Source organism: Vulpes vulpes, chromosome 2, assembly GCF_048418805.1.
Source record: "Vulpes vulpes isolate BD-2025 chromosome 2, VulVul3, whole genome shotgun sequence".
Classification (NCBI taxonomy): domain Eukaryota; kingdom Metazoa; phylum Chordata; class Mammalia; order Carnivora; family Canidae; genus Vulpes; species Vulpes vulpes.
In genome coordinates this window covers 150,860,528-151,128,408 of record NC_132781.1, presented here as the reverse complement: position 1 = coordinate 151,128,408, position 267,881 = coordinate 150,860,528, and the positions used below count along the sequence as shown (strand labels likewise).

Below are 267,881 nucleotides of genomic sequence, written 5' to 3'. Positions count from 1 at the left end.
GGGGTGCCCTGAGCTGTCCAGGTGGCCCCCTAGGCTCTGTCCTCAGACCGTCCCCAGGGCCTCTCCCCGACAGGGACGCCGGGCTCCAGCGCCTGATTCCACGCTTGCTGCAAGGACATGGTTTTGCGGCGCCGGTGTGGACAGACACCCCCTTGGTGAGCACTGCGGGTGTGATGGCACCTGAGCCTTTCCTTCCTCTCATCTGGCTGGGCGCTCCTGATTTCCGCCTCCCCCTGAGCGGCCTGCAAGGGGCGGGGGGGCTTTGGTTCTCTTAACCTCCTTTTCTTGCTTAGGAAAACGCTGATGAGGAAGCCGTTTGGTTCAGGTGGTGAGGCCCCGCCGTGGGCAGAGCGCTCTGGGCTTCGGGCGGTTTGCTGCTGCTGCAACTTTTGGTGTCTTTGGATGAAACCAGCTGCGTTCTAATTGGAACCTGGCAAGTGACGATTTGATTCCCAAATGCAGCCCTTGGGCCTCTGTTCTCCAAAGCCGGGCATTTGCTTTTTGCAGCACTGCTTGGCCATGATATTCATTAGGCTCTGGAGGAAAATGACTAACGACTGGAACCATAGATTATAATGCGTGTGTTAACTCGGAGTTTAAGATTGTGTTTGCATCTGGTTTGCGGTGTCCACGCATGATGTAAAATGTGAGTGAGCTGTCTTCTCTGCCTCTGGATGGTGTTGCTAAAATTACCTTGTAAAAGAGCTCTATGCAGTGGCTTAAAGGCAAGGGCTTGTAAGAATTGGGCATTCTAAAACTCAAGTTCACACGACCTGGGAAAATATTTGACATTAAAGCTAATTTAAGGTCGTTGGTTTAATGAAAATGAACATGTTTTTAGAGTTGTCAGCATTAGATGTAGAACATCTGTTCCGCTGTGTTTACTGCAAGTTGGGCAGGTTCCGGTCATCTCTGTTGCAAAATTTCTTAGGAAAGGGGAAAAAAAAACCCTTACAACTTCGTCTAATGCTTCATAGTTTTATGGGCGATCTACACGTAGTTGCTGAGAACAAATAAACGGATGTAAACAATTACTAAGTCTAGGTTTATCTGCTTTGGACTCCTATTAAAACTGGTACAACAGCTCATAATTATTACTTTTCAGTAGAAACTCAGCATTTTTAGAGTTAAGAATAAATGTAATCACGACTACTAGAAATAATGAGAAACAATGCCAGGAAAGTGAGATCGGTTATTTAAAGACAGAAATTGAGGGCACCTGGGTGGCTCCGTTGGGTCATCAGTTAAGTGTTCGCTTTTGGCTCAGGTCAGGACCCTGGGGTCCTGGAATCGAGTCCCCTGTCGGGTTCCCTAAGTCTACTTCTCCCTCTCCCTCTGCCCTTCCTCCCCAATGATGCTCTCTCTCTCTTTCAAATAAATAAATAAATAAATAAATAAATAAATAAATAAATAAATATAATCTTTAAACAAACAAATGGGGCTCCTGGGTGGCTCAGTTGGTTGAGCATCCGACCTTGATTTGGGCTCAGGTTGTGAGATCAAGCCCTGCGTTGGACTCTATGCTGGACATGGAGACAGCTAGGGATTCTCTCTCTCCCTCTCCCACTGCCAAAACCCCCAAATCCAAATAAACAAAAATTCATCCCTATGGAATAAAGTGAGTTTTAATATCAGAAGTACACTGGTATAAGATTGGAATTTGGTTTTTCTGTTAAAATGATAGTTTGGGGGTGCTTAGCTGGTTCAGTTGGTGGAGCATGAGACTTTTGATCTTGGGGTTGCGAGTTCGAGCCCTACATTGGGTGTAGAGATTACTTAGAAATAAAATATTTTTTAAAAAGGTTGGTAGGGACGCCTGGGTGGTTCAGCAGTTGAGCGACTGCCTTTGGCCCAGGGCGTGATCCTAGAATCCCAGGATTGAGTCCCACATCAGGCTCCTAGCATGGAGCCTGCTTCTCCCTCTGCCCGTGTCTGTCTCTTGTGAGTAAATAAATAAAATCTAAAAAAAAAAAAAAAAAAAGTTGGTTTTCTTAGTTATTGGTTTACCCTTAATAAGAAATTGTAAACAAAGGTTTCCCTTTATCTTTAATATTCATAGAAAAAGTTTCCATGTTGTGCCCTTACTAGGTCTTTGATTAAAGTTGAATCTTCTCAATATTGAAAGAGCTAAGTTTTGCTAACAACTACATAACTCTGTGTGTTTGCCCTTTTTTTTTTTTTTTAAGATTTTAAAAGATTTGTTTGTTAATGAGAGACACACAGAGAGAGAGAGGCAGAGACACAGGCAGAGGGAGAAGCAGGCTCCATGCAGGGAGCCCGATGCAAGACTCAATCCTGGGACTCCAGGATCACGTCCTGGGCCAAAGGCAAACACTCCACCGCTGAGCCACCCAGGTGTCCCTGTGTTTGCCTTTAGAATCTGTTATTGCCACTTTAGCTAAATAGATCATTAGGTTTTGTAACGATCTGTAATCCTATTTAGTCATGTGTTTAAAATGTTCTGGTATTTCTGACAAACTTCCCAAAATTCAACTTCTAAATGAAGTGTTTTGTTACTAGTTGGGCTTACTTGGTATGTCCAAGTACATGGGAAACATTGAAATAAGTGATGACAAACCTTCAGAGAGGATATTGTGTGGGTGGATGCTGCAACCGTTGCAGAATCCCTAAGGTTTTTTGATATGTCCTGGTATAATGTCATCACTTATAATTCTAATTATTAAAGTGTTAATGTGTCATAGAAATAACCAAATTTCCTTGTTGATTGCATTGTAATGATCTCTAAACCAGATCTTTAACCACAGCTACTTTTGAGTTTTTTTGTCCTTTGCAGTTGTTGTTTTAATTTGACACTCTTGAAAACCTGTTCCAGTTTTAAGAAGATTCGTGGAGAGGACTTTGACAAATACGGGGCTCTAATAATTTCTGGAACTAATAGGAAGACTGCATTCAAGCAGAATAAGAATCGATTGCATGGGACTAAGATGAATTGGGGAAGATGAGTTGTCAAAGTCTCAAATGCCAAAGGTTTGACAAATACATGTTCCGTGTGTACACTGGAGATTTTGTTAGCAAGAGCAAAAGAAAACAAAGGCTTCTGAGGATGGGTGTAAGCGTGGAGGGTTGGTGGGGTTCTTTAAAGACCTTATACCATCCCAGAGATTGAAGCTGAAGCTGAACACCTGCTTCTTAAACTCATTGTCAACCTGCGTTTCCCCTGTCACTTTTGCTCATGGACTTTTTTTTTTTTTTTGAAGTTGTATTTATTTATTTATTTTTTTTAAAGATTTTACTTTTTTATTCATAGACACAGAGAGAGAGGGGCAGAGACACAGACAGAGGGAGAAGCAGGCTCCATGCAGGGAGCCCGATGTGGGACTCGATCCAGGGTCTCCAGGATCACACCCCAGGCTACAGGCGGCGCCAAACCACTGCGCCACTGGGGCTGCCCGAAGTTGTATTTATTTAAATAATCTCTACACCCAACATGGGGCTCAAACTCACAACCCCAAGATCAAGAGTCGCATGCGCTTCTGACTGAGTCAGCCAGGTGCCCTTGCTCATGAACTTGTCAGAGCAGGTTTGGCAGTAGCACTCTTTGGCGGAAGCCAAAAATACACAGATGCCAGAAACAGAATTCTGACTTGAGGAGACCCACATGTCCTTGTCGTTGGAGATGCAGGCTTGGGGAAGAGTCCGACGCCACAGGCAGTATGCAGCATTGCTCCGTGTGGAGTGTGTTTGTGGTGAGACCACACCTCTGGTTTGACTGTAACTCTTTCAAAAGCTAGTTCTTCCCGGGACGCCTGGGTGGCTCAGTGGTTGAGCATCTGCCTTTGGCTCAGGACGTGATTCTGGGGTCCTGGGATCGAGTCTCGTATCAGGCTTCCCACAGGGAGCCTGCATCTCCCTCTGCCTATGTCTCTGCCTCTCTTTGTGTGTCTCTCATGAATAAATAAATAAAATCTTAAAAAAAAAAAACAACAACAACCTAGTTCTTCTGGAGATTTTGCTTTGGAAGCTGGTGTCCTGCTACTTGGTGATCAAAGTATTTGTGGAATAGATGAATTTGATAAGATGGTTAATCAACATGAAGCCTTGTTAGAAGTAATGCAGCAGCAAAGCATTGAGGCTGGTATGGTTTGTAGCCTCCCTGCGAGAACTTCCGTGTTGCTGCTGCAAGTGCAGTTGGAGGACACAGCAATAGACAAACAGCTTGGGGTGCCTGGCTGGCTCAGTCGGTAAAGCATGCAACTCCTGGTCTCAGGGTCATGAGTTCAAGCCCCACATGAGATACAGAGTTTACTCAAAAATTAAAGACAAACAGCTTCTGAGGATTTAAAAAGGGGGAGCGCCTTGCTGTCCAGGTTAACTTGGTCTTTATCCTGGTACACTCCAAATGAGAAATAGGACCACTTACTGCCTGAACATGTGATTGCATTAAGAGCTAGAAACCTGAGAACCATGGCAGTTCATATGGATCATCAAGATTCAAATATTTCTGTACTTGAAGTGGTTTCTGATAAAAAAACATCATGAGAAAGATTAAAGGTAGTTTCTGGAGAAACCCTAGATCCAATCCCCACCAGCTATTGAGAAAGTAAGTACACTGGTCATGCTGTATGTCCATCCAAGACCATCCACGGAAGCTGCTCAAATTCCTCAAGAATTTTTCCTTGAGCTCTGGAAGCGGAGCCAAGGATTCAATGGCCCACCAGTCACTACTGGGTAGCTGGGATCTGTGATTTGTCTAACAGAGGCACGAACAAGGTTAGAATGGAAAGAGGAAACAACCAAAAATGATGCTGAGGATTTCAATCTCATCGCCTTCTGCAGATTGCTGAAGAGTGATAAACATTTCAGGTTGCCGATGTTGAAAATTTTATCCGATCACTAAAGGACCAAAGCTACTTCTCAGAAAAAGGCCCAGGGGTGCCTGGGTGGTTTAACAGTTGAGCATCTGCCTTCGGCTCAGGATGTGATCCCAGGGTCCCGGGATTGAGTTCCACATCAGGCTTCCTATATGGAGCTTGCTTTTCCCTCTGCCTATGTCTCTGCCTCTCTCTCTGTGTGTGTCTCTCATGAATAAATACAATCTTTAAAAGAAAAGAAAAAGGCCCAAAGATTTACCACCTTCAAACTGGTAAACGATGTAGTAGGACTACCTGGGACCTACTAGGATTATTAAAGAATATGGAAAAAACAAAAAACCCCAAAACTTCTGGAAGACAATATCCCAAAAGTAGTAATAGGAAAGGTATTGATTCTATATATGTATATTTTATGATTCTTGCTTGAAATACATTGCTGGTTCTCTGAAGTTTGCTCTTTCATATTTAAGAAAATTCTTTCTTTTAAACTATCTATGACTTAAAGAAATTTGGTGAAATATTCCTTTGTATACAAATATAAAACACTTTTCTCCCTACTGCATCCTTCCAAAATTCAGAGACTCTCAGTGAGTATTCTTATATTCTCATGGCAGTGTATGTATTTATGTAAGTTCAGTAAGAATCTGCTCCCCTTCTCACAAGACACATTTGGAAACATTGTGTGACCAAGCCTTTGACTGGAATGTCCTATTTGATAGAGACATGCATAGACTCAGATATGAGCAGATGACTTTAAGGAACTGAGGTTGACTTTATGAAACCAACGAGCCCCTTGGAAAATTGGCCTGGTAGCTTGCTAACAGGTTCCCAGCAGCCTTACCAGGTGAGTAAAGAAAGTCATTTCCTGGTGGGTGCCAGAACCTCAGGATACTTTGGGGACTTTTAGAAGGGAGGAATTTACTCAAAACTATAGGCAGTGCAGGCAAATTCTGATGGCAAGTAGTTGGCTTGGCTGCTTCGCCTGGAGAAGTTATTAAAAGTTCTGAATTTCCTTCTGAAAAGCTCCAGCAAAGCAGATTAAAACAAAATACAAAAAACAAATTAAACAAACCCCAAACCCTATATGGCCACATTCTTGCCGTGCTTATGTAAATAATTATGGCAACTTTGCTAAAACTGGACAAAATAAATTAGTCTTAATATGGATATCTTTGGAAATGAGCATGATTTTAGAGAAATTATGTTTCAGGGACACACCTTTTAGATGTTAGATCAACTGAGTTTGTGTTCTTTGCCTCTAAAACTGGGCTGGATTCTGGATTCTGGTTTCCTTGAATATCTGGCTATGACTCTCCAAACTAAGGTTTCCAATCTTCCATCCTCTTGTCTTGGCATTACTGAGAAATAAAACTTCCTTTTTTCCTGAAGCTCTGCAGACTGAAGCTGGACAACTTGAGGTAGGCATGCAGAGAAATTGGCACTACGGCCCATGTTGAGACCATCTTGGTGCCCACTACTCCGTGGGCCACTCAGAAAAGTCGCCAGAGACCTTCAAATTGCAAACTGAGGAAATCTACCCGATTGCTACTGTCTGCCCTCACTCCATCTGAAGAGTCGGATCTCTAGAACAAAATAGAGGCTGGAGAAGACTTTACCATTGTGCCAAAGACAACTGCAATTTTTCGATATTTGCTCGTTCCTGTAGATACCTTTATGGGTTGAGTTGAAACTTTTCCATGGATTCAGGGAAGGCCTCAGAAGTTGTCAAAACACTTTAAAATGAAATAATTCGTGCAGTCCCGGTGGCCCAGCAATTTAGCACCACTTTGGCCCAGGGCGTGATCCTGGAGACCCGGGATCAAGTCCCATGTCGGGCTCCCTGCGTGGAGCCAGCTTCTCCCTCTGCCTGTGTCTCTGCCTCTCTCTGTGTGTGTGTGTATGTCTCTCATGAATAAATAAATAAAATATTATAAATAAATTAATTTAATTAAATGAGATAATTTCTACATTTGGATTCTCGCTAACAATTCAGAATGACAAGGGAGTGGCATTTGTGCTGAAAGTCACATGAAGTGCCCAGTGCCTTGGGCATTCGCTGGAAATTACATGCTTCCTGGAAAAATGAACCATCTATGTAAAAGAACTCTGGCAAAAATTTTCCAAGAAACCAAGTTGGGAAAAAGCCTTGCTGGTTACCCTGCTTAGGGCAAGAGTGGCCTCTAGAAGTAGGCATGGTTTAAGCCCCTGTGAACTATTATATGGAGGACACTTTCTATCCCCTTTCATGATTTAGGAGTTCCTGATGGGACTCATGGAACTGGATACTATGAGGTACATGCAGTCTTTGGGGAATACTCTTAAGTTTGCTCCTGGCAGGTTGATGTACACCACAGATGTGCCCTTACATGGCCCGAACGCTGGAGATATGGTGTCACCAGGCCCTGGAAGAGCAGGCATCTGGAGAACCAACTCCAGCCTCACTCCACAGGACCTCCTACCCATTCTTCAGTGAAACCAAAGAGAATTAAGTGGCAGATTCACCACCACTTTGAGCTGGTTCCACAAGAATCCTCAGGTTCCTGGCACCCTGTCAAGGAGAACATCAAAAAGAATCCTACTGGGGATCCCTGGGTGGCTCAGCTGTTTAGCACCTGCCTTCATCCCAGGGTTTGACCCTGGAGTCCCAGGATCAAGTCCCACGTTGGGCTCCCTGCATGGAGCCTGCTTCTCCCTCTGCCTATGTCTCTTCTCTCTGTGTGTGTCTCTCACGAATAAATAAATAAAATCTTAAAAAAAAAAATCCTACTCTTCTCTCTCTCCCTCTGTCCCTCCCTACTGCTATCTCTCTCTCTCTCTCTCTCTCTCTCTCTCTCTCTCTCAGAAATAAATAAATAAAAGGAATCCTGCTCAGACTAGCGAGCCTCTGATGGACCTGAAACTATTTTGGAGAGCTGATCCCAAGAAATCAAAGAATATTTCTCTTTTTAAAAAAGAGTTTATTTATTTATTTGAGAGAGAGAGAGAGAGAGAGTTCACACAAACAGGGGAAGGGGCAAAGGGAGAGGGAGAAGCAGACTCCTCGAGGAGCAGGGAGTCCGATGTGGGGCTCCATCCCAGGATCCCGGGATCATGACCTGAGCTGAAACCAAATGTTCAGCTAACTGAGTCGCCCAGGCGCCCCTCAAAGAATATTTCTTTCTTTTTTTTTTTTTTCAAAGAATATTTCTAAATACATAAAGTTTCCATTCCTCCAACCCCATTTCCCCAGGAAGTAACTAGAGTGGCCAATGTCCCAATTCCCTCACTAGTGAGGAATGATCAGGAGACAGTGGGGATAGAAACTGGTAACCAACAGGACTAGAAGCACAGCTGCAATTTTTAACCCAGGCCTTTTCTGTTGGCCTTAAATATCCCTCACTCCACTCCGGGGAGGCGGATTTGAACCTTGCCTCCTGGCTTCTTGTTGCGCTGCTTCTTGAACGAATCCTCTCCTTGCTGTACACCTGATGTCTCAGTGATTGGCTTTGCTGTGTGTTGGGCAAATGAACTTGGGTTCAGTTACACTAGGGACATAATGATTGTCCTGTAGCTTGATAATAGGTGGCCTGCTGCGTCCTTTTAAAGCATCAGCTTCATCGAGGTATTATTTATGTCCTTAAAATTTACCCATGAAGGAGAAAAGAATAAGTAAGCCAAGGCCTTCTGACTAGTTATAAAAAAAAAAAAAGAATCATATCTATATTTATGCCTGTTTTTACTTTTTAAATAGATCATGTATTCATATATATATGTTTTGTGTGTGTATATATATATATATATATATTTTTTAAGATTTATTTATTTGAGAGGGGGGAGGAGCAGAGCAGAATCTTCAAGCAGACTCCCTGCTGAACAAGGAGCCCAAGGTGGTGCTTGATCCTGGGACCCTGAGATCATGACCTGAGCTGAAATCAAGAGCTGGCTGTTTAACCAAGCTACCCAGGTGCCCCTCCATTTATTTATATATATATATATATTTTTTTCTTTTTTTAAAGATTTTATTTATTTGGCAGAGAACACAAGCAAGGGGAGCAGCAGACTCCCCACTGAGTCGGGGAGCCCGATGTGGGGGCTCTATCACAGGACCCTGAGATCATGACCCCAGCTGAAGGCAGATGCTTAACTGACTGAGCCGCCCAGGTGCCCCCATTCATATGCTTTCAATAGTTCTCTTTCTCTTTCTCCTCATTATCATATGTAGGCTGTGGTTAAATTTACCATTTAGTATGGGGGTCAGCAAACTTTCTGTAAGGAGACACACAGAAGTATAAATATCCTGTCCTGCCACCCCCCTGCCACACACACACCAAAATGAGCCACACAGTAAACATTTTAGAATTTGAGAACTAGTCAATGTTCCACAAATGAACACGGCTGGGCACTGAGGGTGGGCACTGTAGCTCATATTTGTATAACTTACATGTATCATGAAATATTTTTTTCAACCATTTAAAAATATAAGATTTATTCTTAGCTCATGGGCCATGTGAAAATAGGCAGCAGGCTGGAGTTAGGTACAGGCTGGTTTTCGCTGACCTTATTTTAGTCCATAGGCTGCAGAAGATGATGAAGAGTAACTGAAAGGCCCAGAAGTATGTGTGCATGTGTTCCAGCTGCTGCGCCAGTACTGACGCAGTACTCTTAGCTGACACCCGTCCTTCACATTCGGGTTCTCTATGTTGTGCGTTCGATGGGCTTGGACAAGTGCATGATGTCATACATGCACCAGTGCAGTCTCCTGCACAATAGTTTCTCTGCCCTAAAAAATGCTCTGCGCCCCCACATAGTCTCCCCCTCCCTTTCCCTGAGCCCCTGGTAACCACTGATCTTTTCACTGTCTCCACAGTTTGGCCTTTTCCAGAATGTCCTCTAGTTGGGATCTCAGAGTATGGTGGACTTTCTGATCAGCTTCTTTCACTTAGTGACAACATTCGAGGTTCCTCCATGTCTTGTAGTGGCTTCATAGCTCATTTGTAATCACTGAGTAACATTCTGTTGTATGGTTGGACCACAGTTGATCTGTTCTTTCACCTATGGAGATATCGGATATCTTGATTGCTTCCAGGTTTTTAAAAAAATTATCTTTAATTAATTAATTAATTAATTATTAAAAGTAGGCTCCACACCTAACATGGGGCTCAAACTCACAACCCGGTCACATGCTCTACCGACTGAGCCAGCCAGGTACCCCTAATTGCTTCTAGTTTTGACAGTTATGAATAGAGCTGCTATAAACACTCATGGGCAGGTTTTCATGTGGACATACTTTTTCAGCTCATGTGGATAAATACCAAGGAGCATGACTGCTGGCTGGTAAGGGTATGTTTCCCTTTGTGGGAAACTGCCAAAGTGGCTGTCCCATTTTGCATTCCCTCCAGCAATGAGTTTCCTATTGTTCCACATCCTTGTCAGCATTTGGTGTTGTCAGTGTTTTGGATCTGGGCCATTCTAATAGGTGTGTAGTGGTCTCTCATTACTGTTTTACTTTGCATTTTCCCTGGTGACACATGAGGTGGAGCATCCTTTCATCTACTTCTTTGCCATCTCTAGGTCTTCTTTCATGAGGTGCCTGTTCAGATCTTTTGCTTATTTTTTAATTGGGTGTTTGTTTTCTTACTGTTTTAAGAGTTGTGTGTTTTGGATACAAGTCCTGTGTTGGATATGTGTGCATTTTGCAAATATTTAATTCCGATTTGTCACTTGTCTTTTCACTCTTTCAGCAAAGCCTTTCACAGAGCAGAAGTTTTTAATTTTAATAAAGTCTAGCTTGCTAGTTTTTTTTTTTTTTCATGGATTGTGCTATTGGTTTTATATCTAAAAAGTCATTGCCAAGCTGCACGTGGCTGGCTCAGTCAGAAGAGCATGAGACTCTTGATCTTGGGGCGGTGAGTTTGAGCCCCACGTAGGATGTAGAGATTATTTAAATAAAAATAAACAAAAAGTCATTGCCAAATGGAAGGTCACCTAGGTTTTTTTCCTATCTTGTAGCAGTTTTGTGTTTTATGTTTAGGTCTGTAATCCATTCTGAGGTTGTGTGTGTGTGTGTGTGTGTGTAAGGTATAAAGATCTTTGTCTAGATTCATTTTTGTCCATGTAGTTGCCCATTTGTTCCAGCACCATCTGTTGAAAAGCTGTCCTTTCTATATTGAATTGCCTTTACTCCTTTGCCAAATATCAGTTGGCTATATTTGTGTGGGTCTATTTCTAGGCTCTCTATTCTGTTCCATTGATCAATTTTATTTGTCTTTTTGTTTTGTTTTGTTTAGCCAGTACAACTCTGTCTTGATTACTGAAGTTTATAGTCAGACTTGAAATTAGGTAGTCTTGGTCTTCTTACTTTATTCTTCTCCCTCAATGTTGTGTTGGCTATTCTTGTTTTTTCTCCCCCCTTTCCATATAAATTTTAAAATCAGTTTGTTGATAGCTACAAAATAACTTGCTAGGAGTTTGATTGGGTTTACATGGAATCTGCAGTTATTCTAACAATATTGATTTTTTTCTATCCATGAACATGGAATATCTCTCCATTTATTTAGATATTTGATTTTTTTCCCTCCAGAGATCTTGTACATATCCTGTTAGATTTATACATTAAGTATTCCATTTTAGAGGGGTGCTAATGTAAATGATATTTACATTAAATGGTATTAAATATTCAATTGCAATAGAATATTTTTAATTTTTTAATTTTTATTTTTAAAAAATTATTTATTTATGAGAGAGAGAGAGAGAGAGAGAGGGAGAGGCAGAGACACAGGCAGAGGGAGAAGCAGGCTCCATGCAGGGAGCCCGATATGGGACTTGATCCTGGGACTCCAAGATCATTCCCTGGGCCAAAGTCAGGCATCAAACTGCTGAGCTACCCAGGGATCCCTGAATATTTTTTTAAAAGATGCATTTTTTTCAGATGGGGGGATGGGCAGAGGGAGAGAGTCTTAAGCAGACTCTGCACTGAGCATGGAGTCTGTAGCAGGGCCTGAGTGAAACCAAGAGTCAGATGCCTCCCACCTAGGCACCCCTGCAATTGACTTTTGTTTTTTTGCTTTTTTAAAAAACAATTTTTTTGTTTTGAGGGAAAGAGAAAGAGAGCGTGCACATAAGTGGGGTGAGGGGCAGAGGGAGAGGGAGAAGCAGACTCTTCACTGAGCAGGGAGCCTGATATGGGGATTGATCCTGGGACCCAAAGATCATGACCTGAGCCAAAGGCAGGGACTTAACTGATTGAGCCACCCAGGGACCCCTGCAATTGACTTTTGTATATTAATCTTGTATCCTGAAAACAACTTGCTTTAGTGGCAGGGGTTTTTCTGTCAGTTCTTCAGGATTTTCTACAAAGATGTTGATATCATTTGTATATGATTGTCTATATTTGTGAATAGACAGCTTTATTTTTTTCTTCTCAATCTGTATCTTTTATTTCCTTTTTTGTCTCATTGCATTCCTTAGGACTTTTATATTAATGTTAACTAGGAGTGGTGAGAGGGATTATCCTTGCCTTGTTGCTGATCTTAGGGGGAAAGCATCTAGTTTTTCACCATTAAGTACAATGTCAGCCAGAGTTCTTTTAAAGATTTATCAAGTCTATTCCTATCCTAGTTTGCTGTGAGTTTTTGTCATGAATTAGTATTAGATTTTCTTAAATGCTTTTTCTGTACCTATTGGTATGCTCATGTCATTTTTCTTCTTTAGCCTGTCATGTGATGGATTACTTTAACTGGATTTTGAATATTGAATTAGTTGTGCATACATGAAATATCTGATTGTGGTATATAATTTTTTATTATAGAACTTTTATTTTTTAATTATTTTTTTTTGTTTTGGCAGTTTGTGATTTTCCAGAAATGTGTCCATTTCTTCTAGATTGCCTAATTTGTTGGCATACAGCTGCTCATAATATGTTTTTAAAATTGTTTGTGTTTTCTTGGTATTGGTTGTGATTTCTACTTTTTCATTTGTGATTTTATTAAGAGTCTTTTCTCTTTTGTTTTTAATAAGCCTGGCTAATAGTTTATCTACCTTATTAATTCTTTCAAAGAATTAACTCCTAGTTTTGTTGATCTGTTCTGCAGTTCTTCTGGTCTCTATTTCATTGAGATCTGCTTGAATCTTTATTAACCCTCTTCTGATTGGTGCAGGTTTTACTTGCTGTTCTTTCTCCAGTTCCTTTAGGTGCAAGTTAGCTTGTGTATTTGAGTTTTTTCCAATTTTCTGAGGGATGCTTGTATTGCAATGTATTTCCCTCTCAGGACTGTTTTTGCTGTATCCCAAAGATTTTGAATGGTTGTATCTTCATTCTCATTAGTTTCCATGAATTTTTTCATTCTCTAATTTCCTGGTTGACCCTTTCATCTTTTAGTGGGATGCTCTTTAACTTCCACGTGTTTGAATTTCTTTTGTTTGAATTTCTTCCAAATTTCTTCTTGTGATTGAGTTCAAGTTTAAAGCATTATGGTCTGAACATATGCAGGGGACAATCCCAATCTTTTGATATTGGTTAAGACTTGATTTGTGACCCAGTATGTGGTCTATTCTGGAGAAAGTTCCATGTGCACTTGAGAAGAATGTGTATTCAGTTGCGTTTGGATGTAAAGTTCTGTAGATATCTGTGAAATCCATCTGGTCCAGTGTATCTTTTAAAGCTCTTGTTTCTTTGGAGATGTTGTGCTTAGAATATCTGTCATTTGTAGAAAGCGCCATGTTGAAGTCTCCCAGTAGTAGTGCATTATTATCTATGTTTTTACTTTGGTTTTTAATTGATTGATATACTTGGAAACTCCCACATTAGGGTCATAAATATTCATGATTGTTAGGTCCTCTTGTTGGATAGATCCTTTAAGTATGATATAGTGTCCCTCTTTATCTCTTACTACAGTCTTTGGGATAAATTTTAATTTATCTGATATGAGGATTGCTACCCCTGCTTTCTTTTGAGGATCATTTGAATGGCAAATGGTTCTCCAACCTTTCATTTTCAGGCTGTGGGTGTCCTTAGGTCTAAAACGAGTCTCTTGTAGACAGCAAATAGATGGGTCTTGCTTTTTATCCAGTCTGAAACCCTGCGTCTTTTGATGGGAACATTAAGCCTATTCACGTTCAGAGTTACTATTGAAAGATATGAATTTAGTGTCATCGTAATACCTATTCAGTCCCTGTTTTTGTGATTATTGCTTTGGGCGTCCTCTTTCTTTTACAGAGTCCCCCTTAATATTTCTTGCAGAGCTGGTTTGGTGGTCACATATTCTTTCAGTTTCTGCCTATCTTGGAAGCTCTTTATCTCTCCTATTCTGAATGAAAGCCTTGCTGGATAAAGCATTCTTGGCTGCATGGTCTTCTCATTTAGTACCCTGAATGTATCATGCCAGCCCTTTCTGGCATGCCAGGATCTGTGGAGAGGTCTACTGTTAATCTAATATTTCTCCCCATATAAGTTAGGGATCTCTTGTCTCTTGCTGCTTTAAGGATTTTCTCTTTATCTTTGGAATTTGTAAGTTTCACTATTAAATGTCGAGGTGTTGAATGGTTTTTATTGATTTTAGTGGGGAGATCTATCTCCTGGATCTGAATGCCTGTTTCCCTCCCCAAATTAGGGAAGTTCTCAGCTATGATTTGTTCAAATATGCTTTCTGGTCCTCTGTCCCTCTCGGCGCCCTCTGGAACCCCAATTAAACATAGATTTTTTTCCTTCTGAGGCTGTCATTTATTTCCCTTAACCTTTCCTCATGGTCTTTTAATTGTTTTTCTCTTTTTTCCTCAGCTTCCTTCCTTGCCATCAACTTGTCTTCTATGTCATTCACTTTCTTCTACCTCATTAATCCTCATCATTAGGACCTCCAGTTTGGATTGCATCTCATTTGATTTTTAATTTCGGCCTGATTAGATCTAAATTCTGCAGTCATGAAGTCTCTTGAATCCTTTATGCTTTATTCCAGAGCCACCAGTAGCTTTATAATTGTGCTTCTGAATTAGCTTTCTGAAATCAAACTGTAATCCAAATTCTGTGTGGCAGAGAGTACTGTTTCTGATTCTTTCTTTTGTGGTGAGTTCTTCTTTCTAGTCATTTTGCTCAGTGCAGAGTGGTTAAAGACGAGTTGTACTTGTTAGAAGCGCAAACTCTTCTCTCTCTGTAGCATTCCAGCTGTTCTCTCTTTAAATCTCAGGTTGAATTTGTAGGTTTACAGTATGATTTGAAAGTTATCTAGGTAAGTTGGTGGGGACAGGTGACTTGGGGACCCTACTCATCTGCCATTTTTGTATAAAACTTTTAATAAAACATTAGATTCTATTTGCTACTATTTGTTGAGGATTTTTGTATCTATGTTCATGAATATTGGTCTGTAGTTTTCTTGTAATGTTTTTGTCTGGTTTTAGTATTGGGATAATGCTAGTCTCTTAAAATGTGTTAGGAAGCATTTCCTCAGTATCTATATTCTGAAAGAGGTTGAGAATTGGTATGATTTCTTTCTTAAATATTTGATAGAATCCCCCAGTGAAACATATGGGCCTGATGCTCTCTATTTTGGAAGGTTATTAATTTTTGATTCAATTTTTTAAATTGACATAGGCCTATTCAGTTAATTTCTATGTCAGTTTTGGTAGATTGTGTTTTTCTAGATAATCAGCTTTGTGGAGTTGTTCATAATATTCTTTTAATATCCTTTTAATGTCCACAGGATTAGTAGTGATGGCCTCTTTTACTTCTGACATTAATGATTTGTGTCTTTTTTATTGCTTAGCTCAGCTAGAAGTTTATTAATTTAAAAAAATCATTCTTTGATTTCACTGGCTTTTTTTCCTACTGATTTATTTTCAATTTCACTGATTTCTGCTCTAATTTTTATTATTTCTTGCCATCTGCTTACTTTGGATTACTTTGCTCTTTTTCTAGTTTCCTAAGGCAGAAGCTTGGATTATTAATTTCAGATCTTTTTCTTTTTCGCAGTAGGTCTATGGCCAATGTGGGGCTTGAACTTACAACCCTGAGATCAATGGTTGTATACTCCACCAACCAAGCCAGCTAGGTACCCCTTTCTTTTCTGTAGATACATTTGATGCTATATATTTTCCTCTAAGGACTGCTTTTGCTGCATCCCACAAATTTTATTATTTTATTTTTAAAAAATATTTTATTTATTTATTCATGACAGATACAGAGAGAGAAAGGCAGAGACACAAGGCAGAGGGAGAAGCAGGCTCCATGCAGGGAGCCCGATCCCGGGTCTCCAGGATCATACCCTGGGCTGAAGGTGGTGCTAAACTGCTGAGCCACCTGGGCTGCCCACATCCCACAAATTTTAGATTATATTTTCATTTACTTCAAAATATTTCTCTTGAGATTTCTTTGACTTGTGTTGTTTAGAATAGTGTTGTTTAATCTCCAAGTATTTGGGGGAATTTTCCAGCTATCTGTTGTTGATTTCTAGTTTAATTCTATGTGATCTGAGAGCATACTTAACATGATTTCATTCTTTTAAATTTGTTAAGGTTTGTTTTATGGCTCAGAATGTGGTCTATTTTGGTGAACGGTCCATGTAGGCTTGAGAAGAATGTGTATTCTCATTAGGTGAAGTATTTTATAACTGTCAATTTGATTTAGTTCACTGATGACACTGTGATTTGCTGCTTGCTGGATCTGTCACCTACCAAGAGAGATGTTGAAGTCTTCAACTGTGATAGTGGATTTGTGTTTTTCTCTTTGCAGTTCTAGTTTTTACCCCATGTACTTGATACTTTAGGTGCATATACATGAAGGATTTTTACATCATCTTAGAGAAGTCATCTCTTTATCATTATGTAATGTCCCTCTTTATCCCTGATAATTTTCCTTGCTCTGAAGTCTTTGTCTGAAATGAACTAACTTGATTGAGCTTTCTTGTGATTTACCATGATATATCTTTCTCCATTCTTTTACTTTTTAAAAATTTTATTTATTTTTAAAAAAGATTTTATTTATTTACTCATGAGAAATGCAGAGAGTGAGAGGCAGAGACACAGACAGAGGGAGAAGCAGGCTCCACGCAGGGAGCTCGACGTGGGACTTGATCCCGGGACTTGGATCACGCCCTGGGAGGAAGGCAGGTGCTAAACCGCTGAGCCACCCGGGCTTCCCTTACTTTAAAAAAAAAAAAAAAAAGATTTTATTTATTCATGAGACACATACACACACAGGCAGAGACACAGGCAGAGGGAGAAACAGGCTTACTGCAGGGAGCACAATGTAGGACTTGATTCCAGGACCCCAGCATCAGGACCTGAGCTGAAGTTAGACGCTCAACCACTGAGCCACCCAAGTGACCCTATTCTTTTACTTTTTTTTTTTTTTTTTAATATTTATTTTAGGGAGAGAGAGAGCCTGTGAGCAGGAGTTGAGGAATAGAAAGAGACTCTCCACCAAGCATGGAGCCCAATGTGGGTCTTGATCCCAGGACCCCAAGATCATGACCTGAGCTGAAATCAAGAATTAGCCATTTAAATGAGTCACCCAAGTGCCCCTATCTTTTTACTTTTAATGTTTCTCTGTATTTAAAATGGTTTTCTTGTACAAAATATATACTTGGGTCTTATTTTTTATTTTTTATTTTTATTTTTATTTATTTATTTATTTTTTTAAATTTTTTTTTATTTATGATAGTCACAGAGAGAGAGAGAGAGAGGCAGAGACACAGGCAGAGGGAGAAGCAGGCTCCATGCACCGGGAGCCCGACGTGGGATTCAATCCCGGGTCTCCAGGATCGCGCCCTGGGCCAAAGGCAGGCGCCAAACCGCTGCGCCACCCAGGGATCCCGGGTCTTATTTTTTAATCCACTCAGTCTGTTTTTAATTTTATCATTGATATTTGAAGTGATTTTTAGTTTTTTCAGTATGGGGGCGTTGTTTTTTTAAAAATCATTTTATTTTTCATCATGATAAGTGTAGTCTTTAATCCTCTTCCAGTTTTTCCATTTCTCCGACCCCCCCCCCCCCCCCCCGGTAAATATTAGTTGGTTCTCTATAGTTAAGAGTCTGTTTCTTGATTTGTCTTTTTGTTTCTTAAATTCCACCTATGAGTGAGATCATATATTTCTCATTCTCTGATTTATTTTGCTTAGCATTATACTCTCTAGCTCTATTTATGTTGTTGCTAATGGCAAGATTTCATTGTTTTTTCAAGATTTTTATTTATTTGACAGAACAAGCAGGGGGAGCAAGAGAGGGAGAAGTAGGCTCCCTGCTCAGCGGGGCTGGATCCCAGAACTTTGGGATCACAACCTGAGCTAAATAAAGCACATTTAACTGACTGAGCCACCTAGGTGTCCCAATTTCATTATTTTCTTTATGGCTGAATAATATTCCAGTGTGTATACACACACTGCATCTTTATCCATTCATCTGTTGATGGATACTTGGGCTGCTGCCATAATTTGGCTATTGTAAATAATGCTACGATAAATATAAGGGTGCATGTATTCCTTTGAATTAGTGTGTGTTTTTTTTTTCTTTTTTTTTTGGTAAATATCCAGTAGTGCAATTACAGGATCATAGGATAGGTCTATTTTTATTTTTTTGAGGAAACTCCATACTGTTTTCCACAGTGGCCACCCCAGTTTGCATCCCCACCAACAGTGCACAAGGGCTCCTTTTTCTCCACATCCTCATCAACACTTGTGTTTTTGATTTCAGCTATTCTGACAGGTATGAGATGATATCTCATTGTGGTTTTGATTTGCATTTCCCTGATGATGAGTGATGTTGAGCATCTTTTCATGTCTATTGACCATCTCTATGTCTTATTTGGAGAAATGTCTGCTCATATCTTCTGCCCATTTTTAAATTGGATCATTTAGGTGTTTTTTGGGTATTGAGTTGTATTAGTTCTTTATATATTTTGGATATTAATTCCTTATCAGATATGTCATTTACAAACATCTTCTCACATTCAGTAGGTTGCCTTTTGTTGATCATTTCCTTTGCTATACAGAAACTTTTTATTTTATATGTAGTCCCAATAGCTTATTTTGCTTTGATTTCCCTTGCCTCAGGAGACATATGTAGAAAAATGTTGCTTTGGTTAATGTCAGATGAATTATTGCCTTGAGCTCTCTTCTAGGATTTTTATGGTTTCAGGTGTCACATTTAGGTCTTTAATCCATTTTGACTGTATTTTTGTGTATGGTGAAATAAAGTGGTCCAATTTCATCATTTACATATGGCTGTCCAGTTCCCCCAATATCATTTGTTGAAAAGCCTGATCATACAATTGTGGATTTATTTCTGGGCTTTGCGTTCTATTTTATTGATCAATTTGTCTATTTTTATGCCAGTACCATGCTATTTTAATTAGTACTGCTTTGTAATATAACTTGAAATCTGGACTTGTGATAACTCCAATTGTTTTTAGTTTTCAAGTTGCTTTGGCTATCTGAGGTCTTTTGTGGTTCCATACAATTTTTTTTTAAGATGATAGATTTATTTATATTTATTCATGAGAGACAGAGAGAGCACAGCAGAGACATAGGCAGAGGGAGAAGTAGGCTCCTCCTCGCAGGGAGCCCGATGTGGGACTTGATCCTGGACCCCAGGATCACCACCTGAGCCAAAAGGTAGATACTCAACCTGAGCCACCCAGGCATCCTGGATCCATACAAATTTTAAAATCGTTTGTTCTAGTTCTGTTGAAAAATGCTGTTGGCTATTCTGATAGGGATGGGATTAAATCTGTAGATTGCTAATAGACACTTTGAAAATATGTTCTTCCAACCCATATACATGGGATGTCTTTTCATTTCTTTGCCATTATCTTCAATTTCTTTCATCAGTGTTTCATAGTTTTCAGAGTACAAGCCCTTCACCCCTTTGGTTTAATTCCTGGATATCTTGTTTTTGGTGCAACTGTAAATGGGATTTTTTCTTAATTTCACTTTCTGCTGCTTCAGTATTAGTGTACGGGATGCAACAGATTTCTGTACATCAATTTTTGTTTCCTGTTATTTTACTAAATTCATTTATCAGTTCTAGCAGCTTTTTGGGTAGTTTTTAGGGTTTTCTCTATATACTATCATGTCATCTGTAAGTAGCAAGTTTTACCCTTTCCTTACCAATCGATGCCATTTTATGTATGTATTTTTTATTTCATTTTGTATGTATGTATTTATGATCGATTACACATAGGGAGAGCAGAGACAATAAGTAGAGGGAGCAGCAGGCTCCCAGGAGGGAGCCCAATGGGAAAACTCGATCCCAGGATCTGGGATCATGCCCGGACGCTCAACCACTAAGCCGAGTGGATGCCTTTTATTTATGTTGTCTAATTGCTGTGGCTAGGACTTCTATGTAGAATAAAAGTAGTGAGAGTGGACATTTTTATTTCTTACCTTAGAGAAAAAGCTCTGGCTTTCCACATGAGAATGATGTTGGCTGTGATTTGTTTTTATTTTTGGTTTTGGGTTTTTCATATAAGGCCTTTATTATGTTTGAGGTGTATTCCCTCTGGACTTACTGTGCAGGTTTTTTTTTTTTTTTTTTTTTTTTTTTTTATCATGAATGGATGTTGTACTTTGTCGAATGCTTTTCTGGATCTATTGAAATCATCATATGGCTTTTGTCCGTTTTTGATAAACAATCACAAGTGATTTGCAAATACTGAACCAGTTGCATCCTGGGAATAAATCCCACATAATGGTGGTATGATTTTTTAAAATGTATTGTTGGATTCTGTTTGGTAGTATTTTGTTGAGGATTTTTGCATCAATGTTCATATTGGCCAATGGTTCCCTTTTTTGGCATTTATCTGATTTTGGTATCAGGGTGATACTGACCTTATAAAATGGATTTGGAAGTTTTCCTTCTTGCATTTTTTTGGAATAGTTTGAAGAAAAATATGTATTTACTTTTTAAATGTTTGGTAGAATTCGGCGTGCCTGGGTGGCTCAGTTGTTTAAGTATCTGCCTTCAGATCCAGTCATGATCTTGGGGTCCTGGGATCAAACCCCCCATCAGGCTCCCTGCTCAGTGGGGAGCTTGCTTCTCCCTCAACCTCTGCCACACCCCGTTTGTGGTCTCTTATTTACTCTCTCAAATGAATTAAAATCTTAAAAAATATGTTTGGTAAAATCTGCCTGTGATTATTGATAGTTTATTATTATCTACCATATTTGTGAATTTTTTTTTTTTAAGAAATTTACTTATTAGAGACCAAGTGAGATGCAGAGACACAGGCAAAGAGATAAGCAGGGAGCCCGATGCGGGACTCAATTCCGGGACTCCAGGATCACGCCCTGGGCTGAAGGCATATACTCAACTGCTGAGCCACCCAGGCATCCCTGTTTTCTATTTATCCTTTTTGTTCGTTCTTTTCTTTTGGATGGATGAGGGGCAACAGGAGATTAAGTGTGGAAAAGGACATGTGTGGATTTTGAGTACCCAAAGAGGTTATAGAGGAGGTTTCTATTTCTTTGTCTCCTACTTTGGGGAAATTCCCTATTGAGTGCATTTTTGTGGACGTCAATACACATTTCCCACTGAGAAGCTAAAATGAGCTCTCCTTCTTCTCTTTACTCCTTGGCATGTGAAATTTGGGATGACAACCTAGGCTTGGACAAATGGGCACTCCCAGGCAGGACTTTGAGTCTTGATCAAATGATGCAGCCTTTAAAATTTATTCACAGCGGTGGGCCGGTGTACGTTGTTCTGCAGGAACTTAGAAATATACTGTTCTAGGAAAGATTCAGTCTTGTAGAAACCCTGACTTGAACCTGAGTTCAAATCCCAGCTGTTGTAACTTTAAGTATCTTCCTGTAATTATCGCCAAGTGATGAAATTTTTTCTCTGGCAGTAGAGCCAGAGAAATTGAAAAATTAATCCTACCTTTGTCACTAGCTGTGGTACATTGAGAAAATCACTTCACCTCTCTGAACTTTTGTCTTTGCATTTTATTTTTTAAAGATTGTATTTATTCCCAAGAGACACACAGAGAGGCAGTGACACAGAGAGGGAGAAGCAGGCTCCATGCAGGAGCCTGACGTGGGACTCGATCCTGGAACTCCAGGATCATGTCCTGAGCCCAAGGTGGCAGATGCTCAACCGCTGAGTCACCCAGGCGTCCCTGTCTTTGCCTTTTAAAAAGGGATTAGGTCCTGATGTACATAAAAGCACCTAGCTCATAGTAGATACAGGTAGGCAAATGAATCAAATTTAGAGACTTCCTCTTCAGCTTCCCAAGGTCTTTCTTCCCTTAGGTCATGGGAGGCAGAGGAAGAGGCAGTACCCAACTTTATCCTCAAACATTATTGCTGTATCCTGGCCCAATGAGGTGTCTAGAAGAAATGGTACAGCCTAGAACAAGCACTGCATTTCACCTTTTCTAAGGGCTGGCAAGAGTGCCTTACAGTGATTTGCCTGACTGGTCCAGTATTTGGCCCGCAGAAGGCACTCAGTACTGATGCCATGAGGCAAGCCTGGTCATCTCAGTCCAAAGCAACATGTATGTTCCATAAGAAGAGGGGCCTTCTCTGTCTTTTCATACAGTATTCCCAGTGCCTCAGGCTAGTGCTTGGCACTTGGCATACAACATGCACACACTCAAATATGAACCTAACATCGCTGGGGATGGGTGGGTGGTCGGCGTGTGTGCTGTAGTCTCTTCACCTTTAACTCAACTGTGAGAACAAGATGAAAATGGATGTGAAAGTACCGGTCTCAAAAAAAAAAAAAAAAAAAAAAAAAAAGTAAGTACTGGTCTCTGGTGCATGGCTGGAACTCAACAGATGAGTTTCCATCTTTCTCTTCATCTTTTAACTTTTTATTTGGAATCTAACATTAATGAATTTAACACTGTTGGGGGGAAAATGATTGCCAGTCTCTTCTACATACACATGGAATTTTTGTCTTTTATACGTGCTAATAAATTCATTTGGTTAGAGCTTATGTGCCTTTAACATTTAAGTGAGAACTTCCCAATGCTCACGTAGTTAAATGACAAAGTTAGACAAACAAGATGGAACTATGTTTAGAATATGGATGAACAGGAGAAAGCTTGGTAGGCAATCTGGCCATTAGGTCCATTAGAGATTGTGAAAGAAAAAAAGTATGTGCAAAGAAATGTCCCCATCCTTGTAACAGAATTAGGGAATGTTGGATTCTCATCAGATCTCAAGCTGTGGGAATTCTACTGGTTCAAGCCATCATCCTATCATGACGGAGGGCACGCTCCAGTGAGGAGTTTGAGCTAGATTCTTTCTAGTTCCTGAAATCCCTTGTTTCCAAAACTGAACTCACCTTCGTTTTCGCCATCCTCAGGCTTCATGAACATCTTGGGATCACCTCTGCTAGCTCCTTTCCCCAGGTCACCTACTGAACCCTCTTTTGTTCCCTCCACTGCCTTTGCCCCACATCACCTGCAATTACAGCTGACCCTTAACATAGGGATTAGGGGCACCAGCCCCCTTCTAGTCAAAAATCCACATAGAGCTTGACTCTCTCCAAACTTGACTAATAGCCTACTATTGACTGGAGTCACTGAACACATTGTGCACATTATACATACCATATACTGTGTTCTTATAATAAAGCAGGCTAGAGAAAATAAATGTCAAGAAAATCATAAGGAAAAAACTTACAGTACTATATCAGAAAACAGGTATCCGTGGACCTGCATGGTTCACACCTGTGTCGTTCAGGGGTCAAGTGTACTGTGTTCTCCGGACTGCTGTGCTAGGTGCACTACCATCAGATCGACCTTGCAGCGCCCAGCTCTACAACCCTTACCCACCTGTTTAAATATTTTCTATGTTCCCGATGCTGACAGGACAAAGGCCAAATTCCTCCTGGCATTCAGCGCACTGGGACTCAATCCATCTGCCCAACTTGCCTCCTATTCCCGATTCACTCCATGTTCCTGGGCCTCTTGCCCCACTCTTTCCCAACTCAGTCTTTGTGCACGGATGTTTTTCTAAAGGAATGTCTTCCACCCCCACATCTCTAGAGGTTCAGCCTAAATACTGTCTCCTCAAGAAGTCTCTGAATGCCCACTTTTTACCCTAGTGACACTTACCATTTGCAACCAGACCACAAACCCCAGGAGGGCAAGAAACACTGATTTTTGTCTTCCCATATGAGATACAGTCTATAGGTGAGAGAACATTATGTGACTCTCTCTCCTCCCAAGCTTGCCACAGCACAGAAGGCAGGCCCTACCAGCTTCCTTGCTGCTCTTGCTATACCTCTCAACAGTCCCTCAGGGGTGGAGTCCAGATCGGAACCACCGTACCTCTGGTCCCTTCTTTAGAGCCAGGCCAGACAAGTAACACAGAGGACCAGTGGACTGAAGGTAATCCAACATCATTTTTCTTCCTGGTTTTTGGCTAGTCCAAATCCTACTACGCTACTTCGACTTCATGGAAAGAAGTGGAACAGCGCAGAGAAAAGAGTTCATGAGTTCATAAAGAACTCATCTGTTGATGCTCTGAGTTCCACAAATGATTCATTTCTCATCAGCTTGGCCAGAAACTTCTGGAGAGGAAGGACTGTAAATTCCTAAGAAATCTGCCTTTATTCTGTTGGGTGAGAAAAATCCTTTAGAAATAAAGGCTGGCTCCCTCCCCACTCCTAGGTGACCTCCAGGAACACGACATGCTGAACTTTTTATGCTCAGAAAAGGAGTATCTAGATCAGGAGATGCAACTTGGATTCAAACACCGTGAAATTTTGTCAAGCAAAAATAGTCTTTATTCAAATTTAATGGAAACAGGGGTCACTATACTTTGCAAGACGGGGAAAAATAAAATTAAAAAAAATTCTTTTCTTTTCTTTTTTAATATAAAACAATATAATCACAATACCAGAATATGGAACTCTACAGTTTATTTCCTATGGGTTACTGCAGGTATCAATTTTCCTCGACTGTGCTATTCACAACTTTGTTAAGTCCAAAAGTATGAAACCAAAGTGGTAGGAAACTTAAGACTTCGCACTTTCACTAAATGGCAAACATCAAAGGGCATCAATTCGAGGGCAAACATGGCTGAACTCACCGTACCTACCTATGTCAGCATTCCAGCCTGAAAGCCGTCCAGGTACTGAGCTCCCTGTAGGAAAGGCCAGGCGGAGGGCCACGGCGGTTTGGATATTCTACTGTGGGCCAGGAGTAGAGGGGGTTTTCAAAGAGAAGATTGTTTTCAGTCGAGCAGGAAGGCCTGGCGCCAGGAGGCTTTACGGAGAGGAAGCACTTAGATTTAACAATTGTAGACACACCATTAGGGGAGTTAAAAATGTACAGCAGTGACATATGTTCTACTTGGATCACTTGTGCTACGGCTACCAAACATGTACAAAAGACTTCTCGGGGAGTTCCAGCTGTGGTTGTAGCCAGTTAGGACCTCGAGTGGGACCTGGATCTAGACCGAGACGGCGATCTGGAGGCAGACCTGGATCTGGACTTGGACCGAGACCGGGTTTTTGAAGCGGACTTTGATCTGGAGCGTGATTCTGACGGAGGGTTGGGTTTGGATTTGGAATTGGACCTTGACCTGGACCGGGTCTCCTGATGGGTGCCGGCATCCGCACTCTCCCCTCGGCCTTCCCTCTGGCCGGGCTCAGCCTTGGCATGCTCACGCTCCTTGGAGGCGGAGCGGGACCGTGACCTGGACTGCGAGCGCTCGGCGTCCTCCTTCTTCTTTTTCTTGCTGCTGCCCGACTTGCTGTCTCGTTTGCCGCCCCGCTTTCTGCTCCTCTCACTCTTGCTGCGGCTGCGACTGCGGCTGCGGCTACGGCTCTCTTCCCTGCTTCTCTTCCTTCCCTTCCGCTTGTCTTTGCTGCGGCTGCGACTGCGGCTGCCTCCTTTGCTACGGCTGCGGCTGCGGCTCTTGTGCGGACCCTTCTCCTGGCTCCGGCTCTTTTCCTTGCTTCTGCTCCTGCTCACGCTCGCTCGCTTCTCCTCCACTCGCCTCTCCTGACTCCTGCTTCGACTTTTGCTCTTGCTTTTATGCCGACTAGGACTCCGGCTCTTGGATTTGCCAGTGTTGTCGCTATTCTGGATCTTCTCTTCAGCTTGGTCCTTGCTCTTGCTGCGGCGCTTGTCGGCACTGCGGCTGCGGCTGCGGCTCTTGTCATCCTTGCTGGGGCTGCGGCTCTTTTCCTTCTTGCTGCGGCTGCGGCTCTGGCTGCGGCTGCGGCTCTTGCTCCGGGAGTGGGAGCCTGACCTGAGGAGACATGGGCACTGGGGTCATGCACGGCCTTGCACCACTGTAGAGGCCAGAAGACTGGAGGGAAATATGTGGCTGGTACTGGCCCCAGATGGCTTTCGACACCCTGATCCCAATCCAAAAAACCTGGGATGAGGGAAGACTGGTAACACGATTAAAACCAAAGCAGGACACGGTACAGGTATGTTCTGCAGACCTTCTGTCCTGACACCAAGGCGGACCCACCTGGACCGAGATCTGCTCTTAGAATGGCTGCTTTTGCTGCTGCCACTTCGGCTTCTGCTCTTCCGAGAATGTCTGCTCCGGGAACGAGACCTAAGGAGAGAGAGGACTGTTTAATACTTGCTGACAAAAAGGCTAGATGAATAGTAAGACATTTTTCAACTGAAAAATCTGTCTGGCACTGGCTGTGTCCAGGCTCCAAGTTGAAAGAGAGTCCCTTCTGGTGTTCTAGGTCCAAGGTTCCAGGACCTGCAATGTTCTACCTGTAGGGCTTCCCTGTAACTCAGCCCCTCCAATTCTGAACTCACCTCCCCCGCCCAGACCCACTCTTTGTGCTGGGTTCCTTCCTTCTTTCCACCTACTACTTCTGCTGTTATTTACCCAGTTCCCCATACCAGAAACCTTAGCCACTCCAGACTCTTTTCTCTCCCCATTTCTTCTTATATCTGATGAGCCTGCCTCTTTATCGCCAGTTCTCCACCTCTGCTGCTGCCCCTGACCAAGCCACCACCATCTCTTTTGGTTCTTCAACAGACTCCTTACTAGCCTTGTGAACACTTTTTGCTCCTTACCTACTGATTCACTGTGACCAGAGAGCTGTTTTATAAACACACCCAAGCTTAAAAAAAAAAATCTTTAAAAGGCCAAGACTGTGAACTCTACTTATTTCCTACCACAGTAACCAGGGCTCCTGAGGAAACGACTGAGTCCAAGAGTAGGGCAGGGAATGCACAAGATGGGCCTAGAACATCTCATCAGGGCAGAGAGGGTGAAATGCTCTAAGACAGCCAGGCGCCACCACCTATGAGAGGACTTTCGCTGAAAACATTTAACCTGTGTCTCAATCTAGACCTAACTTTCAGTTTTAGGGAAGCAGAGGGATAAAGCACAATTTCAACAATGCCAAGAGAAAACAGATAAATTCAGAATGTGGGATACTACTTAAAAAAAAAAAAAAAAAAAAAAAAAAAGTCAATGTTGTTGGAGGGGGAAAGGAAAATGGGGCTGCTTCAGACCAAAGAGACCTCTTGCAATGCAAGGCTGGCATGGAACCTGGTCAGGCAAAAAATAAAGACCTCCATGGAATCACTGGAGAAATCTGAGAATGGCCTGAACAGATGACTTTATGGAATCACTGTTGAGATTCTTAGGTAAGAAAACATAAGTGTGGTCATCCTTATCCGGAGACAGATGCTCAAGTATTCAGGGTGAAGCATCAAGTCTTCGACTTCCCTTAAAATGCTACAGCAAAGTAAATGTACAGGGTGTGTGCATAAGTATACACAGAGACAGAAGGTGGCAAAATGCTAACAACTGAAGCTAGAAGAAGGGTCCACAGGTGTTCATGAACCATTCTTTGAACTTTTATGTTCGAAAATGACTGAAATAAAAAATTTGAGAAAATATTTAGTGAAGCATATTCATACAAAAACAAAACAAAACCAAGATTCCAAAGACTCAGGAGATAACTTTAAGGGCTCTCAAAGACCAAAGAACGAACAATCTGAGCATAAAAAATTCAGACCGCAGTGCATGTAATGTTAAATACACATAAACATCTGTGAATTCATTCAAGATGATAATAATACTAAACGACCATTTTCATCAATGCCCTGGGGGGAACCCTATGGCCATTTAAAGTTCTAAAAGTTGGTAAATAAAGGTGTCAAACTTTTATTTTGCATTTCCTATAAAAATTGTATTTGAGAGCAACAAGTGGAAATCATCACTGATAGAATTGCAGCCTTTAAAGGCAAAAAGAATGAGGAAGTTAGAAAGTCATCACTTGGCAGCAATGACTGGATGGTCGTAGGGAGTGAGAATCAACAGACGCTAAGACTATCAGGTGGACTGGCTTAGGTTCACAATCCCGGATACACTGATGCATGCTCACCCACATCATTTGCAGTGGGACATCCAGACACCACATGAGTGATGCAATAGGAAGTATAAAGTACTACTTTATAAGTACACCTGCTAAAGCATTGGTCTTACTGTAAATGCCTCAAGATCTAACTATGAGTTTATATGGAAGGTAGTATAAAGGAATATGATAAATATCACAAGAGGCAATCAGAAAAATCTCCACTATGAGAGAATCTTCACAGCAGACAACTGTTTCTTCAACTAAATGCATGGAATGTTTCTAGCAGCAATGTCCACAATAGCCAAATTGGAAGGAGCCTCAGTGTCCCTTGAAAGATGAATGGATAAAGAAGATGTGTTTTATGTATACAATGGAATATTCCTCAGCCATTAGAAACGACAAATACCCACCATTTGCTTCAACGTGGATGGAACTGGAGGGTATTATGCTGAGTGAAGTAAGTCAATCGGAGAAGGACAAACAGTGTATGTTCTCATTCATTTGGGGAATATAAATAATAGTGAAAGGGAATATAAGGGAAGGGAGAAGAAATGTGTGGGAAATATCAGAAAGGGAGACAGAACATAAAGACTCCTAAATCTGGGAAACGAACTAGGGGTGGTGGAAGGGGAGGAGGGCAGGGGGTGGGGGTGAGTGGGTGATGGGCACTGAGGGGGACACTTGACGGGATGAGCACTGGGTGTTATTCTGTATGTTGGTAAACTGAACACCAATAAAAAATAAATTTATTAAAAAAAAAACAAAAAACAAAAAAAACCCTAAATGCATGGAGAAAAAGAGGACAAAGGAGGATGTACCAGTGATTAAAAAAAGAATCAAGAGACATGCCATCTAATGGCAATGTGCAGACCTACTTGGGATCCTAATATGAACAAATCAACTGCAAAAATACATGAGACAACTGCAGAAATGTGAACACAAATTTGCTAGCTATAATATGGCATCATGATTTTGGATTTTAATAAGAGGCACACACTGAAATAATTACAGGTAAAATGACAGGATGCCCAGACTTGCCTTAAAATGAGGCAGTGGGAGGGGTGGGGAGACAAGACTCGCAAAATAACAAGACAGCTGGATGGGTGACAGGCCTAAGGGATTCGGGGTCATTAAACTATGTCCTCCAAAATACTTTATGTATTTGACATTTTCTTTAAAAAATTAAAAAACAAAGCCAAACCTGAAACGTTAGAAATCTCTACTGACTTTCCACTGCTCTTAAATCCTTGTTCTGGCCGTGGCTCAGCAGGATCTGGACCTTCTCTGTCTCATCTCAAGCCACTCTCCTCCTGCCACCCTCAGCTGGAAGGGCACTTATCCCCTCTCTGCTAGCCACCTCCAACTCCTCCTTTAGAGCTCAGCGCCTAAGACATGTCCTTAGAGAAGCCTCTGCCAGTTCTCCACACTAGTGCTATGTATATTTCCTTTGACATACACTTATCACAACGGTCATTATTTGCTCAATGCCCATTTTTTCCACGACGCTGTTTCATGAGGGCACGGACAGTATTTATCTCATTCACAAGTGTCTGGCCTAGTGCAGAGCAGCTGCTGAATAAGAAAGTCTCCTCTCTTAAGTAGTGGAGTGTTTGGGAAAGTAGCCAAGGGACTAGTGGCCCTGTTTGTCTCCAATAAGAGTAATATCTGGGGTACCAAAGAAAGAAAGTGAAAAGAGGTCACATATCTCTCTCAGAGAAAAAAACTTCAATTTGTACTCATGATGTAAGAATTCAAGAGTTTTACAAATAAATGTCTAGCTCAAAGTTCGGAGTTACTGAACCAGACAGAACCATGTACTAAGAATTCAAGAGGAGAATGGAAATGGATTATCCAGCTATGCACTCAAAAATGAATTTATAGCAAACACTGACACACAGACACTGGCAGTACCTTGAGTGGCTCCGGCTCCTGGAATAGGACCGGCGTCGGCGAGAACCGGGCTTGTCTTCAACTAATCTGATTTTTCTGCCATTGACTTCGGTTCCATCTAACTTTTCCAAAGCTCTTTTCATATCAGAATAAGACACAAATTCAATCACCCCTTCATTTTTGCGTCCCTTGTGAGCATCTGCATAGGTCACTTCTCCCGCCTGACGCATATAATCCTTAAAAAAAAAAAAAAAAAAGAAGAAAAAGAAAAAAAAAATCACTCAATAGATTAGGATACATTTTGTTAGAATCTAATGCAATTATCATGATGAAAGTTTTCCCTTTCCTTTGGGAAGAAAAATTAGTTTTCTTCAGGATGAAATTTACTCTTTAGAATATTTCCATCTACATAACTTCCTACTTACTAAGGTTTTTTTAAAGCATCAGGTGAGTAGTAGAGACGCTATTCCCTTAAATAGTTATATTATGGATATGAAAAATTTTAACTATCATCTTCTAAATTTTATAGTGGCAAGTTTTTTTGTTTACAGCAGTTTTAGACACCCATGTTACCACATGAATAAAAGTAAAAGTTAGAGATCTTTTACAGTTCATTATAAATCCTTGTTTGAAAACATGTATAAATATTGACAAATATCTAAGGATAACATATATAAAAAAATCCATAAAGGGACTATAAGATTAGCACCTCAGTTTTATTTAAAATTGCTAGTAGGGGCATCTGGCTGGCTCATTTGGTGGAGCATGTGACTCTTGATCTCAGGGTGTGAGTTTGAGCCCCACGTTGGGTGCAGAGATTACTTAAATAAAACTTAAAAAAATAAAATAAAATTACTGCTATATCATTTCTTCAAAACAAAGAGAATGGCAACAAAACAGTACTGTGAAGTTCTGGCTTCAAAGGTTCCATGACTACGCATGTCCCTTCACACTGTAAGCCTCTATGCTCATTCTCTTTGAGGAGTTAATATAATCCAGTGAGAGAATACAATTAACTGCTAGATAAACACTAAAGTGACATATGAGGGGCACTTGGCTGGCTCCATTGGAAGAGCACTGACTCTTGATTTTGGGGTTGTGAGTTTGAGTCCCATCTGGGGTGTAGATTAATAAATAAAAAACCAAACCAAAAAATAAAAAACCAAAAAAAAAAAAAAAAAAAAAAAGTGGGAGTGCCTGGGTGGTTCAGTTGGTTAAGTGTTGGACTCTTGATTTTACCTCAGGTCATGATCTCAGGGTTGTGATATCGAGCCCTAATGTCAGGCTCCACATTCAGCTGGGAGGTTGCCTGAAATTCTCTCTCCCTCTCCTTCTGCCTGTTGCCCTGCTCACTCTCTCTCTCAAGTAAATAAGTAAATCTTAACAGTGATGTATAAATAAGATGAGCTCAGATTAGTGTTCGAAAACACTGTGAAATTAAGGTAAATTTAAAACTTAAGGCTTTATGGCTAATTTTCCCATATTTATTTGAGTGTGGTATATACTTAATAAACATTTGTGGAATGTATAAATATTGAACCGCAATTTATTTTTGTTATTTGTTTCTTCTCTGTATTTTACAAAGTTATAAACACTGAACACATGCCATTCAATACCTTCTTTGCTCACTGCATCATAAAATGTTTACATGTCTTAACATACATCTTCATAATTAGTGTGCCCAATACTATTTCTGAGGATCTCTCAATTGTTGGGAATTTCAGATTAAATAGTCTCTTGCTGTTACTCATAATCCAGCAAGGGACATCTTTGTGGAAAATCCCTTCAACTGAATTATTTGGAGTGAGGTTCTGGGTAAAAAACAGGGCGTCTATATCATTTATCACCTGAATTTGGACACCTCTGAGGTGGAACGAGGATGCTATTAAGTTATGCCAAGACTGAAATACTGTCTTGGACAGGTTGAGATATAAGTTAACTCTAGTAAAAGGGTTTGAAGAATGTCACTACTTTTGTTTTCTATTTCCAAATTACTAATAACAGGAGTTAACTATTAAATGTTTATTGTATTGACAGGCATGATTTAATTGAAGTCCTAACATGAGATAGATACAATTATTTCCTTCATTTTGCAGAACAGAAAAGGAGATTACACAGACTTCAAGGAGCTGGAATTCAGAACCTGAAATAATACTATCAACTCCACACGACAGGTCAAACTACTAATTCTCAATGCCTCTGGAGGTACACTACTGTTTAAACTTCATCTCGACAACATCATCATTGGATGCAATTCTATACATTTTAAAAACAATAGCCTTTAAATTTATTTTTGCATTTCCTCAATTAACAGCTAGCATTAATTGTGCTAGGAATTGTTCTTGGGTTTTTAATATTGAATTGCATTCAATTCTCACAATAACTTCGAGTAAAAATGAATATGGATCCCATTTTTTTAGTTGAAAAATATGAGGCACAAGAGGAAAGTAACTTGCTCAAGTAAAATAACTGCTAGGTGGCAGATCTGGGATTCATTCCAGATAGGTGGGCTCCAGAACCCTGTTCTCAGGTCTGCTTTGACTTACAAGGAAATCTGGCTCTAATACTCTCTTTTCCAAAGAGTGAAACTACCAAAGGTACAGAAGTACAAAACCAACTGAAGACACTGGCTAAGCTCCATTTTAACCAAAAGTCTGAAAGCCTTTCCCAGTTTCTACCCCAACCATTCAACCTTTAACTCTCAGAAACACTGGAGCCACTTCTCCAGTGAGCACAGGCCTGCCAGCAGACATTCCATGAGGGCCTCCTCCACTGCTGCCGACCAGCACAACTTGCTGGAAGAAACACCAGCTTAAAAAACAAAAACAAAAACAAAACAAAACAAAAACCCCAAAAAACAACAACACCAGCTTAGGTCCTAGTCCTGGTTCTTGTGCTAAGACCTTTGTGTGTGTGAACCTTTTCTGGATCTCATCTTTGTTATCTGAAGACTGTTGGGAACAAATTTAAAAAGGGGAGAAAAGGATATGATATTGCTTTGCCTAGTTAAAAATTACATGAATGTAAGATTCCTAACTACTTTGTGCCGAACCTAAACATACTCGTTTTGCTAGAGAGGACCTGTTTAATGGTGGACTAAAAGTGAGAAGTGAGAGGGGGAAAAGCGTGACTGTCCTTCTACCATTCAGGTTACCATACTACTCAAGTCTTTCTTCCCTGAACTTAAGAACACTGTTGTCAAAAAACAGGCTGGGATCAGTGCACTAGATGGTCAACACAGCTAGTGGATCTCAATCTTTGACCTTAAAAGTCTTTCAGGATGAACATTCCATGGAAAAAAACCCCAAAACACCTTATCAAAGAACATGAATTTAGATAGTCCTTTTTACCAAAGAAGAGCTACACTGGAAGCTGACACAAACCTGCATACTACAGCTGACACAAACCACCTGCAATTCGTGGTTGCAGCCTTTTCTTTTGTTGGTGAGAAACTACCAATACCCTCTACACAGAAGAAAATTTCATTTAACATACATTGTCTTTACAGTGGTGGTCCCCTAATATACAGTAACAGTGAGATTCTGTTATCTTTTGTACTCCTATAGAAACTCTAAAAAAAATTTTTTTTTTTTTTTTTTTTTTTTACTTTTAAAAAAGACTATTTTTAAGCAATCTCTGCACCCAACATAGGGCTTGAATCTATAACCCTGAGGTCAAGAGTTGCAGGCTCGACCAACTGAGCCTGCCAGGAGCCCCTGGAACCTTTAAGAGAATTTCCACACTTTAGGAAAGTTTTCAAACATAGAATACCATTACATTCTGTGTTTGCCTGGGCCTACATAGAATTACCTCCTTCCCAAGCTCAACAACTGCCTGACCTTATCCCACAAGGTTAAGGAGGCCCAAACCTTTAGGTCTTGCCAGCTGCACCGACTTGACAAGTTCTCCACAATAAGTCTGTATTCTGTGCGGGTAGGAGGGCCATATTTATCTCGGCCACTTCTTCTATAACCATATCCACCTTTGGAAGGTTCAAATAGATAACATTACTTCAGTGGAGGAAAAGGAAAAAGTGACACAGCACATACTCCCCTTAAGTTTACCACTTACCCCCACCCCACACAGCACAGATATTTTAGTTCTAGCCCCGCCCCTTAATTCTAAACTAGATTTCTTTTTTAAAAAAGCAATCAACTAAACATGAAATTTAATTTAATTTACGAAGTGGTAAGTATATATATATTCATTAATATTATATTTAAAATTAACATGCATAAATTAAAACTATTAACAATTTAACAATTTAGAAATAAGTAACCAAATTACTAAATCAGTTACTGGTGTTACTCACAGTGATTAAAGTTTTTGTGAATATTTTATACGAAAAAAAGATTTTCAGGCACCTATTTCAGTTTAATCTCATCTGTGTCTAACCCTTGGGATCCTCACCACCCAGGTCTAATGGGGAAAGGTTGCGGTCGTCACATGGCTTCCTGTTTTGGTCAGCCAAGGGCCACAATGGTTCAAAGAGCCACGCATGGAAAGGTAACCCAAGGTCAGCAAATGGAACAGGCAGTCATCTTAGCCTCAAAGGATTCTTTTAATTAAAACATTGAGGTCTTTGTTAAATCTATGTTAAACAATTGCATTACAGAGAAAAAAAAACAACAACACAAACACACATCATTAAACATATTTATAAAGTATTAAAACAAGAACTTTATGTCATTAATTAAATTAAAATTAAACAGTATCAAAGATGTTTATTTGCAATTTTACATTTAAAAAGATACATAATTTATAAAACAAATAGCTTAAATAGCAATACATTTCAGTATAATATTAATTAATTACTTAAAAAAATTAACATTTAACAACAAAGGCATGTATGTCATTGATACAAATGCCCTTTTAAATGCTTACTGCGTCCAGAACCGTAACTGCCATCTCGACGTGGGCCGCGGGCATGCTCAACAATTACTCGCTCACCACAAAGGTCTTTGCCATTTAGTTCATAAACAGCATCATCTGCATCACGCAGATCATCAAACTCCACAAACCCATATCTAGAAGAGAGCAAACAAAATCCTGGTTGGCACCATTTTGACATCCAGTTTCACTACCATTAAAGAGAAAGCAATGAGGGTCATGCTTAGCAAAGGTTAGGTGGGTTTTGCAAACTAAGGATTGGCTTTCTCTTCCCTTTGGCTGAAACCACTTTGCTTTGTGCCAACAGGCACTGCAAGAGGATAGGGAGACTTTTCTCAAGGTAGAATGTATTTCTAGTAGGTGGCTGGCTAAATACACGGAGACCATTTCTTTTGTTCCTCAAGTAGCTGGTGGCAACTGCAGACACCTTCAGAGGGATACTTGGTATGAAGGATCAAAATACGTAACTCAGTAACATTGAGTATTTGCCCTCTCAAATCACATAAAAACTCATCTTTTTTTTTTTTTTTTTAGCTTTAGCCCAAAATGAGAGCTTAGAGAACAACTAGACTTACATCTAGGTACCGTGTCTTAACTGTTAAGTCATGTCTGGAATAACATACCAAGTAAAAAACTTACAGTACCTCAAATCTCAGTGAAAGGAAAAAAAAAACAAACAACTTTTCTTCTACCTAAACAAATTAATCACAACTGAATTAACTGTTCTAGAAATTATCAATGCAAAAAAAAAATCGGATCTGTTCACTTCCTCGTGGTTTTGCAAATTCATTTCCTGAAAGTTTTAGGTAGGCTGGAATTCTCTAATATTTGTATGTGACTTTGCAAGCTTCTCTACACAGTACTGCTAGGAATATCCCAACAAAGAGGTCTGCTGGTTTAACACATACCCAAAAGAAAGCATCCCCCTCCAATTCCTATTAACATCTGTTAAAGAACACAACTTATAAAACTAAAGAGCAAAATGTGTAAGGTATTTGTAAGGAAGGTTAAACAAATGGTCTGACAACACAGCTGTGCAGTCTAGCTCTGTGACCACTGCCTATACTACAAAACCATCTTAATGATCACACCTGATCACAAAGGAAAGTTAAGTTGCGTACACAGGCAAACACTGACCAGTGTTCTGCTGTGTCTTAACATTCTGGAACTAACAGCATGTTACAAGGCCTGCCAGGAGTTCATCCAGTCTGATCGGAATTATTCCAGTTTCCTTAGCACGTAATGGTGCACTCAGCAACATGTTAAGTGAGAGGAACTCGGAATTGCAGGATTTTCCCTTTACTGAAGAGTCCTTTCGAACCAGTCTCCAGAGGTGACAGTGTATGGCTGACCACTTTGGAGGGTTCTTCACGCTGAAATGTCTATGAGTGGCATTCAAACTTCAAGTCAATGAATCTTAACTCCATTTAAAAAGAAAAAAGAAAAAAAAAAAAAAAAAAAAAAAGAGGAACACAGACACATCCGGTTGGTCATGGGAAATGTTTTGGAAATGTTCTGCAGTAACACAATTCAGAAGCAACCTGGCTTAATTTGTGGGCTGTAAAGTCTAATACATGGTTTGATGCTTCCAGAAGGCTGAACTGCTGTGCAGGGTAGTAAGACTGATTCTGAACACGATGTCATATTTGACAAAGCAAGTGAAGCTTCTCCCAATCATTGACTTACTATGTTAAAAAGTGCTTTACAGTCACTGAAAATCTATCATTGATAATATACTGCAGCTGCTTTTTCCTTTCCTGAGCAGAGCGAGATAGCAGGAAAGCTATACTATCATTTTCAGAGACAAAATTAAAAAAAGTCAAATCTACTTTCTTAGGTTTATTTCTTGACAGATCATAAAATACTCTCATGCCCCCAAAAGTACCTTCCTTAATTTAGTTGTCAAGATGGTCATAGGTCTGCTTTGCCCACAGCATCACTGCTCTTGGCATCATATGGGCAAGAGCCTGACGTCAAGTAAAGAGCAATGAGAGAAAACATTCACCCTGGGTGTGATCAAATGGCCCCATGCCCCTCTAAGAGTGGCATACTGGTGTGGCCCCATTTGCTGACCCTGACTCATCTAACGTGCTGTCAGAAGGACAACACTGACTTCCAAAGACTGAACAAATCATAGATATACCCCAACGATTTTCTTCAAAATAATCAGGATTTACAACTATTTGAGGGTCAGAGAATGCAAGACCCTAAACTCTGCCAATCTGAAATTGTAAGCCCAGCTTCTGTTACTAACAGACCTATGTGGTAATGCATTCTCCCCGACTCAAAGATTACCCTGTGCATGCTCACTCTGTTCCAAGGCTTACATGCAGAATCCATTCTGACCTTGGAAGGAAAGTAATGACAATCTGTTAAATGGAGACACAATTATCTAAAAACAAACAATTAATGCTCAGACCAAGCTTTCTTACAGCTGAGGCTGACTAGAATTCTTCCCTGAGAGGAAAATAACCCTTACAGTCAGTCCTTCCTTAATACTTACTTCTAAAGAGCTACATTGAGATCAAATTTGCTTTACAGAAAAAAAAAAAAAAAAAAAAAAAAAGGCTACTCTGTGAAAAGCCACAAGCTTTATTTGGGAAACTGTATTTTAATTATTATTTTTTTTTAGTAAACTCTATGCCCAACGTGGGGCTCGAAATCATGACCCTGAGATCAAGAGTGGCATACTCCACTGAATGAGCAAGCTGAGGACCCCTATTTGGGAAATTTTTATGTTAAAGTCCAGTCCAAGGATCAAATCAGGCACGTGATTGTCACCTCTCTTGACCATAGGCAATGCTAGGTGGGTTTGGAAGATCAAAACAAATATCCTCTTGTATCACAAACCATACCTGATAGGGACTCCTGCCCTGAGAGCAGAGTAAAGACCAGATCAGTGTGGCTGCTTCTACCACATTACTGTTTATTTAGATCTGCTTTACTGAAACAATGCTTTTGTTTTATTCAAAAGGCAGTGAGTGGGTTCTCCAAATTAGGCAGGAAGACTACATAGTAACAATAAGGTGTTACTTAATGTTCATGAAGTAATCTTTACATACTACACAATGTTATCTTATATTTACAATACCCAAGAGCCAGGAACTACTATCCCCATTTTACGTATGAGGAAACTGTACACAGTGTTAAGTAACTTGCGTGATAAAACAGCAGAGCTGGCATTAAAAATCTGTAGTACGACTCCAGAAGGCAAACTCCTAACTAGTAAGACTGGAGCAGTAAGAACTGGCCTGGGTTCTAGTCCTGGTTATGCTATCAAGCAACTATGACAAGCAGATTTAAATCATCTTATTTTCCTAGGTCTTGGTTTATCCATGAAATAAAGGAGCTATACTTCATATCTTTAAAGTTTTTCCTAACATCAAAAGTATGATAGGTAAATGTTGAAATGGGAGAATTTAAATATGGTAGCATCAGAGGAACACCACATGACATATGGACAGGATAAATTTAGTTTTTATCATCTAAAGTACCTTTTAAAACTACTGTATGGGTCCCAATTTTAGTTTTAAATCTTAACTGTTTCTGAATGAAATTTAGTGCCTTCCATAAAATAATGCTCTCCTTGGTAACTAACATCAGAGGGTCTTTCTAGATTGATCTTAACATCCCTTCGTGCTTTGCGGTAAATACATGAAACTAAAATCCCGAAAAGTAATCTCCTTTGAACTCTTTGTCAAAATAAGGAGGGATGTAAAATACACGCATGTATGCATACACACTATGTATTGGCATGTGTGTATATATGCATACACATCTCTGGTGTGACCTGTGAATAAGCTTCACAAACCCAACAGATTTCTTTCTAGCTGCAGACACCCTTCTTCTTCTGTTAAAACCCACCATCTTTCAGTAATTCCAGTATGAGAATAAAGAAGATGAAGGAATTCAGGAGAATGAATCTAAGACAAATATAAAATTCCCTCAATAGCAGGGCTTGGTAAAAATAAAACAAAAACCTCCCGATTTGCCTCTTCTTGCTTTTTTTACTCCTAGATGTCATGTCTTTTGCCCGTCCCATGCCTATGCCAAAGGACAAACAGCATGGCTTATTATATGTACATAATTTTTCTTTCTTTTTTTTAAAGATTTTATTTATTTATTCATGATAGTCACACACAGAGAGAGAGAGAGGCAGAGACATAGGCAGAGGGAGAAGCAGGCTCCATGCAGGGAGCCCAACGTGGGATTCGATCCCGGGTCTCCAGGATCGCGTCCTGGGCCAAAGGCAGGCGCTAAACTGCTGCGCCACCCAGGGATCCCCATGTACACAATTTTTCAATTAAAAGAAACATTTCTTTCTTTAACATTTCTCTGCTACTGCCTTTCCCCTAACTCTTTTCCTCTGGGTAACATTTTATCCTGACAGATTTAGCCAAAAAACAAACAAAACAGGAGGGGAGGGCCTGTTATTTCCTCCTTAAAAAAGTGGGGACTGTGATTCTTACCAAGTACAGACAGGTATCTGGACACCACAGCCACACGAATTATGTGGGCTGCTCTAGACTTTAGTCCAAGCTCCTACCCCTGCCAGTGCTCTGGTGTCCCTCATTCAACAGTTGCCGTACTGCTCAGGCTGTCAGTCACAACTCTGAAATGCTGGAACTGGAATGACATGGTTTTGAAACTACTCTAAGACTTCCATTTTTAGAAATGTTAATCATACTTTTTCACCCAAGAATTATCATCTGGGCCTGTACTGTTGCTGAATGGGCTTTCCCTGATCCTAATAATCTCCATCGATGGTCCCAAATACCACTCTGCATGTCCTATTTACTGAAGAGGATGTGCCACTTATCCCACCTCTTTGGGAACGACTTAGGGTCACTTCTGTTTTCCAAACATCGTCACTGAAGAGGGAGATTGGAGAAAAGTCCCTTCCAAAAACTGATATGTGTGACTTGCCCTGGAGGTATGCTGACTAAGCTAAACGGACAGGGCATGACTAAGGGGGTGCTCGACACTGGCTAACCAATGGGGAATGGACATGAGGAGCAAGGGAAAGCAAGCCTCCATGCGTGTGCCTGCGATCACCCACCAACACTGCTTACCGAGGGGCATGCCTTGGTTGTTCTCTCTATAAGAAAAATTTGCCCCTTTCCACAGTAGATCTCTGCTCACCTTTGTCCTACAACTGTGCCACATGCTTTTCTTTGTATGTGGACATGACAGTCCTCAGCCAACCATCAGCAGGATGTGAGTTTTGTTTTCCCAATGTGGTGAGTCATTCCCACATTCACTCATTTTCCTTGTAAGAACCGAACCTCTCCATGGCTGGTCAGGATTAGGGATGTTGCTGTAGCCAAGGAAAAATTTTGATCTGTTGAAGTTAACCCATGGGGTGGCTCGAACCCTAAAACTAGGGTCAATAGCACTGTTCTTTAACGGCAGAGCCCTTAAATCTACCCTGAAAGAAATGGCATTCAGTGAACAGGAATCAAACAGCTTTCTTTCAAAGTACTTAGTGTTGGTCCTACACTTCAGTCAACATGGTCCTATGAGGTGAAAAAAGTTAGGGCACGTTGACAGGGTAGTAATAACAGCAGTAATCCTTGCTGTCTGCATAAAGTGCTTGGAAAACTGCAGAAAACCACTTCTGCGACTGTTCTCTACCGCTCAGGTGAGGCCAGCTCAGAGAAAAGCCTGCAAGTGAGAACGGTCACTGCCTCAGTTCCAGAGGTTTGCAACATTCCAGGGGAGCAGTGGTTAGGCCCTCAAAGCAGAATTAATCAGTGTCACATTCACTGCTCTGGGTCACTGAATATGGTTGCAGTTTGACTTTTCCGGTCACTGAGGGTTGTTTATGACCCACAAATGGGAGTTCCTACCACATGAAGTAGGTTCCTGAGATCCTTTCCTATCCTGAGACAGGTAGGAGGCTGCTCTGGGCATTCTGGCCTCCCTTTCTTTAGCCTCAGAGGAGGGATGGCCATCAAGGCCGCCCGGAGAAGGTGGATGACTTACCCGTGCTCACTGAGTGGCAGAGCTGGGGTGCGACTTCAAGGCTCACCAGTACCCAGTCTGGGGCTCTTTTCACGTCGGCAAACTGGCAGTTCCCGCACACCAAGGGCTCTCTGATTAGAGCTAGTGTGGATTCCTGGTCTGTAAGCGCTGGCCACAGCTCAGTCTGCACTTGATCTTTCCCCACCTTCAAAGAAGAAAACCTACCTCATGATATCTCTCGCTTGGAGCCCCTGACCACTAATCTCCCAGCACTCAGCATCACCCCTGACGATTCCTCTCTGGCTGACTGTTCAGCCTGTTGCCTGGCCCTAGTTCTCTCATCTGCTGGGCCCCCCCCGAGGCTTCTTCTTCCTGTCTGATTGGTTTACTTATTCCAGGATATGGCTATTCTCACTTAGTAAACTTGTCTCTTTATGTGTAGCAGGAAAGCCAGCTCCTAGATCATTCTTTTGCTCAGAGGTCTATAATGACTCCTAAATATCTGTTTCAATCGTTTTCCAAACCCGAGTGCCTTGATTACACAAGGTGAAGCAAAAACAATCTTCTTCCATAGACTTGAGAATTCTCTCTTTTATGAAGTCTCACACACTCGCCTGACTAATCATCTGAGCACCTTCTTTAGCTTTGGAACTTCTACTCCATTTTGTGTTTTACATGACAATGTATCTATGGCCTTTCAAGGCTTTGCTCTTTTTTCTTTGTGTTGATCCTCTCATTTGATTATGTGATCTTTAAAAACAAAGACTAATATTTAGTGTGGTGCCTGGCACACGGTAAATAATTTATCCATAATATTCCATTCATTCCTCATATTGTATGTGAAGAATGTACTACTAAGATTATTTCAATTTCACAAATAAGAAGGCTGAGGCTTGGAGAGACTAAGCTACTGTTCATTGTCAAGGAGCTCATAAGTGGTGTGGCTGGATCTGAACCTAGATCCATCTGACTCCAGGCTCAAGCTCTAAACGACTAGGTTACACTGTCTTTGTAAAGGCAGATGCTTCTTCTCTCTCACAGTCCTGAGTACAACCCTTTTCATTTAACAAATGCTGCTGCTTGACTTGATAATCTAACCTCAGATAAGCCAGGTTATATTCATAAGTGGGGTAAAGTCTCCAGAGAAAAAAAAGAAATTGATCTTGGGGCAAGGTGAGGCACCTCTAAGCCTGGGGTATGTGACAACCAGGTTACTTTCACTCTTGTCTTTTGGTTCCCATTAGCCAGTGTCAGCCATCTGGTCCTTCCGAAAACATGTGTGGGTTCAGAACATAACAGACTAGAAGAATAGAGGAAAAATAAGATTATTCTGTGCAATCCCCATTCTGGAGGTCCCACAACCCCTGGAATCTGTCTTTGGTTTTAAGGCTCAGCAAAAATTAGACCAGCATAGAGATGACAGAGAGTCAGGCCTAGAGGTGGTAGATGTGAATGGATATTGACAAAATTATATATTTAAGAATGCATTTGATTAATTTTATAAGGAATGGTGACTGGGACCAAAAAATATAAGCATGAATGGTATGGAAAAAAAATGGACCAGAAATCAAAGAATACTGTAAGGTTTACAGACTTCCAACTACACCAGGATTATAGCAGCAACTAGGAAAGTACTTTGCAGATGATAGGCATCTAAGATCTGACATAATTTTAATTCCAAACAACTATTAACATGACTACTCCAGCCCACCAGAATCCTTTCCTTCTTCAAACTCCTTTGTAATAATTTTCACAACTCTGAGGTTTACTGTTAGCTCACAGATGAAGACACTAAGACTCATAGCAGGGAAGAACTTGCCAAGGCTAACCAACACCTGGAATCCTTCTTAGCCTAAAGTCAACACTCATCATCATGAGCTACTGTCTCCCAAATACTAACAGAAAGATGTGGTCCAAAGAGCAGTTTGAGAAATGCAAGCTCTAGAAGCACAGAAAATCAGTTTTATCAAATTATGTGCTGTAGAAGAGAAATGCCCATATGAATATCAGCATCTTATGACAAATACTAAATGGTAAGAAATACCATTTCTGCATCTGACAGGTACTGAGACCAGTAAGTTGTGAACACTTATTCTCTAAGCTACTAGTGGAACCAAACCTATCAAAATTACCAAATTTTATAGTTCATCAAAAATTTTCACACCAGTCTAGGGAAACAGAGAAAGGTGACATCATTAAAGGAACGCCAGCCCATCTCTAAAGGAATGTGCACATACTGGGGTGAAGAAAATATTATAGAAACAATCAATATCCTAAATACTAAGCGATAAAAACAAAATTCCTCCAGAACAGGAGGTAGAGAGGAACCTGCATCAAGTTCATATTTAGTCTACTTTATAACTATTCTGTCCGCCTATCTGCCAATTCTTTCAACTATCCGAAACTGTTTCAAAATGAACGTAAGGTTGCTAAGCGATTTCACTTTCCATTAGGCTGCCACCATATTTCCACCCTACAAAATGGGACTACTCTCAGAAAGCAGCATACTCCTGAATAGTTTGTGGATCACCATTCTAACCGTAACCCCCTGTAACAACAAAATGTATTTCACTGACATTTTAAAGTCAACATGGCTGCTTTCTTCATGGGGGTAAGAGGCAAACAATCACACCTGTGTGCTTTTCAATTTTCTGACATTTATCAACACTAAGAGGCTACGAAAAGATCCCACAAGAAAAGGGGCCAACTATTCCCTGACAACACACTACAGTTCATGAAGACAATCACAGATTTAAAAAATATATGTATATATAAAAAAAAAAAAACTCTCAAGAGATGAACATTATATTACCAATTTAGAAAAAAAAAAAAAACCAAAAACCTCTTGAGACATAAGATAGGAATACTGATCTGTTACTCATACCTAAATGAAATAAAGGTTTACACTCAACAGACAGCACTACTTGATTCCACACAAAAGCCACAAACAAAACCAGTTCATACTTACCTCTAAAATGGCACTATGAGTGGGTAACAGGTGTTAAAGCCTCTTAGAAGTTATACCTCTGGGACCATCTTGGCTGTTCCCATCTCCCTCATAACCACTCCACAGTCCCTGGGTTGCAGTCAGTTTCTTTTCCTTTTTGGTTAAAGATGCCACTTCCTATGCTATTTCTCGGGGGATGCCCTTCCCTTGAAATCAGTCATTTATTTCATTTAGTATTTTAACAACATTTTCAAATTCTTTTCACATTAATGAATCAATAGCTTCTTTTCATCCACATGAAATAACTTTTCTCAAAGTCAGTGCTTCTGGTCTGTGGTTCCTGACTCCCATGCCTCAGTCTCCTCCTCACCTTTCCATTCCTGAAGGGCGGATTCAGACCTCCCTCCTTTGGTCTCCCCGCTTTCTCTAGGTCTTGGAAGTCTGTTTATGAATGCCCCCCATTCTGGCATCCAGTCCTAAAGATGTGGCTGGGGGACTTGATGGAAGGATAACAAGTGTCCTTTGGGTGCGTCTTCAGGTATCATTTGCAGCTCCGAGACCTCCAGACTTTCATCTCAACACGCAGGAAAGGTCATGTAGGGCATTTCCTCAACATATGGGCATGCAAATCCAGAGCACAGACTGATCCTTCGCTTTCAGGTTACTCCAAGACCAGACACCCCTCGCAATAACGGGACAGAGATCACTTAACTGCATGTGCTTGCACAAATCCTACCCCAGTCAGCCGTGACAAAGCTGACACCATCTTACAGGTCTTCAAAGAGTACCCTGAAGGAGTATCACTAGAGTTTCCTTCTGTCTAGAGCCAACATCACAGAAACAACCACTTGCCTCATTGTTGGCAGTAACTTTTTAGCTTGTTGAAGACTGTAGAAAGACTAAATAGACCAAACAGGCTGTGGAACCTAACTACCTTCTCATCCTTGGAGGCAAATGGCAGAACAACAGAACTGAACCATCTGGAATGAAAGAGCCCAAGAGAAGCTGTGACTGCCACTGCTCATGCTGTATCTGGTATGGGAATAAGAAAGGGCTTCAGCTTCCAGAGCTGTCAATAACTCACTCTGTAACCTTGAGCCAGGTACTTAATTAGCCCATGACTTAGTTTCCCCATCAGTACAAACTAGAGACAACACCTGGTAGTAAAGTGCTTTGGTGTACGCAGTTGAAAAAGAAACCACACAAGTGGACGCTGTTAATACTTTTTTTTTCAAGTTTTGAAATTTCAGTGTTAGCATACAAATTTATAAAGACCACCCCCAATTGTATTCATCTATTCACATACTAGGAGCACCTTTCTTAGAGAAGCTCAAAGTACAACTTTCTGTTTAAGTTACCTGGAAGCATCCAGAAATACTGGGAACCCAAACCTAGTCTACATCCTATGCTTATCTTTTAAAAAGGGACAAATACTTCCCATGACCCTTTTATTCATATGATACCTCAATGAGGAAGGGAGGAGAAAGACATTAAACTGAGGAACAGAGGTTTAAAATGACTTGGCTGAATAATTACAGACAATGTTTATTCTCATCACAAACTGGGAAACCAGAACCATGGAGTGGAAGTCTCAAGCCAGGGAATTTACACTAGCAACATTTGGTCAAAATTTCAGTACGGTATTGTCTCTTGGCACCGATTTTTCAAAATGACAGAAATTTAAAAATTACCCAAGTCTTAGGAAGAAAAGTAACACATAAATTTTGGATGTAGGCTAACTTCAAGAGACTGCAACACAAAACCAACTTGGTCACATTTGTCATGGTTATACTACTAATAAAGAATGGTACTCAATCCATAGCCCTATTTCTCATTATTTCTTACTCATTTAAAAAAAAACTTCTTGGTTAAGACACTTGAGACCACTTGCACCTGTGAAATTAGCAAAGATTTTAAACAACATGTAGGCCCAATGCTGGTAAGGCTGTTGTGACAGGAGCCATACACTGTTGGGACAAGAGTAACTGGTACACAGCTTTTCTGAAAATTATTTGGCATTATATGCAATGAGAGCCTTGAAAATGTTCTTTTCCTGCTGTGACACATGAATTTCACTTCACGGAATCTGTCTTAAGGAATGATAAAAATACAAAATTTTATGCATATGATACCCAGCATAGTGTTATTTTAACAAACAGAATTTAGAGATGACCTAAGAGGAATGGTTGGGTAAATCATGATTCAGCCATACAATGATTTTTCTGCAGCCGTTAAAATGATGTAAGATTTTTATGTAACAGCAAAAATACACAAGATAAATTAGGTAGAGAAAGTGGGACATACAACTGCACATAAGACCTTATTTTAAAAGGATTTTAATATTTATTTTCTAATCAAGCAGTTCTTTAAAATAAAAAAGTTCCTGAATCTGTTATGCTTGGTAAGCTAAATGGCTGAGCCTTAAAGGCTGCAAGATAATTTCCTCATACACAATTTTAAACATTCTAATTTAAAAATCACAATATTAAAAAATTATAATGAAGGCTATTGGAGAGTTCAGAAAAGCAGGAACTCTTAAACATTACAGGTGAAAATATACTTTGCCTAGAGAGTAATGGAAACCAGTAAGTAGAAAAAGCCTTAAAGATGTGTATATACTTTGACTCCAAGAAGTTCACTGAAGAATCTACCTCCAAGATTTTTTAAAGGAAATTTACCACAGTGCTATAAAAGCATAAATTAGCAAAAAAACCAAAGACAACTCCAATGTCTTGCAACATGGTTTTAATTATGTACATTAGATAACACTGATAGGTGGGAACCCATTAAGAATCAAGTTGTAGAATACTTATTGACAAAGGTAAAGGATCAGGCTCATAGGTAGAAACAAAAGGTTTACAAAACAAGACATACAGTATGACCCCAAGTCTGTAGAAAAGATGGGGAGGCATAAGAAGTGCATGGATACATGAAAAAAAGAGTCTCAAAGGGCAGACAGTGTCATATTTGGATGATTTTTTTCTGTATTCTGTATTTAAAATTTTTAAAAATACCTACGTAAAAATTTTATAATCAGAAATAAATACATGCTATTTTGGAACATTATAGGAATTAAGAATGGGTCTTTTTTTTTTAAATTTTTTTTATTATTATTTATTTATGAGAGTCATACAGAGAGAGAGAGAGAGAGAGAGAGAGGCAGAGACACAGGCAGAGGGAGAAGCAGGCTCCATGCACCGGGAGCCTGACGTGGGATTCGATCCCGGGTCTCCAGGATAGCGCCCTGGGCCAAAGGCAGGCGCCAAACCGCTGCGCCACCCAGGGATCCCAAGAATGGGTCTTTAATTTTAACTACGTGTATACAAAGTCACTCAAGAGCTCCTTTAAACAAAACTGTTTTAGGGACGCCTGGGTGGCTCAGCAGTTGAGCATCTGCCTTCGGCTCAGGGCTTGATCCTAGGTCTGGGATCGAGTCTGCATGAGGCTCCCTACAAGAAGCCTGCTTCTCCCTCTGTGTCTCTGCCTCTCTCTTTCTCTCATGAATAAATAAATAAAATCTTTAAAAAAAAAAACCACTTTTAATCTCATCTTAGATAATCATAAAATCAAAACCTTGGACAACGAGGATTCAAGTGTCATTATCTTTGAGGGCAGAACTGCCTGTGGACAAAACGTGGTGAGGTCTTCTTAAATAGAGTATTTGCCTTTTGTCATTCCTGGCACTCATTAGTTGTACCATTTTCATAAAAATGATAAAACATTTATCTGCTATTTGGTGGTGGGTGAAGATAATCTCCCATAGTTCAATCATCAGAAACCAATAACCTGGAACACTAAACTAATTATATTTCCGTTATGGCACCTTTTAAAAGAAAAGACAAGAAACTAAATAAGACAAGCTCCCATCAAAGACTCAGAGAAAATCCCCGTGTAGGGTCTGCGTTGGAAGGGATTCATCTCAATATCTAAAATCTAACAATGCTCTCTATTGATCAGGGACAAAAACAATGATTTGACTCACTGAGCGAGTCTTAACATACTAAAAAAAATTAAGGTATCTTCTACTTGAAGGAATTTTCAAGGAGGGTGAAAACAAACACTTCCTGCTAATATTTAAGTAGTGAACCAATTAAACAAACCAGGACATCCCCTGACAATTCCGGCTATTCACATTTTCACTGTAATATGAAGCACAGGTGTGAAAATACAGCCAGGTTTCTCTGGAGAGTTTTAATTCATGCCGTTAGCCAACTTAAAACAAAAAACCCTCAATAATTTGGAGGTTTACCTGTCCAGCTATTAGGCAAGTAAAATAAGCTTAGGGTGTAATAAGTTAAATCTATTAATTAAGATATGGAAAAAGTAATATATAAAGATCTATGTCTGTAACCACAAGATTTTGTGGCAAGAGAAACTACTGTATTAAAAACCTTCTACACTTCACATGAAGTGATGTATTTGTAAAAAAGAAAGCCCACAAAATCCACAAATAATCAAAGGCAGCAAAAGTTACCAGAGTTGGAAGGCTACAGACAGGTACAGCTAATGCTATTGTTTCCTTGACTTCTGATCTCATAGTGGTTCTTGCTGGAGTTAGTGTGGCAGGATCTGAAGCAGTCTATATGGTCCTAGATCTACATCATGTGGTGGTCCCAACTGAACTGCTTTTTAGGAATTCTCTAAAACTAAGGCAACCTAGATTAGAGTTGCCTGTAATAATAAAATGGCAGGCAATGAACTACTGCATACACAACTTTTTAAAATGCCAAGAGGATCCATAACATCCTCTCCTGGACAGTAAATGAGAGCTCATCTGCTTCCTCATTTGGTGAACTCTCAGTTATACCAGTACATTTTGCCTATCTAATTAATTCCAAACATATCTATGGTCTACTGATGTATCTCAATTCTCCAACTTTGAACTCTTCAGCACTTCATCGAAATTCTATGCATCCAAAATCTGCTTTAGTGCTTCGATTACTAATAACAACCCAACTATGTTTAAAAAAAAAAAAAAAAGCTTCTCAAGGAGACCTACGATCCTTAGTGTCTAGCACTATAAGCTTACACGTGTTGCTAAATTATGCCATCTTTTCCTTTTGTATGTACTCTTTCCTTTCAGACTCCTCTGCACTTCTGCAATCTAGTCCAGTCAATTCTTGCTTGAAAGCCATCTATACTATATTGGTCCTTTGCTCAGCACTTTCCTCTGCAGTGATTCCTGAATTCTGCCAGGTGTGCCAGTTTGTCATATCTGACTTGGAATCTCTGAAATAACTTCCCAATTCCTCATTTCAACCTACACTTTCAATCACAGACTTTACACGTATCATGGTTTTGCAGCAGAAATGTTAAGAATAAATAGTTTCCCCAACGAGACCCAGGAATTTAGGGTTCTGCAAGGATCTGTCCTATCTTGTATCTCACCATTTCCCAGATAGCTCAATTATTCCCTCCAGAGCCTTTGAATTCCCATCCATGATTTTGGTTGCTCAGTGTAAAATCTTCTAGTTGAATTTTCTGGCTTATGTCATTCAATTTCTAAATCCTTCATAAGACTCAATCCAAGCTTGATTGCTCATTATTTCTCAAAAGCACTCCTTCTTGGACCACCTCCTCATCACTGGTTATGACATACATTATTCCCAGACACTTTACTTCAATCCCCACTCAATTCATTCTTCAAAGCTCATTTCAAACAAATCTCTTCAAACAAATCATTCCAAGTTTTACTTGAGTTAAAAGTGAGAGTAAGCATTTCTTGACTCTAAATGTACATGTTGTCACTATCAACATTTAATTTACTCAAGAGCAGAATTGTTTTTTTCTTTCCAACCCACTTAGCACAGTAGCAGGCATCTTGTTGGTGGGTTATCAACATATTGTTCCATTAACTACTCTACTATTAACATCAACATCACTTCCTGCTATCACTTGAGTAACTTTAGAAAACAGACCTCACGAAGTAAGCTTCATGTTAATCAAACACTGAACCTGTCTCCTAATGATCACAGTCAAAACCATTTGATTACAGCTACCATTTACAGCTATGAGCCAAACGCCTCACAATTATCTATTATGTTCCTTTTTCTGCAGATGAGAAAAGTTAGTCCTAGAACTAACCTGCCCACAGATAGTAAGTGGTGAAGACAGGATTTGACCTGAGCCTGCCTGGCTTCAAAAACCACAGTTTTCCCACAAAAGTTAGTCATCCTGTCAACTTTGTTGTCCTCTGAAGAAAATTGGGAGTTCTCACTTCATCTTTCATATAATGTATCACAGCAACAACAAAAACTTTACCTAGTAAATTCCTCAGGAACTAAAAGCTCTATTGTACCAAATGAGTAATTTCCTAACCGTTTTACTCTAAATTAGCATTCACAGTAAATGGTTTAAAAAAAAAAAGGTTTTGTTATTATTATTTTTTTAACTAACCTCTACACTCAACGTGGGCTCAAACTTAAAACCAGGGTATCAAGAGTTGCATGCTCCACCTACTGAGCCAGCCCGGTGGGTGCCCCATAATAAACACTTTTATGGAGGACATCTTCCTTAGTAAGACAGTGGTTCTTCCTAACAATCACTTTAAAATGACTTTTAAACCCGATCAACAATGTTGAGTATAGGGAAGCTATCAATTAGTCTCAAACGTGCAACCGCTACTTAGGGGTTTTTCAGAACTTCTCAAGTGTTAGTTGCTACTATTACAATGGAGAGTAACCTGTATCATAGCAAACCTGTTGCAAATGTCTTTTCTTTTTTTTCCCTCTTTCCCAAATAAGCCAAAGAATTCCTCTAACACTCAAGGTTTAGTACCCCTAAAATGTTCCCTCTATTCCTTTTAATATTTATATCCAAGTCTTTGAAGTCCTACCTAACGTTTCCTGCCTGGTTCTCATAGTTTTCCCCGTTGAGTACCTTCTCCAAGCCAGACTCCTCGCTTTCCCCTGAAACGTGTAGCCCCCTGCGGGCCCTGCTTTGCCAAAATACATCCAGGGATACAAGTAACGCACCAAAGCCGGGGAGGCAGAAGTTAACAGTTTCGAGCTACGACTCTCCGCCTCATTACCTAGTTGCCGCAGATACTAGCCAGGGTGGTCACGATTCTCTAACAAATTCTACAACAACAAAGCAAAAAAAAATAATAATAAAATATAAAATAATAAAATAAACTAAACATTTTTTTTCTTTTCTTTTTTTTTGGCAAGTTGCAGAACGGAAACCACAGCATGGAAAACTCTGTGCGGAGTTTTAAAGATAACGAGTCAAGACTTTAAATTACTCTGGTAGAGGGGAACGGTCGAGGCTTTCAGCACGGCAGGCAAGACGATACTTTCGAAACTGTCACCAGACTACTTACTCAAACCCGAGTCTCCCGCCCAAAAAAAAAAAAAAAAAAAAAAAAAAAAAGTGTGACACATGCAAGTCAAGAAAAAAAAAAAAAAAAAGGGCCTCCCTCCAGGGCTCCTGTCCTCGGGAGAGATGCGTGGTGACCGTCTGCTCCGTCAGACTGGGCAAGGGGTGAAAAGGGAGCAGGAAATCCTGTTTGTTTATTCCCAGCAGCCCCGAGGGCGGGAAAGGTCGGTCTCTAACCCGGGGCGAGCCAGGCCCCGGGAGGCAGGCGCCCCGGCGCCCGGAGCCGCGCCCTCCCGCCCGGCCCCGGCCCCGGCCCCCGGCCCCCTCGGGGGCTCCTTCGCCCCGTCCCACTCGGAGCCTCGGCGTCGCTCCCATTATCCCTCCACCACCCCCGCCCGCGCAGGCGCAGTGGGAGCCACGGCCTACCCGCGCCCCCGAGGCGCCGCGACTATGGCGGAGCCGGAGCAGGCCGGCGGCAGCTCCGCGCCGGGCAGGCGTCCGTCTGCAGGCCCCGCGCCCTCCCCACCGCGGCCGGCGCCCGGCCCCGCCCGGCAGGCCCCTCTCCTGCCCTCCTCACCCGTTCTTCAGATCCACCTCCAGGATCTTCCCGTAGCCCTTAAAGAAGCGCTCCACATCGCGCTCCCGGGCCTGGTAGCTCAGGCGGCCGATGTACACCCGCGGCATCCCGGCAGCGGCGGCGGCGGCTTGGCCCGGCCCCAGCCCCCCTTAGGCGGCGGCCGGCGAAGCGAGAGCGCGGCGGCGGCGGCGGCGGCGGCGACGGCGGCGGCGGCAACGGGCGAGCGGCGGGACGGACGCAGCCGAACCCCAGCGACGTACGCGAGCACGCAGCACGCGAGCGCGCGCCTCCCGCCTTCCCCGCCCTCCCCGCAGGCGGAGGGTAACGGGAGGGAGCGCGCGTTCGCTTCCCGCCCGGCCAGGGGTGGGGGCGGGGCCGGACCGGGGGCGCGCCGGCGTGGGGGCGGGGCCGGGTGATGGACAGGCGGTGCCGGCGGCGCGGGGACCGGCCCTCCCGCACGTCCTCTCGCGAGCTCTCCGTGGCCGGGCCTGCGCCGCCTTCGGAGCCCGGCGGCTCCGCCCCTCCCCCCGGAAGTGCTGCACCTGCCCCCGCCCCCGCCCCCGCCCGCCGAGCGCTCCTGCTTTTGTCCTTTGAACCGGGAGTGGTTTCGACTGTGAGCGGCTTTGGAGTGAAGTCTGGCTTCTAACCGTCTTTGTGTCTGTGACCTTGGGCCCGTGGCGCGCCACCTCCGCCTCTCTAAGTCTCGTTTGTCTTCTCTGTGTAGAGGGGATTGCAACTCCACCTTCCGGAGTCGACTAGGGAATTAGGAGACTGGCGGCGCCGGGCACTTAGCACTGTCCCAGCGCATCGCAAGTGCCCGAGGAATACAGTGTGGCTTCAGTAGGAGCAGTGCGGACGGTGGAGAAGGCTGGAGTTTTGGAGCTAGATTAGGCTTGACACTGACTAAATTACTTGGCCAGTTTATTTTCTATTGTACAATTAGAATATTTATCCCATTTTAATGGACTAGCTGGGTAAGCTAAATTGGGGTAGTATATATGGAAGGATACACTGCTTGGAATGGCATCTGGAACGTGGTAGGAATTCAAATATTTGTTCCCTTCTCACTGGATTTACCTAGAACCACAAAGGAGTTTTGTTTGCTCTTTTTATTTATATTACTTTTTAATAAATATTTTTATTTGAAAGAAAGAGGGAGGGAGGCGCCAACGGGGGCAGGAGGGGAAGAGGAAGGAGGAGCAGCGACTCCCCGCCGAGCAGGGCTGGGTCCCAGGATCCAGAGATCACGACCTGAAGCCCAAGGCAGATGCTTAACCGACTGAGCCACCTAGGCACCCCCTTAAAATTATATTTTGAAAGCATAAGTCATTAACTGGCTCAAATACAGTGAAGTCTTCCTATCTCCGTCCTCTAGCCACCTAGTTTCTGTCCCCAGAGGCCAGCAATGCAATCAGCTTCCCAAAGGTCCTTTGGGAGGTATTTAACACAAATAAAGCAATAGTAGTGTACTATATGTACAGTTTTGTGCATACTGTATTTTGAAAGTCATTCCATTAGTACAAAAAGAACTTCCTCAGGACCACTATTCTGGCTTACAAAATACCATTTATACACGCAGGTTATTTAATCAGTGCCCTAGTGAAGGATATTGAGATAGGTTCAAACCATTTGTTAGAACTGCTGCAATGAATAATTCTGTATATATGTGTGTGTGTGTGTGCGCGCGCGCGTAGGATCTATTCCTAGAAGTAGGATAGTTGGGTCAAAGGGTGTGGGCAAATATAGTTTTGAGAGATATTGCTCAATTCTCTTCCATAAGTACCTGTTTCTCCATCTCATCATCAACACGTTATCAAATTTTATGATCTTTGTCAGTCTGATAGCTGAAAAACGCTATCTGGGGGTAGTTTAAGTTGCATTTATCTTATTTGGAATGAGCCTCATTTCATTTAAAAGACACTTATACTTTCCTTTCGGTGTCTGCTTATATCCTTTGCTCTTTTTAAAAAATTTTTTTTTGAAAAAGATTTGAGAGCGAGCACTCAAGAGTGTTGGGGGGGGAGGGGTGCAGCGAGCAGAGGGAGAGAGGCTCCTCAGGTTACCTGCTAAGCGCAGAACTTGGGCTCAATTCCAAGACCCTGAGATCATGACCCTGAGCCAAAATCCAGAATCAGCCACTCAACTGACGCAGCGACCCAGGCACCCCCCTCCTTTTTGAAAAAAGATTTATTTGAGAGAGAATGCAAGAGCTGGGGTGGGGGGCAGAGGGAGAAAATCTCAAGCAGGTGCCCCATTGAGCGCAGAGCCCAATGCAAGGCTCAGCTTGATCTCACTATTTGAGATTATGACCTGAGCTGAAACCAAGACTACTTAACTGACTGAGCCACCCAGGTGCCTCCTTTGCCTGTTTTATTGATTCATAGGAGCTCACTGTTTATTAGGGAAATCAGTTCTTTGTTAGATGAGTTGCACCTATTTTTCCCTTAGTTTGTTAACTTGACTTTGGCCAGTGTTTTCTGCCCTGCAAAAACCTAAGATATTGATGGGGTCAAATTTATCCATCCTTTATTTTTCTTTGATTCTGGATTTTGTGTTGTAGTTTTTCTCACTTTGAGGAAAAGAAAAGACAAAATACAGCTCCCATGGTTGATTCTATTTTTAGGACCTATTTTTATAATGCAATCTTTGATCCATTTAAAATTTAGTAGTAGGAGGATCATAATATTAAGAACTGGTGCTAACCTTGGTTGTCCTATAGTCTGATCAACCTATTATACAGATGGGAATGAGAGCACCATGCCAGGGAAACGTCAGTCTCTAAATCCTCCTCCTCCTCCAGAGTTTCCTAATTCAGGGAGTGGCACCTTCCATCCAGCAAAGTACTCAAGTTCAACCTTCAACTGCCAAGTCTAGTCTGTCCTGTTGATTCTTCCTTCTAAATGTTACTGAATGCATCCACTCCACTCCCACTTACTAAGCTAGAGTAAGCTTTGTCATATTGTTCATACATCAGGACTTTTAACTGTGCTGTTCCCACTGTCTGCAGTATGGTTGGCTCCTTATTCAGGGCTCAGACCTTCCTTGCCCACCTTAGCTCAAGTATCTTTGTCACTGTAATACCACTGTATTCTTTTTTTTCACAACATCTACCACACTTTGTAATTGCCTTGTTTATTTCTTCACTTGTTCATGGTCTCCTCCACTAGAATGTAAGCTCCCTGGTATCAGGAGCTGTATTTTTTGTCTCCTGTCTAATCCCTAACATCTGTGACAGTGCTTTTCACATAGTGGGTGTTCAAAATGTTTATTAAGTGAACAAACAAATGATATCTTACCTGAATTACTTCAGTGGCCTCCTGATTCTCCTTTTTCCTGCCTTCCCATGAGACAGACTCAGGGAAATTTGAACTCTCTTCTGATTGACATGCTAATTATCACTGAACAAAATCAAGGAGTGCACAGAAAAGAGGGAGCACAAGGCCAATTGTGGGGCCAAAAAAATCAGGATTGACTGGTATGGTGACCAGAGAGGGTCAGGGGACCCAGCTTCTGGTGCCAAATCTGCAGCCTGCTGTATAGCCTTGAACAACTCAATTCACCTCTCTTGGCATCTTCCTCTTCTGAAAAGCTATGATATTAATTAAAATCTCAATCATACAGGAAAGTTGTAAAAAATCAAATGGAGATGTTTGGTGAAAGGGCCACTGCAAGGGGTTAGGGGAATAGGGAAATAGAGAAAGCTTGCTTTATTCAGAATGCGAACATTTCCTTACCTTTAGGTCAGCTCTGCTGTCTTCCCAGGATTTTCCTGCCAGCAAATGCAGGCAGATACTGTGCCAGGCCTCAGTCTCTCTTCTTTACCATTTCCAGCTGCCCTGCGTAGGCTCAGTGTCCTATTCAGGGCACGATGCCTACCAACAAACATGAGGCTGGTAGGTGCAGCCAAGAGCTTCCAGGTGCCAGGACAGGCATGCATGCTGCACATAAAAATGAACCTTTTCCTTCTGGGCCTCAAGTCTTTCCCTGAGGAAAGTGGGCTTATTTATCTCATCTCCGAAGACACAAAATCTCATTATGGTAGTAGCTACAGGTAGTTGCAGAGTGGATGCCCCCAGAAGACCATAAGCTGAGAACACCAGAGTCATGAAGCCTCCGGGCATCAGGTGTGCCTGAGCTTTGGTTTAGGAGGAATGCCTCTTTGTCTTCTTTTAAGTCTCTTGGAGCCAAAGGTTCCTTCTCCATCCATTTGAGAAGGATTTTGTTTACTTAGTGGGCCAGAAGAGCTGTCCTGACTCCAGAGATTATTCAGCCTGAAAATGAAAAAGCCTCTCCTAAAGTGTGGAAGAGATGATCCATGTTAAGTCCCATTCTCTTTTGCTATGGCCTTGTCACAGTCTCCTCTCTCTGCTGGCCTCTGAAATGTTGGCAGTCCCCATGTTGGTCTTTGAAGTTTCAGGGGATTTTACTTATTTGATATTCAAAAGCCTGGGAATTTCTGATATTATCTCTTCTTTTTGTGCTTCCCTTCTCCCACTGTCCCCAACCTGCTACCAGAGGAATTTTTCCCCCAAAGCACAGTTCTCATCTTCCGGCTCAGAAATCTTTTGTTCCCTACTGCCAAAAGGATAAAGTTCAAATTCCTTAGTGGGGAATCACAAACTGTCACAGTTCACTTTTTCAGCTTCATTCAGCTTGATTTGATTTCAATGTAAATTAAATCAGAGAATATGTGTATCAGTTATAATTAGCTTCAGAGAAGGCCCAAATACCAGGCACTTAAATAACATAGAAGCTTGTTTCTCATGTAAAACAAATCCTGAGGTGGGCAGATGGGGCTTCTGGGTGCCAGGGACCCAGGCTTCTTGGATCTTGTCACTGACCCATTCTTGACATGGCCAAAGATGGCTGTGCAAATTCCAGGAATAGGGTCTGTGTATCAGCCAGAAGGAAAGTGGAAAGGGAAGAAAAAGGTACAGGATGGATGCCAGCTATATTTTAAAGACCTTCTTGAGAAATGGACACCTACCGCCTCTGTTTGCATCACAAGGGACAGACCTCATCTGCTGCAAGGAAGGCAGGAAAGCGGTTTAGTCCAGCCTACCACGTGACCCTTAAATACTGTCAGCTTTCTCAGGAAGAAAATGGATGTCTTTGGGGAAATGGGAAGATTCTAACATAAATATCCTTTCTCTCTAACTTTGCTTAATCTGGTCCCCTAGTTTATAACGCTTGTCTCCCTTCCCTGAGAAAACTATAATCATCCTTTAGAGCACAGCCCAGTTATCACCTCCAGACCCCTGGAGGTACTGTTCTTAGGACATTTTGCATGTCCCTCCACGAGGTCTCTAATCATAGTGCCATGAAACTTCCTCCTTCCTGTCTGCCTCCTCGGGAGTTTGTACCAGGGGCTGCTGCTCCCTCTCTCCATGGCTGCAGCTCACCACTCCCCCAGAAGAACCTAATCTTAACTTTTCACTCCTGTAGCCTTTGGGCAGACTCCCCACCCTCTCAGGCTCTTTTGCCCACACTGACCATTCTGTACAAGGCAGCTGCCCCACAAACCTCCAGGGTAGAGAACAGGGGGCAAGAGGGACTTGGGCAGATTGGGGCTGATCCTGAGCCTAGGTGCATGAGGTAGCAACACGTATCCAGAGGATACCCGTAGACCTACCCTAGCCCTGGGCTGAAGCTAAGTCTTTTCCTCCAGAGGAAACAGAAGATGCTCCCAAAGGCAAGAGCAGAATGCCAGGGGCCTGTATACATGTTTGCATGTAACCAAGCCCGAGGGCACTCTGGCCTTCTGAGACAGTTTTCCCGTATCACTTTGCTGCTGAAAGTCCTTCTGTGCCTTCCCAGCTCTGAAGGGTTAGTGCTGCCTTCTTGAACCTTCCTGTTCTGAGCTCTGCTCACACACAGTTCCTACCTCTGTCCTCACACTCTCCTGTCTTAGGTGGCTGAGCCACGCTCACAGACCTCCAGATTCTCATATGTACTGTTGGTTTTGCTTGGTACACGTTTTCCTGCTTGGCCTTCGATTTGGTGTGGATGATACCTCTTTCATGAAGCCTTCCTCTGAACACCTGTGTCAGTGGCCTCATTAGCCTACTGAGTCTGTCCCCTGCTCTAGGCTAAGCAACTAGAGGGCCACCTCCCTCTCCCCTCTCCAGCATCCCTAGCCTCAGGCACATACTAGGTATCCAGTAAATACATTCCAAAGTCTAATTTTTTGCTCTGGGTGAGTAGATCATAAGGCAAACATGAAAGAGTCACATAATTCAAACTCTTTCCCTTGTCTGAATAAAGCTATTCATTTTCAGAGCTCACTTTCAAGCTTCACGTCAGGAAGGCTCCCCTAACCACAGGCCTAGGACAAGACCTCAGTGATGTTCTCATAGCACTTCACACACGTTTAACGAATCACGATGGCAGTTATTCTGCCAATAATGCTGGATTTAGTGCTGAGTTTCTCAACAGCAGCACTATGGATATTCCGGGCTAGATAATTCTTTGTTGAGGAAGGCTTTCTGTGCACCACAGGATATTTGAGCAGCATCATTGACCTTTGCCCACTAGATGCCAATAGCACCCTCTCAATTATGACTTAAAATGTCTCCAGACACTATCGAATGTCCCTGGGGGTAAAATGACTTCAGGTTGAGAAGCACTGGTGTAACAGCCATCTCCCTAGGCATTCCATAGGGTGGTCCAGCCACCTTGGCTCCTCAGCTTGGCATTGACTCTCCTGTGTAGTTGATCCTCCTCCTGCCACAGGCTGAGCCACACACCACCACCCAGAATGAGTCAAAGCTTCCTTTTTGTTCCTCTGTGGAGAGCCTGAGGGTGGAGATTGCGTCCTACTGGCTCTTTTATCTGCCAGTGCCCACCCTTCCTTTGCTTTCAGGGTGGTCAGGAAACCATCGCCGAGGTACAAGCGGAGGATAGGCAAGGGGCCTTTTTAGGGCTGGGAAATGGCAGGTGCACAGTGAGGGTCCTTCTTGACAGGGATAACTTCTATTGGTTTATATGTGTTTGTTTTTAGGAAGTTCAGACTTTATTAGATACCCTGGGGCTGGCCCTGGGGGAAGCCTTGGCTAGTTTCACAACCCTCCCAGTCGGAAGTGACAATGAGGAAAGGTCAGCCTGGGGAAGGCTGAGAGCCCTGACTAAGGGGCCGGAAACCAGTCCTGCTGATCCATGTCCCCTCCCAACTCACTCCAGCTCCTCTGCAATTAGCACATGGTGAGAATCTGCTTCGAAGACACGAAGGGCTGCATTGAGGCTTCCAAGGCACGCTCGTAATCCTGCAGTGGGACCTCGGAGCAGGCGGGCGCTGTGAGCTGGCCTCGGCCGATGAGACCGCACAGTGTGAGGATCAGCTCCTTGAACTGGGCTGTGGGAAGGCGGAGGAAGTCAGACAGGAATGTGGCGGCAGGGCACGGCAAGACGACCATGGACCACCCCAGGTAGCGGGGGTTGGTGCTGAGCTCTAGGAAAGCCTTGAGAGCCCAGGTTTGACTAGGGATAGGGAGGCTGTGGAGGCAGCCTGGTCCCTGGTGGGGTAGGACAGAGAAGCATGGGGAGCAGCCCCAGGAGCTGTTGGGCAGGTAGAGTGGTAGCTGTGAGGGCTTAGACCCACAGAACCTGACTGGCGTGGAACCCAGAGTCCTGAATGGTAGGAGGGGCAGGATTACTTTGAGGCACGGCAGCTAGGAGAGGCACAGGGAGGGGGTGGGTGTGCCTGGCATGTCAGCTGATGTGGAACAGATGAGCTTGCTCAGGGAAAGGAGCTTTCCTTAAGCACCCAGGACTCCCTTAGAACCCCACAAGTTGAGGTACCCAGTATCCCCTCCCAGGGTCGCCCTCCTCTGTGGTCCAGGAGATGAGAAATGAAGGCCTTGGCTGAGAAATGTTTTTTCGTACACATCATTTTTTGCAACATTCAAATCTAATCATATCCTCTGTTCAGAATGCTTTGGTGGCTCTTCACTTGTCTTTAAGATAGAGTCTGAGCTCCTTAAGAAGGGTTGTAAAACCTTTCATAATCTGGTCACAAACTCTCTGTCTAGGTCCCCAATCTCTGTGATGGGCTTTTGCATAAGTTACTCTTTTGGCTTCAGACATGCCACTGATACCACCACTTTCCTTCCCTTCACTTGGCTACTTCCATGTGATTCTTCAGTCTCAGCTTGTGGGGGTCACACTCTGGGCAGCCAGTCCTTCAGGAGAGGAAGGATAGTGTCCTGGCTCAGGCTCTGGAGTCAGAGACTAGTTTATATCCTGGCTGTACCACTCCCTAGGTGGGGTGACTGGGCAAGCTACCTAACCACTCTGAACCTCAGTTTCCTGCTCTAGCAAAGGCTAACAATATCTAGACAGCTATGATATTTAAACTGAGACAGAAGTTATGTAACTTGTCCAGGTCCCATGGCTAGGCTGGGTTGGAACCTGTCACCAGTGACAGTAGGAGCAAGAGCGCTGGCTCTAGAGTCTGTTCTCTTTACATGGCTGTCTTCTGTGGCAGCCTTCCCCACTGGCAGCTGCTTAGGATGGGGACAGCGTCCACCATGTTCACTGCTGCCACCCCTCTACCCCAGGACTAGCCCCGTGTACCTAGTACCTATTTGCTAACTGCAGCTGTGGCTAGAAGCTATTTTTCTTTAACCTGTCGTGGCACTGGGGAGCCAATCCCCTCTCCAGGCCTCAAGGTGCTGGTCACTTCTGCAGTAGGCGCTGCCCTCTTGTGTGACCCTTGGTGATGGGGCCATCATCCACTCACCTGGACTGTGATCCTTCTTCCACTGGGACAACCAAAAGCCTCGAAGTTTGAGATCCTTAAAAATGAGCTGGCTCTGTGGACACAAGAAGGATGAACTGGGGCTCTGAGGGCAAGTGTTTCAGGTGCTGCTTGAGGTACAGGTTCCCCCCCAGGGACACAGGCACCATGTGGGTCTGGGCAACTGGTGTCCAGGCCTGTGTGCACACCTGCCTTCCCCACCAGCTTACCACAGAAGCTATGACGGGCTGCTTGGCCATTCCCCCGTAGGTCACCATGGTTCCCCCAGGCCTAAAGAGTCCAGAGAGAACAGAGTGGGTGTAGGCAGGGACAGAGCCCTTTTTAAATCTGCCAAAGGAACACTTCTGTTCCAACCCTGGTTCCTGAACCTTGCTCTCAGAATCCTTGGGAAGGTTTCAAAAACTGCAGACTCCGAGGCCTGGCCCAGACCTAATGAATCAGGAAGGATCTCTATTCAAGTCATCTGACAACCCCCCTCCTGCGCCCCCTACCAGATGACATGGATGTTTAGCCAGAGTTGGGAACCCACTGATCTAATCACCCAGTAGGGCTTGGATGAAGTGTGGCAAAGAAGTGTGCTCTACTAAGGAAAACTCAAGACCTGAGTTTAGTCTTGGCTCCCTTCCACTCCTGGATGTGCAGCCTTGGGCAGGGCACAGACATTGGCGCAGACCTCTGCTCTCATCTGCCCATGCTCATTTGAAGGATCAGTGAGATGAGGTAGCAGCTATACACTTAAGGAATGGTGTGGATGGGGTAGAGGACAGTGGGTGACTGCCGTGTAGGAGGGGCCTCACCAGTACCTGCTTTCTGACACCCATACCCCCACCCCCATGGTCAAACAAGAGAGGCTCAGATAGTTTTTAAAAAATGAATAAACTAGGACTTCCCAGGCTCGACTTAACCTGTATTCCTCTCCCCACTCCCTGGTTCTTTAGGAGTTTGCTGATCCAGGATGATGGCAGGTGTGTGTGTGGTGCTGTGCTTTGTGAACAACAAAATGGAAGAAGCTGCCATGTGAGGCAGGTGACTCTTTGTCTGTGAGGCTGGTGGGTAGTTTGGTCTTAAGTTCCCTTCAGCTAATAGCTGTTCTAGAAAGTAGCTTCTGGGGGGATCAAGCCCCCCATCCCATACCCCTGTACTTATTCTAATCAGAAATGTTCACTGGGTGTTTTCTGGGTACCAGGCACAGGTCTGAGCACTTCCATGTGCAGTGGCTTGGTGAAGCCTCAGTGTAACCCCAGGGTGGGGGGAGTACTTTTATCACTCTCACTTTATAATGAAAAAACCTAAGGCCACTTCTTAACCTGTGTAGCAATCTGTGCCTTACCTCGGTGTCCCTGGACTAACCTTCTGAGGCAGAAAGGGTTTATATCCTCCCTGTATTATACACAAGGAGACTGAGGTCTAGACTATTTTTCACGTATTGCCTAACTTTCCACAGGCCCACAGCTAATAAGTAGCAGAGCTGGGACTTTGGGACTCCAGTGCCTCTGCTCAGCACTCTAGGTCAAGGCCTCCTCCTATAGTGAGTGCTGTGGGTATGGCAGGCTGCCACAGAGCATGTCCGACTTGGGTGGAAGAGGTGTTCTCAGGAGTCACAATAACTTGGGGGTAAAGCCTGGCCCTCCACCTTCCCAGACCTTGGGGCAAGGTAATTACCCTTTTGGGGCCTTCTGTTAATGGGGATGCAAATAGTATCCCTCGCCTGGGGTTGTCAGGGGTTAACACAAGCACTCTGCAGAGTCTGGTGCAGGGGTATATGCTCAGTGATTGCTATTATAGCTCTCTGACTACATGACCCATCTTCCCATCTAGCCTGTGAATTCTAGAGAGTGTCCTCAGCGTCTCAGCCATCTCTGTACTCCATAGCTGTTGAGTGCTAGCAAGTATGTATCAACTGATGTTGAGGGAATTCCTGCTTTAGTTGGGAGGCATCCTTTCAGGTACTCTTCAGCTCAAGAAGTTTATGTTAACAGAAAAAACAGTGGAAGGACAGGCACTGTTAATATTGTCAACAATGCTCATCCCCCTCTCCCCCCCGGTTGGGGGATGATAGGTAACCTTTGTGCTTAGTTTTTCCTTTGTATTTTTTTTTTAAAGATTTTATTTCTTAAGTAATCTCCACACCCCATGTGGGGCCAAACTTACAACCCTGAGATCAAGAGTTACATGCTCCACTGACTGAGCCAGCCAGGTACCCCATCCTTTGTACTTTTACATGCTTTCAAAATGTTTTGTAACAGCATAATTTTACCTTTAAAATTAGAACCTAATAAAAAATTTAAAAGCTGACAAGCTATGACTAAGTGACTTTTTAAGATGCCCCTAAGTTATGAATCCTTTACCTATATCCCTATCACAAAAACCTTAGCTATCTACTTTTGGGGTCCCTAGGAAAAACAAAGCAGATGGATCTCTCGATCATCTATAAAGGAGGAGGCTGAGAAGGGAAGTGCCTGATAACTGGGACAGGACTGGGGTCCCAGTTTCCTACTCAGGGTTATGCTGACTTGGTCACTTGACAGTCCTCCTAGCTAAAGGCGTGGAGAGCTCTGGCCAGCTGGGCCTGCAGGGCCGAGGGACTTACGCTAAGTGTCGCAGCAGCTCTGTGGAGCTTTTCCCGCCAACACAGTTGAGAGCAAGCCGAGGCTGGGGCATATCCTGGAAAACAAGGAACCTGCAGTGAGGGAGCTACCACTGTACACATGGGGTTTAAAGCTTGCTACAAGCCAGCACTTCCTGGGCCCAAGTGTTGTGTCACAGGGAATGAGGGGAGAAAATGGGATGCCTTCAAACTTGGCCCAAAGAGGACCTTTGCTTTATCAACTTAATCCTGTTATCTGTTTTAGAATTTTGTTCAAAACTCATCTCTGGGAAGGAACAGATGGAGGGCATCTACTTTCCTTTTTGAAGGACTTCAGTTCCCCCGAGGGCACCTCTTCTCTGCACTTAGAACTTAGTTAAAGTTGAAGGTGTTGATCTCTTGCTTCAGAACCCTTCTTAAGAGGCACGTGTTCTCAAGTGAGTGTGTGTGTTCGGTCACCCAGGGTTCAGAGGAAAGAGGCTGAGATACGGTCTGGTCACCTATTGGGTGTGCTGGGGGTGGAGGTTCTGGAAGGTTAAGAGATTGTGACTTCAGAGAGCCCTGACGCCACCACTTCTGTCTGCCCTTGGTGAAATCCTTGATCTCTTCTGAGTCTTGGTTTTCTCATCAAAAAGAGATAGCACCTACTTTGTAGAGCTTTTGAGGGGATTATCAGATACAGTATAAGAAGGATGTTTGGAGATGCTTTCCTTTCTCTTCCTTCGCTGTGCTTCAGGTCCCTGGGGTCCTCCCAGCTCGGAGATTCACACCGGCTGCGAGGACTGAGGGGGAGCACTACATATATTCAAACCTACACATCATCCAGAGTTTTTTGAATTTTGTCTCTCCTGCCTCCCTCATAGCACCTGGGCCCTTAATGCATGCTGTCACCTGGCTGAGGGAAGGGGCTTTATCTTCCACATGGAGACAAAGGGAGGATTTGGAGAGGAGCAGTGGGGCCGGTCCCAGCTTTTCTAGCAGGTCAACTTTCTCCAGGGAGATGAGCATGGAATGAAGGCACAATGCCCGTCATCCTAGGTACCTTAAAGAAGTTTTTCATCTCATGCTTTCTTAACTCCTCTTCTGTGAGAACATGCTCGGCCCCCAGACTCTTCAGTCTATCAGTCAGCTCCTGGAGGTCAGGTCTAGAAACCAAACACAATCCATGGCCTTTGGTCACACCTGCTGGCTCTACCACAAGCTCCTAGGACCCCTATGCCACAGCTGTGAGAACACGAGTTTCTCTTTGTGGGAAGCTGGGACTGAGTGTAAGCCAGGCCTCACACAGGGGCTGGCTACCTGATTTCATCACACTCCAACCCCTCTGAGCCTCAATTTCCTCACTGGCATTATAGGGTGATTTCTACAGCCCTTGCCAGCTCAAAGGTACAAGAAACTATCTGGCCCAGGGAAAAGTCATTTCACTTCCTGACTTTTTTGTCTACTCAAACAACAAACTTCATTTCCTTTCCCCCACACTTTTCAAGGAGCTCTTCAGGGTGTTGTACAAACATACTCCAGCCCAGCAGTGGCTCTGGGTCTCTTTGGCCAAGGCAAACAGGGTAATTTTTGTTAACACAACTGAGGGGATAGGGAAGAGAGGAGAATGTCAATTCTCCTCCTAAGACTGGACTTCCATGACAGATGTAGCCACGTTCATTGACAGTGAGGCTTAAGGCAACTGGATAGTATGGTGGAAAGAGGACGAGCCAGGGAGCTAAGTCTGTCACTGACTTGCTATGTCTTTTTTTCTCTGAAACTTGTTTTCTCATTGTGAAACAGAAATGACAAGCCTGCCCCATCTCCTTCACATCATACTGCAGTTCAAAGTGCCACACAGATGCAGGGGGAGAAGGGCCCTGGGTTAGACAGTTCACAGTAGGAATAACACAGCTTTGGATGTTCCTAAATACGAACTGTGGCTTTGAAACCATGGGTTATCACAAGTCTCACAAAGTCTTCAGCAAGGGTCAGATCCACCTCCTTCCTGCCCTCCCTTTACATTTGGGATGTTCATCACCCTACAGCCAGAGGCCTCCTGGGTCTTTCTTGCAGCTGACATCTGTCAGCAATCTGTGTCACTGCGGAGGAGGACTGCTTATGCACATGCGCCACCTGGTGGAGATGGGGGCGCCTATGGGGATGCCATGTGGAAAGGCTCAACCTGCGTGCACTGGGATCAGGTCTCCCCACGCACCTGTCTCGGACTACATTGATGGTCCTTAGGCCTAGGGCTGCGGCGATCTGGATGACTGCTTGCCCTACTCCACTGTTGGATGCATTCTGGATGACCCAGTCTCCTGTGGAGCCAGGAAGAGACCCAAGTCAAGCCCTGGAGACCTGTAACAGGTCAAGTCTTCCTACCTGGGGTTCTATTATAGAGCAAAAGAGAGGTGTCCTCAGGCTTGAAATGACCCACGACCTGGCTGTTGAGCCTTCTCAGATCTTGGGGGTGTTGCTTATTATTCTCCCAATGCCCCTTCAACCCCAAATTCCACAACATCCATGGTGCCTCCCATGACTTGGCAACTCAGAGACCATGCTGTAAGTAATTTAGATCCACTGTGTAAATCATTTTATATCTTTCATCATCTTCTTGATTTTTATGTCCTCAAATCTCTGCTTAGGTTATTTTCCATAGTTTGCAACATTTCCCTCTTTCTTCCCTCGTTTTGAAGTCCTATATATCCTTTGAAGTACAGCTCAGGCGTGGCTTCCTTCCCATCTCCCCTCTGTGTTCCCCAGTGCTCTGCAGGTGGTGTGTCCTATCTTGTACTTGGTTGTGGATAGGTCCATTTCTAGCAAAAGCCTGAAGCTGGCAGCTTCCTGAGGGCATGGCCACATCTTATTCCCCCTTTGTGCTGCTTCCTACAGGCACATTGCTTTGAAATGAGATTAGAACTGTGCTAGAGAAACCTACAGCCCCAGAAACAGGGTCCTACAGGTAGTCTGTGGTCAAAGCCCAGGCCTGGCTTTGTAAGTAACCAATGGGGAGGCAGCATTGCATGCTGGGGAAATGTGGGCTCTGAAATAAGATGGACTTTGTGTGAGTACCAGCTGCCTGACTGTAACATGGGACAGGTCATGACCTCAGTTTCCTTCTCATAAGACAGGAATCCTGGGAGCACCAATCAGGATGCTCCTCATTAGTCAAATGCCACTGTGTTCAGGAAGGTGCTCTGTCATTTCTGAAATGCTGTCTGAAATGCAGGGATCTGGTGCTACAGACAGGGGAGTTCCTAGAAGAAGAACACCCATTCTCTGTATCCAGGCGTCAGCACACAGATTGTCACCCATTAGTAGGTTATGAAATCAACCTAGTGGGTTGCAAACAGAATCTTTTTTAAGTTAAAATTCCAGAAAATAGAATTAAAAAGAACATGGTGCAGTACACATAGTAAGGTTAATACTGCTCCGTGAAACTTTGGTTTCCATTACACATATATATACACATACACATATACATATATACATACACACACACACTCATATGTACTTATGTATTGGATTATAAGGCAGACTATAATTCTCATTATGGGTCAGTATGACAACTTAGTATAACACTGACCTAGCCCAGGCCACACATGCCCCAAGGCAGGCAAGTGGAGAGATACACCATGGGTACCTGAGGTGGGGTGGTGTCAGAATGTCCTGATTCCAACTGCAGCCCAAATCAGACATGGCCTGAGCGAATGAGGAGCAGGTGACCAAAATGCCTCCTGCACCAGGAATTGGGCAAGGGTCTCTGGTCACCTGCTGGCTTTTTCCACCAATGGCTCCCAAGACCGCTCTGGCCAGAGGTGTGAGGACCTACATTTCTCTTCATAGGAAGCTGGGACTGGTTTTTAGCCTGCCTCGAGCAGTAGTGGCTACCTGAGCTTATTGTGCTCCAACATCTCCGCTTCAGTTTTGTCATCCCCATGGCAAAGCTGGACTGGGTGATAGCTCTAGTCCCTGAACATGCCTGGTGTGCAGGGCAACCCTCCAACAATGGGGATGAACCCAGCCTCTTGTCAGTGGGAGGTTAATTGTGAGGTGGGTTCCATGAGGGTCTTTAGAGGCCCCCTCCTAGGAAGACTGAGCCTTGCTAGCCCACAGTAGTAACCAGCCTTCCTTGGCTTTTCCGTCTTCTGTCTTGCTGTCCCCGTCCCCTCACTACTTCCTAGGATCACCTTCCCTGTGAACCATCCACCTTCAGTCCTAGTCTCAGGTTCTGCTTTCAGAGTCCCCTGAATAGAACACCGGGTTTTGTCATTTCCTTGCTAAGTGATCTCACGTAAGCAATTTCCTTCTCTGGACCTCAGTTTCTCCATTTCTGAACAGGAAGAATAATAAAGTAGCTGCTAGTTACTGTGCTGTATGCCAGGCGCTTGCTGAGTGTCACGCTGCAGGGTCTCTGTTAACTCTCACAACCCTTACTCTCCATCTGATGGGTGACAGATCTGATAATCTGAGACAGGTCAGTTCCCAGTGAGAAGGTGAAGCTGGGATTTAGACCTAGGTTGTCTGCCTGGGGCCTGAGCTCTCAACCAATGATAACACCCCCACTGCACTGCTTTGAAGGTTTGATGCAGTTGCTGGGGTAATGCACGTAAAGGCACTTATGTGAACTAGAAAGTGTCATATGAATGCTGAGTGGAATTACGAAGTTCAGCATTTTACTGAAAACACAGGCACTGTGTCTATCTTGTCTGGCTTTGTATTTCAGAGCTTAGCACAACTCCACACATTTTTGCTGAATAACAGAATTCCATCCCAAGCTCTAGGGAATGCAGTCCTCCAGCGGTTATCCAGAGTGTTCTCCCCATGAGGTTTCAGCATGTTTTCTAGGAACCAAGCTAACAAAGCAAAAGCAACAACCACACACTCACCCAGGTTAGCAGCCCATCTTCCTCTCAGCTCCTTCCTGGTAAGTTCCTATGGTCTCAGGGTCTGGATTTGGGTCACGTCCCAGCCAGGAAATCCCGGCCTGCTCCCAGTACCTGTGGGTTCCTACCTGGCTGTAGCTGCTCAAAGTCCATCAACATCCTGTAGGCCGTGCAGGGATTGACACTCAGGGTGGCAGCACTCTGAAGAGGGATGTCACTTGGAACTCCGATCAGTGCTTCCTCACTGAACACAGCCTCGGTCCGCCAGGTTCCTGAGTCAGGGGATGAGTCCAGGCTAGTGAGAAAAGATCCCTCTCCACACCTGGCCCCAGATCACCTTCCTCAGTAAACTGGCACCAAAGACATCAGCCTTCAAGTAATACTTGGAGAAAAAATAATATCTTGAAATCCTTTTGAATCTCTGTGAGTCCTCATGATAGTTCTATAAAGTAAATTTTGTTATTCTCACATTAGTTACCATTAGATGTAGCTTATGTTACCCAGCAGGTGGCAAAGGATCTGAAACTATTGGACTCTGAGGAACATCATGACATGGGCAAGAGAAGCTGTGAAAGCCCCCATTTTCCTACTCGGTCCTCCTTTTCCTCGTTGAGGGCAGGTTGACTTGGGTGGTATTGTGGGAAAAAGCATGAAAGTAGAAGTCAAAGGCCTAAGTTTGGGACCTGATTTTGCTGTTCTGCTAGTTGAGCAAATTCCTAAGTCACTGAGTTTTGGTTACCCTGATATATGAGTGACACTGGCAAGAAGAATCTGACTGGCCTCCTCCAAGAGTGCTGCACAAATCAAATGACAGAAGGTAAATGACAAATGCCTGTAAACTGGAGAGAAATGACCATTAACCTCCAGCTCACATTCTAGTGGCAGACAAAATTATAAAATGTGAGTGTGAGAAGGCTCTTAGAACACTGAACACTGAGTTTAACCTCCTTATTCAACAGGGCAGGAAACCAAGAGAGTGACTTGCCCAAAGTCACCTGGCCAATCTGGGCTGCCCTTTCCATCTATAGATACTTAGCCAGGCACTTGAATAGCACAGATGCATTCCTGCCTTTTGCAGAGCTTTGTTCCAGTGGAGAACAGGTGAAAAACAGACAAGCAGGTACAGTAACTACAAATTATAAAGGCAGAAAGTAATACTGGGGAGAATTACTTGAGATGGGGATCAGGGACAGCTTCTCTGAGGAGATGCAGGTTAAGAGTTAAAGGATACAGATGCTAGCCATTCAAAGACTACATCAAGAACATTCTAGGGAAAGGAAAAAGCATATGCAGAGGCTCTGAGGCAGGACAGAGGATGGACCTGGAGGATACACGCTGCTGGGCAGAAGGATGGGAAGACAGACCTGGGCTATGGCTAAAGTGGCTTGGGCTAGAGGAGCATCACTCAAACTTTCAGGATCTTGACCCACAGTAACCATGAGTTTTGATATATTCACATATATAAATATGTTAACATACACATACATAAACATAAAACAGAAACGAAAGCTTTAGGGAACAGTATTTACCCTACTATGTATAATGCAAGATTCTATTTTGACTGATTTTAGTAAACAACAACAAAAAATGCTGTTTGTAGCCCCCTAGATCAATTTTGCTAGTGGGTTACAACTGGCAGTCTGACAGGTGCTCACCCATGCAGGTGGGATCCTGTATAAAGCACAAGTGAGGAGGACAGACTTGGGGGTCAGACAGACACAGATTTAAGCCTTGGTTCCACCATATACTCACTAGGTCACCTTAAAGAAACTGTTTGGAGCCTTGCTGGCTCAGTGTCAGGGCTCCTTGGCCTATGCCTCAAAGCTCTGGAGTGTGTGCACCTACCTAGTTGCCGGGATTCTAACAGTACCCTGGCACCACATGGTCAGGCATGGGGAGTAGGAGATAGCCTTGGTGACTACTAACTGTGCTGTAGGAGGGGAGAGACGATGTGGGCTTTAGAAGGACCAGGTAGTGGAAACAGGAGGCAGGGACACACTGTTAAGGGCTGCATCAATCCCAGAGTAGATCTGTGGCTGAGAAAACAAGACACTGAAAAATTGAAGGGTTCCTTTGGAATCTAGGAGGTACCTGAGCATTCTCTGGGCTCCACCTAGCCTAGTTTTCAAATCCTCATTGTCATCTTCATAATCATAGCCCCCATTCATTTTAGCCAATATGTGCCATGTATCTATTCTGCACCAAACACCTAGTGTAGGGCTTTCTATGCATGCAATTAGGGGTGTTTTCTAATTCCCCTTAATGGTAGGACAATGGAAATCCAGCCTTTGACATGAATTTCTGGGGCTTGGCAGTCCTTAATCCTCTTCTCAAGAGAACCTGGGATGGGGGCAGTACCCATGGTCAGCCCCAAGAACTTTCAGGGTTTTAAAGTAGAAATCCTTAGACTTCAGAATGGGGGACCTGCTTAAAAACCCTGGCTCTGCCAGTCATGATTTGTGTGACTTAGAATTATCACTTCACCTTTTTTTGGCACTCATGTCATAGTGTGAAGATTACAGCCTTTATACAGACTATCATTGTGCCTAGTGCATAGTAGATGCATAATGTCCCTTGGTTTCCTTTATTGACCTTAATTCCCATGCCATAGTTGTCAGGACTCCCGTTCCTCACCCCTGTGCAACTGACCCTTAACCATTTCTACCACCGAATACAGGGGTCGGCAAACTATGGCCAGGCCAAACCTGGCTCACCACTTGTTTTTGTAAACCAAGTTTTATTGGAACACAGTCATGCTCACTTCTTATGTATTGTCCATGGCTGTTCATGATGGCAAAGTTGAATAGAGGCAGTATGGCCTGCAGAGCCTAAAATATTTACGGGTTGGCTCTTTAAGATAGAGTTTGCTTCTCCCTCTGTGTGTCTGCCTCTCTCTGGGTCTCTCATGAATAAATAAAATCTTAAAAAAAAAAAAAAAAAGTTTGCTGACCCTGATCTAATGCATACAGAAATTTAGTTTGTCAAAATTGTTGTATGTCTTCCCTCTGTTGAGCTGCATGAGTGAGTTGGGATGTGCCAGGCAATGACTTAGCTGCCCTGCACAGATGAGGAAATAGACTCGAAGTAGCTATGGCTTCAACAAGCTCACCCACGGAGGTGGAGTGAGATTCCCAGGCTGCTGCTCCTGCTCCTGCCCCATGCTGCCTCGGGAGGGTTTTGAGTTTTTCCAATGAGAAAGTCAGTCTATACATTCTCTGGTCCAGTCTCCCTGGGGACTGGCTGCATGTAGGGAAAAGCTGGCTCTGGGCACAGCTTGAGCTTCATGGCTCAGTACCACGAAGGATGACCAAGGTCTTGCCAGTTGAGGACTGATGCATTTAATGATGGTCACTCTTACAATACTGCAGCCCTTACTAGAAGAAAGACCATTATCTGTTCACTGCTGCCTTCCAGAGCCCTGCACACAGCAGAGACTCATGAAATCCTTGCTGAATAAATGGAGTCGATTATAGTCCTGGCCATTATAAAATCCTCATGCTCTTTGGCAACTGGTGGGAAAGACTTACCTTTTGTCCAGGGAGAAATCCCTGTTCTGGCTGACACCACCACCTCCACCCATGCAATTACCTGCTCCCCTGGCAGATGCCCCTTATTCTTCTCTTCAAATCTAGTGATTTGGCTTCTGTTCTTCTGTTCCTGTCTTCTTGGGTCCTATGGCACTGCCTTGTTCAGACCCTTCTCGTGTGAAGCCCAACTGTTTAGCCACCTCCTTACTGGCTTCCTGCCTCGGTGGAGGCTCTGCCTTTCCAAAGCATTCTTTGCACTGCTTAAGTCTGGTCCACTCATTCTTCTTAATTCTTCCTTGGGCTCTCTCTGACCATAGATGTGAGCCCTCCATGACTGGATCCCCTCCTACCTCTATAGCCTCATCTCGTGTCTCCCTCAGGCCAGCTGGGACCTAGCCAAACCCCACTACTGCAGTTCTGACAGTGCCATGCCTTCTCCACCACTGCACCTTTGCACACGCTGCATTTCCTGCCTGGAAGCCCTTCCTCACCTAGCCCACTGGCTGTGCTTCTACTCAGTCTTCCAGACTGAGTTCAAGCACCACTTCTTTGGGAAGCCCCTCTTAATGCTTCCCAAGATGGGGGCTCTTGCCTTTGTGTTCACCTTTTCCCATAGCCCTTACTAGAGTGTATTGTGTTAAGCGTTGTCTTTCTATTCCTGGGTTCCCCATCCCCAGCCAGCTTGGAGGGCAGAGACTGTCTGCCAGAGGCTGGCTCAGAGCACCAGTCCCTATCAATATGGTGAATCCTGCTGCTCTTGGGTCTGTTCAAATGTCTAGGCTCTTTCACTGCCAGGTAGGGCTGCAGGACAGAGTGGATCTATCCTTGGCAGCTTTTCTTTTCTTTTTTGGTAGGGGGAGGGGAAGAGAGAGAGAGAATCCCAAGCAGGCTCCATGCCCAGCATGAAGCCCGACACACAGGACTTGTTCTAACCATCCTGAAATGATCTGAGCCAAAATCAAAGAGTCAGATGCTTAATCGATTGAACTACCCTGGTGCCCTCTTGGCAGCTTTTCTGATCTCAGAGAAGAAAAGAGCTTCTAATAAACTTCTCTTACTATTTTTTCCTATCTGGTACCTTTTTCTTTCTAGAACTGCTCCTTCCTAACCACTGAGGTTGTTAACTGCAAGCTCCCATCCTCTAAACCATAGGGGTGGGCAAGACACTCAACTAGGACAAATGGAATGGCCTAGCCCCACGCTCCCGGTGGTTCTAAGCCATAAACATCTTTGCCGCAAGCATTTCTGCCATATAACTCATTAACCATAAGGTAATTTTGCCGTAAAAAGTTAAAAAAAAAATAACTGGTTGACAGTTTGGTGTGACAGTTTGTTGATTTCATCTACTGGTTGACAGTTTGGTTTCATTTCTCCATTGACACAATCCTCTCATTTTATACTATATAAACTGTAGCCCTCATAACGGTCTATACAGTAGGACAGTTTTGAGCCCACATTTCCCAGAGAACTTTGGAACCTATATCAACAGAAATGTGACAATATGCCAAAACCAGACAACGGTGCAAAGGCTTTCACAACACAATACAAAGCCCAGTTATAAATGTGCATCCTAGTATTTGGAAACTGATACTTCTCTTAAGGAAGATATTTTAGCAAAAAAAAAAGCATGATACTGATTCAGGAGACAAATCAACAAGCACAAAAAATTTTATGATACTAGGAACAAAAGACTTTGAAAATAAATGCTTAGGTACATTTTGAGGATTCACAAAATAAAATCAGTATTTGTGCAGTATTGCCAGACATCTACACATTTTGAATTTTCTCCAACATTTTTATTTGCAATAAAGTCTTTTTAATTTTGTTACTAATTTTTCATGTTTCATGATGTCCTTTTTAATGAACATTCCTCTTTTATTTTTCATGATTTTATCTTTTACAGCAAAGTTGCCTTATGGCCAATAGTTATGGTGCGAAAATGCTTGCAGTGAAAATGCTTGTGGTGACAGTGCTGGACATAACGGCTCAGGAATGAGCAAGGACTCAGGCAGGGTCAGTCAGTCTTCCTACCAAATGGATATGGCTGTGCTGGACAGATTGTGTTCATTCGTTTGTTCTTAAGATGATGCAAACCTCAGGTTGGTGGTGGCCATTTATGAAAGGTCAGTTTGAATTTCAGCCCCACCATTTATTGGCTGGGTGACCTTGGGCAAGTTGCTTAATATTTTACATTTGCCTCATATCTACCTCTTGTGGGAATGACTGAATTAATATATACAAAGTGCTTAGAACAGTGCCTGATGCAAAGGGAGTAGACAGTAAATATTTGTTGATGTTATTACATCACTATATGGGGAGATTCCATCTGAGAACTAGTGAGAACAACAAAATGAGCCTGATATCACTGGTTCCTGGATCCAGCTGTGCCTGAAGCCTTCCATTTGTTGTACTTCCCAGAAACCAATTAACTTTTTTTATAAACCAAGTTTGAGTCAACTATCTGTAAATTATAATCTAAAGGATCCTAATACTGTAGTGTAGCAGGAAAAACAGTGGCAAAAGATTTTGATGGGCTCTTTTTCAGTTTGCTGTTTGAATTTGGGCAAAGGCTTCTTCCCAAGCTTCAGTTCCTTATACATCTAAAGGGTTGGATATTGTCTTCCCTGCTTCCCTCTCGTGGTTGCTCTCAGGATCCTTTGTATAATGTTTGTGCCTCAAAAACTGAAATGCTAAGGAACAAAACTCACCAATTACTCCTTACTATATATCAAAGAGGATCCTAACTCCTTAGCTTGGCTTTTGCAGAGCTACCCCATCTGGCCCCACTACCTCTATAACCTTTAATCACTTAAGTGGTCCTCTCCCATGTACAAATCCTCTGCTGAGGCTACACTGGATTTCTCATTTTCCAAACTCACTTTTGTGTCTTTGCTCATTTTGTTTCCTACAAATGCAGATTTCTGGCTCATCTCCATCTAACATAATTCATCCATTGAAGGTCCATGCCAAATAAGTCTCCTCCACAAACCCCTCATCCTTCCTTAAGACTGTCTATCTCTCTCACGTTTGCATTCACACACAGAGGAGCCAGAAGTGTCCTCTGCTTCCTGTGAACTTGTAATAAATCCTTTATTCAGATTGCTAGCTTGGAGATTTCTTCAATTATATATTTTTTTAAAGATTTTATTTACTGGGACGCCTGGGTGGCTCAGCGGTTGAGCATCTGCCTTCGGCCCAGGGCGTGATCCTGGAGTCCTGGGATCGAGTCCCACGTTGGGTTCCCTGCATGGAGCCTGCTTCTCCCCGCTGCCTGTGTCTCTGCCTCTCTCTCTCTCGTGTGTCTCTCATGAATAAATAAGCCTGATGTGGGACTGGGGCTTGATCCCAGGACTCTGGAATCACGACCTGAGCCAAAGGCAGACACTCAACCACTGAGCCTCTCAGATGCCCCTCTTCAGTTAGATTTTAACCTTCTGGAGAGCAAGGGCTATCTTTTTTGGGTTTCCCACTGTATCTTACAGCAGGGATGTAGGGATTCAGAGAATCACAGCTCTGATCAAAATGTGCCCAAAAAGATGAGATAGCAGGTCCACCACCTCCAAAGTGGAAAAAACACAATTTCTGCTCTCGTTCCTACTGGTGGTGGGTATATGAACTCAATAATAAACCCTGCATTGCTTAGTTACACTGAGCCAAAGAGCAAACATTTCCAGTGCGAGTGAAATACAATCTCGAATAATGAGAGGCTGCAGACACCTGGAGCAACTTACCCAAACCAGCATTTGCTGGAATCACCCAGTCTCCTGGCTTCACCCCAGTCACACTGCCGCCCACTGCTACCACCTGTCCAACGCCTTCATTCCCTCCAACAGCAGGCAGCTTGGGAAGGAGGCCATAATTTCCTAAGGGAGAAGAGTACAGTGTCACCTAGTGAAGCTTGAGCAGTGAAAGAGCAGGAACTTTGGAGTCAGATCTAAGCCCAATCTGGGCTCTGCCTTTGACTTGCTGTGTAACTAACCAGACTCTCTGTGCCTTAGCTTCTTCATCTGTAAAGGGGATAATATTTTTTTTTTAGCGTTCATGGTTATTATGGGGATTAGATAATGTATGAAATGAGCCCAGCACATCACAGGCACTCACAGTGGTTGGTTTACTCCCCACTGCAATTTTCCTAACTCTGAAAAAGCCTCACATTCCAGAGAGGGGAGGCCAGAGAGGGCTGCTCATAGTCTGCAGATGGCTCATCTGGAGAGCAGCTGCTGCTAATCACAGGAATTTCACACCCACACCTGAGGAAAGATGAAAACGAGATGGCAGCTAAGCAAAAAAGCCAATTAACATAAGCCACAGAAACCAAGGTTACCTTGGATCATATTTATGTCAGATGGATTGATAGGGGCCGCCAGCATCTTCACATGGACGTCTGATCCGCCCATAGCAGCCAGCTCCAGGTTCTTCAGCCTAACACAAAGCCAAAGAGAGATGTTAATGTCACCCAGGCTAGACAGGGTGTCTTTTGCTCAAATCATCTCCCCAAAGTAGGTCAGGCAGCAACATTTTTGAGCTGCCATTGTGTCCAGGAATTGGGGTTGTTAGAAGAGAGAAAGGTGCTGCCGGGAATTAGCACAGGCTATGGGTTAACTGTCTCATTAACTGCATGTGGAACATCTCTAGTGCCTTCACAATCCCACTGCCCACTCTATGACAGAAACTAGTGAACCTTCTGCTGGCCAGGATTAGCCTTGTGTTTTCCAAAACTTGCTTATCCCAGTCACCTGGTGTGCTTACTAATAATGCAGATTCTCAGGCCCCAGCTCTGACCTACTGAGCCAGAATCTCAAGATAAGGAAGGGGCAGTCCAAGTAGTTCTTATAGACAGCTGTAACTGGGACACTCTGGGCTAGCCTATCTGTTCTCTGCTTTTTATTTTATTTACATATCTGTTAGTTATAGAGTGGGTGAGGGAACTAGATGCCCAAGTAGTTCAGAGATAACTCCCTGGGTGTCTCTGATTTGCCCCCTGGGTGAGAATCCTGGTCTGTCAGAAGGGATGTTGGATGGACAGCTGAGTCTTAGGTATGCAGCCCCATGACACAACGGCTGTGTTGCCATAGGCAAGTTTCTTCCCAGATCTAGGCCTTTCTCCATTTGTAGAATGGTGGGAGGCGATGGTCGTTTGGACTTGCTCACTGCCAACAGCTTCTCCTGTTTCAGGTGGGATTTCTATGTGGTAAGGCTCTGCTCACAGTGGGCCCTAAACACCATGGAATTAATGTACACTAGAACTTTGGTTAATTGGTTAAACCTGCTGAAGGGCTTTTGTGGAGCCCTGGTGACAAGGTCCATGTGTTGTTTTTGTTTTGTTTTTTATAAAAGGAGACCTTCCAACCAGAAAATACTTATTTCAGACCAGCAGTCCTTGTGACTTTTTAATGACCAGAGAGACTTTCTTTCTCCATACCAAGACTTCACATTTGCACTGTTTCCCTATGCCCAAATGTACTGGTTAAGTAGTAACTCTCCTCATTTTTAGTTAGCAACGGCACATGTAAGTGCCACACAGAGGTTCTTAGCATCAGGCCACAGTGTCAGTGAACTGGGCTGATGTAATTCTATCCACTTCTGGCAGAAATCTGACCTTTTAATTATACCTGAGGCTCCATTTGGGGTAAAAGTGTGATTTTCAAGAAATGTCTTGTACTAATAGTAGTGACAATGGTGGCAGGTATTTATGAGGTATTTGTCATACATCAGGTCCTGCACTAAGGGCTTTAAATACACCATCTGATCTAAGCTATAACTCTCTTGTGAGGAAAGTACTGGTATTCTCATCCTGTCGAGTAGGAAATAGAGACTCCTAGAGATTATGAAACTTGCATAGGGTAAGTGGCAGAGCTTCCTTCCCTACTTTCAAAGTCAGCACTCTGATTATGCTCAGCATGAGCGTCCTGAAATTAGTCTGGGAATCCCCTGACTGTCTACAAGGACCCCTGGGGATCTAAGGACCCCAATCTAGGAATCCCTGTACTGGATCATGACCAAAGTAAGGGAGGCCATGCCTCGCCACGACTGAGAGCTGCAAAAAACCTGAAATAGAAACACTCTGTACAGTAAATAGTTAACTAGGAACGAGTTATGACCGAGGCAGAATAAAGAAAGGGCTCTTCTTGTTTAGGTAACTGTTAAGAAATGTATGCATTTATACACAGTTGGAGGAGGGGAGTCCTTGTAATAATAATAATCATAATAACTACTGTTTGAGTGCTTACCACTGAGGCACTCTGCTAAAGTACTTTCCATGCCAGCTTTCTGCCATTATTCTGATCTTATGGCTGAGGAACAAAGGCACAAAAGAGGCAAATAGCTTGTTCAAGGCCATCAGAAGTAGTAAGTGGCTGATCTGATTTGAACCTGGCAGTCTGACACTAGAGAAGCCAGCTGGTAAGGGGCTAAGCGGACCAGGCAGAGGGTGGTAAGATGAGCACCAGCCTGGAGTGGTGTGTGGGTGTGATCCTTGCTGGACCTGCCTGGGGAGATGGAGGGGGGTGAGCGGCTCCCCAGTCTCCCCAGCAGGTGGGGTAGGGAGCCATCAACGCGACAGTGATGTTTCTCTGTGAACACACTGAGGTCTGCATCCTAAAGAAAAATCTGCCCAGAGCAAATGGACTGAAGACTAGCTGCCCCTTTATATTATCTGTACTGCTTTTCTCTTACATTTTGACAAGTAATCAGTTTTTCTACAAGCTGACAAAGTCCATGTGCTTAAGCTACTGAAAGACATTTTATTTCTGCACATTTTCTGCATTCTCTCCCCTCAGCCCAGAATTTCTTTTCTATAGCTTCTCCACAAAGCGAGAAATTCAATTCACCCTTTAAGACATCATCTAACCCTCTTGGTCCTGGAAAAAATCCCTTGCTCCATCCTCAGTACTCTTGTTACACAGAAGGGGTGACTATGCCATTTAAGACTAACATATGAATTTTTTGCTGTTTATGAACTCTTTTCATACATTCCTTTCAATTGATCACAAAAGGCCTAAGTTCACATTCCTTTTCCAAAACTCTGCAGGTGAGATGTACATCAAGAGTTCAGAACCATGTATTATCTACAACCCCCTGTGGGGGATGGGGCAGCCCTCTGTGATCAGACCCATTGTTTTTGCAGCAAAATGTATGAATATTCACACTGAGGCGGATGAATAATGACCACATAAAAACTGCACAGTAGATCAGGCTTTCCCTCCAAATGAGTTGTGAAACAAAAAAAAATCAAAGTAGAACTGTCAGTTTACAGAACTTTCTGGATTTTGGAGTTGCAGATTCCAACTTGGATTTGGATCCAGGTCTTTTCAGACTCCGTTCAGGGCCCTTTTCACCTCCCTGTGTCTTATAGCCACAATGTGTGTGTGTGTTGGCTCCCCAACTTGGCTATGAGCTCCTGAAGGGCAGAGAACTCTTAGTTGTACCTCAGTGTTTTGCAGTGCCTGGGACCAAAGCAGCGCTCAAGAATGCTTCCTGATGAAATTACCCAAATTTCCTCCCTACTGAGAAAACGTGGCATAAAGTGCCAGCCATTTTAAGGGCGTGGGGGCAGGGAGAGGCTCGAGCCATAGATATTAGCTGTTGAGGCTTATCCTCTACTTCCTGGTTCCGGGCTGTTTAGGAAAAGAACTTTGAAGGATGGGTACAAATAGAAATGGAGATTGTCTTTAAGAGAGTTTGGTCTAAGCAAAAACCCATGGCTCTTTTCCTCACAGGAAAGTGCGGATCAGTTTTGCAGTAAATCACAGTTTAAAAATCTAGATGATAGGGCAGCCCTAGTGGCTCAGCGGTTTAGCGCCGCCTTCAGCCCGGGCCTGATCCTGGAGATCCCGGATCGAGTCCCATGTCAGGCTCCCTGCATGGAGCCTGCTTCTCCCTCTGCCTGTGTCTCTGTCTCTGAGGTCTCTCTGTCTCTGTCTCTCATGAATAATAAATAAAATATTTAAAAAAATAAAAATAAAAATCTAGATGATAAAAAAAAATAAAAATCTAGATGACCACGGTCAAGATGGGAATACTGGTGTAGGAGCATGGGTTTGAATCCTGCCTTGGTCATTTACCAATTAGATAACCTCAAAATACTCATCTGTGAAAGGGGGAGAACACGAGAACCCGGCTCTCAGAATTGAATGAGTTAATGTACATAAAGCATTTGTTAGAGTACCTGATACACAATAGATGCTGAAGAGATGTAAGCTGTTAACAGTGGCGAGAATGTCCAAGGAATCCTTTGGAACAATTAGCTGGCTATCCCTTTGAAAAGAATCACTGTATCACAGAAAGGAAGACAGTACCTTTTTGTAAAACTCAACGAATATTTTACTGACAGTCCTACTCAGTGTCAAGTACCCTGCCAAGGGGTTTAAAGATAAAATCTGCGTGGGAGCTTGACTTAGGTGGTCACTGCAAGAGGCACCCCCAGAGGCAGGCTTGGGGTGCTATCCCTGACTGTTTAAGTGGCTGGAGGGAGAAAATGCTGGATTAACAACTGGGCTTGAATGAATGGTACCTTCATTCAATGAAGAATGGTACCTTCGTTGGGGCTTGAAGGATAAGCAATTTACTGGGTGGACTGAAGGAGGAAGGCAGGCTTTCTTGCTAGAGGGAATGGCAAAGAATCTGACTTGATAACTGGCCAGGCAGTAGGTGCAGTTTGGACAGGAGCCATGGGAATGGAAGGGATTTTATAACCTGGAGTCTCTTAAACAAGAAATGGCATTGATGTCACTTGGTGACAAACTCCGTGTAGGGGGAGGGGGAAGTCTTTGATGGCTCCTAGTTTTCTGGTGGAGGCAACTAGATTTTGACACAGGGAGGAAGGAACAGTGGCTTGGAGTGGGGCGGAAGGTGTTATATTTGGAGCTTGAAGTCCTGCAGTATGGTATGGGGCAGAGGGCACTCCAGGCTGTGAGTCAGCTGTGTGTGGCTGGAGCCTGGGCAAGCAGATCATCTTACTCTGGCTGAACAATTAAACGACAACTCATGCTGATAGTTTACTAAGCTCCAGGCATTGTGCTTAACATTTTATATATATATATATATATATATAATGCTGTTTAGTCCTTAAAACACCTATCAGGAGGGTGTTCTCATCCCAATTTACAGACAGGAAACTGAAGCTCGAGGAGTAATGTGTCTTAGGTAAGACTCTTAGTAAGTGGCAAAACGGGATCTCAAGCTTGACTCTGAAGCACAGACTGTTGAATGCTAAGCTGGTCTCCTTTGCACTGTTTGCCCAATTCCCATCCTGAGAGATAGTATCAGGTATTCCCTGTGGCAAAATACGTTTGAGAAATGCTGCCTACTAATCGCCCTTTCTAAGATTCAGGCTGTGCATCAGAGTCACAAAGGCTGGGAGAAGTCATCCAGGGAAAAAGCCCATGTGGTTCTGTGTAATTCAGAGCTTCTAGAGTTAACTAAGCTGGGAACACTATTTTCATAGCACACTAAACAAACGCCTGCCCCCAGGCAGCAGTTTGAGAAGCCCAGCACTGGGCTACAACCTGCTCCCAGTTCTCTTCTCTGTCTTCTGGATAGCCTAGCTTCTCTGTGCTGCCTGAAATTCACAGCAGTGGGAGGGAAGGGGAGTCAAGCAGGGATGAGGGTCTAGGAGATGGAGAGTTGAAGCTGCGAACACAGGTGGGCGAGGGCAGGGGTGGCCCTGACACATGCTGCTTGCCTGGCGGGAGGTATGTTGGTCCAGCTGCATCTCACCAGGGAGACCGGCCCCAGCCTGCCCCGTGGAATGCCATTAACACCACAGACACTGCTGTTCTGCGCACAGTTCTAACAGCGTCGTCAAGGATACCATTCTGCAGAAACAGGAAGGAAAACGGGGGCCAAGTCTGAATTCCAGGAGTTGGACCTTTGGTGTAATGATAGCAATTTCTTTTTTTTTTTTTTTTTTTAATTCACCAAAGGAACTGGTGGCTGTGTACTGGAGTGCAAATGAGGCACCCAAACACAGTCTGGCTAGATCTCAAGTCACTTCCCTGGGACTGTTCACGGACTTCCCCTGTGAATGTAATGGCGCCACACAACTCGGAGGGACGCCACTGTCTTCACTCAACAGATCCCAGACTGGATAAGGTCACAATGAATCCTTTGAGGCCAAGGCTGTACACCTGTGATGGCATATGAACTACAAGGGAGACAAAAGCGGGCAGAAGAAAGAACCTTTTGAGATGGGGGAAAAAGAGGCCAGTACTCTGGGGACTGGCTCGATTCTATTTGTTGTGTAAGGCAGGCACTAGCCAGCTCTGTGAAGATCTCTTTCCCGCCTTTTGCATTTAATTAGCCACCATTTGTACTTCTCTTGCATCTTCCACTCCATCATCTCAAACTGATTAATATCATCTTGAGAGGGAAGAACAGGCGGAGAGAGACTGTCATGGGCCACACAGACTTTTTCACCTACTCACTATAGACAGCCAAGAATGTGTGTCCAGCATAGGGCACTGGGTGAAGGTAACTACATCTTATGTGGCTCTCTCCACGGTTTTTGGTCCCCATGGTCAGACAAGCTGCCTTCTGTGGTTTGGTGAAATGCTTGGTGTGCTGGGTACACTGTCTGGAGATCTGACTAATAATTAATAATTCATAAGCAGGGCATACTGGGAATTGTGTAAGAATGAAGTTCTTTGGCTCGCAGCTTTTGTAACAGCTCACCCCTCAGCCGGGGTGGTTGGTGGCCTTGGTGGGTGGGGTTCTAAAGGAGTCCTGGGCTCTCAGGGAAAGTTCCTTTCCCTGAGCCAAGCTCATACACTCAATGTCTCTTGGTGTGCTATGCACACCCACTTGCCTCCCCGTGCCTTTTCTGCCTCAAAGTAATCTTGCCCTCCCACCATTCAGGACTACTGGCACTTCAATACAATCATTTTGAATGGGAAGGAATTAGAGACTTAGAGGAACTTCTGGAAGTTTCTACCCGGGACTGGCAAAGAAACCCTCTCTCTACCTTCTCAATCCCTTACTTTCTCTCAATTAAGATTACCAGTAAGCCTGTAAATCCCATAATATTCTACAGCTGCTGACAGAAGGAAACTTGTCTGAAGGGAGCTGCAGTCTGCTACTTCGTTTGCTGAAGTCTAACCTTGTTGATCCAGAGAACAAGACTGGGCCACAGCAGGGGGACTGAGTCCCTGTCTGCAGCTGCTTTTGTCATTTTGACAGGTACAAAGATGACCATGCATCCCCTGCCTGGCAGGCTACTGATTATGATACCAGCTAGGAGTAAAGGGGGCCCTTGGTGAAATTTTGTACCCAGGGCCCCTGATTTCTAGCTGCAGCACTGCTTCCTGGAGTTTGCTAGAAACACCACTGGTGAGCAGGCAGTTCAGTGTCTACTCAGTTTCACAGCTATCAGGCCTGCACAACTCCTGGATCAAAGAGCACTCAGTCTTCTATCCATTCCCATGGTTGCAGGATTATGTGGAGAAGGACGCTAAAACCTCACCTTATCTCGGCAGGAAAAAGTGCTTCTTGGGGAGAATGGGGTAAAGAGATGTATAGGTTTTGAAGTATATAGAAAACGGAGCTGTGACAGTTTATTACTGGCAAAGAAGATGGGACTGGGTGGTGGTGACGGGAAGAGACAGCATGTGTGCCCATCTTTACCACTGCTGACTTTGGTCAACCTCTTCATTTTATCAAGAATAACTGAAAAGACTGGAGACTGGAATGAGATTTCCTCATTTGAACAATGAGTGGCAGAGCAGGGACCAGAACCCAGACCGGTGCTCTTGGGGGTGGGTCCCAGTGACACCTCTTGAACCACATATTAACCTCATGGCAGCTCTGCTTTTCTTTCTCTAAAATGACCCTTCCACCTGCTCCAGAGTGGTAAGGGCCTGGAAGCACACTAGAGAACTGCAGCAGCTGCCGGAAGGGCCAGACAAGCATAGTAACTTGGGGCTGCTCTGGTGGGGGATGGAGGCAGCTCTCCTCCCACACACTCCGAACATAGGGGCAACTCCGGTCTGCTGTACGATACTTCCGAGCTCTGCCTGCCACGTTTCACCCTCAGCGTTTTGGCCCTCAACTCCACAGCCTAGGGTGAAGTCCAGAGGGAGGGTAATGTACAAGTGTGACAGGATGTGGACTCCAGCTTGAGTTTGAGTCCTCAGTGATCTAAAGCTAGTCCCTTCGGAGATTGATGGAGCTGACACCTCCCTCAAGGATCACATATTGAGTGCATGGTAGGCACATAATAAATATCTGCTAATCAGACACACCAGGTTTTCTCTTCCCTCTAGGCTTTTACACATGTACCCCCAAAAAGGGGTACCTAACCCCCTCAGAGTAGTCAGAGAATGCTTTCTCTGAAGGCACAGAGGTCTAGGTCGAGTCCCCCAGGAGATAAGGTGGGCAATATGTGAGGAAAAGCATAGAAATACTCCAAGCAGAGGTACCCCTTTTCTGGGTGCCCACAGCAGTCTAAATGATATGGCATTTTCCCCACAGGGCTATGGTCACCCATCTCCTGGACTCGGGTGTGAGTTCCTTAAGGGCAAAGACCACAGACTATTCGTCTCTGCATTGCATGTAGAAGGCCCTCGAAGAATAACTCCTGGCTAACTTACTAAACCAATGAATTCTGTTCCCTCCTCTTTCATTCATGACCACAATAAAGGGCTCTAAGAGATCAATGAACAAAATCTAGTTCTCAACAGAGTGCCAAACCCTTTTTTTTCTTCAAGGTATTATAATTCTGGTTTAAAAACCAAATCACCTGCATAGTTTTGGTTATAAACACTGACATCAACTAACTGTAAAAACAAGTCCCCTGAGAGTGAACAGTGTCCTAAAGTGAGGCCTTACTACCCATACAGCTTGGGTCCTCACTACCTGCTCCCCCAAATTCCATTTGCTTAAGACAGAATGGGTTTGTTTAAGGGTTTCATAGCTTCATTTCATTTTGTGCTGGCAGCAGGCAGGTGAGAAAGCTGTGATGATCAGGATGTTATTTTATGAAAGCTTCAGGATCTTGAAAAAGGAGACCAGACAGAGAATAACATTCCTACCATCTTCCCTAAGGTGGGGCTGCCCTTTCTATGAAGAGTAAAGACTTGGGGTCACCTGAATGGCTTATAATTTCACCTTCTCTTCTGGCCTATCTTCTCCATTTTATATGCCATCTCATTCTCAAAAAACATGAGATGATTGTCATTGTTTCTTTAGGTCTCTATCAAGGACTGTTATAAAGAAGGGTCCTAGTTGTATGCTCTTGGGCAAGTAACTGTCAAGCTTAAGCCTTAGTTCCCTTATCTGTAAAATGGGGAAAATAATGACCGAATTGGATTTTTGTGATTTTTAAGTTCCATAATATATTTGGGGAACTTAGCCCAATGCCTGCATAGTAAATCAAAGCTGTTTTTACCATAATACCCAGAGAATGGCAAAGTTCTGAAAGGGGGCTTTCAGGAACAGCAGGAAAAGGGGACATTGGAGTTTCTATGAACTATCTGATAGAGAACCCAGAACTCTGCACAAGGAGTATGGCCATGGGGACCTCTGAAATTTCCCAAGTTATAATTCTTCCAAGTTTATCATTTTCTCCTGCAGTCTCACTTCACTTAGATCAGTAGTTTGATCCTTCAAATGCAAAAGGCCCAAGTGCTTATTTAGGGGAGTTCACTTGGGAGGGGGAGAAAACAACTCTAGGGGAAAGGGGAACACGGCTTAGTACAGAGACCAGCTGGAATGTTTGGGGGCCAACTGGAATGAAGAGGACATTCAGAGATCCCTGGATGTCTTATTCTGAGTTCTGTACCCCTCACACCTGAGCAGATCGTTCCTCATTTCCTCCCTGCTGCTCAGTGAACACCATAAGCTACGCTGGTTTGGGGAACACTCTGCTCAGACTCTGGGCGGTTCCACGACCCTGCGTGGTGTAACCTGACCCACATACCCAGTCACTGGCATACTTAAAGGACACCTGATTCTGTGATAGTGTGGTTACCCTAAACCTCCAAAGACTTGACTACAAAGAAGAGAATCCCGGCCTCTGGCTTCAGTCCACACACGAACAAGTCAAGTTGCCTGAATCTGGGTCAGAAGGGAAAGCCACTCTTCTGCAGTAGAGGGAGAATTACTGCCTAATAGTCTGTATTCACAAGGGCAATGGTTCCCAACCCTGGGCAGGGCATCAGAACCACTTGGGGAGTTTAAAAAACACAGGTATGTTCAGGACCATCCTAGACCTACTAACTGCCTCGGGGAAGTGCCTGGGAATATGGAGCAAGTGCCACAAGTCACCGGATGTGAAGCCAGGGTTGAGGAATGTTGCATGAAAGTATCATGTTTTGAACTTCTGGGAAAGAACTAGGGTTCCAAACAAGGAGACAAGAGCGCTCTCTTTTTTTCCCTAAATGGCATCTGCTACCAGATCAGATTTGTTTTGGATTCCTTGGCTCCCCAAGAGGAGGGAATCAATCAGGAGGCAAATGTACTCAGCTGCCTAACCTTCCCAGGCCTTTTCAAAGGGTCCCATCCTCATCACCACAGAGTTCAATTAAAAAAAAATTTCTTAGAGAAATTAGATTCATAACTACCATTTTTGGAACACTTGTTTTGTGGCAGTTCCTGTACCAGCCAGAGAAACTAGAAGCCTGTGAGAGAGGCGCCACATCATTCCCATTTGGGATGCATTCCTGAAAAATGGTATTCATCAGAGCTTTACCAACCCATTACAGCAGTCCTCAGGGACAGGTCTTCCCAACACGGTGATCAGTACCAATGATTAACATACAATTTGAGGGGTACTGACTGATGTGTCTTCTCAGTATTCTAATGGTGGCTGTGGCTAAGCTGAGTGCATGACCCTGAATTTAACTGAAGCTTATCTCTTCCAGCTGTCAAAACATCTGGCTTGAATTTTTTTTTAAGTAAAAATATGGAATGCATCATGAATTTGCGTGCCATCCCTGAGCAGGGACCATGCTAATTTTCTCTATACTGTTCTACTTTAAGCATACGTGTTGCTGAAGAGCGCACTCTGCCCTGTATTTTAACCATAAAAATAATTCCATGTTTCCCTATCCTTTGGAAAACAATCAGACCATTTGCTGGGAATCAGAGAGTTGTAATCAAGGGACTGTAGGAGAGTACACAGGCACTTTCAGTGGACAGCATTAGATTGATCTCAGCTATTTAGCACTATTAGCTATACGTGTACTGTTGCCATGTTTAAAGACGATGTAACTGAGGCTCAGAGAACTTCAGTAACCTGCCAAACACACAGAGCTAGGATGAAGTAAGGACTGGTCTCCAGGTCTGATTCCCAGACCAGTGCTTCTGACTTAGCTCCACTACAGTGACCCCAGTAGCTCTTCTGAATGGTTATAGTCATTTATGAGCAGATTTATAATGGTTGACAATTCACATACTGTTTTTATCAGCCACATGCAAAAATCATGGGTTAAGATCTAACAGAATTTTAGGAGAACATAATCGTAAAAGTAATGAGGGCTCAGAGGGGCTGAATAACTTGTGTAACATCAAACAGCTACTACTGGGTGGAGTCCGTATTTGATCTTAAGATCTGTAAAGCTCCCAAACAGGAGCTTTTTTTTTAACTGGCTAAATGCACATATACAGTGTGATAGAGAGAAAATCATATGAGATAGGATTAGAAGCTATGGGTCCCTGTCCCTGTCCTGATCTTTATTAGCTCTATCACTTTGGACAAGTCCCTTCTTGTCTCCTGCAAACTGAAAACAATGGTCTCCCACCTACTTTCTGGGAAGTGAAGATTCAAATGGACAGAAAAGCATTCAGAATATAGTCTCTCTCTCTCTCTCTCTCTCACACACACACACACACACACACACACAAAATAGAGCCTAGGAACTCAGGCAAATCAGTAAGACCTAGGTTTAAATGTTGACTCTGCCACTTACTGGCTGTGAGACCTTGGGCAAGTGATTTTTACCTCTCTTACAACTCAGCTCTGTCACTGACAAAATGGGGTTAAATCAAGTACCTACCCTAAACGTGAGGATTAATTGAGAGGATCCATTTGGACACACCCATTGTGTGCCTGACACATATACCCCGTCAAAGTCATTGAGGGATAAATGGATAAAATAAATGTGGTTTACACGTGTAAATGGGAGGTATATATATAAAGTAGTGAAATAATGTACATAATAATGTTACATATTAGATATATAAAATATTGGAATATTATTCAGTCATACAAAAGAATGAAATCTTGCCACTAGAGACAACATGGATGGACGCTGAAGGCATTCTGCTACATTAAATAAGTCAGAGAAAGACCAATATTGAATGATCGCACTGCCAAGTGTATTCTAAATAAACAAAACCCGGGGCACCTGGGTGTCTCAGTGGTTGAGCAGCTTCCTTCCGCTCAGGGTGTGATCCCGGAGTTCCGGGATCAAGTCCCGCATCCGGCTCCCTGTAGGGCGCCTGCTTCTCTCTCTCTGCCTTTGTCTCTGTCTCTCACGAATAAATTTTTAAAAATATATAAATAAATGCTTTAAGAAAAAAAAAAAACAAATAAAAAACCAATCTCAGATACAGAGAACAGACTGGGGTGTGTGTGTGTGTGTGTGTTGCACAGGGGCCAAATGGGTGAAGGGAGGCAAAAGGTACAAACTTCCTGTCACAAAATAAGCAAGTCATGGGGACCTTACCTACAGCTTGGTAATTACAGTTCGTAATATTACACTGCATGTCTGAGAGATGCTAAGCGAGCAGACCTTGAAAGTTCTTCTCCTCAGGAAAAAAAATAAAAATAAAGAAAATCATGTATGCTGACAGATAATTAGCTGGACTTACTGTGGCAATCATTCTGCAATATTTACACATATCGAGTCATCATGCGGTACACCTAAATCGAATATAATATCGTATGTCAATTGTACCTCAAAAAAAAAAAAAAAAAGTTAGCCACACTATTACCGTCACGACTGTGCCTCTCCGGCCTTCAACTACCCGGAAGCACCGACTTTCCGAGCTTCCCAACGCGCCGGGGGCTTCCGTCGGGGTCCCCGTTACTCTCCGCCTTCCGCGTCCCCCGGTCCCTCCTTCGTCAGTCCCCCCTTCTCCACAGCGCGTCCTAACCCCCTCCAGGAACCCCTGGCCCCGTTTAGGCGCCGCCTCTTACTCGACGACCTTGGCTGGGTCCCCATGGTGCCCATAGATCAGCGCCCGGACCCGGGAGGGCTCGGCAGGTGCGGAGCAGGGAGCGGCGGCAGACCAGCCGCGGCCCCAAGCGAGGGACACGGTTCGCGTCCGCAACAGCGCGCCGCGGCCCCACATGCTTCCCGCAGAGTCTCAGAGCCCGACAGCGCGCTGACGTCATCGGCCTGCGCCCGCGCGCGCCTGCGCCTGCGCCCCGCCCCGTCGCGTGACCACGCCCCTCGCTCTTTTAAAAGGTCGCCCTCTTCCTCGGCGGCCCGCGCGGGGGCGCTTGCGGAGGCCGCGGGGGGGCGCGGGGGCGCGAGGTCGGAGGTGGAGGTACCCGAGGGAGTTGCGGAGCCTCGGCGCCGGTCAAAGTCTGAGAGCGGCCCAGCGCTGTGTCTGCAGGCTGCGATTCGGTGTTCGATTTGGGGGAAGTCATTTACCCTTCCCTCCCAGCGCTCACCTGTGCCAGACCTTTTAGGGCATCACCTCGCTGAATCCCTGCTGCCCTGGAACAGCACAGGGAGGCAAAGTTCACCTCCTTTACCAATGAATAGCGTCCGTGTAACTTGGTGTGGAGATGAGGGTACTCGGGCTCGGAGCTAGAAGATTTAGGTTCATCTCCTCGTCCTAAATGCTTTCTAGTTTGGCCACCTTGGGCTAGTGTCTGAAGCTCCCAGGCTATTTCCCCATGGGTCTGCAGGAGAAAGGTGCTCTGGAAGGAGCCCGGGGTGGAGATGGGGCTCTTGCAGGAAGTGCTGTTGGAGCCTGTCCTGCTCAAAATCTTCAGTGTGCATAAAAATCGCCCGAGGCCACATCTCGAGCCTACTGAATTAGAATTTTGGCGACATGTCCTGGAATCTACAATTCCTACAAGCTTTCAAGAACATTCTGATGCAGGTGGCCCAGGAAACAGGCTTAGGCAAACACTGATCCAGGGCTCTGAAGGATAAGGAAGAAGAGTTCCTTTCTCTAGATTTTATTGACCCAAAACTTGCCAGCTCCAAGCCTTTTCTCTGAGGAAGAGAAGAAAGCAAAGTGCTCTCCCAAAAGCTGCCGGTTGTTGGATTCTGGCAAAACTGTCTTTGAGTCTTGGCTCTGCCATTTTCCAGCCATTGGATTTTGGACAAGTCACTTGGCCTCTCTGTGTCTCTATTTCCCTATCCTTAAAATGAAGGAAATAGTAATATTTGTTTCAAGGCTGTTGTGAAGATCAAGTGAGCTATTATTCATTGGAAGCATTTAGCACAATTCTTGGCACATGAAAGCATTTGATAAATGTTATTAGGTTATTGTGAAGATTAGATGGGAAATAACATATAAAACACTCAGTGTTTTAGGGTCTGGCTCATACTATGTGCTCAAAAAATGTTTGTACCTGTTTTTATTAATAGAGAAAGTAGATGTCCCATGTTGGGGGAAAGACTTGGAGTTACACTTGTATGTGAGTGTTCATGTGCCTGACCATGCACGCACACACACACACAATGCCCAGTTCTGTTACCTTCTGACACACACACAGATCTGTTGAAGATTCTCTAGGTGACACTGAACTGTTGACATTATCTTCTGTACCAAATTGGCTCCTCTGAATTCCCTGGACAGCCTTGCTGGAAAGCCTGGAGAATCATCCAGCAGGTCTTCCTCCTGGAGGCTGGACTTAGTCACTACCCCATTCATCCCAGTAGCCCCCACTTTCAGTCCAGGACACCAATTTTTATTTGAACTGTGTCAGGAGCCTTCTTCCTAACTGATATCCTCTCTCCCTACTTTCCTTCCTCTTTCCTTTCCCAGGCCTCCAGAATGATTTTTAAAAAAATTTTTTTAACTTTTATTTATTTATGATAGTCACACACATGGAGAGAGAGAGAGGCAGAGACACAGGCAGAGGGAGAAGCAGGCTCCATGCACCGGGAGCCCGACGTGGGATTCGATCCCAGGCCTCCAGGATCGCGCCCCGGGCCAAAGGCAGACGCCAGACCGCTGAGCCACCCAGGGATCCCCAGAATGATTTTTTAAAAATATTTTTAAGTAATCTCTACACTCAATGTGGGGCCGGAACTTATAAACTTGAGATCAAGAGTCACATGCTCTACATACTAAGCCAGCCAGCCACCTCCAGAATGATTTTTTTTTTTTAAACAGAAAGATCCGATTTTGTGTTTTCCTTGCTTAAAGTTCTTCTGTGATTCCCCAGTACTTAGACCCAGAAGCCACAGTTCTTTCTAGGACACCATGAACTATTGACATGTTAGATTTAAAACTGTAAAAAAAACAAAACAAAACAAAATGAAACTGCAATTCTATGCTATATCATTCTCTTGTACAACTGACATGTGCTAAAGTCTTCAGAAAAGTGATGGAGGAAAAGCACCTTCAAAAAAGAAGGTTCTATTCAATAGTTAAATGCCTTCTTGCAAGTTAGAAAGAGATGGCTATAGTTTTAATTTAGTGGCTGAACCCCTCAGCTTAGCTTGAGGAGCACCTGGTTTCCCCAGGAGCTTTGCTGGAGAACTACTGATTGAGGGGTTCAAGTCTCGTTTTCATGGCCTCGTATCCAATACCCTCTACCTTCCAAGTCACACTCTGTTTTTATCTCCTGCTATAAGACCTGTGCATAGCCCATGATTCAACAGCACCTGATACCCACCTTTCCTAGCAATTCCATGTCTCATGCCTTTATTTGGGTTGCTGCTTCAGCCTGAAATGCTCTTCCTGCCTTGCCTACCTGGGAAACTCCAGGCTCAGATATCATTTCTTTGGTGTTGTTTTCCAACTCCCTAGGCAGAGTCAACCTTTTCTGCCTTTGTGTTTTCTCTGAACTGGTGTTATGGCCTTTAGGGCACAGTCCCTTATTTATTTACGTGTCCACTCCCCCCTCTGGGCAAGAGTGGGTCGTGTTTGGTGCATCTCCATGACACCAGCACCCAATATGGGGCCTGGTCCAGGGTAGGTGTCATAAATATTCCATGAGTTGAAAGTAATTGAATTTCCTCATGGCCTGGCCCTGTCTGCGGTGCTGTCTCCTTTTCCCCTAGATTTGGGCAGGTCACTCCAGGCCACTCAAAGATTCTAGAAGTCTGTGATCTTTTTCAAGTGAAGCAGAACATTCTTTGTTCATCTGTTCACCTGTTGCTTGTATTCTCCTTCTCTCTCCCGGACAGTTTCTGCCCTGTAGTCTTCTATATAAAGAGAGAGGAGATGTGGAATCCATCAGGTCTAAGTTTGAATCCTGGGCCCACCATCCACTAGTTCTGTAAGTGGACAAGTGCCTCATCCTTTCTGAGCCTCAGTGTCCACATACAAAAAAAAAAAAAAAAATGACGTCAATAGTAAACTCCTGTCAAGAAGCTCTCACAGGAATCCCCTGCAAACAGCATCATTCTTGGCTGTTTCTTCTCGTCACTGGATTTCTCTTCTTGAGTTTTTTGTTCTGGTGAGTCCTTCCTGTCTCTTCCTTCTCCAGCATCTGTTTCTTCCCCATCACCTTTTTCTTGCTTCTGACTTTCTCCCTGTGATTCTCTCTCTGTCTGATTCTCTGATTCTCTGCCTCTGGTCCTTCCTTGCCTGTCTCCTCGACCCCTTCCCTAGCTCAGCCTGTTGCTCATCTGGGCTCACAAGAGAGAGAAGCAGGAGCTCAGAAGCCTTCAGCCCTCCCTCCTCTAGGCCCAGGCTGACCTCACTTGTGCCACCCTCAGTGAGGAGCCAGCCTGCAGTGGAGGCAGTACACAGGAAGGCCTAGATAGATCTTGAACTCCTAGGTTCTGTCCTGTGTCACTACCACTAGTTAGATCCATCTGCCCATGGGTCCCTCTGTTTCCATAGTCTGTTCCCCACTTGGTTCATCTGAAGACTTAAAAAAAAAAAAGTGAAAGATCAGGACTTTTTACTCTTCTGTTTAATGCTCCAATAGCCTCTTACCTCTCCTAGTGTTTAATCCAAAGCTCCATAGTGTCTTGCATGACCTGCAGATCCTGCTGGCCTCTCTAGTTTCATCTGGTTCCTTTTCTTCCCCACTCCATTCCAGTCACCCTAGCCTGGCTCTTCCCCAAATGCACCAGCTCCTGCTTTTGCATGGGCTGTCCCTTCTGGCCACAGTGTCCCTCCCCACTGATTTGCTGGCTCCTTCTCTCGCCTCAGGTCCTGGCTCACATGTTTACCATATCACCTCCTCTGGGAACCCCCTTTGAATCCTCTTAACTCAAGTAGGATCACCTCTAATTATTTATCAGGACATTCCTTCTATTTTCTTTAGAGTACACATCACAGATTATAATGACATATTTTGCATGTTTGCTATTGGTCTTTTCCCTGAGTGTAAGCTTTGTGAGGGCAAAGCCCATGTCTGCCTGTATTCATTCATTTGTACACTCAGTGTTTTTTGAGCTTCAACTACATGTTGGACACGACGTTTTGGGATACAAGACAAAATCCTTGCCCTTAGGGAGCTCATGTTCTGAGTGGGTGAGAAAAAAAAATGAATATGTCATACGGTAGGTGCTTTGTTTAAAACTGCAATAATCCACCCCCCTCAGCCTCCCTTCATTTCTCTGGAATATTTCTCATATACCAGAAGCAGTGGTTTATCACTGTCTCATACATCAGAGAATTTGCTTGTTTGGCTGTTTATTGTTCTTGTTTTCTCACTGGAATGTAAGCTCCAAGAGGGTAGGAATTTCTGTTTTATTTTTCCACCTTGGCTTATAGGAATTGTTGAATAAATGACTCACTAGCTGGGATTTGTTAATCTGTTCCAGATGGGAAGCAGGTCTCAACCTCCATTCAGCTTAAGCCAGATGGCCTTGATTCAAATTTCAGTGTCACTACATACTAATGCACAACCTTGGAAAAGTCACCTCTCTGTACCTCAACATCCTCAACTGTGAAATGAGAATAATAAATCATAGTGGTGAGGATTAAATGAGTCCATGTGGGTAAAGCACATAGAAGGTGTCTGGACATAGTGATGGACAACAAGTTTGATATTGTATGAGGGCATGTACTGGGTAGAGGACCAAATATACTTAATCTGTGTAGCCAGATGTAGACTAGGACTGAGGAGAATTAGTGATGGAGGCAGACTTCATGGCATGAAAAAGAATAATTTTCTAAAAGCCCATGCTGTAAGAAGAAATAGATGAATTCACTATTACAGTTAGAGATTTCAACACTCTTCTATCAGAAATGGACAGAATCAGCAGGCAGAAAATCAGTAGGGACATAGTTACGTTCAACAACACCATAGATCATAGACATCCACAGACTATGCCATCCAACAACAGCAGAATATACATTCCTCTGAAGCTCATGGGGGATATTCACCAAGATAGACCATATTCTGGGCCATAAAACACATCTTAACTTTAAAAGACTAGAACACCTACAATGTTGGCCCTCAGACCACAGTGGAATTAAACTAGAAATCAAAACAGAAAGATAGCTGGAAAACATCAAATGACTTGGAGATTAAATAAAACATGGATCAGGGGCACCTGGGTAACTCAGTTGGTTGAGTGTCTGACTCTTGGTTTTGGCTCAGGTCATGGTTTCAGGGTTGTGAGATCCAGTTCTCATCAGATTCTGTCTTCAGTGCAAAGTCTGCTTGGGATTCTCTCCCTTCTTCTCCCTCTGCCTCTCCCCTTGCCCCTCCCCCTGCAACTGCACCCAAGCAAGCACTAGAGCTCTCGCTCTCTCTCTCTAAACAAATAAAGTCTTAGAAAATAACACATAGATCAAAGAAGTGTTGAGAAATAAAAAAAAAACCATTTTATTTATTTTTAAAAAGATTTTTATTTATCTTTGAGAGACACAGAGATAGAGATCTAGGCAGAGGGAGAAGTAGGCTCCATGTAAGGAGCCCAATGCAGGACTTGATCCCAGGACTCTGGGATCATGCCCTGAGCTGAAGGCAGCTGCTCAACCGCTAAGCCACTCAGGTGTCCCTAAAAAACATTTTAAACTCCATGAAAATGAAAACCCAACTTGAAAAAATGTATGGGATGCAGCAAAAGCAGTGCTTAGAGGGAAATATATAGCATCAAATGCATATGTTAGAAAGGAAGAAAGATCTAAAATCAATCAGGTAAGCTCTCGCTTTGGAAACTAGAAAAAGGAGAGCAAATTAAATCCAGAGGAAGCAGAAGAAAGAAAAAAACTAGAGCAGAAATCAGTGGAATCGAAAACAGGAAGTCATAAGAGAAAAATCAACTCCACGAAAAGCTGATTCTTTGAAAAGATCAACAAATCAACAAGCCTCTCCTCAGGCTGAGAAAAAGTGAGAGCACATGAGTTACCAATAGCAGAAATGAAAGAGGGGACATCACTACAGATCCCATGGATATTAAGAGGATAATAAGGGAATATTATGAACAACTTTAAAAGCCAGCGTTTCGGAAGACCCAACTATCTGGTTTTGGTAGGCGATGAGCACTCTGTCCTTGAAGGTATGTGCATTTGGAGGGGCCTAGGTAGGAGGGCATTCAAGCATCAAAGGGGACAGAAGCAGGGTGTCTTTGGGTCTCTGTTCCAAGAGCGCTGTTGCAGAGCTAAGTGTGGGCAGCGAGCGTGCTGGCTTGAGAATGTCGGTGCTGGGTGATGAAGAGACCTGGCCCGGGACCCCTTGGGGGGGTGGTGGGGGTGGGTGCGGGAGTGGGGGAGGGGCGCGCCGGGGCAGCCCGAGACCGGACCGGCTGCAGAGCGCGAGGCTGCCGGCAGGGGGCGCCGCGAGACCGCGGAACCCGCGGCCGGGCCTGACGTCAGCGCCCCGCTTGCTTGGGCTCCCGCTCTGGACTCGGCGCCAGTCCCGCTCCGCGCCGCGCCGCTTCGCTCCGGCTCTGGCTCGCCTCGGGCTGGGCTCGGCTCGGGCTCCGGCGGCGGCACCCCTTGCGCGGGGCCTCGGGGCAGGCGGCGGCGCGCTATGGCCCGCGCCCAGGCTCTGGTCCTGGCGCTCACCTTCCAGCTCTGCGCGCCCGAGACCGAGACTCCGGCAGGTAAGCGCGCGTCGGTCCGACCGAGCGTGCCCCGCGGAGCCCCGGGGCCCGTGGCGTAGCTCTCAAGAAAGTGTAAGTGTTGGGAGACCGGGCGTTCCGCTCCCTGCGCGTGCCTGGGTGCTGGAGGTGCGATCGGTTCTCCCGCTGTTGTGTGTGCGCGAGCGTTGTGCGTCCGGGAGTTATGTGTGCACCAGAAGGTGCCGTGTGGGTTGTGCGTCCGCGAGTGTGTTGGGGGAATGTCGTGTGCATCGAGGCACTGGGTGTGCGCCGTCTCGTGCGCCTGCCAGTGTGTAGCGTTTGTGCGGCCAAGTAGGTGGTGTGTGTGCATCTGAGTTTGGTTGTGTGGCCGGAGTTGTGTCTGCGAATGTGTTGCATTTGTTTGCTTCGTACGCGGCGGGCAGGGAGCGCTGCCTGTTGTGTGTCCGCGGGGGAGCTGTGGGTTTGTGTGCTGCGTGTGGCCGGGAGTGCTCGGTGGATTCCGGCCGCGTGTGCATCGGGGGGCGCGTGTGCATCGGGGGGCGCGCGTGCGGTGTGTGCTCGTGAGGTCCGTGTGCGTGTGAGAAGGCGTGGGAACGGGTCCGGAACGCGTGTGTCCGTGCGCCGCGTGCGCGACGTGTGCGTGTGGGAGTGTCGGGGCTGCTGGTGCGCGCCGCCGGGGGTCGCGTGGGTCGGGTGAATGCCCGTGCCCGGCGCGCCGCGAGTGCGCTGTGGGAGCCGACGTGAGCGTGCGAGTGTGTCGCTGCGCCGGCTGCGTGTCCAGGAATGTTGCGAGTGTGGTGCGCGCCTGGGCGGTGGCCGAGTGTGCCCGGGGCCCGGGGCCGCCCGAGGGGGCGGTGTCGGGCTGCGTGTGTGTGCGCGCGGGTGTGTGTGCGCGGGCCCGGACCAAGTTGTCGCGGCGGCGCCCCCGCGGCTGCAGGGTCGGGCCGGGCCTGAGCTCGGGAGGGAGAAGGGGCCCCGCGGCCGCCGACTCCGGCCTGTCGGGCTGTTTGTTGTTTCGCAAGTTCTGCGCGGCGCTGGCGGCCCGCTGCTCCGAGGCGGCGCCCGGGAGGCCCGGGAGGCCCGGGAGGCCGGGGAGGCCCGGGGGCGGCGGGGAGGGGGCAGGGCGGCCCCGCGGGGCCGGGCCGGCGGGGGAGGGGCGGGGGGCGGGGGGCGCGGGGCGGGCGGGGGGCGCGGGGCGGGCGGGCCCGGGCCTCGGCGGCGGCGGGACGGCGCCCCCTCCCGGGGCGGGCAGGAGGCGCGGCGGGCGCGGGGTCTCCCGGGACACTCCCTCCGTGGACTCGCAACTTTGCCGGGACCGCGGCGTGCGTGTACGTGTGCGAGCGTGTGTCTCGGTGCCGGAGCGGGGCTCGTGTCTGTGTCCGTGCGTCGGCTTGCGCGTGTGTCTGGCTCCCCTCCCCCCCCTCCCCCCCGCACCCTTCCCTGCGGCCCGAGATCCCGGCCGGGGCCCCTGCGGCGGCGGACTTGCGCCCCACCCGTGCCCGGGGCAGGGCGGCCCGTCGTCCTCCCGCGGCCGCGTCCTCTCAACCCCCACCGTTTGGGTGGCTCGAGCCCGGTACCCAGGGGCGCTGAGTAACGGGGAGACGCCCCACGCAGAGATCAGAGCCGAGGCACGTGCCGGGCCACCTGGGCCCGGAGGGACTCCTCCCGGCCTCCCCTCGCCAGTGGAGCTCGCAGCCCCGCCGCCCCCTCGGGCCTCTCGGGCCTCCCAGGCCTCGCTCCTCCAGCTCCTGCAGCCGCTCCTGCGGTTTGCTGGGAGCTGGGAGCTGGGGCCTGGCTTCCTGTCCCCCCCAAGCCCTCCCCCAGCAGCTTTGTCCCCTCCCCCCACCCCGAGATCAAACCGGAGGGAGGGGTTCGCTATGTGCCTCCCCCCCCCACCGCGGCTTGATTGCGAGAACCCTCCTGTGCCTCACCTCCTCCAGGCAGGGGGGACTGTCAAGAACTGAGATTTGGGATGGGAGTGAGATCTTGGGCAAGTTACTTCCATTTTTGGGGTCTTGGTTTCCTCCTATGCCTTATGGGGCATCGTACTTGGTGGATTGTAGAGCAAGGCTCTATCTGTGAGTGCCAGGGAACAAAAGATGGTTTTGAGGACTGTTGCAGAGCCCCAGAAGCTGTGATTTGAAGCCAGGGGGACCTGGGTTCAAATTCTACCCCTGCCACTTGCTGTCCTTGTGACCTTGGGCGAGTCACTTCACTCCTAAAGTTCCTGGGACGCTTGTAGCTATTACCTTTAGGGCTTCATTCATAAATAAATGTTTTGTAGAAGGGATACGATGTATCCTTGCCCCAAACCTGGGGGAAATCAGCCTGGCTCCCTGAATGCGTCCAGAGTCCCCTGGCCCACCAAGGGTGGGTGTGTGCTGTCTCACAGTCATGCAAATCTGGCAATAATTTATTCCTCTGTGTTCTAGCTCATTTTGTCCTTTTGCTTGCTTGCTGGGGTTGTGGACAACAGGAATGAGGGAGAGGCTGCCCAGTGGTTTCAGGTTGGGCAATAAAGGCTTGTCTGAGCAGCTGGCCCTTCTCCCTGAGGCTGGGGGGAGGAGACTCCACAGGATGTCCTGACTCCACCAGGGTGGGGGTGCTGAGTTCCTTGGCAGCCCCCTGCCCAGCTCAAGTGTCAGAGAGAATTCAGGGCAGGCACCTGCTTGCTTGAGGCATGCTGCCATCCTTCCATGCTGTCATCTGCTAAGCTGGACTTGTGGGGTGGCCTATTCGTGCAGGGCTGGGCTAGCTAGAGTTGCTAGGGGTGCCTTGTGCCCCCTTCCTCCCACAACCCCCTTCCGTCCTCCACACTGTGCTTTCTCCCCAGAACTCTCTAATTCCACCTCTTCTTCTCGTCACCTCTTCTTGTTCTTCCTTCAGGTCTCAGCTAGGCATCACCTCCTCCCTGAAGCCTTCTTTGGTTACCCCCTGTTCTAGCTCAGGAAGGGAGAGTAGGGGTTGATTGAATTTTTTCATAGCATTGTAATTAGTGTAATTACGGTTTATTGGTCCTTCTCCCTTCCAGATCATGAGCTCTGTGAGGACAGAGACTGGGTATTTAGTTCACCTCTGATTGCTTAGTGTCAGGTAGAAATCCTCACCCAATCCTGGTTGCTGAATAAATGTGGCAAGAAAGAATGAATGCGGTCCAGTGGGTCAAGTTCTGAGCTGGAGAAGCCAGATGGGGGCGCACTGACTCCATTGAAAGTAAGAGATGAAAGAAATCTGTTTTCCCTCCAGGAATCTGGAAAATTCTGCCGAGGGATGGTGTTGTGTGTGAAAAGGCCACGTACAGAGTCATCTGGGAGCTGTGAGTTGGGGAGGTTGAGTCCCTGGCAGAGATGGAAGGGAGCAGACTCCTGCCTGCCAGCCCCTCCCCCCCAGCTTCCAGTTCTGCCTCCAGCCCCGCCCCCCGAGCAGCTGGCAGGGCCTGTCCTGCCCTCAGGCTCGGCCTTTGTGCTGGAGGCCTCGGCAGGTGGTGGGAGGCTTGGAGTCCCAACCGTCAGTTTGAGCTGAGCGTCCTGGGAGGAGGGAGGGCAGGCCTTGCCTCAGTTCTCTTGTCCTAGATCCTGGAGTAAGGCAGGTGGGGTCACAACCTGTGTCCTGACTGTTTGTGAGCTCCAGGGAGGGGAGGAGAGCCGCTCCCGGTAGTGCCCCCTGCAAGTGGGGTTGTGGGAGGTTGGCTGATGTGTGCAGGTGTGATCCTGCCATCTGGGCAGTCAGGATGGGGTGAGGGGTGTGTGTGTGTGTGTGTGTGTGTGTGTGTGTGTGAGTGAGTGATCGTATAGTTGTAGCCTGGGGCACAGGACATATGTGTGGCTTGTCAGGGTGTCTAGCCATCTGGTGGTGGTAGGATCTGAGTTCTGAGTTTGAGATAGGAAGGTGACCAGCTGTTTGGATCCTGGGGAGACTGCTGCTGGGGTGTCTTGGTACCTAAGTGGCAAATTTCTGCAGTTTGGGTGCAGATCTGTTTGGGCGGGTGGTACCTCAGTATCTAGGTGTGGGCATCCTAGTGCCAGGCTGTGGGAGGATCAGGGTGTGCCAATCTAAGGATGTCCCAGTGTCTCTGGATCTGGAGGTGGGAGTATCCAGGTGTCTGGCAGTCTTAGGTTAATGGGTGTTCAAGTACAAGAGTGTCTCTGTGTTGTGTCCACATGTGGGGCTGAGTACTCGGGTGTCTGGGTGTGGGGTTCCCAAGTGTCTGGATATAGGAGTGTGAGGGTATCTGTGTCCAGCAACAGGGTACCCATGCGTTAGAGTATCTGAGTGTTTGTGAGTCTGAGTGGGGGGGGGGGTGCCCTGTGGTAGGTGTTTCTGTCTCCAGGAAAGGGTGTACATGTGTTGGGTGGGGAGTGTCCTGATGACTGTGTGCTGCTCTGTACCAGGGCCTCTGCCAGCTTGGCTTCTGACACCCCTTCCCTGGGGTTTGTCTCCCAATCTCCCTTTAGACCCCAAGGCCAGGAGCCTCTGGAGAAGGGCCCGATTGTTCTACTTCTCCATGCTGAGTCAGTCTAGAGCTGACTTTCAATAGAACTTCCTACGTTGGAACTTCTCACAACGTTGGAAATGTTTCCTACCTGCACTTTCCAACATGGTGGCCACTTATGTGTGGTTATTAAATTTAAATTGCTTAAAATTCATGAAAATTAAAGCCAGCCCCTCCATCACACTTGCCAGACCTCAAATCCTCAAGAATCTCGTGTTGCTGGTGGCTATTGTGTTGGTCGGTGCAGGTGGTGGACATTTGTATCTGGGCAGAAAGTCCTAGGGACAGTGCTGTCCTAGAGGTGTGAGGCCTGGACACCTCAGGGGGTGGAAGTGATCTGATTGAACCGTCGTCGCTCAGTAGCCATGGAAGAAGGTTTTGTTGAATCTATGTCCCCTTCCTCCCAGCCCATCATTACTTGCCTGGACTCTTGCAGTAGCCCTCCTTGGTCTCCATTCTTCCATCAACTCCCCAGTGCTTCCAGCACCTGTGACCTGAATGATGTCTATTGGGCAGACATGGGATATTGCCACTTGCTTGCCCCAAGCTGAAAGCTCTCCAGCACCCAGGAATGAAACCCAAACCCTGTATGATGCACACCCCACTTTCTGGAACTGCTTCATGTTTATGCCTCTCCTCCCCTGACCACATTCCTCCTTGTCACCTTATGATCTGGGATCACCGGGCCAGTGCTGATCCCAGAACCCCCCAGGCCCTTTCACACCCCTCTACTTTTGCACATGCTGTGCCTTCTGACGAAAATGCCTCTCCTGCCCTTCTTACCTTGTGGGGGCCTGCTAACCCAGCCTCAGAGTCCAGCTCTGTTATTCCCCTAGGGACACTCCTCACTTCCCCACCCCCTGCATGGCTTTTTCAGGTTTCTCCCATAAGGCATGTAGGATAGCCTGCTGAGTTGTTTTCCATCTTCTTTGCCTACTGGTTGGAAGTCCCCTGAAGGCTAGGCTGGGTCCTTGTCATCCTGTCCCCAGGCCTTTGTATATGGCTGGTCCCCACTCAGCGTTTGCATTGATGTGAACCCCTGGGTACACAGGGAAGGCTTGGAGTGGGTGGAGGGTGGTGCTGGGCTATGGAGGGTGGTGCTGGACTATCACAGATGGGGGCCAGTATACTCCCTTGGCTTGCTCTGGGAAGGGTGGGCATTGCCTTCAGAATGGCCAGGGGAGGACTCCTGAGGTGGACAGCCAACAGACTCATGAAGTCTTGGGCAGATTCCCAGGGTGCAGATCCCAGGACCTAGTGGTGGATCAGAAGGGATGTGGAGAACAGAGACTCAGAAGGGTCCCTGAGGTTTTGTAGTATAGAAGCTGTGTAGGAAGGGCTGGGATGGGGGAAATTGGGAAGGGGTGTGGTTGGGGATATCTGATGGCCAGGATCACAGCTGGGGGCAGAGTAACAGCTGGGGGGTGGGGGACAACTGGGCATGGGAGATAACTAGGGATGAAGATATATCTGGAGATGGAACAGCTGGGACCAAGGGGACAGGTGGTGTTGGGGAACAGCAGAGGGTTGGGAGTCAAATGGAGAGAACAGGAGAACATGGGGCATTTGGGGATAAGGAGGTGACAACTTGGGGCACCTGGGTGGCTCAATCAATTAAGTGTCCGATTCTTGATTTCGGTTCAGGTTATGATCTCAGGATCGTGAGATTGAGCCCTGCATGAGTCTCCGCACTGGGTGTGGAGCCTGCTTTAGAGTCTCTCCCTCTGTCTGTGTTCCTTCCCTCCCCTCCCCTGGTCACACACATGTGCACTCTCCCTCGATCTTCAAAAAAAAAGGAGGCGACAACTGGGAGGTGTCAGAAATCTATGTGGACGACAAGGATAGATAGGTCTTAGCTGAGAGGGTGAGGGATGAGGGTGAGAGGGTGAGCTCAGAATGTGTGTGTGTGTGTATGTTTATATGTGTGTACATGTGCACCCTTTGGTTGTGCGCGTGTGTAAATATGTGTTTTACCTACAGTGTGGTTAAAAGCCTGGGCTTTGGGTTCTAATCCCAGCTCTATCACTACTAGCTGTGTAATACCTGGGCAAGTTACTTGACCTTTCTGGGTCTTTAGTGTTCTCATCTGTGAGATCGGGGTGATTATAGAACACACTGCATGGGGTTGCCATGAGGATATATTTTATATGTGGAATAGGGCCTGCCACATAGTGAGCACTGTGTAGGTGCCAACAGTTATTAAGCATGTGTGCGGGCAACCTGTGTGAGCAGAAAAGTTTGTTTCTGGCTTCTGATGAAGTCCAGGCCCCAGAGGTGGTGGTAGGGAGGGCAGGAGTGACCAGCCAGGTTGGTTGGATCTGGCTTGTCTCTCACATCCTCCCTGCTGTTCATCCCACTTCTTGGTCACCCTGTCCCAGGGCCTAGTCCAATAGATCTCCCTCCCTGTCTCTGCCCTGTCCTGCCCCACCCACACTGCCCTGCCCTGGGCTGGGGCCAGGGGATGTGCTTTAACTGCCCAAAAGCTTTTCAGTAGAATCTGAATTCATTGTTTGCCTGCCAGCATGCTGGGGCCCTGCTCAGATATAAATACCTAGGCAATGTGTACAGTCCTGGCCTCCTGTCCCATGGAGAGCAACGGCTTCATCCCGTGCCCTGGGAAAGTCACTGGGGTGGAAAATGTTGGGGTTTGGAGGACAGGGTGGAGGAATGAGTCCTCAGTCCCCAGTTGGTGGATTAGCCAGCCCAGACTGGCAGAGCTGGAGGCACAGGGTTTTCCAGGAGTCTGGGTGTCCCTGGTGTCCAGTGCATCACAGCACGTGGGAGCTCCCTGCAACACTTTTGTAGTGTGCCGCATCTTTGCCTTACACATAGCTGCACTGCATCACGGCCAAGCGTACCCTCTCTGGGGTTCCTGGGCCTAGACCTCAGGACTGGGCCACTGCACGGCATCTCAGCACTGCACTGCATCTCAGACCTGCACTGCATGACCATGCTGAGATTCTGAGTTGCATTGGCCGTATGGACCCTCCTAGGGTCTGTGTGCTCTACCTCTGCATCTGCCCGTTGTCCTGCACTGCCATCCCGTACTCGTACTGCCACTTGTGTCTTTGCGGCTCTCATCTGTGCTGTATCACTCTACCAGATGTCACTGCTGCAGCGGGAAGATGGACTCTCCTGGGTTTCTGGGTAGAGCCCCTACACTGCCTCACTGCCTGGAACCAACTTTGGACTTTCTGTGGCCACACTGCATGTTTGCCTTGTAGAGCATTTCTGTTCTACACTGTACTACCTCACTGGGCAGTGTACATGGCACTGAGCTTGTGGACTCGCCAGGGATTTGGGACCAGCTCCTAGTATTTTTTTTTTTTTTTAAAGATTTTATTTATTCATTCATAAGAGACCCAGAGAGAGAGAGAGGCAGAGACAGGCAGAGGGAGGAGAAGCAGGCTCCTTGCGGGGAGCCTGATGTGGAACTTGATCCCGGGTCTCCAGGATCAGGCCATGGGCTGAAGGCAGCACTAAACCACTGAGCCATCCGGGCTGCCCAGCTCCTAGTATTCTATCACTGTGCTGTGCCAACAGATGGCATGCTACTGCCACACTGCATCCTTGAATCACATGGCATCTCTGTGCTGCACTGCATGCTTGCAGTGGGTGCCTGCACTGCACTGGGTATGTGGCCTTTCCTGAGTGTCTGGGCACAGCTGCTTTGCATTCCACCTTTGCACTGACTGTACCAACACAGTACACCTTTGCCTCACATAACATTTCTGTCCTAGTGCTTTACTGCTTGGAGCTGAATATGTGCTCTCTGGCCAACCCCGTCACACTCCACTGCACCATTGCTACGCCATGCCCCTTCTGGTGTCTCAGCCTTTCTTGGGATGGCTGCTGGCGAGTTGGCTGGTGTCCTTTCCCCCAGGTTTCTGTTGGCGGTCCCAGCTGAGCAACATCTTTGCCTCAAGTGTCTGTCCTGCATGCACCCCTGCCCTACGTTGCACACTGTACAAGGAGTGTGTACTCACGCTGGCTTGGAGCCACCTTGTTGGGCTTTTGGACTGGCGTGGGTTTTGTGTGTGGCACCTTTGCACGGTACCCAGCATTGCATCTGCGCGTCTGTGCATGGCACAGGGTTATTGCCCTGAGCCTCTGTCTGCACTGCACATGTTCCCGGTTGGGTTGTGTGTGCTCTACTGGCTTTTAGCTCTACTGGCTTTTACTGATTTCACTGTTCCTGGTGGCCTCTTCACTGCACTCCATTTTGGTGCCACTTTCTACTCCTACCCTCGAGCCTACACCTGTCCTGCTCCTTGGGACTGTTGAGCTGTGTTCTGGACTAGGCTTCCACACCCAGCAGTTCCATCCATACCACATCACACCCTTCTCCTCCCTGTGACTCTGTACTGTTGTGTGTGCCTACGTGGGACACATCCTTTCAGTGAGAAGTCATGGAGCACCGAGCACCAACTGTGTACCTGGTTCTGCGCTAGGGTCTGGAGAGGGCGAAGAACCAGGAGTGCTTGAACATAGCACCTTGGCACTCCTCTGTACACCTGTCCCCGTAGTCCTGGTCCAGTGCACTACTGGATGTGCCGCCCTGGTGTGCTGTGCCTCTGTGCAGCTCAGAGTCATGCCCAGAGTGGATGTGACACCTCAGCACTGCGTCATGGCCCCGGCCAGAATAGCACTGCCATTCTGCACCAGGTGTCTGTACTGGGGTCTGTGCACACCGTGTGCTCTGCTCACCCTGTGGTGTATAATTGCATCTGCCTCCATGTAGCGTAGAGCTGCTTCACTGTGCTCTCAGCAAACCATGCCGCGGCACCTCATAGCCCCGTCTCCATGGACTCTAATAAAGTACAGATTTTCACACTGTGTGGGTTTGTGCACGGCCCTCTGCCTCTCTGCTCTGCTGCACTGTGGCTTTATATGATACAGGGTGTCTGTGTACTCTTTGCCCACTGTACCTCTGTACACTGCAGCTCCCCATTCAGCCCTTTGCCTCTGTCTGGAGTTGGGCGCTGCCCAGGGCCTTCACCTTATACCACCAATATGGCAGCACTACCGTTAAGCTTGGGATTTTCATGGTGATCAAGGAGATGGTGTGTGGGTCTGGCCTGAGTTTCTCCTGTTAGAGTTGGCTTCCTTCTATCCTCAGTGGAGGTGGAAGTATGTTGGCATTGCTGGGTCCTGTGTTGGCTCCTGGAGGGGGTATGAACTCAGCTTTATCTCTCTGTTGTCCTGAGTGATCTTCCTGGCTTCAGCCATGCTGAATTCTGGGTGATTAGAAGGTGGTCACCCCTGCCCTCAATTGAGTGCGCATCAGTTATTCAGGGCTCTGGAGAACAGCTCCAGGGAACCTGGGCTGAGGTCTGGATGTATTGGTCTGGGCAAGTAAAGCAGTGAAATGGGCCGGGCCAGGTCTCCGGGTTAGAGTCATGGTGCTTGAGCCTGGGTGGGGGTTGGTTGGGGTCAGACTGGTTAGGATCATGGGGTTGATGAGTCTTGCCATTGTTGGGCATCTACTATACGAGCACTTGGGGATGGGGTTCAAAGGCATAAGAGCCAGCCTCTGACCTTAGGAAATGAGGAAGTGGGGTTAGGCGGGCCTGCCATGGAGCTGTAGTTGGGGTGGAGAACACAGGATAGGGCTGGGTTGGGCAAGAACATCTAAGGGATGAAGCCACCATTGGCTCCAAGGTTGATTGAGCTGGGCTACCTAGAAGAGAGATGTGGCTTCAGATGATGAAATAGGCCAGGGCTGTCATTGGGTTTGTATTTGGTTTCCCTGGGGCCAGGGTTGGGGCCATGCCTATGATTGCGTATGTTCCCAGCCCCTAAACTTGCAGTATGTTGAGAGAAGTTTTATTTCTCCTGGGGCCACCCTTGGGAACTGGATGCTCTACTGACAAACCAAAGAGAACAGAGATCTCATTACAAACAAACTCTGTTTACCTAGGGTCCTTTAGAAAATACTGGTGGTGGCTGGCAGCCACACTTGGCACAGGGCATCATTCCCTGTCTGGTGAGGAGGAAAGTCTGGAGCTCACACGGGGGCACACGCACACACACATGTGCACACACACATGCACACACACACACACACAACTTGCCTCTATCCCACTGCATATACTCACCTCCCCTGTAGGCACATGCTTATCACCGAGTATGCCCATATACCTCTGTACATGAATGTACACCTAGACACCCTAACTTCACAGCACACTGTCTGGGGGACCCACACTTGGAGACCCATACTCACCCTCACATAGCTCTGCCCCATAGTCTCTCTGCCCTCAAATTATTCTTGCTCATGTGCATACTCACATACATGGAACTAGAATTCTAGAGGTGGACGTGGCCTTAGAAGTCACCTAGGTCCCCATTCTCATTTCATAGGTGGGGAAGCAGAGATTCAGAGAGGGCAAGTCACCTGCTGCAGGTCACACAGGGAGTTGGAGGCTCAGCTGGTTAGATTCAGGTCTCCTGCCTCTCAGCTGAGTGCTCACAAGTCGGTACCAGGCTATCACTCTCACAGTCATGTACGCACACACACACCAACATATGGAAACACATGCGCATGGAATTGTGGAGACCCTCATGTGGGGGAGACCCCCTCCCCACACTCTGACTCTTCCCACGGAGGTTGCTTCGCCCCTTACATCGCCCCATCTACAGCCCAGCCGGATGTGGATAAGCCATCCTCCTGCCTTCCCAAATTGTGGCTGACGGTTGCTGAGGCAACCGCCTGCCAGATTGGGGAGATTAGCTGAGGAATGTAGCTGGGCCAGTTTGAGCTGAGGCTGGGGGAACCGGTGGGGGTCCTGGGTTGATCCAGCCCACCCTCTCTGGGAGGCCGGGGCAGAGGTGGGGTACCCCTGGCGGGGTCTGGTTTTCTCCCTGGCCCCAGGCGGGCTGAGCAGTGTTCCTGAGGCTTGGACTAGGCTGGGGGAAGGGAGTGTGGGGCTGTGTGTGTGTGCGTGTTATGCATCTCTCTCTGGGTGTGACTAGAGTGTGTGCCGTTTGCATCTAGGAGGGGACCTGAGGCTCCTTTCCTCAGCAGTTCCTGACATCAGACTGTGGACCCCATGGTGGTTTGTCCCACCAAGCTCTCACCAAGCTCCTACCCCCTGGAGAACCCGCCTGCCCTCCTCCTGGCCTGGAGGATGTAACACTGTCTCATCTGAACCCTACTCTGGCTTCCCCATTCCAAATGAAGTCAGACTTCTCACCCAGACACTTAAGACCCTCCTTCTGTGGTCTGGCCTCGGCCTTCCTGTCTCCAGCCTCCCACCCAGTGCTTTGGTCACTCCTCGCTCCTCTCTATGCTCTGGACTGTGTGTTCACTCCCTGCCCTCATTAGCTTCTGCTGGGCCCTTTGCCTCACAGACCTTTCTGTTTATCTCTACTGGCCAGAATGAGATCCAGCCCTCCAGGCTTTGCTCAGATGCACCCACCTCCAGGAAAGTCTTTTTCCTGGACCCCCTCTTGTGGCCTTGACCCTTCTCTGCTTTGCCTTATTCCATCACCCCCACTCAGACTGGGAGGTCCCTGTGGGCAGGGTTGAATCTAAATCATCCTTGTGCCTCTAATAGTGTCAGCTTGGGACCTGCTTTGTACTTTCAGTGAACACATTTCCTGAGTGGAACTGAATTAACAACATGTGGCCAGCAGAACACCAGAGCCTTATTTTGTTTGGACCTAGTCTCCCTGAATAAAGATAGATGGCTTAAATCCCAGCTTCTGGGACTTAGAATGTGGCCTTGGGCAAGCCACCTCCTCTCTCCGTGTCTCAGTTTCCATCTGCAAAACAGGAAGAATAATAGTACCTACCTTAGGGATTACTGTGGAGTTTCATGGGGATAGGTGGACATGATGGTTAGTGACAGCTCTCTCACGGTGGTGCTGACGTGTATGTGTGTGTCTGTGGCCCAAGTCTGTGTTGAAGGAGTCAACATTCTTGCTCTGAATCCAAAGTCTGGTCTAATTCCTATCCACCCCCCTTTCTCCAGGCCCTGGGTGGGTGGTGGCCTCTGATAGGAGCTGGGTCTCTAGCAGGAGCTGGGACAGGGCTGTGGTTCCTGAGCCACCCAGACTGGAGGTGATACAGTTTTCCTCAAGACCTAGGAGGCCTGATTGTTCCCATTCCAGGGTGAGCTGGGTAGACGGTGAGGATGGGGCTCTCTTTGAGGAGATGTCATCCCCTAAGGGTTGTGGTTGGAATTGGGCCTGGCCCAGAGGCACAGAGCTGGAGGTGCACATGGACCAGGGAGAGGGAATCATTCTGCCTCAGGTGACACTAGGGAGGGGGAAGGTCAGCCAGGGGAGGTTACCCTGGCTGAGGTCAGTTGTAGGAGTCATTTGGCAGAGGTCAGGGGATACTCTGGCCAGGGGTTAGTCAGGCAATCTGGTGGTCCTTCTGATTGACCATCCTTCAGATGGTCTGGATGATGTTGGGGCCGCTGTTGGCCAGGGATAATCAGCTGGGGGTCACTCTGGCTCAGGTCAGTCTGTCTGGGGGTCCTGTTAGCTCCTGTGGCCTGGCTCAGGATGGATGGGGGGAAGCCATAGAGTTGACACTCCCAGACTTGCCCCAGGGCCATGGAGGAGACATCCTTGAGCAGCTGCCTTGTGCTTGAACCTGCCTTGTAAAGGAACTGGAAGGGCCTGAGCCCCATCCAGGCTCTAGATCCTGGGCTTCCCTTTTTGGCAATCCCTCTGCCTTAGGGAGGCCTTGGCTAAGAACCTTGGGAGCAGACTGCAGTTAGCTCAGTTGCTGACTGCATTCAGCTGAATGAAGTCAGTTGTCCCCCTCTTTCAGGAAGCCCTCCCTGACCATCCCTACTGGCCACAGCCTCCCTCTGTGCTGTGGGTCATTTTCTAGAGGGAGAGTTGAGGCTTTCCCAGCACAGGCTGGGTTAAAATTTCCCTCCCACAGGCCACAGGGCATGATGCTGACCAGGGCCTTTCACACAAAGAGGCAAAGTGCGCAGCCAAGGTTCTGCTCCAGCTGTAGAGAGAGGCTTCTGTTATTTCACTGCATCCACTCGGTGCCAGCCTCATGCCCACATCTCATTGTTTTATACTCTGATGGGAAGCGAGAAGAGGAACAAGAGACCCCCCGACAGTGGCGAGCACGTGTGTGCCTGGCTCTGCTGGGCATGTCTCCCTGTGCTACTTCACATGATCTGCCTGGCAACCTAGAGAGGTCCCTGTGGCAGGTGAAACAGCAGAGTGCCCCTGAAAGTGGAGTCCCTGCCACCAGGCACATGCCCGCTGTGGTGCCTGGCACATGGCCCTCGGCCCCCAGTTTCTCTTCCTTCTTTAATTCTCTTCCTTCCTCTTCTTGAGCCTGGGAAGCAGCTTGGCTGTGCTGTTTCTCATAGTGAAGGAAATCTGGGCTCTGGTATCCGGCTGATGTAGGTTCAAGTCCAGCTTCTGTGGACTCCAGCAGTGCCTGTGAAGGGCCACCATTTCCTGAGAGCTTGTGCGCACCCTGGGCCTGGTGATAGGTGGACCCCGTGCTGTATCCCCAGCAACCCCATATGCAGAGGTGGAAACCGAGGCTCAGAATGGAGAAGTGACTTGCCTTACGGATCTCAAGTCTGTCTTAATACTCAAGCCCACTCACATAGCCACCACGTTATACTGTGCATGGGGCCCTGCATCCCCTGGGGCCTCAGTCACGTCATCTATCAGGTGGGGAGAAGTACCCGTGGCTGGTAGGTGCCCCACACAGGGCCTGGCCTGACATTGACCTGCTTCCTCACCATTTGGCCAGGCATTTTCCTGGGCCCCCGATGCTTTTGTGTGTCACATGCCAGCAGGGAGAGACCTGATTTGGGTGACTGGGTGATAAGTGAGTTTTCTAAGCTTACCTGTCAAGCAGGAATAATAGGGGTCTCTGCCTCAGGCGATGAGGCCTAAATGAGATGCCATGCGGAGAGAGTGGGTAGCTGGTGCTGTGCGGGCATGTGGTGAGCCTGAAATGATCAGTGGCCTCTGTTTTTATTAAGAAGAGACCATCAGGGCTGGCTTAGTGCATTCATGGGGCCCACATCTGTCCTTTATGTGAAGATGGAGAGGCACATGGTGGGACACAGGAGATCTCTGTTCAAGTCCCACCTGTGTCCCTGACTAGCTGTGGTCTCCTCATCTGGAAAATGAGGATAATTCTAGACCTGATCTCACAAGTTGTGAGGCTCTGATGATAATGCTAACTAGTTTTTCTGGGGGAGGGTCTTTGGTTGGGTGGTTGAGCAGTGTGGGGTCCTGGGGGGCAGTGGGTGGTGTGGGGAGGTATTGGTATTGGGTGGAGACAGTAAATAGAGGGAATGGGCTGGAGGAGGGAGAGTTTTGTTGGAGGGAGGGAGCAGTGGAGGGGGGGTGGCCTGGGAGAGGGAGGGAAAGGGGGTGGGCCTGCATGGGAGAGGGCAGGGGCTCCTGGAGGGGAGCCCCAGGAGCCCTGCTGGTCAGCGACCCTGCCCTAGCAGGAGCTAACCATGCCTGCCCTCACAGCCGGCTGTACCTTCGAGGAGGTGAGTGACCCAGCAGTGCCCTGCGAGTACAGCCAAGCCCAGTATGACGACTTCCAGTGGGAGCAAGTGCACATCCACCCTGGTACCCGGTCTCCGGCGGACCTGCCCCATGGTGAGCCTACTCTCTACCACCATTCCTCTTTATCTCCTTCCAGTTATAGCCACCTGCTGTGTGACCTTGGGCATGTTCTTTAACCTCTCTGGGTCACCTCTGCTTTTGCATCTGTAGTGACATACATGATACTATGAATGTGGGGCTCTGTGGAGACTGTCCAATTGTATATATTAGGTAGTTTGACCTGTAAAATGGGTGCAGGTTCAAGCAATCAAAGACACTGAAAGCTGTTAAGACCCACTTCCCATTATTCCCTCTACAGCTTAGTTTGGAGTCCACCCTATTCCCATCAGGTCTTCCTAAGTCCACCTTCAGGGAGGCTCTCTTCTTCTCCCTTAGAGCCTCTGCTTCCTTATCTCCCAGGACTTGAAGATCCTGATGGAGTGGTAACACTGGGGGCTGGATGTGTTTATAACCTTCCTCTGAAGTTCCCTTCTTCCTGGAAGTCCCAGATCCTTCCCAATTTCTACCTTGCTCTGCCCTGTTTCAGGATGAAGCACTTATGACATCATGGGCACTGGAGTGGGAGTCAGTCTAATTACATGCATTGTAGTACTGGCCTTCTACTCTGATGATGGCCCCTACTGTACTGGTCCCAGAGTCGTGAAGACTGGACTTCAAATTCTGGCCTCATTGCTTTATCAGTTGTGTGACTTTGGGCAAGTCACTTAACTTCTCTGAGCTTCCATTGTCTTAACTAAAAAGTGAAGAGCATAATAATCCATTTCATAGGGTTATTAGATAATGTCTACAAGCTGCATAACATGGGAGTGGAATGTAGGGGTTCAGTGAATGTTTAGTTGCTATTGTTGGAAGTATTTGAGGGGGCCCAATTACCAGCACTCACTTTATTGGGTACAGAATCTGCTGGGCATTCAGAAAAGGATAAGAGATATGGAGGCCAAATTATCAACCCTATTACTGATAAAGCTTGAGTTGGAAGACAGCATAGTGTGAGAACAAATGGGTGTGCTGAGGGAACCCCAGAAGTAGACAGCTTAAGGGCCTCCTCCCCTTTGCCCTGTCATAGTGGCCCAGGACCTTTGCTACTCAGCTCACAGCATGGCTGCAGTTGTACCTGCTGTCAAGAATTCGGGGAGGGGCAGCAAAAGTTCTCAGTGGTAAGGCCAGAACTTGAAGCCGCCAGAGGGATCCTGCACTGCCTGGCACGGGCAGTCTTTAGGCTCATCTCCTACCGCTCACCTCTCACCTTGTCCCCTGGAGGCCTCCCTGCCTCCCCCTTCTGTGCTTTTGCTCACAGGGTGCCCTCCCTGGGGCATTCCTCTCTGCCTTCGCACAAACAGCTCTCAGCTCCTTGTTTGACCTCTCTGTTAGTGGAGAGCAAAGTCTGACCTTGTGATTGTGGTCTGTTGAGGTGCCCCCCTGTGGCAGGGACCCTGGGTGGGCTCTGTCTCTCTCTGTCACACCTGCAGAGACATAACAAGTGAGACAGGGGAAAGAGAGATTGAGTATTTAGTGTGGGCCTCTGCCCTCTTGGTCTGCATATCCTAGGGAAGAGAGTTGGGGGGTGGAGGGAGAAGGAAGGAGGGCGATTCAGACACAGAGAGGAGAAGGAAGAGCCACAGGAACGAAGGGAGGAAATGAAGAGAAGGAGATGGATGCAGGGGGAGGACAACTAGGGAAAAAGACTAGGGGGTGGGCAGAGGAAGCCAGAGGAAGAGGCAAGAACAGTGTCAGATTGAAAGGGGGAGAGACACACGCAGCTGCTCACAGGGAGAGGAGCCAGGAGGATGGAGAAATGGGATGAGAGGCACCACTGGGGGGCCAGGATGTGCCCCTTTCTGGGTGGATATGGGGACTTGGGAGTTCTGTTCACTACCCTGCTAGGACTGATCCACAAGCCGCCTTCACAGGCCTCTGGCTCACAGAGATGAATGAGATCTCCTCCAGTGGAGTCCCCGGGGAGCCCTCCCAGAGCAGGGAGCGGCGTGGTTTGGGATCTGAATGAGCTTGTGTTGGCTGGTAGCCAGGCCCAGGAGGAGGCAGAGCTGGGTGGCTGTGGGCACCCTCTTGGCAGCTGCTGGGGCCTTCTCCCCACAAAAGGGAAGCCATAATCCCCCAGCCAGGTCCTGAGGAGTCTGGCCCATTCTCACCCTGCCAGCCCCCCTCTACTCCCCTGCCTGTGTACATCCCAGATTTGAGGAAGGAGAGGGCTGCCTTTTCCCCGGTTGGAAATCAAGAGGATTGTATTCCATGCATTTAGACCCAGGGCAGGGGCTGGAAGGGAAGTTAGAGTCCTTTCATTCAATCTCTGTTCTACATGCTCATTCAGCTTGGGTTCAGACCTGTGTTGGGGACACAGTGGAGCCCCTGAGGCATCACAGGCTGGCGGGGAGAGAGATACACACGTGATGAGTGATCCAAGGGCCAGGAGAGAAGCCTGTGGAGAGATGGGGAGGGAGGGTTTAAAAAAAGGTAGCCTTTGAGGGCCGGTCCTGTGACAGAATCTTGACTCCAAGATGAATGACCTAGTTAGTCCCTGCCTCCATGGGCAGCTCAGAACATGGGGGACGTTGTGGGCCAGCATGAGCTTGGACTGTGATCATAGGTGGTGAGAGGCCATAAAGGGTTTTGAGAGTCACTTGTGTGTGTTTTGCTTCTCCGATTCTCATGCAGGGAGGTGAAGGGACTCAACACAGTCAGAGTTGGGGACCAGGACTCAGAATTCTTAACTCCCAGTGGGTCCAAATGCCTGGAGTCCCTTTTTTCTGCCCACCCCCCTCCTCTGCCCACCTGACCTTGGTCCTCCCCAAGCCTCCTCAGCTCCTGCCTCCTCCTCCTTCTTTTTCTAGGCTCCTACTTGATGGTCAATGCTTCCCAGCACACTCCAGGCCAGCGGGCCCATGTAATCTTCCAGAGCCTGAGTGAGAATGATACCCACTGTGTGCAGTTCAGCTACTTCCTGTACAGCCGGGATGGGCACAGCCCGGGCACCTTGGGCATCTATGTGCGTGTCAACGGGGGTCCCCTGGGCAGTGCTGTCTGGAATATGACTGGATCACATGGCCGTCAGTGGCACCAGGCTGAGCTGGCCGTCAGCACCTTCTGGCCCAATGAATATCAGGTAGGCTGAGTTTGGTCTGTGGTCAGCCTGCACTCAGGGGTGAGGGTAGAGAGGTATCAGCCTGAGGGCAGAGTAAGCAGGTAACCAAGGTTGGAACTAGTCTGTGGTCAGCATCAGGAGTCAGTATGTGGTCAAGGTCAGGGGTCGGTCTGTGGTCAGCCTCAGCTTATTCAGTGCTGCTGTGGTCCAGATTCAGCGTCAGAGATCACTGTCAATACAAATAGTCTGTTGCCGGAGTCAAGGGTGAGTTGGAACAGTGCTGACCTGGAGACCCTGTCTGGCTGGGAAGTTTTCCTGTTTGAAGGTAACTATCCAGAACTGGGATGGAACCTCCCTGGCCTTGACCTTGTTAGCTCTGGCTGCTGGCACCCCACACCCCCTCAACTAGCAGGCTTGGTAAGGAAGGTCATTGTGAGTGGGGCTGACCTCTGCTGGTTGAGGAGCCTGGACTGGAGCAGAGCTAAAAGGGGTCCCTTGTGGGCACCTCCCCAGGTAGGGCTGGAGGGATATGACAGGGACCCTCCCGCCTCCCCCAGGTGCTGTTTGAGGCCCTCATCTCCCCAGACCGCAGGGGCTACATGGGCCTAGATGACGTCCTGCTTCTCAGCTACCCCTGCGGTGAGTCCCAGCCCACGGGGGTGCAGGGTGAGGGGTGCGGTGGCCGTGGCTCCTACCTTGTCGGGGGTGGGGCCCAGGCCCAGCTCACACAGAGGCTCTATTCCCGCAGCGAAGGCCCCGCATTTCTCCCGCCTGGGCGATGTGGAGGTCAATGCTGGCCAGAATGCCTCCTTCCAGTGCATGGCAGCGGGCAGAGCAGCAGAGGCTGAGCGCTTTCTCCTGCAGGTGAGGGGGTGGTGGGGACCTTATCAAGGTGGGAGGGGGGATTTCTTCTGGGACTTGGGTTCCTTACAGGGTGCCGGGTTGTTCCTGCATTTTCCAGCATTCATACTCAGGCATCCCTGCCCTCACCCAGGCTCTGCTCTGCTCTCTTGGGTGCTCTTGTTACCCTCAGGGCAGAGGGTGGCTCCCCAGACCACTCTCCATCAGAGGCAGAGACCACATTCCCTTAATCACCTTCTTATCCACACCTTCCTGCGGCGGAGAGCTAGTACCAGGAGTACTAGGGTCTGCTAAATGGGGCCAGGACATCCAGTACTCCCCTCGCCCGGGTCAGAGCGAGATGGGGACCGTTCCTCCCCGGCACTCCTGACCCTGTGCCCTTTACCCCTGCGCAGCGGCAGAGCGGGACGCTGGTGCCCGCCGCGGGCGTGCGGCACATCAGCCACCGGCGCTTCCTGGCTACCTTCCTGCTTGCCTCCGTGAGCCGCTCGGAGCAGGACCTGTACCGCTGCGTGTCCCAGGCCCCGCGAGGCGCGGGCGTCTCCAACTTCGCGGAGCTCATCGTCAAGGGTCAGCCACTCACGCTCGCGTAGCTGGGTGGGGGGTGGGGTGGGGCTGGGGGTGGGTGCTGGGGCTGCACCCTCCGAGGGGCGGGGCCCGCGGGAAGGTGGGGCCGGCAGGGCGTGACTGGGGCGGGGCCTGCGGAAGGGGCAGTTTGTCCCTCGGGAGCCGGTCTGATGGGGGGCGGGGAGACCCTGTTGGGGTGTGAGCCACGCAGGGTGGGGTCTGGCTGTGGCGCCCCGGGGTTGACCCCACCCGCACGGGGCCACCCCTCAACGCCAGAACTGGGGCAGGGTGTAGGCTTAGGGTGAGTGTGGGATCAGCCTTTGGAGCGGGTGCCCCCTCGGGCCTGGGGATTTAGTGGGCGCGGGCAAGAAAGCCTAGTTGGGGGTCTGGGGGTTTCCTCAGGGTCCTGGGAGGACAGGGAGGGCTGCTGGGGATTTGGACGGGCTGCGGGCCGGGGTTGGGGGCAGGGTCTCACAGCGCACCTTTGGGTTCCCCTCTCCCTCACGTCCTCGCAGAGCCCCCCACACCCATTGCCCCCCCGCAGCTGCTCCGCGCGGGGCCCACCTACCTCATCATCCAGCTCAACACCAACTCCATCATTGGCGACGGGCCGATCGTGCGCAAGGAGATTGAGTATCGCATGTCCCGCGGCCCGTGGGCCGAGGTGCACGCCGTCAGCCTGCAGACCTACAAGCTGTGGCACCTTGACCCCGACACCGAGTACGAGATCAGCGTACTGCTCACGCGCCCCGGTGAGGGCGGCACCGGCCGCCCGGGGCCACCCCTCATCAGCCGCACCAAATGCGCAGGTGGGTATCTCCTGGCCCACCTCCATCCTGGGGACACCTGGGTGTGGACTCAGGGCTACCCAGGGATGAACCAAGGGAGCACATTACAAGAGGTAATCTGGCCTGCACCTGTGCCTCTTGAGCTTTCTATAACGTCTGATCTCCCCGCCCCCATCCTTGTTATGGTAAAGGTAATAATGATAGCTATTACCTTGTGCCAGATACTTACACATGTGTATAAGTACATACACACACACACATTGGCTTAAAACACTATGATCTAGGTACCCTGTCATACCCATTCTACAGACGAGGTGTTTGAGGTGCACAGATGTTAAGTGACTGGCACAAGGTCACATAGCTAGTAAGTAGCAGAGCTGGCAGTGGAGTCCTTGACTGGCTGGCTCCAGAATTTGTGTTCTTAATTCTAAGATCATCAATTCTTATATCAATTCTAATATCATCTAGATGAACAACTAAATACCATGAAATGAAAGTGTGTTATTAATTTCAGCTGGAATCTCTTATGGGGTCTTTTGAGATTGAGGTCTTCCCTTCCTTGTTCAAAAGGGTATAAGCAAGCAGCTGTTAGAAGCTATGGCAGTCCTGCACCAGAGGACACTCTTGTTTAATCTGAAGAGAAATGGGAAATAGAACAGAACAGATTTCAGTATATTTCTTTGATTGGAATTTTTATTGAAATAATTGTAGATTCACATGCAATTGTAAGAAAAACTATAGGGGGCCCTGGCTGGCTCAGTCTGTAGAGCATGTGACTTGTGATCTCAGGGTCCTGAGTTTGAGCCTCAAATTGGGTGTTGAGAGTACTTAAAAAAAAAAAAAAAAGAAAGAAAGAAAGGAAAAGATACAGAGATTCCATACACCCTTTACCCTATTTCTGAATGGTAACATTTTGCAGACCTGTAAGGTAATATCACAATGAAGATACTGATATTTACATAGCTCACAGATCTTAGAGTTCCCTGATTTTGCTTGTCTCCATTTGTGTGAATATTTAGTGCTATACAGTTTATCGCGTTTAGAGGTTTGTGTGTTTATTGCCACAGTCAAGATACTGTTCAGTCAATTTAAGACTCTTTTGTGTGGCTCTTTCTATTCACCTTTCTCAATTCCTCCAACCTCAGCTCCTGGTAACTCCTAATCTGCCTGTCATGTCTAGAATTTTGCCATTTCAAAAATGTTATATAAATATGAAATCATATAGTATAGAACCCTTTGAAATTGATTTTTAAAAATTTGGTAACAGGTATATTGAGATATAACTCACATCTCATAAAAGCACTCATTGGAGTGTACAATTCAGTGGTTTATAGTATATTCAGAGTTGTGCATCCATCACCACAATCAATTTTAGAACATTTTCATCACCCCAAAAAGAAAGCTGGTACCTGAGGCAACCATTAATCTTCTTTCTGTCTCTGTAAATTTGCCTCTTTCTGGACATTTTGTATAAGTGGAATCATATACCATATAGTCTTTGTGACTAGCTTCTTTCATTTAGCATCATGTTTTCAAGGTTTATCCGTGTTGTGACACGGTTTTTTCTTTACCCTTTTTAATTGCCAAATACTATTGCATTGTTTGCAGCTGTATCATTTTTTACATTCCCATTATGTGTATGAAGGTTCCAGTTTCTCTACATTCTTACCAATACTCGTTATTATCTGTCTTTTGATTATAACCCTCATGGTGGGTATGAAATGGTATCTCAGTGTGGTTTTGACTTGCATTTCACTGATGGTTAATTATCTTGAGCAATTTTTCATGTGCTCATTGGCCACTTGTATTTCTTCTATGTAGAAATGTTTAGTCAGATTTCTTACCCATTTTAAAGTTGGGTTATTTGTCTTTGTAGTATTGAGTTGTAAGAGTTGTTTATATATTCTGGATACTAAACTTATCAGATATTTTTGCAAACATTTTCTTTGATTCTGTAGGTTGCCTTTTAATTTTCTTAATGGTGTCCTTTGTAGCACAACAGTTTTTCATTTTGAGGAAGTCTAATTTGTTTTTATTTGTGATTTTTTAAAAAAATTTTTATTTATGATAGTCACAGAGAGAGAGAGAGAGAGGCAGAGACACAGGCAGAGGGAGAAGCAGGCTCCATGCACCGGGAGCCCGATGTGGGATTCGATCCCGGGTCTCTAGGATCGCGCCCTGGGCCAAAGGCAGGCGCCAAACCGCTGCGCCACCCAGGGATCCCTTATTTGTGATTTTTATGTCATATTAAGAAACCATTGTCTGAAGTCAGAAAGACTTGCTCCTATTTTTTTCTAAGACTTTGATAGTTTTAATTCTTACATTTAGGCCCTTGATCCATTTTTGAGTTAGTTTTTGCATATGGTGTGAGGTGTGAGGTAGGGGACCAACCACATTCTTTTGCATGTAAATGTCCAGGTGTCCCAGTACCATTTGTTGAAGAGTATTCTTTTCCCATTGAATTGTCTTGGCACAAAGAATGGCTATTTTGCCCAGCATAATTTCTTGGAGACTCATCCAAGTTGTTAGGTATATCAGTCATTCTTTTTTTTTTTTATTGCTGAGTAGCATATGATGGTGTGGAATCACTGCAGTTTGTTGAACAGGTGAATATTAATTCACCTGTTGAAGAACATCTGGACTGGTTCCTATTTTGGGCTATTATAAATAAAGCTGCTGTGAACATTTGTATACATATTTTTTTTTTTTTAGATTTTATTTATTTATTAATGAGAGACACACAGAGAGGCAGAGACACAGGCAGAGAGAGAGGCAGAGAGAGAGAGAAGCAGGCTCCAGGGAGGGAGCCCAACGCGGGACCCGATCCTGGGTCTCTAGGATTACGCTTTGGGCCAAAGGCAGGCACCAAACCCCTGAGCCACCCAGGCCAGGAGGCCCTGTGTACAGATTTTTGCATGAACATGAATTTTCACTTTTCTAGGATAAATGCCCAGGGGTGTGACTGATGAGTCATTTGATAATTGCATATTTGGTTTTATCAGAAACTGCTGGAATGGCTCTATTGTTTTACATTCTCACCAACAATGTATGAGTGACCCAGTTTTCTGCATCCTTGTCAGCATTTGGAATTGTCATTGTTTTTTTTTAGCCATTCTGAGAGGTGTGTAGTGATATCCCATCTTGGTCTTAATTTCCATTTCCTTAATGCCTAATGTTGTTGAACACCTTTCCATGTGCTTTTTGCCATCTGTACATCCTGTTCAGTCAATTGTTCAGGTCTTTGCCCATTTTCTTTTCTTTTTTTAAAGATTTTATTTATCAGAGAGAGAGAGAGTGAGAGAGAGCAAAAGCAGAGGGAGGGGCAGAGAGAGAGAGAGAGAGGGAGAAGCAGACTCCCCACTGAGCAGGGAGCTTGATGCAGGGCTTGACCCCAGGACCATGGGATCATGACCTGAGCCGAAGGGAGACACTTAACTGAGTCACCCAGGTGCCCCTCTTGCCCATTTTCTTTTTTTTAAAAAATCATTTATTTATTTATTTATGATAGTCACACACACAGAGAGAGAGAGAGAGAGAGGCAGAGACATAGGCAGAGGGAGAAGCAGGCTCCATGCATCGGGAGCCCGACGTGGGACTCGATCCCGGGTCTCCAGGATCGCGCCCTGGGGCAGAGGCAGGCGCCAAACCGCTGCGCCACCCAGGGATCCCCCCATTTTCTAATTGGATTATTCATTCTTTCCTTTTGAGTTTTGGGAGTTCTTTATATATTCTAGATACTAGTCCTTTGTTGGATGTGCAGTGTGTGAATATTTCCTCCCTGCTTTAGCTCGTCTTTTCAACTCTTCACCTGGGCTTTTACAAAGCAACCATTTTTAATTTTGATGAGGACCAGATAGTCAAAATTTCCTTTTATGAGCTGTGCTTTTGTTGTCCAGTTTAAGACCTCCTTGCCTAGCCTTAGATCTCAGAGATTTTCTCCTGTTTTTTTCCTAAAAGTCTTATAGCTTTACATTTTACATTTGAGTCCATGATCCATTTTGAATTAATATTTGGTTAAGATACAAGGTTTTTATCTTTTTGTCCGTCTCTATTCTTAAGTGTTTTAAAAAGCTGATCTGGGGAGTCATTGAAAATCCAGTTGAATGTCACATTTTAAGAGACCCTGGGCGGTGGATCAGAGTGTGCCAGTGGGAATTACTTTCTAGGTGAGGGATCTGGGTCAAGTTACTTAACTTCTTGGAGCTTTCATCCCCTTGTTTTACAGGATGAGAAGAATACAAATCTTTACCATGCGGCGTTGGTGTTAAGGTTCATTCAACAAATGTTTATTGAATGCATCTTATGGGTCAGGCGCTATTGTAGTTGCTAGGGACCATGACTGTGACAGACCAAGGCCATTGGCATATGAGTTCCTCCTGTCTTGTGGGAACTCTGCATGGAACTCATGCTGGTGGAAGGAGACAGTAAAACAAGTGAGATATATGGTTTGGTAGATGATGATAAGCACTGTGAAGAATAAAGCAGAGTTGGGGTGTGGGGGGGAGAGTTAGGTGTGGGGTTAGGATAATTGTTATTTAAAAAAGGCTTAAGGGACCATTTTACTGAGAAGGTGACTTTTGAGCAAGACCTGAAGGAGGTAAGGGGCTGAGTTGTACAGGAAGCTGGAGAAATTGCTGGGGGAAGTAGGATGACGTAATCTACTTTGTTTAAAAGGATGACTCGGGCCCTTTTATGAAGTATAAATTCTAGGAGGGCGAGGGGCCAAGGAGGGGAGACCACTGAGGAGGCTGCTGGAACCATGTGGCTGAGAGATGTGGAGGCTGTCAGGTGGAGGAAGTGGTAGAGGTGGTGAAAAGTGGTTAGCTTCTGCGTTTTTTGTGAAGGTCAAGCTGACTGCGTTTACTGATAGACCAGCCATGCAATAAGTGAGGGAGAAATAGAGAGAAGTCAGGGATGGCTCCAAGGTGTTTTGCTTGAGCAGCTGGAAGGATGGAGTTGTCATTTACTGGAAAGGAGCAGACTGCGGAGGGACAGGTGTGACGGGGTGCTGTAGATCAGGAGTTCTGTGTTGGAAAAGTTGACTTTGAGATGCCTATTAGACGTTTAAGTGGAGATATCCATCAGGCAGATGGATTTATGAGTGGAGCTCGGGGAAGAAGTTCAGGCTGCAGATATAAATTTGAAAGTCATCAGTAGAGACACAGATGGTATTTAAAGCCAGGAGACTGGATGAGATCTTTTACCCTGGTGGTTCTCAACTGGGGGTGATTTTGTCTCCCAGGAGACATTTGCAGTGTCTGGAGACATTGGTTATTACAACTGGGGGTGGAGTGATAATGGCATCTGAAGGGTAGAGGAAGCCAGGGAAACTACTGAACGTCCTATAGTGCACAAACAGCCCCCACAAGAGAGAATTATCTAGTCCAAAATGTCAGTAGTGCCAGGGTTGAGAACTCTGGATTCAGTCTTTAGATTTTAGGGAATAAATGTACATGGAAGAGAGGAGGTGTGAGGCCTGTACCCTCGGGCCTTCAGTGTTTTGGGTTAAATGCAAATAATTGCCTATAAATGTACTGAATACATATGAAGGTAGGCCCTGACATACAGTAAGCACTCAGCAAATGACAGTTGTTATTTTTACGGTGTTTTTAACTCTTCAAAGCCAGTTCTGCTCAGGTGTTCAGAATAAAAGAAATCAGAGCCAGGGGGTCCATAGGCAATCTCTCTTCTCCTCTTCCTAGTGTACAGATTGGGGAACTGAGACCCAGAGAGGGGGAGGCACTTCCCTGGGATCATACAATGTGTCAGAACTGCAGGTTTCATGATGACAGTGGTGGCTAATTTCCACTTTACAGGTGAGTAAACTGAGATTTAGAGTTAGTCACTTGCCCAGATCTACCCAGTGAGTCCATAGAAGTCAGAGAAAAATTTTCAATATCCTGATTTCCAGAGAAGTGTTTGAAACAACAGCAGCCGCAGTGACAGCAGGTGCCATTATGGGCTGATGTGCCCACGTTGTCCTAGGAACTGCTGAACACTTCACACAGGCTGGCGAGGATGGAAGCTGGGGCCTGGGACCAGACAGATAAAACCCAAACAACTCGTCCTGCCCATTTTAACAACATGCTTCTCTTGGTTCGTTGACGTCCCCCTCTCCCCAGCGCCCTGTTTAGGCGCCTTGGCCAGAAGTTGTTTTGCTGTTGGCCAGCTGTGTTGTCCTCTCCCCCATCTCCCTGAAACTCCCTTTCTGCAATACGATTTACTGTAAAAAAAAAAAAAAAAAAAAAAAAAAAAAAGCAATATAATGTCAGGAAAAGGCATTTAAAGAAAATCACGCTAAACCTTGCCATCCTAGCCCAGTTTTTCTGTCTTCTTCGAATCTCTGCCCATATGCCTACAGTCCACAGCTTTATACTCTTGTCCTTGGGATGGAGAAAGCATTCTGTACTCTGCTTCCTCTGCTTTGTGGTTTTCCATGTGTTGTGTTGTTTATAATTATGTTTACTGGCTTATAGAAGCCCCTGGAGTGCCTCCATATTGCTGGACTATGATGTTTCCAGATCCTTATTATTATAAGTAATACTATCTTGAAAAACTTAGTGCTTATGCGATTTTCCACCCCCTAAGTAATATCTGGAATATAGGCAGGAGTGGGTTAAGAAAGGGTTTTAACATATATTGCTTTAAAAAATGGTTGTACTAATTTATACTTCCACTGGTATCTTAGCCTTAGTGCACACGTGTTTGTTTCTTAATTACGAGAGGCTGGGAGGTCTGGCTTACATCATTGCCTGTGACTCTGCCACTTGCTCTTCAGAGCTGGTGCAGCTATCTCCATTTTTCAGTCAAGGAAGCTGACGTTCAAAGGGAACAAAGCAACTTGCCTAAAGTCACAGAACTAATGAGAGGTGGAGATAGGATTTGCACTTTGGAGAGCCCATCGGATTTGAACTTTGGAGCATCCGACCCCATTCCAAAGACCCTTCTAGGAGAAACAGTTGAATGGTACGGGGTTATTGCATGCAATTAGAATCATTAAAATCAACACATTTTGGTGCAATTTAACAGGTGTTCATTGTGAGCCTCCTTGTTTTCGTGAGCGTTTGACTTTTGATCTCTCAGTGGCCTGCAGCCCAGTGGAATTTAGAGGGGTGGGGCTTCAAGGCCCCCATTTTCTGTTTGCCAGTGTGTGCTGGCAGCTGAAGAGAGTATGTCTGGGTGCCAGATGGTTTTTGGAAACAGAGAGACTCATGAATTCACACCCCTCAATCAACATATCAGTCTGTCGTCAACAAACTATTTGAGCCCCTGGATCTGCCCAGATTTGATCAGGGTTCGGGGAGAAGAGGAAAGTGAGCTTTCTTTTCAAAGACTCTTCAATCCAGTGAGGGAGATGGGGGCTAACATGGCTTGGGGGAGTGAGGTACCCAAGTATGAAGGTGGAGGTTTCACCTTCCAGGTTAGAGGTCTGTTATTTTGTGCCATGCAAAGTGGGTTTTACCAAAACCAGAGTAGGTTGCCAGTATTTAAAAACCTGGAGGTTTCACATAAAATCTGAGTTTTTGGCTTCTCTTAAAAAACTGGAGGATCTCGGGGTGCCTGGCTGGCTCAGTCCGTGGAGTTTGCGACTCTTGATCTCCAGGCTGTGGGTTTGAGCCTCACTAGTTGGTGTAGAGATTACTTAAAAATAGAATCTTTAAAAACAAAAGAAAAGGAGGGTCTGGACATCCTGAATCTATAGTCTTTCATGGGAACATTGCCTGGAGCTGAGTAGCAGCTGTCCCTTTTGGATAGGACATTTACTGTCCTGTTTGTCATAGTCCCAGCCCAGCCTGTGTCACCAGTTTACATGCAACTTTTCATGCCGTTCTCTAAATGCTATGCAAGATGACAAAAGAAGTGCACGTTGGCCAAACCTGCAGGGATGAAAAGGGCTCGTGTCCCTTGGGGCGGGGATGCGAGCAGTGCTGCAGGGAACAAATAAAGCAATGGCACTTGGCTCCCTAGACACCCTGGGGCAGCCAGGATCAGAGCCTGGATGTCAGGGAATAAAGCAATGATCTCTGAACAAGGTGGCAGAGTGAGGTGCACACAAAATCTCCTTCCACTTCAAACACCTAAGAACGTGGGTTAAGACAAAATCACAAAGAAAAACACGGGGAAAAACTCTATGGGCTAGGGGTGGGAGAGGAAACATGGTGAGTGGGCTTGCAACCAGCAGCCCTCGGGATTGCAGTGAGCAGTGGGACTGGACCTTAGTGTTCTTGTCGGGTAGGAATTGGGTCTGCCTCACTTGTGGGGAGAAGGGAGCCAGACTCTGCAAGAAGTCAAGTGGTGGGCCCTGTTCCTAGCAGGTGCTGAAATATCTCTTTGGTGCCTGATAGGTATCTGGGGGCTGACACTTGCCCATAGCTTGGGGAAGAAAGCAAAACTCTGGTGGAAACAGAACTTCGTGTTGTGCTGTACTTGGGCTGGCATCGAAAGCTGTGTTGCTCATATACTCCCGAGTCCAGAGCAGTCTGGGCCCGTGTTTCCCTTTGTGTCTCCTTTGTAAAGAGCATCGTGAGCAAATGAATCATGTAAAAATGATAAGAAGGTCATACTTAACCATCTTGAGAGGCCAAACAGCAGTTCTTTCTCATCTGTTCTCTAAAGCGTGTCGTGAGAGACTCTAACTGAGGATGCTTCGCAGGTGCTCGTGGAACTTCAGGGTAATGAAACTGCATCTCATGGAGTTAGGGTGCAAGAAAGAGAAGATTGTCAGTAATTTTGGCTTCTTCAATCATTTCCTAGATGAGGAAATTGAGGCCCAGAGATTTAAGATCACGCAGCTGGTCAGTGCAGGTGTAGGACTAGTGCTGAGCATCTGGGCTCCATCCTGCCTCTGCTTCAGAAGCCTTGGGTTCTCTCTTTTTATAAGTGACTTTGCAGATTCATCAGGAGGCTGTAGAGCCCAGTCATGTGCTCCTCCCTCATGTTGGGGGAGCTATCCTTCCTGAAGCATTGGTGTCATTTTTTTTTTTTTTTTGGACAGTGACTTCCTCACAGGGAGGCAGGTAGTGGTGGTTAAGAGCATGGATTTTGGAGGCAACCTGTCCAAGTTTGTATCCCAGCTTCTCTACTTGACTATCTGTGTGACTGACTATGGGCAAGTTACTTAATCTCTCTGTGTCTCCATTTCTACATCTATATGGCATGGACACCTGGGTGGCTCAGTGGTTGAGTGTCTGCCTTTGGCTCAGAGCATGATCCTGGAGTCCTGGGATCGAGTCCCACATCAGGCTTCCTGCATGGAGCCTGCTTCTCCCACTGCCTATGTCTCTCCCTCTCTTTCTCTGTGTCTCTCATGAATAAATAAATAAAATATTAAAAAAAAAAAAGACAGGGCTAATCATGGCACCTATATACTGGCTTACGGAGTGGATTCAATGGATAAAGCATTTTAAAGCCTCTAGAACAATGCCTGGCACATACAAAGCCCCCAGTACATGTTAACTGCCATTATTATTGTTATTATTTTAAAGGTTTATGTATTTATTTGAGAGAGAGGGAGGGAATGTGTGCAGTGGGGGAGGGGCAGAGGGAGAGAGAGAATCTCAAACAGATTCCTCCCTGAGAATGGAGCTAGACTTGGGGCTCCGTCTCATGACCCTGGGATCACAACCTGAGCTGAAATCAAGAGTCAGACCCTTAACTGACTGTACTACCCAGGTCCCTCCTGTCATTATTATCATCACCCTTCTATAACAGATTGTATTTCCCTTTTTGCTTGGGCAGCCAGGCAACAGACTGCCCAATCTGAACCTTATCTTTAGACCTGCATGGGACCTAATGGCACACATTTCTGTTCCTTATTGTTCTCTGGCATTATTTAATTACTTGGCTGTCATTTCACCCATCATCTTGATTTCTCTGTGTTATTATTGTATGGTATATATTATTATAAGCTGTTTTAGAACAAGTTTGGAATTAATAAATTAAGAAAAATACAGCATTTGGTCATTTCAGACTGTCCTGATGACCTCCAGGATGATCTTGAAATAGGCAGTGAATTGTGTTATTAAAAAAAATTGTAGCTAGCATTTTTGAGTGCTAGCCATTGTCAAACATGCTTTGCACACATTACCTTTAACTTCACAACCATCATACGAGGTAGTGCATATTATCCCATTTTGTGGGTGGGGAAACTAAGGCTGGAGAGGCAAAGGTACTCAGCCAGTGGTTGCCAGTGGCAAGTGGCAGAGCTGGAATTCAGGTGTAGCCCCGCCTGACTCCAGCACATACTTCTACTCCCTGCACAACATTCTAGGTGGTCTCTTTAACTCTTGAGGACAAAGGATGGATGATTTCAGCAGCTGACTAATATTTTTTCTCCCTTCCCACTTCTTCTCTTCCTATTTCCTCTACCTTCTTCTCTCTGCTTCCTGGGTTCCCCAGAACCCATGAGGGCCCCCAAAGGCCTGGCTTTCGCTGAGATCCAGGCCCGCCAGCTGACTCTTCAGTGGGAGCCTCTGGGCTACAACGTGACACGTTGCCACACATATGCGGTGTCCCTGTGCTATCATTATACACTGGGCAGCAGCCACAACCAGACCATCCGGGAATGTGTGAAGATGGAGCAGGGAGTCAGCCGCTACACCATCAAGAACCTTCTGCCCTACCGGAATGTTCACGTGCGGCTCATCCTCACTAACCCTGAAGGGCGCAAGGAGGGCAAGGAGGTCACTTTCCAGACAGACGAAGATGGTAAGAGTCCTAGCCCTGGTTCCTGGCATATTCAGTGCCTCCCACAAACACCCTGAAGTATGAACATTTTTAAAAAATAATTATTTATTTATTTTTTGAGAGAGAGTGGTGGGGAGAGAGAGACAGAGAGAGAGAGAGCGCGCGCGCGTAGCGAGCGAGCATGGGGTGGGGGAGGGGCAGATGGAGAGGCAGAGAGGAAATCTCAAGCCAACTTTCCACTCAGAGTGCAAGCCAGGACTTGATCTCACAACCCCAAGATCACCACCTGAGCTAAAATCAAGAGTCTGATGCCTAACCGACTGAGCCACCCAGGTGTCCCGAGGCTAAAATTTGTATAGGAAGTTTTTTCGCTTACGATTAAAACAACTATAACAACAAAGTAATGATGGCTAGTATTTTTTTTTTTAAGATTTTATTTATTTATTCATGAGAGACACACAGAAAGAGAGGCCGGAACATAGGCAGAGGGAGAAGCAGGCTCTCCTGCTCCCAAGGAGCCCGATGTGGGACTCAATCCCAGATCCTAGGATCACGCCCTGAGCCAGAGACAGATGCTCAACCTCTGAGCCACTCAGGTGTCCCTGATGGGTATATTCTCAGGAAGACTTTGGGTTAGATTGGTATATTTTTTCCTTATATGTTTGAAAGAATTCAGCAATGAAGGCATTTGGGCCTGGATTTTTCTTTGTGGCAATGTTTTTTAACCACAGTTTTACTTTCTAAAATAGATATCAGAATATTAAGATTTTCTACTCTAGTATCTATTTGGTATACTGGGCTTTAAGGAATCACTTAAATTGTCATATTTCTTGACATAAAGTTGGTTATAATATCTGATTATATTTATTTAATTTCTGTAGGATCAGTAGTGTGTGTCCCCTTTTTCTTTCCTGATTTTGATGATCTGTGTCTTCTCATTGTTTTCTTGCTAGGGGTGTATACATTTTTAATCTTCCCAAAGAGCCAACTTTTGGCTTAGTTGATTTACTTAATTGTATATTCATTTTCTATTCTGTATTTCCTTTTTTATACTTTCTTTAGATTTGACCAGCTGTTCTTTTAGCTTTATGAGATGAAAGCTTATGAGATCATTGATTTTGAGACTTTCTTCATTTGTTATATATACATTCAAAGCTATAAATTTCCCCCAAAGCCCTGCTGTAGCTGCATGCCATGGGTTTTCATATGTTCTGCCTCCGTTATTATTCAGTTCAAAATATTTTCTAATTTCTGTTGTGATTTCTTCTTTGACTCAAGAGTTAGAATTACATTGCCTGATTTTTAAGACTTCCATAATTATCTGTTTGTGATTGATTTCCAGCTTAATTCTTCTGTGGTCAGAGTACATACTCTAATTTTGGTCTTTTGAAATTTGATCCTTGTTTTACGGCCTAGCACATGGTTAAATTTTGGTAAATATTCCATGTGTATCTGAAAAAAATGTGTGTTCTGTCATTGTCAGGTGCAGTGCTCTATTTAAGCACTTATTACATGTTAAGCACTATTGTGAATGCTTTTTATATAGTATTAATGCGTGTAATCCCCATGACAACCCTAGATGGTAGGCGACTGTTTACTATCGCCATTTTAGGTGAGGTCACATAGCTAGGAGATAGGTAGCAGAACTGGATTTCAGACCTGGCTGTCTGCTTCAGAGTTTTCATTCTTAACAGGAGTGCTATAATGCCAGCACAGATCCAAAGCCTTCCCCCACATTCCTGCAAACCTGCAGGTACCCGAAACTCCTTGGTTGGTTATTTTTCTTGACTCCCTACATGTGGTGTTTTCTGTTCTGCATAGCAGTGGCCCAGACAGAAAATTCAGCTCCTTCCTTGATTTCCACAAAGCACCGCCCCACCCCCCCTCCATTTACCCTGAAACATTGCAAATGCAGAGAAGACAAAACTTAACTTTTTTCTTTCTACTTAGGCTCATTGGTTTGGGCCATATAAATTAGCCTGAGAAAAGACATTAACAAGAGAAAAACAGATAGGAATTTATTACCATGTGCATCACACACACACACTTGGGAGTACTTATTGATGAGTACCTCAAAGGAGTGGCTAGAGCTTGGGCTTATGTAGTGTTTTAATGAATTTGTTGAGAAACAACATGATGGGAAAAGGACTTTGAGATTCTAGGTAATGTGAAGGCAACTATATGGGAAAACCATTGGTAGGTAAGGGCTAGTTCGGAAAGTTTATGTAGATTCTTCTGGGCTGCTTAGGGTCTAGAGTTGTCTCAGTGTTTCTCTCCTTCCTGGTAGCGAGGGGAAGGTGGCACTTTTACAAATTTATATCCTGCTTTTTGGCAAATGGGTAGGGCAGAGAACTTTTCTTGTATCTGCTTCTTCTTGCTTTAGCTCAAAATAATCCTTATGCCAAAGTGGTATATTTTGAGGTGGCCTGTTTTACTACCCTTCACAATGAGCCTCGAGTTCAACATCAGACCCCTCCATTGTTAAAATCTGTTGACCTCTGTCTGCCCTTCCCCCTGCCTACCAGATATGTTGTGGCTGCTTTACCCTGCTCTTACCAGGCAGGCCTCACTTGAGCTGCATGGCCTTTTTTCTCTGTCCCTCCCTCTCTCCAATAACTGCTTATTACTTAATATTTGTTACTTTCCATTGAAGTATTAGTATAATACTTCTAGGAAGTGTACTTACCTCAAGTGGGCAGCTCAGTGAATTCTCACAGACTGGACCCACCAGAATAACCCACACACAGATCACAAAATCACATTCACAGCTCCCCAGAAGCCCCTTGTACGTACCTTCCCACTCACAACCTCCCAAGGATAACCATTATCACAGCCTGTAATGCAGTAGATTAATTTTTGCTTGGTTTTGAACCTTATAGCAATGGAGTGAGTCATACAATGTGTATTCTTTTTCTGACTGGTTTCTCTTTCCCTTGACTGTGCTTGAGAGAGCCAGCCATGTTGTGTAGACAGCTTAGGGAATTCATTCTTATTACTGAATAATCCATTATATGAATATACCACATTTATTGACCCTATTTTAAATTGTGCTATAAAGAAAAATCTTTGTAGATTCTTTTTTTTTTGGCAGGGTGGTTGTGCAGATACACACATTGCTGATTGGTTAATGCTCAGGAGTGGAACGGCTAGGTTATAGGATGTGTAGGTATATCCAGATAGTTTTCCTCAAGTGCTCATGCCAGTTTGCATGCTCCGTTGCAGTGTGTGAAAATTGCAGTTGCTCTGAATCCTCACCAACACTTGGAATTGTCTTTTTCATTTTATCAATTTGGTGGTTGGATAGTAGAGTTGCCTTGTTAGCTGTTCATTTTAACCCAGAGCACATTAGCTGCGATGATGGTTACCTTGGGTTCCGCTTTCTGCTACCTTAGGAATTCGGCTTCCCCCCCAGTAGTTGATCAAGGCATTTCCCCAAAGACCATTCTCTTCCCAGAAGAAATTCTTGTGACTGCTCTTAAGATGGTACATTAGAACAAAACCAAACAAAACCAGAAACCTGAAAGTGTTTGTGCTAAAATGTTAATGGTGTCTCCGGGTGATGGAGTTGTAGATGCCATTAATTTTCTTTATGCTCATTTTGATTTTCTACATTGAACATAGTTTTTAGACAAGAAAACCTTTCCTACGCATAATCCCACCACTCTAATGCAATTGTTTCCATTTCCCTGGCAGAGGTCTATATTTTCTGAAATCCACTCAACTGGAACAAAATAGGAACATTCAGACGTTCTCTGCTGAATGCAACCTGCACAGTAATGAAAATGCCATCTACCCCTTTTGAGTTCCTAGGAATAGGTGGAATCAAATGAAGTTCCGGTTATTTACCTTGGGGCTTTATGTACATCACATCATTTGATTCTGGTGAGGGAGGGCTTGTTTTCATCTCCATGTCCCAGAAGAAGAAGAAACTGAGGCTCAGAGAGGGTGAGTAGTCAGTCCAAGCAAAGGCTGGAATCTGAATTCAGGCGTCTGGCTGCAAAGCTTGCTCTCCACTGCCCTGTGTCACCTTCCCCTCATAGTGCCTGGCGGGATTGCAGCGGAGTCCTTGACCTTTACACCACTGGAGGACATGATCTTCCTCAAATGGGAGGAGCCCCAGGAACCCAATGGCCTCATCACTCAGTATGAGGTGAGTTTGGACCTCATTACAGTGGGGAACCCTGGTGGAAGGTGGGCACACAGCTTGGAGAAGAGGTGCATGGGGAGGGACAGTAGTGATCATGGAGGTTCTGTCTACTGGTCAGGGGTCTGTGCCTTGTGGGTTATGGGAACAGAGGCCCTGAAAGAAGAGAGGTGAAGATGCCCAGAGGTCTGGAGTAATGGACATCCATGGTCCCACTGACCCTCTCCCTGGCTAACCTGAAGTATGATGGGTGGGAGGCTATGGGGCCAGTGATGACCTTCCCTACTCCTCTGCCCACCTGCCTGTCCGTCCTGCCCCCCAGATCAGCTACCAGAGCATCGAGTCATCAGACCCTGCAGTGAACGTGCCCGGCCCACGACGTACTATCTCCAAGCTCCGAAATGAGACCTACCATGTCTTCTCCAATCTGCACCCAGGCACCACCTACCTGTTCTCAGTGCGTGCCCGCACAGGCAAAGGCTTTGGCCAGGCGGCCCTCACCGAGATCACCACCAACATCTCAGGTGAGCCCACCTGGCCTTGGCCTAATCCCTATAGAGGTGGCCCAGAATCCCAGGGTTCTGTGGGCTGAGGGGGCATGGCAGGGGGAGGGGGTGTCCTGGGGGTGTTTATAGAGGGTCCCCCCACTGAGATGAATGTACCATTTAGGGATTAAGTTCAGGGGTCAGGGAGGACTGAGTCAGAGGGGCCAGGAGACGGCAGAAGCTGAGGACTGAGTTCAGGGGTTGGAGGTCAGGGAAGCTCAGGTCAGAGGAAACAAAGCTAAAGTGGAAGAGATCTGAGCGCAGGAGTCAAGGAGACTAGAGGCCTGACCTTCCTGGGCTAGTGGTCAGGCTTCATGCTGACATCTTGTCCCCTTCCCCAGCCCCCAGCTTTGATTATGCTGACATGCCGTCACCTCTGGGCGAGTCTGAGAATACCATCACCGTTCTGCTGAGGCCGGCACAGGGCCGTGGCGCGCCCATCAGGTGGGAAAGCCTCGATGGAGGGATGGGAGGTCAGGGCCATAGGAAAGAAGCCCTACCTAGGCCAGCTCAGCCTCATCCTGCCTCAGTTTCTCACTCAGGGCTCAGAGTGTCCAGGGGAGGACACTGTTTTCCCAGAAGGTCCTGCCCAGGGAGACACAGCCTCTAGAAGGCTGGGGCAGCCAGCCAAGTGGGGCCATCTCTCTGGAGTGGCCAAGAGCCTGGCTTCTCCACTTTCTTCTCCCCAGAGAAAACTGGGGCTGCCTCTGCTGGAGACAAGATTGCGCACATGCATGTGTGTGTGTGTGTGTGTGTGCACGTGTGATAAAGACGTGTACCCATATATGTGCCATGTGTGAGCGTGTGTAGGTGAAAGAACGTGAGGGTGTTTGTGGGATGTGTATACATGCCTCTGTCAGCCAAACAGTGTTTGCAACTTTACCTGCACGAGTCAGTTTATCCTCATGGCAGCCTATGGAGGGGACACTGTTTCCCTGATTTTATACATGAGGAAACAGGCTCAGAGGCCTTAAGTACTTTGCCCTTAAGGTCACACAGCTGGAAGGTGAGAGAGTTGGGGTTTGGAACCCAGGTCTGTCTACACAGCCTATACCTTTTCTTGAAACTACAGAGCCTTCCTGCCCTTCTGGCCTCTGCTCCTCCCACAGAGATGTGTGCACTGGAAGGGGGTGACGGCCTGTATTTGGGTGTGGGAAGATCCTGCTGAGCCTCTAAAAAGATAGTGGGTTGCCCATGTGCTCTTGATACCTTGTCTCGTCCTCACTCCCATTCTGTATTTGCTACTGCAAAGCCTGTCCTGGGTTGCTTCCCAGACTCTTAGGGGAGACCTAGGACAAAGTCAGGGTGTTTGAGGGTACTTTGTATTTCTAGAAGCCTCAGGGACATTGTGCAGCTGAGTCTGGGAGCTGGGAAACCCAGCTTCTCCTTTCCTGATCCTCTTGAGAGATCCTGTGAGCAGGCCCATTTAGTGTCCCTCAGGGATGATGGTAACAGGATGGGGGTTGTGGGGGAACATGGTGGCATAGTAGCTGTGTGACCTTGGGCATGTCCCTTTACCTCTCTGAGCCTCCCTTTCCTTGTCTGCATAATGACAACCATCTGAGTCAAGATGCTTTGTTTTGTGTTGATTATTATCACCTCCTGGTGGGATGGGGGGGCCAGGGGAGGCCTGACCTGGGCCTGGGAGGCTGAGAGGGGCCCACGCTGGCCTTTGCAGTATGCTAGGGACAAGGGAAGAAGCCATGTGGCCCAAATCCTAGGGCACTGGGGTGATTCCCCTATAGCTTCGAAGCTCAAAAGAAGCAGCTGGAGAGCCAGGAAAAGGCGTTTCTTCTTCCCAGAGTGCAGCTGTCAGTAGGGGTGTCACACACCGAGACGTGACCGAGGCTGTGACTAGAAATATTTAAATTTGTCAGCACTCACTTATTTACTCTCGGCTTTGTTCCACAGAGGATTTGGAGGAGCTCACAGCAAAAGGCCATTCAGTAAACTGAGAAAAATAAATAGAAACAAACACCCAAGTCGGGACCCAGAGACACATCAGAGGGGAGGCAGACTAAGGAACACAAGTCAGCTGTCAGGACCCGCAGAGGACAGGCTGGGAGTTTCAGACTCGATGCTGCCTCCAGGTTGGGAGCATCCTTGAATGCAGGATGCAGGATTCGTGTGGCCTTGGTTTTTGCTCGGTGACTGTCTCCGCTCACTGGAGGTCGGTTCCAGGAGCCCAGATCCCCAAGTGCCTGCCTAGCATCGGCCCAGAGTCTGAGCTTGGGCACTTTCTGAATGAATGAATGAACCCCTGGTGTCTTACTCTCATGCCTGGAGGCTCAAAGGAAGCCTTGGGTAACCAGGGCATAGCCCGAGGCTTGGGGGCCCCAGGTCCCATGGCAGGCCCGGGAGAGTCAGGGTGGGGCTCCTGGGCTTGGTGCCATTGAGCAGGGCCCAAGTTCTTTCCGCCCGAGGCACAGTCATAACAGCTGACAGGCACCGGCTGCTTGTGAAACTTGCCCCCTTCCTTACGTTTAGCTCATGGAATAGTCCTGTGATCACGCTCACTTTACAGAGGAGGAAACTGAGCCCCAGGGAGGTTAAGAGAGTTGCCCAGTGAGTAAGAGGCAGAGCCAGGATTAGTTCCAGGCTGGGCCTGACCCCAGAGCCCATGCCCTTGGTTGCCAGATGGCTCTCCCTGTCCCCTGGCCCCGGGATCACTGCTCTGTCCCTGCTTGTCCAGTGTGTACCAGGTGATTGTGGAGGAGGAGCGTCAGCGGAGGCTGCGTCGGGAGCCAGGCAGCCAGGACTGCTTCCCAGTACCCTTGACCTTTGACGCTGCGCTGGCACGAGGCCTGGTGCACTACTTCGGGGCGGAGCTGGCGGCCAGCAGTCTGCCAGAAGCCATGCCCTTCACGGTGGGTGACAACCAGACCTATCGAGGCTTCTGGAACCCACCGCTTGAGCCCAGGAAGGCCTACCTCATCTACTTCCAGGCAACAAGCCACCTGAAAGGGGTGAGGGACTGGCGGGGTTGTGATGGGGGCAGACTGGGGACACCTTGGAGCCATCTGAGCAGCCCCCTAGGAGGTCAGAGAACCTCTCCCCAGCCCCGCCTCCTCTCCAGAACCTCCACTCTCCTCCCCTGAGCCTCCTGACCTCAGGCTCCTTCTCTTAGAGCTATCCCCTTCCTGAGCCTTTCCGCCTAGACTCTCATATGTCGATGCCCCCAGTCTGTCCCTGCACCCCCCCTCCGCCGCCCCCGCCAGGCCCTAGTCTCTATCTCAGGCTCCTCTCTCCTCCAGGGTCCATCTCCCCAATCTGCTTTCCCCCGACCTTGAGGCCCACCACTCACCTCGTCTGGGAAGCCCTGCTCTCCTCTCGGCTCTTCCTTCCAGGGCTTTCCTCCCGAGGTGCCCCTCTTAACCAGCCTCTTGGCCACCCCCTTCCCATGCTGTTTCTTCCCCTGCTCCCCCTCCCCGAACACATTATTGCCCTCTTTTCAGGGCCCTCCCCTCCTCTCTGGGTCCCCCTCAGGCCTTCCTGTCAGGAGGGGGATCTTTAGTTACTATGAGCCCCGGACAAGTCCCAACCAGGCCCAAAGCAAGCTGCCAAAGGCTCCCCCTGGGGAGGGTTAGGTTGGGCCTTTGGCACTGCTGAGACCCCCATCTTTGCCTCCAGGAGACTCGGCTGAATTGCATCCGCATCGCCAGGAAAGGTGAGCCCCCTGGGTTCCTTCCTGGCCTTCAGCAGTGGGTTTCTCCCCTCTGGGCTCCTGGGAGGTGGGCCCTGAGCACCCAGAGCTGTGGGAACAGAGGAGGGTGGTCTGGCAGACGTGGGTCAGGAAGCATTTCCCTTCCTGGTCCCCACTGGCCCCACCTGAAGGGCTCCTTCTCCCAGACTGGGCAGTAGGCTAACTCCCTCTCCTCTGTCATGGTCACAGAGGTGGCTTTGTGGGGGCCTGGGGCAGCTCTGTGGAGGCGGAGCCATTCTGGTTGGCCCATGGTGATGGCACTGGTTCCTGTGTATGTGCCCCTTCTATTGTGGTGGGCGAGAGGTGGATCCTATAGTGCAGACAGGGAATATGGTAGGTTCCCCATTCTGAGGTGTCCTAAACAGGCCCTGGGTACCTAACTCTCTTTCCCCACTTGCTTCTCAGGAGTGCGGGATGCTGAGTCTAAAGGCCCCAGGCAGCCTCCATCCCCTCTCCACGGAAGGATGGGAGGATTTGAGAAAGAGAGGAGAGGGTCCTGATGGGGGTGCAGATGTTATAAGGGGGTACAGACATTGTAAGGATGGTGAGCTGTTGTACAGATGTTATAAGGGGGTACAGACGTTGTAAGGATGCCTGAACGGCTGCTTGTGAGCTGAGGGCAGGGGGCAGTCGTCTGCTCACGTGTGTTTATTCTTTGGGGCTCAGACCCCCAGGCAGGGGGTAGGTGGTCCCTATCTCCCCTCTGACCCATGTTCCCTTTTATTCCCCCTCAGCTGCCTGTAAGGAAAGCAAGCGACCCCTGGAGGTGTCCCAGAGATCGGAGGAGATGGGGCTCATCCTGGGCATCTGTGCGGGGGGACTTGCTGTCCTCATCCTTCTCCTGGGGGCCATCATTATCATCATCCGTAAGGGGTGAGTGAGGCCGGTGCCATGGCTCACCCCCAGCTCCCTCAGAAGCCTGGTGGGCAGAGAGGAGCAGTGGCTGGGGCCTGGGAGGGCAGCTGCCTGGTGAGTGTGGAGGGCTGCCAGCCTGGGCGTCAGGCCTGAGGACGGGCCTGAGCCAGGCAACGGGAAGCCAGAGCCGCTGTGAATGAAGCAGCCCTGGAACGGCTTGGCTGGAGCCCAGGTCTGGCTGGTGCCGGGTGCCACTGTCCAGGGAAGGGTGCTCAGTGCCTGCTGCCAAGGAGCTGTGCTGGAAGTGGCCACTGCCCTCCTGCGCCTGCTGGGCGGTTCCAGAGGGGAGGGTGTGGAGGTAACCTGACTTGAATCTCCAGCCTTCTGCAGACCTTCTGCCAACTTGTCTGCCCTGGCCATGGGGTTGTGGTGTTGATCCTGAGCAGCAGGGGTGGTGCTCACTCCCCTTCAAAGCAAGGACCTTGAGCCGCGGTTCTTCCTGGCTCATCTTGTCCTAGACCTGATACTGTTGACCCTTGTGGCGTCCTCCTGGCCCCATGACTCAGAGGAGACCTCGCTCCTGCCCTCTCCTCCCCTAGGCACCCGAGGTCTGGTGCATTTTGGAGGGATGCCTTTCCTAGGGTGTTTTGCTGTGGGCAGCAGTGAGTCCCAGCACCTCTTAGAATCCAGAACTTAGAATTCAGAGTTTCAGAAATCCAGAATTTGGGATTCTAAGAATCTCAGAATTTAGAACTGTTAGGGCTCAGAGCCCGGAAGTGAGAACTGCCTAGGAAGTTCAAAAGCATCTAATCTAGTGGTTTTCAAATCTTCTTAAAGCAACAGAACTTGTTTTCAAAACAGCACCTAAACCTCCCCTGGGAGGCCCAGTACACGGAGCAGATGAAGGCTGAGCCTGTGGTTGGAGCAGGGGTGGAGGCTTCTGAGACCTCTCTGGTTCCCTTCCTCTCCTCCCCTTCATTCCCTATCATGCAGCCCCAGGACACTGTGGTCCAAGCACCTTAATGGAAGGATGGAGATATGGAGCCCCAAGGGGACATAGACTTGTCCAAGGTCACTCAGGGGACCCTCTACCCACCTGGGCTCTGCACTGCTGCTTCTGGGCTGGTGCTGGATCTCAGGGTTGCCAGGAACAGATAAGTAGGATCAAGGGGGATGGGGGAGAGCTGATGAGGGCTTCCTTTCCTGAGGCCAGGCACTGGCAGAGAGAGACCCTCCCAGAGAGTCTGGTGATGGGTGTGCCAGTCAGGTGGCATTGGCCTGTCCAGGGCATTGAGCTGATTTTTCCCTTCCCTAGCCCCTACACGGCTTCCAGAGATAAAAAAATTTACTATCTAATGAGTATTACTATGTACCAAGGGCTTTACACACACCGTCCACTAGAGCATTAGTTACTGAGCACCTACTCTGTGCCAGGCACTGTTCTGGCACGCGGACTACATCATAGAACATTTCCTTCTTGAATACTGACCCATGAAGCAGGTCTGAGACCCTTCTCACAGATGAGGAAACTGTAATTGAACGACTTGACCGTGTCACTCGGGTAAGTGACAGGGCCTGGTTTGAACCCAGTCCTGACTCCAAAACCCGTGCTCCTGAGGGCCCGGGATGTGAAGGGCCTCACCATGGCTGGCGCACAGTAGGTGCCCAGAATTGGCAAGTTCCTGTCTTCCTCCCCTGCGGGAGACCTGGAATTTAGCTCTGGGGGTGGGATGGGGTGGGGTGGGGAGTGGGGCAGATGGTCAGGGCTGTAGGGGAGTCGTCAGATTTTGGGGGGTTGCAGGTAGTATTTGAGGCCCTAGAAATCTATCCTTCAAGGAGAGAGGATTGGCTGAGTGGAGAATATCACCCACTCAGCAGAGAACATTGTGCCCAGGAGAGGATGAGTCAGAGATGCTGCTGGATGGAGCCTCACTCCATCCAGGAAGGAAACCCTGCACTCTACACAGTTGCTACCCCATAAATCCTTCCAGGCTACCCCTGAAGCCCCTAGGATCCCCTCAGGCTCCCTTCCTTTATTCCTCTAAAAGCCATTCAGTCCCACTGTATCGCACTTCATTGCATCCCCCTAAATCCTATCCTCGCCTTCCGGGCCTACCGTGTTCCTTAGGGCTCCCCCAGTCTGCCTTGTGGGTTGTCAGGGGACAAAGCAGGTCTGGCAGAAACAGAGTGGTCACACTGAACTTCATGAACAGGTTACGAGGCTGCAGAGGGAAGGCTGACAGCCAGTCACCACCCTGTGTGTCCTTGTCAGAAGAAGGTGGTGGCCAGGGGCAAGAGTGGGTATGGAAGGCAGTGGGTGGGGAGCCAGGGGGAGGGAGGTCAGGTGCTCCATCCCACCCTGCCCTGGGGGGACAGTGAGCCTGGATGCCTCTGTATTAGGGGAACTCCCCAGGCCAGGTTGGGTCCTTTGTTCTGCTTCCAGAACCCCATGAACTCCATGCTTCTCCTTTGCAGTACTTTCTTCTCCCTCCACTTGGTCTTCCACTTATTTGTGCTTTGCTCAATTGGTTTTCTTCCCTGCTGGACTGAGAGCACCATTAAGTAGAGAAGTTTCTGTCCTGTTGGCTGTGTATCCCCAGGGTCTGGGCTTGGGGAGTGAGGTCCTCCTGACACCCCTAGCTCCCAGCTCAGCAGCAGGAGGGAGGCAGGGGGAGCTGGGCTGACAGCGGGGGCCCCTTGGGCGGGGTCATTATTAATCTCACTCATTTGGAGGAGGCTATGGATGCTCATAGAGGTGGAGTTCTTTTATTTATTTTTCCTCTTTATTGATTACTCAATTCAATGCAATATTTATTGGGGGATTATAATGTCCTGGGCACTGTCCTAGACCCCTGGATCCAGCAGTAGGCAAGAGAGACAAGGATGCTGCTCTCTTGTGCCTTGTAGCTCATGTGGAGCCTGGAGTTAAACCAGAAACAGTGCAAATGGGTAATTACAAATTGTGAAAAGAACAGGGTGCTGTAGTGGGGGTGCAGAGAGAGGGTAAAAGTGACACAATAGAGTTGGCGATTATGGGGGAGCCTTTTGGGAGGCTCTTGAAAAGTCATGACATTATAACTGAGACCAGAATGCCATTCTTTCAGCCATTCCCCTCCTCTTCGGGGGGGCCCCCCATGACCAGCCATGGACCTGCACCTGCCCCACCCTCCTTTCCTGGGATGGCTGTGAGGCCTTCAGGCACTCCCCTGCCCTCTCTGGGCCCCAGCCTTCACTCTTCTCTCCTCCCCTTCCCCCAGTCTGCAGGATTTCCCTGGTGGAAGGCCATTCACTGGCGTCCCTGCTGGCGGGGTGGTGTGGGGACAGGTGAATGGAGGAGCCGTAGATGTGTCTGGATGGGACTTCAGGAGGGGGCTGGTCTGGGGGTCAGGGTCCTGTGATCTGCCCTGGGCTGACCATAACTCTCTGGGACTCAGCTTCCCCACCTGCCAAGTGGGATCAGACCCAAGCTATGCTTTGGGTGTCCAGAGGGGGTGGCCTGGCTCCTCTGAAGGACCCCACACTCAGGGGCAGTCTGGGTTGGGGAGAGCAGGCCTCCCCTCTGCCCTGGAGTCCAGCTGGAGCCCTTTCCTCCTGCCTCCACCCCCGGCCAGGGTCCCTCCCAGGCACAGGTGTATGCAGGGGGCTGAGCCCTCAGGGGCAGAGGGGCCTGCAGGTGTGAGTGACATTGGGCCTGAGGGGTGGGGGGTGTTGGGGAGAGCCCAGTCACCTGTGAGTGCCTGAGGGAGGGTGTCTGTGTGTGAGTGTGCGCATCTGTGCGGCAGTGTGTTTGTGAATATACACCTGTGCCTGTGTCCCGTGAGTGTGTGTCATTGTGTGTGTTCCAGTACGTGTATACAAGTGTCTGCATGTGTGTATGTCTGTGCGGTGCATGAGTGTGTCAGTGCTGGTCTCTGTATGCGTGAATGCGGATGTATCCACACGAGTGTGTCTGTGTGAGTGTGCCAGCGTGCGTATTTCTGTGTCTGTGTGTGTGTGACTGTGAAAGCTCTGTTTCCCCAGGCCCTTTCCCCCCCTCCTCCCTCCAGCGGCAGGCTTGGGGAAGGTTCTGGAAGGGGCCTCAGGTCTTGGTTTTCAACGACTGAGCCCAGCCAGCCCTTGGGACGGGGAAGGTCCTTCCGACCCGTCCAGTCCCTGGCCAGCGCCGCCCCAGCACAGCAAGCACCAGGCCCCCCTCTGCTGGCTGGTGCCGCCCTCGGCCCACCTTGTGGCAGGACCAGGGGCCCAACTGTGCTGTTCTCTTTGCACGCTGCCAGGAGGGACCACTATGCCTACTCCTACTACCCGTAAGTAGCTCGGCGCCACCCCCGTGGGCCCGGTGTCCTCCCCGTGTGGAGGGCCTCGCACGGCTCCCTCTCCAGGGTCCACGGTCGTGCACGTGTGTGCGTGTCACAGGCAGGCCTGTCCCCACCCTGGCAGCTGTCCCCACGGTGCACACGGCTCTCAGGTCCCCACGAGCCCCCTCCAGCCTGGCGGCCTCGGGCTCTTCAGACCCACCTGTCTGGGCGCTTCTCTGTGGGCTCAGGTCTTCACACAGAATCCTCACTGCCACCCTGAGAAGCGGCCCTGTGATCCTCCCCGTGTTACTGATGAGGAGACCGAGGCCCAGAGAGGTTAAGGGACTCGTCAGAGGTCACAGCAAGTGCCAGAGCTCGGTGACCCCCCGGGCCCCATCTGACTCCCTGGTCTCCTGGTGGTTCTCTGACTCTGCAAGCCTTCCAGAACATTCCCTGCACCTGTGCCTCTTCTCCCTCCGTGCAGAGCAGGCTCAGGTGGCCCCAGAACAGCCCAGGGGACGGTGGCCTCCCAGCCCCTCCTCCTGGGCCCTCTACTTGCATGGATGTTGCCCAGGGTCCACTGGCTTCTCCAGCGAGCGAACCCCAGGGACTCAGGGGAGCCTCCAGGGGCCTTTACAGGACCCGCCTGGAGGCGGCCGGCGGCCCTCTCTGCCCGGGCAGCTCCTGTTTGAACCTAAGTGCAGGACATTTCCGAGCGTCCGCGTCACGTTCCGTGTGCTGACTGTCCCCCGAGGCCAGCTGGCGGCCGGCAGAGCTCGGGGTCCCTCTGGCTTCTGGCTCCTGTGGGTCTGGGTGGTTGGTGCTCGGAGCTCCCCCACCAGGGGAACCGAGGGGCCGGGCGGGGACGGAGCCCTCGGGCAGCCCTGGAGCCTGCCTCTGGCCGCCTGGCTGCTGTGCTCTGTCCGCGGGCCTCTGTCTGTCCTCTGGGTGGTTTGCTGGTGTGTGCCTGTCCCTCCCTTGCTCTGTCCCCTTCCCTGTCTCTCTCCTCATTGTTGTCCCTGTACTGTCCCTCCCCCTCCCCTCCTCCTCCTCTCAGCCTCCTATTCCCTTGTCCCCTCCTCACCCCCCTCCCCATCCCCCTTTCCCCCTCCACTTTCTCTCTAATGTCCACTGTCAAGGTCACAGCTGCAGAGGCTTCTCCACCTGCCCACCAAGGGGTCCTGGGCTCTGCCCTGGGCCACAGTGAGGGTGATGCCCAGAGCCTGGTGGTTAGGGCATGCAGGGGTCATCCAGTCTTCCCCTACCCCAGACAGCTCTTGAGCAGGGATAGATTGATTAGAGTTTGCCTATCTGGAAAGATCCCTTCCTTGGCCTCTTTATCTCCACTGATGGTCAAGATTCCTGAGCCCTCTTAACCCAGAAGTCGTCTCTCGAGTCTACCCCTCATCCTGCATGCTGTTGGGCCCGGCAGGGTGAATGGCCATCTCATCTTAAGCCTTCCCTGTGATTGGGCCTCTGGCTCCACAGGTCTCAAGACGGGTCTCAAGACATGTCCCAAGTTACTTGCTCTTTCCGTTTTGCTCAGCTCCTTGGGCATGGAGCTACGCCCCCTGTGCTTCCTCCCCTTCCCTCGGAGTCCTGTGGAGTCACAAACTGCCATCCTCATCTGTAAAACTGGGCTGGAGGCCTGGACTGTGCAGGGCCTTGTGCTAGGGGCGTCTTCCCAGGCCTCTTCCCAGTCCTCTCAGGAGGGACCCGGCCTCTTGCCTTTTCCCTCGGCTGCTTCCAGTGGCTGCATGGACGGGAGGGCGGTGGCAGGAATATGGAGCCTGTGTGGATCTCTTTACATGTCTTATGTGGCCCGTGGTGGGACCATCCTGGGGGTTCTGGGTATAGGAAAACTAGTTGGAGTTCATTCCCTGCCCAGAGAAAGAGTCCTGAGCACTGGCTAAGCAGCGGCCAGACTCTCTGCCATGAAGGGGGAATATAGTCCACCCCCATGTGGGGTTCTCAGGGCACATGTTTGATGAGGATGGCGGAAAGGAGGAGGGATCTGAGGGCGTGCTGGGGCTGGAGCTGGGGCAGTCATCTTCCTAGTTTGGATGGGGTGACTGCTGTGACACCAAAATAGTCCCAGAGTGACTACCCTTCCCATTTCCTGAGCCCTCCAGGCCAGTGACAGGAGCCAGGTCCCAGCCTGATGCTACTGCTGCTCCATCCCTTGTTCTCAGCAGAGGTCCCCAGGGTCTCTGCCCAGTCCCTCATAGGGGTTAGGATGGGCAGCTGAGCAGAGCCCTCTGGTGAGCAGAGCCCTCTCAGTATTTAGAGATGCTTCTAGAATGCCACCTAGCCTCAAGGCCCCCTGACTGTGGGGCCTCCCCATCCACCTCTGGGTGTTGTCCTGCCCAGCTCAGCACCCATGGCTCTTGTCAACCCCTCTCTGCAGGAAACCGGTGAACATGACCAAGGCCACTGTCAACTACCGCCAGGAGAAGACCCACATGATGAGTGCCGTGGACCGGAGCTTCACGGACCAGAGCACCCTGCAGGAGGACGAGCGGCTGGGCCTCTCCTTCATGGACACCCATGGCTATAGCCCCCGAGGTAAGTGCCTGACCCTCCTGCCCTTCCCCATGGCTGTGGGATTCCATGCCTGAGCCAGTAGCACCGAGCCCCTCTGATGAGTTCTGTTAACACCTCAAACCCCAAATGAAGCATCTGTCGTGCTCCTGCTGGGTACCAGTCCTGGCACTGGCAATGCAGAGGAGGCACGGGTATTACTTTTGCATTGGAGGAGCTTTAGGAAAATGGAGGAGTAGACTCACAGGGGAGGAATACAAGGTCATATGCTGATTGTGGAAAGTGCTCTGGGGACTGAGAGAAAGGAGTGGTGCTGTGTGATCAGAGGGAGCTAGAGCAGTCTTGAGCCTGTTGAGCACCTGCTGCGGGAGAGGCAGGGGACCAGTGGTTAAGAAAGATTGCTCTGGAGTCAGACAGACCTGGGTTACATCTCACATCCCCTTGGCTGTGTGACCTGGGGCAAACTGCTCAACCTCTCTGGATGTCTGCTTCCTCAGGTACAAAACAGGGCTAAAGATCATCTCTGCCGGTAGGTGTGCTGGAACACTGAGTTGGCTATTACATCATATAGTTAGTGCTGAGCCCAGCATGCAGGCAGGATATGGTGAATTAGTACCTCCTCACACATCTTTTTATTTTATTTAGTGTTGATTTGTACAAAAGAAAATATCTAACGTTTGTGGAAGTCACGCAGTGATAATACAACAAATACCGGTGAATTAAGACATCTTCTGGGTGTCCCTCCCTAAGGATATGCCCTCCATTCTTCTTAGACATAAACACCCCCCTGAAATTTGTTATTTCAAATTAGACAAATTTAATTTGTCTGTTATTTCCTTACTTTTGGAGAGTAGGTTTACCATGGTACATGCATCCCCAATGTATTATATAGCTTTGCTCGTTTTGGGGCTTTGTAAAAATGCAGTCACGCTATTTCTCAGCTCAGCATTGTGTTTCTCCTATTTGCCCAGGTGGAGGTTTCACTGTGTTTTTTTTTTTTGTTTTCTCTGATGTATAGTTTTCCATTATGTGAATGTATCGCACTTTATTTCTCCCTTCCTCCATCCAGTGACATCTCATTTGCTTCCAGTTTTCTTGTTATTACAAATGAGGCTGCTCTGAATGTTCTTAACTGGATCTCCAGATGCACCTGCAATAGGATGTATGCGAAGCAGCCAGCAGGAGTGTGTGCTGGCTCCCCTCTGGAAGATGGAACCGAGCTGTGTCCCAGAGTGGCTTCGCCTGTGCTCACGGCCAGCAGCAGCGACACAGAGCTTCTGCTGCTCTGCGGCAAGCTCAGAATTTGCCAGGCTTCTTCCCTTTTGCCAAACTAGTTTGTATAAAATGGTGATTCTCTATAGTCTTAATTTGCATTTCTCTGATTACTAATGAGGTTGAGTATAGTTTCAAATCATTATTGGCCATTCAGCTTTCTTTTTTCCTGAAATGCCTGTTCATGCCTTTTACCTAATTTTCTATTAGGTTTTCTGTTGCTTTCTTAGTGGTTCTTAGGAGTTCTTTATATATTTAGGATGATAATCACTTTTCACTGATGAATTGCAAATATCTTCTCTCAATTTGTGGCTCATCTTCGCAGGTTATTTATAGTGTCTTTGGAGGAACACGTTTTTATTTTAATTTAGTTGAGTTCATCAGTCTTTTACTTTTTGATTTCTACTTTTTGTGTTTCCTTCAAGAATGCTTCCTTTGCAGGGTCATAAAATATTTTTTACTTTTTTCCAAACCTTTTTATATTTTTGCATTGCACATTTCAATCTTTATCCATCTGTGATTGATTTTTGTGTGTCATAGGAATGAAGGATTTTCTTTTTTTATAATTTATTTATTTAATTTTTTTCTGTAGCAACTCATGTCCTAGCTTCTGTTACACTTTGTACTTTTTTCTTTCTTTTTTTTTAAGATTAAAATTTTTAAAAAATTTATTCATGATAGACAGAATGAGAGAGAGAGAGAGAGAGGCAGAGACACAGGCAGAGGGAGAAGCAGGCTCCATGCCGGGAGCCGGATGCGGGACTCGATCCCAGGACTCCAGGATCACGCCCTGGGCCAAAGGCAGGCGCTGAATCGCTGAGCCACCCAAGGATCCCCCTTTTACGAGATTTTGTTTATTCATGAGAGACAGAGAGAGAGAGGCAGAGACATAGGCAGAGAGAGAAGCAGGCTCCCCATGAGGAGCCTGATTCAGGACTCAATCCCAGGACCCCAGGATCATGCCCTGAGCCAAAGGCAGATGCTCAACCACTGAGCCACCCAGGTGTCCCTATACTTTGTACTTTCATCATTCGTTGTGGAGCCACTCTCTTCGGAGACCATGCTTCTGTATGTTGGTAGGTTGTTTTTTGGCTCCTCATTCTCTTTGATGGGCTGATTTGGTCATTGGTATGTCTGTTGATACCTCATTACCTCATTGCTAGAGTTCTCTAAGTCTTGGTGTCTGAGACATCGCATTCTCGCGGCTTTGCTCCTCATCAGGGATGTCTTGGCTATTATTTGTCCTCATTCTCTTTCTCTTATGTTTTATTGATTGATTGATTGTGTACAAGCAGGGTGGCAGAGAGGCAGATGGAGAGGGAAAGAGAGAATCTCAAGCAGGCTCCATGCTTGGTGGAAGCCTGATGTGGGGCTTGATCTCACAACCCTGAGATCACGACCAGAGCCGAAATCAAGAGTTGGATGCTGAACCGATTGAACCACCCACGCTTCCCTCTTTCTCATATATTTTAGAATCATCTTTTCAAGTTACTTGGAAAACTTTGTTGGGTGGATTTGTATCAGATGTTTGGATCAATCTAGGGAGAACTGAGATCAATCTGGGGAGAACTGACATCTGAAATTGTGCATCCAAGAAGGGGATATATATCACCCTATATATTTAGGTCTTGAGTGTCTTTCAGTGATTTTCTCCATAAAATTCTGCACCTCTTTTGTTAGATGTACCCTCAGGTCCCTTGTATTTTTGATTTCCATTGCAAATCGTACATTGTGTGGGTGTGTGCAGTAAAATACAACTAACGTGGAATTTACCATCTTAACTGTTCTTAAGTGTGGGGTTTGGTGGTATTAAACACATGCATAATGTGCAGCCATCACCATTATCCAGCCCCCTAGCTCTGTTCATCTTGTGAAACTGAAACTCTGTTCCCATGAAGCGGTAACTCCCCATTCCTGCCTCTTCCCAGCCCCCAGCAACCACCATTCTACTTGCCGTGTCTGTGAATTTGACTACTCTAATTATCTCATATACGTGGAATCATAGAGCATTTGTCTTTTTTGTGACTGGCTCATGTCACTTAGCTGAATGTTTTCAAGCTTCTTTCATCATGTAGCATTTTTCAAAATTTTTTTCCTTCTTAAGGCTAATGAATATTCTGTGGCATGTATGTACCATATTTTGCTTATTCATTCATCCACCCATGGACATGTAGATTGCTTCCATTTTTTAGCTTTTGTGAAGAATGCTGCTGTGAACATAACTATAACATGTATCTTTTTGAGACCCTAATTCAATTCTTTTGGGTACACAGCCAGAAGTAGAATTGCTGGATCATATGGTAATTCTATTTTTAATTTTTTGAGCAACCACCATACAGATTTCCAGTGGCCGTGCTGTCTGGCATTCCCTCCAGCAGTGCACAGGGGCTCCAGTTTCTCCACATCCTTGTAATTCTGGTTATTTTCTGGGTTTTTGTTTTTGTTTTTGTTTTTGATAGTAGCCATTCCGGTGGTTGTTGAAGTGGTATCTCACTGAAGTTTTGATCTGCATTTCTCTAATGATGAGTGCTGTCACCTTGAGCATGTGCCATTTGTGTATCTTCTTTAGAGAAATATCTCTTCCAGCCCTTTGCCCATTTTTGATTTGGGTTTTTTATTTCTTTGTTGTAGAGTTTTAAGAGTTCTCTCCGTATTTTAGGTATTAATCCCTTAGCAGATATATGCTTTGTACACATTTTCTCCTCTTCTCAGATTGCCTTTTTACTCTGTGGACTGTGTCTTTCGTTGCACGAAACTGTAAAAATTTTCATGAGGTCCAGTTTGTCCATTTTTCTCTCTTGTTGCCTATGCTTTTGGTGTCATAGCCAAGAAATCATTGTCAAACCCATTGTTATGAAGCTTTTGTCCTCTGTTTTCTTCTAAGAGTTTAAAAAAATTATCTTTAAAAACAATTATTATGATTATGATTATTTTGGAGAAACAAAGAGCATGTGAGTGGGGGTGGAGGAGGGGCAGTATCTGGAGAGGGAATCTCAAGCAGGCTCTATGTTCAGTGTAAAGCCCAATGTGGGGTTTGATCTCATGATTCTGAGATCATGACATGAGCCAAAGTCAAGAGTCAGATGGGCACTCAACCGACAGAGCCACCCAAGTGTCCCTCTTCTAAGAGTTTTATAGTGTTGGGCCTTACATTGAGGTCTTTGATCTAGTTTGAGTTAATTTCTGTATATAGTGTGAGGTAATGGTCCAAATCCTTTTTTTTTCATGTGGATGTCCAGTTTTCCCAAGATAAATGGTACACTTTTAAAATATTGCATTTCTAATGGCTGCTCATATAGAGAAATATAGTTGATTTTTAATATATATGTGTGTGTATATATATAAAACATATCCATGGTCCTTGATAACCTTATTTATTAATTTTCATTTGTCTGTAGAATCTTTCAGGTTTTCTGAGTATGATCAAAGGGTCTGTAAATACAGACTATTTTGTTTCTTCTGTCTCATTTCCTTTCCTTTTCTGCATGGCACTGTCTGGGACCTTCAGCACTGGGTTGGATGGAAGTGGTAATAGCAGGAATCCTTGTCTTGTTATCCTGATTTTTTAAAAAAGATTTTATTTATTTATTCATGAGAAACACAGAGAGAGGCAGTAACATACGCAGAGGGAGAAGCAGGCTCCCTATGGGGAACCTGAGGCGGGACTGGATCCCAGGACTCTGGGATCATGCCCTGAGCCAAAGGCAGACGCTCAGCCACTGAGCCACCCAGGTATCCCTTGTTTTCCTGATTTTAAAAGAAATTCTTCTGACATTAAACACTGAGAATGAAGTTTGCTACAGTTTTTGGTAGAAATGTTTTATCAGGTTAACAAGTTTTAGTTTTTAGTTTCAGGTTTTAGTTTGCTAAGAGGTTTTATTGAAACGCGCATTAAACTTTTTTTGTTTTAATAAGGTTAACAAGGTGAGGGACATTTTCAGATTTTCTAAAGTTAAAATAATCTTCAGTGCCTGGCATAAATTCAGCCTGGTCATGATGCATTGTATTTTTTATGTCTTGTTGGATTCAGTATAGGTATCATATTGTTCAAGATTTCAAAGCTGTATTCAAGAGTGGGATTGGCCCATGATTTTTTTCCTTTTTGTGCTATTCTTGTCTGGTTTTTAGTATCAAGATTCTGTTAGCCTTGTAAAATGCACTGAGGTCTCTTCTCTTTTTTCCTTATTATGAAAGATGGGAATGATTGTCATCTTGAAAGTTTGGTGGAATTCACCTGTAAAATAATCTTTTCCTCTGTTTTCTTTGTGGAAAATTTTTAAACTTTTAATTCAGTTTATTTAAAGGAGCCAAGGACTATTGAAATTTCCTATTTTTTTCCAAACAGTTTTAGTAAGTGATTATTTGTCTAGGAATTTGCCCATTTTGTGTAAGTTTTCAAACTCACAGACGTGCAGGTATTTATCATGTTGTCCTTGTGATCTTCCTCATTAAACTCTCACCCAGCCCAGCAAGGTAGCTATTATCAACTCATCTTACACGTGAGAAAACAGAGGGGTTCAGAGACAGGAAGTCACTTGTCAAACAGCCAGGAAGTGGCAGAGCTGGAATTTAAATGCAGGTCTCTTTGAGCTGCAAAGAGCTGTTTTCCATCTTGTGCTGGGCCTTCAGCATGGCATGGGCAGGATTTGGACAGGCAGCAATGGGAAAAGAAGGGCATGCCTGGGTGAGGCAACAGCATGAGTGGGTGAGCACATGCAGCGGTGTGATTGGCGGGAAATTCAAGTGGGTGTCGGGGAGAGTGGGAAGTGGGGGCAGTGTGGGTGTGTGCCTTGCTGCTGAGTCACGTTGAGAGATCCAGAGGGGCAGGATGCTTGGGCTCTGCCTCCAGCCAGATCATTGACAGCCGGGGTGATGTGGCCTAGGGAAGTCAGGCCCAGGCTAATTGCCATGTGGTTGGTGGGAACAATCAGTGCTGCTGGGGTCTCAAGAAGATGCACCTTTGGGTCGAGGTGGTGACAGTGTGGGCTGGGCTGGACAGGACAGGGCTGCTGGGAAGGAGGCGAGTGGGACAGGCTATGGCAGATGTCTGTTCAGGGGACAGGGGCTATGGGTCAGCCCCTTTTCTCTCTCTCTCTCCACACCCTATGCTGGTCTAGCCTCCACTCCCTTCTTTGCTTTCCAAACAGAGGAGCCCAGATTTTTGTGGTGTGGAATTCTGCCATGTTGATTTCGATGCGTCCTCAGTCTGTGAATTTTTACCATGGGTATTTTTGATGCTGAGTAAATGGTGTGAGGAAGCTGTCTGGGATGTTGCCAGGATGTGGCAATGGACCCTCCCCCCCCCCAACCTCTGTGTCTGAAATCCTGCCTGTGAAAACCCTCAGCCCCTTCTAAGCCCTGTGCATCTGGAGCTCTTCACCCCTATGGATGCCAGTGGGTTCCACCTGCCAAATGGTTTGTCATTAAGTGCTAGATCCTTTTCATCACTGTGAATTCTTGTTTATCAGGAAGAAAGAAACAGAGAAAGCAGGGTAGACAACAGGGCCCAGGTTTGAATCCTATGCTGCTGCTTAATGACCAGGTAACTTACCCTTTGTCAGCCTTGGTTTCCTCATTTGGATTGGGGATAACAGTAGTGCTTATATCATAAGAACAGTCTATTTTTTTTTTAAGATTTAAAAAATTTATTTATTCATGAGAGGCAGAGACAAGGGCAGAGGGAGAAGCAGGCTCCCTGTGGGTCGTGGATGTGGGACTCGATCCCAGGACCGTGGGATCATGCCCTGAGCTGTGGCAGACACTCAACCACTGAGCCACCCAGGCGTCCCCATCATAGGAACAGTCTAAGGATTAAGTGACCTGAGTATCACGCCAAACATATGAAAGCACTTGATACGTAAGACATTATTCACTATTTTTACAAGCTATGTTTCTTTATAGTTATATCTTAATTGCACTAGTGAAGGAACAGTCTGGAGTGGTGCCAGACCATATAACTGGGGGCCTGTCCTCATCTGAGGCGATGGGAATCAGGGAACGGACTATCTTTGAGGAAGGTCTGAAGATTTTCATTTTCACGTGGGGAAACTGAGGCCCAGAGAGGTCAAGGGACTCAACTCAGAATTCAAATTCAGGTCTCTGACTCCAGACGCAATGCTTTTGCCTCTGGGCCTCAGACCTCCCTCCCTAGACCTCAGCTGTCCAGTTGGGTACTTGCAGAAGGTGTCCCACAATCACGGTGGAGCTGGGGAGAGCCTGCAATAAGCCCCAGGAGGCATCCTGAAGCTGAGGGCTGGCTCTCACCTTCCCTCACCTCTTCCTCCAAGCTGGTCCTGGGGGTGGGGGTGGGGGTGAGGAAGAGCTTGTGTCTCAAATCCCATGGGGGAGTCCACACACAAGGAGAGTGGAGAGCTGTCTTCTCTGGGCCTCAGAAGTAGAAGGTCCTCTTGGCAACATCATGGCTCAACACCCTGCTGTCTTCTGGTGGTGTTTATAGAGCAGCTTATGTCCTTCTTGGGCTCAGATGGAAGCCACCCTGATTCGGCATCCAGTTAGGACCCCGACCAGGTGGGATTATTTTGCTTGTCTTCAGCCATTGCAAGTTGATTCTACGTGTACGTGAGGCTACACCTCAAGAGCCCTCCACCTCAAGAGCCCTCCAGGGAGCTGTCAGCATGGCTTCCGCTAACAGCCCTAAGACTCCTCTGTCTCTCCCAGTTTGTCAAGCCAGCAGATAGCCTTTGTCTTGAAATCTTTGTGCTTGTGTATCTGTTGTAGATGCTCTTCAGAACTGTCAGGTCCTGAACCAGGATCCTGCAGTTGGAGAAGGGCCAGGAAAGGAAGGCCCCCTCCAGTCAGCCAACTGCCCTGGCTTCCTGGGACTAATTATGTCCACAGCCTCATCTGCAGGTGCTTGCTATGTGCCAGGCACCAGGCTGGTGCTTTATAGGCATTATCTTATTTAATATTTATATAATCATATTGGTAACAGTTTTTGTCTTCACTTGAGGGAGGTTTAGGGAGAGTAACATCCCCAGGGTCCCACACAGAACTGGGATTTGATCTCAGGCCTGTCTGACTCCAGGACCTGTCATTTTTTTTTTTAAGATTTTATTTATTCATTAGAGACAGAGACAGACAGACAGACAGGCAGAGGGAGAAGCAGGCTCCATTCCATGCAGGGAGCCTGATGTGGAACTCCATCCTGGGTCTCCAGGATCATGCCGTGGGCTGAAGGTGGCGCTAAACCGCTAAGCCAACGGGCCTGCCCCCAGAGCCTGTATCTTAATCACCACAGTCATCCCCGTGTTCCCCTGAGGATGTTTCACAAAACAAACAAAACTCTCTGTGGTGAGAGATGGTGGTGAAACATTGCTATTTCTACTCATCTCTTGGAGATTGACAATGCACACTGATCTGTAGGGAGCCCTGGGAGGTCTTATAGGGAAGAAACATACTTTTTTCATTTCAACCAGAATGTCACAGATTCCTTTAAAACAGAGAACTCATCCTCATCTTCCTTCTCTTCTCCTTTTTAATGGAGTAGCACTTAGTCATCTGCCATCATCAGTGTTTTCTGGAATGCAGTTTCGCAACTGCTACATTAGGCAAGTCTCTTCTTTGGGCCTCAGTTTCTCCATCTGAAGAATCAGGGGCTTGGGGTATCTGACCACAGTGCTGTAACTGACACATGACTTGTCCTCTGGCTGTAAGTAGAAAATCTGGATCAAATGTGGAGGAATTGTCTTCAGACATTGGGTGACAGGGAGCTCAGGGCTGATCCCCAAGAGAAGAGGAACAGAGTGGGCTGTGCCATCGCACTGCCTGTCTGCCTGGAGGCAGTTTTCAAACTGTGGCATGGACAGTTTGCCCTGCATGGGGGTCCCCTTGATTTGAAGAGACAGGGTTTGGAGTTTGGGGGAGTTGAGCTGTGCAGGGGTCTGTCCTGGTGTCATGAATCCATTCTGTCTATGAGTAGGACTCAGAGGCCAGGTGCCAGAGAAGGTTACAAAAAAGGCTCATTCTGGCCGATATCTGAAGGATGGATATGAGGTTATGAGGAAAAAACAGAAGGAGATGGGTGTTGGAGGTGGTGGGAAGGGAAGAGGCTGGCATCTGGGCCCTGCTGGCGGTTCCCCACCTGACCCTACTCGCTCACACTTGGGCAGAGAAGAGCCACGAGAAATGTGGAGGGCTGGCCTTGACTGAGCCTCCTGCATTGTACCCAGGACAGGAGAGAAATGGGCATTAAGAGAGTGTCCAGAGGCAGGTGTGACCGAGAGGGGCACTTGGCTCAGTCCCAGGACCTGGTCTGAGGGATCAGGGTGGGAGGTCCTTGGGAACATCTCCCCAGAAGAGGGGGAGTGGGTGGGTCTGGAGGGAGGGGATAGTTTTCCCAGGGTGTGTGTGTGTGCTCTTGTGCATGCGCGTGTGTGTCACCGTGAACCTCTCGACCTGTTCCCCAGTTGGCTGAGGGCGCCGCACAGGCTGACAATGGAAATGCTTACGCAGGAGAAATGCTTCTATTCAGGTGTCTCGCATTAATCTGTGGAGGGGGTGGCAGCAGCAGCTAATTTCGGGATTTGCTTGTCTTTGAATGGGGTAATTACTGGGAGTTGCCAATTGTTCCAGATTGTTCTCTGGAAGAGGGAGAGAAGAGGGGGTGCTCTCATGGGCTCTGCTGAGTGTTGCCCCCTGCAGGCAGTGCGGTGAAGTCACGGGGTGGTCCAGGCTGAGGAGCAACCGGATGGAGTCAGGGGACCCCAGGATCCCAGCCCAGCCAGGAGGGCCGGGCTGGAAGGGCCCTCAGAGGCCCCGTGACCCAACTTGCTCATTTTACGGATGGAAGAACTGAAGCAGAAGGGAAGGGACTGGCCAGGCCTCTTGGCTCCAGGGAACCCCCTCCATGTGGCCCATTTACCCCCTCCCATGCCTTGAGTCTGTATGAGGCTCCCCAGGCTGGGGGCATTGTGCGTCAGGAACCCCTTTTCCTCCCTCTGTCTGCAGGAGACCAGCGCAGTGGTGGGGTCACTGAGGCCAGCAGCCTCCTGGGGGGCTCACCACGGCGTCCCTGCGGCCGGAAGGGCTCCCCGTATCACACGGGGCAGCTGCACCCTGCAGTGCGTGTGGCCGACCTCCTGCAGCACATCAACCAGATGAAGACGGCTGAGGGCTATGGCTTCAAGCAGGAGTACGAGGTGCAGGGCCCCAGTCCTGCCAGGACCCCTCACCAGGGCCTTGCCTGTTTCTCACTCCCGTGGACCCTGACCCTGGGCAACCCTCATCCTAGCCCTGGATGGACCTTTGCTCTGACAGCCCCTAACTCAACCTAAGTTTTTTTTACCTTGACCCCGCCCCCAATCTCAGACTGACTTGGTTTCTCACACCACTCCTGATCCTGACCAGAAGTCTGACCTTCAGTCTTCTGTGTCTCCATCTAGACCCTGCTCGTGATCCTTCTCTTCTCCCTAATATGACTCTGACCACCAACCTATACTGACCCTGACCTCTGACCTAGTACTCAGCCCGAATTTGACCCTGACTCTCATCCTAAATTCCATCTGAACTCAGATTTGAATCTCATTCTCTCTCCATCTGCACTGACACTACCTCCTTCTAACCTTCATTTGACCTTCACTTTTATCTTCTTCCCAACTCACACCTGGATTTACCCTAAACCTGACACCCCCCCACCCCTGCTTTTTTCATTTCCTCCCTCCCACTGCTTGGCTTTGAATTTAGTCCCTTGCTGATAAAGGGATATCCGGTGACTTTATCTTAGGCACCACATTGAACCCTGAATCTGGCCCTTATCCCTGGTCTCACTCCCATCCTGTTAGGGGATGGGGTCTTACAAGGGGAGGGGTTTCCCTTCCTTGCTGACTATGGCCTTACTTTCCCTTCTGGCAGAGCTTCTTTGAAGGCTGGGATGCCACAAAGAAGAAAGACAAGGTCAAGGGTAGCCGGCAAGAGCCCACGCCTGCCTGTGAGTCCTGGGAAAGGGCCTGGGTCTGGGGTGTGGGTGGGAGGGATCTGAGTATAGTGGGGGAGAACAGCCAGAGTGAGCCACTTATTGAGAGCCTCCCACATGCCAAGCCATGTGCCGATTACCACACCCAATATTTTACTTATTTCTCTCAATAACCCAGATGTATGAGATCTATTATAACCCCTACTTTACAGATAAGGAAACTGAGGCTTGGGAGGTTAAGCTCCCTGCTCAAGGTCACACAGCTAACACTTGCCTGAGTGGCGCATGACCTTGGGTCTCCTTGATGCCACAGCCTAGATTTTAACCACTGGCCTGTCCTGCCCCCTCTGGTGCCGAGAGCCTCCTGGTGAGCCCTGAACCTCTGGGTACCCTGGCTCTCCTGCCTGTGCCGTACCTCTGGCCTCCTGGAAGCCTCCCCTCATTGCCCTGGCCCTGCGCTCCCTAGCTCAATCCCTGCCCACCCCATGGCCACCTGCTTTGTGTTTCCAGATGATCGGCACCGAGTGAAACTGCCCCCGATGATGGGAGGCCCCGATGCCGACTACATTAACGCCAACTACATAGACGTGAGTGCCTCGCCGTCGTCTCTGCTGGCCTGGCCCTGCCTGCTCCAGGCACACTGCCCAGGCAGGCCAGCATCCTGGCAGGGAATACCCTTCTGCAGTCAGTGCCAGAGAGCTTGGGGGAGGGTAGAGCAAAGCTATCAGGGAAACTTCCTGTGGGGTGGACAGGTGGGGGTTTCAGTGAAGCAGGAAGGAAGGGTAGTGGGCAGACAGCTAGGCCTGGAGTCCAAGAAGGAGCCCCTCTCAGGAAGGACAGAGAGGCTCAGAGGTGGGATTTGCATGACTCACACAGTAAGGCTGCAAGTAGGCAGAGGTGGATTGGGAAGGCCCCAGATGGCAGGCCGAAGAGATGGAACTTTTCCCTAGGGGTCCCAGGGAGTTGCTAAGAGTATTTTGACTGTGAGCTGAGTGGTACCTTAAGAACAACTCATGTTTATTGAGAATGTACTGTGTGCCAAGCACTGTGCTAAGCAATTTATATCAAAGATTTCATTTTATGTAATCCCTGAAATCACGCTATGAGTTAGTTAGCATCGTGACCTCATTTAACAGGTGAGAAAACAGGCTCAGAGAGGTGGAGCTACTTGTCCAAGGTCACATAGCTTGTGAGTGGGCGAGAAGGAACTCAAATCTCAGCCTGTCTGTGTCTCCAAAGCCTCTGCTGCCAACCATGAGGCTCTCCTGCCATCGAATGCAGCAGCTAGGTCTGGATAGGCCAGAGGAAGGGGCTGGGGACAGGGCAGGCAGGCAGGAAGCCCAGGCTACTGAGTGACGAGGTGACGAATCTGCTCCCCAGGTGTGAATGAGGGTGAGATGGGACAGGGCCCAGGGACCCTGGTCAGACTCCCCCAGCTTGACAGCAAATCAAGTTTGGGAGAGAATCTTTTATTCATTTACCAGATCTATTTTGAGCATCTACCATGTGCCAGGCATTGTCCTGGGCCCTAGAGGTATGGCAGTGAACCAGATAGACACCATCCCTGCCTTCCTTGAACATATGATTCTAGTGGGGAAGGCATATGAATGTATATACAAATAAAATAATTTCAGATTAGTTGGGAAAGCACAGTCCAGGGAAGAGGAATGACTCTCCCAGTGTCACACAGCAACTTAGTGGTATGGCCAGGGTTACTCATGGCGGGCTGCATGGAGGTGGGGGCTTGAGCTGGCTTTGGGTGGCCGGAGAGGAAAGGATGGGAGTAGGGAGCTACAGGAGTGAAGGAGGAGGAAGGTGTGTACCTGGGAGGTGGGATAGTCAGGGACTCTGGAGACCTCTCCTCTCCCTCTTCTTCACCTCCTGGGGGGCCAGAAAATATGCTACCCCATATTTTCCAGGATTCCTTGCCTTCTTTCCCTACCTCCTGTGCTCTCCCTTGACTGGGGTATGGGCTGGGCCTAGCCTTTTGGACTTGGGTGACTTCGATGACTTCTGGGTCTCCTCAGTGTCCCAGTTGGCTTCCCCCTGGGCCCCGGCAGGCTCATGCCTCTCCCCACTCTCTGGCCCAGCCCGGCCCCTGTCTCTGCTCTGCCTCCCCTACTCACATTGCGCATCCTGGCCACTCCTGTGCTCCGACCACCTCCATCTGCCTCTGGCCTAATATCTGTCTCTTTTGCTTTGTTCTGTTCCCTCACTGGAATCATTAAGATTCGGATAAACCGTGAAGTAAGTATCTCTCTCCCCGTCTCCTCCTCCTCCTCTCTTCTCACCAGCTGTATCTTAGACTCTCTCATGGTCTCTGGCTGTCTTTCTCTCTGTCTCTGTCCCCCTTTCCCTTCCACTCGTGCACCCAATGCCAACTGTCCATTTTAACAGCCTGGCCAAGGGCCACCCAGGGCTGCAGACTCAATGTGACCCCGGTTGTAAACAAGTCCTTGCCATCCTCCACTGCCCTGAGATGGGGCATCAGTGATGGGGTGCTTCCACAGGCCCCACTGACCGGCCACCACCTCTGTCACCTCTGGCTCCCCAGCTCCCCTCACCCAGTGAGTCTCACCAGCCATACCTCCTGTATGGCGCTGGCAGGGGTCGGTGGGGGAAGCTGCTTTGGGTGCTCCCTCTCTGCTGCTTGGGGTCAGGGTCTTCAAGGAAGCAAGGACAGCCCCACCAGTCCCCTTAAAACTAATTTCTCTGGTGTTTGAATCCCTTTGTGGTCAGTTTGCTTGAAACTCAACCCTGACTACTTTGCCCTCAATTTAGAGCTACTCTGAATGTTTTATTTTGGGGGAACACTTTAGGTATTCTATTTTTACTTTTATTTAGTATCCTTTTTTTAAAAAAAAGATTTTGTTTATTTATTAGAGAACACAGAGAGAAGGAGCATGAGCTGGGGGAGGGGTAGAGGGAGAAGCAGACTCCCCATCAAGCAGGGGGCCTGACTTGGGGCCCAACCCCGTGATCACAACCTAAGCCAAAGGTAGATGCTTAATGAACTGAGCCACCTGGGCACCCCGGGTATTCTGTTTTTAAAAATTGTGTCATCCCTGGGCCTTCTAGGAATATTTTAAAAAGTCCTATCATCTAGTGGTACTTCAGTTTGGTTTTTGATATATACATTCAACCTTTGAACAGCATGGGTTTGAACTGTACTGGTCCACTTTCTTGTGGATTTTCTTTATAAATATAGTAAATATTATAAACATATTTCTTCTTATTTTGATTTCCTAATAATACTTTCTTTTCTCTAGCTTACTTGGTTATGAGAATACAGTATATAATACCATGAAACACACAAAATATGTGTTACTTGAGTGTTCATGTTATTGGTAAGGCTTCCAGGCAACCAGGCTATTAGTAGTTAAGTTTTGGGGGAGTCAAAAGTTATGTGTGAATTTTCAACTTCCCCAGGGGGTCAATGCCCCAAACCCCCGTGTTGTTTAAGGGTGAACAACATATATTTGATGCCTGATGGGATTGTTTGTTATTTTGAGGGCACCTTTCTGTTTTACCTCCTTATATATAAAAAAAATTGTTTTTTAAAGATTGCAGAAATACAATTCATTATCACATTTTCAGACAGTACAGAAATATACACATCTCTGTAGATGTGAAGTGAAAGGTCCCCACAGTTACAGCTGTTGGAGATGACCAATTTTCCCAGATGTGTTCTCTGAAATCCCCCCTTATTTTGAGTGTGCTTTAACAGTTTGTAAAGTTCCCAAATTAGTTAAATTAACTAATTAATAGATTTTATTTATTTATTCATGAGAGACATAGAGAGGCAGAGACACAGGCAGATGGAGAAGCAGGCTCCCTGTGGGGACCCCAGGATCACAACCTGAGCCAAAGGCAGATGTTCAGTCACTAAGCCACCTAGGTGCCCCAGGTTCCCAAATTTGAATGGAAAAATAGGCCCACAAAATGGGTGGATACACTCTGCCCTAGTGTTCCGATTAGGAGGTGACAAATACAGGTGCATTTCTTTATATCCTTACAAGGCATAGTCCCACCCACTTGGTTCATTGTCAGACTCTTCAATGCCCACAGAAGGCGTGGCTTTAATCCATCTTCAAATGCCAGTTAACAAGAGTATCATTGGCTAGGCACCTGGCCCTATGCCAACACATTAGGCTTGTCGTTTCATCTTTCCCATACTCCCAAGAGGTAGGGGCCAGCATTTGGCAGATGAGACAATGGAGCCTTAGGAATATTCAGTGACTTGCTCATCGCCGCATGGAGCTGGGTCTCAAGCCCCGTGTGAACCCTCAGCCTTCATGCTAGACTCTGGTTCTCTCCCTGTGAGGAGCATCAGGAGGCCCTGGGGTTCTTGTCTGTGATGCAAGTGGTCAGTCCCCCATTGCTGCCCACGCAGGGGCTCCAGGCCGGTGTGGGTATGTGCCCTGGGAGCAGGTGCCCAGGACATGCCGGTGCCCATCTGTGCTCTCAGATGCTCTCAAGAGGGTATGTTCAAGGTGATGGATCTGCTTACCTTCCTTTAACACCTGATCATTTTATGCTTTCCATCATAGTGTTCTCTAATTGTGCAGGAATGCACATATGCACGAAGAAATTAATGCAGATATGGAGGGTTATCTGTTGAAAACTTGTTCAGCTGTGGACGGTACTTGCTGACTAGCCCTGGTGCTGGCCCTGGGCTGGGCCACCGGAGGGACAGAGATGGATGAATCAGAAGAGACGGTCTCATGTGGGATTCTCAGGCCAGCTGACTTTAGGTGGAGTAGCTGGTTCCCAGCTTGACCAGCGCTGGAGGTGGGAGGGCAGCCCCGGCAGTGCCTTTCCCGGGCCTTCCCCCATTTGCCGCGCAGCTCAGCTGAGGACCTGAGGCAGAGGCAGTGGCTGGGGAGTTAGGCCAGACCGGGAGCAGCTCCCCTAGTGAGGGCCCAGTGGCTCTGGGGACGCTCTTCACTACTGGTATACAGCAGAATCTGCAGCATGTGTCCCACCCTGCAGCAGGGAGCAGGGGCTCCGAGAGGCTGAGAGTCTGGCTACTTGTGTGTTTTGAGGTCCACCTGGGAGCTGGTGGAAAGGCACAATCCTAGGCCCCACACCCGATCTTCTGCATCTGAATTTCCCTTTTAACAAGATCCCTAGGAGCTGCGGGTGTATGTTAAAGACTGACGAAGGCCCTTTTAGTGGCCTGGGTCACTTAGCGGCTCTTTACAGGGAACCCACGTCACCCTGACTCCCCAGGCTCAGATTCCTAACCCCTGGAGCAAACCACCCTCTGCCCTAGGAATTCTTGACATCCGTACTATTTGAATCTTCGGGGAAACTCTTTGAACTTGAAATAGTAGCCAGAATAAGAGGTACCATTGATGAAGTGCTGACTTTGTGCTGGCTGTGGCGCCAGAAGACCCTTGACATGGTATGTTCCTTTGTTTACTCCTCACAACAGCCCGAGGAGGTAAATACTATGATCAGTCCCATTTTGTAGATGTGAAAATCGAGGCATAAAGAAATGAAGGAATTTGCTTGAGGGTACATGGCTAGCAAGAGGTTGAGCTGGGACCTGAACCCTGGCAGTCCGATTGCAGGGCTCCCTCCCGGGCCTGAGGTGTGGGGAGCTGGGTTGCAGGTATGAACTTGCCATGAGCTACGCAACCTTGATTGTTCTCTCCTGTGTCAGTGCAGTAGCATGTTTTACCCCTCCCCTGAGGCTTGCCTTGGTGCCCTAGGTGTCACATGTGGGCAGGACAGCAGGGTTGGCTGTGGCCCCGGAGTGGGTGTTGGGGCTGGCTGGTTCCTCTTCACAGCCTGAAGGCTCTGGGGATGGAGGAGGAAACAGATCTTGCCCTCTCTTTTGTGGGAGATCATGCAGGTAAAGTGCTTAGCACAGTATGTGATCATAATAGGGCCTCAAAAATTATTATTATTGATTTTAAAGATGTAAAAACCATTTTATCTGAGGGCTGTGAGTAACCCATGTGCTCATTTGCTTCCAACCTGGAGCCTTCATCTGGGTCCCTGGGTCCCCCAAGCTCTGGGTGACATATAATAGGGAATGGGCACTGCCCATCTGGTTGCCCCGAGTAGCCTGGGATGGCTGATGAGACCCAGCCTGGGTGGGGTCTGGGGACCCTCTGGTAACCTGGGCAGGGTCTCCGTGGACTTTATTTGTATCCAAACAGCTGGCCTATAAGCTGATTATAGATAATCTCCCCAGTTTATGGGTGGGGAGACCCTATAGGCTCATAAAGGAGTCAAGTCTCTGTGGGGTCACACAGCAAAGATGGGTTTCAACCCAAGACACTGGTGTCCCAGCTGCTTTTCTGTCCTTACTGGGGAGCTGGGAGGACAGGCTCCCTGTCCCCTCCACCCCTCAGGTTAGGGGGTTCTAGGGAAGAGGGCGGGCAGCTGGCTGTGGCTGTGTATGTGCTGCATCTGGGAGAGGAGGGCAGAGGAGGTAAGATCTGAGGGAGCGAGGGGCTGCTCCCTGGGGTCTCACTGCACCCTCTTCTGTTCCAGGGCTACCACAGATCAAACCACTTCATTGCCACTCAAGGTACCTGCCCCTCTAACCATGTGTGCCCGCTTGCTGAATGCCATCTGCTGCCTTTCTGCCTTTATCCTGACCTGCTTGACCCCCTGTCTGCCTCCCTGCTGTCTCTATGCCTGAGTCCACTGTCTGGCTGGGTCTTCTGGAATCTGGGCCACCAATCTCTGCCCCCTCTTTGTGTTTGCGTCTCCCCAATGTGCTCAGTGCATCTGTAGTTCCCTTGGCCATCTGTCTGTCTCTGAGGTGGTGCATGCAGAGGGGTAGGCAGGCTCACTCAGTCCTGCCAAGTGTAGATCATGCGTCTTGGTCTGGGGGCTGCCTGGGTCCCTCTGGCTGACTTCCCCACCACCCCTACCCAGCCGTTCATTTGTGCATTCCTCTGGGAGACTTGTGCCGTACACTGAGGATCTAGCCCTCCAGCTCTACCTGCTGGGTTTCACTTGGGATGACTGGGGTCTCGTGCCAGGCCCTCCCTCATACTACCCCCCACCCCAGGCCCTCCAGGCATGAGCTGGCACGCTAGGTGGGGTGGTGTGTGGGGTGTACATGAAGCCCTCACTGGGGCTCAGGAGCCTCCCGGCCTGGGGTGGTGGTGCTGGGTGGCAGGTGTGCTGGCCCTGGGACTAGCACCCTCTGCGCCCCAGGGCCGAAGCCGGAGATGGTCTACGACTTCTGGCGCATGGTGTGGCAGGAGCACTGTTCCAGCATCGTCATGATCACCAAGCTGGTGGAGGTGGGCAGGGTAAGCAGGGCTTTGCGGTGAGGGGGTAAGGCGGGCCGAGGTGGGGCCCAGCAAAGAGCCCACCGAGCCTGCCTGTGGGGACTCCAGGTGAAATGCTCTCGGTACTGGCCAGAGGACTCGGAAATGTATGGGGACATCCAGATCACGCTGGTGAAGACGGAGACTCTAGCTGAGTATGTCGTGCGCACCTTCGCCCTGGAGCGGGTGAGTCTCCTGCCACCTGGTCCCTCCAGGGGTGCCTGAAGAGGCGGGGCAGAGGCCACCTCCCTGCTTCCCAGGGCGGAGCAGGAGGGGTGAGGAGGGCTCCGCTGTCCTCCCCAGCAAGGCAGCTGCTCTGTAACTGCAGGGGGCATGGTGGGAAGACGGGATGGGGACCACCTTTGCTGGGGACTCCAAGAGGACATTGAGATGTTAGAAATAACGGTAGCGGGCAGGGCTGGTCCGCTCTGCTGGGCATGGTGTGGAGCCCGTAGCACATGTTGGTTAAGCCCTGGAAAACTCTGGGATGAGGTGTTTCCGTTAGTCCTGTTGTACAAATAAAGTGAGGTGGGGTGCTGCCTCCCTCTCGGGGCCACATGGCCAGTGACTGCCTGAGTCCTCCTGTCTGTGATCCCATTTATCCTCTTTAACAATCCTCAAAGGAGACACTTTCCCTCTGTAGGCTAAGACCAGAGAGTCAAAGTGATCTACCTCTTTGGTTGCACAGCAATGTGGAGGCAGACAGGGAGTGGGTCCGCCCTGGCCCCACTCCTCTATAGTGTTTGTCTTGTCTAACGTTGGCCGAGCAGTTTCTTCTCTTTGGGCCTTGGTTTTCTTGCTGGTACAGTGAGTCATTAATACCCACTCATAAGTTTATCATTGGGATTAATTGATTGAGATCCTGCGGTGGGATACTCGCCACGGCTGCTTGGCACCCAGCAGGTGTCTAATGGATGCCAGCAGTGACTCTGACTGTCTCCCCAGAGAGGCTACTCTGCCCGGCACGAGGTCCGCCAGTTCCACTTCACAGCATGGCCAGAGCACGGCGTCCCCTACCATGCCACAGGGCTGCTGGCCTTTATCCGGCGTGTGAAGGCCTCTACCCCACCCGATGCTGGGCCCGTTGTCATCCACTGCAGGTGAGGTGCTGGGAATCCCAAGGAGAAGAGGACAAGGCGTGGGGTTGGTTTGGATTCATCCTGCTTAGAGCCAGAGGATGGGAGGGATGGATGCCCAAGGGCCCTTTGGCTCTGAGGCTGGCACCCTCATGTGCTGCCCAAGACCCATGGAGGCCCCGGGTCTAGAGGCTGAGGAGGCACAGGAGATGGGTGGGTGTGGGGTGGGGTGGGGTGGGGTGGGGGAGGGCTTGGCGAGGCACCAGGCAGGTTGAGTTCCATTTGCTTCCATTCAGCGAGTGTGCATTGCACACCTGCGTGCTAGGTTTGGCCTGGGTGCTAGGAAGGACTTTGCCCTCTCTTCTCCAAATGCTGTGGGCTTTCCTCACTGCTTGGCCTTCACACCTGTGCAGCTCCTGACCATCACTCCTTTCTGTTCCAAGTCCTGCCTTGCTTGGCCCCTGTGACCCCAGTTGCCTTTCCTCTGCTCTGCTTTCTCTCTGGCTCCACATCTTTCTCTTGTTTCTGAGGTACCCTGTCCTGTTTCTGCCCCACTCTCCTCCTAGGAAGCTTAATCTCTGACCCTGTGGTTTCACTCATTGCCCTAAGCCCACAGGTCCTTGGTCTCTGTATCTTGTCCTGGCTCCTCTGCTTGGATTCCTTTCAGATTTCCAAATGCCACATAACAGAATCCCCCTTCCCTCCCCCGCAGATAACTTCTCTTTGGTTTCCTTTGGGCTTCTTGCAGATACTGTCTTTAAAATAAGATTTCGGGGCATCTAGGTGGCTCAGTTGGTTAAGCGTCTACCTTCAGCTCAGGTCATGATCTCAGGGTCCTGGGATTGAGCCCCGTATCAGGCTCCCTGCCCAGTGGGGAGCCTGCTTCTATCTCTCCTGCCATTCCCCCTGCATGGGCTCACTGGGTCTCTCTCTGTCAAATAAATAAAATCTTAAAAAATAAGATTTCATTGAGGTATAATATGCTTAAAGAAAAGTGTACACCTAGTAAGTATATATAATTTTATTGATTTTAATAAATTAAACATACCTGTGAAATAACCAGCACTGCTCAGATCAAGAAATAGAACATTAGCAGCATCCCAAACATCCCAGTCTGTACCCATCTCGGCGCTCCCAGAGCAATCTCTATCCTGACTTCTAAAGCGTGAATTCATTTTGTGTGTTTTTGAACTTTGTATAAATGGAATCATACAGTGTGTGCTCTTTGGTGTGTGACATCTTCCTCTCAACTTTATGTTTATAAGATTCATCCATATTATATCATATTCTACTGGTTGAGTAAACCACAATGTGTTTATCAGTTCTGCTATTGATAGATTTTTGGGTTGTTTCCAGTGTTGAGCTATTATGAATAGTGCTGCTAAGAACGTTCTAGGGCATGTCTGGGGGCCAGTGTATGGATGCATTTCTGGGGTGGGGGTACATACGTAGGAGTGGAATTGCTGCCTGGCAAACTTTCAGCTTTGGTAGATGCTGCCAAACAGTTTCCCAAACTGGTGGTACTAATTTCAGCCCCCAGTGGGGGTGTGTGGGAGACTCGCTACTATGCGTTCTTGTCAATGCTTTGACACCACCATTTTCAAGCTTGAAATTCTGGTGTCGTTTTTGTTCTGTGTCTGCGCCTTGACTCTGCTCAACATGGTGCTGAGCACGAGCATCCCAGAGATGGGTCTGACCTGACCCAGCTCTGGCTGAGCTCCCAGCAGGTCGCTGAGACAGCTACCTCAAGGATGACCACGATGCAGGAAGAGTGTTTAAGAGCCTGCCCAGATTCCTCTGGGAGCTCAAAAGAATGACATCTGCTGGGAGGGTTGGGGAGGCTCCACTGAGCATGTGAGCAAGTATGAGTGTGTGGGGCTTTGAAGGATTTGTGTGGATATCCAGGAGGCAAGAACATTCTTGGATTAAGCTCTGAGCATCACCTTTGTCCTCTGCCCAGCTCAGTGACTACCCTTTCCCTCCCCTCCTTTCCGAGGCCCATCACATTTCGCCACAGCTCCTGCCACAGACTTCTCCTTGTCGGTGGGGTGGCATGTCTCTCTGTCCCCCAGCCTCTGTCAGGTGTAGACATGGCCAGATACCCCAGGCCCCCTCTTCCCCTCCTCTTGGTCCTGGGCTCCCTTCCCGGGCTCTGATGGGGCACCTGGCTGCTCTCTCCCCAGTGCGGGCACAGGCCGTACAGGCTGCTACATTGTTCTGGATGTGATGCTGGACATGGCCGAGTGTGAGGGCGTTGTGGACATTTACAACTGTGTGAAGACCCTCTGCTCCCGGCGTGTCAACATGATCCAGACGGAGGTAGGGGACACAGCCCTCCCTCCCTGCCTGCTCAGAGGACTTGGGCCCCTCACGGACGAACTCAAAGCTGGTGGAATGTGTCAGAGGGGTGTCCTTAGAGCTGAGATCCAGGAGGTTGGCCTGCCAACCTCTGAGGGTCTTCACAGAGTCAGCTCCACTGTGTTCAGTTGGGTGAGGTCAAACAGCATTGGGCCAAGGTCATAGGTTCTGCTGGTGAGGTCTACTGCTGTTTGTATCCTCATTAGATGTGTGATTCTGGGGGGCACCTGGGTGGCTCAGTGGCACCTTTGGCTCAGGTCATGATCCTGGAGTCCCGGGATTGGGTCCCACAACATTGGGCTCCCTACAGGAAGCCTGTTTCTCTCTCTGCCTATGTCTCTGCCTCTTTCTATGTCTCTCTCATGAATAAATATATAAAATTAAAAAAAAAAAAGATGTGTGACTCTGGGCTCTCCCCTCACCTTCAGAGCTTCTTACAGGGTATTATAGGGATGAAATATGAGGTAAGAGAACATATCTGTGAAGGTTGTTTCAAGTAGGGTTGGTCCAACCTGTAGTAACAGGTGGTTGGACTCCAGCACCCCTGCCTCAAGTTTGGCCTGATTCCTGCTGCCATCACCCCCAAATCTCTAGGTTCTAGTCCCCCTCCTAATTCCTTATATTCTCTCCTCCTGTTCCAGGAGCAGTACATCTTCATTCACGATGCAATCCTGGAGGCCTGCCTGTGCGGTGAGACCACCATCCCTGTCAGCGAGTTCAAGGCCACCTACAAGGAGATGATCCGCATTGATCCTCAGAGTAATTCCTCGCAGCTGCGGGAAGAGTTCCAGGTGGGGCAGGAGTGTGTATGTATAGCTGCGTGTGTGCGTGTTGTGAGTGTGTGTGTGATATATCGGGAAGTCCTTAGTGTTATAGGAGTCACTGAGAGCCAAGACAGAGAAGAACAGAGTAGGGCTGCTGGGAAGGACTTGGAGATGGTGGAGGACGTGGTCCCTCCAAGTGGTTGAGAACCCATGCTTTGGATTCAAGGAAGCCCCAGTTCAAGTCCTGGCTCAGTGAAGAGCTGTGAGTCGCCTTGAACACTCACATTACTTCCCCAGGCTTTGGTTTTCTTATCCAGGAAAGAAAGTCAATATTGCCCTCGTAGTGTTTGTATTCATCAGGATCCTTTTGGTCACAAGTGACAGAAATCCAGCTCAGTGACTCTTATAACTGAAAAGTCCGAGGATGGCTGGATCCAGAGGCTTAAGTGATGACGCCAAGATGTAGTCTCTGTTCATTTTTGGCTCTGCTTTCCTCTGTTTTTGGCCTCTTTCTCAGACTCATACCCTGGGCCCCAGCAGTGCCAGGCTCACGTCATCCCTACTGTTAGGAGACTGGAAAAAGGATTCCCTACAGCCCCAATAGAAGTCCTAGACCAGATTCTCCTGGGCTAGCCGTGAGCCAGTCACTGGGGCCAGAGAGTAGGAACATATTGATTAGGGCCAGGCCTGGGTCCGAGGGTGGAGCCACTCTTAGCATGTCACATGACAGAGATGGAGGAAGTCTGGTTCTCCAGAGAAGTTCCAGAATAGTCAGTGGGCAGGCAGGGGGCCCAGATGTCCTCTTTTTTTTTTTTTTTTTTTTTTTTTAAGATTTAATCTATTTATTCATGAAAGACATACAGAGAGAGAGTCAGAGACACAGACAGAGGGAGAAGCAGGCTCCATGAAGGGAGCCTGATGTGGGGCTCAATCCCAGGACTCCAGGATCACGCCATGGGCCGAAGGCAGGCGCCAAACCACTGAGCTACCCAGGGATCTCCCAGATGTCCTCTACACTCCAGGTTCCTTCCAGGGTTCAGCGGAATGGCACCTTCTAGATATCTGCAAAGACTGATATCACAGAAAATGCTGCCTGTGATTTGTGGAGCTCTGTTGGGGATCATGAGAGACTGAGGTTCCCTCTTAGGGATCCCCAAGGACAAGCAAAACAAGCTGAGACCCCATGGATCAGGCGGTAGGAAGCATGAGGTGGAGGAGATAACCTAGAGTCCCCAGTTGGCTGTGTGCCAGGTGCCCCAGACTTCGTTCTGTTCTGACGGGGCTGACCACCTCCGCCAGGTCCCCAGAGTCCACCTTTTGGAAGATGTGGGGCTTCAGGCCATGTCTCCCTGAAAGCCCCCGATGAGCTAGTAATGATCCTCACTGTGCCTTTCACATACGGAGCCTTGCATGTGCCAGGCTCAGTGCTCCGTCCTTGGCAGGATCTCACTCAATCCTCCCAACAGCCCCTCGAGGCAGGCATATTATTATCCCACCTGACAACTGATAAAATAGTGCTGAGACATACAGTCGCGTGTCTAAGGTTACACGGGGAGTGAGGAGCCAGACTGGGGTCTCCAGAGCTCTGTTCAGGGCCTACACCGACCAGAGATGGGGAATGGGGTCCCTGCCCTCTCCCCTTTCTCTCTGAACCTCAGTTCTCCATCCATAAAATGAGGTTAACAACCCAGCTCAATCTCCTTCTTGGGGCTGTGAGGAGGCCCAGCCAACACTGGACGTCCATACCTCCCCCACCCTGCCGACCCCACTTCTCCTTCCACTCCTTGTAGACACTGAACTCGGTCACACCACCCCTGGATGTGGAGGAGTGCAGCATCGCCCTGCTGCCCCGGAACCGAGACAAGAACCGCAGCATGGACGTCCTGCCGCCCGACCGCTGCCTGCCCTTCCTTATCTCCACCGACGGGGACCCCAACAACTACATCAATGCAGCGCTGACTGACGTGAGGGCTTGGGGTGGGCTGGGCTCTGGGACTCCCTCAGGCAGCAGGCAGCAGGACTGGGGAGGCTCAGGAGCCAGGGGCAGCGCCGACGGTTCGGTCGGGACCAGGTTGGAATGAGGTTGGGACGGAGAGCAGAGTCAGTGCCTGTCACTGGTCTGGGGCCCTGGGTTGGGGTCTCAGACCCTTCATCCATGGAATTGGAAGGGACTTGGGGATGTATTTATTCAAAAATATTTATTGAGCCTCTACAGTGTGCTGAGTGCAGGCCATACCCCCAAATCTCTGTTTTCCTGAGCCTGGTATGTGGGTAATGGGTTGGGACAGTCAGTAAACAAAGATACAGTGGTATGTCAGATGCTGGTAATTTCTACAAAAAGCAACCAGGCAGAAGAAATATATACTGAGCTTTGGAGTGTGAATATGGCTGTTTTTGGTGAAGTGGTAAGGAGGCCTCTTTTTTGACATCTCTTTCAGGAGGTAACTGTTAAAGAGCCAAAAGGAAGGAGGGGGAGAATTGTGTAAACATTTGGAAATTTGTTCTAGGTGACAGGAATAGCAGGTGCTAAGGCCCTGAGGCAGAGAACAAGCTTGGGCAGCCTCTATCATGCGCAAGTCCCCATCGCCACACATTTGGGAACCTTTAATATTTAGTTCCAGGGGCCGTGGGCTTGGGTACCAGTGGCCTGATGGGGCTGCGTACCCTGTCAATTCAGGCCTCAGTGAGCTAGCCAAGCTCTGAAATGGATCCCTGGAGGCAGCCTGGCCCTGAGGGGAGAGCTGTCCAGCTCAGGGTGGGCAGAGAGGATGACAGCTGTGGCGGGGTGGTGGGCAAGCCCCACTAAGACCTGGTTTCCCTGCAGAGCTACACGCGGAGCGCAGCCTTCATCGTGACCTTGCACCCGTTGCAGAGCACCACGCCTGACTTCTGGCGGCTGGTCTACGACTACGGGTGCACCTCCATTGTCATGCTCAACCAGCTGCACCAGTCCAACACTGCCTGGGTGAGGACTCTGCTGCCCAGGGCCTGGTGGGCTCAAGGGCATGTCCCAAAAGCCCAGGGTTGGATCCCAGTCGTGCCACCTATTTATTGAGTGACTTTGGATGGTCCCATTCCCTCCCAGAGCCTTGGTTTTCTCATCTGTAGAAGGAAGCTGTCAGATTGGAGGGAAATAGCTGCTTTCTATTGAGCGCCTGCTGTATGCCCAGGACTCTGCTTTGTACTTATGGGCTTTGGGTGAAAAGATTGAGACCTACATATCTGGGAAGTGGCAAGACTATGCCCCTCCCCTAGGCTGCCTTCTTCCAGAGCCTGGGGACTCACTGCCTGCTGTGGGGGTCATTGAGGCTGAGCAAAATTCCAACCTTCTTACTTTTTGACTGATCTTGGGTAAGTTCATTTGCCTCTTTGAGCCTCAGTGTTTTTCCTGCCCAGCACATAGTAGCTGCTAAGTGCATGGCAGGGATGAAGATAATGAAGTTGCTGCTGAGGTTGCTCTAGACACTGGCTCCGTGGCCTCTGCTTGAGGGCTGCCCCAGTTTCCTTTTGGGGCTCCCAAAGCTGGCGCTTCCAGGAAGTGCAGATTTTCAGCCTTCCAGTCCCACGTGGCCATATCCCTTAGATCTCTGGGCCTCCCTTCAATTCCCTGTCCTCGGCAGCCAGGAAGAGTTGCTGTAAAATGAGCCTGACAGTCTCTTAGAGGCTGAGAAGACTTGCTAACTGGGCTCTTTATGAGTCAGGCACATGGTATAAATGACAGGACTGCTGGCTAATGGGCTCTTGCCCTGGGCAGGGATCTGTGGGGCATCCCGTGTGGGAAGAACTGGCCCTTGCTAAAGTGGAGGGGAAGGACCTAGAGGGAGGCTCATACAGATGTCATTCAGTGGTCCCCATATGCTCCTTCATTCAGCTACCTTTCTTCACCGGCCACTCCCTGCCAGGTGCTGCAGTAGGCAGTGGGGAGACAGAAGAAGAAACACACCACCCCTCTTAGATCTCATGGTCCAAGGGGAAGTAGGGTGCAAAAACCGATAGTGATGGCACAGAGGGAAGGGGCTATCATGGAGCTGGCACTGGGATGCAGAGAAGCCTGGGGATAGTGTAGCAGGGAAGGCTTCTGGAGGAGGTAATATTTGAGCTGAGATGTGTAGGGAGGGTAGAGTTAACTAGGTGAAGATAGGGGGGATGAATGATCCATGGAGGGGAGGAATGATCCATGTGCAAAGGCCCGAACATGAAGAATTGCCAGGACCCTAGGCAAAAAGAAGGTAGTGCCCTCTTTGTGGGCATGGTCAGAGAGGGAAGCGGGTGGAGCATGGAGTCATCTGGGAGGAGCTTGGGGACTATTTCACAAATGGAGAAACGGAGGGCTCAGAGGAAGAAAGAGTCTTGCCTGGACTCCAGGCAGAGTTGAGACTGGAAGCTGAGGCTGTGGACCTACTGGCCTGGAGGATGTGCATCTGTATATGTGTGGGGTACCTCCTTCATCCCTCCACTGTCCAGTCTGGCCCAGAGGGGAGGGTGCATGTGGGACCCTGACTCCATGGTGGGGTCCTAAGGCAGGAGTAGGGGTTCTGAGCTGTGTTACAGCATCGGGAACACCCACCTCTGTGAGCTGATGTTGGAGAGCAAGGCAGTGAGAGAGAAGGCTGGGGGCAGGGGTGATGGGGTTAGTGGGGGTGTTCCAAGGGTTATCCCTGGAAGAACGCAGCCTCATGCAGGTGTGTGCATGCGTGAATGCATGTTTAGTGTAGCTATGGAGCCACACAGCCAGGATTGTCAGTGTACCTGTGAAGGTTTGTCTCTGCTGACCTGAGCAGGTCAATGCAGAATGCGTTGGAGCAGGTGAGCTCTGCATTCTCATGGGGGAGTGGTGGGACTGGACAGGGGACTCTGCAGGTGGGTTGGGAGTGAATGGGTCAGGCTGTGTGGGAGCCCAGGGCCAGTGTGGGGTGGGTAGGAGCAGCAGCTTCCCTGGCCTGGCTCTGCTCAGCTCTCCCCTCTCTATCTATACTCCTAGCCGTGCCTGCAGTACTGGCCAGAGCCCGGCCGGCAGCAGTATGGCCTCATGGAGGTGGAGTTCGTGTCGGGCTCCGTGGATGAAGACTTGGTGGCCCGTGTCTTCCGGGTGCAGAACGTCTCTCGGGTGAGCAATCTGGGCGCCCTGTGCTGAGAACCTAGGTGGTGGCTGGGGTATCAGCCTCATTAGACTCTCTTGAGGTCAGCATGGGGCCCAGTAACCCCGGGACTCACATCCTCCCTGGCTGGCTGCCTGTGCCTTAGCTGCAGGAGGGGCACCTGCTGGTGCGGCACTTCCAGTTCCTGCGCTGGTCTGCGTACCGGGACACACCTGACTCCAAGAAAGCCTTCCTGCACCTGCTGGCTGAGGTGGACCGGTGGCAGGCGGAGAGCGGGGATGGGCGGACCGTTGTGCATTGCCTGTGAGTGTGGGCCGGTGGCAGGGTGGGAGGGCGGGGGCTGGGGGCAGAGGCTGGGTCTGAGAGAGGGCTGCCAGGTGGGCCCTGAACACCACCCCTTGGGGCCTCTAGATGGCTGTGGCCTGGATGCTGCGCAGCCAAGCGGGGATGGCCCTATCTTCCCTGGAGGAATCCGGTCAGCTTCCAGGGTATAGACTCAACCCTGAACAACTGCCCAGCACCTTCTATGTGCTGTTTGACTTTGCCAATTGAATTAGAGTCCTGTCAGAATTGTTTACTGCATGAGACAGTAGCATACTTGAAGCCAAAAGAATTCCAGTCTTTGTTCGTGCATGCATGCATGCAGCCTTGTTCATTCATTCCTTCACTTGCCCCATTCATAAATTCATGTGTTCACTCCTGTCAGGGTGCAGTTGCTCCTTTGACCCCCACTTTCTCATGCTCTCAGCGCCTACCGACCCTTCCAGTGCCAGCCCAGGCATACTGGGTACAAGGATAGGGAGCTGAGTATGGCGGGGCCTGGCCCTCCAGGGGCCTTTGGTCCTAGTGGGAGAGACCCCTCAAAATGGGGGCTGAGGGCCTAGGCCATCCCCCATCTCCCAAGGGGAACCCCACACCCTGATGTCACAGGGAACAGAGGAGGGAGAGGAGACGGGATAGGAAGTGTCTCTGTATGTTTGGCTGCCGGTTTGCCCCGGAGTGTGAGTGTGTGCGTGTATTTTCATCACGCGTCTGTGTTGCTGGGGTGACTGGTGTTTGGAGTATTCATTTTCCATCCTGCTCTCTGGGGTTTGCTTGCTGCTCTGCTGCCCTCCTTCGTCTGTGTCTTTGTCTCAGTGGCATTCTCTCGGAGTGTATCTAGCCTCCTTTCCCTCAGAACCTATTGTCTTTCTCCTAGAGGCTGGCTCCCTAGCTGCCTCCAGGCTTAGGCTTAGGAGGCCAGTCCTAGTGACTGAGCTCCCAGACCCCACCCTACTGGGTTCCCTTGGCCCCTCCCCTCCCTTCTGGGCTCCCTGACCCCACCCTCCTGGGTTCCCTAGGCCCCACCCCTCCCTTCTGGGGCTCCCTGCCCTTCCCTCCTGGGTTCCCGACCTCTCCCCTCACCTCTGGGCTCCCTGATCTCTCTCTCCTATGTTTCCTAAGCCCCGCCCCTCCCGTCTGGGGTTCCCTGGCTCTGCTCCTCACCTCTGGGCTCCTCGTCCCTGACCCTCCTCCCTCTTGCTTCCCTGGTCACTTTTGATGTTCCAGCCCCAGGCCAACCCCTCCTGAGCCCCACCACAAGCCTTCTGTGTGTCTCATTTAGAAACGGGGGCGGCCGCAGTGGGACCTTCTGCGCCTGTGCCACAGTCCTGGAGATGATCCGCTGCCACAACCTGGTGGACGTTTTCTTTGCTGCCAAAACACTTAGGAACTACAAGCCCAATATGGTGGAAACCCTGGTGAGAGACCATGTCCCCTTCCCAACCACTTCTAGCTTCCCAGGCCAGGCCCAGCCAGGTCCCTCGGCACCGCTGTCCTCCACCTGGCTCCCCTTTTTGGGCTTTGGGCTCTGATCTAATGGTGCCAACACAGTTATACCCGTTTGACCAGGGCTCCTACTTGCCCTCTGGGCCCCCATTATCCCTTTCTGTGATACCAGAGAGGGACCAGGCTCATGATTCCTTCTCTCCCTCTCCCCAGGATCAGTACCACTTTTGCTATGATGTGGCCCTGGAGTACCTGGAGGGACTGGAGTCAAGATAGCGGGGCCCCTGGCCTGGGGCCCACATTGTGCACTCAGGGCCAGGCTCAGCACTGAGGACGAAGACCTGTGCCCCTAACTCTGCTCCACTACAGCTCCCGCGGGAAAAGCACTAGGGTGGGCACTGCGCCACCTTGGTGCTCCCTTCCACTGTGGGCAGGGCCTCTCACCATGTCGGATGGGCAGGCTGTGGGCCAAGGAGGAGCTTAGCAAGACTGCAGCGTAGCCCACCTCCACAGGGTCCTACAGGCCTGTGCTGTGAGTCTGGCACTGCCTGGTAGAGTGACAGGGGCTCAGAACTGACAACTCGAGAGGACCCAGGCTCAAGCTCCTTGACTCCAGGCTCAAGCCCCAGACTCTGTCCCAGCCCTTGGCAGAGATGAGCGAGACCCTGCAGAGCCTGTGGCTGGCCAAGGTTTCCACCTGGCAGTGTGGCTTCCTCTTGACATGGATAGAGGGTGCATTGGGGCTTGGCATCTGGAATCCCACCTGGCCTGGCCCCTGAGGGTCCTGGGGAGACTGGGCACATCAGACTCGTTCTCCCCAGATGGGACTCTAGCCCCCTCCTCCACCCTGCTGCCCCCTCATCAGCCCCGGGGATATTTTGCTCATGATGCCTCCCACTATGACTTCCTTGATGTGTGCTCTGAGCTTCCGTGAACTGGGATCTGCCCATCCCTGCCCTATTCTCTGTGGGGCCCTATCCCTGCCTGACCCAATGTCTGCAGAATGAAGGCACCTCAGCCCTTCTTCCTGTAACTTTCAGGCCTCACTGGTGGGTCCTGCTCAGCCTAGGCCAGTGACAATCTGCAAGGTTGAACAATAGCCCTTGGGGTTGAGGTTCCTGTGACTCCGGGTCAGGCTGCCGCCTGAGGACGAGGCACTGCTAGATCAGGGGTGCTTCCAACTTCTACAGTTCAGAGGAAGAACATGTATTTTGGGTTGGAGGAGCAATTCCTTTTTGTTAATTTCATTATTTTTTGATGGGTGGGTGGGAAAATCTCTTTAAAATGGGGCAGGCCACACCCCCATTCCGTGCCTCAATTTCCCCATCTGTAAACTGTAGATATGACTACTGACCTACCTCGCAGGGGCTGTGGGGAGGCATAAGCTGATGTTTGTAAAGCGCTTTGTAAATAAATGTGCTCTCTGAATGCCACAGAGCAGCCTTGTGTGTGTCTGACCAGCCTGAGTGGGGCCTGCTCACCAGCTCCCAGCCCCCTAGTGCATTGGGAGGGCTCTGGGCTGGGAGGCAGAGGCCTGGGTCTGGTCAGGCCTTGGTTTTTCCATTCACGAAATGGTGGGGATGTGGACCAGAGCGTGGGTCAGGGAACTTCGACCTGTAGGGACAGGTTCCAGAGAACTCTGTCTATTGCTGCCTCCACCCAGGCCTCTGAAGCAGCTCCTCAGTCAGTGGGCTTCATCCTGAGACCCCTGAGGGGCACAGAGCTGCCTCTCACCCATGGGGGCCTGGATCTGGGTTGAGCTCTTTTGGGGACAGCATGGGAGGCTCAGGCTTTGGTATCAGGTGGATGAGCCTTCCCAGCTGTGAAACCCTGGGTAAGTCAGCTCCCTCTCTGGGCCTTGGTTCCCATCTGAAAAATGGGGATGACCCTGATAGGATCAGAAGAGTCATGACTAAGTGCCTTGTATGGCACCAGGCATACGGAAAGGGTTCCATTTCTAAACACACAACAGAGACAGACACATCCAGTCCCTATGATGGTCATTCCAGCCATTCCCAGCCTCGGGCTTCTACTAGGAATGGAGTGGAGGAGGAGTGGGCTAGCTGGTAGGGATCCCAGTCACTCCTGGCTCAGTCATAAACTTGTGTCATCTTGGACAGGACAAGTTGTGTTTCTGAGACTTAGTTTCTTCATATGGAAACTGGCTTCTTGATATATTGATTCTATTCTCACACTGACTGACCCTGTGTCTCAGGTTTTCCATGTATTCTCTGACGAATACAATCTATTCCAATGACTTTAGGATCTAACATCTTTTAATCTGAATTAAGAATTTATTATGACCCCACTTAGCTAGGGTACATGACCCCCACCCCCCAACCACACACACACACACTCTCAGTCTGAACTAACTGCTAAACCTTAACCTGATGGATCACAAGTATATGTCAGACATAGCCAAACAATAGAATGTGACTTGCTTTGACCAGTAGAAGATGGCAGAAGTGATGTCGAGTGAGTTCTGGACCTTAAGCCTCAAAGGGCATTGCAGCTTTTGCTTTTGCCCTCTTGGAACTCTTCCATGTAAGGAAGTCTATTAGCTTACCAGAAGATTTGGGGACATATGGAAGAACCAAAAGAACACATCCCATGGATGCCCCAGTACCAACTACCATACCTGCAAATGGAGCCATCTTGGGCCTTCCAGCCTTGGTGATCTCTCAGGTGAGTATAGCTGCGTGATTAAGCTTAGCAGAAACTGCCCAACCAATCCCAGACCTGGAAGAGATAATAAATTGTTCTTTCTTTTAAGCCAAAGTTTTAGGATTGTTCATTATGCAGCAAAAGCTAACTGTTACATATATGTTCTGGGCCGTGTGGATGCAGCTTTACTCTTTGCCCCATTGAGTACTGATCTCCTAAAGGGTGGGAAGTGTTTCTGCATTCATCCTCTTGTATGCATTGCTCAGCAAAAGGCTGGTCTTGTAGCTGGTGCTCTAGAAGTGTTGGCATGAGAGAGGGAAGGAAGGAGAGAGTGTAAGTCTGTCTGACCATTGGCATTTCATGGCTTTTCAGAGGAACTGGGAAGGCAGGCTGTGTATTAGGAGGAAGGCCAGCTCCGGAATAAGCCAAGGTCCCACCCCTCACTCTACATATCCACCAGCCGGTGACCTTGCGGCCATTCAGAACCACCCCAGGCTCAGTTTCCTAATCTAGACAACATAACAATCCCTACTTGCAGAAAGTCTAGAGTTCAAATGTTTAAAGAACTAGCATAGTCCGGTGGTGACCCGACTGGCCCTCAGTAAATGCCATCACATGATCCCAAAGTCTCCGGCTGGTAAACACGGTCCACACGACCTTCCGTTCAGCACCCTTACCTTCTACTTAATCCATACGACAGCTCTTTGAGGTAGGGACACCACCCTTCATTCGGGGACAAGGACACGGAGGCCGGAGAAGGCACCTGACTCATTCGGGGTCTCCGCTGTTACACAGCAGCGTGGGTCTCCGGTTTGCCCCCATGTTAAGCTGACTCCAAAGGCCTCCAACTGCTCTGCTCCATGGCCGGTCTGGGTGATGTTGACAGCTGGAGGATCCCTTGATGTGACACCAGATGGCCGGTGTGTGGCCCGGGCGCTGATTTGTGTCAGAGGTGGTGCCTTTTCGGACAAGGCAGCCAGTAGGACAGGAAGACGAATGGCCCAGGCTGGCTCTGCCCAGGCCGCAGGCCTTGCAGGTGTGGGGAGTAGAAGCCCCCACCCACCAGATCCCCACAGAAAGGGTTTCTAGAAGTGCAGACGGGCCGGCTGTCTGCTGCCAGAAGCTGAATTTGCTTCTTATGTCATCATAAATCCAGTCAGAGGAGCCGGCCGAGGCAATGATTACTCCTCACGCCCTCTCCGGCGGCCCCTGACTGGGACACGTCCTACATCCTGGGCACCCGGGAGAGGAGCCGTGGCTTTGATGGATGTGGAGGCTGCTCCCAAGGCCCTCACCGGGAGCCTGCCCGCACCCGGCCCCGCCAGGTCCCTGGAGGACCTCTGATGGACAGGGGCTAGGCAGACACGCCATGGCCGGGGACCCTGCCGGAATCAAGGTGGTGATGCTGGGCCAGAGCCTACTTTGCCTTGTGGGGGGGAGCGGGGACTCTGGCATCTGAGGCCTTGGCCTGAGGGCCTCCTCCTCGCGGGGGCTTGGAGGCAGGCCTGGCCGTCGGTGGGCCCCTGGGCCTCAGCTGAGCCGGGGGGGGGGGGGGGGGGGAAGCCGCCACGGGCCGTGGGGCTCCCGGGGCCGGGGAGGTGGGTGCTGGCGTGGGGGGCAGGGAGCATGGTTTCACCAGGTGTAGGCCGGGCTACCTCTCGGCGGCGGAGGACGGGGCTTTGGACGTGGTGATGCAGCCACGCGCAGCTTTATTTGGCACCTGCCGTGCCTGGGGCGCGTGGCCAAGAGCTCTGTGGGATTGTCACGGTCCCACTTCTGATGAAGCCCGTGAGCTAGGTACTCTCATCCCCGTTTTACAGATGAAGAGATGGAGGCTCAGGGAGCCTGTGACTTGCCCAAAGTCACAGAGGCACCAAGTGTCACACAAACTGCAGCAGCCACAGTGACTGATGGGGAAAAAAATAAGCCAGATCACATGACTTGCCTGCTCAGACCCTCCGGTGACCTACTGCTCTGTAAGTAAAGGCTGAGCTCCTGGCTGTGACCGCCAGGGCCCTTCCCCACTGTGGCCTGCCCGTGTCCCTCCTGCCCGCTCCTCTGCTCGCTCTGGCCTCATTTCTTCTCATCACTCCGAGCTCTGTGTCTGGACGCCCTTCACCAGTGTCTGCACGGCTGGTCCTTCTGGGTGTCCGGGTCCAGCTCAGATGGCCCGTCCTTGAGGGTCCCTCCCGAAGTGGCCTCCTCGGTGCCCCACCATCCCCGTGCCCATTCCAAGTAGGGCACCATCAGTCCAACATCAGTGACATTGGAGCTGATGTGGCTCAGTGGTGCCAGGCCACTGGCCCAAGCATCTACTTTGATTCTAGTGAAATCTTGGGTGTGGTTTGGGCTTTAGTCTCCTGAGTCTGGGCACCTGTCCTGGAAGGTCCCCGGATGATACTTAGTACAGACATTGTCCTTAATCTTCCCAGCAATCCTGAGGGGTAGATGTTACCAAAACCATTTGATGTGAGGAAACAGGCTCCGAGCGAGGGGTGAGGCACATTGCTAAAGATCACACAGCTAGGAAAGAACCAAGATAAGATTAGAACCCATGTCACTTGACTCCAAAACCTTTGTTCCTTAACCATCGCAGAAGTACTGGCAAATCTGAATCTGAACCACATTAATGATTGTAATTTGTCTTGTCGATGAGTCAGTCTGCTTTCTCAACACTCACGCTGGCTGCAGACTGGCTTAGCGGAGGCTCACAGTCAAACAGCCTCCCAGACTCAGTGGCAGGCACCGAGTTGGTCCGCAGAAAATACTGTCGAATGAGTGTCTAAGCGTCTGTTGAATCTGCAGGTGGTGGGGGTGGCCTGAGTCAGCGGGAGCCACTGAGTTGAGAAAGCCTCTTCAAGAAAAATGGAATGCATCTGAACTTACTTCCTACTTATTCCCAGAGGTGGGCAGAGGGAACCTGTCCAGGAATTTTATTTTCTGTTCAGCTGAAAGCTGAACAATGGGGCTTTCTCAAGCTGTGTTTATTTATGTGACTGCATTCTCTTTCTGAAGACAGCTGAGGACAGATTTCTCTCTCTAGGGCTCCAGTCCCTGCCTGCTCCCCAGCCCCCACCACAGGCAGACACACCCCCTGCTCCTCTAGCTGCTTTCCCTAACAGATCCTTTGCTCCCTTCTATGTTTGCCTTTACCCCGTGGTGATTCCTGATTTATTATCTCTGAGCTCCGAATCCACCCTTCTTTGCCCTGCTCTGTGATACTGGAGCTGGACCCTGTAAACGGTTCTTTTGCCAGCTGGAGCAGTGCGAGGCTTTGTCAGTAGAGGGTGCTAGAGGGACACTCTAAGGTGATCACAGCACCAAGGCACTTCCCTTCCAAGTTCTGGTCCTCCTTCCTTCCTTTTTTTTTTTTTTTTGGAAAACCCAAAATCCAAAAAACTCAGCACAGGAGCAAAGACCTGAGTGGCCCTTGTGGCCCAGCTCCAGATGTACCCTCAGCCCCCACTCTTCATTTCTAGAGACGAGTGTTAACCCACACTCTCTGGCAAAGGTTTTTACCTTCTTAGAGGCTGAATGTTCTCGTGGTCACCACTCCCTCATTGAAAAGGTCTGAATGTCCGTCTTGGGAGAGACCTTCTCCTCAGTCTTCAGTTCATTTGTTATTCACTCTCCCTCAGCCTAGACATAGTAGTTGCTTCCTCCCTCCCCTTCCCAGAACATTCTTTCTTCTAGATGCTTCTTTCTTGCTGCTTTGGGGTCCCTTTCATTTTACTTAACTACCTCTTGCTATTAACAATACTTTATTTTTTTTTTAATTTTTATTTATTTATGATAGTCACAGAGAGAGAGAGAGAGAGGCAGAGACACAGGCAGAGGGAGAAGCAGGCTCCATGCACCGGGAGCCCGATGTGGGATTCGATCCCAGGTCTCCAGGATCGCGCCCTGGGCCAAAGGCAGGTGCCAAACCGCTGCGCCACCCAGGGATCCCTAACAATACTTTATATGAAAGTTTCCATGTTCAAAGTATGGGTTATGAATTCTGTCTCCTGACTGGGTCATAACTGATCTAGAATTTGAAGTATGAGTAGTCCCAGGAAGCAGACCCTCTGACGTAGGATTTTGATTGGTTTTGTTGTGTCCTTGGGCTGGAACACAGTGCTGAGTTCATTGTCAATGGGACATGGGATGCTAGTAATCCACAGCATAGTGACATCATAATTATATTATCACCTGTGATAGATTTTGATGCAGTGCCAATGGAGGCAAGTGTCTTGGGAGCCCAGGGGACCACTACACTTGACTATCACATCAGTAATTATGACTGCAGGGACTGTGCATAGGGTGGATTCTTGAGTGCACCAGGGCACTTCCTAGGAAGAAAATGATAAGTTTGGGTCATTTAATTCTTAGCTCAAATCATGGTTTGAGAATCATATAGTTTCCATGGCATCCTTACAAGAATCTCTTATTTCATGTAGCCACAGGTCTGATATTGATGAAAATCAAACATAAATTTCAATTGTGTGGGTCAAAGAATTTAAACATCAGTTAAGTTTACAGCATCACCAGTTTTATCACATGAGAATTGGGGCACAAATAAGAAAGAATGGGATTCCTGAAACTTGAGATAGAGACATCTGGTTGGACTCAGATGAAATGGAGAATTACTCTGAGCCTCCTTTTATCAGTGGAAAGAACTTGCCCTCTTGTATCTGAGGAGATTAGTTTTCTTTTGTTTGAAAACCCTGTGAGGGGTGCCTGGGTGGCTCAGGCAGTTAAATGTCCCACACTTGATTTTGACTCAGGTCACGATCTCAGGGTTGTGGGATTGAGCCTTGTGTTAGGCTCCTGGGAGTCTGCTCTCTCTCTCTCTTCCCCTCTCCACCTGGCCTTTCACCTGCTTATGCTCTCTCTCTCTAATGAATAAATAGATTTAAAAAAAAAGATTTTATTTATTTATTTATTCAAGAGAGAGAGGGAGAGAGAGAGAGAGATAGAGAGAGGCAGAGACACAGGCAGAGGGAGAAGCAGGCTCCAGGCAGGGAGCCCGATGTGGGACTCAATCCTGGGACCCCAGGATCACGCCCTGGGCCGAAGGCAGGCGCTAAACCGCTGAGCCACCTGGGGATCCCCTGAATAAATAGATCTTAAAAAAAAAAAAGAAAACCATGTGATAACCTTCCATGGGGTGGGTGCCTTGAAGGGGGTTAAGCATTCTCCACAAGACATGCCACAAGCACCCTTTGTTGCTGTTAGATCCATAATGATGGTCAAATCTCAACATGTTCCAAGAGGTCATGTATGTACTATCATCCAGGAGGAGATTATTTACTCAATAGAAAAATGGCAAGATATTTGCTAATGGCAAGATATGACATAATCATGGGGAATATTTTAGAAGTTGATCCTAAGGGTGGAACATAATACTAAATCATTTTGAATTCATGGATGTGGATTTGGGATTTAATGTGTAAGCTTGTGCACCTGAAGGTGGATCCAATAACTTACTTGGTTGGTTGACTGAAACTGGACCTGAAGGTGGCTTGTGTTTAATGAATGGAGATGCCAGAGCTTCTATGGAATAATGTAGAAGAGGGAACCCAAAGGCTTACATGTGTAGGATGTTGAGGTGGATTTAACATGTGTGACCTGCACAGCCACCCCCAAACTATGTTCTATGAAATTCCCAGAAGACACTTTCCTATGGTATTGAGAAATTTATCATTGAGGTGAGAATCTATATCCTTAACATGTTCTGTAAATGTTCAGCTTTGTAGCCCAGGCATTGCCAGGAACATGTTATCATTAATATGGGCTCCCTGAATTTATGGGGATGATAGGATCCTGGAGTGGAAGAGGCTAAGTGACAGTTCTTAATAGCCAAAGACAAGGTGAGTGCATTTATCATAAAGGGCATCAGGGATGTAACAGCAATCAGAATGCCTTCGCCCATAGGGATCTTTGGTGATGACTAATTGATCAGTGTGTTTCATGGAAGGAAATAGATGGATAGCCTACTAGAGTGTTGCTTGATCTATACAGCAGAAAAACCAACCAACCAACTAACCAACCATCCAACCAACTAACCAATCAACCAACCAACCAACCAACCTCTGGGATTGGTGGGCAACACCTGAGTTGAATCACCATATTAGAGAGTTGTGGCTTCTCTTCAGTTTTCAGACCTAAGCCAATTCTCAGATCAGAGCCCTTTGATTGAGAAGGATGCTGGGCCTCCTGAAGATGTTTTCTGCAGCAGTACTGTAGGTATGTACCACAAATTCTTCTTCCAAGCCTTCACCAAAAGGACCCTTGGCTATTTACTAGAGTGACCACACTTGGGAAAAAAAGGTACCCAGGCCTTTGGAGATTACTAGACACTGCTCTGAATTTATGATAATTCTTGGGGATGCAAAATAACACTGTGGCCTATGAATCAAAGTGACAATTCAGGTACTCAGGTGACAGATATTTAGCCTAAATGTGTCCAGTGGGTCATTCCCCCAGAACACATAATTGAAGTAGACATACTTGGCAACCTGAAGAATCCCCACTTCGCATCTCTGACTCAAGAAGTGAAGACAATTATGGGAGGAAGTGCTAAATGGAAGTTTCTGAAACTTTTTCTGTCTATCATGGTAGTAAACCAAAAGCACTTCTCTGTCTGTGGGGACATTTCAAATATTGATGAAGACTGCAATATACGGAAGTGATGATTCCTATCCCATTCTCATTTAGCTTACCTGTCTGGCCTGTGCAGAGGTTGGATGGGCTTTGGGGAATGACTAGATTACTGTATGTGTCACTGGGTGGTGATTCCAATTGCAATTGTTGTCTCAGATATGGTATCTTTAGCAAAGCAACTTAGGACAGCCCTTGGTATGTAGCCATTGACCTAGCTACTGCTGTTTCCTTCACACCAGTTGGGAAGGATCACCAAAAAACAGTTTGATTTTACCTGGAAGGACTAAGAGTGTATCGTCAGAGTCTTGCTTCAGAGTGAAATCCATTCTCTTGCTTTCTGCCAGTATACAGTCCACAGATAACGTGATCATCTTGACATTCTACACAGCATCACACTGATGTACTCCACTGGCGACAAGCTGATTGCATCTGATGAATAGAAAGTAGCAACTACAATACATGTGAACAAGAAAGTGGGAAATAAGTCCCACAAAATCTCAGAGATTTGTAGTCTCAGTGAAGTTTCTGAGGGTTCAAAGGTATGGAACATGTTGAGATATCCCCTCCAAGGTGAAAGTCAAGTTGCTATACTACCTACCCTGAAAAAAGAAGCACAACACTTGGTAGGCTTTTTAGAAACTTCACATTTGTATGTGTGCTACTTTGACTCATCGGCAACATCCTCGTAAGACTGTTAATTTTGAGCGAGGACCGTAGCACAAGAAGGCTATGCAACAATTAAAGGCTTCAGTACAACTCCTTCTATCCTTGATCCTTTTGACCACTAGATCCAATGGTTCTCAAAGGTTTCATAGCAAATAAGGATGTTGTATAGAGTCTCAGACAAGACCCCAAAGGGGTACCACAGGGGAGACCTCTAGGATTTTAGAGTAAATATATTCCTTCTTATGCTCCCCACCCCTCGCCGAGAAAGAGCTTCTAGCTTGCTACTGGACTGTGGTAGAGACTGAATGCCTAACTATAGGACATCAGGTGATCATGCAGCCTGAGATTTTCACTTAGGAGTCCCTTGACACAACTAGCCATAAATTTAGCTATGTGCAGCAGCAGTCTATCATCAGGTGGGAGTGGTATAAAAGAAACCATGCTTGGACAAGTCTGGAAGGTATGAGTAAATTGTAGAAGTCAGTGATTCAGACTCCTGCTTCACTGCTTCCTATTTCTCAAATCATGCCTATGGCTTCATGAGGAGTTCCTTATAACCAGGTGACTGATGAATAAAAACTCAAGCCTCGTTTACAGATGGTGCTGCATGATATACTAGTATTACCCAAAATAGAAGACTGCAGCATTACAACTCCATCAAGGGTGATCTTGAAGGACAGTGGTGAAGAAAAATCTCTTTAGTGGGCAAAACTTTAAGCAGTTGTCCATATTGGAATTAGAGCTGGCCAGATGTATGGGTCAATGCTTATTTACGAGCAGTTGTTAATGGTATGATTCGGCTAGATTGTTAGGGACTTGAAGGAAACATAATAGAAGATCAGTGACCTTTCTGGGGAAAGGAATGTGGATGGACTCTTCAGAATGGGCATAGACTGTGAGATTTGTGTTCCATGTGAATGTTCACTAAAGGCAATTAACTGTAGTGCAGGCTTTCAGTAAGCAGGTGAACAGTGTGACATGCTTTGTGGTTATCAGTCTCTTTACCCAGCTGTCCCTGTGTTTATCCAATGAGTCCATGAATAAAGTGGCCATAGTGGCAAGATGGAGAATATTTCTGGGCTGAGTAACATGAACTTCCCCTTACCAAGAACTGCCTTGGGTACCACCACTGCTGAGTGCTCAGTCTTCCCACAGAAAAGATCAATATGAGCCTACAATATGGCTCCATTCCATGCATGGACCATACATCTACCTGATGGCAGGTTGATTCCACTGGACCTCTTCCATAATGTAGGGGGTAGAGATTCTTTGTTTATGGAATAGAATCATCTTCTGAATATGGATTAGCTATTACTGCCTGTAATGCTTTTGTCTATACCACCATCCATGTATTTACAGAATGCCTCACCCACCATTGTGGTATTTTACCCAGAATTGCCTCCTCTCAAGGAGCTAATTTCATAAGAAGAAGTGCAGTAGTGGGCTCAATGCTATGGAGTTAACTGGTTTTACCACATAACTCATTATCTGAAAATGGATGGCTATTTTGAGGTGGAAAGGCTTATTGTGCCAGTTGGGAGACAAACTCATATTGGCAATATATGCTTTGACTCAGACACTATTGTATAGTGCTGTTTCCCTTATTATTACACTAAATGGGTGCAGTCATAAAGGTGTGGAAATGGGAGTAGTTCTGTGTCAGTCAAGGTCCAATCAGGAGACAGAAACCACATCAAGTTAACTAGAAGAGAAAAGAAACTCTCAAGCATACCACTATTTGAAGGAGAGTATGCAAGACATGAAACATGGAAGGGAAGTGGGGATCCTCCCCATGGCTCAGATACAGAACATTGGAGAGGGTGTGGGTACAGCCTATTGGCTGGCATAAAAGTTCATTAAGTTGTTCAGGCCAGAGAAGGTCAGGGTTAGTGGGCAGAGAACTGCTGAGGAGCTGATTAAATTCAGAAACTGCCCATGGGGTTTGCTGTTGAATATGCTGGGAAGCCAGCTGGAGAACTGGCTTCAAGAAGTTTCTCATTGAGTCAGGGGGAGGGCAGGGAATGGGGACATCATTGGGAAGATGCTTGGAAGTGAGCTAGAGCTCCCCACAATCTTGCCTTTGGGAAGCCAGCTGTAGGGGTGCTACTGGTATCACTAGGGATGTGCTCCACTGAGTGACCTGCACACACCTAGTGCTCCAGGAGCCAGAGTACACTGGAGTCAGATAGAGTGTCTACCAATGCCACCTATTGACAAAGATTAACATGATGCTTGAAAGGGAAAAATGTTCTAATACCACATGCAGGCCCTGAAGGGTGGACTTGGAGCTGAGAAGAAGAGAAGACAACTGGCACAAGCCCTTCTCACTATTGTTCTTAATCACCCACTTGCAGAATTTTTGCTTCTTGTCTCAGCCAATTTGAGCTCTGCTGGCTTGGAGACTTTGTTCCCAAAAAGGGGGAATATGAGAGGACACAGCGATGGTTCCAATGAATGGAAGGATGCGACTGCCATCTAGTCATTTAAGGCCCTTGTGTCACTGAACAAACATTGAAGCTGAAAAAAGTTTACTCTTTTGGATGGAATGATTGATCCTGATTGCCAAGGGGAAATTGGGCTGCTGCTACAGAATGAGGCCCAGAGGACTTCATCTGGAATTTAGGATTCTTGTGTGTGTGGGGGCCCTTCTTAGTTCTTCCATGTCCAATTGTAAAGGTTAGTGGAAAACTTCAGTAACCCAACAAAGAAGAATAGTTGATGACTCATATGATTCAGTATTAAAGGTTTGGTTCCCTCTTGGTTAAAACAACAACAGCAACAATAAACAAACAAAAAGACCCCCAAAACCCAACTAGCTGAGGCTCTGGTTGAGGGTGAGGGAAATGTGAACTGGGGAAATGTGAATTATTTCTGTCTATGGGTTATAGAAATAATGGCTTTGTGACCAATGACAGAAGTGAGGACTATTGTAGCTTTGCATATTTTCTCTGTTTGTTGTGTTCTTAAATTTATATTTTTATGTTAACCATTTTCTTCTCTCTTCTTCTTTCTGTTATTATTTATATACAGGTTATTCGAGGTTACCTTTATAAACAAAACAGTCAGCATGACTGTACTGAGCTTGAGGCATCATTCACATAGCCAATGATGGATACAGTGATGCTAGAACAATGTATTTCATTTTGAGGCAAATGCAAGAGCTTCTTTATTTGTACAAAGGACAATTGTGCCTTGTTAGGTGGAAACATAGAGTTGCTGTGTGGTGAATGGAAGTTCAAAACTGTGTACAAGGTGTACGCGAAAGCTGAATAACCAAAGGCAAGGACTGTGGTGGCTATCACTTTATCACCTCTCAGCTCCAAGTCTGCCCTTCTTCGCCCTGCTTAGCAATACTGGAGCTGGACCCTACAAACATTTCTTCTTCACCAGCTGGTGCAATGTTAGTATCTGTCAACAGAGGTCACTGGAGGGACACTGCAAGGTGAAGGTGATAGCATCGGAAGGCACATTTCTTGTGTTGGACATCCTTCTGTTTTCTTTTATTTGGTGTGGGAGCTGTCCAGTGACCTTCAGCTCAGCAGCCATCAGGGACCAGTTCGTTCCACTGTACCCTCCGGCTATGCTCCCTCACCGAGTGGCCACTTTAACAGACCAGCTTCAGCCACAACCTCAGTCATGGCTAGGGGTAGTAAGTTTTCCCTACCTTTGCTATTCCTGTGTTCTCTAGAGTCCTCTTTTACTCCCTTTAGTAATGACCACTTTTAATAATGACCACTTCTTTACATTAAAATGTCCGTGTTCAACTTAACTAGTGTGCCCTCTGTTTCCTGAGAAGATTCTGACTCAGTATTCTCTATCCTGATGTCTAGTCTCCTTTGCAGCCTCCATTTCTGTCCTTGGAAGATTTGGGCTCCCTCTTGTTCTCATCTTGATGTTGCTCCTCACCTCTGCTCTTTCAGATCCATCATGGGAACGATCCAGTTACTGTGCAAAGACAGGGATGTGGTATCCTCTCAGAATGTCTTGCAAAGAGGTGGGATTTCACAAAGCTTGTAAAGTGGAAAGAGCCTGCACCTTGGGAGCAGGGTGCCTGTATTCTAGATCCAGCTCAGCCACTGATCCACGTATTTTACATGTGGGAAAATGGAAGAGAAGTTGTGATAAATAACTACTCATATCCAAGCTGCTCTAATCAACTGTCAAAGGTCCCCTCTGCCTTAGTTTCCATTCTTTTATATGTTGCTCATGAGAGCCCTTTTTCTCCTCGGTTGTCTGGATAGGTCTTTTATTATTATTATTATTATTATTATTATTATTATTATTATTATTCCAATTAAAACAGTGGTTCTCAACTTGGAACAGTTTTGCTTCTCAGAGGTCATTTGGATGTCGTAATGCATGTGTCTGTGTGCTTTTAGGGGGCAGAGGCCAGAGATGCTGCTAAGTATCCTATACTGCACAGGACAGCTCCCCACAATAGGGAATTATCTGACTCCAAATATTAACAGTGCTGAGGTTGCACAGTTCTGAATTAATAGGTTTAGAGAGGGGAAGTGACTTGCCCAGGATTACACAGGAAGTGAGCAGCACAACTTGGATGGCAGCCCAGGCCCCCTAACTCTGGGGTCTTTTCAACTCTTACCCTCGCTCATTCTTCTCCGTTCTGCAAGGATAGGAAAAGAGAGAGGAAGCCAATGAGGTCTGCCCCCCAGAAATACAGGGCCTGCAGGCAGACAGCATTCTCCTCTTGCCACCTCTGCCCTGCCAAACCCTAGCCATTTCCTTTCAAAAAAAAAAATCCTAGCCATTTCCCAATGCAACCATCTGCTTTCTCAACTCCTGTTCTAAGCTGCTGGGAAGCCGCTGAGAACACTGTGCTCAGTGAGTCCTGGCAATACTGCCAAGGAGTAAGTGCCAACGTAAGCTGGCTTCACCATCGTCCATCCTTCCTCTGACCTTCCTGCAGTCTGTTCCCTCTCTCCTCACCTTCAAGGACTTTTCAAGTCCTCCACCCTCCCCAAGCCCTCTCTCACCAGCCATCAACTCCTTCACTCTCAATAGGTAACTGACTTCCCTGAGTACTCCATTTTCTCCAACAATTACACCTATTGTCAACCAGCTCAGGAACAGAATTCTTCTCTCCTGGTGGAAGGCCAATTTCTTCCCATCCTCTGGATCCATTCCTTTCAGCCTGTGCAGGGGGCTGTCCCTAATGAGTACTCTCTCTCTCTTTCTCTCTCTCAATCTCTTATACTTGTCAGCTCTTCCAACTCCACCATCTAAGGCTTCCCTGCATAAAGGCTACTCATATCTCCCCCCTAATTAATTCTAAAAGAAATTCTTTTCTCGGAATCCTTGGGCCCCTTGAGCCACTTTCATTTCTTCCCCTCCCATCCATATACTGTTCCAACTGCCTGGATTAGCCACTCCCTATGCCCGCTCCAGCTAGAAAATTCCTACTCACTCTTCAACCCAGCTCAAATGTCAGCTTTTCTAAGATGCTACAGCAAATGCTTTAATGTCCCACCCCATCTACCCTCAACTTTCTGAGTTTTCCTATAACTACAGATGACTCTGGGCACGCTGACAGATCTCCACCTCAAATATCTGCATTTCTTTTCTTCTTTCTCTGGCACTTGGAGAACTTGCTTTTCTGTGTGACAGGTGTGTGTAGTAGGTCCCATCTAGAAGTACAGGGGACCAGAGGGGTTAATGCCCTGAGTCAGTGGATTAATGCCATTTCCCCTCCTCCAGGAGGATGGTTCTGAATCGTCCTCCACATGGTCCTCACATCCTCAGCAGGACTGAGTTCCCAGTTGCCCATTGCTGTGACTCACTCATTGATCCGTGCGTTGTAGGCTTTTCTCTCTTCCCTGCTTAGTCTCTCCATGCCCTCACCTGGGCTCATTTCCCAAATAAACTATTGGTACCAGAGCCCTTATCTCAGTCTGATTTTGGGCATCCACCTTCAGGTGCATGCCTGGCCTATCTGTCCCACACCTGCCCCACCTGTTCTGAGGGAGTTCATACGCTTTCCTCCTGCTTCCTGGTATCTATTATTGTGATTCTTTTCTTTTTAAAGATTTTGTTTATTTGAGAGAGAGAGAGAGAGAGAGAGAGAGTGTGTGTGTGTGTGTGTGAGAGAGAGAGAGAGAGAGAACACTCATGAGAAGGGGACAGAGGGAGAGGGAGAAGCAGACTCCCCTCTGAGCAGGGAGCCCGATGTGGGACTCAATCCTAGGACCCTGAGATCATGACCTGAGCCAAAGGCAGACACTAAACTGACTAAGCTACCCAGGCGCCCTATTACTGTAATTCTTGAGGCAGAATCTGTCTTTTATGTCAGGCTGTGAGTCCCTTGAAGGTTAAGTCCAGGTCTTGCTCACCTCTGTTATCCCCTACACCTGGCACATTCCTCAGCCCATCCCTGGCCAGCAAGTGTTTGTTGAGTGACTGTGTGAGAAAGTGGATAGGTGCCTACCCATCACAAGCAATCTCCAGGGTGCCTACACTAGATGACAGGCTACAGGCTACTCATCCCATTGGTGTGGCCTTCTCAGCCAGCCTCTCCTCTCCCATTGGGGGGCCGATCCCTGTCCCCTGGCCTGGCTCCGAGGCCCCTCACTCTGCCGTCATCACCCATTCTGTCCTCTATAACACAGGGGGCTCCCCCCTCCACCTTCCTGCCAGGAAAAGTCCCCAGACGGGGAAGTAGGCCTTTTGAGGTGAGATCTGGCCTCCAGTTAAATAAAGTTTACTGGAACCTAATGAAATGCTTTTATGATGTGACATAATTCAATGCCACCTTCCAGCAGATGTTGCTTTGGAGGGATAGATTTGCCCAGCTGGACTCTGGGGCTCATTCAGAAGCACACGGAGCACCCACCTGCTGCTTCTGATGCAAGCAGCCCCAGGAAATGATAATGTCTACAAATCAACTTATTCAGCCCAAGTGCACGGAGCCAAGTTTCCAGCAGGAGGAATTAAAATCATGGCTGGGGAAGTGAAGCTGTTGCTGTCAAGCCAGGCAGTTGTGCTGACCAGGTCCAGCTTTGAAAGCCCTGGGGGAACGGGATGCTCAGGGCACATCCAGAATGCCAGCAACGACACAGACCCAGCTCCCTGGTCCCATGAGAGGCTTTATGGACGAGAAAACCAAGGCTCATGGAGGCAAAGGGGGGAGGGGGCTGCTGCCCAAAGTCACACACCTTGAGGCAGTGGCAGAGCTGGATTCGAATCCAGACAGACCTGCCCCCACCCCTCCAAATTCTCAGAAAAGCACGCAGGCTGGGAACTGTGCGAAGCCAAAAACAAAACCAGACAAAAAAAAATCACTGCCCTCCCAGCCTGACTCACAGGTCGCACCTGCCACTCTGTGTGGGCAGCAGCTTGGGAACAGGGGGCCCTGGGATGTGGTGCTGGTCTCTCACACACTAGCTGGTCACTGCTCTCTGGGTTTCAGCTTCTTTATCTGTAAATGAGAAGACAGAGGATCTCTAGAGTCCTTTGGCTTCAAAAAAATCACTCTGAGCCTGTTTCCCCATTCAAAGGGCCTAATGCTCTATTTCTCAGGTTGCCGTGAGGGTCCCATGAGGCCCAAAGATGCTCCTTGGTGCAACTGTGTGAAGGCTACCCCACAAACAGCATTATCGTCGCTCAACCTCTGCAGCAAGGTGATGCTCAGGGTTGCCCTACGTGCTCATCTGAGCTGCTAGAAGTGAAGGGAAAACCAATGTCTTAAATCCTAGCCAAATGACTTTGGAGCCAGGGCAGGGGTCTCAGAGTAGGTTTATATCTTAGAGACCCTGAAGCAGGGATGTGTCTCTGAAGCCATATCTCCCTTTCTGTCCCAGCAAGTGACATGAAATGTCAGATCTCAGGCTGTCTGTCCAAAGGGACTGTGGCAGAACTAGGCTGTGGCGTAGGAGCTGAGGGAGGGAAAGGGAGAAAGAGGTGATTTACAAGAGGCTGGAGAGGAAGAAAAGGAGGGTGAGGGGAAGGGGAAGAAAAGGAAGAGGAGAAAGAACATCTGGAGGCGGATGGCTGTCTTCATTCTATGGTACAAAAAGCAAGCAGAAAGTGTGGGCCCTAGAATCAGAAGAACCTGGAACAAATGCTGACTCCACCACTCAGTGCAGGGGTGGGAGGAAGAGGACTTTTGGCTAATCATTCAGCTGTTCTAAACTTCAGTTTCCACATCTCTAAAATGGGATGAAAACAGCATCTCTTTCTTAGGGATAATCTTAACAAAGTGCTTTGTACTATGCCTGGCCCGGAGTAACTTCTCAACACAAAGTAACTAGAGGGGAAGCAGAAGCAGGGCAAGTGGCTGTAAATGTGTAAATTAGTGTGTTCTTCCGGGAGAGGCTGTAGAATCTTTCCTACTGACTGGATACTGGAAGATATGAGAGCTTGCTCATTTAGGAGAGAAGGTGGGTTTGTCCAAGTTGAGAGAAGCCTAGAGAGGCACAGAAACTTAGATCACACAAAGGAACATAGTTAACAAATTTTTATTGTGTTGATTATAGTAGAAATTATTCTTATCTGGCTAACAGCAATTATGTTAGTGAGGAAGAACAATTCATGTGCTAATGGTGGCTAAATTGATTATAATAATAAGGCATACTTCAGGGGTGCCTGGGTGACTCAGTCAGTTAAGCATCTGACTTTTGTTCTCAGCATGGATCTTGATCTCAGGGTCATGAGTTCAACCCCACTTTGGGCTCCATGCTAGGTGAGGGGGCCTACTTGAAAAATAAGGCAAACTGCATGTCATTAGATCAACTGTAAAGAAATGTCAATGGAGAACAATGATCAAATGATTGTCACGTGTATAAGCAATGGGTGTGACATTAGATTGGAGAGAGAGTGATGGGGCACTGACTGTGTGCAGCCACCCTGGGGCACTCATTGGGGTTGACAGTTGATATCAAATGAGGCACAGCAGGTGAAACAACATCCCTCAAATCCCTCAGTGGGTAAGGGGAACACAGACTCCAACCCAACTATCTAAAGCTGAGTCTTTGACCAGTCATTAAAGTTGGCCAACAGCATGTCTTTGGTCCGGATCTTACCAGACCTTTCTGGCCCAGCAAGACTGGGAGACAGAACAGTCTTAAGCTGAGTTTTGATGACTGGGGTGAGGAAACCTTCCCTGCAGCCTTGATGGGCTGGACAGGAAGAATAACTAGGGACCATGTCTGCAAGTCTAGATGGATGGATGTGCCAAGCTATGGGCTTTTCAGCTTGCGGGGATTGTGAAATCCTTGCAGGCTTTCCTCTCACTAACTCTCAGTAAGGATACCCCTCTCCCCATGGATGCCAGAGCTTTCTCTTCTTAGCAGATTTGCCCAGGTAACTATACCCCAAAGCTGTGGGTCAGGATGAAACAACTTAGGAGGCACACATTTTTGAATTGGGGTAAAGTGCCAGCTAAATATTCGTCCTAGATTTTCCCTCTTGAGTAATTGAATTATGAGATGCTAGTTTTTTTTTTAATATGAGAGATGTATTATCACCCATAGAATCTATTGCATGCATAGTCAGACAGACACACACACACACACACACACACACACACACACAAGAATGGAGACTTTTGAGGATATTTTCCTTCTCCAAGAACCCTGAATGGTTTTAAGAAGCACAAAAGTCTCCAAACTCAAGAAAACTTTTTTTTTTTTTTCTGGAACCTGTAAATGCTATACATAGTAATTGTAATCTTCCTCCGGCATCCCTTGCTACCCTCTAGCCCTCTCTTGCCCTGAGGATTCTGTGTCCTGAAGAGGAGATAATAAAGAATATTTACTCCTGGCTCTCATGGGTGCTTAGCTTCCTGGGGTCTTCTCTGAGCTGACCTCTTTCATATTCTTCCAAGAGGTGGTGACAGAAACATTAAGATCTGAACTCACCTGTTGAAATGATTGTATCCTGTTTCAGCACCACGGACAGAGCACCACCATTCTTGGGAGAGCCTCAAGTTCGATTTTGACAAGTTTAGAAAGGGAAGGAAAAATAAAATAAGATGAAAACAGAGAGGGATGCAAACCATGAAGACTCTTTTTAATTTTTAAAATTTTTACCGTAAGAGACTCTTAACTATAGGAAACAAACTGAGGGTTGCTGGTGGGAAGGCTGGTGGGGGGAATGACCATCCCCCCATGATGTAATGAGCACTGGGTGCTATATGCAACTGATGAATCATTAAATTCTACCCCTGAAACTAATAATACAGTATATGTTAACTAAATTGAATTTAAATAAAAAGATTTTTAAAGATTTTATTTGTTTATTCATGATGGACAAAGGGAGAGAGAGAGAGAGGCAGAGAGAGGCAGAGACACAGGCAGAGGGAGAAGCAGACTCCACGTAGGGAACCCGATGAGGGACTTGATCCCGGGTCCCCAGGATCACACCCTGGGCTGAAGGTGGTGCTAAACTGCTGGGCCACCCGGGCTGCCCTAAATAAATTTTTTTAAAAAGGAAGGAGAAATGGGGAGCTTCCTGCTAACGGTGTCAGGACATGGGGATACCCAGGTTATCTAAATATCTGCATCCAGACAGTGCTTCATGTAGACCTTGGCCACAAGCTCACAGGTTCTTTGAATTCTCCAATTTAATATTTCAAATCTACATATATTTTCCCTCTATCATATATTCATGATTGTTTCAACATGAAATACAAAATAATGGACATTTTCCATGTTTTTGGAGTAAAATTGGCACAGAGGAAGGATGCTCAATGCCTATCATATGGCTTTTTGTACCGCTGGGCACACTGCCCAATTCCTTTGGGGAGTGTGTGTGTGTGTGTGTGTGTGTGTGTGTGGTGGGATACACTACCCACAGGGTGAAGTTCAAATCTTTAGCTTGGAATTCATATAATCATGCATCATTTCCTCCTTTTCCTTCCCCACATTCACCTGTGACCCACTCTTACACCTCACACGAGAACTACACACCACATACACACATCCCACATATACATAGGATTTGAGCCCTTGATTTACCCTTAAGGGCCCTTGGGTTGTATCATTTCTCCATGGGAGAAGGTGAGTCCCTCCACCACTGCCTTCCCTGATCCTGCCTGTGAATGCAGACTTGTGTCCCACACTCTGAGAGGCATCCCATGCCATCCAGTACAGCAGGGCAGTGGCTTTGCTGCTTTTAAGGAATAAACCTGGGCTCCCCCCCCCATTGATTTATTTTATTCTTTGAGTCTTATCTCCAGACATGGGCTCTTCATCATTGCTTGTGATGAGCAGACTGAGGAGAGCATGACTGCCCAGATTAGCTGCAGTTGGAAAACAAAGAGTTGAGCTTTGGGAGGGATTTTTTTTTCTTACCCTGCAGTATGATTGTGGCGTAGTGAGCCTTCAACAGCACTAGAGATTCTGTGTGAGCTGAGGCTGCCACCATGCATCCTGAATGCTAAATCTCTTCCTGCTACTCTAACTTGGGGCTGGGGTTTTCAGGAGGCTCTTGAGAAGGACAGAAGCACAGCAACTAGTCCCTGTTAATGTCACACATGGTCCTGACTATGGGAGGTTAGTGCAGGAAGGCACAGTTCCCACATTGACTGGTCAACAGGCCCATTGACACCTGCTCTGTGCCAGGCCTGTCCTGGGTTCTGGGGCTGCAGGGCTGGCTTGGTCATCACCCCTCCCCTTGGGTTGCTCAGCCGGGGGCTGGTGGATCAATCACCAGTAGAGGACCAGAAAGGGTGCCCAGGCCTTACAGTCAGACAGGGGGCTTGGTTAGGCTAGAACCCAGGACCCCTAATGCCGGGCTACCTGACCAGGACTTGCATCCAGGTGCCACGCCAGTGTTAGGGGTCAGGAGATGTTTCCTGCGGAAAGATCTTCCCTCATGATAGGAACTGTACATGGAGGTGGAATCCAAAGGAAAGAGGTTTGGCCAACCCCACCCCACCCAGGTCCAGGCACCTGCTGGCCGCTCCTTTCCCGGCTCCACCCAGTGCTCTCCCCCAGGAATGCCCTGCACCAGTGAGGAACTTTCCACTTGGAGGTAACAACAAATGGGCTGAGCAAAAGGGAATCTGCTGGCTCAGCTGAGAACAGAGGGGTAGGTCTACCCACAGCCTATTTCTCTGACGTTCTCTCCTCCCTGCCCTCCTCCCCAGGTCGCCTTCACCCCTGGCCTCCAACACCCACCCTCCACAGAGCCAGGAGAAACGTGTAGGCAATCTCTGTTGGAGGAAAGGGGAGGATTCCCTTCCCAGAAACCCTGGCAAACAGCTGGCCTTTCACTGGCCTGAGCTGGGTCACCCAGCTGAACCAGTCAGGTGCCAGAAGGATGGGCATAGGCTGACTACTTACAGCAATCGGGTCCCACCCCTGGAGCTGGGAAAGCCACCCACGTGGCTGAGAGGGGCACAGGGCAGATCCCCGAAGGCGAGTCTGGTGGGCTTGGTGGGAGGAGGTGAGGGGAAGCTGGGGAGGCAGCAGAGCGCTGTGACACAGGCCACCTCCTGAGCTGACGAGTAGCATCCAATCAATGAGAAGCCCTCCCTGCCACTCTGGTCCCACCTGCCACATCCTGCCTTGTGTCCCAGCCTGAGTGGCTTGTAATCCCCACAGCCCACCATGCTGGCTCATGACCCCGTTCATGGGTCCTTACTGTGCCCTCTCCTGGGATTCTCAACCACCCCCTACCCGCCCTTCATCCTTCAGATTGCAGCTCAAGCTCCACCTTTTGCAGCAATGAAATGGGTCACCTCTGCTGGGGGCTCCCAAGCACCTGGTTCCCACGACCATCATTCACTGCACCATTATGGCCAGGCTTCCTATTACCCTGCAGCCCAGGCCCCATACACACGGAGCTTGCCAGTTCCTTGAAGGTGTTGAGACAAATTTTCAGGCTCCAGACCAGTGTGCCAGGTCAGCAAACAGAAACTCAGAAAACTTTCATGTGCCTGTGAGTGCTTTCCTTGACTGGAAATGCAGCATGTTCAGTCAGCCAAGCGTCAAATGCCGAGCCAACTCTGAGCTCTACATTCATTTTCTGGTTCCTTATTCACTTTCTATTTTTTCTTTTCCTTATTCCTCATTCTTTATCCTATAGGATAAAGCTTCCTGCCTTCTGCCCTATTTTGCAGTTCTTTAGACCCTTGGGAACAGACTGCCTGCTTCATGAAGTGTTAAATAAAGTTTGTATCACCTAAGTTGTCTTCTTTATAATCATTTTTTAACAAAGGCAAAAAACTGGACAAGTCTTAATTAATCTCTTTATTTCCAGCCTCTAGGTACTGCCTGGTTTATACCAAGAAGTCAATAAATATTTGTTGAATTAATGAAAATAAGTCTGTGTTGAAGACATGACTTCTGTGCAGTTGTTTGCATTTTAATAAAGGACGGAGCCTCAAGCCTTAGGAAGGAAGCTCCGATGGTAGAAATTCAGGCACCGGCAAAGTGGGGACAGGAGCCTCCTCTCTTGTTTAGCGCCCGGAGGAGGAACGGCAGGTGGAACTTTCCATCCACAGCTTCCCAGTGCAAAAACAATCACGTGGTCTTCTGAAAACATAAGTGTGTCATGGAAACAAATGCGTTTCCCTTTGGCTTTCAGGTGGGAGGCAACTTCTCGGGTCCTGTCACGTTTTCTGCCTGGTTCTGGTTGACAGAATGTTCCTTCCTGACATCTTTGTGAACTGTGAAATGATGCCTTGACCGACCCTCCTCAACTCTCTGATGTCACAGCCACCGGGTCCCACCCGTCAGCCCTGCTGTGCCTGGCAGGGGAAAGGAACCCATAGCAAAGCTCGGACATTTCCATGTCACGCCCACTGACCTGGCTGCTGCTTTGAAGCTGACCTGGGCTCCATCCTGACCACTGGGTCCTGCCCTGGTCCTCCGGCTGAGCCCCTCCAGCTCCCCAGCTCTGTGCACCAACAGCCTCTCTGTTCTCAAGCCAGTCCCTTCCAGACCACTCACCATTCTGCCCCAGAGTGACCCTCACTAGCACAAAACTGGTTGGGTCCTCTCACTCTCCCGCCTCCCTGCCCCCTACCCCCCCATGGGAAACCCTTCCCAGGCTTCACAGTGTCCTTAAGTCATGACCCAAAGTCCTGAGCCCTGCGCCAGCCATGCAGAGCATGGACATTAGCCAGGCGCACACCAGGCAACATCCCTTTTTCTGTGAAGCTCTCCTGATGGAGCTTCTTTGTATCTCTGCCCACGGGTCTTAGTTACTGACCCCCTGGTTCGACTCCCCAGCGAAACCTTGAGTGGTTCTAGGTCAAAAGCCAAGTCTGAATTTCTGCATCCCCAGTAACTGGCAGCAGAAGAGGTGTCAGTGTTTGTGGAGGGAATCAATGAATGAATGACCTTACTACTGTTGAGATAGCCAAGCAACGATTACGGGTCTTGTTTCTGGAGTGTACGCCATGTGCCAGGCATGTGCTAGGCAATTTGCCTACACTTATTCACCATAGCTTCATACGCCTTTTTGAGTCTGGCACATGGATTATTAGATCCATTTTACAGATGAGGTACTTGAACTCGGGGATATCTGGCTCCAACTTCTTTATTTACTAAGGGTCTGCTATGCGCCAGGTGCTGTTCTGTGGTCTGGGGATGTAGTGGGGAACAGAACAGGCTAAGTCCTCACCTCCTGGAGCTCCTGTTGTAGTGTATGGGGTGAGGAGGGGACAAACAAACAAATATATATGTAAATCATGTCAGAGCTGATAAGTGCTACACAGAAAAAGAAAGCAGGATCGGTGGGCATATTGCTCAGGCTGCCATAACAAAATACCACAATGGTGGCTTAAGCCACAGAAATTTTTCTCAGTTCTGGGGGCTAGAAACCCAAGATCAAAGTGTTGGCAGATTTGGTTTCTTTGAAGCCTCCCTCCTTGGCTTGCAGAGGACCACCAACTTGCTGTGTCCTTAAAGGACTTTCCTATGTGCATACCCTTGGGGTCTCTCTGTGTCCTAATCTCCTCTTCTTAAAATGGCAGCAGCCAGATTGGGTTAGGGCCACTTAACCAGCTCATTTTAATTTTCCTACCTCTTTGGAGGCATAATCTCCAAATATAGTCATATTCTGAGGTACTGGGGTTAGGATTTCAACACATGAACTGGGGAGGGGGAACAAATTCAGAAGGCCAGAGAGCGATAGGCTGGTGTGGGTGATACTGGAGGATGTCTAAGCTGAGACCTGAACAAAATGAAGGGAAGAACCTAGTTAGAGCAAAGAGAAGCAGAAGCAAGAGGGGACAGCAAGTGCAAAGGCCCTGAGGCTGGGATACGCATAGCTTGTTTGAGGAATGGCAGGAGGTCACTGTGGTTGTTGCTTTGTGAGTTGGGCAAAGAAGAGGATAAAGTCAGAGGGACAGACACACATGCATTCTCTGAATATTCTCAGAACTTTGTGGCTCAAAGTGACTGAGTCTTCCCTTCTCTGTAAGCACCTAGTTCAATACCTGTGTTGTGCAGATGGGGAAACTGCGGCCCAGAATGGGAAAGGACCTGCAGAGAGTCACACGGCCTGTGATGTCGGATGTCCTGCCCTAAGACTGCCTTTAGCACCGCTCTCTCCGGGGAAGTGTGTGGGGGTGCTGCTGATGCTGCCCAAGCTCAGCTGACAGGAAGGATCTGAGAATTGGGATGATTATAATCGTTGTTACTGTTACCTCTGTGCAGAAACAGCAGTTCCTGCCAAGTTCAAGTGGAAGAAGAGAAGGTGAAATGTAAAAGGCTTGGGGTGACTGGTCCCCAGAAGGAGAGAGTGATTCTCCCCAGGTAGTGCCTCACCATCTTGCCCTAATGCTCTTCTTTTTGGCCAGTTCATTAAGCAGCATCCATCTGTCTAGTCCCGGGCTTCGCACGTGGGGTGGCCTTGGTCACTCTGTACCCGCTGGTGAGTGGGAGATGGGATCTGAACCCATGTCCATGGGGCTCCAGAGAGTGCCAAACCTAATGCTCCCCCTTCTAGAACATTCTTCTCCCTTCCCGGCCCTCCCTCAGTCCACTCTACACAGTGCAGACAAAAAAAAGAGCATTAAAAACTTGTTAGTGGCATCACAATCCACTTAAATCTCTCCCATGATCCCTACTGCCCTGGGATAAGCCACTAGACCTTGGCACAGCCGCGGGGTCCCCCGACTTGGTCCTTGGTCAGTTTCTAGCTTCCCTCCACCTATGCTAGTGACCTCTGCTCCTGGGATGTCACCAGTTTCTTCCTGCCTCGGGGCCTTTGCACAGGCAGTTCCTGCCACCAGGAGAGTTCTCCTTCCTTTTTGCCTCCCTGGCTCCTGATGCTTCTGGTCTTAGTTCAAATGGTTCTTCAGGGGAACCTCCATGGGTCCCCAAATAATGTCTTCTTGTTTTTCTCCTCCTGCATGTTGTTTCATTCTCTTGCTTCACCATAAGAATCCTGACTTTAAATTATATTCAATTGTTTCTTTATGTTTCCCTCCTCCCCTAGACTATATGCTCTGTGAGGACAGGGAACACCCGGTGGTGTTCAAAGCAGAAGAGATGCTGGGTAAATATATGGGATGATTGAGGGAATGAATGAACGAGGTTGAAGGTCCCCAGTCTCCTGAATGAGACCAATACTGGGGAGTGGGCCTGAGGATCTGATGGGCACCTTCTCCTCCAATGGCTGGAGTTCCCCTTGGTGAGTGGGGTGCTGTCACCAGGGCTACATATTTAGCAGCCCACCTCTCCAGGCATGCTTATATTTAATTCCACCTGATTCCACTTGTCACATCTCCCAGGACAATCACAACCTTTTGACATCTTTAGGAGCCTGGAGATGCCAGGGTAGCAAAACACCACTGATTGTTGGGCAAGAGTCCTCCTCTCTCCATGCCTCTAAAGGCTGCCACCCAGTGAGAGGCCCTTTTGTCCTTCATGTGGCCCCTGCTGGGGGACATGGGGAGACCCCTGGAAGTCCTAGGTCCTGGGAGACCCATGGAAGTCCTTGGGTCCTAGGTCATTGGGACCTGGAGGCACTGCCAATGCCAGCCCACCTGTTTCTTAATAGGAGCGCAGGTGGTGCTCAACACGTGATTGGCCGAACAGATGAATTCATCTGATTGGTCCTCCTGACTGGGATCCCTGCTGATTGGTCCTGCTGATTGGCTCCCCTTGTGATTTTCTTACTTGATGAATATTTTTCTTTGCAATCTTGGGATCTTTGAAAGTATCCACCTTCATGTTGTTTATTCATTCTGCCCCCATTGCAGGAGGCATCCCAGCCAGGTCCAGAGCCCCGGAGAACACCTGGGGCATAGCCTCTAACAGGACCTTGGGGATGTGGGCACAGTGGGGACTGTGAGAAGGGGTCGAGTCTTGGTCTCCAGTCCTTGCCATCTTCCCTTCTCTTCTGCTTCCATCCGGATAGCCCAGACGCAGGCTCCTGCTTGCTTGAATTTTCCATTAAGCCTTTGGATCTAGCCCCACCCTGCATTTGCTGACCTCACAGACCTCACTCTCATGATCTGAGTGGGGCCACAGTCACATCAGGGAGACAGACCCTTGATCTGCCAGGAGCCTATGAGGAAAAGGGGCGTCAGGTCATCTAGAGGACTCCTGAGGTGTTTGTCCGGACTCTCCCCCTGTCTTTTAACACCATCTTCTGATTTGACATATGGCCTCAGGGAGGGAGACGGGCCTTCTTTCTCTGGGTTTGCAAGCTGTAAGGATCATAAGCCTGGAGTTGCTGGTGGTCATCTTCCCCACGGTGGGGAGAAAACCAGCCTAAGGAGGGCGTCAACAGAGGGAAGCAGAGCTAAGAGAAGGGAGGGAAAAGATAGAGCCCTGGGAGGATGGTTTGAGCCTCTGCCTCCAGCCATGCCTGAAGCCAGTTCCACCCACTTGATTTCCCAGTTCTGGGGGCCAACAAATCATTGTGCCTTTTGCTTTCACTATTTGTATTCTGCTTCTTGCAGTAAAAGGTTCTGCCTACAGCAGGCTGCAACCAAGGGGGCAGAACCAAACTCCAGAAGGGAAGCCAGGCCCAGAACAAAGAAGCAGAGAAGCCTCAGGGCTGATGTGCCCTTAATGTGGGTAGGGTTCTCGGCGAGGGGAGCTGGCTGTCAGCAGGGCTAGAGTCAGAGCTGCCGTGTGTCCTCTGTCCTGACGTGACGTGGAGCACGTGGGGACATTGTGGGGCCCATGAGGTGAGGCAAAGTAATTATTGCCGCACAGATCAGGAAACTGAGCTCTGAAGGGGGGAAGTGATTTTCCAGAAGTCACACAGCTCGTAAGAGGGGCAGAGTCCAGAATTGTCTGGGTCTAAAGCTCAAGGCCCCAATCATTGCTCGGAACTGCTGGAGTCAGAGACCCCGAGAATCATCTCAGAATTAGTTCTCATCTGATAAAAGAGGGTCCCAAGATGACAAAATCTACCCCACCCCATCCCTCTTGTGTCCAGGGCACACACGCTGGGCTTCCCCCTCCTACCCCTCTGGCTGGTCCTTCTTAGTTTCCTCAGCTGGATCTTTCCCGTCCTCTCAATAACGGAGAACTCAATAACGGCTTCACCCTTTCTTCCCCTCCATCAGTGTTTCTCCTAAGGGGAGACCATCCGGTCCCATAGAAACACCCCTACATACTGGTGACTCCCAAAGTGGCTCCTTCCCCCTGAACTCGGTCCATACATCAGCTGACAGCTGTGCTTCTCCACTTGGATGCCTGATAGGCTTGGGCCTCAACTTTCTGCTACCCCAATACCCCTCAATTTTATTGAGATGTGAGTGACGTATAACATTGTGTAAGCTTAAGGAGTACAATGTGATGATTTGATACATCATATATATTTCAAAATGATTACCACAATAAGGTTAGTTAACACATCCATCGCCTCACATAATTACAGGTTGGTTTTTTTTTTTTTTTCCTGTGCAGTGAGAACATTCAAGATCTACTCTCCTATCAACTTTCAAACATATAATTAACTATAGTTACCAGGTGGTACATTAGATCCCCAGAACTTACTCATCTTCTAACAGGAAGCCTGTACATTTGGATCAACATCTCCCCATTCCTGCACTCCCAAGCCCCAGCAACCACAATTCTGCTGTTTTGATGGGTTTGGGTTTTTTTGTTTGTTTGTTTGTTTTTAATGAGATGATATGGTAATTTGTCTTTGTTTGACTAATTTCACTTAACATAGTGTCCTCAATTTTCTCCATATTGTTGCAAACGGTAGGATTTCCTTTTCAAAAATTTTTTTGTGGCCAAATAATATTCCTTATATGCCACGTGATATATATATATTTAATATATATTATATTATTATATATAAATATATAATATAATATATATTATATAATTACATACTAATATATAATATATATTATATGTATATATAATGCGTTTTCTGTAACCATTCATCCATCTATGGACACTTTGGTAGTTTTCATTCTTGGCTATTATGAAGAATGCTGCTATGAACTTAGGGGTGCAGATAGCTCTTGAAGATGGTGATTTTATCTCCTTCAGACATACACCCAGAGATAGAATGGCTGGGTCATAGGGAAGCTCTATTGTTAAGTTGTTGAGGGAACTCCATCCTGTCTTCTTCTTTTTTAAAAGATTAATTTACTTATTTGAGAGAAAGAGAGAGAGAGAGAGAGAGAGAGAGAAGGGAGGGGCAGAGGGAGAGAAAGGGAAAGAAGCAGACTCCCTGCTGAGCACGGAGCCTGAGGCAGGCTCAATTTTAAGACCCTGAGATCATGACCTGAGCCAAAACCAAAAGTTGAATGCTTAACGAGCTGAGCCACCCAGATGCCTCTCCATTCTGTTTTCTTTTTCCTTTTTTAAAGATTTATTTATTTAATCATTCATGAGAGACAGAGACACAGGCAGAGGGAGAAGCAGGCTCCATGCAGGGAGCCCGATGTGGGATTTGATCCCGGGGTCTCCAGGATCAGGCCCTGGGCCGAAGGCAGGTGCTAAACTGCTGAGCCACCCAGGGATCCCCTCCATCCTGTTTTCAATGATGGCTGAACCAATTTACATTCCGGCCTGTAGTGCACTAGAGCTCCTGTTTCTCCTAGCCTGTGGGCCTATCCACGTAGCCTGTCTGCCCAGAACAGCCCTGCTCCACACCACACCACACCACACCACACCACACCACACCACACCACACCACACCACACCACACCACACCCTACCACAGCACAGCACAGCACAGCACAGCACACCACTTCTGCTCTATTCTCCTTGACCCCTGGGTCTTCTCCAGCCCTTCCCCTGGGCGTGGGTCCCTCCTCCATGGGGACCAGGAAGTACGAGGGAGCAGGTGCTCAGACCCTGTGCATTGACTGTGTGCGCAGCCTTAGTGTCTGGGATTGAGAACAGAGTTTGCAAACAGCTGCCCACTGGGGTGATCGAGCTCTCTATTTCTTTTGGCTCTAGTGGATTTTTTTCTTTAACAACAAAAAAAATTTTATTTTAAAAGAGATTTAGATCTGCAGAAAATTACAAAGGTGGTCCAGAGAGGTACCATAAGCCCCACACCTAGTTTCCCTTATCATTATTTTTTAAAATATGCCAGTTTTGGGGTGCCTGGGCGGCTTAGTCAGATTAGTGTCAGACTCTTGATTTAGGCTCAGGTCATGATCCCGGGGTTGTGAGATTGAGCCTGTGTTGGGATCTTTGCTCAGCAAGGAGTCTGCTTGAGATTCTCTCTCTCTCTCTCTCTGCCCCTCCCCCAGCTCTCTGTAAAATAAATAAATCTTTATTTTTTTTTAAGATTTTATTTTTTATTTATTCATAGAGACAGAGAGAGAGAGAGAGAGAGAGAGAGGCAGAGACACAGGCAGAGGGAGAAGCAGGCACCACACAGAGAACCTGACGTGGGACTCGATCCCTGGTCTCCAGGATCACGCCCTGGGTTGCAGGCGGCGCTAAACCACTGCGCCACCGGGGCTGCCCCTAAATAAATCTTTAAAAAATATGGTACTTTTTAAAAATGAAGGTATTCAACAACAAAAAAAAAAAAAAGAAAAGAAAAAAGAAAAAAAAGAAAGGAAGAAAGAAAAGAAGAAAAAAAAGTAAAAAAAAAATCTAGGTTTGTTATGTCCTGAAAATACCTTGAGCCACACTAGCTTCAGAAAGGGGCCCCCCAGCCCCTCCCAGCCTGTCCCACTCACACAGTGTGTTTTTGCACTTACATCTGGTTGGGGTCAATCACACACATTCCCTGCCTGGCTTCTGTTGGCATTCAAGATTGGGACACTGGGTTAAAAGTAATAGCAGGTTGAGATTCTCGAATCACTGAACCATGGAATCTTCGAATTCATGGTCTTTGACACCTAGAATTACAGAATTTTCATATCTGTGCATTTGTTCAATAAGTACTTCTGCATGTCGCCTGTGTGTCAGGCCCTGTGCTGGGTGCCAGAGGGTTCTGTAGCTGTTGGGGTCAGAATGGATCATCTTACCGCAGGAACGGAGGCCAGAAGAACGAGAAGTGGCTGTGGCCGGGCAGGCCCCTCAGGCTCAGTGAGGCCCTCCTGCCTGCCCGGGTTTCATGGACCTTCCTCCCAGTGCCAGCAAGCAGGGTCCCATGCCCAGACAGGGCAACCCAGCAGGAGCCTGGGCCTGTAATCATTGGGCAAGAGCTCTCACACCTCGCCTCTTCTCTCAGGAAAGAAATTGCGTGCACGTGTGCGTGCGTGTCTGTGTGCCTGTTGATCTCAGCGGGGAGTCTTAACTCCTTGTAGCCACCTGAAGCTCATGAGGACCCCAGGGCTCGTTTTTGGGCTGGTTTCAGCACCCTGGTTTTCCACAGCACAAGCAGCCAGGGTGGCACAGGGCAAAGAAGTAACGTGGGAATAACGCTTGAACGTTGAGGATACGAATAACCAAGGCCATCGTTTGCTGGATAGTTACAGCAGCCCATTTGTTCATGGGAATCTCAAAAGAGCTCAGCAAGGTGGTCACTCCCCATTTTATATATGAGGAAACCAAGCCTCTGAGTGGCTAAATAACTCGTTTGGGATTTCCCAATGGTCAAGGGCTGGAGCGGGGATTCAAACTGCACATCAGCTTGACTACTGAGCCTGTCTTCTCTCCTCTATGCCACTATCTGACCCTCTTGCAGTTCTGCAAATTGAGGCTCATTGTAGCACTGAGCCACTTTCTTGTGAGACGGAAATAAGAGGATGCATGTAAAGCACTTATCACAGTGCCTGCCACATAGTAGGTGTGCAATAAACAGTTAGTACTAGAATTGTGCTTGATCCCAGAAGGGAGGCTGGTGCAGCCCTGCCACCTGGATGGGTGATGTCTGCACTGAGGTTGAGGAGTGTGTATGTGTGTCTGCTGTTTATTTATTCCTCACCCCTCACCTCCATCCTCTGCTGGAGGGAGGGACAGAGTGAGAGAGGAAGATCAGTTTAGTGAAGACAGGTGAGTTTCAAACAGCTTTCGGTGACTTGTGATTTATTCAGTTAAGAAACTGTGGAAAGAGTTAAGAAACTCTTAAACTTCCTTTAAGAAACTGTGCCCTGGCTCCTTCAACCTCATTCCTGATATTTTTATATCCAGCCAGGCAATGTCCCTTGACCAGAACAATTCCGAGCAAATATCTCCTTCTAGAAGCTTTTGAGAGACAGGGATTGCTGTGCCCACTTCACAGATGGGGAAATTGTGAGGCTCCACGGTGGACCTGCCCTCTACTGATCTGGGTGCTGTTGTGTGTAGAGCCTCCATGCGGGGCAGGGGGGTTTGGTCCCCCATGGGAGCTGTTTGGAGAGGTAGAGAACCATGGGCTGGGCACTGGGCTTCCCTGGCTCTCATGCCAGCTCTGAGTCCCCCAGTGATCTCCCCGGGACTCTCTTGCCCCATCCGACAGTGGAGGAATGGGACCAGATGACCTCTAAGACAAATACTGTCACAGAATGAATAAACCAATAGAAAAGAATGAATCCCAGGCTGGGAAAGGTGGATTAAGCCTTGTTGAGGGGGGGTCAGGGTCTAGACAGGGTAGGAGGATCATGAGACCAGAGATGGCTCTCTGAAGATAAGCTCCCGACCCTGGCAGAAAAGGGCTTGCACCCAGGTACACAGCTGGGAAAAGCAGACCCCGTCTGGGGACACCTGGCCCCAAGGACCCGGGCAGTCCCACTGAGGCCCAGTCCTGGGAAGGCGGGGATACAAGGTGCTGGGGCTGCAGCTGGGCCACTGGTCCCAGCTCTCTGGACCTGAATGGCTCAGCCAGCAAGTGCTGTATGACTTAAATCTCGCCCAGTTCTCACGAACCCTTTCCTGTCCTGGACATGAGAAATAGTCTCGGCTCCTCAACATGGAAGGTGAAAGTAGAACTGCCCAAGAAGATGGAGAAGAAGAGATGGAGATCTGCTGGATGGCGGTGGCGGCAGGTCGGAGGCAGAGAAAGAGCAGAGGCTGCGGAGGCCGGCCAGGGATCCAGGTGGTGGGCTTCCAGCCAGCAACCCCACCTCGACCTCCGCTGGGGAACCAGCCCTGGCTGCACAAAGCCCCTGGGCGGCTCCATGCCTGGGATTCTCCTGGACACTGATTGTGCTGGACCTTCAGCCCCCCACCCCTGGCCTGCACTCCTGCCCTCTCCCCCCACCTCTGTGCTGGTGGCTTTGCCTGGAGCCTCTCTCCTCCATGGGGCCTGGTGGCCCTGCTCATCCTCCTGATCCAGGCTGAGCGTCGCATCTTCTGGGAAGTCCTCGCCTCCCTCAGGCTAGACTGTAGCCTACTCTGCCCATAGCATGTGCCCCTTCCCGAGTGTCAAACCTGTCCTACCCAGCACTGTATCCCTGGCGCCCAGGACAGGTCCTGGTACCTAGTAGGTGCTTAATAAAGGGATGGCAGGTATTTATCCCATAACTATGTCTTATGCACCAGGTGCATGCCAGACTCTACCTGGGTCTGGGGATCCTGTGGGGCCGAGGATCCCTTTCCAAGCTGGAGAGGAGGATAGGAACAAGTAGAGACATCAAGGGGCAAAGAGGTAACCCGACATGACACATGGTGGAAGAACCAGGAGAGGGACATGCCTGCTTGGGTGAGGGCCAGCCTCACTGATGGGGTGACATAACACGCCAGAGGGGGGTGCATAGATGAGGGCTAGGGAGACCAGCTTTCCTGGTTCGCTTGGTTCTGAGGGATTTCCTGGGACACAGGACTTCCAGTGCTAAAACAGGGACAGTCTTAGGTAAAATGGGATGAGCTGGTCACCTGAATGGAGACACAAGCCCTGCTGGGACGAGCTTGGAGTTGGGTGAGGCCAACAGGCCTGGAAACAGGTACTATGAATGAAGAGCGAAGGGCCTGGGTGCAGGTGTGGTGCGCCCCGACCTGGACAAGTGCTCTAGGCTCATGAATTCACTGAATCCTCATAGCAACCCTGTGGGGGAGGCACTGCCACCATCCCCGTTTTACAGATGCAGAAACTGAGGCCCGGTGCAGTGTGGCAGCTTGCCTGGGTCACACACTGGTGAGTAGTGGAGCCCAAGTTCACAGCCAGGCTGAGTCTGGAGGCCGAGGCTCTCACCACCCCGCCCGGCTGTGGCTGTAACAGTGATGGTGACAATGGGCAGCTTGGACCAGAGGAGTCCTCCCTCATGCAGGAGGGCCAGGCGCTGCTTGAATCCTCTCCTCCTCACTTGACCACTCTTTGCCCTACCTTTTTGCTCACGTCTTTTGCCCCAGGACAGATGGGAGGCCGAGGTCCAGAGCCATCGAGGATGTGCTCCAGGTCACTCAGGGCACGAGGAGCAGAGACAGGACTTGAACTCAGGCTCCTCTGAACCCAGAGTCTTGTGCTGTCTGTGATGTCAGCACCTGAGCCTGGTGACAAGGCCTGAGTCTGGGGCTCAGCACCCCTGGGTAATCAGGAGGGAACCTGGAGAACATTTGGAAGCGTGAGGTGCTTGCTTTCATCTCCATTCCAGGAAGGCCGCTCTGCCCAGGGCCTACTCATCCTCCGGCTCAGTAGGCTCATGGTGGAAGCCCAGGCGTCGGGCAGGTGCTGGCTGCCAACCAGCCAGAAACCATCCTCCTCCCGAGATGCCAAGTGTGTCCCCAAGCTGACATAGGTACTCCCTCAAACTTGGGCACAGACAGAGCTGGAGTGCCTTGAGCTGGATCTCAGAGAGTGAGAGATGCCTCTGCCCAGTAGATGCTTTAAAGGAAAGCACGAGGCCCGACTTCCATGAGGGAGTGTAGGCCACAAGCAAATGACAGTGACACGGGCTGTGGTTGGGGGAGCAGATGATGAAATGCCCAGGTCGGGATCAGATGGAAGCATTGCTTGCAGCCATGGCCTGTGCTCAAAGGTGGGGGCTGGTGGGTAGCTTAGGCGGGGTAGGTCAACACCTGCACAGCTCGAAATGTATTTCCTCTTATGGTGGGAATGCTGGGAGAGAGGTGGTGGTGCTGGGAGGTAAGGGAGCATGGGCAGCTTTGATGGCAAGCTGTTGCTGGATGGCGAGCAGGGCCATGATGATTCTGATGGTGTGTAGGAAGATGTGGCTTTAATCTGGACAATGGGTAGGAGGGGTGAGCATCTCAAAACAGCCCTCTTGTCACTGACCCCAGCCCTGACGTGGCTCAGAGCAGTCCAGGGTGCAGAGCCAGAGGAGGCTGGGTGATGGCCTTAGGGTAAGCCCAGGTGGAGTCTGCAGGGCCCGCAGAGGCTGGATGTGTCAATTTGGGGGCCCAGAGGAGAAGTCAGGGCCCCAAGGGAAGGCCAAGAGTTGGCTCCTAGTTGACAGAGCAGGGGAAGTAACTAGAGTCTGAAGGGCTGAACAAACAGATCTGAGCGTTCATATTCAAACCGAATTGGTACATTTGAGTAAGGTTGGCTGCAGGAGTGGTGTAGGGCCTTGACCTTGGAGTGACTTTTCCCCTCCTGGATTTGCCAGGTATGTATGCCTCCTCTTGCTGATCCTACCAAGCACCGCTTGTGTCTATTCCCCAGGACTCTCTAGGCTTCCTCACTTCCTGGCTCTTCCTCCTGTGGCTACTTCCACCTGGAACTCCCCTCCCTCCCCTCTGACCTGAGTCCTATCACCTCTGCCTGTCAGAGTTCTTCCCTTCCTTCAAAGTTCAGCTCATATGACCTTCCCCTTGAGCCTGTCCAGATCCCCCCAAAGCCGTGCATGGTCTCCCTCCTCTTCCCCTGAGCATGAGTAAAGAGAGTGTGGCTGTGTGACCTCAGGTGAGTCTCTGCCCCTCTCTGAGTCTATGTTTTCATTTGTGGGGTGGAGGAGGTGATACTCACGGACCAGACTGTTGCCATGTCATTGTGGCACAGGGGTGCAAGAGCATCTGGCTCTGGGGCTCCCAAACAGACCAGGTTCGGCCACTCACCACTGGCAAAATCCAGAGATGGAGGGAGGAGAGGTGGTGGAGCAAGAAAGGGATTGATTTCAATGAGGCCAACACCAGGAAGACAGCGGACTGGTATCCCAAAGACTGTCTCCAAAGCGCTGAAACTACCTGCAGGCTTATAAGGAAAATGTGGGACAGAGGTTGGTGGGTCCAGGCAGATGGGCAGTAAAGGTCAAGTCGATCACTGTTTTGGGGTCAGTCATGTGGGTCTTGCTGGGTTCCGGGCTGTCCTTATTGGTCCTTTTTTTGCTAAAGGGGGTAGTTTTGGTTCCGATCACGGGATGCTTTGCCTGCCATGGTTTTATTTTATTATTATTTGCCTGAGTTAAAAGATAGACTGGAAAGAAAAGTTTGAGATCAAAATGGAGGTGGAACGAGTCCTCTTTGGGTCAGGGTCTCGGTGTGACACTCAGGAAGCATTAACTTGCTTCCTCTCCTTAGGACCGTCTTTTATTCATCACTTTTGTCCCACCCACTCTCTGACTGTAAAATGAACTCCTAAAAGTACCCTGGGGTGACACGTCCAGCATTCAGCCCTGCCTCTGCCCTTGGGGAAAGCTCTGCGTCCTTCCTGACAGCATGACCTCGTAATGGGTTCTGTGCGGCCCAGTCTCAACTCAGGTGCGTAGCCAAAGCAATGGTCCAGTAACCGACAGTCATTTAAAAAGGAATTCCCATTTGCTGAAGAGAACTAACGGAGGCGCAGTGTGCATCCTGCACAACAGCTTCTCAGGGCCCCATACCTCACCATTCTGCAGAGCCGCGGAGCCTCGCACAAGCGAAACCACCCAAATCTCCCCAGACCACAGATTTGCGGGGCTGTGCCCTCTTCTCCGCTCCCCCTCGCCTCCCTCATTTCATTATCGGAGTGATCACTGTAGTCTTGGCTTCTCCTTTGTTTCTCTCTCCATTGCTGATTCTCCTGATTGGGTGTCATGCATGTGCGTCCACACACATCAGAAACCATCTCGCACAGATAACATTCTTGTTTGGAGGGCAGAGGAAGGGGGGAAGCTGGCTGGGTGAAGATAAAGTTCTTGTGTGTGTGTGTGTGTGTGTGTGTGTGTGTGTGTGTGTGTAAATGGTCAGAAATTCACACACCGTAATAAATCCTGTTCCTGCCATGGCAGGTTATCAGTAAGTGCCTCTGGAAGTCCCTGCAGCCCTGAGATGCTGTGATGCCATGAATTCTAAGATGTCAGACCTCAAGGGCATGGGGAGAGGCTAAAAGTCATCCCCCACCAATGCTTCTCAGCTGCTACCAGTTCCACAGCCATGATGGCAGCCTGACCACCAGACAACACCTCAGGTGTGTCAGCATCTGCTTCTGCTCAGAGGAGAGGTGGAGGCCCCTGGTCACCGAGACTCTCCTCCTGAAAGCCCTACTTCCAGGACCTTGGCTCCAGTGTGCCATCTTGTTTCCTGTGTCTCCCTGAGGGCTGCCACCAACTCTGTGCCATAGAGGTGCGTGGGTGTATGTGGATGTGTGTTCGTGCACAGGGTAGACACTAGCAGCCCAACGTGCAGAGCAAAGGACTAGAGCCTACACCCCTGAGGAGAGCCAGGTGTCTCTCTCCTCTCATTTAAAAGAAGAGAAAGGCAAAAGGTAACAGGTAGTGGAGAGGAAATTGCTTTTAACATAATGTGGCTTAAAAGAAGGAGCCATGTGTTGCCAAATAGTTTTTTTTTTTTTTTTAAGGTAGGCTCCAGGGCAGCCCCAGTGGCTGGGCCGTTTAGCGCCACCTTCAGCCTGGGGTGTGATCCTGGGGACCCAGGATCGAGTCCCACGTTGGGCTCCCTGCATGGGACCTGCTTCTCCCTCTGCCTGTCTCTGCCTCTCTCTCTCTCTCTGTCTGTCTCTGATAAAAAAAAAAAATCTAAGGTAGGCTGCACGCCCAATGTGGGGCTTGAACTCACAACCCCAAGACCAAGACCTGACCTGAGATCGAGTTGAATGCTCAACCAACTGAACCTCCTTGGTGCCCCTTGCCAAATAGTTTTTAATGAGTCTTTTACACATAGGGACAGCTTGTTTGTTCATAAAGGCATAATGGAAGCATACTGAAGTTATTTTGCTCTCGTCATTAACCAGGTTTAAGTTATTATTGTTGAGAATACAGGTTGAAAAGATATTACTGTTTTCTATGAGATTTTCACATGAGCAGAGAATCCATTTCCCCATAGAGCTAGACCTGCCCTGTCAAAGCTGGATGGGATGCAAGAGAGGTGTCAGGGGCAAGCGGTGGGCAGCCACACACCTCCCATGTGAAATTCTGGAGAGGACACGTGGGGTTGATGGCTGCGGGAATAACACCCTTTCTGTGGATCCAGGGCCTCGCTATTTAAAAAGTTCTGCAGGGATCCCTGGGTGGCGCAGCGGTTTGGCGCCTGCCTTTGGCCCAGGGCGCGATCCTGGAGACCCAGGATCGAGTCCCACGTCGGGCTCCCGGTGCATGGAGCCTGCTTCTCCCTCTGCCTGTGTCTCTGCCTCTCTCTCTCTCTCTCTCTCTCTCTCTCTGTGTGTGTGTGACTATCATAAATAAATAAAAATTAAAAAAAAAATTAAAAAAGTTCTGCAAAGCCCTCCCTGGCTTGGGGTGACGCCTACTACCTCTGATCCAGTCTTTGATCCCTGTGCCAGGCACCCTGCGAGGATTATCTCACAGAGCCCTCACTGCCACCTGCAGGGAGGTGCTGTTATTATCCCCATTCTGCAGATGAGGACACTGAGGACAGGGAAGGGGAGGGGCTGCGCAGGCTCCTGTCCCCAGGGGCAGTGGCGCAGTACACCAGGGTGCCCGTGGAGCAAGCTCCTGGGCGGGGTGTCTGGGCCTGGGGCGTGGGCAGGAGGGAGCCCCCCAGGTCTGGGACCCTCCAGCGCCAGGCTCCGGGCTGCAGGGCCCCTACCAGGGCGTGTCCCTCCCCACGGCAGCCCCGTGGGGGGGGGGGCGTCCTTCTGGGGCCCAGAGCAGCGAGGCCACCGCCCCGGGTCAGAGAAGGGCGCGGAGCAGGGGCAACCCCGCGGCTCCCTCCACACCCGAGCCCCGCCCCGCACAAGAGCGTCCCGGGGCGGCGTCCACCAGGCACCTGCCCCCCTCGGGTGCCCGGCCCGCCCTCGGGCATCCTTCCCTGTGCTGCTGCCCAGCCCCCCTCCCGGCCTTGCTGGGCCTCACAGCGCTGCAGCCCCACCACCGTCACCCAGTGTCAGGGACCCCCCACCGTGGGGCTGGGGCCGATGGAGAGGGGCCACCCCGTGCCCTCGGAGAGCCCCGAGCCTTTAGCAGCGGCCTCCTGAGACAGTGCACCCCGAGGGAGGGCCCAACACCGCCCTCGGTGGGCGACCTGAGCTCTGATGGTGTCAGGGGCTGACCCGGGGAGACGGGGTCAGAGGCGGCCTTTGCTCTCTATGGGGGGTCTGGGGTTTGGTCCGCCAGCCCCTGACTTGCTGGGTGGCTGTGGGCTCCTTCTGCCCCCAGGTCTGGCGTGTGTGGTGGTCCCCACTGGAAGCAGCGCTCCGATACCAGCTGGAGGTGCTACAATTCAACTTTATCTGGAGATAGTGTCAGATGCCACAGGCTAGGGGCTGCGTCCCACAAGACTGCTCCTTGCCTCCCCACCTCAGATGCCAATCTCAAGGACAGGTTGTCACCTGAGCTTCTGGCCAAACTGCTGTGGATGAGAGTTTCCCATGACCCCCTCCTGAGGTTCAATTACTTTGCTAGAGTGGCTCGCTCAACTCACCAGAAACATGGTACTTACTAGAGTGCTGGCTTCTTCTAAGAGGATATAACTCAGGGCCAGCCAGATGAAAGAGATGCATAGGGCAAGGTATGTAGGAAGGACATGGAGGTTCCATGACCTGTCCCCAAATCTCAAGGTGTTCACCAACCTGGAAGCTCTCCAGATCCTGTCCTCTGGGTTTTTATGGAGGCTTCATTACATAGGCATAGTTGATTAAATCATTGGTGACCGACTCAACCTTCAGCCCCTCTTCCCTCCCAGGGGTCAGGGGGTGGAACTGAAAATGCAACCCTCTAGTCATAGGTTGCTTCTCCTGGCTACCAGCCCCCATCCTTAGATGTGTCCCCAAAGCCACCTGTAGCATAACAAAAGTCACATTTATCTTTCTCTTCGCTTATGAAATTCCAAGAGTTTTAGGAGTTCTGTGCCAGAAGTGGGGATGAAGACCAAATACATGTTCAGTATAAATTGAAATATCACACAGCTATGGCCCTCGTGGTGACATGTAAAACACCACCTGAAGTACAGGCGCTTATGGTGTTCTTATGGTTATGGGGTCAGGCAGTTGTTTGTCCTATTCGTGAGTCTGTGGACTGGCTGGAGTGGCCTGTCCCTGAGCATGCGTTGGATGTGCCTTGGGTTGGGCTCTGGCCTGTTCCATGTGTCTCTCATCCTCTGTGGATCAGTGGCTCCTGAGATGTGCTCTTCTTGTCCAAAATGGCACAAACATGAGAGGGTAAGTGGAAACACAGGATGCCTTCTGAAGGACTTGGCTCAGAGTCGGTGACGACATGTCCGCTGACATCATGTTGGCTTTCCATCACAACGGTGGAGAACTGCACTCTGCCTCAGGAGCGAGGGCTGGGAATATTTGCTGAAAAGAATCCAATGGCTAAAGAGGTCTTGGGCAAATCATTCCCATCTCTAGACCGGGGAATCCTTGTATCTGCTGCTGGGGTTGGCTCTTTTCCGGAGCCTTCTCATCCCCAACTCTGTGTGATTCTCTGACTCTGAGACAGTGCAGTTTCATTCCATCTCTTCAATCCGGAACTGCCCAGACTTCCAAAGGGCCACAGAGCCCAACAGCGACCTGGGGTTGGGGTGGGGGGCTAAGAGCCAGGCTCCTATTCTTTTAAGCTGTTGGGCCCCTCAGACAGCTGGTGCCACATCCCACTGTCCCCTGTTCACAGTCTCACCCTAGTCTCACCCTGAGACTTTTGCTCTGCACCACCTTGCTTTCCCGGGCTCCACCTGCTCTTGCTTCCTGAAATCCCACACTCATGGCCAAGGTCACTTTTTTAAAAATAAGATTTTACTTATTTATTCGTGAGAGACACAGAGAGAGGCAGAGACATAGGCAGAGGGAGAAGCAGGCTCCCTGCGGGGAGCCCGATGTGAGACTCGATTCCAGGACCCTGGGATCACAACCTGAGCCAAAGGCAGACGCTCCACCACTGAGCCACCCAGATGTCCCAGCCAAAGTCACTTCTTCAAACCAGACCTGGTCGAGACATCGTAGCCCCAAATCTCTTTCATCTTTGTGACTCTACCCTTCTCCCTCATCCCCAGAAAAACTGCAGCCATATCTGACCCAGCACCCAGGATCTCTCTATTTCAGGCCCCAGCTATCTTCATTTTAGTTTCCCCAAAAAATGACATTAAAACCACGAAGTCTCAGGACAGTGGGGATTCACCTCCCTCCCCACCAGCAGATTCTTTATTCCATGAGAACAGCAGCCTGGTCCCTGGCAGATGTGTTTGGGCTTTGGCTGCATTTAAATCACTGCCACTGTTGGTCGGCCCCTGGTCACTGCTGGGCCTCCTGCTCTCTCCTCCCAATGCCTCCTTTGTGTTGCCGCAAACTGTTTTCCCTTCCTGCAAAGTAGGTCCCAGCTTTGCAAAAAGTCCAGTCTCTGGTCCCGGAGGGACAGCTTTCCACCTTCTTTCCCTCCCTCCTGACCAGACATCGCGTCCTCATCGTCTGGGCCGCAGAGGAAGGTGGGACAGTGCCCTGGATGTGACAGGAGGGTCTCTCCCAGTGGCCAGAGAAGCCACCGTGATGATGAACCAGCACAGTGAGCCCACTCTCGGCGTTCACGGATAAACACACCCGCCCATTCACCAGGAAGGAGCCGTGTGATCCTCATGGTATCGACACTGATGGTAGCTCACGATCAGGGCGCCCCTCCTGGGGGCCGGGTGCTGAGCTGGGCTCTTTCCAGGCACCATGTGTCAAGTCCTCGCCCAAACCTTTAAAGGGGGCGCTATTACTATCCCGCTTAGAGAAGAAACTTTGCCAAGGTCACACAACTGTTAGCAGTGGGGCAGGGAATTAGCCCCAGGGCTCTATGAATATGAGCGCTTCTAACTACCTCACAGCCATGTGTACAGATCCAAACCAGCCCCCAGTGTCCCCGTGTGCCCTCCCTCCAACGTGCACCCCAACAAGTATCATGAAAAGACCCCTTGCTTCGCTGATGGGCAACATCCCTGGGTGCAGGATGAAAACCTCCTGTGCTCAGGGAGATGAATGCCCCCATGCGCACAGTGATGTCCTGTGAACACAATTGATGTTGCTGCCTGTAGTCTGGATCCAGCCCAGCCTGATTCCCTCTTGTTGGGCTCGGTGGTGATCCCACATTCAGGGAGACCTGTAACCAATTTCCAGGAATCCTAGACTCCAAGGCCTGGAGGTTCATTGGTGAACCACTAACGAATGAACATGTTCTCCAAGTGCCCCCCACCCTTTGTCCCCGCGATCTACGAGTCTATAAAGCCCGGGTCCCTCCTTCCCTTAATTTCATTTGCCCAGTTACAAACCCCCTGGTGCCCCCCACCTGGTCCGGGAAGCCAGCCTTTCTCTGAGACAGAGGAAGATAATTAACTGCAGTTGTGCTGGCTTAATCAGCGCAGCGTGGGGAGGGCAGTCGCATTGCGAGGAGCTTGGTTTCAGGAGGTGAATTACGTGCTCCCACTGCTTCATCACTCTCTGTTACTGTCTTATCTTTATTCATTCTGGGAAATTAAATTAGCACTGTCTTTCCAATCTTGTTCTCCAGAGGAACAAAACAACAGCGGCAAAGAGAGAACTGGCCAGAATGGAGATATTTGAGCCCTTTTGAGCATCCTGTGTCTTTAAAGGCCTACTGCCCTGGAAAATACCGGGCAAGCAGACCTCTGGGGGATGGACTTTGGAGCATTCAAGGTAAGAGATTTGCTTCTTCCTTAGACCACACATGATGAGAATCAGCTATCCCAGGTCTAATACAGCATTCGGTCCATCAGTTGTCCCACCAATAAAATGGGCCCAATCCTAGTGTTGGTAGGAGGAACATAGGCCTAGGTTCCAGAATTTCAAGTGATAGCTGGTGTCATCGTTGCAGGGAGCTTTGTAATTCCACAGCAGGGTGAAGGATGTAGGGAGGAAAGCAAGCAGCTGGAGGTTTTTAAAGATTTGAACTCGGGATGACCTCTGAGGCAACTCCTAGCCCTGTGATCAGAAGACCCTCAACTCCAGGCATTGCCAAACCCGCTCTGCATCTGTTCTGCACCTGTGACACTTGTTAAAAATACAGATTCTGTGACACTCGAATGTAACTGAGAATTTATGACAAGTGAACAGCGAGTAGAAGTGATGTGTATCACTTGCAGGCCACAGCGGTGAAGACACCCTATGAGATTTTCCAGTTCTTTCTTATCTGTCAGAGATCATGGAGGCAGCATGTTGAGATGGCTGAGACATAGGCTCCAAGCAGCCTGTGTTGACATGGCAGATTGCAGTGCTGGCATCACCTGGCCCTCAGTGCAGTTTGTGAGAGATAAAGAAACAGAGAGAAAGAAACTCCTAGCCAGAGAGATTTGGGGATGTTTGTTACTAAGCATCCTACTAGCCTATCCTGACACATACAGACCCCTTTGAGGATCTGATAAAAATTATGGGTTTTCTCCCTAGGAACATGTACACTTGTATAATCTTAAGATTTGGGTTACTTTTCCAGGGTCCCACTTCCTCCCTCAGCTCTAGGAGTGATTGGTTCAAGTCATTGCCCATAGCACTCTCTGTGACCCCATTTGTTACAATGGCAGCCCTCCCCTCCTATCACTCCCAGTTTCCCCTGCTCCCCTTCCCTGGTGGCCTTTGGCAGCCTCAAGTTCTCCCTTTCGTATACAGAACAATTCAGCTCCCTGCTCCTGCCCCGCCTGTGTGGGTCCAAACCCAGCCAGTTGGTCAGGAGAACAGAGCGCCTGGTTTATCAGCATCCGCTCTCCTTAGGAGGCACGTGGGAGCATAATTAGCATTATAGAATTTGGAATTGTCTGTGTATGTATTTGCAGTATTAAGTCTGACCAAATTTCAGGGGGTTTTGGTCTCTTGAATCTTGCCTTCTCATTCTCAAACTGTAGGTTAACAACACCAGCTCTTACCTACGGCCAGATGATTCCCGGGGCTCCTGGGAAACTACCCTGGACCTCCCCACATGCCCAATGCAGGACACCGAGAGGATTTAAGTCACAGGCTGGGTCCCACCTTCAAGGCCCCAGGCTGACAGGACCCCCTTACCCCACCCCAGTGGGTACAGCCAACGCTTGGGCTTTTCAGCCTTCCACCTGCTTCTCCAATAGACATTGACACTTGCAGTCAGGAACTTACTCTCCTACCCGAGGCCTGGTTTCAGGGACTTTAGCCATTAGAAAATCACAGACCTTCGGAAGTCCTGAGATTCTTATAGCTGAGTCTCTGCTGTCACCTGCGTGGGGCTAACCTCTGGCTTGGCAGAGGGAGAATTTCCGAGTTGCCTAGACCTGGTTTCACATGTGGGGTCTGCCACTTGCCACCTGTGTGAACATAGAGAAGTCACCTAACCGCGGCCAGCCTCGGTTTCCCCATCCATGAAATGTGAGTATTGCACCAGGTGATCCCTCCATGCCCCACACCTGTCCTCCACTCGGGCCACACAAGGGGGGTCTCTACTCTGGAGACCATCCCGGCCTCCCTGCCTTGGCATGTGCCATTTTTGCTGCCAAGAGTGCCTGTCCCCCTCCACCCGTCTCTGTCTCACACTTCTAAATACTACCTGTGCTCCAGGATCTGCTGCAGGTGCCACCAGAGTCTGTCCCGGTGCAGCTACAATGACCTCTCCCTTCCCAGGACCCCTGACTCCTGTTGGCTGGATCTCACTGACTCTCTCCCTGTATTTTGCAGGCTTTCCCAGTGGAGAAAGCCAGTGCCCACCGAGCACCTATTATATGCCAGATTTTGCGTCAGGTGTTTTACTAGCACCCATTTCTGATTTTCTCATCAACCTGTGAGGGAGGCATGGTCATCCCCATTTCATAGAGATTGGATGTTGAGGCTTAGAGAAGCATCGCCATAGTGACTACAGCCACATAGCCAGGAAGGGGCATCTGAGCCGGGTCAGTAGGGGGGTGCCTGCCTCCCAGATGGGGGTTCCCTAGGGAGACAGTGAGGGAACCCAACTTCCAGCCCCCGTGGCCTAGCAGTCAGCAGGGAGAACGGAGCAGCTCCGAGGCCAGGGCTGGGTGAGCAGGGGTGGGCAGTTCTCTCTCCTGCCGTCAGTGCCTCGGGTTCAAGGTGAAGGAGGAGGAGAGGAGGCCCCTGCTCAGGACAGACGACTCCTTAACCTGCTCTGGGTGAGGGGCACTAGGGCGGAAGGTGGACCGTTGGAGGGCTGGGCCCAGGGCAGTTCACCTCCCCTCACCCCCAGGGATGACATTTGGGGTTCCTGGGAGCCAGGTCAGCAGGTGGTGCAGGAGAGTGGGGTGCAGTGGGGGTGGGGGGAGGGGGTGCCCGCCCAGTCACTGTGGCTCTCTCGCTACCTGTCTCCCTTCCTCCCTCTCTTTGTGATCCCCCCTCCAATCCCTGGTCTGTCTGGCGGAGGCCTTTCCTGTCTCCTGGGTGTGTGTGTCTCTAACTCTCTCTGAGCCTCAGTCTCTTTCTGATTTTCACCCCCTCTCACAATGGGGTGTCTACCTGGGTCTTTGTACATGTGCGGGACTTGGCATCATCCAGTCTGTCTGTATCTTTCTGACCTTATCTCCCTTTGGATATTGCTTATTCCTTGTTTTCCCATCTCTGTGTGGAGCTGCTTTTCCCTCCATTTTCTATTCCTCCTCTCTCTCCTTTCTGTCTCTCATCTCCCCGCCCCATCTCTCGCCGAGTGTGCGCGTCTCTCTCCCTTTCTGTGTGTGCGTGCCTGGTGCCTGCGTGTTCGCAAAGGCTGTCCGGACGCCTCAGTCCCTATTTCTCAAACTCGCTGACTCCCCCCACCTCATATTTGTGGTGGGGGTTCAGATCTGGGGGCACCAAATTCCGAGGAAGGATAAATCAGTTTTCTGGCAGGAAGGCAGCTCCCAGCTGATCCTCAGGGACGGGACATATTGCAGATCTGAAAAGAACCCTGAGTCACCTCACCTGGTGTATTGGGAGAAACACTGGACCCAGAGCCAGAGGACCAAGGCACAGTCCTGCCTCTTCAACTTCCGGTGTGACCTTGGGGTGAGTCACTCAATCTCTCTGACCCTCTGTACCTCATTAGTAAAATGGGGGCTGTTGTAAAGATCAAACAAGTTAACTGCTATAAAACTGGAAGCCCAGTGCATGGTGTGGGGGTGCAAGAAGCAGGGAATGAGGCAAGACTCAAAGATTACCGAGTGTGGTCAAGGCCCTCAGGTGGGTGCTGGATGAAGAAGCTGCTGCTGGTCCTGGAGGAGTGGCGGAGGCTTCCAGGAGATGGTACAGAGTCAGCGGGTGCTGGCAGGGAGGCCAGCCGGAGGTTGGAGCCTCTCCCTTGGCCCGGCAGCCCAGTCCTGCCAGTGCCCTCCCCTGGGAAGGGTGACCAAGCCCCTTGAATCCATCATTAGGAGGGAACTGGGAGAAGGGCTGGCCCATCCTGCCCACACCTTGTCTCTGGGGCTGGGACGACAGCACCACCTCTCAGACAGACGTGCTCTTTCACTTCATAAGCACTTAGTAAGCCCTGATGTGTGCCGGGGCTGGCGATGCAGCAGGGTAACGCAGCCTAGAGGGGGAGCGGGGGTGATTCAAACACACACAAGGTGCGTGGGTGACCGCACACCGTGACGGAGGAGTTTGGGTGTGATGAGCACACAGGACCCTGGGTCTGACCTCACCTGGAAATCAAGGTGGGCTTCCCTGAGGAGGTGATGTTGGCGACGTGAGCATGAAGGACGAGAAGGAGCTGAGCTCTTCTCAGCTGGGGAAGAGAATTCTGCGCTATTTATTGCTGCGTAACAAACTGCCACAAAACTTAGGGGCTTAAAACAACCATTTTATTTTACTCACCATTTTGTGGGTCAGGAATCTGGGAGGGCTCAGCGGGGCCACTTGGTGCCAGCTGGGCGGCAGGATCCCTTCCAAGGTGGCCTCTTCCCCCACCTGGCAGGCATTCTGGTGCTCCTGGCTGTCTTTCTCTCTCCTCCAGAACCTCTCCACATGCCTGGGCTTCCTCCAGGATGGCAGCCACCCTGCAGACCGCGTTCTCACATGGAGGCTCGGGGCTCGAGGAGACCGACGCAGAAGCTGCTAGGCCCCTCACAGGCTAGCTCTGGGCCGGCGTCACCTCCACCCACCCCACCGTCGAAGCAGACAGGCCGCTCCACGTTCAAGGGGGGCACACAGTGCCCCGTTCTTGCTGAGAGGACATCCGAAGCCGACACTACAGTGTGCGAGTAAACTGAACATTGGGGCAGACTGTGATAATCGCTATAGATGAGTACAGACCGGGGGATTGTTCTGGACGCCGAGATGGGGAAACAGAGGGAGAACTCTGACTCAGTGAGAGTGTGGTCGGGCCCAGGAGTACGGTAGGAATCAGAGCAGGCTTCCTGGAGGAGACTCAAGCTGGGTCTTGAAGTTATATGGGACGTGGAGATAAGCACGAGAGCATGCACAGCCCCGGGATGCAGGCCGAACAAAGGGATGGTGGTGGGGGAGCCCCGCGATCGTGGGGCCACGGTCACTGGGGGCGCTGGCCGGCGGGAGGGGAGTGGTGAGAGCCGTGGCTGGTGCAGGCTGGTGGGGCCAAGAGGCAGGGCCTCAAGTGCCAGGTTAAGACTTGGCAGTGGGAGCCCTGGAGGCCTTGAAGCAGAGGAAGGTCAGCACTGAGCAAGACAGATGAAGATAGGGCAGGTGGGGGTGGCAGGGGGAGAGGAGTGGGGGTGATGGGTGGGTCACCTCAGGCTGGGGCCCATTTCATTGGGCAAAGCCAGAGAGGAGATGGGAGCCTGAACCAGGGTGGGGGGGGACTGAATGTGGAGGAGGGGCGGACAATAATAATGCTATTGCTACCATTAATCGAGAATTTCTACCACTCAGGCACTTTATCCTACATTGTTATGCTTAATCCTACAGCCACTCCACGAGGCAGGGAGTGTTGCTCTGCACAGGTGGCAGGCGTATCTCTGAGGCTCAGAGAGGTAAAGAAGCTTGTCCGAGATCACACAGAAAGCAGCAGAGCTGAGATTCTCAAGACTGGGTCTCTCCGGTACCTGTGCTCCTCATCTCTGTGCTATGGCGGAAAAATTGGCTCAATGATTGTGTATACAGGGGTGGGGCCGGGAGGACAAGAGAGGAAATGACGGACCTGGTACCAGTGCCATGGTTTCTACTCCGATTACTCAGAGGGAGGCTGGATGTTTCACAAGACCTGAGGACCCAGGAGCTGCGACCTCAGGTGGGCAGTTTCCTGGAGTGGGGGTGGGGGTAGGTGTCTGGGGAGTTGGCTTTGGATGGGTGGTGAGTTCAAGGGGCATGTGGCATATGGGGGAAGGGAAGGGGAGAAGATCCCGAAGGCAGCTGTAAAGTAGGAGAGTGCCAACTGGGAGGGATGGGATGGACTCGAGGGCTGATGGGGATCAGAGGGGGCAAGCAGCTTGCCCAGGGTCACACGGTGAGTGAGGAGCAACGATGACCCTGACTCGAGTCCCAACTCCAAGGAGAGACTCCCCGCTGCACCCTGTGCCATCTCCAGTTGTTAAAAGCACGGGCTCTAGAGTCCGACCGAGCTGGGTTCAAATCCCAGCTCCATCACTGAGCTACTGGAACACTTACTCTGCCTCTCTGAGCCTCAGTTTTCCATCTGTAATGAAATATTACCTTCGTCACAGGAATATAGTGAAAACTAAATGAGACGATACCAAGTGCTGAGAACAGCCCCTGGCACATTGTCGGCATCTACTAGTGTTTGGGTGCTCTTGCTAATTCCCTTATTTTACTCTCTTTATCATCATAGCATTGAGGGTAAACATGTAGACTCGAGCCAGCGGGGTTGGAATCCCAACACCATCACTTACCAAACGCATGACCTTGGGCAGGTTACTTAACCTCTCTACCCCTCAGTTTTCTCACCTACAAGATGGGGATAATATTGATACCGACTTCATAGAGTTATTGGGAAGAGTGAATGCATTAATATTTGTAGAGTGTTTCCAACACCACCTGGCACATGGCAGGGGCCGTGTCACCGCCTGATACAGTCATCCTTGCTGCTGTCTGCACAACCATAGTCACCGTCACTGTCCTCACCATCACCACGACCATCTCCATGATCTTCATCCTCACCACCATCATCATCACTGTCCCCCACCATCATCATCATCTTCATACTCATCCCTACCACCACCACTATCATCACCGTCACCATCACCACGCCCAGCCCTACCACCACCACCATCACCACTATCATCATCATCATCCTCACCACCATCATCCAGGCTTGAATCAGTGAAGAGTAGATTCTCTTTGTTCCCAGCTATCTTCCCCCTACTGTTGATTAAAGAATAGCCCCTGGGATGCCTGGGTGGCTCAGTGGTGGAGTGTCTGCCTCTGGCCCAGAGCGTGATCCTGGAGTCCCAAGATCGAGTCCCACATCGGGCTCTCTGCATGGCACCTGCTTCTCCTGCTGCCTATATCTCTGCCTCTCTCTCTCTGCCTTTCATGAATAAATAAATAAAATCTTAAAACAAAAAAAGAACAACCCCTGCCTCTTCCCTGCTGTTGTACCCACCCCTACCTTATCCTGAGGGCCAGGCTGTGCCCTGAGCCTGGCCCTCACGAGAGCCTTTGTCAATTTGAAAGGAACAGAGAAAATGTGCTGTTTTGGACATGAGCTGCTTTGTAGGGGAGGAGTATGGAGGCCCTGAGGCCAGTTCCCTCAGAGGAGGGGATGGAACCAGGGAGCCAGAGCTTATCCAGGTCATCAGGGTAGTCAGGGCTGCGGGCACGAGAGCTGGAGTGAGTGGGCTCCCACTATGTTGCAGGTACCCCATATAAATTATGACATTTATCCTTCACAGCCCTCGCATAAGGAGGATAGGATATTCCCATTTCACAGATGAGAAACAGGCTCAGAGACATTAGAGAACTTGTCCAAGGCCATGGTAAGTCAGCAGCAGAGCTGGGATCTGAGCGCAGCCTTGTCTGACTTGCAGGACCTGGCACCATGCTTGACATGCAGCAGGTACTAATTGGGTGGGTGGGGTCCTGATAGGTATCTGTAAAGTCCCTCCTGGGCTCTCCCTGGACCTCTCCCCATTCCAGGGACCCCATTAAGGTACTGACATGACTCTGAGTCTGATATTAGAAACAGGAAGTATTTCCTTTCTTAGGAAATTACCTTTTGAAGGTAATTCAAAGGATGAAGGATGAGCTGGTTCATCTGAGGACGCTCAGAGATCCTCAGTGGGACTGAGATCCATCCGGGTCAGGGATGCAGGCTCAAAAGACCTAAGCCCTCCTTCCAGCCCCCTGTTCACAACTTCAGGGCCTGGATTCCATCTCTTGCTTTCCGTGGGCCTCAGTTTCTCTCTCTGTACGGGGGCAGGGGGTGCTTGGACCAGATGGTCCTTATTTATTTATTTAGATTTATTTATTTATTTTTAGAGAGAGAGAAAGCATGAGCAGGAGGGGCAGAAGGAGGGGGAGAGAGAATCTCAAGCAGACTCTGTACTGAGCGCAGAGCCCAGCAAGGGCCTTGATCCTAGGGCCCTGAGATCACGACCTGAGCTGAAACCAAGAGTCGGACACCTAACCGACTGCACCACCCAGGTGCCCCTGGTCTTTATTTTAGAAACAGTAACAGCCAGTGCTTACTGAGCACGTGCTATAGGCTTGCCCAGCCCTAGGCCCTCTATATGCGTTATATTTTTTCCTCTCAAGGCATAAATTGATCGTCCCATTTATAGATGAGAAAACTGATCCCAGAAGGATTAAGTGACTTGACTCCAAAGCTTGGCCCCTTTGTCACCACCTGCCCCTTCCTCTGCTGGGATGGAACCCTCAGTGTCCACCTGACAATGGTCATCTCCCATCTGCTCATGTTCACACTGAGAGCAATCCGTTCCTGGGTGTAGAGTATGAGAGGGAGATGGACAAGGTCAGTGAGTTGCCGAGGAGTCAGGGGGGCCACCAAAGAAGGGGTACTGGGTAAGTGTCCTCAACATCTTGTGTTGACTGTGGGGTGGCGTCCCCCTCCATCCCTCCCCCTCCAGTCCTCCCCCACCCCCATATTGGAGGAATGTTAGCAAGACCATGGCCGTGCTTGCCTCCTGTCCTACAGGCTTGCTCAGTGGGATCTGGTGTCCTGGGCAGATCTGCCCTAGACAGTGACTCCGTGGGCAGGGCCAGATAGCGAACCCCCTCCTGCCAACTCACTGGGACTCCTGGAGGGGAAGCAGAGGGCTTCGTCCCCTTAAGCTCCATCCTCACACCTGGGACCGTCGCCTCCTAGTTATTCATCCTGTCATTGCTGGCAGGGAGGATGAGTGGCTGACAGAGTGGCCTCTTGGGGGAGGCTGAGTTCTAATTGGGCTCCGCAATTTGTCACTTATGGGGCCTTGGGCAAGTCACCGCTCACCTCCAACCTGCTCAGTTGACTCAATGGGGGAGTTGGCGCCTGCCTGCTTGGGGCTTTTGGGAGGACTCAGTGAGATGACAACTGTGCAAGCACTTTGCTCATCGGCCTGCACTGAACAAGTGTAGCTCACAGGATTATTAACTCGCCAACCCACCGGGTGCCTTCCAACTGGGGAAAGAGGAGGACCTGGCTCCAGCCTCCCTTTGGAGACTCTGGGACCTGGCCTGGGCAAGTTCAAGGGGACAGGGGTGGAATCACATACACGGGGCCCTGATTGGTGCCAGGCGCTGGGTGGGGAGGAGGCTTGGTTCATCGCAGCACAGCCCTGTGAAATCCATCCTCAGGGAGGGAGGGGAGGGAATGCCCCTTTCCCATTCACCACCCCAGGGCTCTCTCCGGGAACCAAGAGGTGAAGATGATTATGTCTGACATCAGTAGTGCTCTGATCCATGCTGAATGCCCTGCCCCCTGGGCAACGGACCCCTCACAACCAGGCTGTGTGTGTAGGGGGGTGGGGGATTGCTGTTATTACCCCATTGTCCAGATGAAGACACTGAGGCTTAAGAGGTTATGTGGCTTGCTCCAGGTAGGCATGGGCACACAGGGTCAGAATCATGATTTGAACTCTGACATCTGACTCAAGGGCCTGTGCTCCTGTTCACCCCTCTAGGCCTGTCACCAGTGACCTTTCCTGCCTCCTGGAGCCCACAAGCTGGTGTGGGAGCAGCCAGGGAGGCCCAGGGGCAGGATTTGAATCCTGGTCTGTCTGAATCAGAACAGAGTCCTTAACCCCACTGCCCCTGGCTCCCAGGGAGCGAGCCCAGAATGGGCTGGGCAGGGCCTGAACCAGAGCCCAAGTCCAAGGCAAAGCTGGCCCTTGTTTGGCCACTGGGCCTTTCCTTGGGCTGGGCCATGCAGTCACCCCTCTCCTGGCCTCTTTGTCCCCTGCCGCAGTGCATCGTGGACATGGGCTGAGCTCTGGAGTCAGACACCAGCATGAGCCTAGATGAGCTCCTGAGCCCACACACAGGGCCAGGGGTGCCTCCCCTTCCCCGACAGGGTCACCACCCTTTGACAGACTGTGCCCCTCAAGGTCCTCTGGCAGGAGGGTAATGATCCATCTGCAGGACTGCAGTGAAGATGATTTCTGTCACCCTGGGTGGGGACTCTCTGGTCCCTCTTAGCCTTTTCTCTCCTCTGCTCCTGGATCCTGTGGGCTTGGGCTTCACAGTTACCCAGACATCAAGGTGACGTAGGACCCTGGCCTGTGCAGTCCAGGACGCAGGTGCAACAAAAGTGGGTCTACTCCCCCACCCCCCGCACCACCCACACCCCCCCTTCCTCCCCCCATTTACCAGCTCCCTCCCATTTTCCCTTCCGCAGGTGCTGGGGGCTTTCAGACTCTGCCTGGAACTCATTTCTTCCACATTTATCCCGAGTCTCCCCCAGGCCCTCTCTCCAGCTCACCGTCTTCTGGGCCCTGCACCCTGCTCCTTGCCCCCCATATAAATGCGTGTATAATTGCTGGTCCACTCATCTGTCTTCCCCACGGTTCTGGGGACAGGACCTGAGGCCTGAGAAATGTGTCTGTGTCACTGTCACAGCCCCAGAAGCCAATCCAGGGCCGGGGAGCCAGTATGATGAGTGAATGGATGAAAAGAGCTACGATGGCTGTCTTTAAGTGTTTCATGAATGAATAGAAAACTACGATCATTCCTTCAAATATTTGGAGAGCTGCCATGGGAAAAGGGATCCGGCCTACGTGGGACCTGGAGTTGTATCTAGGACAGAACAGTAAGACGACAGGGACAGCATTCAGTTTAATCAAAGGAGAGGCTTCCTAACAGTCAGGACTGTCTCCATGTGGTGGGTGACTTGGGGGAGTGAGCCCCCTGTCCCAGGAGGTGTGTAAACGAGGCTTGGTGGTAAGGTCTGGTGACAGTGTCCTAAGAGGTATGTCGGTGTATTGTATTCAGTGTATTTCAGGTATAGGACTTGGCCTCCCAAGGCTGACGTCAGGGTAGGGCTGGGACAGATGCCATCACACCTCTGGGTTGGGAGGGAAGGAAGAGGGCATGCAGAAGGGCCTAAGGAACAACAGCCTGGGTCCAGCGGCCTAGCTTGTGGTCAGAGAAGTCCTGGGGACACGTCCTCGCCAGTCCCGGTGCCACCCTGGCTGCTGCCCTTGGGCTCATCACTGTGGTTCCCAGAGTCTCAGGTCCCTATCTGTCAAAGATTTGGACTTAGTGCTCCCCAGGGGTCAGAAGTACCACAGAAGGACACCTGCTGTGTGTCCTTGGGCAGGTTGCTTAGTCTCTCTGAGCCTTTACTTCATCTAGAAAGATGAGATAATGGCCGTCACCATCCTCAGTGCGCAGGGGCATCTGGGAACCAAGTCGTACCTGTGAATGGGCTGTCCTTCATTCATTCAATAAGTCTTTGCTGTGTACCTACTAGGTGCCTTGGAAAGTCTGAATTATCAGCCCCGTTCCAGCTATGGTGTGTTTGTATATGTCGAGGCGACTTCACTTTGCCTTCCTGTGCAATGAGGCTGTGATTCCTGCCCCCATCCCACAGCTGAGGACTGTCCCTCCCCTCTGCGACCCATGGGATCGGGATTCCTGCTCTGAGAGCAGACCCAGCCTCGTGGGCACAGAGTGGGTCCTCAGTGCTGTTTGGGGACCACAGGCCTGAATCCTCATTAAATTCTTCACTCCGTCTCCGTATTTCAAGAGGCCTCGGGAAAACCATATTTCATAAATGAAACATCAAAATGTTTATGAGAAATAAACAACTGAAAGCAGTCCTGGTTTTCTGGCTGAGCTGATGGAGGTGTCAGATGGACCTGGATTCCTCTGGATGCTTCCCTCAGGCCCCACTGGGCACAGCCCACATTCCTTCTGATAAAACCTTCCCCCAGAGGAGGGGATGTAAGAGCCACCTTTTCCTGAACACCTGCTATACGGGCTCTCCAAGTCCCCAGGGCCCGTCTGTGATCAGTCTCACCTACAGGAGAGTGGGGGGATCACAGAGGAGGTGGGGTGGGTGCAGAAGGGACAGGGCGCCAAGAGGATGGGAAGGAGAAGGGCCCCGGGCCTCGGATTCACACAGCTAATTTTCCTTCTCGGTCTGGTCTCTTTCTCCCTGTTTCTCTCTTCTCTGTCATTCTCCCTCTTGTCTCTGACTCTCTCCCTCCCTCCCTCTCTCTCTCTCCCTCTCTCTCCCCCTGCCTCCTCTCCTCCTTCCCTCTCTCCTTCTCTTCCCCATGGGCTTCTGGCCTCTCTCCCAGCTCCTTCCCGCTGCCTGGGCTCTGGGCCCTTCTCTGGGCAGCGGCTCAGCCTTAGCGGATGGCTGGGCTGGGCTGGGGGTGGGTATTGGTTTCCCTCTGGCCCAGACACAGAAGCCAAATGGGAGCCCCTGAGTGTGGCAAGAGGGGGCTCAGAGCAGGACCCAGCAGGAGGGGCTGGGCCTGAGCCTGGAGGGAAGGTCTGATTTTCAAAGCCTAGGCATGCCAAACGTTTTACTTTTAGATGTTTTCTTCTTCCCTCTCACTGGCTGGTCCCTCCCTCCCCTCCCAGGTCACTTAAAAGACATTCCCTCAAGAGCAAAGAGAAAAGACATCCCATCAAGGACGCAGAGCGGAGACATCCCATCAAGAGCAAAGGAGAAGTGATGGAAGAGTTGAGTGTCAAACCCCAGCAACGTCATCACATTTAATCCTTCTGAGGCCTGTGAGTGCGGGTCATTGTTCCCATTTACTGTCAAGAGGATGGAGGCAAGGAGCAGAGGTGGCCTGTGAATTGCTGGAGGGCACGTGTGCTTTGCACCGGTGAGTGCCACACTGCTCCCCAGCCCCTCCTCTTTGCCCTCTATCCCTTGACCCCTCAGAAATCAAGTGTTTTTTTATTTTTTTAGGACAGCAATGATTTGTGCAGCAAGTTGGGGAGGTCCCCAGGGGACTAGCCAGGCACAGGGAAGGAAGCCAGTCCCTGCCCTGGTGGCTTCCTGAAGGTGGTTGTGACTGTGCTGGGGTCGCGACCCCCCTAAGGGTGACAGGCAAGATGAAGAGCTGACCCCTGACTTCCCTGAGCTCAGCCAGGTTGGCTTCCCGCTGCTTCCTGCAGGGCGATCACTCCAGAACTCTCTCTTACCCACAAGGCCCGTGGCCGCTCCCTTTCCTGAGAGCAGGATGTTTCTGAATCTCTCAGTAATTTTCCTTCTCAGAGTGAGACAGAGCAGGGCCTGGACTAGGGTCCCCTCAACCCTGACCACCAAATCCAGCATTCTTTGGCTGTCTCCCTAAGGGAAAAAAAAAAAAAGCTAAAACTCTCTGCCCTTGAGCAGCAGGAATGTGGAGGCAGGATGCTTGCAGTCGGGAAGGACCAGACTGTGAAGACTGGTGAGGACCAACCAGTCTGTGCCAAGAAGGACCCCAGTACTGACTTTCACCAACTTTCCCCCTCATTATACTACTAAAAATCATGCCGGGGGTGGAGATTTTTTTTAAAGATTAAAAAAAAATTTATTCATGAAAGACACACAGAGAGGCAGAGACACAGGCAGAGGGAGAAGCAGGCTCCATGCAGGGAGCCCGACATGGGACTCGATCCTGGGTCTCCAGGATCACGACCCTGGCCACGATCCTGGCCGAAGGCGGCGCTAAACTGCTGGGCCACCAGGGCTGCCCTCCCACCCAAGTGTCTTGAAGAAATTTTCCCTAACTTCTCCTTGGGGATCAGCTTAAGGATTCTTTCCCATGTGCTGCCTCCCTTGGGCTTGAGCATAAGCCCCAATAAAGCCTTGCCCAGACCTCCTCTTTGACCTCCTGTCAACTTCTATTGCTTGAGAGCCCAAGGCCATGGTTCTCTAACAAAGGGTCACGGAGTCTTCAGGCTGTTTCTGGTCCAGCCACCACCCCCTCCCTGATGCAGAACCCACTGCTACCCGCATGGCAGGCTCCCGGAGGGCTGAGTGTGGTTCATTCTCCATAGGCGTGGAGGCTCTGAGGTCTGCAGGGAAGGAGCTGATGGGGGATAGTCCTCACCCTCTGGTGGAGCTCTCTGTTCCTTTCTCTGGGGTCTCACTGGGCAAGTCCATCAAAAGTCTATCAAAAGTCTGGGAAATCGGGCCTAATGAGACCTGTCACATGGGTCATTATTGTAAACAGAAAGGGTTAGGGTCCCTAGAAAAAGAAGGCCAGAAATAGCTTTCTTGACATAAGAAAAGTCATCTTAGGCCCTGGGGTATCTTGTGAAAACAGGTCTGAACAAAGCCACCCTGGGGCCAGGAGACAGCCTAATCATATCGGGGACTACAAATCAGCAGTAAAACTCCCAGTGCTGATTCAAAAGTGAAAATCGACCTGCTGCACATTTGTTGTCAGTTATCTTTATAGGATCTAAACCCCATACTGGACCAACCAAAAAGCCAGAGAGTTTGTGGTGCTGACCCTTGCCACCCTTGTGACTTCAATCTGGACTCTGTCTCCTTAACATGACTCCTGCCCCAGTTCCACACTGAATTCCCCATCGTGCAAGCCCCTTCATGAGTGTGTGTGTGCCTTTGTGGCTTCAAACTTCCCCTCCTTGTTTGAGGAGACTGCTTTGGGAAATATCCCCGGTGTTCTCCATTGCTTCTTGCAAGTAAAACCCTCCCTTTTCCTCATTGGGTGTGTCTTGTGGCTCTCCTACCACCAAGGGGCAAACCCAGTTTTGAGGAGCAGTATTGAGGATTCAAGGGCCAGTGTGTCTAGTCCAGTTCTGGCTTAGCCATTCCCAGCTCTGTGACCTCGGACAAGTTCCTTAGATTCTCTGTGCCTCGGTTTCTTTTTTTTTTTTTTTTTTTAATTTTATTTATTTATGATAGTCACAGAGAGAGAGAGAGAGAGAGAGAGAGAGAGGCAGAGACACAGGCAGAGGGAGAAGCAGGCTCCATGCACCGGGAGCCCAACGTGGGATTCGATCCTGGGTCTCCAGGATCGCGCCCCGGGCCAAAGGCAGGCGCTAAACCGCTGCGCCACCCAGGGATCCCTGTGCCTCGGTTTCCACATCTGCAAAATGGGGATAATAGTTTCTCAGAGGCTAGTTGCCAGCAGTAGATAAATTCCTGCATGTGAATAACTTCAAGCTGTGCCTAGTACTTAGGGGGTAAGTGCTCACTAATCAATAGAGTAGTAGTTGCTATTGTTTGGCACTGCTTTTTCTTTTCAATTTTTAAAATAGTGCTAAAATACTGAATTCAGGCCAGCAGAATGGGCCATCCCAAAATGTGCCACTTTGGCATATTGATTATTTGGAGTTAGTTACTTAGGAAACAGCTGGTATGAGAAGGACTCTCTGACCTCCTCTGTCCCCTTGAAAGCAGGAAATAAATCTGCCATGTGAAATGTGCCCTCCCTGTACCAGGAGGGCATGGGGCATTCTCATCACCGGAGACAGGGACTTTAAGGCAGAAAAGGCTGTATAAACAAAACTTCCGCACTAATTTGTTACTGTAAGCCCAAAACCCTTTGTCCTGTCTGCATGTCACAGATTTATTGTTTCTTTGTCTCAAAGGTATTAGAACTGCCTCCTTTGGTCACTTCTTGGCGTCTCATATTTTTATAGGCTCCCCTGTGTACGAAATTATGTGTTTTTCTCCTGTTAATCTGTCTTCTGTTGATTTGAGTATTAGACAAGTCAAGGGAAGGAACTAGAAGGGGAGAATAGAAAAGTTTTCCTCCCCTACAATACGTACAACGCTTGGTGTCTTGACTGTTTTTAAGTGTACAGTTCAGTGGTGTTAAATACATTCTCAACATTCTGCAACCATCACCCCCACCTGGTAAACTGTTCATTAAACGAAAACTCCATTCCCATGACACAGCATCCCCCCCCACTCCCCTTTCCCTCCAGCCCCACAACCCTTGTTCTACTTTCTGTCTCTATGACTATGACTATGGCTACTCTAAGTACCTCTTCTAAGTGGAACCATTCAAATATTTGTCTTAGTGTGGCTGGCTGCCTGCACTTAGCATGTCTTCAAGGTCCATCCGTGTTGCAGCATATGTCAGAATTTCCTTCCTTTTTTTTTTTTTAATGAGGGTTATTAAAGAGAGAAACTTTCAGATTTTTTAAAAAAATAATCTGAATTTTATTTTGTTTTATTTATTTATTTTATGATAGTCACACACAGAGAGAGAGAGAGGCAGAGACATAGGCAGAGGGAGAAGCAGGCTCCATGCAGGGAGCCCGACGTGGGATTCGATCCCGGGTCTCCAGGATCGCGCCCTGGGCCAAAGGCAGGCGCCAAACCGCTGCGCCATCCAGGGATCCCAATTTCCTTCCTTTTAAGGCTGAATAATATTCCACTATATGTATACCCCACATCTTGCCTATCCATTCATCCGTCAATGGATGTTTGGCTCACTTCCACGTTTTAGCTCTTGCAAACCATGGTGCTCTGAACACGGGTGTGGAGGTATGTCTTCCAGACCCCACTTTTGGTTCTTTCATGGCACTGCTTTTTTGGAGCACAGGTTGCAGGATGACAGCTATGGGAAGGAGTAGTTAGAGCCTCTGGTTTTCATCTTTAACACGGCTAAGTTTAGGGCTTGGAGCAGGAGAGGACATAGCCATCTGGAGGGAGAGACTCAGTTCTCTGCATCCAACTGAGACACACTGAAATATTTCCATCGGCATCTGGGGAGCAGGAATGAGGACAGCACCATATGGGGCCCCCAGAGAGAAGAGAAGGAAGTGGAGGGGCACAGAGGAGCAGCAGCAGCAGGGATGAGGCCCTGTCCAGGCCCCCCACACCTTCCTCCCATTGAGTGGGCCTGCCTGGGGCAGATCTTGGACCCTGGGATGCTGGAAAGCATGCTGGTGTCCAGCATGTCCCTCTTTTACAGATGAGGCCCTCTAATGTGTGGGGTTTTTCCACATCACCAAGAAACTAACTCAATTCTGGCACTACCTACCTGGAGATGACGTCAGATCACACAGAGGAAGGGCTTAGTCCCACGAGACTCCCCCTGTGCCTCCGCTTCAGATGCCAATGGCAAGCCCAGGATGTTCCCTGTGCTTCTGACCCAGGGCTGCAGATCAGAGGTTCCCAAGACGCCCTCCTCGGGTTTGATTAATTTGCTAGGGCCACCCACAGAGCTCAGAGAAACATTTTACTTGCTAGATTGCTGGCTTATTATAAAAAGATATAACTCAGGAACGGCCAGATGGAAGACATGCCTAGGGCAAGGTGTGTGGGCTGAGGTGTCCTGACCTAGGCCCAGTTGGTGAAGTCAGTGGCCATCCACCCTGGCACTGCATCTCCAGCCCCTCTCCTGTCCCTGGAGGTTGGCAAGGAAAGGGACAGGGAGTTCTAACCCTCTAATCACAAGCTTGCTTCTCCTGGCAACCAGCCCTGTCCTTGGGTTAACCCAGGGGCTTTCTGAAAGTCAACTCATTAACACAACAAAAGACACCCTGGTTGCTTTCAACATAGGAAATTCCAAAGGTTTTTGCAGCACTGGGCCAGAAACAGAGGATAAAGACCAGAAAGATGTTTCTTATCAATCACAGTATCTCAGGCCCCAAGAGAGGCCTTGTCCAAGGTCACACAGCAAATGGTTGTCCAGGCCGGGCAGGGCTGGCCCCAGGGCTCCTCAGAGGCCAGCGGCCCCGGGCTCTGTGTGGGTGGAGCCTCCTTCCAAACTGGGCCTCGGCCAGGCCAGTCTTACCACAGCAGGGTCACCCCCGGGGACACTGAGGCTGAAGCCCAGAGAGGGCCTGGCTGGCCGCGGGAGGCACAGCGTGGAGGTGGCAGTGCAGGGGCTTAAGTCGGGGACTCTTGTCTCCAAGCCCAGCCAGCATCCCTGACCTGATCCTTTCATTTAAAATCTCACCTAGAGCTTTGGAGCAAAAGCCGATTTTATTACAGCTTTTGTGTCTTGCGCAAACCGTGCCCGCATACCTATCGTCTTGTAATTATTCTCATATTCTCTTTGTCTCCAGGGCCTCAAGACTCCTCCAGACTCGTACAGCCTCTCCTCCCACTGCCAGGCTCCCCGTGTTGGCCGCAGTGTGGCACGGAGTGCCTGCGCTATTTATTTCCTAATAAAAAGACAGCCTGGGTGGCCCATGGGAGATTAAGACAGAGATTTACTATGAGATGATTAACCATAAAATCACAGGTGAAATCAACATCAGGAGGATGAGGAGGCGGAGGAGGGGGAAGGGGAAGGTAGAGGATGGGGAGGAGGGGGAGGAGGAAGAGGAGGGGGAGGAAGGGGAAGAGGATGGGGGGAGGGGGAGGAAGAAGAGAAGGAACCTTTCCTGATAAAATGACTATGTGAGGGAGGAGGGGGCAGAGGAGGGGAGGAGAGGGAGGGAGAAGAGGAGAAAGGAGGGAAAGGGGGGAGGAGAGGGAGGGAGAAGATGGGGAAGAAGAGGCAGAGGAGAGAAAGGACAGGAAATGTTGGCCAAGGGGTGCAGGTTTGCACAGGCGAGTGGGGTTACTGTTGCCACCAGGCTTCTGCCCAGAGAAGGCTGGGGGGCACTTGGGCCTGATTCTGACCCTTCCGGATGTGTGACTCCAGCCACATCCCTTCTACTCTCTAGCCTGTTTCTCCATATATCTAATGCAGAGCCCCGACCTGGAGCTTCCTGCTTGGCACAGGTGAAGGAGCGTGGCCTGTGGCACCTGATGGGCTGGGGCTTGGAGTCCCCTGTGGCTGTGTCCTGGGGTGGCCTCAGGCAGGTCACTTCTCCAAGGTCAATTTTCTCCCTATGGGGATAATGGTAACAAAGGTGATGACTGCAGTGATGATGATGATGGTGATGGTGGACGAAGGTGCTGGTGTGAGGGCTGGCATTTCCTGGGGGCTTCCCTACACTTCAATACATGTTGAAAACCACTTGATTCTATGTTGAAAAACACCACTTGCTTCAGGGCTCTCACCTGTACTGGCTTGTGGAATCTCATCCCCCTTGCGCCCTGGGGGTGGATTTCCCAGAGAGGCTGGCCAGGATCTCAGAGAGCAGACGCCTGGCAGGTTTGGCCCCACAGAGGGCCTGGGCTGGTGGGCAGGCCATCTCCTGCTTAGAATTATTTTCTCCTGGATCATGTCGCCACCATACTAGCTAATTTCTGTTTAATTTAGACGTCGCTTTACTTCTTACCAGTTCATACCAGACCATCATTCTTCTGTTAACCTTTCCTGATAAAATGACTGTGTGATCCTATTTTCTGTCTAGATCCTCACTGATAGAGAATTGGCCCTGGACCATGTCCCAGGATATAGGCCAGCAAAGATGGTATTTTCTTTTTAATGGCCTTTAAAAATCTAAAAACCATTTTTAGCTTGTGGACCAGGCAAAGACAGGCCACGGGCCGAACTTGGCTCCCCAGGTCATAGCTTGCCAATCTCTGTACTAAGAGTGCCTGTCTGCCGGAGAAGAGGACAGACCCAGACCTTTTCAAGATTTCCAGATACTGGCTATGAATTGACTCAAAATCCTGGGGACCCAACCTGTCACTGTGGTCTGCCGAAGTGGGGACCTACAATGGCCGGGTGATCGATGGAGTCCTATTTCAGGGTCATCTCCTAGTGAGCCAAGTCCATTATTTCCCTAGTTCTGAAAGTATAATTGGAATAGGCATCTATGGCAGCTGATGTAATTCCTACTTGGGCTCTCTGGCCCAGGAAGAGGCATGTAGAAGTCCCTGGAACCTCCCCTCCCTAGAAAGGTGATAAACCCAATGTGATGATAATTCCTTGTAAGTGTGTATTTGTACATGTGCGGTGGTGGAGGTAGTGCGGATTATAAGGATTAATGCCACCATCTGACTTGAGAGAAACAAGGCTACTTCTAAATGGGCATGCCAACTAAGCTGATTAACTTATTCTGAAGTTAGGTGGATTTCAGAGAATGACTGGATTATTGTAGACAGTTGGGTGGTTACTCTAATTGAGGCTGTTTTTCCAGATGTATTCTTTTCATTGGAGCAAAGCAATATGGCCCATGGCAGCTGGATCTTGCTGGTGCCTTTTTGTCCAAACCAATTTTGTAGGGCCCATCAGGAGCAGTTTTCTGTGACCTGGCAGGGCCAACTGTATACCATCAGAATCTTACCTAAGGGGAGTGGCAAGTCTCCTGTTCCTAATATAGTTTTGGCCGTCTTGACACACCACAGAATGTCATACTGGTCCAATTCCACTCGACAACAGGGTCAGCCGTGAAGCTGCTAGTTTTGAGTGGGAACCTAGGAAGAGAGGTCTGCAGTGATTCCAGGCTGGAGTGCAAACTGCTCTATCCCTTCGGCTTTATGATACAACAGCGCCAATGATACTTAAAGTATCTGCGGCACCAGGGATGCTCCTGGAGCTTGTGGCCAGCACCAGTTGGAGAACTGGTAGAGGAAGAGGAGACAGTTAAGTAGACGTGAGCTGGAGGCAAGCAGTGATAAATACGTTACACATTAGAAGCCCAAGGGTACAACATCCTGTCTTTGTGGCTTTCGAGAACCCTCAACATCCTATCTTTGTGGCTTCCAAGACCTCTAGACATCCTGTCTTTATAGCTTCCGAAACCCTTCAACATACTGTCTTTGTGGCTTTTGAGACCCCTCAACATCCTGTATTTGTGGCTTCTGAGTCCCCTCAATATCCTGGCCTTGTGGCTTCTAAGACCCTGGGGCTAACAGACCAAGAGCCCCAGATGCAAAATGTGGCCTCTCCTCTTTCAACTCTGTCCCAGGGTAACCCCTACACTCATTATAGTGCATTTCTATCACGATCTCAGCCCCACTCCATGGTGGAAAACTGCCATGATGGTTCCAGTTCAGACCTTGTAGGGTCAAATACCTGCCCTCCCAACCTGTGGGAATAGGCCCCCAAATGATTGGAAGTAGCCTCCTGGAGCATCTGCGTGGCTCAGTGGTTGAGCGTCTACCTTCAGCTCAGGTTGTGATCCCGGGGTCCTGGGATCGAGTCCCACATTAGGCTCCCCACAGGAGCCTTCTTCTCCCTCTGCCCCTCTCTCTGTGTCTCTCACGAATAAATAAATAAAATCTTTAAAAAAATAAAAAGAGGAAGCAGCAGCCTCCTTTAGAGGCCATCCTGTCCACTACCGAGACAGGCCCCGCCTCACATAAAAAGAAAGAACCCCTGTAGCCTCAGGGCAGGTGCCTCCTCTGGGCCTGCCCCCTCTCCCTTCTTGAGAGTGTACTGTCCTTACTAAATTGCTTTGTGCCCGCTACTTTTCTTCTGGCTGTCTTTTTTTTTTTTTTTAAGATTTTATTTATTTATTCATGAGAGACAGAGAGAGAGAGGCAGAGACACAGGTAGAGGGAGAAGCAGGCTCCATGCAGGGAGCCCAACATGGGACTTGATCCCGGGTCTCCAGGATCACACCCTGGGCCAAAGGCAGGCACTCAACCGCTGAGCCACCTAGGGATCCCTCTTCTGGCTGTCTTTATGCAAGTGTGGATCCTTCCGTAAAAGTGGAGAATCCAAGAACTGAGGCCTCCACTCACACAACACAGACTCTCCCACCGGTGACAGAAGAGCAGTGCAAGTGTCTGGGACTCTGTAGGAGAGTTGTGCCTATGCTTGAGGTGGTCTCCCCTGGCCCCCTCCTGGGTGGCACTACCCTGTGGGTGCAGGTGCACATGGCAGGGTCAGGGCCCCACAGCCTAGTCTGCAGGAGCGCTGCGTTCCAGATGGATGGAGGACAGAGCTTTAGTCCCTGCTCTGTCACTCACTGATGTGTGTCCTTCTACGGGGTACTTCCTTTTGGGGCCTACATTTCTTCATTTGGAGTGGGACTCGGGTCTCTACGTGGTGGGCTATTTTGAGGATTGTCATTATTATTATTTTTTTCTAAGTAGGCCCCACTCCCAGCGTGGAGCCCACGCAAGGCTTGAAGTCACAATCCTGAGATTGGGACCTGAGCTGAGATCAAGAGTTGGAGGCTTAAACCACTGAGCCACTGGCGCCCCTGAGGATTGTCATTATTAAGCTTCACTCTGCGCAGGCACTATTCTGAATGTTCTGTTTGTCTTCACTCAGTGTTCTTTGCAAAGACCTTAGGAGGAGGTACTATTATTATCCTCACTTTCAGCTGGGGACACTGGACACAGAGCGGTTAGGTAGCTTCCCTTGGGTTCAAGCTGGGGAGTGGAAGAGCTGGTCCTGGGTTCTGGACTGGATGGATCTAGAATCTTTGATCTTAAGCATTGGATGTAAAATACCCACACGGAACCGAGTATGGGGCCCTGAGCCAGGGTTTCTCTGAGGGTGGGCTGCACACACTTGCCCCCCTGAAGTACTTAGGTGAGGGGGTATGCCCTGTGTGAAATACAGGTTCCCTAGCCCCAACCCCCAGCTTTGCTAAAGCCAAGTCTTTGGGTGGGGACTGGGAATATGCATTTTATTTTGTTATTTATTTATTTAAAAATTTTTATTTGTTTATTTGAAAGAGAGAGAGAGCATGAGTAGGGGGCAGGGTGGGTGCAGAGGGAGAGGGAGAAGCAGGCTTCCTGCTGAGCAGGGACCTGGAGGCGGGGATCCATCCCAGGACCCTAAGATCATGATGTGAGCCAAATTCAGATGCCTAACTGACAGCTGCCCACGTGTCCCTGGGAATGTATATTTTAAACAGACATGCCCACCCCAGGTGGTTCTTTGGCAACCTAAAGACTGAGCCAGAGATTAAGTGTCCAACGCAATCGATTTTGCATTTTTGGCTGAAAAGCTGGAGTTTGGGACTCTGGAATAAGCTCTGCTGCAAGTAAGTTGCAGAACCTTAGACAAGTCTTAGACTGTTGTGTGGCCTCAGTTTTTTTTTTTTTTTTAAGATTTTATTTATTTATTCATGAGAGACAGAGACAGAGAGAGAGAGGCAGAGACACAGGCAGAGGGAGAAGCAGGCTCCATGCCGGGAGCCCGACATGGGACTCAATCCTGGGTCTCCAGGATCAGGCCCTGGGCTGAAGGCGGCACTAAACTGCTGAGCCACCCGGACTGCCCAGTTTTGTTTTCTATATAATGGGGGCTCCAGCCTCCCCGCTGCCCACTTCTCGGACCACATCTGAGCAGGAGAGTGGCTATGGCTGCACGTGTCCTTTGGCAACAAAGCAAGCACCGGAGTCACTGTGGTCCAGTGGCAGCTCTGCTGCTGCTGTCACCCAACCACGTCATGTCTGCTTTTGGCCTCAGTTTCCTTATCCTTAAAATGGAGATGATACGAAAATAATCCTTCCCCACTCTGACTACGGTGAGGTTGCTGGTACGAGGCAGCTGGTACGAGAACACAGATAACATGAGTCTCCCTTCCCTCCGTAAATATAAATTGCTATATCCTTCCTCTACTGTAGTTTCTAAAATCTCCAGGGACATCTGATACCCACCGATGACTCTCACTCCAGAGTTTCTGCTGATGCTGGGATTGATCAGGGTGGGCTCTTTATCTCTCTTCCCAATTCAAGGAGGGCAGGATGGGGAGCCCGAGTAGCCCTCCCGGCACAGCCACGGGAGAAACCTCTGAAAATAAATGGCCACCCAGTTGCCAAGTGAGCTGCACTTGGCTTCATCTTCATCCTGTGTCCCTCAGTGAAATGCAACCCCAACCCTTTCCCTCCCCCACAGGTGGCCCCCACCCCCCTGAGGACCAGGAGCCTGGTGGTCTGTGTTTCCACCTTTCCTGCTCGTTGGTCCTGGAGAACAGATGGACACAGAGTTCACTCAAAGTGCCAGAACCCCAGCTCTGCTCTCTGGGCTGGTAATGAGAGAGGGGATGGAGGTGGGCTGCCTCAGTTTCCCCAGAATGGTCTTTAGAAGGGACGCAAAGAGGGAACAGTTCAGAAAGGGCATGGTTGGGCACACAGCACAGGCTCTCTGACTGACTGTCCTGGAGACCATCCACCCCACCCCGCCCCCTTCATGCTGCACATCATCCATGCATTCAGGAGCGAAGGGCCCCACACCCCCTCCCTTCTCCCCACCTCACCTCAGCCAGAACAGGCCTTGCATACCCAGGCTCTGGGCTCTCTGCCTGCCTGTGAGGGCTGAATCTGAGAAGTCATCCAGAGAGACCGGAGGCCCCTGGGCTTTGGAGCAAGGCACCCTGAGATTGAGCCCTGGGGTGCTCCAGGGTTCTGATGAGGGGTGAGGTCGGGGGTGCCTTGGGCCTGGGAAGCCAGAGCTGTTGTCTCAACTCTATACTCACCTTTGGCAATATGTTATTTAAGAAGGCCTGGGGGTGATGATGGAGATTATTGGGGTGTTCTGAGCCTTACATCAGGCAGTGGTGGCCACTGGTTGGGCTCTTGACTCTTCCTTGTCCTAGCTGTGCAACCTCAGCCCTGTTGCTTCACCTCTCTGATCCTTAACTGCCTATCTGCCAAATGGGTTAGCAATGCCTCCTTTGCAGGGTTATTGTAGGGTACAATGAGATCATGCCTGTCAAGGGCATAGGACATGGGGGTCACAGGGGTTAGCCATCTCCAGGGCCACCCAGAGTCCTCTGGACAGGAACAGTGGAGTTTATGTGGAAAGGGGCCAGCAGCATGGTTGTGAAGATGCAGGTAACATCTGCCTTTCTGGAAAGTTCCTGACCTAGGTACGAACCGGTCCTGACGTCTTGACATCCATCACACCTGCTTATGATTACCTGGTGGGGGACAAGCATGTGCCTTGTGAGGGAAAACACATGCCACAGCGCGGGCTTTTAAGGAGTATTGTTTGCTTTGAGATGATTCAGAAAGTAATGCATGTCTTTTATGGAAAACACCAAAAAATCTAAAGAAGAAAGTAGCAATTACCCATAACCTCCACTCCTCAGAGACGATCACTGTTCATGTTATGGCATTTTTCCAGTTTCCTTTAATGTATGCTATTATAAATCATTTAAATTTCTGTCCATCTAGTATCCCAGCAGATGAAAATGGCTCTGAAGGTTTTCACCAAATTTGGAGGCTTCATTTGGATGGTCTGACTTAAAGGCAATGAGGTCTTCTCAAAATTCACTGGTCGGGGGTTGGAGGGACCCCCTCAAAGAAGTGAACGGCTACCAAGTGGTGTGATTGAAACTGGAGGTGCCTGTGGGGCTGAGAGGACCTGCCTTCGGATGTGGTGGACGCTCCACACACACATGCCTCTCCTGTCCCTGCCTGTCATGAGTCACGGGGACACAGGGGCAGGTGCACTGAGTGTGGTCAGGCTTTTCTCACCTGGGCAGCTCCATGCAAACCAGCAGTAGGGAGAGATTCATCCAGTCACAGTTATTCTCCAGAATATCGCTGGCTATTCGCCAGCTGCTGCCCATGGAGGTGTGTGCACACGCATGCGAGTGTGTGCATGTGTGCATGAGCGTAACTGGTGTCGGTCTTCATGTACACCTTGAAATCCTTTTCGCTTCGCTTTTTTCTATAAGCAGCTGCCCACATTTCTTCAATGTGTGCTAGAAATGAAGTTGGCATCCAAGGTACTGGCCACTATCAGGAGGGTTGAGAGACTCAGGGACAATGAACACATGTCACACACACTGCATGCTAGTCTCTGTGGAGGACATAGATGCTCATCCCTGTTCTACAGGTGGGGAAACGAGGCCCAGAGAGGTTAAATAGCTTCTCTAAGGCACGCAACCAGGAGCAGCAGAGCTGAGATCTGAATCCTGAGTGCCTGGCAACAGCCACTTCCTAGATGTTGTACATCTACCGCATACAGGAACTTTTTGATAAACATCATCTTTTTTATTCTCACAGACTTACTGTGAAATGAACAGTTGGTAAAAAACAGAAATCCTAACATGCCCAGCACCTGGTTACTTTATAAATCAGGAGAAAACAGAGGAAGATTATGACATAAGAACTCTTGAAGCAGGTGCTATTATTGCCAACCCCATCTTACAGAGGGGGAGACTGAGGCTCAGAGAAGTTGAACACTTTGCCTGAGTCATTTCAACAAATGGTGTTGGAATGAGTGGATGTCCATACACAAGAAGTAAAGGTCTCTCTAAACGTCACACTTTATACAAAATTAACTCAAGGTGAGTGATAGATCTCAATGTAAATTGTACAGTGAAGCATCTATCATCTATGTATCATCTATCTATCTATCTATCTATCTATCAATCATCTATCATCTATTTTAAAGATTTTTATTTATTTATGAGAGAGAGAGAGTGGGGAAAGGAGCAAAGGGAGAGGGAGAAGCAGATTCTGTGCTAAGCAGGGAGCCTGATGCGGGGCTTGATCTCAGGATCCTGAGATCAGGGTCAAAACCAAGAGACAGAGGCTTAACCGACTGTGCCACCCAGGCACTTCAACAATGAAAATTTTAAAGGAAATATGGGAGAAAATGTTCATGACTTGGGTTTAGGCTACAGTTTAGGGTTTACTCACGTCACCAAAAGCATGTTCCACAAAATAAAAGTTGATACACGAACTTCATCAAAATGAAAAACTTTTTGACCTGTAAAAAGAACTGATAAAAGGATAAAAAGACAGGTGACAGCTTGGAAGAAAATATCTGAAATCACATATTCAACAGAAGACTCGTAGCTAGAATATATAAAGAGCTCTTAAAATCCAATAGGAAAAAAACGCAATTAAGAAATGAACAGAAGGGGATCCCTGGGTGGCGCAGCGGTTTAGCGCCTGCCTTTGGCCCAGGGCGCGATCCTGGAGACCCGGGATCGAATCCCATGTCGGGCTCCCGGTGCATGGAGCCTGTTTCTCCCTCTGCCTATGTCTCTGCCTCTCTCTCTCTCTCTGACTATCATAAAAAAAAAAAAAAAAAAAAAAAAAAAAAAGAAATGAACAGAAGACTTGACTGGACACCAGAGGAGATACAGGGGGAATATAAGCACTTGAAGAGATGTTCCATACCCTTAGCCATCAGGGAAATGCAAACTAAAGCCACAATGAGGTACCGCTACATAATATCAAAATGGCTAAAATAAAAATACCGACAGTGACAAGTGCTGATGAGGATGTGAAACAGCTGGCAAGATGTAGGAATGACTCACATACATTTTGCTGGTGGGAATGCAAAATGGTGTAGCCTCTCTGGAAAACACTTTGGTAGTTTCACCTGTACTTATCATAGGATCCAGCAATCCCACACTTACACAAGACTGTGGCAGCTCTATTCACAATCATCATCCATTAGAACAACTCAAATATCCTCTAAGTCAAATGTTTGTTTGGATAAACAAACAGGTATGTCCACACAATGGAATGCTGCTCAGCAGTAAAGAGGAATGTACTATTTATTCACGTAACAACTGGGATGAATCTCAAAGGCATTATGCTATGTGAGAGAGCCAGTTTCAAAACATTTCTTACAGTGTGATTTCCTTTATATGACATTTTTAAAAAGATTTATTTATTTATTTGAGGGAGGGGGCAGAAGCAGAGGGAGAGAGAAACTCAACCAGACTCCATGCTGGGGCTCGATCTCATGACCCTGATGTCATGACCTGAGCTGAAACCAAGTCGGATTCCTAACTGACTGTGCCACCCAGGTGCCCCTATGTGATATTCTTGAAAAGATGAAACTAGATTGATAGGGAACAGATCAGTAGTCGTGGAGGTTTGAGACCACAGAAGGACTTCTCTGGGACTATTTTGTATGGAACTGTTTTGTATCCCGATTATGGGAGTTATCACACAAATTTATGTGACAAAATTCATAGAACTGAGTGCCAAAAGAGTAAATTTTATTGTATAACATAAGATAAATACTGTATAAAATACTCATCTGAGAGTCCTAAGGTAGTGAGGGGCACAGCTGTGACTCAAAGGCAGGTCCAGCTGGCTCCAAGCCCTACCATGTAACCACTGTACCACATGACGCCTCAAGCCCCAGCTCCTGTCTTGCCCAGGTCTAGAACTGCCCAGTCCTGTGGGCTAGAGCAGAGGCCAGAAGAATTGATGGTAGGTGGAGTGAAGGTCATGTCTTGACAAGTCTGCTTTGTTTTTCTAGTGATTGGAGTCCTACTTTTAGCAGAGAGCCGGAGTCATCTCAGCCAATGTCAGCAGTGGTGAAGATGCTCCAGTGAAGGCCTAAGATACTGTGTGAGCTCCTGTGTGCCCTGAAGCTGGCACAGCACACCCAACAGCTCCTGCGAGCCTGAAGCCAGGTGGTCTTTTAAGACTACCCGGTGGTTGGAAAGATAAATTGGCAGAGACTTTGTTTTGTTTTGTTTTTTTAAAGATTTTATTTATTTATTTATTCATGAGAGAAACAGAGAGAGAGAAAGAGAGGCAGAGATACAGGCAGTGGGAGAAGCAGGCTTCCTGCAGGAAGCCCGATGTGGGACTTGATCCCAGGACCCCAGGATCACGACCTGAGCTGAAGACAGACTCCCAACCACCAAGCATCCCTTGGCAGACTCTTTGGAGGGCAGTTTGACTCCATGGATCAAGAAACTTAGAAATATACCCACCCATTTGCCCAGAAAGTCGATTCCATTTGGTGGGTATATTCCATGGAGATGGTGAAGAAAGGCCCAAATGTGGTCACACAAGGATTTCCTCATGGTTTATAAACACTTACCAGTCATAGACGAGAAGAGAGGCCTGACAGGACTGTGAACACTTCCAGGGCAGAGCCCACACCTAGTGGAGGGCCTGGCACACTGTAGGTCTTCATTAAAATTGCAGGAGAAGAAACCACTTAAGGAGATTGTGTAAATCTATTTATTGTGAAATGGAGAGGACAGGTTTCAAAACAATATTTACTGTATAATCTCCTTTTTTTAAAAAAAAAAAAAAAGATATTAGGTATATTTCCATACACAGGAAAAAGGTAGGATATGTCCCCAAATGTGGATCTAACAGGAGCCGTCTGTAGGTAGTAGGGTCATGAGTTTTACTTTCTTTTCTTAATTCCATTCTATAGATACTGAGTTATTTTTACTGTTAGTAGTTATTATTTGTTGACCTTTCTGTACATTGTTCTAAGCATGCTACGACGTTTGACCTCAGCAGCCTTTTGAGGTAGGTACTATTACTATCATGCCATTTTATAGATTAGGAACCTGGGGCCAAAGAATGCTGGCAGTGACTGGTGCTGGAACCCGGGTCATGGGAACGCAGCTGGAACCTGTTTCAGGGGCAGGAGCCTGGAGAGTCGGCTCTCCCTCAGGAGTCTGGTTTTGCATGGAGCTGGCCTGAGTGGTGTAATCAGAGTCATAACAGCAGGGATTTTGGCTTTGGAAGAAGCCAGGAAACACATCCCTGGTGCAGGGCCACGGCTCTGTGCTGGGGGTGCCTTCTGGGGGACCCAAGTGGGGGAATCTTGCTTTGTCACCCAACCCAGAAGACTGCTGCGTGCAGCCCTGGGGCTGCTGCCTGTGGCTCGTTTAGGGGACACCCTGTTTTCTGGTCCCTTGTCTCCTTCAAAACCTCCTCTAACCAGATCCCTCCACCAGCTACTACCCTCCAGCCTCCCACCTGGGCCCACCTGTGGCCCACACCTGGTGGCTCTTACCTGAGTGGCTCAGGGCCTAGTGCCTCTTGGGAGGACAGGCTCTGCCCTGGATCTGTAGCGAAGGTCAGCTGTGGGCAGCCCGGGGAGCCCTGGGGACCAGCGCTGTGTTCAGGGCCTCAACCCCAGACGGGGAGACCGAGGTTCATGTTCAGAGGGTGGTTTGCCCAGGCCTGTGAGTGGCAGAGCCAGTTCTCCACAGACATGTCCCTCGGCAAGAGCAGAATAACCAGACGTGATTCTGAGCAGCCAGCAGATAGATTTCCCCCCAAACATGCTTCCTGTCTGCTGGCCTTCCAGGAAAGGCGACTTGCTCCTGGGCTTTCCATGCTCCTCACCATTGTCCTGCTGGGCACCTCTTATATATTCTGGGAATCCTCTGAGGTGCAGACAATTATCCCATTCACAGATGAGAAGCTGGAGCTCAAAGAACCGAGGTGGCTCTGCCGAGATCTCAGAGCCAGTAGAGCTGGAGCCAGGACTAGAACCTGGGCCTGCTGGGTTGTGGGGGCCCCACTGCTCCCCTCCCCCGGCCCTCGCTGGACACATCAGGGCAGAGGGGTCCAGCTGAGCCTCAGCTGTCTGCAGGACAAGAGGGGGGTAGGGGGAGCCGGGTACTCATCCCGTTTGGGTACCCACCAGGGCTTGGCTCGGTGGTCACCTCCTCAGGGAAGCTGTCCTGACCGCCCCCCCTCGTCACTCCTTCCTTCCACCCTGCTTCATATGCCTTCAGAGCACACATGTCCCTGTGCCACGTCCCCTGGCACCGCATGAATCACACAGACATCTGTCTCTCTGCTGAGACCCACGAGGCTTGTTCTGCTCAGGACAATGTCCCCGGGACCCGGATGGGGACTGTCTCAGAGTAGATGCCCGATGAATAGTTAAGTGAATTAACAAGTGAACCAGAAACACTCTCTGCAGGCTCTCGCCTGACCCTCTCCCCAACCCTGCCGCCTACCTTTTATCATCAACACATTTCACGGGTAAGAAAATCAAGACCAGGGAACTAACCTGCCTTGTCTGAGATCACCTCTACACGGTGTGCTGGGAGCAGGATTCAAACTCTCAAATCAGAGTTCCTGCCTTTCTGGTTCTAAATCAGGGTCATCCCTGAGAGGGGATGCCACGAGTAGGAGAGCAGAATGACGCACCCCCAACTGGTGGGGCACGTCCCTCTCCTCCCCCCTGAAAGCCAGGCCAGGGCAGAATCTGGGGCTTGACAGCTGAGAAGTCCCTGAGCAGCCCTAATGTCGCCTTAATAGGATACTCCTCATCCGTGCAGTTTAGACAGAGGGTAGAGCTTGAAGCAAGTGGACTTCAAATTGCAGATTTCTGAGCTCTGTAAAGACACCGCAAGCCTGGGGGACTCAGCCACAGGGAGGCAATGCTTTGCGGCCCAGCGGGGCCAGGGGAAGCCTGACAGGAAGGAGTTAAACTCTCACTGTGGGGAGTGTGGGGAGCGGGGCAGGTAAGGAGGCTCATCCTACTGGCTCTGTGTTGCTGGCTAAGTTGCTTCCTATCTCTGAGCCTCAGTTTCCCTATCCGTAAAATGGGAGCCTTCCCAGAACTGTCGTATTGGAGAAGAGAAGATCTGTCAATGAGCCTGGCAGGTAGGAGCTCCTCGGCACGTCTGAGTTTCCCTCCCCTCCAGCAGAGGAAAAACAGAAGGTTTATCTTGCTCAGTTTCAAAGCCTGCCCCGTGCGAGCAGAAGTTGGAGGCTGCAGCTTTGTGCCTGTTCAGAGGAGTAGGACAGTGCCTCTTGCGTTCGGTTTGCAGAGGGGACATCGGGGCCAGTGTGATGACTTGCCTAATGGCGCAGGGGACAGCGGCAGGCAGGGCAAGAAGAGTGTGCTGGCCTCTTGTCGGGGCCCTACTGCTCTTCCGAGGCGGGAAAAACAGAAAGGGAGGCAAACAACCCAGGGTATTTCCCACCATTTCTGGGCTTCCACCAAGGGTGCATGGTTGCATAGACGAGGGTTTCCCAGGAACCTGGCTGGCCCCACTGCCCTTGGCTGGCTCTCTTGCACAGACCAGTGCCACATGAAGGGGATATCGGGAAGGGATTGGCAGGGAAAGGTCTGGGTCAGAGCCTGAGACCCTGTACAGGAATGGGGGGTGCAGTCCTTCACCCCATATCCTGGGTCAGGGCGAGAGATCACCCCACAGGGGAGCAGAGTGTTTCCACTGCCCTTCTGGCCCCATCTCTGCCCTGGCTGGGACCCAAGCCCCACTCCTCACCTTGCTCAGACCTAGCACCTCCCTGAACCCACCGCCACCATCAACTGTACACCTGTTCTCAGCGGGGCACACTCTGCCGCCCCTTCCCCAGGGTGCACCCTGAAACTCCTGCCACCTCCAATCCAAGACTCCCCTCCCAAGGGTACCTACCGCTAGCCCTCCCCCAGCTCTCTGCTCCCCACCTGCACCTGCACACTCCATCCACCACCGACCCCCAGTGGCAACCAAGTAAGGGGACACCTGCTTCTGGGCTGAGCCAAGGCCGCTGCTCTTAGGACTGTCGTTGTGCTGGCGGTTGACGACAAGGGTGACCAGGTTGGTAACCATTCACTATTCGACAAGCGTTTACTGAGCACCTACTGTGTGCCAGGCACCATCGTAGGTGCGCGTGATGCATCAAAGAAGAAATCACAGCAAATTCTTTGTTGCCCTGGAGCTTACACTGGTGTGTGTGTTACAGCAACAAGGAACAAATAAGCAAATGATACTATATATTCACAGATGATAAGAGCAAGATAAGGAGGTGTTGGAAGGGCTGGGGGAGGGGCTGCGGTTTTACATGGGGTGGTCAGGGTGGGCGCACCGAGGGGACTGGGAGGCCAACTTGCAGGAGGAGAGGGGGTGCTTTTGGCTACGTGGTGATTGTTTGCTGCAACATGCAGTCAGGCCTCCATCTCCTTTCTGTTGAAGGAGGCAGACTCTCCTGTGTGTCCTCCCACCCCCTGCAGGGCTCCCCATCAACTCATTCTCCTCACAGCCAGAGTGAAGATTTGACACGAATCTGCTCAGGGGTCACTTTGGTGATCAAAACCTCCCATGAACCTCCACTGTCCTTTGAACAAAGTCCAAAGCCTTGATATTGCCACTTGGGGGCCCCCCCATTATCTGGCCCTGCCTTGACCCAGCTCACTGCTATTCAAAGTGTGGAACTCAGCCTCCTCCAGGAAGTCCTCCTTGCCTTTCCACCCACCCCAAGCCCTGACAGTTTGGAGCATTCCCACAGGGCCCTGTGCTCCCCTTAGCACAGCACTTAGTTCTGGGTGGTAACTGCTCTTGGGGGTTCTGATTCCTCCCCAGTCAGTGGATCCACCAGGAAGGGGTTTTGTTTGCCAATTCATCCCCAGATTCTTGGCACTGAGCGCAGGGCTGGGCACACAGTGGGAGCATAATAAGTCCCTGTTGACTGCAGAGATGCATGGATGATGGTCAGAGGGACCAGTGGGGGCACAAAGGCATGGGGAGCCCATTCTTCATCCCCTCCCTGGGGACACGTAGGAGTCTGTGGGAGGGAGAGAGAATCCAGAAACTCATTTGATTTAATTTCACGATTGTTTAGGTCTTTTTTCTTCCTTGACAACTATGGATTGGGAGATAATCTGAAAATCAATCTTTCTCTCTCCTTCCAAGTTCACCCAGGCGCCCTGCTTGGCGCCACTGACAGTGTCCGTGGGAGCTGATGGACTGTTCACACCATCCTGTAGGTGGTGACAGGTGTTTTCAGGATAGTGGAGCAGGGGGGTCTCCTTCCTCCACTGGCCTGGAACTAGGGCAGGCCTGGCTACCCCTTGGGGAGAGGAGCCTGAAAGGCACTTGGTGGGAGCACATGGGAGGTGACTCGCCTGTCCTCGTGGTCACACTGATGTCACCCCAAGATACTGCTGGGTCCTCCAGGGTCTCTGCCTCTTTCAGACTATTCTCTGTATCCCATTGCACTGGAGGCCCCAGGCTACCTGTGGATAAATCTGTGGGCAGGTGAGGGTACCCTGGATACAGGTGGGCAGTTTCACACATGCAAGGTGAGAGCAGAATCCAGGTTGGAATTCGCACTGAGAATTTTCTGGGATTCATAACTGAGTCCTGTTCCCTTTCAGCCCAATTCATGGAGTGCAGGGGTCAGAAGCTCTAATGGCCAGGGTGGGGTGGGGCAGGCCAGATAATAGGGAGAGTTGGAAATTGTGGGCAGCAGGGGAGGGCGGCTTCCAGAGGGGAACCAGAGCGAGCCAGTGCTAGTCCTTGCCGGGGGCTGTGTGTGCTTTACATGCGTCAAACTCATTTACTGCTCGCTGTGACCCTCGAGGTAGACACGAGGGATACACCCATCCTACAGATGATGTACCTGAGGCCTAGGGCTGTATGTCACTTGCCCAAGGTCACTCGGGTCTCTGGCTCCAAAGCCTGAGCTATTCTTGAAGATAAGCTTGGCTCCCAGTAATGATTGCCATCTGGGACTTTGGAATGCAGTGTCCCGATTTCTTTGCTTTTTCAAGAAAAAAAAAAAAAAAAAACCCAGAGATTTCTTTTTTCTATGAAATTTCCAGATTTTTATTACACTGTAGGTGTCAAATAAATTCCATCTGGGAGCAGGATTCCGCTTGAGGCTGCTGATTTGCAATCTCTGGGCAAGTGGAAAGAGCCCTGGGTTTCTACACAGAGAGAGGAGCAAGATTTGGAGGCAAACAGGCAAGCTCGACTTTATACATGGACTTCCTCTCTTAGAGCCTCAGTTTCCCCACATGTGACGCTTGCCTCAAGGAGCTGCTCTGGGCAGGGATGAGATCATGGTCCGCACAGGGCAGGTGCCGGGCCCGTATCCCTATCAGGTCACACGGGCATCTTCGTCGGTCCCCTGGCTGCACCTGTTCCTGGCCGTCATGCTCAAAGCGAGGCTTCCCGCCCCCCCTACACTGGGCCCCTCTGCCCTCCGCTCTGAGATTTTGTTCCTGCCTCAGGTGCAGCCCCCCAAGCCCCCACCAGGTGAGCTCACCTGGCTCTGAAGCTCGGTCCAGAACCTCCCGCAACCTGAATCTGGCTCCAGGAGTGACCGTGAGGATGACAGTCACGAGCATAAGAAAAATAAAGGGGGACCTAGGCAGAGCGGTCACTCCTGGGCACCGTGGTCAGTGCCCTTCCGGCTCATCTCACTCGCTCCTCACCGTCCACATCTATTACTGTCCCTATTTCAGGGCTGATGGGACCCGGGCTCAGAGAGCTTGTTGCTGCCCAAGGTCACACAGCCCGGAGGGGGCTGAGCAGAGCCTGGGTAGGTGGCCTGGTCCCCTCCCTTCCCCCCCATTCGTGGGCTTCGGGAGAATGGAACCCTTAACATCCCCTTCTGGTCAACACCAGTACCAGCAAGGCCACTGAGGCACACAGGGACTGGGGACGAGGGAGTGTGGCCTCCACACTCTGGACTCAACGGACTCAGGATTCCTGGACTGGGCACGAGGGGACCCAATTCTGGCCCACATTCGGCTGCCGCTTCTCTGAGCGACTGAGCAGTTCACCTCCCCTCTTCAGACTCAGTTTCCCCATCTAGAAAGTGGAGGCATCAGAGTCCAGGATATGTTCCTTGGTTTTGTAGGTTGAATATCCGGGTGTCTGCCCTTGGTGCTGGCAGCTGACTCCCAGATGCTCCCCCTCCCCCCTAAGCCTAATCCTCCTGAACCTCTGAACCTCCTGAAAAGCAGGTCAATTATTCCAGCCCCCTACCCCCTGCACATTCTGCTCCCCCAGCCTCTTCCCTGGAGGGGACGGCAAAGTATCAGGTGTGTACTTTAGGGATTCTCAGCCCAGGGCAGGCTCTCCTCTGAGGATCTGCACCATGTCAGAGGAACACGAATAAGCAGATACAAAAGCTACTTTATCCCTATGGCAAATATAAAATATTTTTTATTAAAACCAAGGATAGAGATATCATGGATTTTAAAGATAAACACCCAAGTTCAAAGGACTTTCCATTTGCCCCTGATTCACTGGGCTCTGTCCCCACCTCCTGACCTCACCCCCTGAGCTTTCCACATGGAAAAGATCTTTGGGAGCACAGGGTCAGGGGCTCAGCCCCATCTCTACCCCTCAGCAGCTGTGCAGCCTTGGGCAGCTTGTGGCACCTCCTTGAGCAGCAGTTTCTCCATCTGTTAAATGGGCAGAGGTGTTCTGGGTGGATAGGAACGAGGCTCCGGTTCTTTCTGTGCATAGTTAGGCATCATCCTAAGTATCTGTTGGTCTGAGTTAAATGTGTTTGATGGAAGGAGAAAGTTTATATCAGGAGGCAGGAGTCTGGGCGGAAAGAGGGAAGTAATAGGGGGGATGTGTGCGACATGCTCTTTCCCTTCCCTGCCTCTGGGACAGCGTTCCAATCCCCTGAGCAGAGGGGTAAGGACCAGAGCCTGGCTGTGTCGTTAGATGCTGTGTGAGGCCCAGCACCCAAGCATTGCTGTGTAGGGGCCCAGGTCACATCCAGGGCGGAGATGGGGCCTTCTCCCCAGAGCAGGCCACCGACCCAGCACCGCCTGGGCCTTCTGAGGTCACTGCCTCTCCGACAGGCCCCACTGAAGGCCTGGAAGGATTGGCAGTCCTCGAAGAGGACAGTGTGGACAGTTGAGGGTGGACGGAGGCCTGAGAGTGTGTCCCTCACTCCTGGACGCTCACAGATAATGGGGGACTTGGGGCAGGGAGGGAGGGTCTGTGCTCATCAGATGGGTGAAGGGATGTTGTCTGATGTTAACCAGGCCCCTTCATGTCTTGCTCTGAGACATTCTGATTACAGGATCTCCTCTTCCCAGAGCAGCCGGCTCTGAGGGACGTGGTGTGCCGAGAGATGCGAACAGGTGTTTTCCGTAATCAAATCAGATTGCATAACTGTATTAGTCAGTTTTTTTGCTACATAATTAGTCATCTCAAACTCAAAGGCATTATAATAGCAAATGGGGGAGAGGCAGTGGGAGAGGGGGAGGCAGATTCCCTGCTGAGCGGGGAGCCCGATGCAGAGACTCGATCCCAGGACCCTGAGATTATGACCTGAGCCAAAGACAGCTGTGTAACCAACTGAGCCACCCAGGGGTCCCAATGACTCTGCTTATTTTATTTTATTTTACTTTATTTTATTTTATTTTTATTTATTTGTTCATGAAAGACACAGAGAGAGAGAGGCAGAGACATGGGCAGAGAAGCAGGCTCCAGGCAGGGAGCCTGATGTGGGACTCGATCCTGAGCCCGCAGGATCACGCCCTGAGCCAGGGGCAGGTGCCCAACTGCTGAGCCACCCAGGCGTCCCCACAATGACTCTCTTTTAAATATCACTTTGTCTTAAAAATATGTTTAAATTTTCATACAGTAAAATTCACCTTTTTGTGGTGCACAGGTTTCTGTGTTGTAATACCTGCCTGATTCATGTCACTGCTGCCACGATCGGGACAGAGCAGTCCCATCACCCCCAAATTCCCTCATGCACCCCCTTTGTGGTCACACTCTAGCCCCAGCTCTAGGCCTGGTCTGCCTGTCCAGGCCTACAGCTGTGCTTTTTCCAGAATGTCATTCTCATGGGAACATACAGCAGGAAGCCCTTTGGGTCTGGCTCCTCCCCCTCAGCATATTTAGTCTGACATGTGGCCCTGGTGAGCGTGTGTCAGTGGTTTGGTCCCCCTGAGCAGTATTCCACTGACTGGTTGTGCCGGGGATTCTATCCACTCACCTGTTGAAGGACATTTGGGTTGTTTCCAGTTTGGGGCGATGGTAAATAATGCTGCTGCAAACATTCACAGAAAGGTTTTTGTGTGAAGCCAAGTTTTTTTTTTACTTCACCAGCCGAAATACACAGGAATAGCATTGCTGGGTCACATGCTAAGTGTGTGTTCAACTTCATAAGAAACTGCGTAGCTGTCTTTTCCTCTGCTTTCCATCCACTTTGCATTCCAACTTGAGTCATATGGGAGGTCCAGTTGCTCTAATCCTTGTCAGCTCTCAATATTACCACGATTTAAAAGATGAAATACTGTATGTTGGCAAATTGAACTCCAAAAACAAAAAATACACGAAAAAAAAAAAAAAAAAAAAAAGAACGGCCATCCTAATCGATGGGTAGTGCTACCGTATTGTGGTTTTAGTACATTTCCCTAATGACACTACAATGAGGGACCAGGGATACTGTGCATTTTTTCCTGTGCTTCTTTTCCATTCCTATGCCTTCCTTGGTGAAGCATCTGTTCCAATCTTTTGCCTGTTTTTACTTTGGGTTGTTTGTTTTCACATTGTTATGTTTGGAGAGCTCTTCATCTGTTCTGATGACAAGTTCTCTTACCCATGTCTTCCGCGGAGCAAAAGTTTTCCATTTGGATGAAGTCCAATTTATTAACTTTTTCTTTGATGGGCTGTGCTTTTGATGTTACATCTAAGAACTCTGCCTAATTCAAGTTCACAAAGATTTTCTCTTATGTCTTCTGCTAAAGTTTATAGGTTTACATTTTGCATGTAAGCCTATAATGCTTTTTTTGTAAAGTGTGAGGCACCTTTTATAGGCTTTTTTGGGGGGAGGACACATGATGTCCACTTGTTCCAGTGTCATTTATTAAAAAGATGATCCTTTATCCATTGAATTGCCTTTGACTTTTGTCAAAGAAATCAATTGACCATATTTGCGTGGGTGTATTTTTGGGCTCTTTATTCTGTTCCATTCATTTGATGCTTAGCCTCAGAGCAGTGTTGATGACTACTTTTATAGTAAGTTTTAAAATTGACAAGATTGGATCCTTAAAAATTTTGTTCTTATTTTACAAAACTGTTTTGACTACTCCAGTTCCTTTGTCTTTCCACGTGAGGTTTAGAATTGACTTGTCTATATCTGACAAAATATTTTGTTACAGTTCTGATTATAGTTATGTTAACTCTATAGATTAATCTGGGGAGGATCGACATGTTAACAGCCTTCCAGTCCATGAGTATAATATTTTTCTCCATTTAGTTAAGTCTTCTTTAATTTCTTTCACTTTTTTTTTGAGGGTTGGGGGAGTAGTTTTCAGTATGTAGATCCTGTACATACTTTGTTACAGTTATACTTAAGTAATTTTTTGAGCTATTGTAAATTTTATTTTTTTACTGTTAGTAAAATTTTGATTTCCAGCTGTTTATGGTAGTTTGTAGAGATTTTTGCATGTTGACTTTATATCCTATGGCTTTCACAGAACTCGTTAGTTCTAGGATCCAGTTTTTATAGATTCCTTGGGATTTTCTACATAGGCAATAATGTCATCTGTGAACAGGGACAATTTTATTTCTTTTTTTTTCAGCTTTATTGTGGTATAATTGGCAAAGGAAAATTGTGTGTATTTAAAGTGTATGTACTGTCTGAAGTTTTGATATATGTATACATTGTGAGAGTATGCAATCCATGTGTCTTTCTTTTTTTCTTACCGCACTGGCTAGGATTTTTGCAGATGAATAAGATCAGTGAGGGTGGCTGTCCCAGCCTCTTTCCCTACATTAGCAGATATGCCATCAGTGTTGAACCATCAAGTATAATGTTAGTTTGTATATTGTATATAATGTTAGTTTGTAGATGCCCTTTTACCAGGTTAGGGAAGTTCCTTTTTATTCATAGTTTGTTGACAGTTTTTCTTTCTAACCATGAACAGATATTGAATCTTATGAAATATGTTTTCTGCATTGATTGATATGATCATATTGTTTTTTCTTCTTCAGTCTGTTGATATAATGGATTCCATTGATCAATTCTCAAATTTCAATCAGTCTTATATCCCTGGAATAAACAAAACTGGCCTTGATGTATTAGTTTAATTTTATATTTTTGGATTTGAATTGTGGAGGGGTTTTGCATCTATATTCACAAGGACTATTAATCTTCTGCTTTCTTATATGGTCTTTATCTGGTTCTGTTTTTGTGGCAATGCTGGCCTCATAGAGTGTGTTGGCAAGTGTTCCCTCCTATTCTATGTTGTGGAAAAGATTGTGGAGAAGTGGTATTATTATGTCCCTTAAATGTTGTTAGAATTTGCTAGTGAGACCATCTGTGCCTGGAATTTTCATTTTAAGAAGGTTTTCTAACTACAAATTTAATTTCTTTTAATTTCTTAATAGAGGTAGGGATACTCAGGTTGTTAATTTCCTCTTGAGTGAGATTTTTGTAGTTTGCGTCTTTTAAGAAATTGGTCCATCTGATCTATGGGTGTGGACTTGTCCATAGTATTTTTTAAAATTTCAACAGCGTAGCCCCTGGTTTCATTTATGATATCAATAATTTGTGTCTTGTCCCCTTTTTCCTAAAATTGCCCTTTGATTAGTACCACCCCCACTCCCATTTTTCTTACTGTAAGGAACACATAATATTTATCCTCTTAACCATTTTTAAATGTACATCAGTGGAATTAAATACATTTACAATGTTGTGGAACCTTTCCCACCACCCATCTCTATAACTGTTTTCATCTTGTAAAACTTGGACATTACATAACAATTGCTCATTTCTCCCTCTCTCTAGAGCCTGGCAACCAGCATTTTACTTTCTGTCTCTATGATATCTACTACTCTAAGTACCTCATGTAAGTGGATTGACAGTATTTGTCTCTCTGTGACTGGTTTATCTCACTTAGCATAAGTCCTCAGGACCATCTATTCTGTAGATATGTCAGAATTTTCTTCCTTTTTAAGGCCAATATAATTTGGTTCTTTTTATAGATTTTATTTCTCTCCTGAGAATTTCTTTTTTTAAAAAAGATTTTATTTATTTATTCATGAGAGACACAGAGAGAGGCAGAGACACAGGCAGAAGGAAAAGCAGGCTTCCTGTGGGGATCCCAATGTGGGACTCAATCCCAGGACTGCAGGATCACTACCTGAGCTGAAGGCAGATGCTCAACCACTGAGCCACCCCTCAGCTGAGAATTTCTATCTTTCCATTTGTTTTAAGATTATTTCCCTTGTTTCATGGAACATTGTTACCATGGTTGCTTTAAAAATCTTTGATAATTTCAACATATCTGTCATCTTGGAGTTGGCCTATCTCCCCATAGTCTTTTCCTTTGCAAGTTGTTGAGATTTTCCCGACTCTTTTTATATTGAGTAATTTTGGATTATCCTAAATGTTTTGAAACTTTGGGTTCTTTTGAAATTTTGTGGAATTTTTTTTTTTTTTTTTTTTATGTAGGCAGTCAGCTGGATATGGTCTGAGCCATAAGCACTTACCCATCTTCTGTGGGCTGTGGTTTCAGTTTCAGTTAAATTTTCAAAGACTTTGCAGTCCCATTAGAATATTCCCCATATGTGTGTCTCCGGGACACACACCATAGTGATTCAGTTCTCAAAACCTTTAGTATATTGTTTTGGGTCAGTGTCATGCATGCACAGCTTGGGGATGTGTCCAGGACTTCATACACAGCTTTATTGAATGGCTCCAGCTCCTCTTTCCCTGTGCTTTTCTCCCACACTCACTGATTCCCAGGAGTCTCCTTACTTTTTAAGGCCTCAGTTTGGAACTGCCACTCTTGCCACCACCCGTGTTCGGTTGGCCAAAGCAAGTCATATGGCCCATATACATATCAGCGAAGCTGGCAAACACATTCTTCTACTTGTTCTAGTGCTCTACGAGGCCACATGGCAGAAGCAGAAAGGGAATGAAGGGTTGGGCACAAAAATCCGACCTACCATTCTAACACTGCAGACTCAATCCCAGAACACCCATACCTCAAGTTCCAGCTGGATTGGCCCAAGTCCTCCAGATTGCTGGTGTCACCAGCAATTGTTAGTGTCTGGTAAACTGGCTGGAGCCCCATCCCATGCCCTGTGCAAAGTCCAGGGGACTCCCTAAGAGGTCCATACATTCCCCAAGGCTTAGAGTCTCCTGATTGCCGCTTCTTCTGATTGCCTTTTCCTGCTAAATTTTATCCATCCTCTTCCTAGGTCCATTTTCCTCTCCACTTCCACTCCACACTAAGCATAGGGCTCATGTTTGCCTAATCAAAAATCCTTGCCTTGCTCTACTGAACAAAAAGCATCTATTCTGAGCGTCTCTTTAGCATCATAAAATTCTTGTGTGTGTGTGTTTTTTTTTTCTTCCTGTTAACTCAATAACACTCTGAAGCACAGTAAACTATCTGTCTGGGTAAAGGAATAAACCAGAGGGAAATAGTTTAAAGATATATCCCACATCAGCTCCTTTCTGGAGTCATGGAGCTGGGGGAGATTTTCTTTCTTGCTGCTGCTCTTATTAGCCTAGCAAGGCTGCTCCAAAGTCTAGACCACAAATGAGCTACGAGTTCTCTGTGGGCCTTGGTTTCCCCCCTATGAAGCTCAGCTTGGCTCCGTTATGTTTTCATTTCTTCAACCACTCAACAAATAGATAACAAAGTTGTCCAAGGTGCCGACACTGTGCTAGGGTTGGGTGAGCCTGCATTAGTGTGGAACCCTTCCCATTTTCAAGGGGATCACTGTATGGAAGGAGTGGTAGATGATGGGACCGTTCAGGGATCATGGTCTGTGCTTCACTTGACTTTTAACCCTCCAATCCACTAGCAGAGAGCAATCTAGAAGGGCTTTTTTTTTTTGATGGCGGATATTGGACTGTAACAGAAAGAGGATCCCACAGCACCTGGAGGCTTCAAGCTGCACTGGTTTGAGCTTCTGGGCTGGAGTCTTAGCAAGTCGGTGGTGAAGACAAGGCCACTCCTTTCTCTTGTCAGGAGTGCTAATCACGATTCACTTGCTACTCTGGGGAATGATTACCTGTCAAGGTTCATTTGAGCCCTTGGCTTCCTGGAGACTCTCCCACCCCCCCACAGGCTGTCTTGATGGCCACTGAGGAGCTGCTCCCCAGCAAGGGAGAAGGAAGAAAATTACCTTCTACTGCACCTCACTACCTCTTTGGACTGGCAGTCGCAGCAACAGCTTGTGTCCTGCCAAGCCTGATAACAGAACTGTCATGGTCCGTGGACAGCCTGGCCTTGGGAGGTAAGCGGTGAGAATTCCAGGAAATTGTGGAGATTGCCTGCAATTTGGACCACCTCAAATTAGATTGCCTTGCTGCATGGTTTCAGGCTCTGCAAATTGCATCCCGAACAGGGCTTGTTATTTTGCTTCCCTTGGCATCAAGTCTTAACACTTTCCTCAAAGACCTTTGCAGTTAGAGACAACTGGATTTGGGCTTGAATCCCTGGGCTTGATCAGGTGTGTGCCTAGATAAATTACTTTATGAGAACAATAGCACATGGATATAATAATTGCATTAGTCAGGACCCTTTTTATTAGAAGGGAAAGAAATGCAAGAGACAATAGAGGTTTATTAAGTGAAAAGTCTGGGAGAATTTCAGGTATGGCTGGATCCAGGTGATCACATGAAGTCTTCAGGAATCCTCCTCTCCCTGTAACATAGCTTTTGTTTTTCCCCTTCTCACTTTTCTACTATGTAGCTTCTTTCTCTTGGAGGCCCTCAGAAGTTCCAACAAAAGGAACAGCCTCACTAGTTCAGTAATTCCAGAAAAAGTCTCAGGATAGAATTTCATTGGTCAGTTCTGAGTTATGTGCCCATCCTTTAGCCGGTTACTATGGTCAGAGGTTATGTGCCGTATTTTCAATTATTAATTGGCCAGGCCCAGGTTAGGAGCCCATCTTCTGGAACCCAAAGCACTGAGGACCTAGGAGGTGGTGGTGGTGGGTCCTCAAAGATAAATGGAGGAGATGGTATCACAGTGAAAGAGGGGGTGGGCTTCAAGGCAGGTAAAAATAGTCTTTTGAGCAGGGGTAGGACTGGAAATATTTACCAACCAGTACACCAAGGGCACTGACCGATCAGGTTAGAGGCGACCAGAGCCCCAGAGGACCCTGCTGGGCTGGACAGTGAGGAGGTGGAAAGCTACCAGGAGAGGGGTTGGGGCAGTATGAGAACACCCGGAGCTGAGGTTGGCAAATGCTACCAACCAATAAGGACATATTTCTGCATTTTATCAACTGCTCCTGCAATTTCAGTGAGTCCCGGTGAACATTCCCTGCTGGCTGCTGCCCTACTAGACCACCTCCCTTGTTTTCTTAGGTCTGCACTTCTCAGGTTGTCTGGGCACACTTTGACTTTAGATGTCTATTAATGAGTGTGTTCAGCACAGCCCGGCCCCACAGGCCACCAGCCTGGTAGATGGGCATCAGCGCGATGCCAGTGGGCTATGAGCAGTGGGCCCAGCCTTTCCTCATTCCCCCGAGCAATGTCTGTGCTGGGGTTGTGTTCCATAACCTCAGGCCTCAGGCTTTCTTCTCTGTATCAACCTCAAAACAGCTACTGCTGTTTGAATTTAGGCCTCATCACTTCTCTGGCTCCTGGGGAGGAATGGCAATGTCGGGCCGCAGAACCTGGTTCCCACAGCCTATTCCTCCACACACCCTCTGCATGGCCTGAGACCAGGCATTGCCCTTTGTGTGCCTCAAGTTTTGCTGCTGGTATGTGAAGATAACAAGAACTAGCCCCATCCCTCATCCTGCCACTGCTAACCGCCTCAGTCCCCACATAGGTTCTTGAGGTAATGAACGTGAGAGCAGAGCACAGTGGGGGCCGTCATTGAGATGAGGAGCCTGGACTGGCCATTGTTCTGGGGTCCCCTCCAGGCCCATGACTCTGTGCCTTTTGTCTTCCTGGCTCTGAAAGCCTCCTGGGGTGGGGGTGGGGGGTTGGCCCTGGTCGCTCAGAAACATTAATGCCCCTCACATCTGGTGATGTGGGGGAATGGGCTGTGTCTCTTGGTTTGTTTGCTGTCACGTTTAATGCAGGCTCCGAGCCTAGCCACTCAGTCACTGTCATTGAACACCCCACTCAGAGCTGGCCCCTGGATCCTTCCCACTAATGAGGCTCTTCTTGGGGACTCCAGCCCTCACCCCAATCTTTCACTTTCCCTTCCTGTCACATCCAGGAGAAAGGCAGCGTTCAAGTCTGCCAGCCAGAGGAAACGTTAAGCCTTGCTGAGGGGAAATCCTCTAAGGGGCTGTCTCTCTGGTTTGGCCCTTGACTGGTCCTGTGGGACTGTCCCCATCTACTGGGCTTTGTGTGGCATTGCCTGCGGAGCTCCTAGACTCAGGGTGTTAGGATGTTTCCTTGAGAACATTCCTTCTTATCAACCAATGAGAAGAGAGCTGTTGACAATCATTGCACAGGTGATTTAAGACTAAATGTAACTTGAATGATCTCAATGGAGCCTGTGGCCAAGACATTATTCACCAAATAGCCCCTGTGCTGCCCTCATTTCCCAGCCTCCTGTGTGGTTAAGGTCACATCATGTGACTTGTTCTGACCAATGGTCTGAGAGAGCAGAAGTAACAGGTGTCACTGAGGGACTAAGAGCTAACGTGACTCCCCCGTGTTTCTCTTCCCACTCAGGGGATCTCAGGGCCCTCCTGCTCTAGACAATGTAGCTACAAGATGGAGAAGAGCCAAAGACCCACGTCAGACTGTGATGTGAATGAGGAGGAAGTTTTACTATGTTAAGCCATTGAAATTCTGGGGTGTGTCTATGGCAGTGGCCAGCATAGACCATTCCATCTTTCCATTGCTGCGATGTACGGAAGCCCTGGGCAAGGTAAGCTCCAGTTGGACAAGGTCTTGTCTTGTTCACCCATGTGGCACCAGCATATAAGGAACATGTACGTGCTGCCAAAGAATTCCCTAATGAACGACTGAATGAAGTATCTGAATTCCTGATGTTTACTCATGAGGCAATCTGTGGAAAATCCTTTATTGAGGTCTACCTCCAAGGGAGGTCTCTGTTATCTTTCCTCTTTGCTTGACTCAGATTCCATGTGTCCTTGTTTCTGGGAGTCCCTGCTGCTTCTTGCTTATACTACTCCATCTCTTGATGTCACTCCCCTATAACATAGCATTTGCCCTAAATCTGAGTCTTTGTCAACAGTAGTCCTGAGGAGCACACTTGCACCCCCCACCCTGACATATCTGCCACTAATCATTGGCTTGGGGGCTTCCCATGCCAATTTCCCCAGTAGTTTTGTCTAAGGCCAGTATGGAAATTTGACACATTAATGTGAGTCCAGAGATGGTGCCAAGCAGATGCTCTGTAACTAGCCCCAATCCAATAGATGCAACCAGTGTCACTGTGTCATTCTTCACTGGATGATGGGAGTATGTGCTTCTAAATCTATCACCAGGCTCATATTTTGTGTCTCCAAGTTAACCTTCTAGACTGGCCAGTAGAGGACTCTTTCTAAAGTCAAATGCCTCATGCCTTTGTTGTTGAAGAACAGTGTGGTAGCTAAGGATACTTAGGGTTCTAGAATCTGAGTGTCCTGGTTCAAATCCCCCTTCCTCCACTTAATGGCTGTGTGGCTTTGGTAACTTACCTAATCTCTCTATGCCTCAGTTTCCACAACTGTTAACGGGGAAACTTGGAGTGGAAAGAAGACTCCTCCGAATTCTAACGAAATCATAGCATGACCACTTGCCGAGCATCACTCTGTGCTAGGCATGGCTGTCACCAGCTCACAGAGGAGGAAATGGGGAGCCAGAGGCTTAGAAAAGTTATCTCACTTGTCCAAACCTTTGAGAGGAGCAAGTCGGGAAATGGACCCAGATATGACCCACAGCTCTCGTTCTTCACCGTCCCCCACAGTGACCACAGCAGGCTCTGTACGCGGCTGGCTTGGCCGCTGGCCTCCTGGGGGTGACTCACTTGGTGCCAACTGGCTCTGACATCAGAGAGTGCTTTTTCCCTTTGAACTCCAGCCTCGCTAGATTCTCCCAATGGTCCTTGCTATGCCCTCTGGAGCTGCACATGAGCTTAATCTCCTCAGTAACTGCAAAATAAATTTAATAAACTCCATTAAAGTGTGTAATCTCATAGACAGGGTGAAAAATTTCTGTGCTTCAGACTTTTTTTTTTCATAATTACTAGCACCATGGAAATTGCATGGATTAGAGACTCAGTTGGAGACAGGGATGGATTGTGTCACCAAGAAAGCACAGATGAACCAAAAGCCCTGTACAATAAGGCAGGCTGGGATTTGCATGAAATGAGGAGGCAGGACTGTGCCCATTAACTCTATGGGGACAGACGGTGACCTTCTGGGGTTTGTTTGGGAAACCAGGAAGAAGGTTGAAGTAGAGGTGAAGGCCAAGTGTGGTGATCTGATGGCAGCTTCTTTTTAAACAAATTGATTCAATACATCTCAGAGTTCATCAAGGTGAACCCTATTTTCCACATCAGACAACATTCTTTCTCCTGTACCATCTCTTCCCTACTAACTTCCATCCCCAGGAAGGAAGAGAATTGCCCGACATCACATAGCTGCTCCATGGAAACCCTGGAACCAGAATATAGGCTTTCTGATGATATGTCCAGTGACCTTCCCATTGCATGAATTAATCCTGGTCCCTATCAGCTTTGGTGAAAAAACATGTGGGCAACCAGACAGTCATAGGGACACTGTGTTGTCAAAAGAAGACCATTCTTTTTATGTACCTTGTGATCCATGAGAAGCAGTGGGGAGGGCATGATGAGCCAGGGCCTGGTTCATCGAAGTTCTCATCTCACTCTCCAGCATGCACACAGTGGCACACTTATCACCACACCCTATCACAGACCGATGGCAGACAGTGTGGATTGATTTCAGCACTGTTCACAGCAAGGGTGGACCTTGTAATCTCACTCAATACTGGAGTTAATTCATGAGATGAAGACTATTTGCCATAGCCAGTCTTTATAAGCTCCATCAACCAAGAGAAAAAGTAAGCAATTTGTGACTTTTAATTTTTTTCCTAAAACCCACCACAGAGTATCAGCTGTGGCTGTTAGTATGTAAAAGTGCCCTGATAGGTTGATTGCAAGAATGCTCACAATACTCCCCACCTCTGGTAATCAAGTCCTTTGCAATATGACTTTGAAGCTCTTTTCATTAAGTGGTGAAGTTTGTTCCCCCCTTACTTCCCATACCTGGGCTGGCTTTGTGACATCCTTTGTCCAATAGAACAGGATGGAAATGATAATATGACAGTGCAGAGCCTGGGCCCTAAGAGATCCTGCATTCTTCTACTTAACCCCTTGGAATGCTACCTCTGCTATAGGAATAAGCCTGATGGAAGATGAGAGACTCTGTGGTGTAATCACCTCCATCACCCCAGACAATGTCATACATTTGGATAAGGCCATCAGAGGTTAGCCAACTTCAGCTGACCTGCCAGCTGACTTCAGACAGGTGAGTCAGTCCAGGTGAGAAGAGCCAAGACTGTCCAGACTGAAAGAATTCCCCAGCTATGTTGCAGACTCATGAACAACAAGGGCTTATTATTTTAAGATGCTAGGTTTTGGAATTTAAAAAAAAAACTGCAGCCACGTCTAATATAGCTAATGTATTCCCTTCAATCACTTTAAAAAATATTTATTTATTTATTTATGAGAAGGAGGGAGAGGCAGAAGGAGAGGATCTTAAGCAGACTCCCCACCCAGTGCAGAGCCTGATGTGGAGTTCGATCCCACGACCCATGAGATCATGACCTGAGCCAAAACCAAAAGGCAGATGCTCAACTGATTGAGCCACCGAGTTTTGGGACTCGAGGCATTCCCACTTCAATAATTTTATGTGATAATAAGGATCCCCATTTTATAGATCGAAAAGTGGAGACTCAGACAAGTAAAGACTGGCTTGAGGTCATCTTGCTTGGGTCATAGAGCTAATATTTCAACCCAGGTCTTTCTGACTTTTCTGTCAATGTTTGATGTGGCTGAAGAATCTCTAATACTGGGGTGGCAAATAGGTTTTATTTCACTTGGTAATGTGTGCTTATAATGTAGTGTTGAAAAGATACAGGGGAACAAAAGGAGTACTGTGGTTGATTAGTGATGTCAGCCATCAGTGGCGAATGCAGGAGCAGCAGAGTGAATGCTATGCACTTACCTTGTATGTCTTGAGTCTACCAAAACCCAAAGTAGGAAAGAGTTTTGGCTAATATATCAGGATTTGTCACTGAGGCAGACAGAGCAGGATGACTGTGAGCACCACCTGCTCTTACATAAAATGACCATGTGTGCTTGCTTTATGCTTGAGCCCTGGCTCCTCTAGCTATCAGCCCTGCTGCCACCACTACCCAGCCCAGGGTGACACAGCATTCCTTGCTTCTTAGGGCTGGTGTCAGGATTGAGAGAGAGAATGGATGAGAAAACATTTAATTTCCAGGTAGAAATGATGGCATAAGGACATTTGAATTCCATTCCTCTCTCAAAATCAATGAAAGTCACTGACAACAAATGGTTTATAGGGGAAGTTGTTTTTTTCCCTGAATTTGTATTGATATTAGAAATTACCACAGCCCCAAACCACAAACCCCAAAGCCTTTCTGTCCCCAAACTGTGAAATATAGACCAGCACACAGAGGAAACTGAGAATCCACTTGAACATCCCCAATATGTTTTGTGGATTGGAAAAGTTGAGGCTTTATGGGATACATCCCAAAGAAAGTGTTCCAGACCTGAGAACTTTATCCAGAAATCCTTGGCTTAGAGCACTGAGATGCAGACAGAGCCTCCCCAGGGCATTGCTGGGGTCACATGGACTGCTGGGTGTCAAACACCAAGCTGTATTCCCACCACACAGGCAACAGCTGATGTGGAGGGAGAGTCTAAGATGGAAAACCCAAAGGAAAGCTGTAGTCTTCCTGAGGTCATCCTCCTACACTCCCCTTCCCATGTTACCCTTCCACAAAAAAGGTGGTCCTATCCAAGATAAGTTAAGAAGAAACCAACACAGGGACTGTGCATGGAAGCTGCAGAAAAGGAGAAAGGGAACGTAAGCACAGGCAGATGAGAAAACACATCGCAAGAGGAATTGCCCAAACAAATTTGGAAAAATACTTTTTTCTTTAACTTCAAAGGACATGGTGTCTTTAAAAGGACTCAAATAAGAAATAAGAGGATTGAAAGAAGTGATTATAAAATACCACCATGAGATGAAAATCAAACTGGCTATTCTTAGGAATGAAATAGACAGATAGAGAGAAAAAAGGAACAGAGGAGATTAAAACCACATTAGAAACACCAACAAATAAAACGAGTATGGCTGAAGCTATAATAAGGAACATTGTGGACAAGCTAGGGAAAGTGATACGACATTACATAGAAAAGAAGAACCTTTTTTTGGTCAAAGATTAGAATGATGAGAGGCATAAAAGTCAAACAAAGGTTATCCAATAAATCAACCTTGTCTGGGACAAGTGGTATAAAAATATTCAAAGACATACTAAAACAAAAGCCTTGATATAAAGCTAAGAATGCCCAGATCTCAAGTGCACACAGTCTTGCAGGAAAAATTTGCCAAAGAAATATCAGCTCCAAGACAAGTCTGAATGAAATCACTGGGCTTCAAAAAGAAAGGATTCATCCGGTTGTCCAGGTTAAAAAGTTGAAATCACAATGTAGGGGAAAATCAGGCTGGCAATATCTCCATGGTAATGCCAGAAGACAGTGGAATAATGCCTGCAAAGTTCCAAGGGAAAGAAAGTAAAACCCTGAATTTTATACCCAGCCAAGTTGTCTTTCAAGTGACAAGGCAACAGAGACATTCAGAAGTGTGCAGAGCTCAGGAAACAACATCCATGAGTCTTTGGGGGAAAAAATTCTATTTACAAAAATTTGAAATGAAAAAAGAACAAAGGAAAGGTAAAAGAATGGGGTTAAAAATTAAGATAAAGGGATCCCTGGGTGGCACAGCGGTTTGGCGCCTGTCTTTGGCCCAGGGCGCGATCCTGGAGACCCGGGATCGAATCCCACATCGGGCTCCCGGTGCATGGAGCCTGCTTGTGTCTCTGCCTCTCTCTCTCTTTCTCTCTCTCTTTCTCTGTGTGTGACTATCATAAATAAATAAAATTAAAAAAATTTAAAAAAATTAAGATAAAAAGGGCTGGGTGACTTAGTTGGTTAAGCTTCTGACTTTGGCTCAGGTCGTGATCTCAGGGTCGAACTCCCTGCTCAGTGAGGGGTCTTCTCCCTCTCCCTCTGCCCCTTCTCCTGCTTGTGCTCCCTCTCTCTCTCTCTTTCAAATAAATGCATAAAATCTTAAAAAGATTAAGATAAAAAAGAAGGAAAGTCTAGGGGTGAGAACGGATTCTAGTAAAATGCAGAGCTCACTCTGAATTGCCATAATTGTGCTTCCAGAACAGCATGAGATGTTATTAACCCAATGTTTTAAGGAACAGAGTAAGTGTGCTAATTTCTTAGCCTTATTACCAAGGAGTCAATACATTCAGTCTAAAATTAAAACATAATAAAACATGAAAACATTTTTTTAAAGCATGACCATAACATCTCAATATTTTATAAGCTTTCTTCTTAACTACATTTTTTAAGGGAAAAAAGATCTCCTGTGAAGCAACATTTATCTGGTTAATATTTATTTTATTTCAGCACAGTTTTTAATCCTTCTGTTAAATTTAAGTAAAATTACATCCAATACTTTTTTTTAATTAAAAATAGCATGGACAATTTCATTTTCCCCCATCTATCTTTCCTTCTATGCTACATATGTGCATGGAGAGGTGCCTAGAATGAGACTCACCAAATATTGAACTTTTTCTTGGTAACATTTAGCATTGCTTGAATATTTTACACTATACACTTGCCATTTTTCTTTTTACAAGACTAAAATTCATCTTTACAGAATTAAAATTCATTACTTTTAAATTATTTCCATGGTCTCAGTCAGATCTCAGATCGTGTCTTGCTCAATGAACTCAAATCTGGATTTTGACAAGAGTGGGGTGTTGGGGGCTATCTTTGCCAAAAATACAGGATGGTATCAGACGGTTGCAGGGAGGAAAAGGTGAAATGAGACCTCTGGCATGAGTAGCAGATATTGTTTCGAGGGGAGGAACGGGACAGGGTGCAGTGCTGCCTGAAAATCTCCATCCTTGCCATCTGCGTCCTGACAAGGGACGGGACTCACGGACTCCCCACTTAGCTGTCAGTTACTACAGGTCCCTTTGGGTCTGGACCACTATTACAGGTGGCAGCTGGCCTCCTTATACCCAACTTGGCTCCTTCCAAGCTCATTCCTTTGTAAGCCAGTTCTATCAGCCAGCCCCCACCTACTGAAAACCTTCCCCGGGCTCTTCTTGCCTTGCCCAACAGAGAGGCTGGGTTACTTGCCCCAGGTCACATAGTAGTGGAAGATGAGGAATTTGAATCTGGGCAGTTTGGCTCCAGAGGCTGTGTGCTTACTAATCACAGACCAAGATCCCCAGCATGTCACCCACCACCCTCTATCTCTCTGACGGGCCTCCGACTCTTCCTACTCTGGAGAGGGCTGGGCTAGGGGAGCTTCACTTAGGAAGAGATAAATGGATTTGGTGTCTCTCCTCTGGCTCTACTTTTCCTCACCACCTTGTCCCTAGCTTTCCTAGGGAAATGAGGAGCAATTGCCAGTAGGAGCCTGGCCTGTGAGACGGGAACTTGAGTCCCAGCCCTATGACCTTTAGTAGGTCCCTCTCTGTAAAACAGGATTGCTCTAGCACATTAATCACTTGAGTCATTCCTTTGCTTGCAAATTAAATCAATATGGAACACCCACTAGGCCCCATGGTGGCCACCGGAGATTCAGTGGTACACAGGTGGACTCCTGTCCTCCCAGGTGCCAGGGAGCCAGGGAGCCAGATGCCAAGGGCACGGATGGAGAACAATGGGTGGTACTATGGGGGCTGACTCGGGTTCAGCTGAGACTTCAAAGATAAGGGGAAGCGGGTGGCATGGAGAGCTGGGGAAGGGCATTCCAGACTGCCGGCAGACAGGAGGCCGTGGCAAGTCTTTTTCCCCAAGTGCAGCTAGGAGCCATAGGAGGGTTTTGAGCTGGGAGGGATGTGATCTGACTTACTTTTTCAGACACTGCCCTAGCTGCCTGGTGGAGGAGGGAGGTGGGAGGCTGGAGAGGAAGCTGGAGCCCAGGTGGGAGGTGTTGAGATGCTGTGGGGCCAGGCCTTGTGCCTTCCCATGTGTTCCCTGGCACCTGCAGGCCAAGCAGCCGGGCTCCCTCCCGGGTGGCAGCAAATGGAAGTCAGGGCTGCCTTGCACTGAGAAGCAGAGATGTGGGGAGTCCTTGGGAGAAACACATTCTACCCAGCACTCCCGGGATCACCTCCTCAACAGACAAAGGGGTGCAAGGGGGCTAGTCTGATGAAAATCTTTGCAATTGCACTATCCCCTGACCTCAGCTGCCTCCCCTGCCCTAGAGAGAGAAGGAGGAC

General features: G+C 48.2%; 3 protein-coding genes, 1 non-coding gene and 1 pseudogene across 18 annotated transcripts; 2 read left to right on the top strand and 3 right to left on the bottom strand.

The window, feature by feature from the left end:
• The first annotated feature begins 4,098 nt into the window (after positions 1-4,098).
• LOC112931698 (DNA helicase MCM8-like) lies at positions 4,099-6,724 on the top strand (annotated as a pseudogene).
• A 17,783-nt stretch (positions 6,725-24,507) lies between these two features.
• Positions 24,508-52,056, bottom strand: SRSF4 (serine and arginine rich splicing factor 4). The gene is made up of 6 exons (XM_072750511.1): positions 51,680-52,056; positions 34,869-35,011; positions 33,854-33,966; positions 30,006-30,220; positions 26,231-26,320; positions 24,508-26,002 (listed from the first exon to the last, which is right to left on the bottom strand). The coding sequence occupies exons 1-6, from the start codon at positions 51,784-51,786 to the stop codon at positions 25,174-25,176; spliced, it is 1,497 nt and encodes a 498-aa protein (XP_072606612.1). The 5' UTR covers positions 51,787-52,056; the 3' UTR covers positions 24,508-25,173.
• A 1,099-nt stretch (positions 52,057-53,155) lies between these two features.
• MECR (mitochondrial trans-2-enoyl-CoA reductase) lies at positions 53,156-88,770 on the bottom strand. Of its 4 annotated transcripts, none has more exons than XM_026014335.2 (10): positions 88,551-88,770; positions 75,741-75,838; positions 75,148-75,279; positions 68,018-68,161; positions 65,219-65,321; positions 64,064-64,166; positions 63,025-63,098; positions 60,644-60,704; positions 60,417-60,489; positions 53,156-59,030 (listed from the first exon to the last, which is right to left on the bottom strand). In XM_026014335.2, exons 1-10 carry the CDS (start codon positions 88,703-88,705, stop codon positions 58,870-58,872), a joined length of 1,104 nt encoding a protein of 367 aa, XP_025870120.1. In that variant the 5' UTR covers positions 88,706-88,770; the 3' UTR covers positions 53,156-58,869. The 4 variants fall into 4 exon arrangements, with proteins under 4 accessions (XP_025870120.1, XP_072606615.1, XP_072606613.1 ...); XM_072750514.1 differs by lacking the exon at positions 88,551-88,770 and adding an exon at positions 88,078-88,096; XM_072750512.1 differs by lacking the exon at positions 88,551-88,770 and adding an exon at positions 81,099-81,231.
• LOC112931832 (U6 spliceosomal RNA) lies at positions 86,307-86,411 on the bottom strand. The gene has a single exon (XR_003237375.1). It is a non-coding gene; the product is annotated as a U6 spliceosomal RNA (small nuclear RNA).
• Positions 88,771-95,303: 6,533 nt separating the features above from the next.
• On the top strand, positions 95,304-173,688 carry PTPRU (protein tyrosine phosphatase receptor type U). Of its 12 annotated transcripts, XM_072750498.1 has the most exons (32): positions 95,331-95,556; positions 110,507-110,638; positions 113,455-113,726; positions 114,263-114,344; positions 114,454-114,569; positions 114,962-115,136; positions 115,649-115,942; positions 126,320-126,628; positions 130,648-130,757; positions 131,074-131,275; positions 131,638-131,740; positions 133,989-134,262; positions 134,927-134,963; positions 135,734-135,872; positions 140,129-140,158; positions 142,557-142,714; positions 152,930-153,120; positions 153,833-153,908; positions 154,404-154,480; positions 156,123-156,140; positions 160,401-160,437; positions 161,076-161,173; positions 161,261-161,377; positions 162,137-162,291; positions 164,451-164,586; positions 165,267-165,416; positions 167,180-167,353; positions 168,214-168,354; positions 170,371-170,496; positions 170,634-170,791; positions 172,092-172,227; positions 172,469-173,688. In XM_072750498.1, the coding sequence occupies exons 1-32, from the start codon at positions 95,484-95,486 to the stop codon at positions 172,529-172,531; spliced, it is 4,359 nt and encodes a 1,452-aa protein (XP_072606599.1). In that variant the 5' UTR covers positions 95,331-95,483; the 3' UTR covers positions 172,532-173,688. The 12 variants fall into 12 exon arrangements, with proteins under 12 accessions (XP_072606603.1, XP_072606600.1, XP_072606599.1 ...); XM_072750499.1 differs by lacking the exon at positions 156,123-156,140 and having other exon boundaries at positions 95,309-95,556; XM_072750500.1 differs by lacking the exon at positions 140,129-140,158.
• Positions 173,689-267,881: the final 94,193 nt, after the last annotated feature.

What these genes read in the sequence shown, in the direction of transcription:
- PTPRU (XM_072750498.1), top strand. Translation starts at nt 95,484, where the DNA reads ATGGCCCGCGCCCAGGCTCTGGTCCTGGCGCTCACCTTCCAGCTCTGC. An exon ending in ATTATCATCATCCGTAAGGG is followed by an intron (nt 135,873 to 140,128) that starts GTGAGTGAGGCC and finishes GCACGCTGCCAG; the next exon opens with GAGGGACCACTATGCCTACT. An exon ending in AGCTGCGGGAAGAGTTCCAG is followed by an intron (nt 165,417 to 167,179) that starts GTGGGGCAGGAG and finishes CACTCCTTGTAG; the next exon opens with ACACTGAACTCGGTCACACC.
- SRSF4 (XM_072750511.1), bottom strand. Translation starts at nt 51,786, where the DNA reads ATGCCGCGGGTGTACATCGGCCGCCTGAGCTACCAGGCCCGGGAGCGC. An exon ending in AGGAGCCGGAGCCACTCAAG is followed by an intron (nt 26,321 to 30,005) that starts GTACTGCCAGTG and finishes CTCTCTCCTTAG; the next exon opens with GTCTCGTTCCCGGAGCAGAC. An exon ending in AAGAGCAGATCTCGGTCCAG is followed by an intron (nt 26,003 to 26,230) that starts GTGGGTCCGCCT and finishes ATGTCTCCTCAG; the next exon opens with GTCAGGCTCCCACTCCCGGA.
- MECR (XM_026014335.2), bottom strand. Translation starts at nt 88,705, where the DNA reads ATGTGGGGCCGCGGCGCGCTGTTGCGGACGCGAACCGTGTCCCTCGCT. An exon ending in CTTTGAGCAGCTACAGCCAG is followed by an intron (nt 65,322 to 68,017) that starts GTAGGAACCCAC and finishes CTGGCTCCACAG; the next exon opens with GAGACTGGGTCATCCAGAAT. An exon ending in ATCAATGTAGTCCGAGACAG is followed by an intron (nt 64,167 to 65,218) that starts GTGCGTGGGGAG and finishes TTTGGTTTCTAG; the next exon opens with ACCTGACCTCCAGGAGCTGA.